This window comes from Oryzias latipes, chromosome 19, assembly GCF_053564925.1.
Source record: "Oryzias latipes strain Hd-rR chromosome 19, Olatipes_Hd-rR_3.1".
Lineage (NCBI taxonomy): Eukaryota > Metazoa > Chordata > Actinopteri > Beloniformes > Adrianichthyidae > Oryzias > Oryzias latipes.
In genome coordinates this window covers 5,598,385-5,882,512 of record NC_136255.1, presented here as the reverse complement: position 1 = coordinate 5,882,512, position 284,128 = coordinate 5,598,385, and the positions used below count along the sequence as shown (strand labels likewise).

The following is a 284,128-nucleotide window of genomic DNA, read 5'->3' as shown; positions in this document are numbered from 1 at the left end:
TAAAAACATTTCTAAGATGCTCAACAATGAGTCTGACAACCAATATCCATCCTTGTTAGTCCTGCTTGTTAAGAAAAAAAGTGAGAATAATTTAAGCAGATGGAAAAATGGTTGCCAATGTAAAAGTCCAATTGACTGCTATGTTTTCACATGCCAGCAAGATTGTAAGTAAATGTAGGAATCCATCTGCTGTAACAAGCTTGGATCTAAGATGATAAGTAAGAGAGAAAAAACACAAAAACACTGGAACATCTTTCAAAAGCTGAAAACCTGACAACTGCATCAAAATGATCTGGAAAACATTTGGATAGTCTTTTAATCCCTGGAACATTTGTTATAGGATAATTTAAACAAACAAATCCTTGGAACATCTGCTAAAAGACAAAAGAAGCACATTTGCATCTTAAACATAAAAGAAACAACAAAATATTGAATTATTTGTAAAATTAAAAAAGCAACAAGTTAATGCCTGCAACACTAATATAAATGTTTTGACAACCCTTCAGAAAAAAATGAAAGTTTACAGCATTGTCTTACACACAAAGGCATTTGAAATCAAATGCAACTTGCCGTTACTTTGCATCTGCAGCAATAATAGGCTTATGATGCATAATCCTCTATGAAGACAAGGACCAATGTCATCGTCTTTGACAGAAAATTAGCAACCAAAGGTAAAGTTTGTCATATTTGAAGCTGCACTGGAATTTTATTTTAAAAGTACCTTTTAATGTGATTCAAAGCGTTTTATAGGAATGCAAAAGCTTTGCAACATGCAAAAAACAGAAAATCAATAGAAATGACAAAATCTCATAACAAATGCATTTAATGAAACGATGTCGTACTTCAATGTAATGGGACGCTCTGTATCGAGGCGTAGAGTAGGAAGCATTTCCACGAGGCGAGGCTTGCTTCATGAGGAGGAGCTGAAAATGGTGACGTCCGATTGATTCAAGAAGATATTCAAGAGATATTTTGGAGAGAGTTTGGAGATTTAAGGAGAAATTGTTAGTTTAAAACAACAATGAATAAAATGTCCCCGTTTTGCTATCTTGATAGTCACATAAGCACAGCCATTAAGCACAGTGGCATTACTTCCCCACCTCCACTGTGTTCCTACTTTTTCTTTTAACCCAACTATTGTATCATGAAAACAGACTCCATGCCAATTTATGTTGATATCAGAAGCATTTACATATATAAATGTTCATTTGTTCAATAAAATTCTTTTCAACAGAACCACAACAGACAGGCGCTTGTATTTGGTAGCAACAATCTAGTGATCCGATGTGATGGTAGCTTTGTTGGAGGCAAGTAGTAAATGGAATGCTTCAGTGCTTCATGAGGCATCATTTTGCCATCACTAGTATTTCAAATAGATCAAAATGTAAAACAAAACTGGTGGTTAAGGACACCAAAATGCAGGTTACTAAGCATGGAAGGAGAGAATTAAAAAGTTTGATGAATAAACTCAAAGTATGCCAAAACTGTGACACAAAGGGAGAAACAAAAGATGACTAAACAAGCATGAACTGAAGGATCATGGACTTGATTCAAGACAGCTGTGGATAACAACTTTAACCTGGTGTGACTGGCAGGGGGAAATTTAAAAACAGAACATGAAGAACCAAGAAAACAACTTAAATTGTGCAAACGTAAAAAAAAAAAAAAAAGGTGCTGTATTTATATTAGATTTGACAGGTAATTGGGTCTCGTACCATTAGGTGATTTATAAAATAAGCATAACGGCAGACAAGTAAGCGTCTCCCTTCTTACTGTTGACAACTCAACAGTGTACATATGAACATCAAAACTGAACCACTAGAGATGGAAGTACGTAGGTAGCCTGGTATGATGTTTTCTTTAAAACATTCAGATGGTTAGATGTTTACATTAGTTGTTATGCTGGTGGCAGCAGTAAGATGCTTCTGCAGAGACACCTTCAGTTGTCACAACCAAATCTTACTGTAGTTTGACGACCATCAACTGCCTTAATACTGTTGCAGACCTTGTACAAATTGTCATGGAAAAAGCATTTCCTGCAGGATGATGGTTCCTGTGTAAAACGTGGTTCGGGAACAGGTTTAAAAGCACATCATGTCATGGTACCCCCAGGAGTCCTCTCCCCCCTCCCTTTGCTTCCACTGATTGGACCCAGCTGCAGCCACTTCCATCATCAACCCCGCAGTATATCAGATGGCCGGTTTCCGGTATTCATTGCTAGTTCGTTGCCAACTATGGTGAAGTACCTGGTCTCATGCTCCTCGTGTTCTAGTGAACCAAGTTGTCATTTCTTTCTTTAGGACAAATCTCTGCCACCAAGCACCTGCCTGGGTCCAGTTTCTTCCTCGATCACTCCAGTCATCATCACGCCAAGCCCTCCAGCCTCGCTGAGCCACAAGCCACACTCAACCAACGCTCTGCCAGCAGATCTCCGAGACCAAACCACAAGCTAGACTCCACTACTACTAGAGGGATACTTACCTCCCCGTCAGCTCATTGCCTCAGCCTCCCGCGGAACTCCAACTCCACGGACTCCCGTTCATCCTCAAGCAATAAAATCCTTCATTGCCAACTGGCTTTGAGCGTGATCTTTTCGGGTTTCAGCATCTGGGTCTATTTTCGTTGTCAGCCATGACACATCAGTGAGTTTGAAAAGATGACTTGGCCGTGAATTTTCAGGATCTCAAGTCAATAAAGCATCTGTTTGACAAATGAGTCCTACCTATGGAACTCCCGCCTTACAATTAACAAAAATTACAGAATGTATTAGATATCATACCAGTGGTGGAGCCTGGTTCTGATCAGCTGATAGCACCAAAACAGGGATGAACACAATTTTAGGCATGTGATCACAATGTCATGCATGATCTACGTACATATGTGGACTTTTTAGAAAAATATGAGTGACAAAGGCATCAACAAGGGCCTCACAACACTTTTGAATATGTAAACAAAAGCATTCTAGCTTTGGTAGTACTGGGTCTTAAGTGACCTGGATGTTTTGTATGAGCATTGAAACATGACCAGACCAAAAAGTTGGTCAAAGCTGGTTGTTATGTGACCATTTTCTTGTCTTTTCATTTTCTTTATTCCAGCTCCAGGTTTCCCAGCCTGCCCCAGAAGCACCTGATTGAGGAGGGTTTAAAAGGCCCTTTTTGGCTCCTCCCTTCCCCTCCCTTCTCCTATGGCTGGCAGCCACACTAGCAGGATGACTCATGCTTGACACGGCAGCCTTTTTCCCTTCTCAGATATTTGTTGTTAGTGTTTCCACATTAGTGGGAATAAACCTGGTTGTTTTGTACCGTAACCCCTTGGTTGTGTCTTTTATGTTGCACCCACTGAGCCTGGATGTAACATAGGGGCACTCGCCTGGGATCCTCTTGGCCCAGGTGTGAGGTTTGTGATGCTTTGTTGGTCATTGTGGGATTTGGTGTGAGATTGGCTGCCGGTTTGGTTTCTGCATCTGTTTGGGGTGTTTAGTTTGGGTTCCCTGGTTAGAACAGAGAGTGTTCCAGCAGGTTTGATTTGCTCATCTGCCATCGGTTCACTCATTTGTTATTTTGCCTTTTTTATTTTTGAGGTTGTCCTGGGTGAGGATTTTGTCCCTGTCAGGGGTAAGCAAGTCAGGACCTCAACGGTCACTGACGCTTTGCTTTTAAAGCCACCTCAAGCCCGGTACGCCTCTGAAGATAGTTTAGGCTTTAGTTTTAATCAGGCAGGTACCAGGGGCCCTTTGTTTGTTTAGGGAGGATAAGCTGTGTGAGATCTGTAATTAGTGCTCTTGTTTTCTTGTGGCAGTTTGGGCTTTGGGTTTGCTCGTGGATCTAAATAGTGGTTTTTGCCTGCTGTTTTTTTTGTTTGCTAAAGCAACCTGATTGTTTGCTAATAACAGGTAGCATGGCTTCCCTTGCTGACTTCATAGAGTCGCCTTCTGAGGAGCTCCTTCAGAAGTTTACTAAAGAACAGTTGTTGAGTTTGGCCTCACATTATGGTATTGACACTGGAGGTTGGAGTAAACGTGGGAAGGAACCTGTTAAGGATTTACTTCGAATTGCCTTGGTTGGGGAGGGGCTGCTGAAAACATCCACCCTTGACCCTTTAGCACCTGTAAGTGTTCCTACTTCAATTTCACCTGACACAGTTTCAACAGATTTGACTCTGGAGGTTAGACACAGGGAATTAAGTATGCAGGAAAGGGAGATACAGCTAAAAGAAAAGCAAATTCTGCTGGAACATGAACGTTTTCTAGCAGATTTAGAATTTAGGAGGGCTTCGATACACATTAGCTTGGAAAAATCAGAGTTTGACGTGGCCCGACATATTAGATTGGTTCCCCCATTTGCTGAAAAAAATGTGGAGAAGTATTTTCCACACTTTGAGCGTGTTGCTACCATGTCTAAGTGGCCCAAACAAGCATGGACACTACTTCTACAAAGTGTTTTGGTTGGGAAAGCTCAAGAGGCCTATTCCTCTCTAACAGTGGAAGAAAGTGGGGACTATGAAATTGTAAAAAAAAGCCATCTTAAAAACATATGAGTTGGTTCCTGAGGCCTATCGCCAATGGTTTCGGGGGCTAATTAAACAGGGCAACCAGTCTTATGTGGAGTTTGCAAAGGAGAAGGAGACACTCTTCAATAGATGGTGCACATCCCAGAAAGCAGAGTCATTAGAGGAATTCAAACAGCTTGTTATGCTCGAGGAATTCAAAAACTGTCTTCCTCCGACTATATGCATTTATGCAGTTTTGGCTGATGAGTTTATGTTAAAACATACGTTTGACTCTCGGAGACCATCGGGAAAATCTAGACCAGAGACTCGTCAACAGAGTTCACCTCCCCGCATGACTAGCTCTAGAAGGTCATTTGAAACAACAGAACGTGTCTGTTTCTACTGCAGGAAGCCTGGTCACTTTGTTGCTGATTGCCCCGTTTTGAGTAGAAAGCAGCCTAAACCTATTGGCCTTCTCCATACAGACCTTGGCCAAAGAGTGAGTAAGGGGACAGCAACAGAAGGTGGTGTTGAATGCACTTCATCCTTTTTGATTGATGGGTATGTATCTCTTGGTTCGGACTCGAATCAAGAGGATAGTCGTCCAATTAAAATCTGGAAAGACAGTGGTGCTTTTCAGTCTGTAATTCTGCATGATGTTCTCCCCTTTTCTGAGCAGTCTGAGTTGAAGTGCAGTGCCATTGTGTAGGGGGTTTTGAGGTTTTATGACACTCCCATTGCACTCAATCAATCTCAATAGTGTTTGGGAAGGTTTATGTGGCTGTTTGTCCATCTATACCCATAAATGGTGTGTCTCTGATTTTAGGTAACGATTTGGCTGGGGACAGAGTGTTAGCCGCTCCTGTGGTTACTTCCACACCTACAGAGCTGGAGTGTCCAGATAAGTTGGAGCAGGAGTACCCGGATGTTTTCCCTGTGTGTGCTGTCACCCGAGCCATGTCTAAGAAGCCCTTAGAGAAAGATATGGACTCCCATGTTGATTTGTCAGACACCTTCTTAGCTAAATGTGACACATTTGGTTTTGGTGATTATTTTCCTTCTCATGGGGACCTTAAAGCTGCCCAGGCTTCTGACAAAATTTTATCCTCTTTGTTTGATAATGTTGTCCCGGAGGGCGAAGCTGACAAACTCTCCCGTGCTTATTTCATCAGCAATGGAGTACTGATGAGGAAATGGACGCCCCCTGAGCTAACCTGTGAAGACAGCTGGGGGAGTTTCTTTCAGGTTGTGGTCCCACTCATTTTTCGTACGGAAGTTCTTCGCCTTGCCCGTGATCATGGTTTAGCAGGTCATATGGGTGTGAGAAAGACTTTATACAGGGTGACGAGGCATTTTTATTGGCCTGGTGTTAAATCTGATGTGACACGCTACTGTAAAACTGTCATGTTTGCCAGGTTGTGGGGAAGCCTAATCAGACCATTCCCAGGGCTCCTTTACATCCCATTCCGGCTATTGGAGAGCCCTTCGATGATGTCTTGGTTGATTGTGTGGGTCTGCTTCCTCGCACCAAGTCTGGAAATCAGTACCTCCTAACTATGATGTGCACATCAACACATTTCCCTGAGGCTGTTCCCTTGAGGACAATAACAGCCACTGCAGTGTCTCAGACCCTTGTCAAGTTCTTTACACTGTTTGGACTCCCACGTGTGATTCAAACAGACCAGGGGACAAACTTTATGTCCAAGTTTTTTTCTCAGGTGTTGCAGCAGTTTTCTATCAAGCACTGCACATCTTCAGCCTATCATCCAGAGTCCCAAGGAGCCTTAGAGCGTTTTCATCAAACATTAAAGACCATGCTGAGGGTTTATTGTCAGGAGTTTGGGAAGGAATGGGATGATGTGGTCCCATTGCTACTTTTTGCAGCTAGGGAAGTAACTCAGGAGTCTCTGGGTTTCCATCCGGCTGAGTTAGTGTTTGGACATACAGTGCGGGGCCCTTTGAAGCTATTGGAGGAGCCCACTTGCAAGACAGATTTAATGCAATATGTCTGTAGTTTCAGGTCCAAACTTCTGAGGGCATGTGAACTTGCCAGGAAGAACTTAGAGAAGGCTCAAGAAAAAATGAAACTGAGGTATGATAAACACACTTAGTACAGGGTGTTTTCACCAGGGGATAAGGTGTTGGTTCTCTTACCACTTCCAGGGTCCACCTTGCAATCCCAGTACAGTGGGCCTTCCTCAGTTGCGCACAAAATCAGTGATAATGATTTCTTAGTTTGTACTTCTGACCGAAAAAGAAAAGAACGTCGGTGCCATGTGAATCTACTTAAGCCTTATTTTGATAGGCTACAGCCAAGGTCTATTATGTCATTGTCTGTATCAGTTTCAGATCCCGTGGACACCTCCAATGTGGCTTTAAGGGGCATTCCTGAACGAAGACTCTTGAACTCTGAATTACTTTCAAGTTTGGATGTACATCTGGCTTATTTGGACTGTGAAAAGTGGCTGACCTTGTTGCTATCCTTCACAGGTATCTTGAGCTTTTCTCGGACGTGCCAACTTGCACCAGTGTTCTAGAGCATGACATAGATGTTGGTGACGCTCTCCCTGTAAAGCAACATCCATATAGAATAAACCCAGAGAAGGGTCGGATAATGCAATAGGAGGTATCGTACATGTTACAACATGGGATTGCTCAGCCTAGCTCCAGTCCATGGAGCTCTCCTTGTCTCCTAGTTGAAAAGGCCAACAAGTCACCACGTTTTTGTACTGATTTTAGGAAAGTTAATTCGTTCACTGAGCCAGACTGTTTTCCTTTGACCCGCTTGGATGATTGCATTGACCGTGTGGGATCTGCCGCTTATGTCACATAACTAGACCTACTTAAAGGCCATTGGCAAGTTCCTTTGACCCCCAGGGCTTGTGAGATTTCAGCTTTTGCTACCCCTGATGATTTTTGTCAGTATACGGTCATGGCTTTTGGCATGATAAACGCACCAGCGACATTCCAACGGCTGATAAATACAGTGCTAAGGGATGTATCAGGTTGTGAAGCTTACCTGGATGACATTGTGGTTTGCAGCTCTTGTTGGCCTGACCACTTGTCACAACTCAGTGATGTATTTTTGAGGTTGACTAAGGCTAATCTAACACTGAATCTTGCTAAGTGTGTGTTTGGACAAGCTACGGTCACCTATTTGGGAAAAGTGGTCGGTTGTGGACAGGTCTGTCCAGTCGAAGCGAAGATTGAGGCTATTGTGAACTTCTGCATTCCTAGCACAAGACGTGACCTCAGGCGTTTTCTCGGCATGGCCGGTTATTATAGGGGTTTCTGCAAAAACTTTGCTATTGTGGCTGCTCCGGTAACCACATTGCTCAGCCCAAAGGTTTCCTTTAAGTGGTCTGAGGCTTGTCAGGTGGCCTTTAGAAACCTGAAATCATTGATGGCGTGTGCCCCTGTTCTTGTTGCTCCCGACTTCAACCTGCCATTTAAACTTGCAGTGGATGCCAGTGAGGTTGGTGCTGGAGCTGTCCTTCAAGATCGATCAGGAGTTGAGCATCCAGTTTGCTACTTCCCCCCAAAATTTTAACTGCCATCAACTCCGGTACTCCACCATAGAAAAAGAAGCCCTTGCACTGATTTTGGCTCTTGAACACTTTGAGGTCTACGTTTCCTCCACCCAAACAGTGGTGGTTTACACAGACCACAATCCACTGGTTGCCCTGCAACGCATGAAAAATTCTAATCAGCGTCTGATGTGGTGGTGCCTGTTTTTGCAAGGTTTCGTTTTGGACATCCGCCATATTCGAGGACGTGATAATGTCCTTGCAGATGCCCTTTCCAGGTCATGAGTAGCCGAAAACGTTGTGCATGTTGGCGACCAACATGCTTATGGGAGGGGATGTTATGTGACCATTTTTTGTCTTTTCAGTTTCTTTATTCCAGCTCCAGGTTTCCCAGCCTGCCCCAGAAGCACCTGATTGAGGAGGGTTTAAAAGGCCCTTTTTGGCTCCTCCCTTCCCCTCCCTTCTCCCATGGCTGGCAGCCACACTAGCAGGATGAATCATGCTTGACACAGCAGCCTTTTTCCCTTCTCAGATATTTGTTGTTAGTGTTTCCACATTAGTGGGAATAAACCTGGTTGTTTTGTACCGTAACCCCTTGGTTGTGTCTTTTATGTTGCACCCACTGAGCCTGGATGTAACATAGGGGCACTCGCCTGGGATCCTCTTGGCCCAGGTGTGAGGTTTGTGGTGCTTTGTTAGTCATTGTAGGATTTGGTGTGAGATTGGCTGATACACTTGCTTCTGTTTAAAAAGCCAACAGAGGATCTGATACTCCCAGAGATTGTCATGTAATGTTGACACACAATGATTTTGCTAGAAACCATTTCCAAGGACCAGTTTATTTTGGAGACATAATATGTGCAAACAGAGGCTAACAGTTTCCTGATAAAGAAACTTCAGTTATGGAATTTGGACCAATAAACCAAGAAGCCAGCTTCCCATGAGGCATGTCTGCAGTTGACAATCAGACCTCTTGGCGTACCATGTGACATGAAAGAGCCTGCCTTTTGGCGTCTGCATGCTTACAATAGAAACCCATGGCCCAGAGCAAAAGCTGGGGAATAAACGGCACCATCTTAGAGAACCGATTCATAGCAGTGAGGACAGTAGGGATTGTGTGTGAGGGGTAAGACAGGCAACAAACCCCGACTGTGTATAGGGCAAAGTAGAATCAATAATGCAAAATTAAGAATAGAACTTTCTTATCAGTAATAGCACAGGTTAACCACTAGTTGACCTACACTGTGCCTTTGGAAATTTGATAAGTGCCGGTGGAAAGAGAGAAACAAGTGTGTTCAGAACATAACAGATGATGACAGCTGAACTGGTGCGTGTGTTCATGCCATCAGGAAAAATCTAATTGGACACAAAGGCGGGACCGGTGGATCTATACAGGTGAGGCAGATGGACAGAAGTGGACCGAGATGGAAATGTTTTGACAGACTCCATAAGTGATAGAAAGAATGAACGAGAACTATAAAGTACGGAGCCCGTGTCCTGACATTAAAAAATTAAAATATATCTCGTTCCCACAGATTAATATCTTGTTCCCACAAGATAATATTCTGTTACCTCGAAATATTATTTCCTTCCCTCAAAATGATTAATTCGTGCGAACGCAATAATTATTCACATCATAAGTCATTCATGAACACGCACATGGTCTCCGTCCGGCCGCAAAAGCTGCTTTCAGCAGTAACTTCCGTGTCTCTGTGACCCACATTCGTTCAAGAAAGGAAAAAGAAAAACAAGAATGATCAATTTATTATTGTCTCAATGAAGTTAAGAAAAATATCATGAGATTCATGATACCTAGGCTTGCTGCTTTGCCAAACGATTCACCGGACATAGCTCCTTAGCTCAGCCGCAGAGCTCTTATGGTTGTCATGCCGGCATTCGGGCAGCTGGCTGGCCGGTAGATAGACAGCCAGCAGATATTGTAGTTTAGGGGTCGAATAGGAATAATAATATTCAGGACTTGTCTTTTATTAACACACTCTTTAGCAGTCGCTTTACATTCGAAGGCTAGTAGGCTACATGCTAACTACTAGCCGATCATTTATCCTGTTATTCATAGACACGGATGTGAGTAATATTTGGATTTACAGCAGATACCTTCACATTTCTGTCTGTGTGTGTGTCTCATTATATTGCATTGAAGATGCAGAGGATGTTTAGAGATCAGATTTATTTATTTTAAAAAGCAGAAATGCACAAACGCGATCTGGGGTCTCGCGGCGCAATTTGAGCATCAAGCATGTCGGTCCTGCAGCAGCGCATCAATCAATCAGGGACTCGCGTGATGTGTTCAGTGACTTAATCAACGAGTGGAGTACATGAAGGATTGATCCAAGCATTCTCCTCCTGAAGTTCTTTCTGGTTTTGAACTTGCTGTATCCTATTCTGGGCCGCAGGGTTGTCAAAGCCCGTCCCAGCCAGTCTTGCGCGAAGGCGGGTACACCCTGGACAGGTCGGCCATCTGTTGCTAGGCCCATGGGGCTGTAGTGAGTGCGCTCGCCTGCGGCATGGAGAGGCAGCCGGCTCAGGCCTCCTGAACTTTATGTTGTTGTTCTTATTTTCATCTTGTTTTTATTTTTCCTCTCTTGAGTTAATGCGGACAGCAAGTCATCAAACTGGTTCAGTTGTTAAATTAAAAGGTGTTGTTATTTATTTATTAGATCTTTATTTTATTCATTTACATCAAAACAATACAAAAAATATTACAATTTTAGAGGAGCAGAAAAAAAACAAAGCAAATGTAATCGTCCCCCAATTGTTTAATTATTTAAAACAATAAATTAAAACCTTAAGTAATAAAAAGTAATCTTAACACAAGAACTAGCATTCTAGCATTTGATCCTCAATACTAAACAAAAGAAAGTTTATAATGGAATAAATGCATAAACAATAAGGCAATTCTATGTCTTCTCATGAATACACTACACATCAAAGCATTTTTTAACATACAAACCCTTATTTTTCGCAAAGTTATGGTAAAATCAAAGCCCACAAAAGTAAAAAAGCCAATTCTTTCACGAGAGTTGAATCAAAAGAATCAGCTCTCGAGAAAGAATTGAAATAACCATCAGTATTCCAGAAGAATAAAGCTGAGCAACACATTAAAGCAGAGGTGGGCACTGAGGGCCGCATTCCTGCATGTTTTCCAGCATACCCTGCTCTGGCATGTTCTAATTGGCTGGACACACCTGAACCAGGTAATCAGCCATGAGTAGGGCAAGATTATTGGCTGGACACACCTGAACCAGGTAATCAGCCATGAGTAGGGCAAGACTATCTGGAAATCATGCAGACACACCGGCCCTCGAGGCCTGGAATTGCCCACCCCTGCATTAAAGTCATGGGAAAAGTTTGTTGAAGCAAGACAGAGGTCAGCATTGGGCATTTGTCAGCAACATCATGGCTTCGTGCAGCGATAGAGATGCAATGTTTGCAATGACTGGACTCCCTCCATCTTGCCAGCGTCCATCTTACCTTGTCCGTTAGACACTGAGAGAAGTTGGAAGAAGTTGAAGAAGTTAAAGAAGTTGTGGAGGGGCTATAAAATGTATGCTTTCCTGCCTTGACAGTCTGCTCTAGAGACTTTCCTCCTGACATGACCTGCTTCCAAATGTGAAAAGAATAAGTGACAGTATTTTAAAAATTCCTTGGAGCGTCATCACCAAATGGCTTCACTAGACACTCATTGAGTCCACAAGTGGTATAGAAGACGGTTGTCCATTTATCCCTTTCACAAATCTGAATGACAAGCTTGGCGTTGCTCAGGTCAACTTTGGCAAAGCTCCCTGAAAGAGTTCAAAAGCAAAATCATTAAGAGGTAGAAACTATGAAAACAACGGTTTTCTCACTGAGCCGCCTGGAATCCATGCCGGATGGAGGGCCCTGGGGTCAACAGCTGGATTTGTGATTTGATATTTGTGATTTCTCCAGAGGGACCTATTGCAAGAAATACCATGATGTTTAATAGCTGATGAATCTAATTCTAATGCTTGAATTAGTCAGGCCAGCTCAGAATACTTTAATAGAGCTTCTAACTGTCTAAATTATGAAAGCTCAAAATCAAAAGATAGAAAAGGAAAACATTTTCAGTTCTTTTGGTTATTTCGGCGGTGCACATGGTGCCGAAACTGAGTTGATGTCTTCACACACACAGGGTGCGCAGATATGTGCACAGCCATCAGCCATCATGACTCCCCTACCAGCTGCTGTATTTTACAGTTACCTAATAAAGTGGCCAATAACTATGTGTCTGTAATTAAAAGATGCATTTAGACTAAGAGGCAACACTTTAGCTTCCTTTTTAAAGACGTTTTTACAAAACTAAACTAGCTGGAGCCACATTCAATGAATTTACCGTATTGTTAAACGCCAATAAAGCAAGCAAAAAATAATAATAATAATAATCAAAATTATGTCATTAGGAGCAAAGTAATTGAAGAGAAATTTATGCCAAATTGCATCACAAAACACCAAAACAACAGAACATCTTTGACACAACATATTAGTTGCCATCCATCCATCCATCTTCCTCCGCTTATCCGGGACCGGGTCGCGGGGGCAGCAGACTGAGCAGAGATGCCCAGACTTCCCTCACCCCAGCCACTTCCTCCAGCTCCTCTGGGGGGACCCCGAGACGTTCCCAGGCCAGCCGAGAGACGTAGTCTCTCCAGCGTGTCCTGGGTCTTCCCCGGGGCCTCCGCCCAGTGGGACATGCCCGGAACACCTCTCCAGGGAGGCGTCCAGGAGGCATCCGAACTAGATGCCCGAGCCACCTCAACTGGCTCCTTTCGATGTGGAGGAGAAGCGGTTCTACTCCGAGCTCTCCGCGGGTGAGCGAGCTTCTCACCCTATCTCTAGGGGAGCGCCCAGCCACCCTGCGGAGGAAGCTCATTTCAGCCGCTTGTATTCCGGACCTCGTTCTTTCGGTCATGACCCATAGCTCATGACCATAGGTGAGTACTGGAACGTAGATCGACCGGTAAATTGAGAGCTTTGCTTTTCGGCTCAGCTCTCTCTTCACCACGACGGACCGATAGAGCGACCGCATAACTACGGACGCTGCTCCGATCCGCCTGTCAATCTCACGCTCCGATCTTCCCTCACTCGTGAACAAGACCCCAAGGTATTTAAACTCCTCCACCTGGGGCAAGGACACTCCACCGACCGAGAGATGGCAAACTACCATATTAGTTGCTGCAACAATAAATGAGAAAAGGAGCTAACAAAAAAAATCTGTGGCAAAAAAGGTGAAAAAACCCACAAAGTAAATCCCGGCCAACCTAAAAACAATGTTTTTGCTTTGCTTGAGTAAAAAACCTCCTTTGACGCTCATTATTGCTTGAACACAGAGGAAAGGCTTCAGGGCAAATTGAAAGAATCACTTAAATGTTTGAAAATGTTATGCGCACAGTTTCATGTCAGCCACTTTACATTATTTCGTGCTCTTATTTTGATATTCGCTTCCTTTTCCCCTGTACCAGCAGCTTCTAAATCAGTATACTAATTTCATCATTCAATCACAGTTCAGCTTCAGCCTCACCATCACCATCTCTGCTGCTCTGCCTTATCAGAGGATGTACTGCTTTTTCTGTCTTACTCTGTTAGAAACAATGAAGGAAGTCACACCCAATTCACTTGAACAGACCGCTGGGCATTATCTTGCGAAGAATTCTAAGTGGGAATTTAGAAACACTTTTACGATGCAACAAATTTACTTCAGGCTCCAGATCTAACAAATACATATGAAAGAGTGAAAGTAGTTTTATATAACAAATAAAAAAAGTTATTGTAACTTTGTGTATTTATTTTATTTTAACCAAACTACCCGTCAGAGGTTGGGTAGATAATTTCGTTCAGTTTGACCCTCTTCAAAACATACAATGAAACATATTTTTGGCTGAGCTGCTGGATGATAGTTGTTGCTGTTATTTACTTTGACAGCTTTATCTTGGCTGACAGGCACTAACACAACAGACACAACAGAGTCAGATCGAAGAAAAAGATGAAGAGTAAAAATGCAGGACAAGAATACACTTCTCCTCAAAGACATCCAACCTTCTTGCTGTGCTTTAAAAGCAGTGAACAGTTTCTTCCCTGATGTTGTATTCATGTTGGTTTTTTAGGTCCAACCATATCAAATAAAAAGCTGAAAGAGGAACCTGTGGCTTAAAAACGATTTTGGCAGTAACGGATCTGTTGGAGAATGGAGCAGAACATCCATCCATGCATCACTTCTCTGTACCTGTCTCTTCCTGGTCAGAGCTAGTGGTAGAGCGGGGGACAGGAGTCTATCTGAGCTGTCACCGGCCTCTGCACAGGCCACCTGTCCATCACAGAGCCATGCAGTGACAAACAACCCTCCACATGCTTACAATTCAGAGGCATTCATCCACTGGAAACCTGTGTTTTCCAGGCTGTCCACACAAAAAGATGCAAGTCAGGAGTCACACCGGCGTGTTTGTCCTTGCGAGCGGAGTAATGTGGTTGTAAGTGAAATGCAGTGATCTCCCCAGAGATCACAAACGCCCTCCAAAGCAAAGTGTGAAAGGACGAACCGAGTGGATCAGATCAAAAAAGACGCACAGACAAAAGTTCAGCAGATATCTACTTATTTTCATCAATCCTTTCCTCTGTGACAAAAATAAAGTTTAATTAAAGCCGCGTATTGCGTTGTATGACCTGCAGGCGTTACTCGCCCCGCCCTCGGCGCCTGCTCTTGATCAGACAAACAAGTCTATGTCATTTTAGAAGAATCGGCAATCCCAATGTTTTGGGTTTCCTTGTGTTAGGCTGCGGCCGTATTTGGTTATGTTTTGTTCTGTTTATTCTGTGTTTTGTGTATTTGGATTTGTATCAGAGTGGGACTTCTGTGTTTTTGTGGTCACTGTGTGATTATTTTTAGGTGTTGTGCTGGAAAAGGTGTGGCCTCCATTTGGACCCAAGCTGATGGAGGCAGCCTTTAAAAGCACCATTTGGACCTCCAGCTTGTGAGAAGGGGGCTTGGCTGCAACCAGTCTCCACTGCAGCTTGGCGCTCGTCACCATTTTGTTTTGCTCTCCTTCACTTGTTTTAGTTTGTGTGGCACACTGTAGTTTTTTAATTTTGTCGTTTTGTGTCCAGGCCCAACCTGTAGTTTTGTTTGGTCAAATTTGGTTTAATGAAGCTGTTGGGGTGAACTGCCATTTACGTGTTTTCTCCTGTTTATGTTAGTCCAGGGAGGTTAGAGTTTGTCTTTGTTTTCCTTTTTCTTTTGGTTTAGGTAAGAAAATTGATTTCAGTTAGGTGGGGTTTTGTTAGTTATTTTGGCCTTGGTTCACCCTTTAGTCTGTTTGGTGTTTTTGTTGATTTTAATTTGGTGGCCAAAACAATTTACTTTTATGTTATGCCCCCCTAGGTACCCCTAGACACAGAAGGGGGTGTAACACCTTGGCAACGGAGGTTTTTTTTTAATCACACATTCCTAATATGTTCATATCGTATGTTATATTGTTTAGTTCAATTTGAGCTACGTCTTAGATTTTCACAATACTTCAGTAAAATTCATGAAATCAACAGCGAAACATCATTTTTACAAACTTGCAACGCTAACGTCATCTAATCTACAACTTCTAATTCAAACTTTTTTACCCAATTACCTTCCCAATAACGCTTGAAAAGTTAGAAGGCGATAGATCAAAATCCATAGGAAGAGGTTGAATTTGTAGGTGGACCTATTGGTAATTATTTATTTTTAAATTCAAGATGGCGACCTTTTCTGAAGTCAACAAAACTTATGTTGTGGTCATAGATTTAACCTGGTGGCAAGTGTGTGAAATTTTGTAAGGATCACTTAAACAAAAGGTTTTTTCTTGCTATATTGTGCGAAAATCTGCAAATTTCAAATTTTGCCACAAATGGCCAACAAGCTGTAGGTCCTGTGGTCATCCCATAATAATTATAAAACTTTCTTCAGATATTCTCAACACATGTGCTTTGGTTTTGTTAGTGGATGTTGAATTCTTTTTTTTTTGAGCCCCATAACATTTTTTGGCCCCATTTATTTTCTTGACAATTTCTCCTGCTGTGATGTCATCATTTTTCTTGGGGGGGGGGGGGGGGGGGGGGGGTTACTCTGACCAAAAAAGCCAAATTTCATCAAAATGGATACATTTTTAGAGGAAAACTTTTCTTTTAGACAATCTTGTTGTGCTCTCATCTTGATCTCTCTCTTCACGTGATGGAATAAAAGATAACAGCTTCAATACTTTTTGGGCAGGAATATTTTTATTTATGTAATAATATTATTGACTTCATAAACAAAATACTTGTTTATTAAAATGGTTCCTTAGTTGCCGTTTTATTTCTAGTTTTGAAACCATGGGGCATGCCTCCCCTGGGTGCCCCTGTATCTGCTAATTTTGATCTGCATTGATGTTTTACTCGTTAAATTATGAGATGTGACAGTCACACGCCATGGCTGCTAATATCCCTACTGCTGAGGCTGTGAGCACACGAAATGCTCTGCACAGAGCTTTCTTTAGACTCGGTGACATGCAGGAGAGCATTCTTCAAAAAGTGCTTTAATCCAAGGTGACGGTGCCCTCCACTGAGTGTGCCATCGCGTGGAGTGTTAGGAGGCCATAACAAACTGGGTTATATGGTCAGGGTACTGTTTCCACTCATTAGTGCAAGGCTGTTCTTTGTAGGACATAATGTACCAACAATATTCACACTTGTCTGTGAGACTGCTGTTGAGAGGCAGAAAATATCGCCTAAACCCAACAGGTGTCAGGCTGACTGAAACCACCATTTGTTTTGGTCTTGATGAGCAGTGACCTGGATTACCTCAAGACCGTTGTGTAAGGTCGTCTTTTTAATCCCCTCTTCCTGCAGCTGGAAGATGTCTGCTCCTCATGCTGATTCAATCTGAAACGCAATTTGCTTTCAATCGCATGGGATAAAAAAACACACTTTTGCTGTTTGCTTGGGCGTTTACGTAACCAACATGAGCTGGACTGCTGTAAAGGTCCCGATAAAACGCGCTTCATTTCCAGGATCTCAGTGATGTTGACCGACATCATGCTGAACTCAAACTGCTTAACCACTAAATTTGTTGTCATGAGCAGTAATGATAACCTGCACAAAAGAACACACTCAAAACAAACCCCAAAACATTCGCCTCATGTATTTTTGATGTCATTTTTATGGGAAAATGTAGTCTTAAGATGTAAAATATTGCATTTTTGTATTTATTAGCTAAGACACATTAGTAAAGAACAAATCATTGTTTAGAGGATCTTAAAACTCATTTAGAGAAATTAGCCGATGAACCTTTCATGGAGTGGGACTTGTGACTCCAGAGAGTGGCATTTTCTTGTCTAAAGAAAATACTTTTCTCTTATATATTTCTTTTCTTAAAGAAAATAAAAGATAAAAAGGACTAAGAAAAATGAAGAAGAAAAAAAGATAAAGATAAAAAAGGGGACCAAATTTTGTCGATGGCGGGATACATCCTGGACAGTTCACCAGCCTGTCACAGAGCCCATGGAGCTGGAGCAATCAAACCCACTATGCTAGCCAGCCGCCCGGTGGAGATTATAGCAAGCTAGCGAGCTCTGGGTCCGGCAGAGCTAGTAATCGCTGCCGCCCAGGGTCCGGCAGGGCCAGCAGGCGCCACCACCCAAGCTGCCGGTCCCTGGACAGCTTGCTGCGACTGAGAGCCACCGCAGGTTTCTGTCGTTGTGGGCGCAATCGCTCCAGCTGCATGGGCTTATGATATTTTTCTTATTTTCATCAAGATCCTCCAGTTTATTTTTCCCCCTTTGGGGTCAACCCTCCAACTGCACCACAAACACACAAAAGTAACTTTTAAAATGACAGTAAACCCAGGCGCAGCTCCCACTGCAGAAGCGAATTGCATTGTAACGGAAGAGACTGAATGATCTGGTGTACCAGGACATGATAATGTGCTCTGTTGAGTTTTCCAAAACATATACAGTGTAAACCCAATATACTCCCTTGACAACATTCATGTTTTCCATGATGTGGCAACAAATGAAGTCCAGATATATTTTGGCGGTTGCTCCACGGCCGGGGCGTCAAGGCGTCAAGGGGAGGTGTCGAGCAGTAAATGTGACACACGCCAAGAGAGAGGTGGCAGACGCAAATTTGACTTGCGAACGGCGTCCGGTGTGAATGCAACATAAAACTAAACAGCGCTTCTTCTTCTTCTGCATGCAGACTGTAGCAATTACTGATACACACACCTACAGTGCCCTCTAGCGGTTGTTGCTGTTTATCACACAGAAGCCTTACGTGAGTCTAAGTTGCTCCCCCGCCCAAACTGTTCCAAAAAAGGCAACGTATACCCAAAAAACAATGTTGCGTTCTTTAAGTATGTTTTCAATTATAATGTTCATGTGACTGAAACTTAATGAAATAAAAATCTACCCCCTAACACTGCTACTACATGCAGAAAGGCTTCACTGCTACTACATGCATGGCCATGTAGTAGCACTGAAGCCTTTCTGCTCTATCTGCACTGCTAACATCCACTTTCAATGAGCAGACACCATTGCTTGTCTTTTTGCTCTATTTATGTCTTTTCTCCTTGTTTCTCATGGAAACCTTCTGCCCTGTACATCTTGACACGTAAACCAGCATAGCTAAGGTGCAGTAGCGCAAAGCATGCATTCACATACATACTGGTTTTAATGTTTTCAAGGGACTCTTTTTTTTCATCACTTCTGGGGACAGCCCTTTTCCGAAGGTCTCGAAAGTCTGAAAAAAAATAGTAAAAAGCACTCAAGAGCTCTAACAAACCTAGACATGTAAACTAACGTGGCTCAGCTGCAGCAGCGAAAATGCAAACCCACACACACACACACTGGGCTACCTCTTTATTTTTTATTATTTTATTGCGAGAAACATAATTGACCCATCAGATGTTGGAATTCCCCCTCACTACAGGAGAGTCATCCATATGAAACAAGTTTTTTATATCCTTTATTCCAGATCAGAGGGGCTTAAATGGGCATCTGATCAGGGCTAAAAAATGTCATACAGCAGGAAAGCATTAAACTAATTTCTTGACTTATCAGAATCATCTTTTGCTAAAGAAAAGTAGGAAGGGAGAAATAGCCAGTGTGAAGCAGCCTTTAAAGGCCTATGTTTGATTTCAGAAAGAGGCTAATCGTTTTGACCTCACATTTGTGTCAAATTCCATTATCTAAAAGGCATCAAAGTCAGTTGTTGACCTTAAAACCCTCTCCTCTCACCATAATCACTCCAATTCACCAAGTTGTTGTGTCAGTCAGACCCTCGCAGCAGAAGCATCCTCTAGGGAGCTTCAAGTTTGTAGAAAAAACACCCAAGGATCAAAATCAAAGCAGTGATGCCCGGGAGAACTGTCTATCTATTAAAAGGAGCATCATCAAAATTCGTCTGAAAGCTGCCAATTGCGCAAACATGCCATAATGAGACAGATCTGACAGCATCTGCATGATTACGAAAGTGTGTTATCAGTTATTTGGATGCTCCAGCTGAGACATGATTGCGAGGAATGAAAGAAATGAATTAGTAGTTGCCTTCAGAGCTCTGATTCAGCTGATGCTATGCTCCACTTTTGTCCAGATCATCGTCTTGATCTGAATATTTCATTAACACTCAATTATTCAGCTGGAGTTCATTAGCTTTTATTACAACCCCTAATTTTTTACTATAATTTTCATGTATGTCATTTTAGGTCTTTGAATCTCACTGAATGGCCTCCTGTGCACTTAGATGATCTTTTGAGTTTTTCATTTGGTTTAAATCAAAGAAAAGTTGTAGGGAATATTTTATAAAGTGAAGCAAAGGTCGGATAAAGGCGGGTTAGAGAATGACACAATTCAACAGCTTCATCTGAGTAAAATGTGAAATGACTTCTTGACCCTGCATCATGTGTTGGAGCCACAGACTGAGAGCTTCTCCTTAGTTCACCTCAAAGTTTAAAGAAGTTGATGAAATGAAGATTGGATGACAATTCCTGGTCTTGTTTTTTTTTTTTTTTTTTTTTTTGGGGGGGGGTATGAGGATTTTGATACTGTAACTTTAGCTCAGAGCGCAACATGTGAAGCAGAGACGAGGGGGAAAAACAAACTGTACAGCTGTGACATCAGCAAGCCTTGCTCTGTTCATTATCCAAAGAAGGAGATTTTCTGCTGTGTCGTTTTTTCTGAATCTTTTCAAAGGAAACTAAACCCAAGGAAGACAAATCAAGCTATTTTCTCTTCCCTGTTCATTCTTGGTTTTTCTTCCATTCCGTTGAGGTCTAAATATATTGAGACAATCTTTGACCCTTTTTTCATCAGACAAAAAGAAAAAGAGCATAAAAACTCAGGGAAAGCATTTTTTACAGTCATTTTTTATTATTACTGTCAAATTACAGTAAGTCTCCAACATAAAATGAGCAGTCCACACAGTGCTTTAAGTAGACAACAAGGAGCTGTGGTACTTTCTTTCCTGGAAGACGAAACATGAAATGCAGAGAATTTTGAATGTAAATATTGATCAGAAAAGAACAAAAACGTTTTTCCTATTTCATATTATTTTTCTAATAATATGAAATAAGGAAGAAGGAGCTCAGGTCAAGTCTATAAATAAATGTAGTCATTCATTGACTGTGTACTTAAAGTTACTTTAATGGGTGCACAATTATGAAAAATATTTTTTTTCAAATTTAATTTCAAATTAATTTTATTTATAAAGCACCTTTCATGTCAAACAGACAGCTCAAGGTGCTTTTCATAAAAAACAAACAAGAATACAATAAAAACAAACCCCACACATGAAGTAAAATAATAAATAAGCCCCTCATAATAAAACACACAAAAACAAGCACAAGTAAAAGAGAAATAACAGAGCTTAAGAAAAGAGAACCCAGAAGGCGCCGTCCGCCCTGTCCTCCTGTTGGCCGGGGTGTCAGCATCTATGCAACACAAGCACGACTCATCCCCAGCACCCCCCACCCCAGAGACCCCCAACCCCCAGGCCCAGAGCACCAAACATGGGCGCACCAGGCCCGGCAGCCCGGGGAGTCGGAACAAGAGATGCCAGAGGGCAAACATGGACAGAATCTCTTCAAGCCCGAACATTAACACCCCTGCCAAGGGTGAGAAAACACTCAAACAGTCTAAAATGTAAAAGTAATAAAATAAGAAAGTTAAAATATAAAAACAGGTAAAATATGCAAATATTAATTAAAATAAGATAAGATGATTTAGTGTCTAAAAAAAGTCTAAAATATAAATTAGAATAAGTTAGAATATAGAAAGACTAAAAGACATTAAAAAAAATAAATATTTGATAAAATAGCATATAAAATATAGGGGTAAAAATACCACATATAAGATCTAATTAAAAGCTAAGTTAAATAGATGAGTCTTTAGTTTCTTTTTAAAAACCTCAACAGTGGATGAGGCCCTCACATCCTCAGGCAGGCTGTTCCACAGACGAGGTCCGTAGTGTCCAAACGAGGCCTCGCTGTGGTTTTTTGTCTTGACTCTAGGGACCATCAGCAGGCCCGCGCCTGAGGATCTTAGGGCTCTGGGAGGTTCATAATCTAAAAGCAAATCTGATATAAAAAAAGGACCTAGGCCATGGACAGTCTTAAAAACTATTAAAAGAATCTTAAAATCAATTCTGAAGCTGACAGGGAGCCAGTGCAAAGATTTTAAGATCTGTGTAATGTGTTCCCTCTACCTGGTCCTCGTTAGAAGGCGTGCAGCAGAGTTCTGGACTAGCTGCAGGCGATTGAGAGTTGTTTTCTTTACACCAGAAAGGAGGGCATTACAGTAATCTAATCTTGATGAAATAAAAGCATGAATTAAGATTTCAGCACTGGCTCTAGAGAGAAAGGGTCTCACTCGGGCGATATTTCTGAGATGGTAAAATGCAGTCTTGGTTACTTGATTGACGTGTTTTTCAAAGCTAAGATCTGCATCTAAAATCACACCGAGGTTCCTTACTGTATCACATATTTTCATAAAGTGAGTTGACAGATAAAATTGGACCCTATCTCTCTCAGCTTCAGAACCCATAACCAAGACTTCCGTCTTGTCCTGATTGAGCTGCAAAAAGTTCTCTCCCATCCACATTTTAATATCTAAAATACAGTTTAAAAGGCTCTCCAGGGGTCCAGTGTCATCAGGAGAAACGGCTACATATAGTTGTGTGTCATCGGCATAGCTATGAAAGTTAATGCCGTGTCTCCTGATGACATCCCCGAGTGGAAGCATGTAAAGATTAAAAAGTGTGGGACCCAGGATGGAGCCTTGAGGCACCCCACAAGTCAGTTTGTGCCTTTCAGATGAGAAATCATTTAAATTAACAATAAAATCTCTGTTTGTAAGGTAGGATTTAAACCAACTAAAAGCTGTCCCGGTAATTCCAACCATGCCATGAAGTCTGTTTAAAAGGATTGAGTGGTCAACTGTGTCAAAGGCTGCACTCAGGTCCAGTAAGACTAAAACAGATACTTTCTTCATGTCAGCATTGGACCTGAGATCATTTAAGACCCTGACAAGTGCCATCTCTGTTGAGTGATAAGATCTAAAACCAGACTGAAACTTTTCTAAAATGTTATTTTCATTAATAAAATCATTCAGTTGAGTAAAAACAAGCTTTTCTAAAATTTTACTTAAAAATGACAGGTTGGATACCGGCCGGTAGTTGTTTAGATCGGATATATCTAAACCACTCTTCTTCAGACTGGGTCTCACTATAGCTGTCTTTAGGGTTGCAGGGAAGACTCCAGTCTGAAGAGAGCAGTTCAAGATATTTAGTAATTTCTCCTCACACGATGTGAAAACTGACTTAAAAAGTGAGGTGGGGATGGGATCAAAAGAACACATTTTTGTTTTCATTTGGGACATCACTTCTCTGACTGCTGCAGCGTCAATCAAGACAAAACTGTCGAGCGTTTTCTCACTGATAGGAGGACAAGCAGTAGAAAGGTCAACACAGGGTCGTTGATTCCTTCCCTGTAGGATAGATGATCTAATGTCATCTATCTTAGTGGTGAAGTGGACTCCAAACTCCTCACAGGTTTTACTGTCAAAGGTGGATGGTGGGCCAGAGGTTGGGTTTATTATTTTATCAATTGTGGCAAAGAGGATTTTTGGCTTTGACTGGTATTCTGCTATGAACTTTGAAAAGTAGTCTTGCCTTGCCTTTTTAATAGAGTTATTGTAATGTATTAGAGTGTTTTTAAAAATTTGGTAATGTACTGTGAGTTTTGATTTTCGCCAATGTCGTTCTGCCCTTCTTGTCATTCTTTTAAGTCTCTTAACATCTTCTGTTCTCCAGGGGGGTGGAACTTTCTTTTTAACAGTTTGTAGTTTAAATGGGGCGACTTTGTCCAGAATTCCGGTGAGTTTATTACTGAAATGCTGTACTGATACGTCCAATGATGGATATGGAAGAGTTGGTTGCTGATTTTCCAAGTGTGAGATAAAGTTTGCAGCCACTTCAGGGTGCAGACGGCGCCTTCTAATGGTTCTCTCAGGGGGTTTCTCAATCATGCAGTCGTGTACTTTAAAAAACACACAAGAATGATCAGAAATGCCCACATCCACAAAAGAAGTCACTGAGGCTTTCAGGCCATGAGTAATAATGAGGTCCAGAGTGTGTCCTCTGTTGTGGGTGGGCACACTCACATGTTGAACAAAATCCATAACTGTTAAAATGTTCATAAAATCATGGACATGAACTCCTGAAGGGTCATCGATGTGTAAATTAAAATCACCTAGAACCATTATTTTTCTAAAATCTATGTACACTGAAGAAAGCAGTTCAGAAAAATCAGAAATAAAAGATGAATTATATTTAGGAGGTCTGTACACGATCAAACACAACATGACGGGATTATTAAATACAATGGCCTGGTATTCAAACGAGGAATATTCATTGAACATGGTGTCTTTAAAGCCAATGCTTGCAGATAAAATTGCAGCAGTCCCACCACCCCGGCCTTGTTTTCTGTCCTTATTTGTGAAATTAAAAAGGGGTGGTGTTGCCTCTGACAGAGAGATTGGTGCACCAGAAAAGTGATTGAACATTTAATAGTGCCAAATTCAGTTTGGTTGATTTATTGCTCTGATTGGGTTGGTGGTGACTGGATGAGTTCTGGATGTGCACTGTTTTAAGATTATTATAGTTCCTGTTACGTTTCTTAGGGTAAACAGGTCGTGTGAATATAACAGAGGGTATGGTAAAGGTGACATGTGGTGTTGATGGTTTGTGGGTTATCTGGTTGGGGGGTTTGAAGGAGGGGACAGAGTTTGGTTGTAATACTGCAGTTATTGGCTCTGGGGGGGTATTGAAAGTTGATAGTGACCCCCCGGGGGTCGGCGCCGCAGTCACAGCAGGGGTTAATGGGTTCACTTGGGTGGGTTTATTTCATTATTATTATTATATTAATTATTATTATTATTATTATTATTATTATTATTATTAGTATTATTAGTATTATTATTATTATTATTACTTATTTATTTTTTTTGGGGGGGGGGCCTGGGGGGGCGGTGTGCTAGTCCTTAGGGGGGCCAGGGTATGAATGGTGGGGCTGGACCCCCTGCCCCCCCGTTCTGGCACCGGGACCCTTCCTTGCTGGCTGTCTCTCGGCGCCGCGAGGCTCTGGCCTCCGACTGCGGCTGGCTTGGCGTTTCTGGCTGCCCGGCCGCTCTGGGAGGGGGGGCGCCTACCGCGGCCGGCTGGGGGGCCGGTCGCTCGGGGGAGCCTTCTCCCCCGGTTGTGCCCATCCGCCCGCTCCTCCCCGCTCTCACCCAAACAAATATTGCACACAGGCACATAGGGCCCCGGGATCTGGATGGGAGGGGTATGCTGGCGGGGCTCACTGGGGATGCCCCTCTCTGGGTTCTCGTTGGCACCCGCCCTCCTCCCCGCTTTTTACTTGCATATTAGACACTCTGATTCATCTAGGGCCTTGTGGAGAGGGTCTGGTGGAGGGGGGCACGGTGAAACATCCGTGCTCACCTTTCGCTGGCCCCCCCACAATTTTAACTTCCTCTGTAGACACACACACTGCATGCTAGCAGCACACACACAGCAAATACACACCACTCACAGAGGGACTCCGGAGTGGGGGGCTTTGCGGCTTGGCAGCGGTGGATCCCCCCACACTGGTGACCTCCTATTTTACCTGCAGCACACACACAGCACTCCCACACCTCCATACATGGGTGGGGTCGGGGGGGGGCGGCCGGTCTTCACCCGCCTGGTCCTCTCAGGGCGGCCGGGCTTATGGGTGTCCTGTCGGCTGCGGGAGGGGTCGGGCATGCGGCGCTGGGGGTCGGCCGGCTGGGGGGGGGGTTGCTGCTTGGCGGCGGGGGTAGGGAGGGTAACCAGATGATTGTGAGTATGTGTGTGTGAGTGCATGGGTAGGACCGACCTGGGGGCTGGCTCGCTGGGACCCTCTGGGGCTTTCCCTCCCCATCACAGAGAGGGGAGGGCACTGAGAGGGTTGGGGAGGGGGGGTCAGATATTATGGCGGGGGGGGTGGTAGTGCGTAGGGTTTTAGGGGGGTGGCTGTGGCTGTGGGTGCGTGGCGATCCCTGGGTTGCTAAGGTCGCGGGCCTGGGCTGGCTTGCGGGGACGGGGCGCCGGTCGGGTGGTGGCCGGCTCTTGGGTTCCGGGGGCCCTGGCTTCGTCCCTGGCCTTTGTCTCGGTGTCCGGCGCCCGGTGGCCCCCATGGCTGCCGCCTGGTACGGCTAAGCGCTCCTGTCTTGTGGCCTGGGGGCCGGACACTGGGTTCGCTTGTGCCTCTGGGCATTGGGGGGGCCCCTGTAGGGGGGCCCTCTCTGTGCCTGGCTGGTGGGGTGGGCGGTCCCCTCCTCCTCCCCTCCCGGGCTGCCTGGGTCCGGATGCTGGGGGGGCTTCTGGCCTGGGGGGCTCTCCTCCCCTCTCCTGGTCTGGCTGGTCTGGCTGGGTAGGATCTGGCTCCCTTTATGAACACACGGTTCACGTCGGCAGCATGCATGTATCTCCACCCCCACGTGCACGTGCACACTCCACACTGCTCCCTGTCTGCTTCATCCCTCCTCCTTACCTACAGTGTATTGATGGACAGTTTTTTTTTCTCGCTCATCTTAGTGTCAGATTTTCACCTTTGATGTAACATTCGTCTTTCCAGCAGATCTGGTATAATTGTTACAGCTTAAATTAATAACTTAGTCAAATCAGTGCTTGTATCCCCCACCTTTTCACCTTTCTTCCTTTTACTCTCTTCCACCCTCCCCTCACATTCTTCCCCTCTCCCTCCCCACACACACTAAATGTAACAAATAAATAAAAAATAATACGACAAAAAGGGGTTTATACAAATCTACACTCTAGTTTCTTGAAGCTATATAACCTCTTTTTGTGATAGTAACACCTGTCCAACACAAAAAGCCTTCAGCTCTAATCTGTTTGCTCAGCTGTTGGACAGAACAAGTTAAAAAGAAAAAAAAAAAAAAAAAAAAAAAAAAAGATTTATTGCTCTGATTGGGTTGGTGGTGACTGGATGAGTTCTGGATGTGCACTGTTTTAAGATTATTATAGTTCCTGTTACGTTTCTTAGGGTAAACAGGTCGTGTGAATATAACAGAGGGTATGGTAAAGGTGACATGTGGTGTTGATGGTTTGTGGGTTATCTGGTTGGGGGGTTTGAAGGAGGGGACAGAGTTTGGTTGTAATACTGCAGTTATTGGCTCTGGGGGGGTATTGAAAGTTGATAGTGAGTTTTTATTTGATTTACTAATGTGCAGACAACTAACAACAGTGTAACAAAAAATGTAAAGTTTCCTTGAAATGAAATAACCAATCAGATGCATCAGTACAAGCATGTGATGCCCTCTGACCCCACCTCAAACGTTTGATTGACAGATTCTCCCGAGCCGCTCTCAGTGGAAGAAAGGGTGTGGACTACCAACAAGCTCACTCATGATTGGCGACTTTAGTTGCCCTAAAAACGCAACTAAGACTGACTGGGTCAATCACTGTCAAGAGATTTGGCCTCATTTCGCGATAGCCAGAGGTTAAGGCATTTTCTGCATGTGACGACACACCCTCTCTGTCAGTAATAATATATTGTAGCAATGGTCACAGACACATTAGGCCTGCTGTCAGATCTGGCAGTGCAAGGAAATGTGAGACACCTTTCACTTTGCATGTCTGGGTGGATTGGGGTTTAAGAGTGGGTTTTAAGAGTGGTTTTTCTGGTCTAGCTGTTTTACTCTGTTTTGCCCGTAGTTATTTTATCCTGTTGTGTTTATTTCTTTCTGCACCGTGAGTGAGAGGGAGGGAGAGGATGATGACACCCTTGTGTTGAGTTCTTGCAGACTCAAAACCTAACGGCCACGGGTGTCTGAATGTGTGAGTGAATGTGTGTGTGACTGGGTGAATGGGTCTGTGACTGTAAAGCGCTTTGTCCTTGTAGGAAGAAAGGCGCTATATAAGCATACGCCATTTACCATTTACCATTTACCAACTTGGTTCTTAAAACTTAAATCTTCTTTCCTTTTGGCTTTTACCGTCAGGGGTCACCACAGTGAATCAGCTTCCCCTATCCATCCCCGTCTTCTGCCTCTTGTACTCCAGTGTTTTTCAACCTTTTCTGAGCCACGGCACACTTTAACCTTAAAAAAAATCCCGCGGCACACCAGCATCCAAAAATTAAAAAAAAAAGGAGAAACTCAGTCTGTATTGATCTACAGCCCCTCCCTGCACAGTCTCACATGCATTTTTGAGATAATTGTTGCAGAAAAAGCTGGAAACTGCAGCTGTTTTTTTCTAAAAGATGCAATAAAAGTTAAGTTAGAAGATTTAAAAACAGTTTGAAGTGTGTTTGTTTCAAGACGTTTAACAACAGATCTCCTTGTGCGCTGTCAATCTCACAACCCAATGCATCATGGGAGATGTAGCGCATAAAACGGCCGGCGGAGATCGCTTTTCGGAGCTTCATTGTTTTGTTCACTTGTTCCACGGTCTGATACCGGACTCTGTGGAAAGCTACACCGCTAAAGACGAGCTTTAGCTGGTATTTTTGTTAGAACTGAGCGACTTTACGAGCTAAATCGGGACAAGGAAGTGAAGACTTTAACCACTTCTAATTGGTCAGACTGATGACATGTGATTAAGCTCCCCAAGAATGATTGGTGGAGACAGTTAAAGGGGCGGGACTTTTCCAAAATACAGCCGGAGCTGCAGCTGAATCGTGGTAACGTCATTCTTATCAAAATGTCTTTAATAAAATAAAATAAACGCAAAGAAAAAGTATTTTACGATCTTTTATATTCCTAACTCCTCAGTGTTTTATCAGGGCCTGTTTGGATGAACAGAGAGCTGAAATCCTGGAGATGGGAAATGTTGTTAAATCAGTTAATGAGGGCAATCTCCCACGGCACACTAGTGTGCCGCGGCACACTGGTTGAAAAACACTGCTCTACTCTAACACCAGCTACCTTCATGTCTTTGTTCACTACATCCATAAAGTTCCTCTTTAGTCTTCCTCTTGACTATCATTTTTCAGCTTTGCGATTTCCACCGGCACCTTTTCGGTGAACAGCACCAATGGTGGTCGTTGTTAACCCGGCCTCGACCGATCTGGATATCATAGGTCTGATTCACATTTTTGGTTTGGCAAAGATTTTACGCCAGATGCCCTTCCTGACACATCCATGTGAATTTATCTGGGCTTGGGCCCCCTCGTGCCTACATTCTTAAAACCTTAATGTCATTCATGATTTTTTTTTATATTTGACCTTCATATGCTTTACATTTTTTCTTTCTGACTCGGAACATAAGTCTGATTGATGAATGTTTTCTTTTCAAAGTAACAAAGCTGTAGTACGTTTCTGCTTAGCATGACTAAAGATGAATAGAAAATGAAAAAATATAACTGATTTCCTCGACTTTCCTCATTTGAGTCTTGTCATTTGAATTTCATCAAACTCTTGCGATGCTTTTCTTCTAGAGATTTGTTGCCAGTCATAGCCACCAACTTGGCGTGATTAACTTGGCTTACAGACAACACAAATCTTTTTTTTTTTACTTAATATTTAAAATTGGAAATAACTAAGATAAACTGAACATATTAGGACATGCAGGATCATTATTTTTCACCCATTAAACTCAAACACTTGATTTGATGCAGCAGCCGGTGACATTACAATGTTGACAGACACATGACTGATGGAATAGCATGTTATTAAAACCATCCATTACATGTCAACATTTGAAAAAAATGACTGGTCATTAGAATTACACAGCGAATGACGACATAATCAAATAGATGGATGACGTTTAAGAAATGTGGGCAGCTTACGAGCTGTAAAGGTCAGAAGTCTTATCAAAAATAAGAGCTTGTTTCCGCTCAATTTCCAGTGCCAATGTGACCAGCTAAGCTGGACGTCTGTCATGCTGGGTAGCATCATGAATGCTCTGGTGTTTTTCTGGATGGCTCTTTGAGCAGCTCTGCTCCGGCAGCTGCTGTATCAAAAATGTTTGACTGCACAGCTGTAGGAAGAACATCAAGGATAATGATGCTAGCAGTTCAGTCTCAGTGTTGTTTCTGTGAAAACTTTCATTAGGGTTGCTTGTCCTGACTGATATTAGACCTTAAAAAGGAATTGATGAATCAGGATTCAATTTGATAAAAGGAGGATTTGATAAGGAAGGAGACTTTTCATGAATCAATAAAGGATCTGCCGCGACTTTTATAGATAGATAGATAGATAGATAGATAGATAGATAGATAGATAGATAGATAGATAGATAGATAGATAGATAGATAGATAGATAGATAGATAGATAGATAGATAGATAGATAGATAGATAGATAGATAGATAGATAGATAGATAGATAGATAGATAGATAGATAGAGTACTTTATTAATCCCGAGGGAACTTGCATATCCATCCATTGCTCCTCAAATGCACAAACATTCAATAGAAATTTAAAAAGTAGTTGAGTAATAAATAGTCATAAAATCATAAAATAATCACACTCACTAAAAACAGAGTGAAAAGAATAAAAGTATAAGAGCAAAAAAAATGAAATAAAAGTCAGTAAAAGCATAAAAGTGGTAAAAAGTAGATGCCAGTTTAGTGACTCCTCCTCATACCCCCTCGCCTCCCAGCGGTATTGAACCGCCTAATTGCACTCGGTGCAAAAGACTTCCCGATTCTTTCTGTGGAGCATGGCAGAGAGCGAAGGCAGTCGCTGAATGCGCTCCTTTGGTCAGTGAAGAGTCCATATAGGGGATGATCAGTGTTCTTCATGGTGCTATACAGTTTGGACAGAATCCTCCGCTCTGCCACCACCTCCACTATCTCCAGGTTCCGCCCCACCACACAGCCTGCCCTCCTGATCAGACGATTCAGTTTTTTTGTCCTTTTTGTTCGCGCACCCCCCCCCCAACACACCACCGCATAAGACAGGGCACTTAAAACAATAGACTGATAAAACATAAACAGGAGATCTGAGCAGACATTAAAAGAAGCGAGTCTTTTTACAAAGTATAACCTGCTCTGCCCCTTCCTGTATATAGAGTCCATGTTTGCCGACCAGTTCAGCTTCTTGTCCAGGAGGACTCCAAGGTATCTGTTGTTATCCACTACCTCCACCACTGCTCCGCCAATGAGGATGGGTTGAACCACAGCAGGTGTTCGACGGAAGTCCAGCACCATCTCCTATGTCTTGGACGTGTTCAGGTGGAGGCAGTTTCGTTGGCTCCAGTGCACAAAGTCCTCCACCAGCTGTCTGTACTCCCCCTCCTCACCCTCTGCTACATGCCACAATTGCTGCGTCATCCGAGAAATTTTGCATGTGGCGTGCATCAGGGTTGTAGCACTGGAGAAGTAAAAAAAGAGCATTCTTTCAGCACAGCCCCCCGTGTCCAGGTAGGAGAGGGCCCGATGTAGAAGAAATAGGACGGCGTCCTCAACTCTACTTTTGGTTGGTAGGCGAACTGGAGAGGGTCCTCATCATCCTGCACCTGGGGTCGCTGGCGCTGCAACACCAGCACATGTCATGATGTGGGCTAAAATGTTACACAACATGCTTGCAAAACTTGTGACATTTGCAAGAGTCTAGCAGAGTTTGAGTGTGTAAATCTAATTATTGTTGGCTCAAATTTTGCCAAGAGTAAATGCAACGTACAGTGAATGTGCATTATTTTTAAGTATGAATTTGAAAATGTGCTAAATTGTTCTTTTTTTAAGTGTATTTTTTTGGTCTTTTAACAGCAGTCAGCTGTTGTACACAGGCAATAAGCATTGTTTGTGCAGGATCTTCACTTGCAGGATGGAACCCTTTTGTCTGATTTCACTCAGTTGGTTCTTGCCATGTTCTATTTACAGGTTTTGTGTTTGTCTCTCTGTCAAAGTCACATGGGCAAGCCATGTCATGCTATCATCCAACCTGTTCCTGAGGGGGGGTCACACCTCTTCATGTTTCCTGCCCCTGAGGGTCTCTGGGGCTGCCTCTCTTCCTGGTTCATCCCCTCAACTTTTAGCTGCAAGAACCTATATTATTTCTCAGGCTTTGCTTCTGTTCTGGTCCTCTTCCAGGTCCCCCTGTCCTTAGTGGTATGGTGTGATGGGGTATCTGAAGGATTGTACCCTTTTGTTTCCTTTGTTTTTTTATATCACTCAGATTTTTTGATCCTTGCCATGTTCTGTTTTCAGGTTTAGCGCTTTACCCCTGTCACAGTCATAACAGGTTCAGGTTGTTGATTATCTACAGCTGTCTCAATCTAGTGAGAAAGGATCTTCGGTGCATTAAAGCATTTGGTTTTAACTTAACTCTTGAGGTCATCTGCTTTGCCCCCTTTGTTCATAATTTAGTCATGTTTGAGTTAATTGAACTTTCTAAATTTCCTGTCATCAAGCCTGAAGCTTGAACTGCTGGTGAAGCCATTTAGGTTAATCACCATCAGTTCCTGAAATTCATTTTGTTGAACATCTAAAAGCCTTATCCATTTACCCCGTCTCTATCCATTTCTCTAACCTCTAAACCACATGTGTCAAACTCAAATGTGGCCCGCCATGTCATTTCATGTGGCCCGCGAGAGCATAAAAGTTTTTCATTTCTGAAAATAAAAAATAAAAATTGGTGTGTATTTATTCATATCTTGGGGGGATTGGACTGGGCAACTATACATTAGAACTTAAACACTGTCCATATAACCTAACCTGACAGAACCAAATTTTAAAGGAATTATGCTAGAGTAACAAACAAACATGTGTTTTCTATGCAACTGTAATTGTCATTTAAAAAATTATAATAAATAAATAAATGAGTTATTTAACATTAAGGTGTAGATACGTTTATTTTTCATTACATTTGGTTACATGTATAAGTTATATCTGGCCCTTTGAGGACAGCCACCATGTTGATGTCGCCCTCTGTGAGAATGAGTTTTAACCCCTGCTCAGGTGTGGTTTTAACCTCATTCTTGAGATCATCTGCTTTTGACCCCTAAATATGTCTGTTCTGAGTCACAAAATTGCTGGAGCCCACCCCATAATCCTAAATTTCTTTTATTATAACTTCTCATTTTGGGCACACAGGCACTCTAGACAGTCCAAGGAGCCCTGAAGGAAAGATAAACTTACCCTTAAAGTGTATGTCAAAGGCTAGTTAAGTTTTAGAAAAAAATTAAAAATATAAAAATGTTGGGACATATTCCCAGCCAAACGTCTGTATCATATAGAAAAAAAAAAACATCCCTGGCTGTACCAAAAATACTGCTATACCATTGGTGCCCAGGCAAAGCTAGTTTGTATGCTGACACAGTTGGTGGTGGTGATTTCTCCTTCTGTCAGCTGTGAGACATATCACAGCTTGTAGGCGTTACTAACATGCAGTTCTTTGTGTTTGTGGTCTATTTACATCTTCTTCAACAGATTTTCTATTTCTGCTCCAGACCTTTTCCCTATGAGTGTTAATATGTTTTCTTTTGCTAACTGTGTGACTTCATAGCCAATGTTTGCCTGGATGTAAAACTGATTGGTTGTGGGTCGTGGGTTGCGATGTATTGCAACTTGGTTGATTCTGTCATGTTTTGCTGTTACAGCACATTGGTATGGTTCATGAGTCTAGGTATGGCACACCTCTAAAAGCAGTCCAAAGCTCCATGCTTGAGAAGATAATGAGAGCGATCGCAGCAACCAGGCGAACTGAGGTCAAATGTACACTGGCACGGAACAGAATATAGTGCCTTGTGAAGCAGATCAATCATAAGCATTCAGCGCATGGATAAATGAAGATTTGCTAGGATTTAGGATGTATGAGGTGAACAGAATACTCCCAGCATGCACTTGGAAAAAATGTTTGATTTAGCAAAAAACTATTGTATACGAGGACAAGTATGGTTCTGTGTTGTTGCACGAACCTTGACAGCCTGTGTTTTTGATGTATGCATGTCTGCTATTTCTCAGATTCATTCATCTTCTTCCGCTTTGTCCCTTTCGGGGTCACGGGGCTGCCGGAGCCTATGGTGGGCGAAGGCAGGGTACACCGTGGACAAGTCATCAGTCTATCACAGGGCCACAGACACATTTCTCAGATTAACCTGGTGAAGATCCTGCACTCCTTTTATTTTCGTCGAGAAATGTTTAACATCAGTTAAACAATTAGGACCCAGCACCATTGATCAGGTTGGCTACACTTTTACTTCAGAAGTGTAGCCAACTATTGTGCAACATTCATTGAATGTTAGTTCTATGTAAACCCAATCTGAAGGTGGTGTTGATCAATTAGAGGTTGTATTTTATTGTTCTAAAGATCATCAAAAACGAAACATCTGTAACTTAAAGCAGGGATGGGATTATATAAATTTGGTTCTTCTCACTCTTTTTCAGCCAATCAATTTAACTCCTCTTGACAATCTTAATAGTCAATAATTTCATTGTCATGTCATATGCTAAAGAGCTTATATTTTTATCATTAAGAGTAATAATGTATACATATTTTCCAATCAGCCAAGTATGACTAATTATACTATGTTTGATATATCTTTGAATAAATATAAACGTTTATTGTTTGTCTTGTTTTTGTATTATTTTTGCTTTGATTGCTTGAAATAAACTAAATCAAAATCAAAATAAACAACTTAGAGATTAACTGCCAGTGTCACAAGGAAGGTAGGACCTCGGACCATCTGTCTCCTACCCCATCCCTGGAGGGTTGGTACCAGGCCCTCTGCGACGGCTGCCGTATCCTTTGGGTACAGGCTTCCTGGGCTCGGCAGTCCTCTCTCCACTCAGGGAAAGGGATCCCTGAGTTCTCTGGCAAGACCAAGAGCCGGGTATCACATCACATCTGAGCCTGGGGATGTCCATGTCCCCTGTGGTGTGGGTTGTGGTCCTTGCCCCTGAGCGCTGGGCCTCACCCAATTTCCAACTGTGGGTGAGCCTGGTTGGGCCATGTTTACAACACTTCCTGTGGACCCCCTCTTCCCCTGGGTGTCCTCCTCCTGGGTGGGGTTAGCTGGCCCCTGCCTTGCTCTCTCCTGGACCAACCGTGGGTCGGGTGGGTGGCTGCCTGGAGCGTTGGGTGGGTCTCCCTTGGGGGGTCCCGGCTCATACCTGAGGTTGGGGTGGGGTGATGCCCAGAACTCCTGCGTGGTGATGAGGTGCTCTTCTGGGGCTGTGGGCGCTCTTCTGGGGTGGGGCCCTGCGTTGGGCCCTCCCGGCGCGGCGGGGGGGCTGCTCTCCTGGTTGGGCTGGAGGTTGCACTCTCTGTCCCCCTATGCCTCCTATTCCCCCCTCTCTAGTATTCCTCTCTCTTCCTCCCTCCTTTCCTTTTCTGTACGGTCCAACACCAAAAATTTTCAAATATGATTAAAATGAATAAAGTTTGGCCTCAATTACAAAAGGGGTTTATTCAGACATACCGCTGGTTTGTAAGAAGATTCATAACCCCTGTTGTTAAAAGAAAATATGTGTCGTTCTGAATACGAGACAGACCCAGATGCTGGAACCCGGAAGGACAACACAGGTAAGTGGAGTGTTAAGTAAGGAGTTTAATTTCCAGTTAATCGTAAAGATGAAGTTGAGAGGCTGGTCCGAACTTGAATTGGGTTCGAAGATCTCGGCTTGGACTGGAACTGCACGACTGGAGATACTGACGTGGCATGACTGGAGATCTTGACGTGGCGTGGCTGGAGGTAGTAGGGCGGTAGCGCAGCTGGTTTTTCCACAGGAACTCAGGACTGCTCGGGAAGACATCCAACACAGGTGACACTCGTGGGTAATGAATCCTAAGCAGGAGAAAAAGGTTAGCGAAGCACTAGACAAGATAGCTTTGACTAAAGTAAACTAGACCAGGCTTTGTCACCATAAGGGGCAACTAACTGGCATTGAATACTGGAGCTGGGTCTCCTTATGAAGGGCAGAGGCTTGATGATGAGAGTGATCACAGCTGGTGGAGTCAGGAGCAGAGCAGAGGGGGAGGGGGAGGAGACTGACAGAGGCACCATGACAACATGTCCAACACGAGAAGCCTTCAGCTCTCATCTGTTGACGGAATGACGGGTGTGCCTTGAGGGCAGCAGGAAGACGGAGACGGACGCAGGCGGGGTTGATGATTTCTTTCGATGGTGTAGGGACCAATGAAGCGTGGAGCGAATTTGCGAGAAGTGGCTTGGATAGGGATGTTCCGGGATGAGAGCCAAACCCTCTGACCAGGCTGGTAGGAGTGTCCCAGCACCCTGTAACGGTTGGCTGTACGGCAGTTGCTCTCCTTGGTGCGGAGGAGAGCAGCCCTGACCATTGCTCCCAAGGCAGAACAGAAGGATTTCTCGACTTGAGAGATGAATTGAGGACCTCGATCAGAAACAATATCGGACGGTATGCCATGATGACGGAAGATGTGGTGAACCAGGATGTCAGCAGTTTCAGTGGCGGTGGGTAGCTGTGGAAGTGGAATAAAGTGAGCAAACTTGGAAAAACAGACAATGACAGTGAGAATGACTGAGTTGCCTTGGGAAGGAGGTAGTCCATTACCAAAAATCGACTGCAATGTGGGACCATGGACGGCTGGGCTTAGGCAGAGGATGAAGATAATCAGATGGGGGTGAGTGAGAGGACTTAGAACAAGCACACGTGAGGCAAGCAGCTACTTACTCCCTAACATCTTTGCTCATGGACCGCCAGAAAAAATGTCTGCGGATGAGGTTCAGAGTTCGGTGGACACCTCCATGGCAAGTGATGCGAGAGCAGTGGGCCCAGGTGATGACGTTGGATCTGAGAGAGTTTGTACCATTAGGAGGAGGCAAATGATTAAGTTCCTCACCTTGAGCTTCGATAACTCTGGTTTCGATGTCCCAGGTTAGATTCCCCGCAATACAGGTAGGAGGAAGTATATTGGTGGTGGCAGATGATTCAGAAGAGCAGAATTCAGGGAGAGTGCGTCAGGCTTTATATTGCGGCTTCAAGGCCTGTAGGTTATGGTAAATTTACAACGGTCAAAAAACAGACACCAACGTGCTTGGCGGGAGTTGAGACATTTAGCAGAGCAAAGATAAGACGGGTTTTTATGGTCAGTCCAGACTATAAAAGGATCAACCGCTCCCTCCAGCCAATGACGCCACTCTTCTAATGCGAGTTTTATAGCGAGTAATTCCCTGTTGCCCACATCCTAGTTGCGTTCAGGGGGAGTTAGTTTCCTGGAGAAGAAAGCGCAGGGCTTCAGCTTGCCAGAGGATTCTTCTCTTTGGGATAGGACGGCTCCAACCCCAGAGTCAGAGGCGTCGACTTCAAAAACGAATTGTCTGGTGGTGTCAGGTTGAATTAGGATGAGAGCCGAAACAAAAAGTCCTTTTAGGGTGTCAAAAGCAGCTTGGGCTGCAGGATTCCATTGACAGGCTTTGGTGGTAGAAGTGAGTTGGGTAAGAGGAGCGGCAATGATAAGATAAGATAAGATTAGATTAGATAAGATAAGATAAGATAAGATAAGATAAGATAAGATAAGATAAGATAAGATAAGATAAGATAAGATAAGATAAGATAAGATAAGATAAGATATTCCTTTATTAGTCCCACGATGGGGAAATTTCCTTATTGCGGCAGCAGTACAGGAACAGAGAGCAGTATATAAAAGGAAAAGACTATGGAGTAAGTATAAACACCTATATACACAATATACACACATACATTCCAAAATATTGCACAGGATGATCATATGATCGGTTATTGCACAGGGTAAGATAAGACAGAGTCGATGATGTTGATTAACGTGGTTCACTGGGAGCAGCTAAGGTTGTAAAGTCTAACGGCAGCAGGAAGAAACGACCTGCGGTGTCGCTCCTTCAGAAACTTAGGATGTCTCAGTCTGACGCTGAAGGAGCTGCACAGTGAGGACACAGACTCATACATGGGGTGGGCGTCGTTCTCCATCAAGGATGATAGCTTAGCTACCATCCTCCTCTCTCCCACCTCCTGTATTGAGTCCAAAGGCAGCCCCAGAACGGAGATGGCCTTCTTCACCAGCTTCTCCAGTCGCTTCCTGTCCGCTGCCGAGATGACGCTGCACCAGCAGACCGCTCCATAAAAGATGGCTGATGCCACCACAGAGTCATAAAAAGTCTTTAGGAGTGATCCTAAAGTTTTTTTTTGTACAGTGCTTCTGTATTGTGTGACCAGTCCAGTTTATTGTTGAGGTGAACACCCAAGTACTTGTATGAATCCACTCTCTCAATGTCCCTTCCTTGGATGTTCACCGGTGCTAATGTAGAGTGAGTGTGCCTGCGAAAGTCCACCACCAGCTCCTTGGTTTTCCCTGTATTAATCTGGAGGTAGTTCCGCTGGCACCAGTCCACAAAGTTCTGAATCAGTTCTCTATACTCTCTGTCATTGTCATCCGTGATTAGTCCGACAACGGCAGAGTCATCCGAGAACTTCTGCAGGTGACAAGATCCTGAGCTGGACATGAAGTCTGCGGTGTAGACAGTGAACAGGAACGGAGCCAGAACTGTTCCCTGCGGTGCTCCTGCGGTGCTCCTGTGTTACAGACGATCACATCTGACTCACAGTGGCGAGACCTCACATACTGCAGTCGGTTTGAGAGATAGTCTAGCATCCATGCAGACAGCTGCTGGTCCACGCCCATGTGCACCAACTTGTCCCTCAGCAGCAGCGGTTGAATGGTGTTGAAAGCGCTGGAGAAGTCGAAAAACATGACTCTCACAGAGCTCCCAGTCTGGTCCAGGTGTGACAGAGCTCTGTCCAGGAGGAAGATGACAGCATCTTCAACTCCGATACCGGGCTGGTAGGTGAACTGCAGCGAGTCCATTGACTGGCTGACCATGGGACGAAGATGTGTGAGCACCCGCCTCTCCATCGTCTTCATCAGATGAGAGGTCAGCGCCACCGGTCTGTAGTCCTTGAAGTCAGTCTTCCGGGATGTCTTCAGAACCGGGACCACGCAGGATGTCTTCCACAGCTGTGGCACCTTCCCCAGCTTCAGGCTCAGACTAAACATGTACAGCATAATGCTGCATAGTTCATCTGCACATGTCCTGAGGAGCCTGGGGCTGATGCCATCCGGGCCAGACGCCTTCCTTGCCTTTGTTTTTCTGAGCTGCCATCTCACCTGGGCTTTAGTGAGTGGCAGTGTGGGGGTTGGTGAGGGGAGGGGGCTGCAGGCTGAGTCGTCAGGGGTGTTGTGATGAAGCACAATGGGTGTAGGGGTCGTTGAATGCAGCAGTGGAGGAGACGACAGGGTGGGGGTGGGCAACTGGTCGAATCTATTGAAAAACAGATTCAGGTCGTTAACCCACATCTGGTCCCCCACAGCCTGAGTGCTGGGCTCATTGTATCCAGTGATAGTCCTCAGCCCTCGCCACACTCCGCTAACGTTGTTCTGCTGCAGCTTCTCCTCCAACTTCCTTTTGTAGCTCATCTTTCCCTGTCTGATGTTGCGTCTCAGCTCCTTTTGTACAGCCCTCAGCTCCTCTTTGTTGCCTGATTTAAAGGCCCTCTTCTTCCCCTTCAGGAGAGCCTTTCTCTCAGGAGTAATCCATGGTTTACTGTTGGAGAAGCAACGTACTTTGCTGGTGGGTACGGTGTTCTCCACACAGAAGTTGATATAGTCCGTTATGCATTCTGTTAGACAGTCAATGTCCTCCCCATGTGGACTACACAGTTCCTCCCACACTGTAGTGTCAAAACAGTCCTTCAGAGCCTCCTCGGTCTCATCAGTCCAAGTCCTCACTGTGCGGTAGACAGCTGGTTGCCTGCATACACAGGGTTTGTACACAGGCAGGAGATGAACCAGGTTGTGGTCAGATCTTCCTAGGGGGGGCAGTGCAGTTGAAGTGTATGCCTCCTTGGAGTTGGCATACAGTAAATCCAATGTTCTGTTGTCTCTGTTGGGACATGAGACATATTGCGTGAGTGTTGGTAGTGTGGATGATGGAGGGGCATGGTTGAAATCTCCAGAGATGAGGAGAAGGGCATTGGGACTCTGGGTTAGAAGTCTATTCACCACAGAGTGCAGGACATCACACGCATCATTAGCAGAGGGGGGGATGTACGTAGCAATCACAATGACATGTGAAAACTCCCTCGGCAGGTAGAATGGCCTCATGCTAACGGGTAGCAGTTCAATGTCCTTGCTACAGATCTGCTCCTTAACAGTGATGTGAGTGGATTTTCACATCTGTTGTTCACAAATACCGCCAGTCCTCCTCCCTTTCTCTTACCGCTCTCCTTTGTCCTGTCCGCTCGCATCAGCTGAAATGATGCTGCAATTTCTGATAAACCGACGGTATAAGTTGGCGAACCCCAAAAATTGTTGTAGTTTTTTACTGGCAGAGGGAGGCTCCCACTGAGAAACAGCTTCAATTTTGGCAGGATCGGGACGAATTTTACCAGGCTCGAAAATATAACGAAGAAACGGAATGGGGGTGGTATAAAATTCGTACTTCTGTGCCTTAACAAAGAGTTGGTTTTCAGATGACCTCTGCAGGACTAAACGGACATGAGTCTCATGTTGAGTGGTGTCTTTGGAGTAAATCAAGATGTCGTCTAGATAGACCAATACGAAGCGGTTTATGAAGTCTCTGAGAACGTCGTTAACTAATCGTTTGAATACAGCAGGAGCATTGGTTAACCCAAAGGGCATGACTAGGTACTCGTAGCGACCCAATGGGGTGTTAAATGCCGTTTTCCATTCATCTCCCTCTTTTATGCGAACGAGATGGTAGGCGTTATGGAGGTCTAATTTAAAGAAGATGCAGGCTTCTTGGATGGAATCAAAAACAGAGCTTGATGAGTGGGAGAGAATATTTATCCTTGATAGTAATTTGAATTAGCTCGCGATAATCAATGCAAGGTCTTAAGGACTTGTCCTTCTTTTCGACAAAGAAGAATCCTGCACTAACAGGTGACGATGAGGGGCGGATGTGTCCCAAAGAAAGTGCCTCCTGGATGTATTTCTCTACAGCTGCTTTCTCTAGACCCGATAGATTAAATAGTCTACCTTTAGGCAGCGTGGCTCCATCCAATAATTTTATGGAGAAATCGTACGGTCTGTGGTCTTACTGAAAACGGTTCTTAAATCATGATAACAGATAGGCACTTTAGAAAGATCAACCTCTTCAACATTGTTAGGGAAAGCAGTGATGACTGAAGGAATGGCGGATTGAAGACAATTTGACATGCAAAATTCACTCCAGTTAGTAATACGATGACGAACCCAATCAAATTGAGGACTATCGATTCTAAGCCAGGAGATGCCTAGAACCACGGGAGTTTGCAGGGTGTGCGTTACTAAAAATGAATGACCTCCCTGTGATTACCAGAGGTGATAAGTAAAACGGGTTTTTGTGTGATGTTGACCCCCTAACCCCGCGGCTTTGACGGGTGAATCAAGTTTTTCTATTGGTAGGGAAAGCTGCAAGACAAGACTATGATCGATTAAACCCTGTTCGGTGCCAGAATCGATAAGGGCTTGGAAACTGGCGACCTTGGACTGTTGACAAAGCTTGACAGAAACAAAAATAAATTCTTTAGAGGAAGTGGTGGCCTGTCTTCTAGCGGGGGGCTCTGCAGTTTAAACGTAATGAACATTGATTTACTTGGTGTCCTTGGTTGCCACAGTAAAAACACGCACCTTTTTCTCAGCGTCTCTGATGTTCTTCTGCAGTTAATTTGGCGTGTCCAATCTGCATCGGTTCCTCCAGGAGACTAAGGGGAACTTCAGAGGGGACAGCAGTGGGTGAGTTAGGAGGAATATTTTGAGTTGGTTTCGAAAGGATCTTACGGGTTTGATGGGTGCGTTTGTTTTGACGCTCTCGTAGGTGGGTATGAGAGCGGAGACAAGATCTTCAAATGTATGAGTCTCGGGTTGTGTGCATAGGTGATCCTTGAAGGAATCGCTTAAGGATTGATAGAATACACCTCGGAGTGCAGGGTCAGACCAACCTGCTTCAACCGCTAAAATCCTGAACTCGATGACATGATCACTGGCCGATCGGTTATGTTGTTTGAGGGCTAGAAGTCTTCTGGTGGCCCTCTCTTGTTTTTGTGGGTTGATCGAACACCAGCCGGAACTCCCTGATAAAACGGTCGAAGGGCAGATGGGAAATGGGATTGGCTGCCAGGAATGCTTGAGCCCATTGCAATGCTCTGTTTCTCAAAGAGTTTATCATTAGAGTGATTTTACTAAGATCAGAGAAGTAGTACCTGGGAGCTTGTTGAAACAATAGTTGACATTGAAGTAGAAAACCACCACACGCTTCAACATCGCCGTGGAAGGGCTTAGGTTGGAGGCGGAAGTTTTCCGGGGTCAAGGCGGAAGCGGAAGTGGTGTTGTTGCCGGAAGGTGGAAGCCTTGCTGATTAACTGCGTGACGGAGACCTTCCGGGTCAGCTGGGTCAGGAGTTTGGCCAGTTCATTCTGTCATGTTCTGAATAGGAGACAGACCCAGATGCCGGACCCCGGAAGGACGACACAGGTAAGTGGAGTGTTAAGTAAGCAGTTTAATTTCCAGTTAATCGTGAAGATGAAGTTGAGAGGCTGGTCCGAACTTGAATTGGGTTAGAAGATCTCGGCTTGGACTGGAACTGCACGGCTGGAGATACTGACGTGGCATGACTGGAGATCTTGACGTGGCGTGGCTGGAGGTAGTAGGGCGGTAGCGCAGCTGGTTTTTCCACAGGAACTCAGGACTGCTCGGGAAGACATCCAACACAGGTGACACTCGTGGGTAATGAATCCTAATCAGGAGAACAAGGTTGGCGAAGCACTAGACAAGATAGCTTTGACTAGAGTAAACTAGACCAGACTTTGTCACCATAAGGGGCAACTAACTGGCATTGAATACTGGAGCTGGGTCTCCTTATGAAGGGCAGAGGCTTGATGATGAGAGTGATCACAGCTGGTGGAGTCAGGAGCAGAGCAGAGGGGGAAGGGGAGGAGACTGACAGAGGCACCATGATAACATGTCCAACACGAGAAGCCTTCAGCTCTCATCTGTTTGCCCAGCTGATGGACAGGACAGTAAAAAATAAAAAAAGAGATTAACTGCTAGCATCAGTAACTTGGTTGTTCTGTGTAGCAGCTTTTGTACAGCTAACATTTGCTGTGTCCAAACGCGAATTTTGACTAACCAGGATACAATAAATGTTGCAGTCTCACCAAAGACCACCAGAGGCAGGTTGCAAAGATGCTATTTCCTCATTGACTCCCATGTAAAAAAATCAGATTTTACACCAACAATAAACACACAAACAGCATAGTCTCCGTTATGTGTTCAATGTGTGGCTTTAATCCTTTATCACAGAAGATATCACCAGTGACACCTATATACCACACACTCTTTGACCTACCCTAACTCTTCTACTGTTTACACGATCACTACGATTATGATGCAGAGACAATTGCCTTTTTATATTGGTTTTGCACCATTATGCAACACATTACTAACACAAAGTGTTGCATAATAGCCCAAAGCTGCTTTTCTCCACAACAGAATCCGCTGATTTAGCACTTAACTACCGTGGAGCGTCGCTGCATATCAGCATGTTGCTGCTTTTTTTCAGCTTCTGGAATTATGTTAATTGTGTAAACTGTTGAAGTACCGTAGTCAAAAGAATGCCAACACTGGAGCTAAAGCTCTGGTGTTAAAGGGTGAAGGGTTAACAAGTTTTTTATAGCATCTGTGTTCATTTGTTTGGAGGGGAGTGTGTTTAATCTTATGGGATGGATTGGGCGGAGTAAACTTTGGTCAAGGTCTCTGTCCCTCTTCTAGCCTTTATTTATACCATGCTAAGGGTGGAAGCAGTAATCATGTGCCCAGTGTCTATCCATCATTGGTTGTACGTGTTCATACATGTCTTTACATGCTGTCAAGAGGTTCTCTGTGCACAAGCTAATTCTTTATAAAGTTCTTCCTACAGGATGCACAAGACTAAAAGGAATCATGTTCTTTGACTCAATAATATGTCTTTTCTATTACAGGAAAACAATTATAAATAACTGATGACGTTCTACTCCTCTTTTGTCATGATGTATTTAAATATTGCACAACAATAAAATATTACAATAGATAGGTGTTATGTGCAGGTTTGCAAAATATGTAAAAGATGAGGATAACTACTTGAGTTTTGTTGTAAAACTGAGTAAAAGTATTGATGTGGATTTTTAGAGCATTTAAGAGTAAATGAGAAAAAGAAACTAACGAGTGTGCAGCACACAAATAAACATGTTAGTGGAAAGCTTTAGCAAAACTTTATAAAAAAGGTACAAGTACAGTAAAATTTCTAAGGAGGAAATAAAAACTAAATCTTTTACCTGTTACAAAAAACTAAAGTAAATCTCTACACCTTTGGTGATTTGGAATTTTTTTATTTTTTCTCTTCTTGTAATTTTTCAAGGTCAAAATGAGTTGCTAAGCTCTTTGGAAGATGGGATAATTTTTAGAAATAGCTAAAGAAAAAAGTTTAAATCCTGCATTTTCATGACAAGGAACGCCTTCAGAAATGTGACGAGGTTGGAAATGGCAAAAAAGACGGATATTCTGCTTCTTATGTCAAGTGTGAATCACCCAACTCAATTAATTTTCAATAAAGCCATGAAAGATGAAAAAGATTCTCAAAACTCAATTTACTGATGATTACTGTATAATACCACTGAATGCTTCAGAAGAATTGAGACATTTACTTTAAATTTTCTGTCACTTTTGTGAGGCTTCTCTAAATGCATAATTTGCAAGTAAAATAAAAATTAGTTTCTAAAATCCCTGCAGAAAACTTCAAAAGCTTTTGGAGAGGAAACTCAGTGAAATGGTGACCTAGAAAAAGGCATCGACTTCTTATTAAAGGAATCGCCGTGTGTGGCTGTGAGTGTGCTGTACGCTCGTGCTGTTCCTTGTTTTGATTTTTTGCCACATCTGTGCACCGTGTCACACTGTCACACTCACAGCAACACTCCTGCAGCTTCTCCAACAATAATAAACACTAAAGCTGCGTAAAACACTGGAGCGATCAGGACGCCTGTGTGCAGAGAACAAGGAAATCCGGTTCTGCTCAAGTCACTGTGAGAACAACACGCTGAGTCTTTCTGATGTTTCCAGCTGCCACCCCTCTCTCAGAGATACGATCAGTTTCAAGACTCAGTCCCTGAACTCCGCCTGTGTCAATATGAGCTATAGGCAAAGCCTTCGGAAGATGGCGTATCGATTTTCTGACAGGGATGGATGCAGCACCCACCGATTGTGGCACAACACTCCGCATTTTAATAAGGTCACCCAACAAAACCAGGCTTTGTGCTCACATTTCCATCTAACTGGTCTGAAAGACACGCAGGATTTTTCTGGAAAACATTGGGCTTTTATTGAGATGAGTGGCCTCGTTAGCATTTCTCTTTTACGTGCGACACAGTCGTGACATTTGGGACCTGTAGTGCCGTGGAGAGGTCCTGCAACAGATTATCCTTGTTTTTACCACAAATAACAAGTAGAATAGAAAAAAAATGAATAACAAGCATTTCATTTCAATGCTGCAGAGCAGATTACTTCCTGACAATCATGTTCGGGTAAAATACTTGTGCAGCTTCTGTGACATCATCACTTTACACCCCTGACATTTAGGGAGACAGAAGTGGTGGTTATGTAAAGTGACAACAGCACACATGGAATTGCAGTCTCTGCACTGTAATAACCATCATTGCCTTGTAACTGTCCTGTGCTGTCCATGTAACCGTAAAATTATGTGGAGCTGCTTGGAGACCATGTGACTGCTAGGAGCTGCCAAGAGCAGAAAAACAAAAGAAAAATGCTAACAGGAAGATGCAGATGTAGCTGTGAATCAGTGAACCTAAATGTACTTATTTTTTAAGTGCCTTCTATTTTCTATAAAACTAAAAATGCACCATGATCTGATATAATCTATTTCTCAAAAAACTGAGTACTTCATAGTGAGTTTAGAAACAAAATAAATAAACAAAAGTCTTTAAAAAAACCAAAATGAGTCAACTCCATTGAATGAGCACTCAGACCATGTTCATGATTTCTGATTTTTAAAAAGACTTTTACATGTATTTCTACAAAACAAAACTACCACTAGAGTTCCTTGAAGTACCTCAGCAGATGAAGATCGACGCTCTAAACCAGTGCTTCTCAATTATTTTTTGCAAGGCCCCCTAAGAAAAAGAAAATGTTTCGCAACCCCCTACCCCCCCCCCCCCCCCCACACACACACACAAGTATACCTAAAATTGTATCTTTTAACATTAACAAGAGAAAAAAGCAATATAAATCCACTTTCAACAAATATTAACTTTATTTTGCCACACAGAACCCTGTTCTAGTCTAAAACAGAAAAGAAGCTTAAAGTGCCTGAAATAAAAAAAAAATCTGTCAGTCCTTATTTAAACTAGAAACATTTTGACCAACTGAACCATTTGATGCAGAGAAAAATTATTCAATCAATAAATAATATTAAATGTAAATTGATCTGAAACATTAACACAGCAGCACCAATGTATTTAAAGTTTTTAGTCAGAAGACAAAGGTTAAAAAAACATTGTGCTGATTTTTTTTTCAAAATGATAGATTGTTTATTTATGATCTCATAAAGTGCAGCTGTTTTCCTGCATTAACTGCTGTCTTTCTGTCAAATACTGACACCAACTAAACAACAGTCAGACAAAGAAAACATTGATGGAAAATGAAGACATGTCATCAAGATGTCTACAATAGTTCATAAAGAATGACGTTATTAGCATGAGCTGAGTAAGCTAAAGGCACGTGATGATCCTGGTGTTGCGCAATAGGCAGGCTCCGTGTGCGTTGTTCCACCTCTGAGCCCACTACCCCTCCCCTTTCATTCTCACACATGCAGCCGTGTGTGACAGGAGACAGGAGGAGCTGCAGGGACGGCAGTTCACCGTTTCAGGCTGTTACAAACTCTGTCATATAACAGATAATAGGAAACCAATAGTGAAACAGATTTTTTTCCAGGCACTGAGCCGATGTGACCGCCGCCCCGTAAAACCGCTACTGCGCGCCCCCCCTTACATCGCGTCGTACCCCCCCCCCCCCCCCCCCCCAGCATCCCTTCGCGCGCCCTCCTATTTGAGAAGCCCTGCTTTAAACTATCCAGTTTACCAATTACAAAGCATGGCATGCTTGATTCTCATGAATCAGATGAAAAAGAGTTTTAACGTGTGTAAAAACAATTCAACAAACAATTTAAAAATTCTTCATGAAAGTAAGTGAGTAATAAAACAAAACAAGAAAAAAAGGGTCCTTTATGAAAGATGCTAAACCCACATCATATTCTACATGAAGGCAAATGAAAATAAATGATGAATATACTGTGCTGTGAAGCAGATCTTTGTCACTGTGCATGCAGGGGGAAACTACCACCAACAATGGAGGTCATCAGGCAGTTCATTTTTTGGTTCTTCGTAGATACAAAGCATTCATTGTTGTTTAAGAGAAGATTGCAGGTGGCGATTACGAATACAGCCGCTTGCTTGGAGATTTCTTTTGTCGCAATGACCTTTACCCAATCAACAGGTTTTAACAGTAGCTCCGCCCCAACCAGACTGTTCCATTTTTCTATGGACCTACAACCAACGGGGCCCCAAAAATGGTGTGGTTTGGTCCAGATTAATGACTACATTCTTTAATGGGAACACTCAAAATATCGGAATGGACTGGACTGGACCGCTCAGTGGAAACAAGGCATATGTCACTCTAGAACCAATCAGCATTCCATAGATTATTAGACAGATCTATTGTCTGAATGATTATTATTTTTTTGGTTATTGATAATGTTTAAGCTTTGTTTTTAAGAGTTTTTCCTCTCATTTTCACTGTTGTTAAGTGCATGAAGAAAAGAATTACTGTCTAACTCCCTCCAATATTCTAAAATTACTCATAAAGTAAAGAGAGCCGACTGCATCTGTCACAAGAACAGGCCGACGGCTGGATCCAAATGCAGCAGGTTTATTAGCTCAGCTAAATGTCCATAAAGCTAAATCAGTCAGGCAGGCAGGGGTCAATGACAGGCATGAAATCATCAGAGGAGAGACAGAGTTGTCAAAATCCAGGCGAGGGTCAGGGCAGGCAGGCAAACGTAGAGAGAGGATGAATGAGAATCAGGTGTGTGGCATCCAGGAAGTGTGCGCTGAGGGTTGCTGGGAGTTGTAGTATGGCTAGATGTCTGGGGACGGCTCTTGCCAGTGACCAGAGGGGGAGACAGTGCTCTCACTTCTGACAGCATCCCTCCTGAATGGAGCAAACACATTTTTTATTTTGGCATTTGAGTTACATCAGTTGGAACCCTAACAAAACAAAAATATGACCCTTTTTGGGCTAAAAGGATCAATGGTTCTCTCAGGAAAGAAGTAATGTATTACGGGAGGTGCTAATCATGAGAACTAAAGTAGGAAAATGGATTTTATAAATGTACATGTGTAGTGGCACACAGTGGTCATGATAGAAGAAAATAAAAATGAGTAATTGTTACAAAAAAAAACAGAAACATAAATATATTATTTATATTGAGTGTCTACATTTATCAACCATTAAAAAAACATACTACTAGTTAATGTAAATAATTATAAAATAATGTTCTAGATAATCTTTTTTTGTAATGATTATTTTTCCTGTAGAGCAAGTTATACAAGTTATAAACTAACCAATCAGATGCCTCAGTAACAGTATGTGGTCTCAAGTTGAATTATGCAAAACATTTGATTGAGAGATTCTACCGAGCTCAGTTTCAAGTGGTGGGGGCGTGGACTTCCAACAAACTGACTCCTGATTGGTGAGAGATATTGACTCAGAGCAATCACTGCTTACTGACAATTTCTGGTTTAAAGATGGCGTGTTAGTATCGCAAAAACATGGTGACTGAATTGACTTAGGGTGTATTCAGACTGGACACATTTGGTTCGCTTAAAGTGAACCATAGTTTACTTCCCCCAATGATCCGAAAGACATTTTCAGTCTGAATACACCCAAGCGGACCCTGGTCCGGGACCAGAAACCGCTCTCGGACCCATCTTTGGAGGTGGTCTCAGATCGTTTCCAATCGGACTGAGCTTCGGCTCGCTGTGAGATTCCTCAGTCTGAATACAATCCATCCTCAGAGCGGATCAACTGGACGAAAACAGCCACCGTAGCCGACGTAAACAGAATAGAAATGAAGCAACAGATTGAGCCGCAGACAAATACAAAGCAACCTTTGTCATGAGCAGAAAAAAGGCTCCAACTGTTTACTTGTTAGACTGTTTATTTTGACATAGCTTAAAATGCTTCTTATATACTTTTCTGTGTCTTGTTACGCGGCAAGCGCTGCGCTGCTGTGACGTCACCGTAGAAGCTACATTGTAGTTTCCTGAACAGAATTCTCTCAAAAACAACGGCATAACACCACAACGATGAGACACAGCAACTCATTGAAATGTGTTCAGATGAATGCAAGTTCAACAAAACAACTTCTGACATGAGACACGTTGCTTTTCACTGTCTTCCTGACGATCTATTTGCCATAAACACTATTCAGCGTAACCGCCTTGCAGTACGCCTCCGCCATACAAAAAAAACAGAAAAGATGTTGATACAGGCATTAAAACTTGGTGAGCAAAACATCAAGTTTCAACAAGTAAACCATCCCAACTGCAAAGGACAGGACTTCCATAACTTCTGCTTCTAGTTGCTTTGCCGTAATTCCTAGCCAATGACTGAAGAGATCTTTAGTTATGTGCTTTTGTGTACAAGCTTTGGTTCAAAACAGAAAAGGCCGCTTGACAGGAGTCTTAATACAGACCAAACACAAGGTTCAGGACTCGATCCAGACCAAATTAAGCGGATAGGGACCAGAAACATTTTTTTCCCTAGTCTGAACACACTCTTCCAGTAGTAAACCAGTCTTTCGGGTGATGTCACACTTACTAAGTTCATTTCCCTTACAGTCAATGATAAAACTTGCAAAAGTCTCAAGAAGAGTTATTACTATTTCTTAATAAAAATTAGAAACTATCTGCAACCATTTTGTTAAATTTAGCTATTTATATGGTTATCAAAAGTGACAAAAACCCATAAGCATTTGTTGTTTTATTTTTGAAATAAAAAGAAAATAAACACACTAATGTTTATAGAAAAAAAAATGCTTTCTGATGAGTCCACATTTATGAGTTTGACTGAAAAAAATCACCGAAAATATAACATTTTAGTTTGATGAGAAAAATCTCTTCTGAAAGTGAGTCTCTTACTTATCGATCAGTGTGATGAAGACACTAATGACTGGAAATTAAGATGCAGCAGGTCACTGTCCATTTTTCTACCGCTTGTATCAATGGATCAACATCTCCATGTATCTTCTAAAGGGATCAGAGGCTTTGGCTTCACGCATGCGTGCCTTGATCCATTAATGATTGAAAGAAATCAAAGAAACTGATTGCAAGACTTCAGCAGGGCGGAAAAGTGTACCAAAAGAAAAATCAGACCAAATAAAATGTTGGTTGAAAAAAGGCGGAGCTTTAATCAGAGGCTTTTGAGGGAGACATGGCCCCACTAATCAGAGCTTCATACCCCAGATTGTATCAGACAATGTCCTAGATGCACAAAACGCCTGGGAAGTGTTCAATCTACGCCGCGGTGGTTATCAGTGTCAGAGGGCTCACAGGATTCTGCGCCGCTTCCACCCCGCTGGAAGTAATCCAGGAAAACACTTGTTTGCTCCTCTGCAACTAACAGTAGATTATCATCTGTAAAGAACACAAGCAGCAGCCTGATGGGCTTTGAGATTTTGTCAAAGGAAAAAACAACTTTGACTTTGTCGACATAATGGGGATAAATGTAGCTGGCAGAGCTGTTGTAAGCCTCTGGAACATTCCTGGGCTGCACACCTGCAGTGGCTCTGATGATTATGGGCTGTTGATCCATTTTTCTTTTTATCTCTGTTGTCTCTTAGCAGCAACAGACAATGTGGATCCTGTTATCTAACAGAGTTTCCTCTCCTAAACCGCCAGGAGGGGAGAGCGCTCCAGCCTCAACATGACAGATGGAGCTAAAACAGAAGTGCTCATTATTTCCCCCTAATAGTTATGTTGAAAATTAGCATTACAGGTAACTACAGGTAAAGAAAGACTGAGTCCTATAATTCCTTAACTTTCACCTCCTAATGAGAAAAAACTGTTCAGTTTGGTTACTTGGATTATAATTTGAAGAAAATGTAAAATTGAAAAAATAAAAAACTCAAATAAAGGGCCCAGGAAATGAACTTCCTGGAAATATAAATGTATATATAGTATAAATTAAAGACAGGAATTTTCTGCCACACTTGTGGGAAAAAAGGAGTCTGAGCAGGTGACCTGAAGGAGCAGCCGCGGCGCAGAGGTAGAGGTCAACCTCTGATCTGAAGGTTCGGCTCCCGCTGCCCACCTATGTGTCATTTTTGTGTAAGACACTAGACCCCACATTGCTCTTGGTGGTCTGCATAAATATGTGACTAGAACTGACTGTAAAGCCCTCAATGAAGTTAGAAAATCCCTACTTAAAAACACACCCTTACTCATTGTATTCATTTGAAGTGGACTGAAACAGCTGAGATTAGTGAGATTAATAGAGAACAAAAAATCTTTTGGGTCTCTGTGTGCCTTTAATGAAAAATATACAAAACAGAAAGCAGCTTTGGTGATTACTAATAAAAAGCTGGTGTGCAAATGATTCAGAGGAGTAGAGAAAAAACCTCAACAATCTAACAAACTAAATATGGTTCAGAATAAAGACCCACTGCGATCATCTTTTGAACTATTTCAAAGGTCAGAATTAAAAAACGTGTCATCTAGGACAGGGGTCTCCAACCGGGCCATGGAGCGGATTGATGTCCAACAATGTTTTCACCGACCGGTACGAGCGGCGTGGATGTGTAATATTTCAAGCTTTCAGTTTCTGAAAAAAATATTTTTTTAATAAAAATGCTACTGCAAAAAAATGTATTTTAAAAAATGTCTTAGGGCGTGTTACAGACCCAGCCTGCTTTATTTGGTTTGGATCGAACTCTGAACTTTGCATTTGGTCTGTCTTCAAGACTGCCGTCAAGCGGCCTTTCATGATTCAAACCAAAGCTAGTCAACAAAACCAAGTGAATAAAAATCTCTTCACTCATTGGTCAGGAATTAAAAGGGCAGGGCAGAACAACTAAAGACTGAAAGGATGGAAGTCCTGTGCTTTACAGGTTACTGGCATGAAGACATCTAAGAAGCTACAGTGAGAAGTGTTTTTGACAGATTGTGGGGAAAACAGTGAGAAACATTAAAAGTTGTTTTGCATTCACCCCACCACATTTTCAGTGAGTTGCTGAGTCTCATTAGTGTGTAGTTATGGCGTTGTTTTGAGTGAATTCTGCTACGGAAACTACAAGGTAGTTTTTCGCTTTTAGGGTGATGTCACAGCAGCGTGTGCCGCATAACAAGACACAGAAAAGCATGAACGAAGCCTTTTCAGCTTTGTTAAAATAAATATTTAAACAAATAATTGGACTCTTTTTTTCCTCTTTGATAACACGACAATCGTTGCTTTACATTTGTCCACAGCTCATCTGTTCATTCATTCTGACCGTGTTTAGATCTCAAGTCCACTGGCTAAAGTGGCCGTTTTGCTCCAGTTGTTCTGCTCCGAGGACGGATCATATTAAGACTGAAAGTTTGTTCCAGATTATTGGGGGAAATAGTCTCTGGTTCACTTTAACCCTTGTGCTATCTTAGATGACCCCACCCTTGCATTTACGTGTTCTCCCTACCATGACAAAGGTGGAAAGATTTCATGTAATCCATGGACACCAGTGAAGATCACAAATCCCTGAAGAAAAAAGGTTCAGCGCACTGTCTAGTGGGTCTAGATGACTCACTGCCAAGGAAAGCACAAGGGTTAAACAAGTCAAATCCGTCCAGCCTGAATACACACTTTGATTTTATTTTACAGATAACAAAGATTAAATGAAATAAAGTTGTTGATTTGCATAAGTTGTTTATGAATTTGCAATATATATATATTAAACAAACGCCCCTCTCACCCTCCGCGGGTGGTTTCTCCTCCAAGCTCGGGTCCTCTAGCAGAGGCCTGGGAGCTTGAGGGTCCTGCAGTATCTTAGCTGTTCCTAGCACTGCGCTTTTCTGGACTGAGAGGTCTGAGGTCTTTCCAGGTATCTGTTGTAGCCACTCCTCCAGCTTGGGGGTTACTGCCCCGAGTGCTCCAATTACCACAGGCACCACTGTCACCTTCACTTTCCATGCTTTCTCTAGTTCTTCTCTGAGTCCGTGGTATTTCTCCAGCTTCTCAGGTTCCTTCTTCCTGATGTTCCCATCGCTTGGCACTGCCACATCCACCACAACGGCTTTCCTCTGTTCTTTATCCACCACTACAATGTCTGGTTGGTTCTCCATTACCATCCTATCAGTCTGGATCTGGAAGTCCCACAGGATCATTCAGAGGTGTTTCTCATTTTGACCTTGGGGTTTCCTGTCCATATTCTGCACACATGTTCCTGTATATTATTCCAGCCACTTGATTGTGGCGCTCCATGTATGCTTTACCTGCCAGCATCTTACACCCTGCAGTTATGTGCTGGATTGTTTCAGGCGCCTCTTTGCACAGCCTACACCTTGGGCCTTGTCTGGTGTGGTAGATCTGAGCCTCTATTGCTCTGGTGCTCAGGGCTTGTTCCTGGGCTGCCAGGATGAGTGCTTCAGTGCTGTCCTGTAGGCCAGCCCTTTCTAGCCATTGGTAGGACTTCTTGATATCAGCCACTTCAGTTATGGTCCGGTGGTACATCCCATGCAGGGGTTTGTCCTCCCATGAGGATCTGTCCTCCAGCACTGTATCCTCTGCTCTCCATTGCCTGAGACATTCACTGAGCACACTGTCAGTTGGGGCCTTGAGCTTGATGTATTCATGCATCTTGGATGTTTCATCCTGGATAGTGGCTTCTACGCTCACTAGTCCTCGGCCTCCTTCCTTGCGGCTAGCATACAGTCTCAGGGTGCTGGATTCGGGATGGAACCCTCCACGTATGGTAAGGAGCTTTCGTGTCTTAACATCCGTGGTCTGTATCTCTTCCTTTGGCCATCTTATTATTCCTGCAGGGTATCTGATAACTGGCAGTGCGTAGCTGTTTATTGCCCGGGTCTTATTTTTGCCACTGAGCTGGCTTCTCAGGACTTGCCTTACTCGTTGGAAGTATTTAGCTGTTGCAGCTTTCCTTGTTGCCTGCTCCATTATTTATTTTGTAAACTAAATAAATAATTGTAAAAAACAGTTCAACCTCAAGTTCAATGTTTATTTAACAAAAAATATTTAGTTACAAAGCTTAAATGTTTAGTTTGGAAAATATCTAAATATTTGTTTTGCAACTTAAAGTTTAATTTAATAAAATAAAATATTTAGTTTATCAACTAAACATTTAGTTTCTAAACTAAATAAATACTTTAAAAATAAAATTTCAACCTTAAATTAAATATTTAGCTTGCTAACTAAATATTTAGTTTATAAACGTAACATTTATAAATACACAAATTCAAAGGTGAAAATATGCATTTGAAAAATGAAACCTGTTTTTTTCTCCTAAAACAGGATAGATAACCAAAACTACTGCTGTTAATATTTAATATTGTCACTTTACAAACGTCACCCCATATACCCTCGCTGAAAGAAAATTCATAAATCAGCTATTTTCATTTTTTGAATCTTCATTTTCTGTAAAATATTTGCAGCTGGTTTAAACTTAGACTTTGTGATGAAGACTTTCCTTTCATCGTCAAAGTCGATGCTAACAACCAGACGCTAACTTCAGCCGCGTCCGACTTTTACTGATGGATGAACAAAGCAAAATAAAATGACAACCGCCAATAAACTGGAATTTTCCAAATGATGCTGCACGGTGGTGTGGTGGTTGGCGCCCCTGCCTCACAGAAAGAAGGCCCCCCCATTCAGATCCCGGCGGGGGGACCTGAATCAGAACATCAATGGGGGACTTTTCTGTGTGGAGCATGCATGTTCTCCCCGTGCACGCGTGGGTTTTCTCCAGGGACTCCCGCTCCCTCCACCGTTCAAAATCATGCTTCATTGGTTATTTGGTTACTCTAAATTCTCCCTAGGTGTGAATGTGATGGTGATTTGTGATTAAAGTAGTAGAATGAAGTTGGTGTTTTAAAGAAAATGAATCATTCAATCACATCACCTACCATGATAAAAAAAAAGACCATGTTACAGAAAACTACAGAATGAGTAGTCTGATTCAGCCTCCTGTCACCACCAAATTAGTCATAGACGTCTCTAATATGTGTGGAGAAATGTCAGTAAATGCCAAGAATGCCATCTCGTGTTGGAATCACAGACAAACTTTAAAGTAAAGCGCTTAACACTTCCAAAAAAGAAGACCGTCTGGATCACTGAGAGATAAAAATGTCACCGTCTCACAGTCGTGCTTCAAGAAAATGAGACGTGCTGCAAGGAAAGCTGGATTCCTGCAGAATTTCAGAGCAGACTAATAGTTTTTGAGAAATTTCATCCGAGCGGAAGCGACAGACTGATGCCCCAGCTGACAGTTCGGATCCTAAAGAAGATAAAGCGCCGCACACGTATGCTGCACGAGAAGGCACATATGCTACCTCCTGAGGACAAGGCTCAATTGGTGGGGAATTGATTATGTCTTGTCAGCAGTTCTGCTGGCTCTGCAGGCCTGTATTTATCATGTGTTCCTGAGGACCTGGCAGAGCTGTAGCAGGTGTGAAGGTCACCAGGAGAGTCATATTTTAATCAAAGACCAGAGAGCTAAAAATAACCCTCTCCCCCAGCAGGCACACCACCGACAGACCCGGTGATATGAAAAGGCTCTGTAGTGTCCGCCATTTAATTATCACGCATCCACAATAGGGTTGTTATTACGCACAAATGTCAGCTGGTCAGGGTTTCTCCAAGATGGTGGGGAAGAGTGTGTCGCAATGCACCTGGAATTTGAACTCGGGCCAAAGGCGACAGCTGGAATCACGTGCGACCAACAGAAAGACAGTGTGGGCGGAAAAAAAAAAAACATGCTGATGTTGGTGATGATGATGATGATGAGAGTGGCTTTGCTTTGTCTTCATCATCAAAAAGTGCCTGCTGTGATATTTAACACATCTGAAAAACTCGGCAAATCTAACTTAAAAGGGGTTCATGTGTGAGTGTGTGTTCATGATTGCCCTGCGACAGACTGGCAACCCGTCCATGGTGTACCCCGCCTTCCACAACCCCATGATTCCAAAAGGGATACAGCGGGTTAAGAAAAGGGAGGACATTTAAAATGTGCCAGATTTAATTACTAAAAACATCAGCATTTTATTTTTCTCCAACAGTATACGGTATATTTATTTGCATTTTTTTAGCTTCAGAATAAGCTTAACCTTTAAAATAGTATATTGTAGCTAAACCTAGATTTAATCAAATCCAAGCTTTATTAATTTGATAGATTATGAATTTTAAACAGAACAAAAATAGGACCATAGCTGCCCTTAAGCTTTACAGGCATGACATTTGTAATGTCAAGAGCATTACACAGATTTAAAAGCCGGTTAAGACTTCCACGCTCCATCCTGGAAGCTGGATAGAGTTGAGAGGCTGCACATCACATCACTCATTAGTGGTCATTTAGCAAAGAGTGAAGAGTGAATAAGTTTATGGACATATTCAGAAACTCAATCCATTTAGTCGTGCTGCTTTGAGCCAGAGTGCAGAAAAAAAGAGTTTAAAAAAACTATGCATTCTCACTTCTTTGATGGTAAATAAAGGGGAAACAGCAGCTAAGGTCTGCTAATCTATGACATCTGGCATCCAGTCATGTCTCTCACAGTTAAAGGAGACATTTCCGCAGCTTTTTTTTGCTCTGTCAGTGCAGGTCCCATCAGGGCTTAGTGGTAAATGTTCAGGTCAGGGATTTCAACCAACAACCCTCAGGGTTTTCACATTTAGCAGGGGTTTTCAAGACTGTATGAGCTCTGATCAGCGTTCCAGGAGATTAGTTTAGATAGTGGCTGCACGGTGGCACAGTGGTTAGCACTTTTGTCTCACAGTGAGAAGAAGGCCCCAGGTTCAAGTCCCAGCTGGGGGACCTGAAACAGAGCACCAGTTTGTATGCTCTCCTGTGCAACCGTGGGTTTCTCCGAGCACTCCGGCTTCTTCCGCCGTCCAAAAACATGCTTCATGGGTTCATTGGTTAATCTAAATAGTCATTGGTGTTTGATTGTGGCCCTGCGACAGACTGGTGACCTGCACAGGATGCACCCTGCTTTTGCCCATGAGTGGCCGGGATGGGCTCCGGTGACCCAGAAAAGGACAAAATGAGTTTAGAAGGTGTCAAATTTCCAAGGTTGGGATCAATAAAGCATTTTTATTTTATCTTATCTATTATAACAAAAAAAAAACATGTCTGCACTGGTTTATAAAGCTCTATGTAAACAAACCTCAGAAATCATGATGTAGTCGAAATTAACTCATTCCAGGTGTTAAGCACGGAAGCGGAAGCGTGATGGTTTGTTGTTTTCTATCTATATAAAACCTTACCTGAGTTCATGGCAATCTTTGCCGTAGAGAATTCTTGAGTCCAGTTTGGCCACCCGTCTGACAGATGAAGCTCTGTGGAAATTGGGTCATACAACAGTTGATGATTCAAAACACAGCAGCTAATCTGCTACAGTACTGAGGTGCTTCAGGGGCCCCGACACCTTATAGAACTGTGCATACAGGAATTCTCATAAACCTCAATGTACTCAAGCAACCAGAAGCAAAGACAAACATGGGCTGGATTTCCTTTAGGAAACACGATTAATAAATCCATGATTCGCATGTTTTGTAATCCTTTGGAAAAAAGATGATCTATTCTTTCATTTGAGTACAGCTTATTTTCAGAAGTGACCTGACATCCACAGTGGTCAGTAGAACTCGCTTTTTTCACCTACGTTGGGATCAAAGGTGCTGATAATAAAGCGCTCCACCTCCTTTGAGCTGATGGCACGTAACACTAATCTCACAAGACATCCGATGCTGATATGATTTTCTCTGGAGTGCTGTGACTGTGACAGAAGTCCTGTTCAGCAGAAAACCTTCTCTCAAGCTCTCCTCCGCCCCCTGCTGGTGGGTTTACACAAAGAATCACAGACAGATTGTGGGATTTATTTTTGACTGATATTTTCATTTTTTAATGAATCTAATGTACGTTTGGGTGCAAAATGAGGCTTCCTGTTTGTCTAAGGGACCTTTTTTATAAAAAGACTGTGTAGTCCCACTATTATCCACTATGTAGAAGTTTAATGTGTTTATTTTCTGCAAGACCTTGTCACCTTCAAGGTTTCCACAACAGTTACTGAGTCATTACAAGAAAATGGGAAAATGTGTGACCCTCTCTTACTTCAAGCTGTATTTAATATAATTGGTCATCAAGCTATATTCTCTTGTGCTATCCTATGGGGTCCAGATTGCCCGATCCTTACATTGACGTGTTCTCCCTACCATGACAAAGGTGGATAAAGTTGAAGAGGATTTCATGTAATCCATGGACACCAGTGAAGATCACAAATCATTGAAGAAAAAAGGTTCAGCGCACTGTCTAGTGCTTTTTTATGTTTTAATATTAATATTAAGTTGTTAATTAAAATAATTGTAGTTTTGTCCCTGAGTAATGCCTCAACCCTGTAACACACAACGATTCCCATCCCTTATATAAAAGCGGTATGATCCATGATTGCATCCACACCAGGAAGTGACAACAGTGAAGTCTTTTGGACCCTGGAGCCCCAGAAGAAGCAGGGATGTTCCAGCCTTTTTGGTATTTTTTGTAATTTATTTGGTGAAGTTGATATGGTCGAGTGCAGCGACTCAACACCATGACATGAAGAAATTATGGAAAGTTACTACTTGCTAAAAAAGTTTTTTGTTATTTAAATAAAAAAATTAATTCTGAACTTTATGGATGATATGTGCCCTCAGTTTCAGGATCTTCTGCAGTTCTGCGATGATCTGAATTCGATACCATCCATCAGATGCATATGGGAACCAGATCTGTCATAGATCAGATGAGATGGCAGAAATAACAAAGAAAAATGTTATATTCATGAGGCCATTTCACCACAGCAGCACTAGATCTGGAATTATTATCCCAAACTTTTTCAGAGAATAAAACTACTTCTCCTATCATTTTTACCACAGCGTTGCTTCCTATATCCTTTAATGAAAATTGTATTGATTCAGTGCTATTTTATTTTTTGTTACTTGACATTCAAGATGTGCCAATGCTTTTACATAATGTAAAAATGATTAAGAAAAAATTTAAATCTACAAAAAATTTGTGGGCTGCACTGTGGCTCAGTGGTTAGCACTGAGGTACCTACCTTCAAATCAAATCAAATTCATCTTTATTTATCACATAGAACATAACACAAAGTGCCTAACACCTGAACAAACACAGAAAACAAGCATAACAATATAAAAATAAAATTCAGTCCACATTCACGTCCCCACCCCCTTAAATAATGGAGATAAACATTTGGGAAAGAGGCTGAGCTTGGAAAAGGTTTGTTGGTGTAATTGCTGATAGTTGGGAGCTTCCTCTCTGTGAAAAACTGCAGAGACGTCCTGAAGCAGCATCACAGGCGGGGACCCAGCGGCACCACAGCAAGGCGGCGAAGCAGGTTCCCATCTAGAGCTGCAGTGGCTGAACCAATGTTTTCAATTTTTGATATTTCATTTTGTTTCCTGGAAAATGACTTTTGTTTTCTTACATTTTTTTTTTGTTTTTTTCACATTTTGGTTCTTGAAATTTGTTTTGTTTTCTAAAATGTAATGCCGCTTTTTAATATGTTTTTTTTTTTTAATTCTCTTTGTAATCTTTAAAATGTTTTGTGTCTACTGATTTGTTGATGTGATTTGCACCTCAGGGTCACCGTACCCAACATATCATGATGTATATAATGCACAAAAACTAAATACAAATATTGAATTTTTTAGCAATTTCTTGATGCAATGGGGTTTACAGGGTTAAAAACATCTTGACTTTGTTTTATTATTTATGACTGAATATACTACTAAACGTTTTTTTAAAATATAATATTAAAACAACATCTGTGACTCTAGATTCCTGGAAAAATCTGAATGTATGTAAAGCATACAGAGACAAACAGCTGGCCGTGTCTCTTCTTCTCTCATATGCAGTGAACCGTGAGGGAAAATTTATCCGCTAAATCTGTCTCCATAGCATTTTGTCACATTATGTTTTTGTCAACTTTTCCACTTCAGCCAAGCATGAATCGTTTCCTGGAGTTTCTGTCCAGCTGTTCGGATCCAGACGAAGGAAGAGGCTGTCAGCTCACTTCATCCTCTTCAGGCTGTCTTCACTATAAACCTCACTTATACTGAAGTTGTTTACATTCACTCTTATTGGTTAAATGAAGCGGTAGGATCGGAAAACTTCCCTCTGCGTGTTTTTTGCGAGTGCTCAGACCCGTCTGGAGCTGTGACAGTTGTTCAGACATATGCTCGCCTACTGATCCCCGAGTCTCAGAGGAAACCTTCTGGCATGAGAGGAGAAGCATGAACGCCAGCCTTTCATGAGCTAGTCTCCATCAAACCCGTGATGGGACTCCTCAGAGGCATGGAGCCAGCAGGCCTGCATGTGGACTTTTACTGGGAATGTAGGAAACAGAAGAAACCAGATTCTTGAACAGATAAATAAAATAAAAATAAAAAACTCAGCCTTCATCTTTTGAATCCAAAATGTCTGATCCTCAGCAGATTTCACAAGCTCTTCTCTCAGAAGATAACTGATTAAACCTGGTAAGTGATGGCAGTGCTGGTTTTCTAGAAAACCAGCAGGTCGCCGGTCCTCGAGGCCCGGAGTTTGAGACCTCTGTCACATTTTAGTCAGCTTTATAAATTAAGTTTCCTTTAACTTGCTGAACTTCTGCTGCATTCAGGTTCTCCACATCACGTCACTGGCAGCCAAATGTACATGATAACTCTGGTTTTCATCCACCCACCCAATTTCTTAACCTGCTATATGCCTTTTGGGGTATTACGATGCTGGAGCCTGTCCCAGCTACTGTTGTGCAAAGCAACGTTTATCTGTCTACATTGTAGATGTTTTGCCGGCCTCCTCCACCACGTTCTCCACCTGGACCAACACTATATCATGGACTGGCCCTCAACCACCATCAGGGTCTAGGCTCTGGGTTTTATCCATCTATGGTCCGAGCATATCCCACCAGAATTAAGACATCATCTGCCCAAAGCGCAACCGCCTAAAGACTATTTCAGGAACATTTTTATATCACACAAAAATCTTTATTATTTACATTCCTTAAATCCCTAATCAAACTTTAGATGTATAGCACTTTTCCATTTGACGTAACTCAAAGTGCCAAACTTAAAAAAACATTTTCCACATTTAAAAAATAAAAGCAAGACATAAAAAGTAAACATCACACTATGCCCTCCTACAATGCCCTCCACCTGCGTGTGTATGTGTTTGGGGGGGGGTGTAATTATAGAGCGTCTTCTTAAGTGTGCAATCATCCATGGCCTAATTGTTTTTCTATTCTAGACATGTATCTTTCTAAATCTGCAGTTTCTTTTTAATAATCAAATATATAAATATATATATTATAGAATCAAATTTTATTTGTATAGCACTTTTCCAACTGAAGCAACTCAAAGTGCTGAACATAAGAAGAGACACATTTTCCAAATTTAAAAATCAATGGCAAGACAAAAAATAAATTACAATACAAAAAAAAGTAGGTAACACTTTGCTGATGCTCAATTTGCAGAACTGACAACTTTGGAAAGCAGTGTTTTTTTCTTTTTCAAATTAGTTAAGTCTTTAAGAGTTGTTGATATCTTTAAGAGTTGTTGATATGTTCATCACTTAGTAAATTCGATTATTTTTGCCTTTTGCTCTAGATTTTTGTGGACTGAATCCCTACCATGATTCAGTTGACTAAAATTAAACTAAAACTGATAGAATAAAAGACAATGACAAAAACAACATTATAATTTTCTGTCTGTGGGGTTTTTTTTGTCTTTCTGATTTCTGGTTTAAAAATGTTTTTGAAGCGCTTCCACAGTGAGAGCTTTTTTGGTTTGGTCTGTTCAGACGGCAAAGCTTCTGTTTCTTCCCTGTCCTGATGTCCTGACTCAATTGCTAGAACGGTGTCTGATGGTGATGCTGGGTTGACTTCTTCCTCAGAAAGCTCTTCAGAAATGTTGAAGTCTTGAGCTTCACCAGTTTCCAGAAAGTCTATGAGGGCGGTATCCGTTTCATCAGCCTCCACCTGTTCTGAGACCACATGGAGTTCTGGTGCTGCATTTTGTGGCTCTTCATTTTCAGTCTGAGGGGCTATGATGGCCTCAGTTCTCTCATTCTCCGTCTGTTCCAAGACCACTTCTGATTTGGAGAGATCGTTTTGTGGCCATCCATTTAAATCCTGAAGTGCTAAGAACACGCCAGTTTCCTCAGCCTCCACCTGGTCATTTACTACGTTTAGTTCTGACACTTTGTTTTGTGTTTCAACTTGTGAAACAAGTCGAGAAGGATCCTCCACCTGAGATATTGTTCCTAAGAGCATGCCTGTGCCGGTGGTTGAGGGTACCTTGAATTCTGTGCTCCTCAATGGGATTTGGATCTCTTCCATCTGCTGTTTAAGATTTTTTGCTGCATCCTCTTCAATTTGTAGTTTTTGTGCCAGTTCCCGATTGTAAAGAATTTTTTCCTGCAGCTCTTTCTTCAGCAGTGCCAATTTGTTCAATGCCCGGATTTGATCCTCTTTCTCTCTCTCTGCACATTCTGGCTACTTTGCTTCAGCAGCTTCATTCAGTTCGTTCAGCTCATCTGTAAGAGTGACAACTTTACGTTCACACTGGATCCTAAACTTGACCTCTTTCTCCAGCTTTGTGTTTTTGACAGTGAGCTTATGAAGCTTATCCCCACGATCACTCCTTGCCTCACGTTTTTTCTCCTTCAATTCAGAAAGATGTGCGTCTTTCTCCATCAGCTGATTTTTCAAGTCGGATATCTCTTGTTTTATGTCCTGAATATTCTCGTTTGATGCAGGGTTTAAGAGTTGACTGTAGTCCTTCTTTTCCAGGGAAGGTGCTGGTGGATCTTGGGGATTTGTTTCCTGGGGTGAAGATGCTGGTTTGGGGGGGACATTTTCGTTTTTGGGTCCCCAATTAAGAATCCAATGAAAGAGAACGTAAAATCCCATCACATGAATTAAAAGTCTACAAAACCCTCAGCCTGCGATGCACCTTGGGGGAAGGAGCTACTTGGCAGTGGTCCCCCTCCCATGGTTGCTGTATGGAATAGGCCCCTCCCTCTCAGTTTTATTTACACCTTAGACATGTAGGGCCCTTGGTAGGGGGGGGGGGGGTGCCTGGACATCACTGTGAGTAATCAGGAGATGTCCCCTCAGTGCCCTACCTGCCAATTTTAACTGCACCCCCGTAGTACACACACCCTTTACCCCTCAAAATATACCTTCCAACATAAACACACACACATACACACCCTCACAAACACACACATGCGCATTTCACAAGGAGTGGGACCTAGGACCATCTGTCCCATACCCCATCCCTGGTAGGAGGCATTGGGCCCTTGACAACGGCGGCCGTGTTCCCTGGGTGCTGGCTCCCTGGGCCCGGCAACCCTCTCTCCACGCAGGGAGAGGGATCCCTGAGCTTTTCGGGCAAGACCAAGAGCCGGGGATCACATCACACCTGAGCCGGGGGGTGTCCGTGTCCCTGTGGTGTGGGTTGTGGTCCTTGCCCCTGAGTGCTGGCCCTCGCCAAATTTCCAACTGTGGCCGTGCCTGGTCATGTTTACAATACTTCTTGTGGACCCCCTCTCTCCTGGGTGCCCTCTTCCTAGGCGGGGGCGTCTGGCCCCTGCCCTGCTCCTTCCTGGACCAACCGTGGGCCTGGTGGGTGGCTGCCTGCTAATTCATATATCATTCATGTGAGAAGTCATTCATAAACATGGATGTGAGCAATACTTGGATTTACAGCAGATCCCGTCACATTGCTGATATTAAACAGGATAACTGGTTTAAAGCCATAATCAAATATATTTTGCCATTGCATCATTGATGTTTCTGTTGACCATAGCGAGGTGATCGCTTCTCCGGGCAGCTGGCTGGCTGGCAGACAGAGGGCCACTGTGATTTGGGGAAGCAGCCAGCTCGGGAATCCTAAATCTTATGAAATTTTTCTTATTTTCATGGAGGCAAATATAAATAGATCCCCTAGTTTGATTCTTGCTCTTATTTTTCCCTCTTGAATTAAGGTGGGTCACAGAAACATAGAAGTAGCGGCGGAAATCAGCTTTTGCTGCAGGACGCAGAGCGTTCCAGGATGTGAATGAACCCAGACATGGAGACGTGATTACCGATGCTTTTGTAGAGCTTTTTAAAATAAATAAATCCCATCTCTAAATCCGACCTCTGCATTGTCATGAAAATTAAACACAGACAGAAATGTGAAGGTATCTGCTGTAAATCCAAGTATTGCTCCCATCCGCGTTTATGAATGATTTATCACGTGAATTATTATTTCGTGGGAAGGAATAAAAACATTTTTTTAATCCATGTCAGGTCACGGGCTCCGTAAGTAGAGACATGTCTGACAGCTTTTTCAAATGATTCTGAAGTCTCGAGGCATGTGTCATCCTCAAAAAGATTTTTTTTCAAACAAGACAAAAAATGAGTTTACACCAGTGAAAGTTCATAATCATCATTGATAAACCCTTTGCCACTTAGAATCGTGTTTTCTGATCGTAAATCACATTGACCTCCATCAGGAGAGCAGCTTTATATTCCATTTCTACGGTGGCCCTTTAGTACAAATCATATCAATAAATCATTCAACATTTTAAAGATCAAAAAGACAATTAAAAAAGCAAAAATAAATTAGAAATCCAAACCAAATTCCAGAAGCTTAAACACAATTCCAAAAAAGTGAACAAAAATAGAGATGAAATGTTTTGGAAAGGAAAATTTCTTTCCAGAAATCCAGAAATAGTATTTTAAAACCACACTGGGTGGGTGTCTGTTGGCATTCTGGGTACACGTCTAGCGTAAAGATCTATAACCATATTAATCAGAGGGATACACACTTCTGGATGGGCCATCACAGGTAAGAACCTGTCTGCAATATCCGCACTCAGAAATCAAGGCTAAGCGCCATGAGCTCCTGAGAGCGCAAAAAAACAGATGTATGAAAGCCACATTGGTTATGTCAGGCGGTTTAAAGGGAAAAAATATCAAATACGCAGCAGTAATGACAACTATGAGACCACTGCTGTATGTCAGAGGCCAATGAGACAAAAGAGAAAAAATATGTTCACATTTAAAATGCCACAAAAATATAATAAAAACAAAACCCCGCTCATAAAAGTATATCCTTTATGATTTTACGAACTTTCATGGCAAATGTTGAAATAATCACTTTTAAACAAACAAATGTTTCCCGAACTCGAATAAATAAAGAATAAAAAATAAATAAAAACTCGACAGTTGTGCATCACTTCTCCTAAAAGCAAAAGGAGGGTTTTCGTGCTCAGACATGGACAAACCATTCGTAGTCTGCTCTAAATGAAAAAAAACCTACAATACACACTGAAATAAATAGAAGTATCATAATTATAAAAATAATTTAGCCTTAAATCAAGCACTGATCAAATCCTGCTTTGGTATTGTTCAGCATACAAATTTTAGAAAAAAAAAGGACAAAAGGACAGCAGTGGTTTTAAAATCTGTACTGTTCGCCATCCTTTTAGTCATTTCTAGAAAGTAGTTTTCTGACACATCTCCATACCAAAGTTTGATTTGATTTGATTATTTTGCACAATTAATTAAAAGGGAAAAAATTATAGAAAAAAGAAAATTGAGTACATTTCAGGGAGGGGCAAAAAAATCCCATAGAGTTTATTAAAGCCTCTGCCTAACACATTCACACAAAGATTCAAGATACTTTTTCTTTTATTTAAAAAAACATTAAACCATGTGAATGTAAATGTATTTTATATAGCTCCTTTTGCTGAACTGCTTTGGATGGAGCAGCTCCTTTTGCCAAAGGTGAAGCTCAAACGTTCCCCCTCATCCTCATCATCTCTCATGATGTCATGCTGTTTTTGGATCTGTTTTACACACAAGGAGGTTAATAATATCAATATCACAAACAAAAATGTTCCATTTTATTTAAATATCTGCTCTATTCCTTAAAACTTGTTGGTGTTTTGAGCTGAACTTTTTCATCTTTGAAGAAAAAACACTAGAATTTAAAAGAAAAACTTGATTTTTTTTTTTTTAAGGGGACTACATTTTAAAAAAAAAGTGTTAAAAGAAGATGAAAATTTGCACTACCTACATTCTGCAGTGTTTTCTTTTTATCAAGAAGGCTTTTGTTCAAATCAGACCCAAAAACCAAAAATATATAATTCTTCTTGTATTCTGGAAATAATGAAACCTAAACTGCAATACAAACGTTCCTTTTAATGATACTTCTGAAAGACATGCGTGTGGCATAAATTAACCATGACAAACATGAAATCGGGACACAAAGCTGCAGTGCAAAACAGTGTTTTGGTTCAAACCCGTCTGAAGAGTCCGTTCTCAAAGGAGGTTCTTCTGTGGTCTCCATGAAACAGGACGCTCTCCCAGAGGAGACGCTTCCCAACCCAGAGCGAAAAAGTGCAACAGGAGCAAAAACAAACCCAGCTTTTGGGAAGCACAGAAACACAAAAGACAGACAGACGTGTTGTCAGACACCTGGAGTCCATCTCAGGGTCCCAAATGAACAACTTTTTTTAGTCCTCGTTCCCTTTAAATCACCTGAGATTTGGCTTAGCAAATATAAACGTAGAGATGCCGCTTCGTCTTCAATTCTGAGGGAAACACAGTGAAAAAAAGTCTTTGGGTTTCATAAAATATTTGTCTTTAAAAAATCTGTTATAAGCAAAAAATAAATATTCTACACAGTGAGTTCAGTAGTTAAAAAATGCTCTAATAGACACCTCAGTAATAATAATCATGGTGGTGATGTGGTCTGGAATCAGTGTGGAGAACACACTTTTATAAAAACTGCTGCGTCAGATTCATCAATGCTGCTTTACAAACTAATAGCAAAACATGTACGGACAGAAAAATGCTTCTGTACAGGTCCTCACTCTGCTCTGTTCAAACAACAAAGTAGATGTATTGTCAGTCTGCTCATAGCTCTACACAAACACACACACGTAACACAACTGTTCCCTTTAACGCAGCAGGAGTTCATCCAGATGCAGTCCCAGCATCTGGAGCGCTCACGTTCCTAAAATCCACACTCTGAGGAGACGACGTCCTGTCACTCCAGCATGGCGTCCAGCTGGTCGGCCAAGTCGTCAAACATGCTCCCGATGTCGTCCAGAATGTTCCCTGCAGCCTTTACTGAGCCGGGGCTAAAGGAAAAGAAAACTGAGGTCAACTCTGACCCTCAACACACAAAGAGAGCAGACGATCGTGGAAACTGAGATTTGCTGCATCTGAATGTGTCAGGAGCCACATGAAGGGGGGGGGGGTCTCAGGCTCTGCACAGATGTTGTGACGTCCATGCATAGCCCAATGCACACACAGGCATACATTTCTGCTAGACTGTTTCTGTGCAGGCTTCTCAAGCTGTTTTTCTTTCAGATCTGCTGCATTAAAGCGCTCCTACAAAGCCTTAGCTGTCGCCGGCCACATCTAAATGATACACGCTCTTTGACATGGCGTACCTCATGAACTGTTTTTGTGATCAATGTGAATCAGCTGATTCTGACGCAGAGAAAGGCGGCTTTTCATATCGGCCTTCTGCTCGACAGAATCCTTCTGCTGGAATGCTGTTAATTAGATCAACGGTTAAAGAGTTACGGGAATTCAAAGACCTAAGGCGCAGGTGTTAAAAGGTTCAATAAATCATTTTACATCTGAGCTTTAGCTCCAGTGTTGACATTATTTTTGACTTCCACATATCTTCCAATAGTGACCGGTCTCTACCACCCCCCACCCCACAAACGTATCAGAGAATGGCGCAAGCAGATGAGTGATATTATCAAAACGCCTGCGGGAAAAGGAGCAACAAGCAAACGGTGGCGAGCGACAAGTTAAAAGAACTGGTTTGTACTGGATTATTGAGCAAAGACGGAAACGTGTCTATAGGAAAATGATCCACTTGAAAGTGAAAAAGATTTTTGATACAGAGATTGATGCTTCAAAGAGAAAAGAAACGTTTACAGCCAGAGTTAATCAGAACATAATACAATGTTCTCATCATTTCAATGAATCCTGAAACATTCATCTGGTTGTTTTCTGTATTTTGTGACTATATTTAACCGCACAGGGAATTAGCCGTCAGCGTTCTGTCTGTGATGGAATAAACACCGGTTTCCAATAGATGTCCATCTCTAATAAACGCTGGACTGGCTGCCAAATGTTTGGAATAAACACCGGGGCTCCTACTGGAAGATGTACGGTGTTCTTCAACTGTTTACGCCCAGTATATTCTGTTGCAGGGAAAAGCAGTTTTGTGTCGTTTTGCAACACTTTAGGTTAGTAAAGTGTTGCATATAGTTGCAAAGCCAACATGCAAAGCCAGGTTTATACAGCTTCAATTCACGCTGATCGCGTAAACGGCCAAAGATGTCTGGTAGGTCAAAGAGCACATGTTAGTAAGGCGTCGCCGCTGACATGTCCTTTAAAGCAGAAATGGCCAAAGTCCAGCATGTGGGCCAAATGTGGTTCGCCCTGCGGTTACATTTCTACCGGGTCCCAGGCTCCTGTCATCGGATCAATCATATACGGCCCCCAGCTTTTTCTAAGGAAAACAACTTCTTGTTTGTGATTGGCTGCATTGTGTTAGAAGCCGTTGTAAACGTGTGGCTAACTGTCCTTCGCAGCCCAGAAAACCACACTGGTTCTCACTTCTGAATGAGAAAACTAATGGTGTTACTTTCGCATTCACATGATTTAAATGTAGACGTTTAGGGTGTGCATTTCATTGTGAATAACATTCAGATTTAATGTTGATAACGTTTTATTTTCCAAACAGACTTTTTCTTTAATTTATTTCTGGTCCTGAAATATGAAATTCCTAGTAATTTGGGTAAAAATGTATTTACATTTAATTTTGTTCGTTACGAACAAAATTAAAATCTATCCCATTTCAATAAATATTTTTATTAAATAGTTAATTTGCATTTAAAATGATTAAATATTATAATACAGGCCAGTTGGCTGCGCCTCAAACATTTAAAAATCTAGGAAATTCTGTCTTGAAACGTTGCTCTTCAGAAAGCAGCTTAAGAAGCTGCCTGATTTTCTGACTATGTCATCATCCCAGATTAACTATCAGACCCAAGAAGTTGGAAAGGTTTTCTGTGAAAGGATGGAGTGATGGTGATGGATGCAGGAGACCCGTACCCGTCCACACAGCTCCCCTGGGCCAGCTTGTTCTCCACCACTTTGAGAGCAGCCTCCAGTGACGTGCTGGTCTGCTCAAGCCTCTTCTGAGCCAGAACCTCCAGACCGGCCACACCGTCCAGAGCGGCTGCAGCTTTTCCTGCCTGCGCAGACGGCGCCGGCGGCAGAGAGCATGGCGGCAGCGACGGGGACGGTGGAGCCGTTAAAGACAGAGTGTGAGCTGTACTGAGCTTTGGTCCTGAGAACAAAAAAAGGGCCTGTGTGGGTTATTTTATGAATGAACTCACTCAGTTTAAATAATTTTACAGGACATAGATGAAAAGCTATGAGAAGCCCAAACCATGCCCCTCTACCACCATGCTTGGTGCAACATACAGAAACGTCGGTCATGTCTTCAACATTTCAGGCGCTCACTGAATCTTAACGTTTACCTCTTCGTGGCGTCGGTGGCGTGCAGGGCTGAAGCAGCCTCGATGTGGTCTGCGGGCTCTCCGGTTTGGGCGTGACCATCGGCGGGTGTCTGACGGGTTTAGGGCTGGGGAGGTGAATATTCCCCCCATGATGTGAGGACACAGTGTGAATCTGTGCACTGGTGAGTTTTGGAATGGTCATCTGTGGCCCCGCTCGCACTGAGGGGGCAGCATTTTGGGGGCTGGTTGGTCCTGTGTTGGGGCTTTGTCTTAAAGGACTGGAGGGCTTTGAGGACACAGGAGGCTTTGGGCCTTTGCCTATGGAACCAAACCTCAGGAAAACTTTTTCTGGCCGGTGATCCTCTTCTCCGTTGGCGGCCCTGGCCCCATGATGCGTGTAGCTGCAGTTATTTTGGGGGTGGATGTCGTCCCTGGTGCAGGTCTCTGGGGGGGTCGAGGCATCTTTGGGTTTGTGTCGTCTTTTGACCGTGTCAGACTCCTTCAGGTTAAACTCCGGAAGCTCCAGGCTGTTGGGGGTCTGCGCTGCGCCCTCTGATGGGCTGCTGATGTCAGGGGGGGCCTGGCTGGTGGAAGCCATTCTGGGTCGCTGTTTGATGGTGAGGTTGCCCTCCTCAGCGAACGGCAGATGCTCTCCGGACACCTGCCTCTGCGGTGCAGAAGAAGCAGAAGGAGTCCTGGATTCCTTCTGGTTCTTCCTGACCCGTTCCTCCTCAGATGTCACTTCCTGTCTGTCAGCGCCTCCATCATTTCTCCTCAAACTCAGAGCAGGAGGAGGCTGGAAGTGCGGGACGCCGTTGGGGGGGAATCCATGTGAGAAACCAGATGAAACAGGGCTGAAAACAGGTGAGCCAGGCATATGGGGGGGTGGAATATCAATCCTCCTGGAGGGGCTGCTGCCCTCTAACTTGGCGGCGATGCTCCTCACACTGCCGGTGCTCTCCACCTCCCCCACGCTGGTGTTTCTCTGTTGGTGTGAGGGACTGCTGCAGACGGAGCTCATCCTCTTGGGAGGGGGTGGAGGTGGACCTTTGTGTCGAGAGCGCACAGCAAAGGAGTGGCTGCGATTGATGTGGCGCTGGGTTGCGGGGGCGCGCGGCGTTCTGCGGGACAGGGTGGCGTAGGACGGCATGGCACTGGGGGAGGCAGAGGAGCGGGAAAGAGCGGGGTCCTCATCTTCATCGGGCTCTCCGTCGGACAGAGCATAGCGAGTCAGGCTCTGGGTGCGCTTCTTCTGTGACTCCAGCTCTACTGGGGGCTGTGCGGGGGGGGCAGAACCTGCTCCGGGCAGAGGCATAAAAAGTGCTCTCTGGCTGCTGCCGTTTAGTCCTGTCTGAACCTGCTGGACTGCTGGGGCCTTCTTGGTGGGGGAGCGCTGAGGGGATGGCGATGAGGGGGGAGCGGGGGCCAGGCGGTTTGGGGACTGCAGCTGGTTGGTTTTGCTAGGAACAGCCGGGTAGGCAAAGCGGGGCATCTTGCTCGGGGTGAGGGGAGGTGTCGCCGTGGAGAAAGGCAGCTTGTTCGAGACAGCAGACCAACATTGGTGCTCAGGCATCTCAGTGGGCATAAGCCGATTCCCCCCTCCGGGACTTCCTTTTTTTATACGCCCGGCCTCTTCACCCTCACATCTGCCGCTGCCCTCCTCGCACCGGCGGGATGAACCTGACGAATGGTCTTGACAATGTCCAGAGTTTCCAGAATTCCCGGAGCCCCGTGAGCGCTTGCTGATGCTCTCCTGGCTGACTGACATGGCAGCCAAAATTGCAGCAGAGGCCACACCCCTGATGCCAAAAGCCTCAGAGGCCACACCCCCCATCCTGCCCATCATGGCACTCTGCAGCTCAGTGCTCAGCTCGCTGTCCTGGAAGGACAGGAGGGCTCTGGGTGTGCGTGGAGAGGAGCAGCAGTTGTTGGCCGGACCATCCGTCTGCATGTGAGGGTTGTGGGGGTTCGCCACATTGTGTTCGATGGCCACCAGCTCCAGAGGGGCGGAGGGCTTTCGCCTGCCACCTCTGCCTGCAGCGATGTCACTGATGTTACGGGAGCGCTGCAGGTCGCTCAGCCGCTTCACGGCTACCATCAGCTTCTTCTGATGGCCTGAAACACAAAAGAGCTTCAGCGTTACAGGATCAAACTGTTTACACCTGTATGGAGGCCTAGTGGTGACATCAGGTATTACAACTCAGATCAAATCATCAGAGCTTTTTTCAGTGGACTCTTAAAGCACTCCAATCCAGGAAATTACAAAAGAAATGGTCCCCAATGATATAAAATACAATCCACTATAATTTGCTGCAACAATCGTAAAACAATGCACTAACTGATTGTTTGAATTGCTGTAAATGTTTTGAGGGTCACAGGGTAAATGTAGAACATTAATGCAAAGTAGGTGCCAAAACAGAATGCAGTCAGCTCGCCACATTTACTTAAATCTTCTATCTCAAGTTAGATCTTTGTCTTCATTCCATAATTCTGGGTGTATTTTTCTTTTTAAAGTTTGAACTTTGAGAGTTTAAAGAAGTCAGAAAAGTGTGAAAATGTTCACGTCTGTCTGAGAAATTTCCAGCCTCAAAACGTCTAGAATCTTCTCAGATTTCCCCTGTTGCAGGTTATTTTTAGAATGTACCCCCTGTGATGAAGGAGGGAACACTGAATCCTTCTTTTGTGTGGTTGGAAATGTAAACAGAGTTTGAGTTTTAAGAGTTATAATTATTTTCTGTAGGATCATTTTGGTTCTTTTATAGCTGCTTCTGACCACATGGTGGTAGTGTTGCTCAGATAAGGTTAAGTAAAAAAAAAAAGGATCAAGAATTAGATTCTGTTATAGAAAAGAATAGTGTTGGTCGTGTTTTTAACAACCTGTGATGTCTATGAAAAAAGTAACAGTGGAAGGATGTTCTGTCGTTTTTCTCATTAGAGACCTCAGCCATTTCTGTGTATCTTTATCTTCTCTCTTTTAAGTTGTGATGTTTTACAACACACCAACTTTTTGACAGAAATTCTTCCCTTTATAGATATGTTTTAACAGGGATGTCTGGACCTCATAATATACCACCCTGCTTCTTCTCTATCTGCCTCTGCCCCATTTGATACTAATTCACTGAATAAACCGCTTGCAGATTTGCCCCACGCAATTTGCCCCAAAGAACAAGAATTAAGGTAAATTAGGAAATCTATAATCAAAGATTAACAAACCAAGTGAACCTTTTTTACGCTTAAACTGATGATTCATATCTCCTGGTTTTTCAAGTTGGAACCTGACTGAGACGGATTTCAAAGCAGATTGTTGTTTTTAGTTAAGGAACAGATGTCAAACTAGAGACAGAATAGCAACATGTTTATGTTTGACAGCATTTTATGCACATGAACAAGTTTTGCTAAACCTTAAACCAAACAAAAAATCTTAACATGATACGTCCACCCCCGTGTTTCACCATGGAACTGTTCTTATATGTTGCTGTCTGACTATCTTTTTCATTAAAGAACAGAGTTCTTCTTGTCTCAAGTCTTAAGCTGTCCTTGCTATATTCTACAGTGAACCTCAGCCATGATGTCATCGCCTATTACCAACTATTTAAATGTAATCTTTCATGGTCATGTGACATGTGTCACCAAAAATACTGTAGTCTTCACAGAATCCTGATCCAACTTCTCACCCAGTTTAGTGATTCCTATCTCCTGCAGGTCCTCCCAGGTGATGTCCTTGACTATTGCGATGGCGTCATAGCCGTTTTCACACAATCTTTTTTGGTACTGAGGTAGTCCAATCACATTAAGCCACTCCCCCAAGTCCGACTGAAACAGCAAACAGACAGAAGGTTTCAGCTCCCCTAAACTCTGACAAGGAGAGCAGCAGAATGGGATGCAGGACTTTTTACAGGAATGTAATCTGGAAGCCACTCTGGAATGCTCAGTTTGCTGATCTCCATGGAGATCTTCTTCCTGTGGCCCGGCTTGGTCACACCGATGGCTGTGAGATCCTGAGTAACCAGTCAAAAAGAAAAGAAATAAATACATACAGAGATAAAACTTGTATTTCTCAAAATGTAACTAAACTAAAAAAAAATTGATGAGCACAGTTCTCTTTGTGTTGCATTTTAAGAAACACAAAACAACTTAAAACCATTCAGATAGAGATCCAAACCTATACTAACTTCTGTTTATGTGTCTGTGGAGATTCTCAAACGCTTTACTACAAACGAAACTGCAGATGTTGTGATGTCATAAGAGAAAAACCCCAACTTTGTGTTGGGTTTTTTGCAAAATTCTCATTTACAACTGAAGCAGAAAAAGGATCTTTCACAAATTGTGTGTATTCAGAGGATTGTGTGTGCATCCCAAACACAAGATCCCTTTAGCATGGATCCCTTTCCTCTGTAAACTCTGTGACACACTTGTACAATTATGTTGCCCTTTTGCAAACCTTTTTGCAATTCGAATAGACATTTGTGAATGTACACATTAACAACATGCCAAAGGGTTTGATTTCCAAACATTAACGACATTCATGTTCTTTAAATCAGTGGTTCTCAACTGTTTTCAGGTCACTTTTCATGAACCGGTGTGGACGAGGCTGAAGTGGGCTCCATTGTTTTTGCTTTTAGCTTCCAGTTTCTCTTAACTCTTAAGGGTAAAGTTTATCTTCATCCTCTGGAAAACATACTCAGCTGCTTTTAACTTTATTTGTACTCTAGATTTTATGTATGACCATTTAAATATGATATAGATTATTCCTGAACACCAGCCTTGTCTGACTTTAAAGGTGTGATGGATAAATACAAAAAAAAATGGTCACTAAAACAGGCATTTTCTAAATCTAAACAGAAATCCACAGAAATCGTGAATCCACCTTTTGAAAAACCTTATTAGCAGAATCCTCAAAACATTATGCATGATTATTATGGTGTGGGGGACCAAATGTTGCAAAAAAAAAATCCAATAAATCCACATTTGGAGTAAAGAATCCCGGTTTTTATCTCTTAAATGCAGCTTTCTTTTATTATAAGGTGGACGGCCCTTCTTTTGCTTGATCTCTGCCAAAAGAAACTTTCCAAATATGTTTGTTTTTGGTACCTTTGCTTGCTTAGGGATTTCCTAACCCAGCCGCTTTGAGAAAGTAGTGGATGTATTTTTGATATGCATCAAGAATGAGTTGGATGTGATGGGGAAAACCAAGCAGTTTTCCTTCAGAATCAGGTTATAAATAAACTGGAAAAATGTAGGTCGGCTCTTTTTTCTCTGTAACCCAGTAACAACTTTCCCACAGCCTGGTACCGGTCTGCTTTCGAAGAGCAGTTTGTTTGGAATAAAATAAGACTGAAGTAGGGCTTAGATATAGTGCTGATCACTATCTAAAGCAGTGTTTTATCAGAATCAGAAGAACTTTAATGATCCCACATCTGGGAAATGTGTGCGTTTCCATAGCAGTAAACATAAGAGAATATAGAATAATGTAAAAAACAAAAATGTAGCACAAATGTCAACAAATAAGGCGGTATAATTTAAAGACTATTTACAAACAGGTAAACAAGTAACAATGTGCAAAATGTCCAAAAATGTGCAAAAGTTATCTGCTACACTGTGAGTTATTGTGTTGAATTGTATTTGGTATGAAGGATTTCCGGTATCGGACAGTTTTGGAGTGGAGCTGTCTGAGCCTCCTAGAGAAGGAGCTCCTGTCCAGAACAGGGTGGAGAGGATGGTCTGGGTTGTCCATGATGGATAAGATCTTGTTCAGTGACCTTATCCATTTCCAGTTTGCAGCCAATGACAGAACCGGCCTTCCTGATCAGCGTCGTCAGTCTGTTGGTGTCACTGACTGCAATGCTGCTTTCCCAGCAGACCACAGAGGAGAACAAGGTGCTGACCACCACAGGCTGGTAGAAGATCTCCAGCATCTTGCTGCACACAATAAAGGACCTCAGCTTCCTTAGGAAGTAGTCTTTCTGTATACAGCAGTACTGTGGCTCCTCCAGCTCAGTCTGTTGTCGATAGTCACTCTCAGGTATTTGTACTCCCCCACCACTTCCACATCCCTGCCCAGGATGCAGAGAGGCTGCCACTTACACTTACACTTAACAACTAGTTTTCCTCTTTTTTAAAGCTTTAAACCAACATTTCTGACAAAATGTTTCTGCTTTTTGTGGCATTTCTTTGAAGAAAATAGCTTCTGTGGTACTTGGAACAATAGATAATAAATCTATTTATCCTTTCATGTGTTGCTTGGTGTCCTTTTTTTAAGGAAATAACAGATGTATCTGGAGGGGAAACCCACCTCAGGGGTCATCCTGCTGATGGTGGGCACATCGTAGCCGGCTTTGATAAAGTTGGAGGTGTACTGCTCCAACTGGAACTCAGACAACCACTGGTAGATGGCTTCAGAGTCCTAATGAAACAACAGGAACGAACAGAATGCTGAAACTTGGTAACAAACACTCAAACTTGCATAACGCTTTTGTTTTGCGCTCACCTTGCCCTCAAACAGCTGCTCTGGTCTGACAAAGCCTTTATGGGCAGAGCTGTTGACCGGGCGGCGGGAACCACCTGAAAAACACACATCATCAGTCCTGAAAGACGGCCGCCTCCGCTTGTGAAACTCTGGAGCCTGGAACACGACGTTTGAGCAACAAGCGCTTGTGCGTTCGCATCCGTCTAATCCCTGCAGCTCTCCCAGCTCTCTCCCTGATCTGACTCAACTCCTGGCTCATCTCTCACTTATTGCCACAGATCTCAGAGGAATGTGCCTCCCCCCTGCCAACACCCCCCCCCCCCCCCCCTTTGACTCTTTGCATGTAGTGGGAAATGTTAAGCTTTGTTTTCTTCAGTTTCCACATGAATCTCTCACAAACCGCATGTTTAGCTATCAAAACGTATTAACAAAAAGTTCCTTTTTGTCTGAATCATCTGAAGACAAACCTGTTTGACCTCTTTTTCCTCTTTGTAACTGAGTTCAGGGGAGTAAAAACAGCACCTGGAGGACAGGTATTTGACTTGGGACTTTACTCATAATCTTATCACCTGATCTTCGGAAAAAAGATCAAAGTGTGTTCTTTTTTAAATTCTATGAAAAGATGGCAAATATTGGGTTTTTTTTCTGAATGAAACAAGCTCTAAAGCAATACATTTTGAGAAAATTAGAGCAAGCGTCTTACCTTCCTGAAGGAAGGAATGCTGCAAAGCTCCTGACGCCCGGCATGTCATCCTCTCTTCTGTCTGACCTCCATGCAGACAAATCTGCTCTACTGCCTTCTCAAACTACGGCTCTCCTCCTCTTTTCTCAAACTGATATGTTTTTCTTTTCCCTCCACCCCTTCATCCCTCCTCTCCCTCCTTCTTTATCAGCCTCAGGTCGGTCTTCTCCTTTAGACATTTAGACTCCTAACATGCAACCGACAGCACATTTTTTGTGAGTCTGTGCCAAAAAGTTTTTTTTAGGTTTAGGTGCATAGATGGGGAAAAATCCGTTATTGCCCCTCTCATTTCCTGTCAGACTAAAGGCAATAAAAACAAACTGAAGCAGAAGCAAATCAACCAACTCCATCATTTTACTCTCATTCCTGCAATACAGGAAATCATTTCATCAGCAGAATGGAGAAACAGTGTAACAATTACTCTGTTTTTGTTCTTTGTTTGTTAACGTCTCAGTGTCACATCTTGACTCAAAATGTATCTATTGTTCACATTTACTTTCAGAATTTTAAGTAACAATTGTTGAAACATATCTGAGAAAAAGCTAACATATAATCTTGGAAGAAACTACCTAAAATAAACAAAGTCACATTCAAATAAATAAATAAAAAAACGTCACTTTCCACATAGAGTCTTCAGGCTCATCTTCTGACCATAGCTCTGTGTTGTGTTAATAAAAGGCAAAAAAATATTATAAAACCTATTCTTATCAAGAGCTGTAGACAGTCAGGACGGTACGGTGGCCCTGAAGGTCAAACCATGTCAACAAACCACTCGACGTAAAAAAGAAAAAAACATTTTGGAAAGCAAAAGTAATTTATGGAAATCAAAATGTTTAATTTTACAGGAAAACTACCACTATGATCAGTAAAGAGGGAAGTGTTTCCCAGAGGGGACTTATACAGTTTAAATAATAACAAATAATCAGACGTTGAAAAAACCTAGGTACCACAGAGACAGAGGTGTTCTGTGACTAACCTGTCGACCCATCTGCATGCTTGCTCTGGTCTGCTACAGTGATGCAGATGCGTTCTCCTTTTTCTCCAGCAGAGGGAGACAACTACAAACAAAAAACAAACAATCAATTTTCCTGTTTTCTCTCAGAACAGTGACACATAGATCTGCAGCAATTTGACAGACAACAACACTTTTACTTATTGCTACATTACACTACATCCCGTAAAAAACCTGTTCTTCATCATTTCTCGTGAAATTAAGTTGTTCTAATTGCTCCCACACCTTGCCAGAGTCGTCGTTTGGGCGACTGTGGGTCCCGTTTTGCTTGTGGCCGCTCTCTGAGCTCTGTCCACTGCCAGCGCTGCGGCTGCTGCCCACACTGCCGGTGCTGCCGACACTGTTTCTGTCACCTGACGAGGGGAAAAATTCATTCTTCTGTGTTTGAGAGAGATTTTTAAGCGAGAAATAATCCGGTTTCAGCCTGAGCAGATCTGCTTTTCAGATTTAGCTTTAGCATTGGAATCATTTGTTTCAGCTTAGCATGAAAGCTCAGATTGTGCCCGAAAAAATGAATGCTTATTGCATTTCCTGTCCTTATAAACTATAGTAGCTTTGTGTTTTTCTTAACAGTAAAAAAAGTCCATTTAAATCCTGAAATCAGAACTTGTTCTTACAGATTTCAGTGTTTTTTTCTATTCTGTTACCAAAAACAGCAGTGAGCTTTAATGCTGCGCTGAAACCGTCAGAACCCGGCTCTGGTTCTTGGGAGCACATTAACTGATGTTAGTTTTTTGGTTTGCAGAAAAGATTCCTGTTAAAATGAGCCTCATTGCTAAAGCTGGTTTTTGTGGATGATTGGTTTTGTTGTGGTTTTGTGCAGAGAAACAAGACTGTGGAGGGTCAGAGAAGTCACTCCAGTCATGCTGCTCACTCGCCTTCACGTCCTGCTGCAAGAAAACAATGGTTATGTCTGCTGGATTAGTGAGGGTGGGGGGACGGAGGGATATTCTGGGTGGAGGTAAGGTCAGGGCTTTGGGATAGAGAAGGATAAAGTTGGGGGGATAAAAAAGCTTCCCTTAAAAGGTCTGCTGCAGCAGAACAACAGGGTTCACTCAGGATGGGGGGCGGTTAGGTGTCAGGGCCACACACTCTTACCAGTGGGAGAGCTCCTGAGGACCCAAATGTCCTGAGGGGGGCTAGTGGGGGCTGAGAGCTGACTGCCAGGTGGAACACCTAACAAACACACACACTTTAGACACATCCTCCCTGGACCACACACCAAACCGCTGGGCTCTGCTACCACACTGTCAGTGGCCAAGGGGGGGCTTCAGGGTGTTGTTTGGGGGGAAATACAGGAAAAGATCTTAACAAACACATGCAAAGAATCAATTGAGTTAAATCTGTTATTAATGTGCATCACTTTTAGTGTTTTAGTAGGGTAAACTTTCTTTTCCGCAGCTGTTTTCTACCTCTGTGATCATTTCAAACACCCACGCTGATAAAAATGGGGTTTTGAGTGTTTTGAACATGTTCTTATAGCATTTTACTGACCTAAAATTGCATTTCTGAGTATTTCTTTATTCAAATCAGTGTAAATCAGGAGCAGATAAAGACAATGCTGTTTAATATATATACACCGTATGTTGCATACAAAATATGTTGGCCTCAAGCTTCCTGCTCTGCTCCATTCTGATGCATCCACTTACAGACAAATAGATCCATGAACGTCTTTGTTTTCCTCGTCTGAGCTGGAATCTGGATCTAAATTCTACGGCTGGATGGCTCCAATACTGTTCGCCATTTTTGTTGAACCCGTAATGTTAGGTTAGGGGTGTGAGGGGCTGTAAGCTACCAGGGGAGCGCGTAAACAGATGGGTGACTGGAAGTGGAAGAAGGGTCACTCCGCCCCAGCAGTCCCACACACAACTCAGAGGTGAATTGCTAATGAAGCTCTGCCGTATGTCCCAGAAAACGACAAACGTTTTTAGATTTTGTCTAAAAACGGCAAAATCCTCATAAAAAGAACACCAGGAATGTTTTTTTAAACCGTTTAAAAGATGATTGGAGTAGGACTTTAAACATTTGTCAAGCCTCTTCTTTCTGCACAAGTCATTTCTGAATGCATGGAAGGCTTCGAGTTTATTTTGAAAAAATTGTTACAACACCAACAGGGTGGTGCTGCACCCTGCAAACAAGTAGTGGAGTGCAGCAATGCAAATTTACTGTGGGCCACAAATTTACTGCAAAAAAAATAGGAAACAGAGATTTGCCACACTTCACACTTGTATTGATTCACCTCTTTCTTGTAATTTTGCACTTTTTTGTCTTTTTCTGCTTTGTTTTGATCAGTTCAGAGCTTTTTATGCTGATAGCTTCTCTTTGTGGTATTTTTCCAATAAAAAAAGTCAGTTTTATTGGTCATGTGGTTATTTTCTATCCATTTGTTGTGTTTTTTCCCCACATATTTGCAGTTGATTTATCTCTTTGTACATATTTCTTACTGCACATATTTGTAATTCCTTTCCATCTGTTGGTAAGTGACCACTGGCGTCTTTGAAGTATTCTGTTAGTGGATGTTCATCCATTTTCTTTTTTGTGTTGTTTTATATGTACGCAGAAAAGGTGTACTGTTGTTGAGTGCATGTGTGTGTCTACCTGTGCTGTGATAACCAAGGATGTGCAAGTCCTCAGTCTGAGGGGCGGGACCAGAGGGAGGAGCTCTGGCAGGTAAGTGCTGCCTCTGCAAAGGCAGTGAAGCTTGGCGATAGAGAGCGCCCCCTGGTGTCAGGCAAACGTGGTTTGGGTGAGTTGGGGGGGAAGGTGGGTGGGGGGGACACATGCAAAGAAAAAAGATCAGGCACATGCATGGATGCTGTTGATGAGCATCCAAATGAGGAGTGAAAACAATGGTTACTGTTGAATGCTGTGACTTTTTAGTGATTCCACTAGTGAGGACGGTCCAAGCAATCTTATATGTGTGTGTGGAAAAAACACCAGATTATAGTGGATTTGTGTTCAAAAAGTACAACATAGGAGGACAAACATTAGTGTGACATCACATAGCAAAACATGAAAAAACAAAATGTGAGCGATAACACAGATCACCAAGATTCAGTAGCTCATGGCTTTATCTCTAGTAGCAACAGGGTCAGGTTCCAGGACAGTTTCCTGCGAGCGGTGACTGTACATGAGAACTGGACCAAGTGAGTGTGATGTCATCAGTAGAAAATGATTTACTTCCGGCTCCAACCAAATGAAGTCAGATCAGACGCCATCATCCGAGTCAGCCTGAGTCAGCATTTTCATTGCAACCACTCGCACCAATCAAGAGTGAGCTTGTTGGAAGTCCACACCCCTACCACTTGAAATCTGTCAATCAAACCTTTTGAACGTTGGACGAGAGACCATCTACTTTTATTGAAGCATCTGATTGGCCAGTTTATAGCTTATATAACTAAAAATAAATAAATAAATGAAGCAAGAACATGTTAAAAATTAGCAAGAATGGTTATTCTGACTAATAGAATGACTAAATAATTGCTGTTTATTTCTCTATAAAGGTCTATGGGATTTTTGGTACTTGGAACCAGCGGGTACTTCCTGTTTGGAATGCCGGGGAGGAGGGGAGCTCAGTCCAGTTTTCTTATACAGTCAGTGTGTGAGAGATTTACTTCAACATGTTATAACAATCTAATAACTGATATAATGCCAATTTTGGGAGTTTGATCAGCTCTTTTAGGCCCAGCAGTGGTTCAGTCGGACTTGGGTCTGGACTAAAAGTCCAAACTGGGATAATTTTTCTTGTAGGTTTGATAATGTGTCTCAGATAATTGTCTTGACTGTTTCAGCTGAGCTTTAGCGCGCAATCAGATGATCTCACATTGACTCTAGAAAGCTCCTGCTAAGAGATATCCTTACATTCATTCATTCATTCATTCATTCATTCATTCATTCATTCATTCATTCATTCATTCATTCATTTATTCATTTATTCATTTATTCATTCTTTCAGGGTCACAGGACTGCCAGAGCCTATCCTGGCCACTTATCCATTTAATTTTAATTTTAATTTTTGCACACTGTCTGGTCACTTTTGGGAACTTTTTAAAATAACTTTCACTCATTTATAAACTCTCTCCCTTTGAAAGTTAAGAAAATGCATTAGAAGCAGCAAGTTTTTAAAGATGTATTTGCTAAACACTGTGGACCAATATTGTCGTTTTATTTTGTTTTTGATCAAAACAAAGGTCAGATTTAACTTCCATGAAGTCTATTTCTTCAAGTCTTTTAGCACTTTTTCATCCTATTTTTTACAGAACATATTCAACACGACCCAAGTGAGAAAAAAATGTAAATCTGTTTTGCAGTTATAGAAGAAGCTGCTGCTGAATGGGACTTTAGGATCACAGTGACGCTGAGAGGGCTTACAGTTCCTTTGTGCCGCTGGTCCACAGTTGCTGACACTGACACACAGCTCACACACACATATACAGTACCGAAGATTACGCAGAGCTGAGTTCGCTTCATGGCCTGTCAGACTTGGAGTCAAACTCTCTCGCATGTCATCACTGAGCTCAAACGCGCACACACACACATACCCCCCCCCCTCCCCCACACACACACACACATGAAGTCCCAGCAGCAGCTGTGAGGGCTTCAGAGCTGAGCTGACACTTCACAATCTGCCCATGGTAATCCTATTAATGCTTATCTCTGTCTGTAACTGTGTTTGTGTGTCTGTGTAATGAGGCTTGTCGGAAGCCTTAAGAAGACTCAAGTTCATGCATCTAGATCTGTCCGGTCAAGGGACTCTTTACCACACTTGCTGCTGTCGGAATCAAAATTACAGCTGCATAAAACGCATCTGCGGTACATATAAGACCCTAACAATACCCTCTGATGCCACCTTATGGGCTCTGCATGGTAGATATGAAGCCTGAAGTGGGGAACATTGACACCATTGGGTGGCCCAAAATGAAGTTTGAGTCAAAAAGACACACCCCTTAGCATGCATAGTTTTGAGCTGTAATACAATAAATAATATTAAAAAATGACCCATCACAGTTGTCATGGATAGGAAATCAAACTTTTAACACAGATGACATTTAAATGCTTTTTAACATACTGTAACAATTTACAGGATCAGCTGATTGTGACGAGGAGAAAAGCGGCTATGCACCGATACGCAAAGCTGCTTTTCTCCACGACAGATCAGCTGATTTCTGTTGATCGCCTGCTGTAAAGTGTTGCATATCAATACAAAGCTGCTTTTCTCCGCTGCAGAATCCGCTGGATTTACATTTATTGCGTAGCCATTTGAAGAGTTACGGTAGTGAAAGAACTTCAACAGTGAAGCTGGTGGAGAGGTAAGCAAAAATCACCCAGACGATCTTTGAAACCAGACTGTAAATGTGCTTATTTTTCATGTAAAATCTGATTTTTTAACATAAAATAGCTTTTGCAATTGGAATCTGCTCCCTTCTGTCTCCAGTGGTTTGTTGGGGAACTGAAACATTTGATACGTCCTGGTTTGGCTTGTCATGGCTAGGAATGGACAGGCTTTAAACAGCATGTCATGGCCTTTTTTTGGACAGTATTTTTGTAAATATGCCCAAAAGTAACTTATCTCTGTGTGTTCAAGCTGACATGTTTACCTGCTCTTCTGCTAAGAACCTCCACCACTGAGGGAGGGAAGAAGCCCACCCGATCCGTCCCCCTCTGGGTGTCATGGACGTGGCCTTTCCAACGGCCGTCTGGATGCTGCTCAAGGACCTGATTTAAAATTTAAAGAAGGCAAGAGATTCATTCATTAAAGAACAGTAACTGTTCCTGAACACAACAGACACACAAAAACTACAAAATTAAGGGTGATGCTGGTTAACTAAAGCGAAAGTATAATCCCAAATCCCAACAGTGATGCTTTCTGCTTTTCTTGGAATGAGTCGAATGCGAATTTGAACAGGAAAACGTGATCTGTCTTCTTGAGAAGAGTAAAGAAAACCTTGATGTAAAAAGTTCTAAAAAGGATCTAGAACACAATAATTATACAGCTAAAGATATCAGAATACACGGCAGAAGGAACATCAACACAAGCAAATGCACACTGCTTAGATTGCGCTTACAGTGTGTGTCAGAAGCAAGTTTGTGCCTGTTTCTCTGATGTTCTGGGTACAAAAAATTACCCCAAAACATCCTGCACAAATCCTAACAACAGGCCTGCTCTCGCACAAGTCTGAGTCACATCATCCTCATGCTGGATTTTATAGTACTGCTTTCTCAGAGGAGCCCCCCCCCCTCGCAACTACCATAACAAGGTCTCCAGCCCGCAGGTTGAGAGCAGTAGGGTCATGGAGGTTCCAGTAGTCCTTCACTGCTCTGACTTGGAGAGAACTTGATGCTTCTGCAAGAAGGAAGACCAAAGAACATCAGAACAGATCACATTCTGCTTCTCCTCTAAGGGATCTACCCACCTCTCAGCAGCTGCTTGATCTCCCTGCTGGCTGTGGAGGTGGTGAACTGGTTGACGATATCCAGAGCTGTCTGGTTGTATGTGTTGCGCACGTTCACGTTGATGCCCGCCTGGGTCCACAAACCAAAAAAGGACAGAGTGAGACTTTGCAAAACACTCTTACAGTGTCTCCCATTAATTAAAAATAGACTTTTTAAATGTTTCTTCTCATGCAAAAACATGTTTTCCAAAAGCAGCAGAAACAATGTCATCTGTAATTACATCAAGCAGCAGCCGCACTACTTCTGTCTTGCCATAGAGGGCAGCCTCGTGCAGAGAAGTCCCTGCTTTGGTGGCTCTGTTCATGTCGATGCCGGCTTTGAGCAGCAACCTACGAAAATAAAATCAGAAACACTCACTGAAGACCGCAGGCATGGCTCATAAACAGATCCATCTATTTAACCGCTGCAGACATCTGCAGCTTCTCATCAAGTCCAGCACCACCCATTCATCCCTCCCACACATGACAACAAACGCATAAACATTCCTGATGCAGGAATGTGGATGGAACAGCATCCATGCAGGAGAAGGAGGAGCAGATGCTCCGTTCACAGGAGGAGATGGGCACACATTTTAATTTGTTTTTCCCATTTTATGCCATGCTCCAGAACAACAACACAATCAAAAATTAACAAACGACAACTTCTCTTTCGTTTTATCACCTGCTTCTGTTACTAGCTACTTCCAGTGGAGCACAGCACACCTAAAGCACCTGCAACAGGTGAGACAGCTGAACCATAAAGCATCTCTTTCCAACTGCTACTGCAGAAATAAGTCTAATCTGTTGTTCTCTAGTCAGATAGCCCAACCTCTACCGTTTTGATCTATATGTTTTTAAGCTCAAGTTAATCTGTTTGCCTCTCTTTCCCCTTTTTTATTATTTAAGGATGGAAGTGCGTCAACGAGACTTCCTGCAGACAGTGAGAGGCTATCAATTGGTCGGGCTGAAATCCACAGAAATGGAGGCAGAGTCTGCTTGATACAATTGTGTAAAGTGAGAGGTTCCCACTGTGCTGCCTCAGCGATGATACAAGCCGCTCAGTTTGATGTCAGGAAATTTAGGCAACTGTAAAAATTCTCCCTTTATGATTTAAATCAGGGCTGGCCAATCCTGGTCCTCAAGATCTACCAGCCCTTAAGGACCATCCTACACTGCCCTCCTTCCTCTCCCCATTGCTAAAAGCTTTCTGTTAACATGCCCTCCTGCTAGCTTACATTACCTTACAACCCAAACCTAACATTGCAGCTGCAACCAAAATGCCGAACAATATTGGAGCTATCCAGCCGTACAGTTCTGATGCAGATCCCAGCTCCAGTAAGGAGAACAAAGACGTTCATGGATCTATTTGTCTGCAAGTGGATGCATCAGAATGGAGCAGAGCAGGGAGCTTGTGGCCAACGCATTTTTAAATTGCATTTTTTCATCTGCTCCTGAATTAAAAACAATTTAATTATATATAGAAATACTCAGAAATGCGATTTTAAGCTGTCCTTCATCATTGGAAAAAAAATGAACATGTTAAAAACACGCAAAACACAATTTTCACGGCAATGCCTCTTTAAGTGCTTATGGTTTCCGTTTTCTTTACATTTTTTTCAATACATGTCTAATATTTAGATTCTTCAAGAATCTCAGAGTTTTTGTCTGGTCTGTGTGACTTTCCAGCAAAAATGAGCCAACACAGGACAAAAATGTTAGAAAACACAGACAAGCTGTAGGTAAAAAGCTGCCAGGTGTCAGGATAAGCACAAATAGTGCTACAAACCCAACTGCAGACAGTTCAAACCATGCAGCAGCACAGAAAACGGAGCCTGAAGCGTCAAGATTGCAACTTGAAACCTCTGCCTTCACTCAGCAGTGATGGTTTTAATTGCGCCGGTATGAAATCTTGAGACGGCTCAGTGTCTTCATGCTGTCAGAGCTTAGGCTTAGACTCCATTCCTGTTCTGCAGGGCTGTTTTTAAACTACTCTGCACATACAGTTTGCATGCATTTTGTATGGAACATGTTGACAAAAACTTTGGGTGCTCCAACGTCGAATCTTCTTCATCTTTTCTGGCACAAGTTTTCATCTGCTGGATGTCAACAGTGTTTGCTGCTTCAATGCTGAGCAGATTCACACAAAAACCACACGCTGTGCTGTTCCTCTGCTGAAGGAACATGGACACCAGTGCTGCCTTGCTATTTCTGTTTTTGTTTTGAGCTTAGTAGCATTCTTCTATAAAGTTTTCCAGCCCCAGAGGAGCAGGGTGGAGATAAAACTCGTAAATCAGAGAGCATGACAGTCATTAGCTGCACGGCTCAAAGACAGGGTGGGGTTTCTTCTCAGCACAGAACCTGTTTATTTACACAGACATGCTCACCACAAAAAAAGCCGTGCGAAATCAGTGGATTAAGTATCAAGGGTGTGGATGATGAAAGTAACTGAGACAGGAAGAATTGTCCTTGGTGATTACAGCACTTTGTGTGCACTTTAAATCCACAACAGCTCAAAAAGCTCTTAAATATATTGCAGTAATCAAGATTTTCAATTATTCTACTATTCATTAAATCAGAGCTTTCACTCTTTGATTGTTCAATCTAAACCAGACCCTGGGGCACATGAATCACACCAATCAGAAGATGAGATCTAGATCTCATACTGAGGTCTAGATCTCACTGCCAAAGACATTTCTTATGTAATAATAAATGATAAAGTCAAAGGTCACACGGTAAGAAATCCAGAGCTCAACTCCTTTAAATCAAAGTCTAAAGCAAACACTTCTATGTGAGCAAAAGAACGGAGGGTTTACCTGCCATCACCCTCATTCTGAGCGCTTAAAGTCACGTTATTGTGGTTTATACCATGGTTCAGGTGAATTCTCGATTCTGATTGGCTGCTGGTTGTGGATTCAAAAGTGATAATGTACAGAGATAATGCACGCCTAAAAAGAAGTTCTGGTCACATAGCTTAAATGTTTTGTATCACTGCGCTGGCTTCTCTAAAACAAAATGTAGCTTCATCATCTGGACAAAAACAAGCGCTAAGAGGAGAACTTTCTCTCTGAGCTCATACTTTATTTAATCCATCGTGACGATCAGCGTATATATTGCTTTACTTTGCTGCTGCAGTCGAGGTTGGTGCCGGCTCAGCCGGCTAAGCGGCATACTGTCACGGTAACATGACAACGCGTAGCACCACATATCAAATAGTCTGCTTATCGAGTCGGAAGGTTCAGGCTTCCACGGCGTGCGTTGATTTCTGATAATGCATACTTCGTCAGCCATTAACCCTTACTAGATCACTGACAGAATTAGGGCTGCACGATATGAAGAAAACTCGCAATATTAGTGAATTATATTCCAATGACGATGTAATTTGCGATAAATGAACAACTAGCAAAAAAAAAAAAACATTTCCATTTCACTGCAAAAGTTTAACTTAAATAAGAGTTGATTCATTAAACATTCATTAAATAGTTCAAGTTGCCATAGAGATTGTTATAGCACATTTGAGGTTTACCATTTATTGCGATTTTTGCTATATGGATATTGCACAGCTTGAAATCGCGATAACGATAAATTTGCGATTGATTGTGCAGGCCTAGACAGAAATGAGTGATTCCTGCAATCTTACTCTGTTTACTGATACTATGGGCCACTGGTCCCCAACCTCTTCTAGGCCAAGATTAAGTTGAATGTCAGACATTATTTTCAAGGACCGGTCTGTACGAGGCTGAGTGGGCGTCTTATTATTTTTATTTTTTAGCTTGTAGCTTCCCTTAACTGTTGAGGATAAAGTTTATCTTCATGCTCTGTAAAATATCTGTAGCTAGTTTAAATATTTGTACACTAGATTTTATTTAGGAACCAATGAAATGTGACATAGCAGCCTTCAGTATTGCCTGATTTATAAGTTGTCACTGGTCACTAAACCTGATAACATCTAAATACAATAATAAACATGAATTTGCCGTTTTAACAACTTTATTACCAGCATCCTCATAACATTAGACAGCTGGTTGGTAAATATTATGCATTTTTATTATGGTCTGAACAACTGTCGCAATAAATCCTTATTGGAGAATAATCCTGACACGAGCCTGTCTTTTATCCGGGCTGGGGACCGGCACACGGAGACCCTGACTTGAGCCTCCTCGTGGCTACATAGTTAGGCGTCCTCAAGTTGCTTTTAAATCTCAGAGATTTCCATAGCCATATATAAATATAAAACAGGAAAATCTGTAGAATATAGAGACATCTCACTGACAGACTTCATCTTCTTATGTAAACCTATTAGCATACTTGAGTAAAGTCTTCTGTGACCAAAATGGTCAGAAAAAGTCAGGACCAGGACAACTGAAAGAGAGTAAATAGAAGGTTGCTAAGACATAGGGTATAATTTTCTATATGAGTCATGCATTATACCTCCCCACAAAAGTCCTTTTAAAGATAGCAACGCAAATGTGACTTAACCCCTTGACGCCTATTGACGTAAATATGCATCAAACAACTTAAGCTCCAAAATTACCGACATTTAGCATCTATTTGAAAGTAAAACCATAGATGGATTTTTTTTTCATAGCTGGAAATAAATTCAGGCATCAAGGGGTTACAGCTACTGTTGGGTGACGGTGGGGAATTACCTGGACAGCTCGGCAGTCTGTTGTAGGGCCACACAACCACACACAAACCCACACATTGGGACAATTTCAGTCAGCAATTAACCTATGAAGTATGTTTTTGGACTGTAGGAGGAAGCTGGAGTTCCCGGAGAAAAGGCACACATGAACATGGAGAACATGTAAACACACGGAGAGGACCCCAGCTGGGATTCGAACCAGAGCCATCTTTCTGAGAGGCGGCAGTGCTGACCGCTGCATCGCTGTGCAACTTCAAAATGTGAAAATAACAAAAACTAAAACATTACATTGCTTTTAGGCTAAACAACACAACCATGAAGATAGAAAAATACTTAAATGAGCATAATTTATTAATTACAATAAAATAATAAAGAATGTTTTACTTCAATTGAACTGAAAGAGAAGCTAAAAAAGTACTTATTTATTATATTTGTATTTAGCATAAATATCTGTAAACTTAATGTAAAGTGTGTGCTGTTTATTGAAGACTAACATTTTTGGCAAAAAAGTACCTTTTTTTTAATTTAGTATATATTTGTTACATATTTGGTTTAATGAAGCAACTCAGCCACAACTCTTCAAAAAAAGTAGAACTGGGCCAGAATATGCTGCGGTGAGAAGCTGCTTCATGGTGGGAATGCTACGACCGATAAATAGTTCTTCTTACAGCAGTCTGATTTAATGGATTTAGAGGTAAAGCAGGAAGATTATCTGAGGAAGCTAACTCTGCTGTAGATCAAACAGCTAAATGCATTTCGCAGACTTTTAATTCACATTTTGAAAGCCTGTTTGGGATTTAGGAGGTTTCAGGATTTTATTCCTAAATAATGTAGACATTTTAGAAAACATAATGAAGTTACTGGTTTGATACAAAACTATCAAACTGTTCATAATTAAATAAATAATTATGACCTTGTGCAAATACACAATGAACCAATAAATCTCTCATAAATATATAAAAAGATCACGAAATTGTGAAAAACCTACACACAGATTTTAAAGTAGCCATTATATTATTCAATATATTTCATTTTGCTTTAAAAACCTGTTCCTTATTTTAAAACAGCATTTTACAATATTCATTTTAATCATGTGGAATATTATTATAATTCTACGTCTTTTTTCAGAACCTTGGATTTCAAAATCAATATTTTCCAAAGTAGCTTTGCTTTTATTTCACATTGCTTTTTTTCAGAATGACTTGTTTATGAGTCTGTCTGTCAATCAAACCAGACAAGGCGGAGACACTTTTGTGATTGGCTACTCCTTTACTCAGACATAAGCAGCAGCAGCATAACTACATCGATCGAAGATGCTTCAGCGAACGTGACGGACAAATGCACACCTCTCAACACTAGGGAGAGTATGCACCTCAACACATGCACAGTGTTACCAGATCTGGGGGTTTTGGTTCGAAATTTGCGGATAAAAATGGCCTTGGACAGTTTTAGGGTCGGTTCTGCGTTTTTTATTTTATCATGAAAATATAGTAGCGGACTGAGTTAGGCTGGGTGGCTGTTGGAGTGCCGCTAATCTTACATGTACTGGAGCTCCGTGAACGCACCAGGCCGCGTGTGGGAGGAGCTACCAGCTAATGTTTTTAGCCTGGTCGCTACATGGAGCGATGTTTGTGTTTATCTCATTTACAATGTATGGAAGAATGCGCAGAGAATGTTCAGAGATAAGGTTTTAATTTTGAAAAGTTCTACATGGCAAGCCTGTTTTCATGTTTGAGTTCATGAGATCATCCCAGCTTCAGCTCCTTTGATGTCTGCCGCTTCAGCGGTTTTTCCATCTCTCTCTGACCGAGTTTGAAACCTTCCTCTCCCGCGTTTCCCCGAGATGGAAAAATAAAACCAGAGGGCGTGATTTATAAATATTGTCTCCATGAAAATGAAAAAATATCATAAGGTTCAGGAGTCCGGAGCAGGCTGGCTCTGCTTTCGGGTCTCTGCCTGGCCGCCAGCTCGCCTCCCAGGAGCCGCCACAGTGATCGTGCGTGAGGGAAACCTTGATGGACAGGATTCTGGGAGAATTGCGTTAGGATTTTCGAATAAAACCCATGCATTTTCCAATGTAAAAAAAAATTTGCATTTTCATTTATGACCCCCATGGTCCGCGGTCATAGAAGGATCGGATGGTTTTCTTGTTGGGTCTGACAGTTTTCAGGTGACTTTTGGGCTGGAAAACTAGGACACTATCTAGCAATCGTGCACAGAGAACAAGACTCGGGAGTATTTCAACGGGAACTTCAGGTTGTGGCTCGCTTAAAGAAAGCTCCTCTGTGGTGTGGTCAACACGAACTCTCAAACTAGAAAAACAGAGTGGTTGCTGTTAGTATTTTCTGCAGCAGACAGACGGTTTGCCTCTATTGGATCCTCTAATGTCAGCAAAGCCGTGCAGATGTCGCCGAAATATGTCTCTGACTGGCACACCGCAGAGCGGGTATCTAGGAATACGAGTCGATTTCCAGGGATCAACCAATGTGCATTTAGATCCCACCCACTTTCACTGATTGAATGACAGACTCATTCTGCTGAAAAAGCTGTTCATGAAATTAAAAATATTTTAAAATGCTGTTTTAAAATAATGAACAGATTTTTAAAAGAAAAATGAAATATATTGAATAATATAATGGCTAATTTAAAATCTGTATGTAGGTTTTTCACAATTTCATGATCTTTTTATATATTTATGAGAGATTTATTGGTTCATTGTGTATTTGCATGAGGTCATATTTATTTATTTAAATAAATATTTACTTATTTAATTATGAACAGTATACGACTCCATAGTGGTAAAGAACTGATGTAATAAACAGTAATTAGGGCTAATGTCAAATTTAAAAATTACATAAAACCTTGTAGCAAAGAAACTGTCAGCATTTGCAGGAGTCAATGTAATTCTAATATTTGCAAAAAAACTTTTTTTTCCTGTCCATACCTGATATAATTTATGGTGAATAAAGGAAAAAAAACTTTTTTTAAATCAAGTAATTGACGGTAATTGTAGTATCACTGTGCCAAATTTGGGTTTTTGTTTTTTTCTGTGCTCTTTGGCCAACAGGAAAAGGTCTTGAGTGTGTTTATCCATCTGTGTTTGCTTAGCACACAAAGAGCTTTTAACAGTGCTTTGCTGCTTTGCTCATAATGAGACGACAAGAGAATAGCTCGGCTTTGGGTTAGGTGCCTTTCAGTTTGAATCGCTCACAGCTCAACTCGACAAACACTGAAACAAAAACTCTATGAGACAAAGTTGAAGCTGATGAACTCTGGAAGACCTTTAGGAAGGCCAAAAGGAAATGTAATAAATAAATCAAGATTTATCCCTAAACTCTGTCTCATTCTTTTTTATTTAAAAAACTTTGTCACCCCAAAAAAGGCTGCAAAACAGTCATAAAGCACTGTCAGACATTTTGGTTGGAATTTAACTGCTACTTCTGTGTATTTTAAATTATCATTTAAAGTAGAATCATTTGTCATGGTTTTAGCCCAAAGTAACAAAAAACATGAGTCATGGGTCATATTTTAATGCTGCTGGTTTGTGCCGACTTACTTGATGATGTCTTTGTGTCCATTCCTGGCTGCCAGGTGGAGCGGGGTGGTGGAGGGCCAGTCTGAGCTGTCACCCCCTCCGTCTCCCTCTAACAGGGTGGTCACCATGTTACTGCTTAGCAGCAACTGAGCAACCTAAAGATGTACAAACCGGAAAATGAAGAAGCAGGGTCATTTCCGGCACGGTAACGTTGGGAGTTGGGTCATCTGGACCCCACAAGATAGCACATGGGTTAATTCAAGATTAATGTTCCAGCTACAAACAAAACAAGCTTTAAAGGGTCACGTTTCATGTCTGACATTAGGTTGGCACATCGACTGAGTGAGGTAAAATGTTTGCAGTCAGATCATCAGGTTGTGCGACTAAACTTATGAATAAAGTAAATCTCACAGGCACTTAATGGAAAGAGACAATGCATCTACAAAGGCCACAAAAAATGCCACTCCAACATCAGCTTTGCCATACCTTCAGTCTGCCAAACTCACAGGCCAGGTCTAGAGGAGTCTTCTTGGCCTTGTTCATGAGGCAGGGGTTAGACTGGTGCTGCAGAAGCATCTCAGACTGAACGTAAAAAAGGTGAGAGTTACACAACAAAGGGCTGCTTCACATCAGGCATCATTCATCAACTCACATGCCAGTCATCACCAACATTTGTTCCGATGTTTTGTTTGTCCATACTATGATTGAGGTGCTACTTGTCTTGGTTTTAGTTCCTACTGTAGGTGTGCGTGTGTGTGAAAGTGCATATTTGTGTGTGTGTGTGTGAAAGTGTTTTAGTGAGTGAGACAGTGGGTATTAGTGAGTGCGCATATGTGTGTAGGGGTGTGCTTGGGGTGAGTGAGAGTGTGTAAAAGGGTTCATTTGTGTTTTTATGTAAAAGTGTGCATTTGTGTGTGAGTGAAGTAGTGTATTGGTCAGAGAATGTGTGTAGGTGCATCAGTAAGTAAGTCTGCATTAGTGTGTCAGAGCATGTAAAAGTGTGTGTGTGTGTTTAAAGCTTACATCTGTGCGTGAAAGTTTCCATTACTGACACGAGAGTGTGTGTAAAAGTGTGCATAAGCAAGTGAGGGGATGCATTACTGTGTGGAAGCATGAGTAAAAGTGTGTTTTTGTGTGTAAGAGCGTGTGTAAAAATAAGTATTAGTGAATGAGTGTAGGGGGGGAGAGGTTTGCATTTGTGAGTGAGAGTGTGTGAGTGTGACACTGTGTAGTAGTAAGTGAAAGTGTGAATTGGTGAGTACAAGTGTTTAAATTGTTCATTCGTGTGTAAGTGTGTGTGATTGTGTGTGAAAGAAAAGTCTCATGTTTATTACTTTGCAGGGCCCAATCCCAAGGAGCCCACCAAATGAGCTCCACTAGTGATGAAAAAACTAAAGTGAAAAATGAAACACTTTTTGGTTTTGGGTTTGTGTGTGTGTGTGTGGGTGTAGGTGTGTGTGTGTGTGCTTTCTGATTTTCCCTCTGGAAAATGGTGGACCCCACAAAAACTGGCGGGCTCCCCAAAAGAGGTTTGCAACTACACATGTGTTAGTTAGTGTGGGAGTGTGTAAGAGACTGTAATTATGCACGAGAGTGTACAAAAGTCAGTCTGTGAAAGTGTAAATGAGTGTGTGAATCTACAAGAGAGTGCACAGAGTATATGTGTGAGTTTGCGTGCAAGTATGCGTGAGAGTGTGCATGTATGAGTGTGTGAAAGAGCGTGTTCCTATTTGTGCAGCCAAATAGAGCTGCAGGACAGGAATGTGTGTGGTCTGGGACTGCCTTAATGGTATTACTGGTATTGTTAGTGGACAATAGTCGCTGGTACACAAAAGGAGTTAGGTGACGGTGAAACAGGAGACTGCCTCGTGCCTTTTAAGATGGCCTTTTGGCAGCTCTCTGAGTCTCAGCGTGTGGCAGAACTTACCACCTCATAGTGTCCATACTGCGCAGACAGGTGTAAGGGTATCTGTCCGTCACAGGAAAGTGAGTTGACAGAGGCACCAGCTCTCAGCAAAAGCAAAACAGAGTCACTTTTCCCCTGCCATGCTGCGTAGTGGAGCGGACGCATGCCTGGAGAAAGAGTCCAGGGATGTTACAGCTGTCAACATTTACTGCATAACTGAGTACAGTGCACTTTAAGGACCACAACATGCTATACAATTACAACATTCATCAAACAAATCATGAGCTCATTTAAAATAAACAAAACTGTTTGTCAGCAGGGCCATGAATTAGGATATCTTAATGAATGAACTGTTGGGTAATCCGTGATGAAAAAAGGCAGATCGTAGGCAGATTTAGGGGATATTTTTCAAGAAACTAGTTTGAAACGTTTTCGCCTCTAAATTGTGGACGGGAATGCTGACGCTGAGGAAAACCACCTTCCTGCCCCTCCTCACTGCTAATAAATGTCTGTTTATACCCTCTCCTGCTAGCTTACAGCCCCTCACACCCCCAAGCTAACATCAGCAGTGTAGCAAAAATAGTGAGCGATATTGGAGCTATCCAGCCGTACAGTTTTGAGTCAGATGCCAGCTGAATGGGGCGGAGCAGGGAGCTTGTGGCCCGCCCAGGGTATCTTCTTTGTCACAAATACAATGTTTTTCTTTTCTTTTTTTCTCTTTGCTCCTGATTCACAGCGATTTGAATAAAGACATAACCAGAAATGCAATTTTTAAGCCCATTTTCTTAATAAAAGTCCTCCGTCATCAGAAAAGTTTCACAAGAACATGTTAAAAAACACCATTTTTATTGGAATGAGTCTTTATAATATCTAAAAGTTGTGAAACAAGATCACTAGCAGCCATGTTTCCAATATTATGCCTGAAAAACACTAAAAACTTGGCATGAGCTAGACAGAACGGCACATCAGTAATGACGGTCCAAATCCTGCTTAGATTCAATTTTTAATCAAACAGGTGGAAATATTACATCCCTTAAAAGTAACTTCAAGATAAAGAAACAGATGAACATGCAACCACTGACAAGAGAACAAAAGTTGTTCAGACTGAGCGGACCTAACCGACATGCTTGAGCCACAGCGCATGGCTTCAAATGTTGTTTTGTTCATTTTCATAAACTCTAATTATAAAAATAATGACAAAAATATAGAAATAAATGGGACATTTTGAGCCACATGCTTGAAGTTGTCAAATAGTTGATGCTGTCAGAGGTATGAGTTACCAGTTGATGGACATGAGAGAGAGCTTGGGTTCCATAAATTTAGGAGCAGGCAGCAAGTGGTAAATTTGAAATTGAACATTTCTCACAGTCCTTCAATGATCTACACTCGACCTCAGAAGAGTTGGGAGCACTTTGCTTCTCTGGTTTCAGCAGCCGAGCGTCAGCTCTAATTTCCACAGCATCTGCTCCACACTCCGCAGTGGACAAACTTCAAAGCGAAATCATATTCAGAGTCCAACTTATTTTGTCTGAAAGCTTTTGGGGAAGTTTCGAATTCAGAGTGGATTTCACCCCTGCTGACAACATACGTAGTAGAAACTTTTACAAGAGAACTTTTTCTCCGTCTTGAAGTTTGTTTGAACTAGTGAAACTGTTCTGCCATCAGAATACCATTGACGTCCTTGATATCCACAGTGGCCTGGGCCTCCAGCAGCAGAGACAGCAGTTCTGTTGGGCCCGTCAGAGCGGCGTGGTGCAGCGCAGAAAAGCTGAAGGCAAAAAAATATATATAAAGGAGGGGAGAGGGGTTATAAATCTGCTTTTCAGCAGGTGAAAACTTGGAGCAGCCCTGGAGAAGAATTTAGGTTTAACCTTTAACAGATATCAACACTGGTACTCGTGAATTATGGGACAAAAGTGCATCAACATGTACATCTGTGCAGCTATAAACTTCAAAACATTACATATGGATCTTTTTGATGTGAAAATAAAACCATGTTCTGCCAACAAGCCTGGAATTCCCTTGAGGTGATACAGAGATTATAACCCGGAGCAGGAGTCAGTGAGGAAACACACTGCCGGAGCTGGAGTTAAGCATTATCTCTGTGTAAGAAGACAGACACTTGGGTGATTTCACACAGCCTCAGGCGCTCACTGAAGCCCTTCACTGCACTCTGTACACCAGCACTCTGCATAAAAGCTCTGCCTAGCTCTTCTTCATCTGTTGCTCCACACATACCAGTAAAGAACAGTGTGAATGGGCATGCTGGAGAATTATTATAAACTGAGATACTATCACTCAGGAAGATCCCCAAATCAGTCACCAGGGTAATGTCAGAGTAAGGGTGCAACGATTAATCAACTTAAGTGATGTATCGATTGATATTCTTACGTTCCAACCAGGTCGATCCAACTGAGACAAGTTGTTAATCGAATTGGCATATACCAATATAAAATCATTTTAAAATGAAATAAATCGGTTTTACTCTCATGTAAAAATGACCTGACAACACAAATGTCATGTTAGTAAAAACTTATGAGTCCATGAGTCCGGTCCCAACACTTTGAATGTAGCAGATACAGTATGTGACCATACAGTGTGCTATAATATTCCAATAATGTTCTTTTTGGAATATTTTCATGTGGAAAAACAACAGTGGGCTGAACTTTAGGAAACAAAAATGTGAAAGGATTTAGCATTAATTCTTGTTTACTTGTTTGTCTGTACACATAACGTATTTAACTAGCACTTGATTATCTTGCAAGAAATAAAATGAATCTGGAAAACGTCACCTGTTCTGTTCAGTACCAGGAATTTATCTCTGAGTCACACTGGTTGGATTTTGCGCTAAAGATGCTGGATGTATTTTAGGTCAGTGAATTGGACCCAATCGGAATAAAAATAAACCAATATACACCCCTAGTCTAAAGCCTTAGTCACATGTACCCGTACGGGTGCTGCAGGTTTTCGGGTTGTCTGGGCTGATGGAGGGTCTTAGAGAGGAGCAGCCGCGTCCTAAAGAGAGCGCAGGTGTGTCTTGCAGTTCCCTTGAAGCTCATCCGGCCACCTCAAAGGGGCGTCATGAAAGTGCAATGTACCATTATTGTGCGTGTTGTGAGTGCAGCTTGGAGTATTTGTGAGGATTGTGTAAGTAACACGCACTTATGATGTACGGGTGATGCTTTTTATCGTCACACTTTAGCCGTTGGTAAGGTGAGAGTACTGGACCCTCACTGATCCTGCGTGGGGTTTGCAGGCGATGCGGAAGTGTCCATAAGACATCCATAGGATGTCGATACAAACTACGCTCTGATTGTCTAATTTTATTATTTCTAAATGTAAGGCTGAACACAGTGAGACTGTAGGGGAGCACACTTATTACTTGAACAGCAACATCAAGCTCCTTACACAGTTACACAATCCGGGACTGTTGGTAAGTGAAACATCCATGTGACACGAATGCGTCTATCTATTAGTGCCCCTTGAATGTGATATAAGTGTTCACTACGACCTGGTGGTGGCAGCATCGCCTGAGAAGATCATGTGGATGAATAATTTCCAACTACGGGTTCACCAAGCGATCTACAACCGGGATATTTTGTGTGGATCACATGTGCCCTGTACAGGTTTGGCCACTTTTGGACTTGCAGACAACCTTTCACTGCAAGGGCAGTTATAACTTTAGGTTAAGAACTTAACCCCGGTTCTCTGAAACATGAGTCAGGTATCTCACTATGGGACACGCCCCCTGCGCTGTCCCCCAGAAGCTCTTTTTCATTACGCCAGTCTTGACTGGCAGACAGAAGGTGACGTCTGCTCTCAGGAGGCGGGACTTCCTCCTGCTATAAGAGCCGGACGCCATCTTCTCTCCTCAGTCTAAGTAAGCACACCTCTTCTCGCTCCAGGCAAGGAGGGTGATCTGGTGAGATACCTCACTCATGTTTCAGAGAACCGGGGTTAAGTTCTTAACCTAAAGTTCTCTTTCAACATTCGTTTCGGTATCTCACTATGGGATGTAGAGACTCCCGTATTGCCAGACAAGCTTACTCCGAAGACCAACAGAGAACAACCAGGCTGATCATACAGGTGTAGGTGTGGACCCCACACCTAGCACCGCGTGAGGCAGCCCTGGTCTAGTGACATCCAATCTATAAAATCTGATGAAAGTGTGAGGTGTTGCCCAACTGGCAGCCGTGCACACATCATCCAGAGAGATGCCCTGAAAAACTGCCCATGATGGTGCCATGCCGCGAGTGGAATGAGCGCGCAGGCCCGCCGGGGGTGTTAACCCCTTGCTGTTATAAGCCATGGTTATAGCGCCCACAACCCAGTGTGACAGGCGTTGTTTGGTTATAGGCTTTCCTGTGTGAGGAGAAGCCCACGACACAAACAGCTGCTCAGATTTTCTGAAACCAGCCGTCCTCTCCACATACATGCGCAGCGCCCGCACAGGGCACAATGTGTGAAGCCGCTCCGTAGAGGAAAAAGGAGGCGGATTGAATTCCAAAAACTCAATGGGGTGGCAAGGTATGGTAGGGTTGAAAACCTTGGGCATAAATGCCGGATTCGGTTTCAACAAAACCTTAGAATCCCCTCTGGAGAACTGCAAACAGGACGGGTGAACTGACAACGCATGGATGTCGCTCACTCGTTTAGCAGAAGCTAGTGCAATAAGCAGAGCTGTTTTAAAAGAGAGCGCTTTGAGGCTGACTTGCCTCAGTGGCTCAAACGGTGCGCACGACAGTGCGTCCAGCACCACCGGTAAATCCCAAGGAGCAAGAAGGCTTTTCGACACCGGTCGGAGCCGACGTGCGCCCCTCATAAACTGACAAACAAGCGGATGCTGGCCCACTGTTTTGTCATTAACACCTATGTGACAGGCGGATATGGCCGCCAGATACACTTTAATGGTGGAAAAGGACAAACCTTTTTCAATCAGTTCCTGAAGGAACGATAGAATGACTGGGACTGGGCTCTGGAAAGGCATTACGGCCATTTTTACGCACCAGTCCTCAAAAACGCACCATTTGGCGCCGTAGGCGGAGCGGGTGGACCGCGCTCTGGCACTCTGGATCGTGTCCACGACGTTCTGCGGGAGTCCCACTGCCATGAGATTCAGCCTCTCACGGGCCAGGCCCACAGAGCCAGGCGTTCCGGATGAGGATGAAAAATTTCCCCGCGGGCCTGCGACAGGAGGTCCCTGCGTAAAGGCAGGGGCCACGGTTGGCTGTGCAGCATCTGAATGATGTCCACTAGCCAGTGTTTCCCGGGCCACCGAGGGGCTACGAGGATGAGAGAGTGTTTCCCCATCCGAACCCTGGTGAGGGTAGGGGCAATCAACTCCAACGGTGGGAACGCATACAGAAGTTGGCACGGCCACTTGTGCGCTAGAGCGTCCACCCCCAGGGGGGCGCTCTGGTCCGTCAGAGAGTAGAACATTTGACACTGGGCGTTCTCCGCTGACGCAAAGAGATCGACCTATGCTTGACCGTTAATGCTCCACATCTGGGCTACCACCTGGCTGTGGAGCTTCCATTCCCTGTAACGCGGGTTCCCTCTGGAGAGCAGGTCGGCTCCCCGGTTCATTATCCCCGGTACATGGATGGCCCGCAGCGACAGAAGACGGGAACTGCTCCACATAATCAGTCTGTGTGCTAGCGTGTGCAACTGAAATGAGCGCAGCCCTCCTTGTCTGTTGATATACGCCACCACTGTGGTATTGTCGGTCCTGACTAAAACATGGCGCCCTTTCAGGAAGGGTAAGAAATGTTTCAGTGCAAGAGACACCGCCAGGAGTTCCAAGCAGTTTATGTGAACTGATCGCATGTGGGAGCCCCACAGACCGTTCACTGTCCTGCCCTCGTGAGTGGCTCCCCAGCCTGTCAGCGAGGCGTCTGTGGTGATCACCTGTCTTGTTTGCACGGTTCCCATGACAACACCCGTGGTGAGGAAGGAGATATCCCTCCACTTGTGTAGGGCGAGAATGCACGTAACCGAAGCAAGCACTCGCCGGTGACCATGGCGGGCGGGGCTTAGATTGAGCGACGCCACCCACCGCTGAAAAGGACGCATGTGTAAGCGGCCAAAAGGGATGACGGACAGCGCCAATGCCATCAGCCCGAGGAGTTTGAGGCACAGTCTGAATGTTATCCACGCCCCCCTGCGGAACTGTGACAGACACGCCCGGAAGGCTGTCACTCTCTCCGCTGAGAGTCGCGCTCTGAACTCGACCGAGTTCAGGGATAAGCCGATGAAAGTGATCGTTTGAACTGGTGTCAATAAGCACTTTCCCCAGTTTACTGTGAAGCCCAGTGCAGTTAGGTGCGATGTGAGCAACCCGGCCTGCCTCCTGAGTTCTTCGGGAGACTGCGCTGCGAGCAGCCAGTCGTCTATATACATGGCCAGCCCAACGCCCATCTGTCTCATGGGTGCGACGGCGGCCTCCGTGCATTTCACAAACACCCGTGGACTCAGTGAGAGGCCGAAGGGGAGCACTAGAAACTCGTAAACCTTCCCTCAAAAGGAAAATCTGAGATCCTTTCTGTGAGGGGGGTATATTGGGACGTGAAAATATGCGTCTTTCAAATCTATGGAGACGAACCAGTCTCCTGGACGCACAAACCGTACCAGACCTGCGTGTGTTAGCATTCTGAATTTGTACTTCCTCAAGTATTTGTTCAGTGCTCGCAGGTCTAGAATCGGACGCAGGCCTCCACCCCGTTTTGGGACCAGGAAGTATCTGGAGTAGAAACCGCTGTGAGCCTGCTCCGGTGGCACTAGCTGAATGGCTCTTTTGCCTTGCAGTGTTTTGATCTCTTCCTGCAAAATTCGTGCATTTTGCCCCCTGGCCTGCGACTGCAGTATACCATTGAAAAGGGGAGGGGTGGATGCAAACTGGAGTCTGTAACCCTTGGTAACAGTACTTATAACCCAGTCTGGCGCCCCGCAGTGCCGCCATTGCTGTGATTTGTCCGAGAGCGGGCCGAGCGGCTTCCGCGCTGAGACACTGGTGGGCGTGGCCAACACGAGCTGCGCTGACGCAGGGCTCGCTGCTACCACGGGGCTGGGCTGCTGTGCCACTGGTGGAGCAACAGCTCCCTCCTGTGGCCTCATGTGCAGCTGCGCAGCTCCCACTCGGCTTCCCGTCATTTGTATGTTTTTTGTTTTTTGTTTTGTCTTTTTGTGTTGAGGCTGCGCCCTTGGCTCGGGGCCTGGTTGCGCGCCTCTGGGATTTTTTATTTGTGTTGGTTTTAAAAACCTTTTCAAACACTTTCTGGGACACAACTGTGGCTCCACTGAGCTCTCTGTGGGTCCCTCTTTTCTCCTTTTCAACTGGCTGTGAACGGTGAGGGCCACCTGTGCCTCTGCACGCCTTTTGGTCGGGCTGGAACATGCCATGGAGAAAAACGACAGGAACGGAACGTGTCGTGGAAGGGGGGAAGCAGGCTTCTGGTTGTGCCCGCTCTCCATCCCTGTTGGTTGCGCCCTAGGTGGCACGCCTCTTTTTCTTTGCGCTCTGAGCGACAGGAGGCGCTGGCTGGGCTGACGTCACGTTGGGAGCAGACGGTTTCTTGGCCCAGGCCCCTCTGGCCTCAGCAGGCTTTCCGTGGCTCCGGTCACCTGGCTGGGGCTGGCGTTTCGGAGTGCGGTAAGCTGGTCTAGCTACCGCTTGAGCGAAGGAAAGACGCAGTGCAGCTGGGGAAGGAGGGGGTACCTTCCTGGGCAGACACAGCTGCAGCGCTTCACCTTCCCGTTTCTTCTCCTCACAGCGCCTTTGCATTGTGGCCATTGCTGGCCCAAATAGGCTCTTTGGGTCCACCGGCACATCGAGGAGTTGACTCTTCTCCTTCTGAGAGAGACTGGATAAGTTCAGCCACCGGGCTCTTTCCTGGACAACCATGAGGGCCATGGCTCGCCCAGAGGCTTGGACTGCGGACCTTTGGAGACGCAGACAAAGGTCTATGACCACGCATAGCTCGTTCCACAGGTCTGGGGTTGGTGTGCTTGACATCTGTTCCTGCAGCTCTGCCTGGTAGGCTAGGAGCAGAGAAGATGCATTCAGGGCTTTCAACGATGTGGCAACTGCCTTGTAGCCCTTTTCGGTGAGAGTTGACTGGAAGCAGTCAGCTTTCGAGGGCAGGGCGGGGCCCGCGGAAGTCATGGTGGACTTCTGTGTCGGGTGCAGGTAGGATGCCAGCAGCGGTTCGACTGTAGGGATCTGCGAGAATCCGTTGTCCTCCATGGTGGCCCAGTCCAAAGCCGAGCCTCCCAGGACGGGGCTTTTGGCTGAAAAGGGGGTGCTCCAGGTCCTGGTCGCTTCCTCCAAGCACTCAGGGAACACTGGCAGCAGCTGTTTGCTGGAAGACTTGGCTTTAGGCAGTCTTTTTCCCTCATAGCGAGACGTGGTGGCCTCGGTGAGGGCTTCAGGCCACTTAATGCCCAGCTTTTCAGCTGCTCTTCTGCAGACATCATGCAGGTCCATCGCGGCGGTCGGGTTTGGGAAGCCGCCGCACGCGTTGCCCGCAGCCAGCGGCTTTGCAGCCGATGGCAGAAGGAAAGGCTCGCTGTCCTCCTCAGAGCCGAGGCTGATGGACTCGTCTCCGGAGTCGGGCACAGTGTCCTGAAACTCCGGGGGCGCGGCCTCCTGCTCATCCATGCCCTCGAGTGGTGCGACCGTATCCAGTTGGTCGCCCCAGCTCATGCCTGCCACCTCCCCCTGCGTAGACTCCTCTGGTAGTGGGGGGCTGGTTACCCCCAAGACCGGGTCCGCCTTGGACAGGCTAGCTTGGCGCGCTAGTCTGCGTCTCAGGGTCTTGAGGGAGAGGCGCGCACAATGCTCGCAGCTAGCCGGAGATGCTAACGCGTCCTGGGCATGTTGCAGCCCCAGACATGCAGAACAGGCAGAATGGGTGTCTGCCCCGGCGATTTTGCTGCCGCATGAGCAGGCTCTAGGCAGAGGTCTGACCGTTTCCATGGCGAGGAAAAGGTTCAGGCTCCATGACGACTTCGTCGACTCCAGTTGAGAGCGAAGCGCGAAAATTACTAGTATGGTGACTAGTTCTAACGGGTGCTGTTTGGAGACAGACCAACCGCGTGACCCAGACAAGCTATGTAACACCGACTAGCGTTCAGCGACCGAGTTGTTAGCTCGCTCTAGGAACAGTTAAGCTAGCTTTGGATACTACACCTGCCGTCTGAGGATGCTTCTGGGAGCGAGAAGAGGTGTTAGACTGAGGAGAGAAGATGGCGTCTGGCTCTTATAGCAGGAGGAAGTCCCGCCTCCTGAGAGCAGACGTCACCTTCTGTCTGCCAGCCAAGACTGGCGTAATGAAAAAGAGCTTCTGGGGGACAGCGCAGGGGGCGTGTCCCATAGTGAGATACCGAAACGAATGTTGAAAGAGAACTAAGGTTTAAGCAACAGTTTCTTTGCATCTACAAATTAAGAATTTAATCTCAAAGAATTTATTTCATATTTCATCAAATGCTACCAAAACAATAAAAAAATTAAACCAGAGCAACATTTACATAATTAATGTAAATGGAAAAGATATTTCTAATTGTATTAAGAGTTTAAAGGGTATTTTGTTAACATTTGTTAACCTTTTTTGTGTACTCTGTGAGCAGCTGTGGAACAAAGGTAGAGTGGTCAACCTCTGATCGGGAGGTCGCAGGTTTGGTTACAGCCTTGCTTGTCAATGTATTGTGTATTGAAGGGTTCTCGGGGAAAACAATGAACACCAAATTGCTACTGGTGGTTACAGGTTGGTGATATGTATGGCAGCAGAGCTGTGTGTGCGCAGGTCTGCATGTGTGCACATGGGCAAATGAAACTTGTGACTGTAAAGTACGTTGGACCTTAATTAAGGTAGAAAAGCATAATTGAGTATAAATAATTTGCTTCTATATTATTTGTATGTAGTTTTCTGTTTTCATTTAAAAATAACTCCTTTCTTTGTCCCTGTTATAATGGCAAACAGCATCCATCAAAAACTGCACAAATTCAGGTCATTAGTGACCTAATATCATTTATTTTAAATCTTCTTTTCTTTGTGTGTATTTACATGAATCTGCTTTGGTTTCACTTTGGAGCTTTTGCTTCTGATCTAACATCGTTGATTTATGATTGTGATCATTCATGTGACACTGCCAACATCTGGAAAAGGTAATTCACTGCTATATGTTGAAAAGTTTGGCTGCAATTGCTGAATTGCCAAGGTGTTAGCTAAAACATCTGCAGATACTGAAAAATCAGCAAGAAAGAAAAAAGCTATACAAGCCTCCTGCACCGCTTTCCGGCAATAGAGTGTACTCTACGGTTCTGTCTTTGGGTGGCTGGTATCAGGTTGTTTATGGGTTTGACATTCTATGAGCTATATTTCTGTGGGTGTCAGGGAGACCCTGGCGACCTTTGCTGCCCACCGTGGGCTCATCTGAAGTATGTATAGTTTTATGTGTGTATATATGGATAACTATGTATGTGCAGGCTTGTGCAGACGATGGTTTTATCTACACTTATTTGCGTTTTTGTGATATTTGAGTGTGTAGATGTGTTGGGCAAGAATAAGCTGAGCTTATTAATAAGGTGAGGTGCCAAATTAGCTTTAAATGCATGGGAAATACTCAACATTACCTAAAAAGATATAAACAAATACATTTTTACTGGATAAACTGTAAAAACTGCATCAAAGATGTGCCAAGTAACCCTTTACTTTATAAAAATTGCTTATTATATCTAAACTCAATGAAATTTGAAGAAATGTCTCAGTCTAAAACAGCTTATGGTGTCAGACTGAGCTCAGGAGTGTAAGAACTGCACCAGAATTCACTTCTAAGTAGTTCAGTATATACAGGGCATGTAGAAGCTCAAAAAAGACCAGAATTAAAAAAGCAACAGATCAAAAATTGTAACCATTATTATTGGGAGAAATGCTGCAATTTTGCTTCTTAAAACTAGCAGTCACTGAAAAGAGAAATGATAACCTTAACTGTGAAATTCAATGGCCAAAAATTGGTCGTTAGGTTTGCTGAAGATATGAATTGACTAAAATTATAAGGTACAAAAAAAGAGAGAATAGATCAAAAGAAAATTTATTTTAGAATAGAATGAAATGAAATGGAATATAATAAATGGAATTTACCGTAATAGAATAGAATAGACTAGTAATTTATTGATTGTGAGGGAAATTAAATGCAGTCAAACTAACAATGCAAAACAAGTTGTAGCAAGTTTTGACATATTCCAAAGTTATCACAGAGCTACTTGGGATGTTTAGAAATAAGTATTTTGCCTTCAGGTCTGGAGGATGTGCAGACTTTCTGCTCATGTCTTGTCACCTCACTGTGGGATGATGTTGATTCAATGACGCATGTTTGCTCACCTTTCCCGGTCACCATCCTCCCCTCAGCTCATCAGATAAGTACTTCCTCTAAAGCGCACACAACCGTGGCCATGGACAACCTCCCCCATGTCCCTGAGATGGACATGCTTGATTCCCAACCCACCGCCTTCCATCAGCCCTGTCTCTGCATCACACACAGCTTCTGCACGTGTGCAAAAAGGCTTTCAGTTTGAAAGTAAATCTCTCAGCTATTTTTTAAAGAATGAAAAACAAAATATGCATGGTGCTGTTTCAAAATGAAAGTATGTTGGGGGTTTTTACGAGCTGCAGACAAGGTTGGGTGTTCTTTTGAACATGCTAAAACAGCTAGCATGCAGGTGTGTCAGACTGAGTTTTTTTTTCTACATGTTACTAAAAGGTTGGGAGTACCGTTCTGCGCAGAGGCGGTCCTGGCTAGTTTGGCGCCCAGGGCGAAACACTGGACGGTGTGCCCCCCCCCCCCCCCCCATTGACATTATTGCAGTAAGTTGACACGATAGTAGGAGCGTCCTAGCGCAAATTTTATTAACTTTATGTGGAAATGGGCAGTTTAGTGTAGAAAATCTGCAGGGGGGAAAAAAACGCCACTGGTTCTGCATGTCAACCAAATGACGTACATCACGGTGAGGATGATTGTTCACTGACACATTTTTTAAGTATATTTTACTTTTTTTGTTTATTTATCTTTGATGGTAGTCTACCCACATGTCCGTCATGATCGGGGTAGTGAGCACCCCTGTTCTAGAGTTATTGTGAATACAGTTAATAAAGTCTGACTCGACTGACTCTTCTGTCTCATTTAATGTGCCTTATAGTTCAGTTAAGTTTGAAAATTAATCATTCTTTGGTGGTGCAGCTTATAATCTGGTGCGCCCTATACTGCAAAAATATAGTACTTCTAAATATTGAGTACTTATATCTTAAAAGTGGTTCTTTATTTTTAATTAAATTATTTTTTATAAACTTGAAACCACAAGCAAAAGTTCAAGAAGCTTTTAATAAAGTATATGAATTAAAATGTAGCAAAAGCATAAAAAAAAACTTTTCACTGTTGATTTTCAGATCAGGATTTTTACAAATTTGAGCCTATTTAGACCAATAGAAACTTCAACAGCACTAAAATTCACAGTTACCTGGGTCTGCTCATTAGAAAACATAGTTTAGCAGCAATATATTAAAAGAAGATGATTTGTTCTTGTTCTTTTGTAGAATTTACAGAAAGGGTAGCGGATGTGTGTTTTTGGTAAATACCTCTGCTAACTCCTTTAACAAAGTAACAAAGTCAAAGAACTCTAGAAAGTCACTATCCTGTAATTGCAGTCAAAAGTTAAGTTCATAACAACATGCATGAGTGAGCTCAGACTGGATCGTTGCCCAAACCTGTGCGTCCATCAAGACTAAGTGACTCATTGATGACTCCTCTAATCTCTGCTCCATCATTTCTTCAAACACACAAACCAAAGCCTGTTCATGCACGTTCTTCCTACCCGTCTGAGTCTTGATAGTTGACGTTGAGCTTCTTGGTAGAGCCAAGCAACTCTGGAAAAGAGAAAGACAAAGACATTTAGTGTTCAGTTACCTGTAGAAAAGTCCAGAGTTTTTAGCTATGTTTCATACATTAAAACCACCTTTTTTCCACATTATTGAGCATAGCTCACCAGACTTAGTTTCTTTAAACTTGTTTTCAATCAGATTCTTTGGCCTTCCCTTTGTTAGAGGAGTATGCTTTCTGTCTGTTAAGTCAGCGAACAAAAAGGAATATAAAAGGGAGGACAGGAAGAAATTCTCCATCCAGTCTGAGCTGTCCGAGCAAACACAAACAGGATTTAAAGGAATAAAAAGGAAGAGCATCGGAAGCTGGAAAATGCATTAAACACAAAAAATCTGTCAGTTTCTTTACAAAGAAAGGAACTCTTCATTAGGGGGTAGAGTGGGGGCTGCATTTGCTAGTCTGTTTTTCAACATGACATTGATTGATCTGTGAGTCACCCAAGCACAAAAAGAGACTAAAGCAGGCAGAACTCTTCTGCTACGTTCACACAGCCCTCGGTAATGTGAGTTCAAGCGGCCACTATCAATGAAAAGTCCATTGGACGCAATTCAGGCTTCCGTGTTCAAAACTCTCGAGTTGTGTCAGGTGTCGCCGCCACATGACCACTGAAACCAAGTCAAACTTTGACTAATCAGGGACTTGAATTTGGTAGAGACGAATAGATTTTTAAACAAGTGTTCAAGAACGCCCGTTTCGGTGTTCGTAGAGTTTCAAGTGTTCAACAGCAGCAGTTTCGTCAACTTTGGAAAATAAATAAATAAATTATACAGTTTCCAGCGAGCTCTTTAGCAATGAACTTATGATTGCAAAATTATTTTTTATTCTCAAATCATTCCATGTCACTGTTTTTGTCGATGTAACTTAAACATATTTTCATGTAAGAAGCACCTTCTCACAATGAGCATTGGCTTCCTCACTTATAAGAAACAAACTGGAACTGTCTGTATTTTATGATACATCAACCTCCCATCCACCCACTCATTTCTAAAGTTAAATGTTTCAGTGGGTTTTTGTCTATTACACACAAAAAGGATTCATGAAAAATTGAAGTTTTCAAGTGGTTTCACATGTGCAGTTTTATTGACTTTTAACTTTATGTAAACAGTGTTTTTAATTGACAGTTTTATAACAATAGTACATTTATAGCAGATGACTCTTTCCCTGTTCTTTAAGGCTGAGAGAAAGTCTGAGGGATGAGGGTAAAATACTGCAGCTTTACAAAGGAAGCAAAAATATCAGGGAATGTCAGGATCTGTGTTTCTATCTTCATCAATGTCTTCATTCCTGTAACACAGGCAGAGAGCACTCTTAACCCTTGTGCTATCCTTGACCCCACCCTTACATTGACGTGTTCTCCCTACCATGACAAAGGTGGAAAGATTTCATGTAATCCATGGACACCAGTGAAGATCACAAATCAAACTCCCAAACTCCCAATGTTAAAGTGCCTAGGATAGCACAAGGGTTACAGGCATGGTGTTCTCTTGTCATTCATTACAGCACAGCTGGATCGTCTCCTGTGACCTCATGTATTTTCATCCAGGATTGTTCCATTCAGGAAAGCAGGTCAGGGAGACCCATTGTTACTTTGCGCAGAGTCAACATTTGATTATTGGACCACAATGGTTTAGTAATAATCAGGCCAAAATACACTTATCAGTTTTTTTTTTCGGGAGGTGTTTCTTTATGGGTTTAAAGCAGTGTTGCCTCATTTCTTTATTTATTTAAGAATTAGTGATGAAACTCAGAATATAATAGCTATAACCATGAAAGTTTGTATTTCCAGAAGACAGTGGACTTATAAATAATCATCACAAAACGCTTATATCAATTAGATATTCACTTTGTGAAATCGATGATGTCATATATCCGCCATTTGAAAAGAAAAAAAAGTAATGAGCATGGTGTCCGGATTGCTTTTAAAATTCAGGGAACTACAAAGTGCAGCACTATATAGTCTTTTAGTAGTTAGGGGTTAGGGTTGGAATTCGGACAGAGCCTTAAACTCCTACCACACTAAACCCACTTGAAATTCTTGGATCCCTGAGTGTTTTTTTTCTTTTTCTTAGTGTTTTTTTCCATGCCTACATGACATATCCCCCTATTGTCACTGATCACACTAACACTAACAGGATGAAGAGCTTTCCTCACCTTCAGCCGCCTCACCCCTCCGTCTTTCAGCACATCTGCCAGCCTCATGACAGCCAAAGGATTCATAAACAAATGACTTCCCTCACAGTGATGTGCCATTCCACCTCGTTTACAGTGGAATCCTTTCCAAGCTGTTTGAAGCTGAGACCCGTGACTATAATTTACAGGAATGTCCCAAGAAAACATGCTTTTCCTTCACACAGCACATGTCAGCCTGCATGCATGGACCAGTTTTCCTGAAAGCAAAACATTGCCATTTGTCCTGTGTTTTTGTTCCGTCGCCGTGCATCTGCACAGCAACCAGCAACTACCACCTCAAACAAAACATACACCTTCTGATTAGTTGCCTCGTGCATTAAACACCATTTCCAAAATGTTGACAGAAAAAACTGCATCTCACAGCACAAAAACAGGCCTTCTAGAAATGAATCAAGACTTCTTACAATTGTAAACATCTTTCTTTAAATGAGCAAAAGAAAATCTGCCAATGGGGTAAGAAAAAGGATCTTACCAAAAATGTTTATTGCAAGGAATAATTCTAGTAGCTAAGACGCGTTTTCTCAAACTATGTGTTGCTAAAACATTTAAATTTCATGAAATAATAAAAATTTGCCAAAAAAGAACTGTACACTGTTCTCTTACTTTTTCAACAATAATGCTAATTTAAACAATATTTTCTACAATTTCTTTCTAGAGAACTAGCCTCAAATGATTATGAAGGTTTGTCCATCCACTCAACATCGAGCCTCCTCTTCCTCATGGATTCTTTTACAGTTTTTGACACTGAACCCCTCCTGACCTCCTTCAGTTCATATTTGCTAGAATGGTCTACATGGCACCAGACTGCTAAACTTTCTAACTACAGAGGGCTTCATGACTTCCACTGTTTTGTCTTACCTAACTGTGAAATATCACAACAGTGTCAATCTGTGTGTGTGTGTTTGGACTGAGTTGAACTCCACAAGAACAGAAAGATTGAGTTTTACATCAAAGGTTCCACAAAATCAGAGAATCCGTATTTATCCCAACATTTTCCCACATCATCTAACCGCCAAGCTTCTTTTAAACCCAACCATGGCTTTGCAGCTTCTGATTGGCTGTACACCATAGAGGGGATCAACAGGGCAAATATCTGGAAAAATTAGAATGGTGGCCTTTAAATTCTTTTTTTCTGTCATATTTGGATTTGTTTAGCCACACATTTTCTCTATGGTCTGTTTCCTCCAGCAACCCTTATCAGTGTCCTTATGTTTCTCCAGATGTTTTTCTTTGGTGACACTTTCTTTCCAGTTTCCTGTTTCCCAAGTCTCTGGCCACTTAGAAATGAACTCATTATTTTCCACTTATGGTGTGAAGACATCAACACGGGATGTATGTATTTAGGGTGATAGACATTTTTCAATTCATCATTTTGTTCACTAAGTTTAACCCCGCTAAATTTCGTTGCAATCATTAGATAGACATTTCATTTTATGGATTCTAGAAGAAATCCCAATTATTGCTGTTCTTAAGTGGAAAGTAGCTTGATTTTGTGGTTCTGTGGGGGAAAGCAGCTTCAGAAAATATTTATTTTCAGATAAACAGGATATTCTGTGATCTATAGATTACAGGATCAAATTGAAGAAGTTACTGAGGCTGATTCAACTCCAGATCGAGCTGTAAAGTCAGATTATTCCAGAATAAGAGGCCATATTTGGTGCATCACCTGGGTGTGATATTTTCACCCCCACAGTCTGAAGCTGGAGTCTACAAATACTGGACCTTCGTCATCACAGGAGGCTTTCCCACCAACCCACTTTCCTTTTGTTGGTCTACATGATTTAAGGTTAGATTTATCGCAACTTTATTGACAGTTAACATTCTGACATTGACTATAGATTAGGACTGGGCAATTAATTGATTGATTTCAATTTGATGTTTTAAAAAGATCTATTTTTGGGGAAAATCGAGATTTTATTTTCCCAACTCGCTGCTCTCTTGTGCTTCCGTTGTTTGGAGTAAAGTTCAGTCTGCTGTTCTCTCGCAAAGTGCAGATCTACTTCCACGAGGCTGAAAAACAAAACAAAAAACAAGCGCAGGCGCCACGAGAAGTGCCTTCAACCCCAGTTACTTCTGTTAGTTGCCTCCGTGTAGCTTTTAGTTCAGGATAGGGGTGCCCAAATCCAGGCCTCCAGGGCCGGCCTCCTGCTGGTTTTCCAGAAACCCTGCCTTTTCTGCTATTGACTACCTGGATCAGGTGTGTTTAGCCAGTAAGGAGCTTCAATGGCAGGAGGGTTGGAAAACATGTAGGACACCGGTCCTTGAGGCCTGGATTTGGACTCCCCTGGTTTAAGCTGATGAAGCAGCTGAACATGTGATGATTATCAAAGGATCCAGAAAGAACTGGAGGACAAACCTAACAGCAGCAACATAAAAGTTTGATTAAAAAGTATTCATTTGGAGACAGCGGTGTCTTTAGACACTGATGTCACGATGCTATGATACTATGATGCTACGATGCCATCAAAAACAAAAAAAACAGTTGTTTTTATCTGATGTCTTTATTATGTTATGACTTCCTCTCTGATTGCATTTAAAGTAATGTCATTTTTTAAAACAATACCTATAGTTTTTCTTTGTAAAATAATGGAATAACTGGGTTGGTAGATTTTTTTTAAATCTACAGGTAAACGTGTCTAGTATTTCTCTCTCTGAGATGCTCAAGCTAACGTTAGCTCACTAAACATCTGCTGCACTAAACATTTTTACAGCTTGTATTTAGTTGAACTTTGTGTTAGAGCCAATTTCCAAAGTAGATGTTAAAATATAATCGTTTTTGTTCAATATGCCATCATTTGTAATTTTTGTTAAAGAAAGTAAAAGCAGGGAGGAAAAAATCGAAAATAGAAAGTGGAATAAAAAAATTAGAGATTTTATTTTTTGGCCATATCGCCCCGCTCTACTATAGACAATAGTAGTAGTATTTAAATATGGGTGATATTTTTACCTCATCATATGAATTTCTTAACTGCTCTGCAAATGTTATTTGATTTATGCAAATATCTTGTATAAAGGTTGCATAATATTGTCATCTGCCTTTGTGCAGTTGGATTATTATTACAGTAAAGTCAAATATATCAACATTTTGAAAGAATGAAACATGAAAAAGAATGAAAATAAAAAACACAACCTGGATTGCCTTCTGGAGCGCGCAGAAGAAGACCCAGCGGAAATCTTTTACTTGAAGAAATTCTGAGACTAAGATTACAGACCTTAATTGAGTTTGCCTTTCCAGAAAATTCTGCCAAACAAATGTGTTTTATTCACCAGCAGCAAAAACCAATAAGTGAAGATAATGAACAGAAAAACAGGAATATGAGCTGCATCAGGAAGACTGGAGGCGGGTCGTGCTGGTTCTGCCAAGAACAGTCTGCTTTGAACAGAATCCGTTTGTGAAGTTTGATTTTGAACGGTATTACTTAATAAGTCTATTTTCTGTCTTGATAAAACATTATAATTACCAAAACAACAGCAACCTTTTTCATGAATCTGAGGCAAAACCTTACTTATATAGTCAACAACGCATTTAGAAGACTGGACTTTAGCTTCTCTAGACTACAGCATTTCTAATAACAGACGTTTATGTATCTGCATCAGTCCCAAAGCCAATTGATCTAAAGCTAAAAAACTAAACTTTTATCTGTAACAGAGAATGAAAGATTAAAAAAGAGTGTGAATGGCACTGAAGCTAAAAGACGAATACAACTCATGGGAGAAAAAAAAAATGGATTACATCATACTTGATAAAAAAGTCAGGCAGTAACAACGCTTTGTAGAAAGCACCAGAATAAATAATAGATATATGGAAAAAGAAAATGGAGAAACTTGTGAATATGCAGCAGAGAGCTGGGCTCCCTCCTGCAGAGGTCATCAAATATTCTGTTCTGTCTTCCTTCCTGATTTATTCATCTGATTTTCAGCTTTGAAAAGTCAGAAACGAATTAGCGATTGATTTCACACGCAGCTGAGTTTTTTTGAGTACAAGAGCTAAAAATTGAAAAGCTGTTTATTCAAGTCAACAGGTAAAGGGTTTTAAAACTGTTTTCAGAAACTAAAAGTCCAATGTTTCCTGTGTGGAGGGGAAAATGCTTTACCAAAACCAAATCAATTAATGCGTGAACATTTTCTAAAGTTAAAGGAGACACAGGTCAAAGGGTAAAATGAGTCCTTTACTGTGGGGCAGATAGAGGGTCTGCGGATGGGGCTCTCTGCCAGTCTGAGCTGTCGCAGCAACATGGAAGAACACGGCCATTGAGCAGTTCCAGTTCCAACATGAGCCGGCATTCCTCACATAGCACGCCCACCATGCTGCCCTCCACTGTCCATGTAAGCACCCCCCCTCTGCGTGCTAACTCTGACGTCTGGGGCAAAAACAATAAAAGAGGCTTTAGAGCAATAACGTAGGTGTAGAGCAAGTCCTTGTCTTCTTTTTTTTTTATTGAGAAAAGGCAAGCTCAATGCAGAAATGAAAACACCAGGCGCTAGAGTCTGTCTGTTGTTCTGTCTGGTTGCAGCAAACAAAGCAGGAGAAGCAAAGCATTCTGGGCTTTGATAATCTCATCAGAACTCTGGGCGCTCCCCTGAACTACTATTGTTCTGCTTACGCTATATCTTTCTGCTTTCAGCTGAAGCATGGGGGAAGAAAGCCGCTTTGATGTTCAAAACGGAGCTGAATCTGTTCGTTTAGGTGAGATGAAGGGAGAAGGGGCTTTTGTACTCGTCAAAACAAGTCCTGGTTAAGTTCAGCTGAAAGTGCAAAAGACTCTGAAGTACCTCAGAGTACAAACACAAACTACAACGTCAATAAAAAGCCAACACATAAAACTGGATTACTTGCTTTTGTCTCATTCAACAGCTGACAGACGTGTCTGATGGTTTGGTTTACCACAGAACATTTTCTTAAACTTTTCCAAGTTCTGCACGCGTTAGAAAGCATTAATTCTAGCTGTGAATGTGTGAGCATCTGTCAAATTACACTGACTGAAGTCTGAGTGCTAGCATGTGCACAAAAATAGTGAAAATTGCGTTTTTAACATGTTCTTGTGGCATTTTTCTAATGGTGGAGAACATTTATGACAGAATTTCAGATTAAAACTGCATTTCTGAGTCTTTTATTCAAATCGGGATGAATCAGGAGCAGAAAAAAAATGCAGTTTGAAAAAGTGACATACTCGGGGCCAAAGTCTCACTGCTCCGCTTTGTACATCCATGTACATCTTTCTTTTCCTCATCTGAGCTGAAACTGTACGTCTGCATATCACTCGCCATTTTTGTTGCACCGCTAATGTTAGCTTGGGGTTGTGAGGGGTTGTTAGATAGCGGGAGAGTGTGTAAACAAAGGGATGATGGGATAACAGCGGAGGCTTACCTACGCACAAAAACAGCATAATCATGGCTAAAGGACTGGTGTGATGTAATAAAATAAATATATTTCATTTAGCACATCATGTGCCTAGCCTATCAACGTGAACACATTCAAACGTAAAGTAGGGACGCCACGATTGGCTTTCCCCATAATATGGTTCAACAGTGTAACATAGTTTGGGTTTAAACCGAGAATTGTGGCATCTCTAGTTTACGGTCAAAGAGTTATGGTATGTTACCCCCATTCCCATTTCTTTAGATACCTTCAACTTCGAAGCTTTATTTCAGCTTATTCCCTCATTTCCCATCTTGCCCACCTGTCTCACTTCTAGACTCCATTTGAAACTTAAAATTTGCGTCAGGGGAAGAATTGGGAAAATGTACTATTTGCTAAACAAATACAATACAAAACAAAAACCACCCCTAATATTGCTAAAAACCCAATGGGAAGAGGATTTGGGCTTAAATGTCACTGAGAAGATGTGGGAAAAAGCTCTACATAGAATATATTCTTCCTCAATTGGCTCACGTTACACAATTACTCAATTTTAAATTGTACACAGACTCCACTGGTCTAAAGCAAAATTTACAGTTAAACTTACAGTTCATTCTGTCACGGCGTGGGGGTGGCTCGAGAGCCGGTAGGACCCAGATGCAGAGACGGGAGGCCAACGGGTTCAGGACTAAAGGGTTTAATAACAGAACAAAAGGCGCTGCAGAGCCAAAAGCAAAAACCAAAAACAAAAACTCACTGTGGCGTGGCATGAAACAAGGAACGAGGAACGAGGACGCTAAGACATGAAGACGTGAACACCATGACACAAGCTAATGGACCAGCCCAGGAGGAAGGCAGAGACAAGACTTAAATACAGACAGGGCAGACAAGACACAGGTGAAAACGATCAGGGCAGATGGGGACCAAAGGAAGTAAAACTCAAAAACGTGACAAGACAGGAAACCTTCCAAAATAAAACAGGAAACAGAACCAAACAAGACAGAACAAGAACTAAAACAAAAACCAAGACAAAACAAACTCAAACCATGACACATTCCAAATATTGATCCCATTTGCAATTGATGTAAACAATCAACAGCCACCATCTCACATCTGTTTTGGTCCTGTGTAAAATTAAGTTGCTTTTGGCAGTTCCTTCTGTAATTGCTTCAGTATTTGGTGTAATCCCACAGGATCTTAATCTCAACCACAAAGCACAAAATATAATTATCTTTGGGACCTTGATTGCTAGGAGACTTCTTCTTCTCAAATGGAGTGATCAATTTCCTCCAACTTTTAAGATGTAGATTAATGACCTCCTACATTATTGGTTTTGGAGAAAATTAGTTTTTCTGCAAGAGGTTGCACACAAGATTTTTATACCGTTTGGCATCCCTTCTAAAGTTATATGAAGAATTTAGATGTCACCGCTGTTAGAATATTTGACTATTGACTCTGAATTAAATTTGCAAGTAAAAGGTTTATTTTCTTTTGAAAATTGATATTTTACAAAATATTTGCAGTTTGAAAGAGTGGTACAGTTATGGGAGATGAAAGGGAGGGTGTGTGGAGGTATGTTATCCTTTTTGTACACTGTGTCAAACTTGTATCTTTGTACCTTCTGTTTAAATGTGAGATAGCATCATTCCAGCAGAGAAAGGTCTTACGCTAATATGCAAAAACTTCATTAATGAAGAAGTGATTATGCAATCAACATCAAGTCAGTCATGCAAAGAAATCAGGTTTGCGCAGTTGTGGAACACTTTACATTGGTAATGTGTTGCATATCAGTGCAAAAAGACGTTTTCTCCGTGTCCGAAGTATCTGATTTACTCTGATCCCGTAAACAGCCGAAGAGTTACAGTAAGTCGAAGAGCGTGTGTTATTTAGGTGTCGGCGGCGACATCTCTGTGTTAAAGGGTTAAAAGCAAACCCAACATTTACGGGCAGAATGGTTTTTTTTCATAGCAGAACTGTTATGTCTGACACCCACTTAAGACCATAACAGCAACACTTGAATCCCAGAAACGTCAACGATCATCCCAATAAACACTGAAGCAGAGCAGATGTGGAGCATAAACTGAGTGTAGTTTCCCTGGAGGTCTCTGAAGACTGAAAAAAACAGTGAAGCACAACTTAACCTAATTTATTGATATGAAAATTCCACTAAATTTAATGCAAACATTAGAAAGGAGCAAAATGTATTTTTATAGTAGTCCATTAAATATTTGTCTTTTTTTTACAAAACTATTTCTGTTCTAAATAACTTTTTAAATTAGTTTTTAAAGTAGGATTAAATACATTCATGAATAAAATGATTGTATTATTAATAAAACTAAGACAATTGTCTTATAATATTAATAATAATTATAATATCAATACTACCTAAATGCTGCATCTATTAATACAGCAAATAGTCTAAATCAGGGGTGTCAAACTTGCAGCCAGCGTTAGTCCGGCCCACACATAAAGAGTGAAAATTATATGGATGTTTTATTTAAAAAAGCATGCTTGTAGTCCATTCCTGTGGCGAGTAATGATTTTTTTTTAAGAAATAACCGAAATGTGCAATTCGGCCACTAGGGGGAGCAAAGGAAAAGCAAAACAGGTGAAACAGCAAATCTCTGCATGAGCCAAAAGCGAAACCTAACAGCTGTGTCTGAGTTAGATGTAGTTTGATTCCTCGTGAGTCTCCCCACTGTTGCTATGAGAATGATCAGTGGTGACACAATAATGACCAAAATGTTGTCAAAAAGAAAAAAAGGTTGAAGTGGAAAGCCAAACTTTCCAGGAAAAATGGACAGAGTTTAATTTGTTCACAGAGCTGAATGCAAAACCTGCATGCTTTGTCTCTTATCAACAGGTGACAGTGCTGAAAGAATATAACATTCAGCACCAGAGTCAACATAAAGAAAAGTTTCACCACTTGTAGTTAAGAAAAGAAAAGATTTATCAACAATTAGCTGAACTGAAAAAAACAACCGTCTGCATTTACTGCAGCCGTGACGTCAGGGATGGAGCAGTGATAGCTGCGTTATGCAAACAAGTTGGTGCAAACATCCAAACAATTTTCAGATGGAGAACTTATGGAAAAATGCTGAAGGCTGCGGAAGTGTTGTGTCACATTAAGCAGTTGACCTTTGCTAGCATTAGTCTGTCAAAGATTACAATCAGATCTAAAATCTCTGAGGAGACTTGGATGCCAAATAAAGGAATCCAGTTTTTATTGCATTTTCGGTCACTATTGATAAAAGCACCAACATCACAGATATTTACAGCTATGCATATTTATTAGAGGTGTTGAAGAGACAGTCACAGCAGAGTTTCTTGAGTTGATGGACACAACAACAGCTGATGACATAATCAGCTCTCTAATTACTGAGCTGGACGATGTTGGAGTGAACTGGTCACTCATATCAGTCTTGTCACTGATGGCATCCTATCAAAGGTCAGGAAGAAGGCAGGTGTTCAAAAATTCAAAATTCAGGCAGCAACCAGGAAAAGACTCTTGGACATTTCATTGTGTTTTATACACTTGAAAGACTGTTAATGTGTAGCTGCACAGAATCTGAATCCTCATATTGATGGACGGGTGAAGCTTCAGGAGAGAAAGGGAGGTTAACTCCAAATTCTTCTGTTGACTGATTTTTCATTGATTTGCACATTTACATTTTAGGCAGGTGTTTCATTTTTTCCATAGCCCCTCTTGAGTTTATTATCGGAATTGCTCCAGTGTCGAATGTAAAATATTCAGCCCGTATAAAATTGAATTGACCTTTTTTTTTAAGTAAAATTAATTTTATTTAAGATCCATTGGCCTCTGTGAATGAATGTGTAATAATAAGTGATTAGGTACATGTTGGTTGAGGCATTTTTCCAATTGAGTAAAAAAACAAAAACAAAGCTGTTATTTTGCCTTTATGTTACTGGTCCGCCCCACTTGAGATCAGACGGGTTGAATGTGGCACCCAAACCTAAATGAGTTTGACCCCCCTGGTCTAAATAAATGAACTACTGCTTCAAATCCCACATTCTACTAGTATTTGAACAGTAACTTGCAGAAATTTCCATAAAGCAAACATCTACAGTATATAGGAGTCTACAACCAGATGCAGGGGCAACCTGACGAGCTACTTAAAGGCTTTTCTGCTGCTTTGACATGAACCACTTCCACTCTTGAATTTGCTGTGAGGCTGACCTGTAATCTAAAACATTTCCTTTGAGTTTTGCTGTAGGGAACACAAACCCACCTACACCCACTCTGGCTTCAAATTACCCAACGGTAAAAAAACCAATCTGTTAACAGACGAACCCCTTGACTGGGATGAGGAGAGGGTAAAGACCACACAAAGTAACAGACTGCAGCTGAGATCCTAAAATACAGGGAGGTGAGGATAGGGGCCGTTTAAAGCTGTCATCTGTTTCAGACAATAAAAGGTTTGCGCTTCATTAGACACTAAAACGCTCTTCTGTCCATCTGGACACACTACTAAGAGACAGAACGGCTTCCTTTAATTGAGCCACAAGTTTAGATGCATCCAGTTGGGCAAAAAGTATTTAGTCAGCCACCAATTGTGCAAGTTCTCCTACTTAAAAAGATTAGAGAGAGCTGTAATTTTCATCGTAAGTTTACCTCAGCTATGAGAGACAAAATAAGAAAAACAAATCCAGAAAATTACATTGTCTGATTTTTAAAGAATTCATTTTCATATTTTGGTGGAAAATAAGTATTTGGTCACCTACAAACTAGCATTTCAGTCAGACAACTCTTGCAGAAGAATATTTATTTCACAACATCTTTAGGTTTTCACAACATCTTTAGGTTGGCATTCACAATTTGATTCACAACTTCGTTTTGGCATAAGGCTCCGTTCAATTCCTTGAGACAATTATTTTTTCCATACACTTTCGGGTAACAAAACCCCCGTAACAGAGCCCACAGGTGGAAGCCGGGGAGGAGGGAGGGGCAAAGAATGAGCGCTGAAGGTAAGAGAGAATGAACAATTGTACACCTGACTTAAATAGGACGCTAAGCAGGTGAGTTAATTGACTGACCCGCCCTAGGGGAGTAACCTGTAATTCTGCAGAGTGTCTGCCCGAAATGCGACGAGTCGCTATATTTCTGGCTCTCATAGACCTGTAACTTCTTCTGTAATAGGATCTCCTGTATTTCCTGCGTTAACGGCACCTGTTTGAATTGGTTATCTATATAAAAGACACCTGTCCATAACCTCAAACAGTCACACTCAAAACTCCACTATTGCCAAGACCAAAGAGCTGTCTAAGGACACCAGAAACCAAATTGTTGATCTGCACCAGGCTGGGAAGACTGAATCTGCAATAGGTAAACAGCTTGGTGTGAAGAAATAAACTGTGGGAGCAAATATTAGGAAATGGAAGACATACAAGACCACTGATTATCTCCCTCCATGTGGGGCTACACACAAAATCTCACCCCGTGGGGTCAAAATGATCACAAGAATGGTGAGCAAAAATCCCAGAACCACACGGGGGACCTAGTGAATGACCTGCAGAGAGCTGGGACCAAAGTAACAAAGGCTACCATCAGTGACACACTATGCTGCCAGGGACTCAAACCCTGCAGTGCCAGAAGTGTCCCCCCTGGTAAAGCCAGTCCATGTGATGGCCAGTCTACAGTCTGCTAGAGAGCATTTGGATGATCCAGAAGAGGATTGGGAGAATGTCCTATGGTCAGATGAAACCGAAATAGAACCTTTTGGTAAGAAATCTACTCGTCGTGTTTGGAGGAGAAAGAATGCTGAGTTTTCAAAGAACACCATACCTACTGTAAAGCATGGGGTGGACACATCATGCTTTTGGGCTGTTTTTCAGCAAAGGGACCAGGATGACTGATCCATTTAAGGGAAGACTGAATGGGACCATGTATGGTCAGATTTTGAGTGAAAACCTCCATCCATCGACAAGGGCATTGAAGATGAAACATGGCTGGGTCTTTCAGCATGACAACGATCCCAAACACGTTGCCCAGGTAACGAAGGAGTGGCTTTGTAAGAAGCATTGCAAGGTCAGCCATATCAAGGTCAGCTAGCCAGTCTCCAGGTCTCAACCCCAAAGAAAATCTTAGGGGCAGTTGAAGGTCTGTGTTGCCCAAGGACAGCCCCAAAACATCACTGCTCTAGAGGTGATCTGCATGGAGGAACGGGCCAAAATACCAGCAACAGTTTGTGAAAACCTTGTGAAGACTTCCAGAAAAGGTTTGACTGCTGTCATTGCGAACAAAGTATTGAGTTGAACATTTGATATTGATCAAATTCTTATTTTTCCCCGTTATTTACAAATGAATTCTTTAAAAAATTAGACAATGTGATTTTCTGGATTTTTTTTCTCATTTTGTCTATTATTGTTGAGGTATTGTTGAGGTTGAGAAAAATTACAGGCCTCCCTCTAATCTTTTTAAGTAGGAGAACTTGCACAATTGATGACTGATTAAATTTTTTTTTTGCCCCACTCTATTTAACTAGCAATTTAACATTCATTCTGCAAAATATACATTAAAAATTCAACCCTTTAGTCTTCAGAAAAGATTCTTAAATTGTATTGTAAAGAGGTAACTATTTGTTTGAATAGTGGATTTAAATGGTTTCTGTAGGTTTTACTTGTGTTTTATATGTTTTTAGTTTAAGTGTCTTAGAAGGTTGTTTGGATTTCTCTCTGTCTTCCTCCCATAATCCCAGCAGCTTCCAGTTATTGCCTCAGCTGTTAAAAATGACCCCATGTTGGTATTACATCTGCGTTCAAGCTGAATGCAATTTGTGCCTCAGATTTGTGTCTGCCGTCTTTATTTTGATGTGAATCAAATTGTCCAAAAGCATGTTTATAAACCTGAAGCTCCAGACGTGCGTGGGAGGAGCTACAGCTGACCTTTATTTTATAGGCTGAAAGCGCTGTGCAGGACCTTTCACTGCGTCTGTACTTTGACTTAACGTTGAATTGCCTTGGAGGTTAACACAGCTTTAAAGTCTGCGTTTTCAGTGGTTTCCTGTCAGAAACCATTGTTTTCTGTTTAGTTGTGTCATGAATGACTGGAATCCTGCTTAAGTCTGTCAAGTTATGCATGTTTTCAATTTTAGATTATTGTTTTTGATTGAATTTGTTAAAAAAAAAAGGAAGTTTGGTTTAATCCGCTTTGGTACTCCTGTATTTAGGTGGTTCGTTGATTGGCACCATCCCAGACCTAAGATTTCATTAAACTACAGCAGCTTTCTGCAATGAAAGTCACACTTGTATTTATATACCTGAAAACTCATCCAGGAGCATTTATTGTTTGACTGAAAAGACAGGTTATTGCTTTCCCTCCTCTGGTAGAAGTCTGCATTTGGGAATGTGCTGCTGAATTCACCTTTTGTCTTTGGTAAACTGGTGCTGGTGCCTTTCTTTAGTTAGTTTTGATTATAGTTAACCATCAAGGATGTTAACAGAACAAAAAAAACTACTGAAAATGAAAGGAACTCATGTTTTTATTAAAATGACAAAAAAAAAATGTAATGTGATATATTTCAGCTTCATGAAATCAAATGTTAAGACATTTGCCAGTTATAAGATGGTTGTTTAAATTGCAAAAGCAAACTAATTGGTTTGCCATTTGGAATTAAAATCTTCCACAACCACTTGCTTCAACATCAGATTTTTTTTCTGTGTATTTCTGGTGTAATAATTGTTTTTTTGTGGGCTTAATTGGATATTTGAGCCTCAAAAAAATGGAAATGTGTTTATGAAGCAGGGTATTTTCGGATGTGGCCAAATGTGCTGCTGGGTAATGTATTTTAATGCACTTAAAGCAAAATAAGATGAGTTTTCCTGCTTTTCCAGCTCCAGGTTTTACAGGAAGACGATACATGAAAACACTAATCAAAATCAAAACACTTGATTTGTGTCTCAGTTTATCAAAATAAAAACCAACAGAACTGTTTCCTTGTTTCCTAAAGAAGGACGTGGCACACCCAAAGGCATACAGGCAACTTTCTAAGTGACACACTTTCCTTCATTAATTCACCATCGTGGAGCCTCTGCTGGAAGTGGGTCTCGGAAAAAAAATCCTCAACATCAAAATAGTTCCAGGCAGCATTATCTAAATATTTTCACCATTGTTGAAAATAAAGAGAGCAATCTCCCAGGGTGCAACTGGCAACTAGGTCAGACTCACTCAGTACAAGCTGACAATAAGCCAATGTGGAAATGAAAGACATGATGGGTTGTGCTGCATCGATGTTCACATGGGAACCAGCCAGGCTGCATCAGTTTACTTGCCTCCACCAAACACGGCGATTAGAGCGGCGTAAACACACCTGCAGGTTCTGGATTATGTAACATGTTCTCCAGTCTGCACCCCAAGGACCAAACACTTTGCATTCCATTCAAATCATCTGTTTACTCTGTGCAGCCCCTCCTCTCATCTGAGCATGCTCCTGCTTTAACTATGAGACCTGACGCTCTACCATTTCAAAACTACAAGTACCAAATACTAAATGGACAACACAGAGTGTATGTCGTTTTTACAAAACATTTTGGTGTCATCAGCTGTGCGTTCTATCCTGAAAATGTGTTTCCTGTTATCCTACTGGCAAAATAGCCGCTCTTCTACCATCGCATACAATCAGAAACTTCATCAGCAGCGGCTGTGACAAAGAAGGCGTGTCCAAGTAAAGGGTCATATTTGTACACACTGCAGGACATGGAAACGTTTAACGAAATATGCTGCTTATAAAAGCTAATTGCATGTTTAAAGTGGGGCTATCTGAAAACATGGACATATTCAAACATGACATTTTATTTCTGTTGTCATGAATTGTAGATTCATCTGAACGACCAAAATGAAGCGTTGAAGTTTTTTGATTTATTTTATTTATTGATTGATTTATGTCAAGCATTGTAATCAAAGCAATAAAGAATTTACACACAATTGTCAAACTTATTACAGAAATGATAAAATGCATAGATTAAAAAAACAGAAAATAAAAAAAAATTTCATTTAAGTCACATTTGCTTAATTAAACCAGTGATCATTAACTAAAGTCAAGTGGAGCTTGATTTATTGCTTGAAAAGGAGTGGGAAAAGCGTTCTTATATAATCCCACCCCTACTGAGTTCATTCATTTGATAGTTTTACAGTTTTTGTAATCCAGTTCTGATCAGATAGATTCTTTTCAAGTAACAAAATCCTGTGCTTAGTAATGATTGATTATTGATTTTTAGCTGGTGATTACTGTTTCATATCAGTGTAAAGCTGCTCTTCCCTGCTTTAGAATCTGCTGGAATCACATTAATTGCATAAATGGTTGTGTTACTGTAGAATGTCAAATGGCTGCCAAAATAAAATGAATCTCCTTAATAACAAAAAGAGGAACAGATTCACAAACCCACCGCCATAGTTGCAAAAAATGGAAGTTAAATAAATTTCATCATAAATATAACACTTGACTATGAATCTGATTTTTTGGGGGGGAATACCAGACTTTTTAAAATGGGAGTCAATGGTAAATCGCCCCCATCAGCAACCTGCCTCTAGTGGTCATTTGATTGGCGTGTAAGCTGGAGGATCAGAAAGAATATACAAATGTGTTTATAATTCATAGCTTTTATAATTTTAGCTCTTTACACCAGCTAAAAAGCTACACTTACAGAATGTGAAACATCTCTGCAAAAACGGACTTAACCAGATGTTTACAAAGCAGTTTTACACACTCAGATGATAGTATTGCTGTGCAACAGTTTGGTTTTAGTTATTTTTACCATCAGTATTTATAGGCATGATATTAAATATGAAGAAACATTGGAATGACGGTAAAACCAGAAAAATAAAAGAACAATTTTACACAGTGGAAGAGGGACATGAATAAAACCGTACGCCCATCTTATGTCTTGTGATAAAAGAAAATAAAGAAACCATGGACCTTCCCCCCGAAGACACACACAGATTAAAACCAAATCTCCTAAATCCTTTCACAAACACTAAGATGAATTGTAGATTCAATAACATTTCCAAAATACAAGTAATCGTCTATGCTTTCTATGAAAATGTTTATGCAATGATGCTTAATGTGTTCTCTGAACGCTAGGAACATGTTGGCATAGCTCCCATATACTTCAAGGTGAAATTTACTAAATGAAACTTAAGAACACTATTGTTTTAGTGACAAATTGTGCCCTCAAATTTCATCCTAATTTCCTCTCCTTAGTATTAACTTGTTAATCTACCAAATAAGTAATCAGAGTTTGGATTAAAAAGCATGTAGATTTGAGTTTGGACTATTAGTGTGATAACTTCATCCTTCATGACTGATAAACAGATTGAAATGAATGGCTTTGTAAGCTGGACTTGAAAAGCGATAAGGACTGTGTTTCAGATGAGGGGATGAAGAGCGTTCCAGAGTCTGGCAGCAGGGCAGATGAAGCTGCCCACCCCCACCTCATTAATGGTGAAGAGACGAACCTTACACTGTAAAAACCAAGTACAACTCAACCCCTCCACTCTCGTCTTCCCAAATAGAAAGCAGCCAAAATCCCATAACCTTCTATTCAGAATTCTTAGTCATTTTATTTGTCAGAATGAGCATTCTTGCTTTGATGCCTCCTTGCTAATATCTTCTTTTTTATATTATTTTTTTAAAGATAATTTTTCTTTATCACAAGTTTTTTAAGTTATTAACTGACCAAGCACGTGGGTCTGACGTCTAACATCTGAGGCGTTAGATTGACAGATTTTGGGCAGCCAATGGCAGTGGGCTTCATCCACGCCGTCTGTGAAGGCCTTTACCTTCTTATTTTGAAATTCTTTGAAAAGCATTTTTAAGAAAAACAACAAAGATTTTCCCGTGCCTCTCTGACTCAGCGCGGATGAACAAGGAGTGAAAAACTCCAAAAATAAGAATAAAGGTTAACAAATGCAAAATTACCGTTAGTGTTCAAATGTTGGAATGTTTCGCCCTCAACGGCTCGTACAATTCTCCCAAGCCTGCGTTATTGACTGTATAAAGGGAAAGCTGAATACTGTCTGTGTTTCCATCACACAAATGCACAAAAACAATTCTAGAAATGTTGAAAATACTTAATTTAGCTGTTTCCATTCAATCATAACTATGCAAATATACCAAATCATGTGATAAGTCATTCAAAAACACGGCTGTGAACAATACTTTGATTTACAGCAAAAACATTCAAATTTCTGTCTACGTATATCTCATAAGCAGCTAGGGATGGAAGATATAATGACTAAAGGAGATTTTTAATATAGCAGGGAAATGATAGAGAGCTGTCAAATGATCACATCTGGACTCTTTGCCTGGGAGGAGGGAATAACATAAAGTGTTTGTCTATGGGGAAAGAAAAACGATCCATTTTTGATAGGATGGACCATTTGCCCATGACAAGAATTTCTGTTTTGTTGATGTTTAAGGAAATTTGAGGTGAACCAGTATTTGATTTTGAAAAAGTAAAAGAAGGCAAGATAAATGAATTGGCTTCTCTGGATAAGTAGAGATGGGTGTCATCTGCAAAGCAATAGAATATTATATTTTATTTAGGGAAAATATTGCAGAGGAGGTATGTAACAAAAAGCTAAGGCCCTAGGACAAAACTCTTGTGTACACCAGAAACATCCCGGGAGGGTTTGGATAGGAAGGCTTGAATAAACTGACTTTGGCCAAAAAGTTGATATTTAAACAGATTTAGGAATTTAGGGGGAGAGCATGAAAGGCCAGTGGAAGAAAGTTTATGGAGAAGAAAGAAATGTTGTTTTATATTTAAACATTTCAATCCAGTAGGATGAGGATAGTTAATAAACCAAAGTCATCTGTCATGAGGTGGACATTGATTTGTTTGTTTTTTATGATTGTAGTTTTAAGGCTGCGGTGGGGACAAAAACAAACTGTAAAGGTTCCCAGAAGCTATTGTCTGTTAGGTAGGACTAGAGAAGTTAGAGGGTTTTTTTAAAAACATTTTTGCAATAAACGTTACAGTAAAATGAGGGGGAGATTAATTATAGGGGGAGAGAATAATTATTGTTTGAATTTGGGATATTTCTAACACATTTGGGAAACATCTTTTTAAATCAAATAAAAAGGGTTGGCTTTCAACTTTTGTTGAATATCTGTAGTCTTTAAAGATAAAAGATAAGAAGTTTTATGTTTTTGCTCAATTTTGAATAGGTTCTTGTTTGGAAAAATACTCAAAAATGTGGAAGTTAGAAGATAGGGCAATATGTTGACCCCAAATCTAGAAAAGCCAACGGTAGACTGCCCTCAGACTGCAGCGTGTAATGCAATGAAAAGAATTTACAACTAATTTTGTGTGCAACAGTCATTTAAAGAAGCTTTAAATGACAAAATTTAAAGCTTCAAATGTCAAATTCTGCAAATATTCCCAGACAGAGGAGAACAACGGAGCACTAACGCTTTTGCCCTCCATTAAACCAATGTGCAGCCCTGCCCACCAACAGTTTTAGATTTAATAGAGATTTGAGGACAAAAAAACAGAAGCAAAGCTGCTTCCTGTCTCGGGTTGGCCCAGCAGCACCTGGCTGCCTGTGCTTCAACTACCAACTCTAGTCTGATCATTGTCACAATGGCAGAGCCTTCAGGCCATTTTCCACTGATGCTGATAAAGTCTAATAGCCAAATTGATTGAAACATCAGCTGCTTTGGACACTGACCTCTTTCAGCTAATGAACTGCTGTGTGGTGATTTAACCAACGCCACAAAGAAAGACATCTAAACCTTCCTCCATGAGTTAAGCAATGATGTCACTTCATACTAAGCTGTTATCACATATTAAACTAAGGTTGTAGCCGAAAACTTTCACTCCTTAGTGCACCATTTAGTAGTGCTGCCGTAATCTACAATTCCAAAATCGAGTGCCCTCGAAATTTCCCACAAGTCTCAGTGAAAAACCAGCGTGCATCAATGCTCAGTGGATTGGTGAATATAGACCACAAAGCATTGTAAATAGTCTTAGTCAAATGTGCATCTTCATTAGGTTTTTAATTCTTAAAATCACAGATTGGTTCCAATTCATAATTTGTCATACATTTATAAGCACACTGGTATCGAAAAGGAATTGGTTTTGACAGATAGTATTGTTTAAAAAGCAGATAAAATAAACATAGCATTAGATAACTCTTTTCCAGACATCAGAGAACGTTTTAAATGAAATAAAAAGCGTTTGGCTGTTTAGAACAAGCTAATGCCAATTATGAAATACTGAAATGTCTCACCTCATTACAGAACTGCAGTGATTTCTGTTTTTTTCACTTGACACCTCATCCTAAGCCTTTCAGAACCACTGTAGTGTTTACACACCAAAGTCAAGACCTCATATTCAAAACAGCAAAGAGATGAAATGTAAATAAATGCATAAAAACAGAAATTACACAACAGCAGCTTCCCCTGCTGATTCTAATTATTGCTAAATTCCTCATTTAGGTTTCAGAGCAAACTTGTTTACTTTTCTTCGGTTTAATCATGTGCAGAGATCCAAAAACAAGAGGACGTGTGCTGGGCATGCAGGGGCAGGACGAACCGCAATCATGCATCCAACTGACTTCTGCTGCTTCAAAAACAAAAAGAAGAGAGCTGCCAAAAGAACTTTAATGAAGATGAGTTTGCCACCCAACTATGTGCAGCCTAAAGCCAGAAATAAAAGGTTGGTCATGCTGGATTAAACTGTGCAGTCAGTCGCAAAAAAACAAACACACACAGTCAGTAATTCCTTTGGTAAATTCCTTAGCAATCTTAGACAGGCTAACCCATCTGTCATGGGAGGAGAAGGTTCAGGATTAGTGTCTGTGTGTGCATGTGTGTGTGTTCGTGTACATGTGTGGCACAGAGCAGGTGAACACCAAAGCCGTTCAGAGTCGACCAGTCTTCCACCCAGCTGTCTCATAAATGAAGTGGAAGACTGATTAGCCCAGATAGTCCTTCAGCTAATAGGCCAAATACAACACTCTGCAACAACATACAAACAGTTCTACGGGTGATTAAACTGAAATGATGCCTTATGTTTCATAGAGATACCACACATAGAGATAGCAGACTTCTACTCTTGAAATTAGACCAGATGGGCTGTCCTTTGTTAGTGTGAGGATGGGGGTGGGGGGTTCTGGAAAAGAGCAGAGCAGGAAGCTGTGTGCGGTTAGCCTAGTGCCACTAATTTAATGCGGCATTAAGCAGCTAGCTTGGCTCTATGCAAAGTTCAATTCGGCATCTAATCCTGAAAGTATAAACAAACAAATTGTAAGAATGTGTAGCTATTTCCAGTTTAGCATTCTACTCCACATATGTGCAATGCCTTAAGCAATAATTACGGTTTACCAAGAAACTGCACTCATGATAAAAAACCCAGTGTGCTGCTTTACTTTATTCCAGATATTACAGATATGTGATAAACTTTATAATTTATGCAGCAGTAACAATACAAAACAATGGATAACAATGGATGGATGAATGGCTCCATGGATGGATGGATGGATGGATGGATGGATGGATGGATGGATGGATGGATGGATGGATGGATGGACGCATAGATGGATGGATGGATGGATGGATGGATGGATGGATGGATGGATGGAAAACGGTAGTTATCTAAGAATTTAATGAACATGAGTTAATTTCTCCCCCCAAAAAGCCTCTATTACCCATCATAAATACATATTTATGTGATTGATATTTTACCTGTTCACATATGTAAAAAAACTTAGATAAACAAAATCTGGGTTGAACAGTGTGGCCATGGGTAGTGTAGTGTTTCTAAGCAACTACATTATGCTTTTGACACTGAAAGGGGTTTAACGTAGTAAAAAAGTAAACCTCCAACAGGATGGACGGTGTCCTTTGTGACTGGTTCTAAAACATTTGGAGTTGAAACACTGAGAATGCTCAGTGCATCCACAAAAAACGTTTCATCCTGCAATACATGCACTGCAGCCCCCTCTCCCTTTTAGCGACAGACAGCAGCAAATAGACAGGAATTTAAGAAAAAAAAGTGACCCAGTAAAACTGCTGTTCAAATACAATAGGGGAAAGAATCAGAGCCATGCTGTTGGAAGTATGGATCTAGTCAATTGCAGAAAGACTTTTATGTATAGTTAGTTGTACATTATACCCTATTGTCTATCTATTGTCTTCACACATTGGCAAACCTTTCACCATCAAGATTTAAACTATAACCAGATAGAGATCCAATTTAAATAGCCACTGGAATAAGACTTCCAAAAAAATTGCACATGTCCACCATTGTCTGGTCTAAAGAGGTGATACTATCTAACCAGAAGACAGTGAGGATAATCCATGCTCTGCTTGTAATCAGATACTTTTTTAAAATTTAGATTAAATGTAAAAGTCCCAAAAACTAAGGTGGAATGTTTTACATGCTGCATCTTCGACAAAGGTCTGAACTGATGATCAAACTAAAAAGATTGTGTCATTACAACAAGTATTAACAAACATATTCCACACTTCTGTTCTTTAATATCTAGATTTTTCCAACAGGTTTAGCCCAAACTGTCATAGTCAGTGTCTTTAGGCAAAAAGACAAAAGTTTTTTCAACGCTGCTAATAATTAATGTATGGACTGAAGCCCTGACACAGTCAAATGTGACTGTGAGACCCAGTTTTCATTCAGAGGAGAGGGTGGAGCTGCATGCTCAAAAAAATCCAGCATTTTTTCAAACAGAGAAGCCAAAATGTCACTTTGAAGAAGCTGTAGTGTGATCAGTGACCACAAGTGATTGTGTGAGACCACTGTGGACATCTGTGTGTCCGACCCACGCGATGCATGCACCAGCTGAGCAAAAGGCATCTGTAGGTCCACTCATTTGGAGTGAGCAGCGCACCTTATGTCAGCAGAGACCGGATAGAGGCTGATTAAAGAAGAAACCGCCCATCTCAGCTTCTTGTCCATCAAAGTCAGACTCAGAGCTGCAGAAAATCCCGTTGGGACGCTGCATGTCTGTTTTTGCACCTCCCAGCAAGCTTTGTTGTTAGATGTTCACATTCAGCTTCACCAGAACTGAAAATGGCAAATGTGGTATTAAAAAAATGTATACCCAGTTATTTAAAATATAGGACTATATGCTATGGATTAACATTAAGCTATAGCAAAAAATGCAAAGCTAATGGATCAGAACCAGGAAGGTGCTGATTCACTAACCATCCAAAAAAGGCACCAGACTGAAATTAGTCAAATGGGGAAAAGTCTCCTATTGGATAATAACTGCAGAGATGACTATGATGCAACTGGAAACATAGTTTTTAACCTGAACGGATGCAGGTTACAGCAGCACAGTCCTTGAACAAACATGTCAGAAATAAATCAGATCAAAGAACGTTGTTTGCAACAACAGAAAAAAGCAAATGACTCCAGTAGTGGATTTTTTCTAATATAAAAGCTCAAAAAAATGAAATGGTTTTTCAAACATGCCATTCCATTCTCTTCGCTCCAAAAGTCCAAAAGATAGATAGTCTGAAGGTAGTCTAAGATCCTTTCATTCAAATCAAAATACAAATTCATTTCCAATGTAAATGTTTGCAAACATTATTCAGAGTCATTGGGTTGCGTAACTCATTTTTGTTGGGGAGTTCAAATTTAAAATTCTGAAATCCAGTGCCAAAAGTTTCTGCCAGAAACCAGTCTCCATTGATGCTCACTAGACTGGTGAATATAGACCACAATGCATTGCGTTTGAAAAAATTGTCATTTGAAAATGTATATGTAAACAGCTGCAACCTCCTGCTTTTTCTGCCTCGATTATTACAAAAAATGCAGGTAAGATCTTGGAGGGACTGTAGATCAATACAGACTGTGGAGTCTCCTTTTTTTCCATTTTTGGATGCTGTTGTGCCGCAGGATTTTAGTCAAGGAAAAAGTGTGCATTGGCTGAAAAAAGGTTGAAAAACACTGCTTTTGAGGTTTAATCATTTCTCTAGCTGCGTTTACACGGGTAATCAGTATGAACGCCTGATCAAAATAAAAATGCGTCATGTAAATACGCCGTTCAGAATACTCTGCCCCCATCAGACTCTTTTGGATCAAAGTATCCTTCCGATCCAGATAGGTGGGTTAGGCCAATAGTTGATTTGATTGTTGTGCATGTAAACGATTCATTCCGATTGTGGGTCACACTGGTCTGGCTTTTAAGTCATGCAGATGGTGTGGCCCTCCAGAGGAGGCTCTGAGGCGCAAACAGGATTGGCCGACTGAGTCTCTGAGCAGAGGAGCCGGACTCGTAGCTTTGTGTTTGCGGGCAGGGGAAGGTCATTTGTTACGGTGAGGCTTCAGACTGCAGTCTGTACGGCTGCTCTGCGTGAGCGAGCTGCCGGACTCAAGAGAACAGTGTCTTCCGGGAGAACGGTGTCTCCAAGTAGCGGCTTTGGCACGGTCTATGCACTGGCGGAGGCGGCTTTAGAATGCAGAAATGCTGATCCGCACAGTCCTAAAAAACCAAGTAAACAATCACGCAAATTTGTGTTACTAATCGTGTCCAGACAAAATAAAGGCTGTTATTCAGTCACGGATTTTAAGTGCATCCAAGGCAAAATGTTGTTGTTTGCACTTACTCATCCAGGAAAGCATTTTCTTTACAAAGGAAAATATTTACAACAAAGTAAAGCCTCCAAATGCAGATTTCTGTAGTTAAAAGTTCCTCTCCGATCATCTTTCATCTATGTTTAAAGCACACCTGGCGTATTTTCTATGTTACAAATAAGCTCCTTCTACAACTGTATTTTTAGTCTGTTCCTAATTCATAATGATTTGAATAAAGAAAGACTCAGGAATGCAGTTTGGAGCTGAATTTCTTTATTAATGTCATCCATCATGAGAAAACCATTCAAAAACGGCAAAAACATTTTCACGTCTTTAAGTAGAGTAGCATTTCTTGACTGTAAAGCTTTGGTGCGTAAAAAGGTTTTTATGTACAAGCAAAACTTGTTTTAGGATAGAAATTTAAAAAGTGAATTAATATTGATTTGAATAACATTAAGTCTAAACCCAATCGCTCAGTCCACTATCAGAGTGAACTGCAACCATTTGATTCTCTGGTCATGTTTCAACTCCAAAGTGTTGTTTTTTTACAGAAAACTGAAAAAACATCAATAAAACGGACTGAACTGTGATCACGAGGTTCAACAACGTTTCCTCAAAGATCACCAACATAAATTCCAACTACTCTGACTGGAACACACAATGAAAATCTAAATGAAAGACAATGGAGTCCAGCTTATGTTTGGGCTGGCTGGTTCTTTAACTCATCAAAGGAGGTCGGTGCAAAGCCATCGATCGATCGATCGGGCTTCACTGCTGAGCTTCAGTAAGCAGAAGGCGGCCAGACACAGCCGGTGATCTACAGAGCTAGACTGCGAGCTGCAGCATCAACATGACAAACGACCACATCACTCTGCACAGGTCATGATGCGACCGTACTATCACACCTTTACCAACCACTTTCACAGATTATTAAGAAATGTACAAACTTCAGGCTAAATCTAATGTGGACACAGGGGTGTTTTAGATGTATTCAGCCTGGACATATTTGATTTGCTGAAACTCATTGAAATGTGGTTGAATAAATGCAGGCTTATTAAAACAATTTATAACATGATACACAATGCTTCTCACTGTTTTTCTGACAATCTATATCTCATAAACACTTCTTAGCTGTCTTCTCGCCAGTACCCTCCCTACAGCATACCTCAACTGGACTAAAAAAGCGAGTTTTGAGTAAAGAGATCTTTAGAAAACCACATTTAAAAACCACCAAAGTTTTATTTAAAAAAAAAGCTTAGTCCGGAACAGGAAAGTCTACTTGACGGCAGTCTGAATACAGACCAAACCAGACTTAATTCAGACCAAATTAAGCTGAGTGGGACCAACCGATTTTCCAGTCTAGATACTACTTTAGTAAAACGTTCACCTGAAGCACACAAGACCATGAATGCATCTAATACTGTCAGGACCAATTCAAATGAAAGCCAACTGGAAAACCCAGCAGCTTTGACATCATTTTTGACTTCATCAGCCTGAGAATTTTTTTGATACACAGCTGAAGGTCATCTAATGTAAAACAGATAAAAAAAACTGAACATCTTATTCTTTTTGGCATTGATGTTGAAGGTAAAATTCTGAAATGTATAGTACTCTGATTAAATCTGAAGCAAATCAGGAAATACTAAAGGTTCCAATTCTTCATTTGACCACCGAAGGCTGGTTTCACAAAGGAGCAATAAAAAGATAGTCAGTCCAGTCTGCCAGAGGATAGACTTTAAAGTTCTGTTCCTGGTTTATGAAGCTGATTTAGCACCAAAATACATGATTGACCTCCTGACCCAGTATGTACCGGTCAGACCTCTCTGCTCGTCTGGATCCAGTCTTTTGTCAGTTCCTTGAGTTAAAACCAAACATGAAGAAGCTGCATTCGGCTTCTATACTTCATAGATCTGGAACAGACTTCCAGGTAGGGATGGGTACCGATCCCTGGAATTGAACGAACCCCAGGGCAATATTCTTCAAGACCGCAGTATCGTTACGATCTCACCTCAACGGTTCTGCTATCGCTACTGCCGGAGAAGTCGCTTTTTTTGTGTGTGTCCCACAAGATATAAACTTTATCTGCCATATGTAACTGTACAAGTCAGTCAATTTTCCTTTAATTAATAATTATAGTAATTTTGCTATTCTCGCTGAAGACGAGAGGGTCTGTCTGACTATTTGTGTGCATGGGGGGCGGGGCTGTTGTTCAGACAGTACGCGGCGCGCGCGCACACAAGACAAGACAAGGAAGCGCACACAGGAACGATACCAAAGTTATACGATGGTGGAAAGAGCTAAACGGTCCAAAATGCTGCTGCTCTGTGTTTTTGTAAAATAACTATCATGTTCAACACCATCAGCATCAGGTGATCTCGTAGGGACACGTGAGCCAAAAAATCCCCCTAGACTAAAACCACCAATTTCCACATAAAATGAATTAAATTTACGTCAGGGCGCCCCCACTATCCTGTCACCTTGCTGCTATGATGACCATGTGATGCGGGAGAGAGGCGGGGGCGGGGCTTAGACTCACCGCTTTTGATTCCAGACCCGGAACAAACTAACAGCTGCTTCCTCATAAAAACTAGTTGTCATCCATAAAATCAATATAATTTATTGGGTTTACTGGATTTAAAGAAAAACAAATAAAGAGAAAGGAGTCTGCATCAAAGTGAATTTGTTTTCATCAACTCATTCATCTGAACTCTGGGTGTTTGACAGATGGAAAAGTAAGGTTGTGGAAAATGGAAAAAAGATCAAAGGAAACATCACTCTCATAAAGAATACAAATAATTAAATTAATATCCTGACAGCATTTTGAATTAATACAAGTATTGCCAAATGAACTATCACGATGTATCTGCAAAAACATTTTTTCTGACACCCCTAGTGTTGCGGCTCCCTGTGCTTTCATCTCAGTGGGAAACTGATCCAAATAGCTCTTTGAGAGGTTCAGGTTGCCGACCCCTGGTCTAGCACATCCACGTGCATTCCAGGTTTGTATTGGAACATTATCATGTATAAAGTCAAATGTTTTGTTAAAAAAGCAATGCTGTTGCATAATGAGGACATAAGACACTTTATGCTCTTAATTTGTTATTTATTTATTTGTTTATTTTTCGTCCTCAAAAAGTATCGATAAGAGTATCGTTAAAATACCGGATTGATAAGCAGTATCATTAAGAGTAGTAGTACTGTTAAAACCTTAACGATACCCATCCCTACTTCCAGGATGCCTTAGATCAGCAGAAGATCAGTTTACTTAAAGACCCACCTGTTCTCAGCTACACTTGATTCATTTTTATTCAAAGGTTTACATCCACACTCTTACTTTAAATTTAATTTAGATGAATTAGATTTGAACTTTTATAGATTTTTATTTTATTTTAATGATCACTCCTTTAATTTCTTTTGAAAGTTTCTTTTAATTCATTCATCCTCTAAATCCTATTTGTCCCTTTTGGAGTCACGGGGCTGCTGGAGCCTATCCCAACCACTCGTGGACGAAGGCTGGGCACACCCTGGACAGGTCGCCAGTCTGACACAGATGTTTCTCTTGATATTTTATGTAAATCTCTTTGAATTGTCTTTGTACACAATGTGCCCTGCCTTGCCTTATGAGTCTATAGTGAGGATTAACCTTCAAACTCTAACCTTTTAAGCTCTAAGAGCTTGAGTAATGTGCCTAAAGGAGAATGTGTTTTATGGAGCAAGGTTTATTCTATAGTTCTCAGAACCTACACGTCAATAACATGCATGTTTGACGCTCTTACTGTATGCAAGTTATTGTTTACTTTGGTACTGTCTTTTGTAGGTTGTTACCCTAAGATTTAAATGAGTTTAGGCCAGTCCTGCTAACTTTCTTCCACAAAAACCATTTCAAAACATTTATGAATAAAACCCCCAGGATTATCACAGTAATCCCTAGCCCCCAGTTCTTTTGATCAAGAACTAATATTTCTTTTTTCTTTTGAACCCTTAAATCTAGGTCCACAACAACAGAAGGAAATTTTTACTCGTCCGTCCTTTAAAGTTTACCACCAAACTTTTCCCTGAGTTGCTTTCGTTTTAAGGTGGTTTTTGAAAATTCACACCCCCTCCATCACTTCTGAATTTGATGCAAACCAAAAGGGAACCATTTACTGCAGTTCCTCCAAAAACCTTTGGAGGCAGAAATTTCCATTTAACTCACAAGTTAACCCTTAAACGCTGGGCCTTTAGCACCAGTGTTGACATTCTTTCAACTACTATAAGTGAATGCATCAGAGTTAGGGCTATATATGTATTTATATACTTATATAGTATATATATAGTTATATAGCACTTTTCTACCTTCCTTGAAGGTCCAAGGCGCTTTACAGTCGCAGTCCCATTCACCCATCCACACACACATTCACGGCGGCTCAACTAGGGTTGGGCGATGTCCCTTAAATTGGAGGTGACGTTGTTTGCACATTGTTTGCGATTTGCATCGGCACAACCACCAAACACTCGCGCCAACCTTCCAGACCGGAAAGGTGGGGTTCAGTGTCTTGACACATGGGCGGGCAAGGTGGGAATTGAACCCGCAATATTACGATTGGAGATGGACTGCCCTACCACTGCACTCCACGGCCGCCCCCTGTCACTTGCCACGGTTCGGCACGCAAATGTACTGTGGATCACCCCACCCACCCCCTGCAGTATATGCATTATTTAAAACAATTGTCTGTTCACATGTCAAATTCACGTACAACGTCTTGGTCATAACATGTGTCAAAGTTGCTGTATGAGACGTGTCCAACAAACCTGACAGTCCCGCCGCATGTGGGAGGAGCTACTGTCAAAACTTTTTCTTGATATTATGGAAGACACGAATGTTCAGAGATCCTTATTTTAAGAATTCAACAGCAGCAGGAGAAAGCTGCTGCTTTGTTTGTCTCCAGTGGGAGGGGCTTAATAGAAGAGGTGACAGTAAAAGAATTTAAAGTTGTAGATTCTGACATCCCCTTTTCTCTTACTTTTTTCTTTAAATACACTTTGTTTTTTCCAAAGATGCAATACACAGTCATGCACTTTGTACATACAGGTGTCTTGGATGGATGGATGGATGGATGGATGGATGGATGGATGGATGGATGGATGGATGGATGGATGGATGGATGGATGGATGGACGGATAAAAATAGGTGGATGGATGGATGGATGGATGGATGGATGGATGGATGGATGGATGGATGGATGGATGGATGGATGGATGGATGGATGGATGGATGGATGGATGGATTCAATTCAATTTTATTTATATAGCCAAAATTCCCAACAACAGTCATCTCAATGGATGGATGGACGGACGGACGGACAGACAGACAGACAGATAGATTCTCTATTTATTTTTTTTTTATGTTTTGAAGCTTTTTAAAGAATGAATTGTAGTTTTATCTTGTTAAAACAAAGATCCGAACAGTCAGTTTTCTGATCCCTTGCACCCCTAATCAGAATGTCAGAATGGAGCAGAGCAGGGAGTTGTTGTCCGCCCAGCGTATTTTCTATGTCACACATAAGATCTTTGTCTAACGTCATTTTTTCATCTGCTCCTGATTCATAACTATTTGAATCAAGAAATACACATAAATGTAATTTTGACCTTAGTTTTCTTTATTTATGTCCTCCGTCTTTAGAAAAATTCCACAATATCACAATTTTCCTCAGAGGGGGTCTTTAGGAATTCAAAAGGGGGCATCACAGATGATTTACCCAGTGTGTGTGCCTCTGAGCCATACACACAACACTCAATGTTTCTCTTTATAACCCTGACCTGAGAACAAACCAGGACTTCCTACACCGACCTCCAGCTCGGCTTTAGTCACAGAATGAACCAGCAGAATTTGTTTTTAATATCCTCTGCTCCTGCATAGTGTATAACAGGCTTCTTTTTTTTTTTTACGGCTGCAGCTTTGTTCCACCTTGATGAAAGCACACAGCAGATAACGGCACACAGTGAGGCAACGTCGAGGCCTCAACTTTCTCCAAGTCTGGATAAAAGCCTACTATCGTCTGCAACAATGGTTCTGTACAGAGAGCGCGCTCGTGGCCTGGCGTGGAATCTATGCAGATATGGAGCTCGGAAAGAATGTTCCCTAAAACCCACAGGGCGACACGCGAGGGCTGCACAGGGGGCTGCGCTCAGGAGATTAGCTGCTGTTGTGATGCAGTTCGAATCCACTTAGCTTATATCTAAGCAGGAGTTTGTGTGTGTGTGTGTGTGCGTGGGTGTGGGGGTGTGTGTGCGTGTGTGTGTGTGTGTGTGTGTAGTGGTTCTTCGAAGACTTCAAGTTCACATTGCTGTTCAGGATGTCAAACTCAAGAAAACAGCACAAATTTTCAGAAAAAACGGGAAAATATTCCAATTTCTTTCCAATAAAGGGTCTCCAAGCATAAAGATGAACACAGACATGAGGAGTCTGATGAAAACTGTCTAACAAAGAACTACAAAAGTGTCGGCTTTGTACTCACTGGTTTTGTTGCACTTGACTTTAGAGAGCAGCTTGTGAGCCAGTAGCAGATCTCCATTCTTCACTGCCACCAGCAGGTCCTGCTCCTTCCCCATCACTGCAGGACCACAGACCTACAGGAGGTGAGGCTCCTCGTTCCAGCCCCTTCAGAGTCTCAGAAAGCTTTTGGGACAAACGGGCTGCTGCTGAACCCCTGCCATGAGTGATGCTGTGAACGAGCCCCCGGCCCCGGCTGCGGCTACAGGAGCAGAGACAAAGACGTTCTCTGGTTGGTGGAGCTCAGGTCCATTCTCCTTGACAGCTAGGTCTGTTTGATGAAGGGAGCTCACTTTCTGGCAGGACTCACGGCGCGCTCTTAGTGTGATGCAAACCACACTCGTGTTAAGGAGAGCTGCAGTCCATCTTTCTGAAAGAAAGACATGCAAGATTCAGTTTGAGTCAATCTTCTGACTAAAAACACTCATAAGTTGCTTAGATTTTCTGTCAAACTTTTTCATTTTTAATAAGGAGAATATTTTAAGGCACTCAGAGTCCAATCCGATCATCGTTTGATCTTTTTTTCAAAGCATTCCCACCGGCCTTTTAATTATGATTACGCCGTTTTTAGCCAAAATCAAAATACCCGAGATATTTTCTAGGATATCGTTTGTGCAGAGCGGCAGGAGTTCATTTGAAATTCACCACTTAGTTGCGGCTCAGTCCGTTGGTAAAAAGCAGCCCCGCCCCCCTTTCCCTTCCCCTTTACTGAAAGCTCGGAGCAGGGAGCTTGTGGAACGCCCAGCATATTTTCTACGTCACAAATAGGCTATTTTTCAAACAACATGCTGTCATCTGCTGCTGATTCACAAGGATTTGAATGAAGATACACGTTTAAGGTTAATCTTTTAGTACAAGTCCTCCATCATCAGAAAAATGCCACGAGAAGATGTTAAAAACAGCAAAAACGCCGTTTTCAGTGAGTGGCTCTGTAAGTCCACGCTCATCAATGGTGCAACAGGTGGTCTGCACATAAGAGAAGAAACACGAGCATGAAGGAGTCTCCTTCCTGACTTCATCTCCAGGTTTCTGCGTGGTCTTAAGCTTGGCTTAAGGAGTTGAATTTAAAAAAATCTACTTTTTTTCAAACCAAAATTCAGTTCCAAAACGTATAATATCTACCACCTGATATTCCAACAAAGCTTTTTCCTGTATTTTTGAGGCAGAATCCCCTTTTCTAATAACTTGTTCAAAATGCAAATTCCATCTTTGTTAAACCAACTTAATCTGTTTATTTTGGTGATGGGAAGTGGAGGGGGCTTGCTCCGCGCCAGCCCAGAGAGAGTATGCAACCGCAATTTCTAATGAGCTGCTGCCGCTCTGCAGAAACTATGAACTAAGACTAAGACTAAGAAAAAAACACAGATATTTAATTTTGGCTCAAAACAACATAATCATAATTAAAAGTCCACTAGGAACTATTTTACAATAGATCAAACTACAATCGGAGTGGGGACTTTATTATGACTTCATTTATACCGGGTCCAGGCATTTAGCTGTTATAACAAACTGCTGAGCTCTTTACACTAAAGTTATACTTTTACCCATTTTTTTAGATAATATTTATTGCCCATTTTGGAGATCCAAAGCAAAATGAAGCCAAATGTTTTTTGTTCTTTGTTCCCTTCCACTTTTTGAATTCTTTTTTTGTATCTATTTCTATTTTTCTGTATTTTCCAATTCTGTGTCTTTCTAAGAATCAGCAGTTTGTAGCCACTGGAAAGACTGAGAACATTTTAAATAGTCTGACTTTAATGCAGACAGGCAGGTTTAAGCACCACTTTTACTGGTTTTTTTCTTCCTCTGAACTGTTTTTTTTTCCTGGTCAGGAAGTCTGCTCCCTCAGGAGCCTGGACCTAATCTGTTATTTTTCCCATTCTAGGAATGACGTTCCAGTTGGTTGATAAGGACTTTAGGGAAGCTTCCACTCAAGCAGGGGCTGCTGTTGGAGAAATCTTCACAAAGCCTTGTGTTTTTGTAGCAACTTCAGATTTGACATAAGTCCCAGCAGAAGATGAGTTCCTGTTCTCCTGTTGACTGTGACTCCTCCACCCCCAGGAGCAGCTCCTCCTCCCCACCTGTGGGGTTCTGATCGGGTCCTCAGGACCTGGACTGGTGGGGGGGGGGGGGGGGGGGGGGGGGGGGGTTGGGCAGCACATGCCAGTGAGCCTCTCTGCGCTGACAGATGATCTAAAACGAGCAGGGCGGGCAGCCTGCCAGCCAATAAACAAGGCCCGCGCGCCCCTGCAGCTCGTGCCACAATGTAAACCAGGACTCCACATTTGGTTGTGAGGCCCCCACCCCACGAGCCCCCCACCCCCATGGAGACGTCAGAAACAGAACTCCGCGGTTACACAACACTATCAACTTCACTTAAAGACTGAAAATACTTCAAATAAAGAGTCAACTCATTCAAAACCAACTTATCAATAAAATGATATCAATAAAAATAATCGAAATATTTAAAAAATAACTAAATAAAAAAGTGACACCAAAGCACCAAATAATACTTTTAGCAGCTATAAATTAGGACTGTACTTGTTTTAATTGTAAATGTTTTAATTTATTGCTTGATTAATTTGTTTCTTCATAATTTATTTTTTATTATTTATTATTATTTTATTCAGGCTTTCGCCAATAATTTTTCTTTTAAATATATTTGACTTTTTAAAAATCTGAAATATTAAGATGAACTATTTGTCAAAATAAGCTTCTAAACTTATTATGGGATAGTGTCTTGTCCAAAACTTTGTCCTACAGTGACCTGCGTGAAGAGATCTCTAAATAAAATTTGCTTTGATCTTTTTCGGGCACATCTATTTTAAAAACGCAGGACAGACTTATTAATAGTATCATTTATGGAAATTAAAGCGTTCAAGTTGCATTCATCTGTGAGGCTTTGTCATTTTTCGGTGGATTTTAAGTCGTTTTGAGTTCAACCTTCGGCTCTACAGATATTTGGATTCTTCTGTTCTGCGTAAAAAAAAACCCTGCGCTTAAACTCGTCACTTTCTACTGTTTGTAATCAAATTTTTATAAAATAAAAATTAAACAGAAATAAACCCGAAATCGTAATAAAACGGTTTTCGGGAAAACACACTCACCTGATGTAGAGGACGAGCGCGAGCGTTTATTCTAACTACAGAGGTACGAGCGCCGCACGAGACCAGAGATCCCGACAACCACAGAACGTTTGTAACTTCCGGTTTCAGTTTTACAAAATAAAACACCTCAATCTAACTAGAATTTACATTTCCGTCATTAATTCTACCTATAATGCACAAAACTAATCTTTTATCGAAGGAATACAGTTTGGTTTGGAACATCTGAATTAATAGATTATATTTCACCCTTTAAATATTCGTATTAATTTATTCAAAACAACAAAGAAGTCTGTTTTCTTCCAAAATTGTAGATAAATGAGTGCTTTTCTCAAACCTATTAAATATGTTAGTCAAACAAAGATCAAGTCTGTGTGATTCTTTAATGATATTGTCTAAATGAAAGTGGACGTTAGTTATTCTAATATATTTAGAATTGGCTGAATTGTCAAAAATAATTTAAATTCTTGCTTGGTGTTTGTGTTGCTTGTATTTGTGTGGTGCATTCACACAATCTGAATTGTGAATGTGAAGCTGTTTATCCTTTGTGCTATCCTATGATCCCACCCTTACATTGACGCGTTCTCCCTACCATGACAAAGGTGGATAAAGGTGGAAAGATTTCATGTAATCCATGGACACCAGTGAAAATCACAATTTATTGAAGAAAAAAGGTTCAGAGCACTGGCTAGTGGGTCTAGATGACCCAACTCCCAATGTTAAAGTGCCTAGGATAGCACAAGGGGTAAATTCTGTACACTGAGAGGATGTTATTTACTAAAACAGTCACATGTTCAAACTGCTTGAACATGTGGTTGTTGTTGCTGGTAACTGGCCTTTTGGTTTTCATCGTTTTATACATTTTGATAGAATTACGTTTACTGTAATTTTTGCTTAAACTATGACTGAACAAAGTGAGTTTACCTTAAAAAAAACATGGGAAAAGTTAGTCTTATCTGTGTACAGTTTAAATTGATAAAAGTGTGCCCTTTTGTCAGAGTAGTGCTACAGATAAAATAGATTTTAGGTATTTAAGCAGATTTTGAAGCAAATTATGAGAATAAGAACAAAAATACAAAAATTATGTTTGTAACAGAGAAACCTCTGAAGCAGTTGTGGTGTTGCAGCGACACCTGCTGGTTTGGCTGGGTTGTAACATCGCTTTCCAAAGAAGTTCTAAGAAATGTTGAGGCGAAAAAACATTAAGCTAATTATAGTTAATGAATATGTGTTATTAACTAGACTTGAAGTGCATCTTTTACCATGTAAGAGTAAATTTGGTTTTAAAATAAAGCCTTGGCACTGATATGTGTATTTGGGCATTACAGGAAATAGTTGGGAAATACCTGAATCTGAATATATCCATATTTTTGTGATTTCTTAATGCCACTAGTGCCTTCGACAGGGTGAACTACCACAAACTATTTCAGAAGCTAATATATCAAGGTGTGCCGAAATATCTGGTACGATTCCTGGCTTCCTGGTATGCTAATCAAATAATGCTTGTCAAATGCGGCAATGTTTTATCAGAGACTTTTTATGTAAGCAATGGTGTTCAACAGGGAGGGATTCTTTCTCCGTTTTTATTCAATGTATATATTAATGATCTTTCTACTGAGTTAAATCTGTGCGAAACTGGGTGTGTTGTTAGATGTCAGATTTTGAACCATCTTATACGCTGATGACCTTGTCATTTTTGGCCTGTACAGTGCTGGGATACAAAAACTTTTAAAAGTTTGCTCTGACTATGGCAGAGACTTTGATATTAATTATAATCCTTCTAAAAGCAAAACGATGATTGTTAGGACCAAAGATGACAAAAATGTAAACTTTCCTGTTTTTAAGCTTGAGGAAAGCCATTACTGATGATTGCCGGGATGACAGAGGCATTCAGAGACAATACTGTAAACTGTATGCTCAGGCAAACACGCTGATGAGAAAATTCAGTATGTGTTCCCTCCAAGTGACGTGTTCGTTGTTCAGACCTGACTGCACTCCACTGTGGTGGAATTATGGAGGTGGGACACTCCATAAATTCACAGTGGCCTATAACGATGCCTTTAGGCTTCTGCTACAGGTGCCCAGGTGGTACAGAGCCAGTCAGCTATTGTGGACCCTCACATCCCCACCTGTGAGGCACTACTGCGTCAGCTCACCTACAGCCTCATGGAGCGCCTGGGAGAGGCTAAAAACGCAATTATAAAGTCTCTGACTGATCCCCGGAGAAGCTCATGCTGCTACACCTCCACCTTGAGGAAGCCCCGGGCACAGAGATTATACTCTGTTTAAATGGTTGTAAATTGTAGTTCATTTTAGTATGTTCAGTCTGTCTTCTTTTATGGACCGCATCTGAGTCTCAAATAAAGTGAATTATTGTATTTCTTTGATGTTTAAATTATCTTCTAATAATTTTTCCCCCAAAATGAAAAAAACCTGACATAAAAACAAAAAAAAATAGTAATACAAATAAATACTATTATTTTATTAGCTACTTTTTCATTGCAAAAGCAAAAAAAAAAAGTTTTTTAAAACTAACTGCCAAAAATTATATCACAATATTAAACATTTCTCAAAAGATAAGAACTAGAAGAGTGAAGGCCGAGTTTGTTATTTCCCTTTCTATGGAATATTACATTTTCCTTCTAATAGTGAGACAAAAATAAATAAATAAAAACATTACCTAAAGTGTCAGAAATCCATTTGCAATCAAACGTAACCACGCATTTCTTTTCTCTCCTCTTAGAACCGGGTTTAAATGCAGACCGGTTAAAGTTTTTACTGTTTTTCATTGAATCCCTTTGGGGGGGGTCATGGGGTTGCTGGAGCCTATCCCAGCTGCTGTTGGGTGAAGGTGTGGGACGCGTGGACAGGTCACCAGTCCGTTACAGGTCCACACACACACCAAGGGACAATTTTAGATATACCAATTAACCTTTGAAGCATGTCTTTGGACTGGGAGAGGAAACCCATCCTCACGGAGAACATGCAAACCCCACGCTGAAAGGATTTGAACTAGGGCCTTCTTGCTGTGAGGACGGACTGCTATGTCACCGTGCAGCCCCCAATTTCAACACAAAACCAACTTTGTGGAGCTGTTCTAACCCCTTAGCTGATTCAGCTCAACTAATAAATGAACTAAACCCTGTTAATATTTAAAAATAAAAAATGTGTTTAAACCAAAAACTCTTTAAAAACAAAATAAATGAGTTGAACTGTGAGGATCACCTCTTTGAGTTTAGTTTTCTTATGCTTACATCTTCAGCTGTGCTTCCGTTTTAAGGCCTCGGCCTTCTTTAAGTTTATGGTTTTTGGATGGTCAATGCTGGATTATCCTCCCTCTAGCTAGCCCTTCCTTTTTGCAGCTTGAACAATTTGGAAACACTAAAAAGCAATAAAAATGAATAACAACAGAATAAATGACTTTTGATATTAAAGTTATTACTTTTTTAAAGTGAATATGATCCCAAAGGGATCTTGGCATGTTTACCAGTGTGCAGTGATCCTTTCAAATAATCTCACAGCCATTTTTACGTATTATACATTTTAGAATGAAGAAAAAAAACGGTTCCTTATAAAAATAAAAATAAAACGCAGCAATGGGTTTACACTTAAGATATCTATTTTGAGAATTAAAAAAAATGAAAGCTTGCAATTTGTGAAGATGCAAACATAACTAATTCTTTGTTGAATAAGCTTTGAATAATTGGGTTTTAAATGTTAGATTCTTAAAAAAAAAATCCAAATTTATTTAGCACAAGTATTGGAAAATACAAACAATGTCTGGAAAATATTAAACAATTTACCAACAACCTTAAAAGAAACATATAGAGAAACTGTTGTCAAAATATATGATGGATGAACAAAAAAAATGAAATAATTATTGAGAATTGGCTTCTCTTTTCCCTTTTCAAACATATATTATTATTATTAGTAGTAGTAGTAGTAGTAGTAGTATTGATAATGATAATAATTATTGTGGTATATTGTGATAGACAGTAATAACCACCGCCACCAATAGATGGTGCTGTCGGCCTGTATATGCCATGAGGGGTTTCAGAGTAAAGTACATGTAAAAGCTCTTGCACCGAAAGCTGTGTCCCTGTCGTCGGTCCTAATTAAGAGACCCGCTGATAGCACCCACGCTAAGGTAACTCGGAGCAACATCATATAAAGTCACAACATGGTGTCAGAAGTGCTAGCTGTCGTGTGAGAGGGAGACTGCAGCCGAGTCACGCAAGTGAGCTAGCTTAAATTAGCATAGTTCACCGTTGCTGAAAACATGGAGCAGTTCAAACCGCCATCGCCGCTGCTGCTCACCGGCAATCTGTCAGAAACTTGGCGCAGGTGGGAACAAAGATTCCAGTTGTACATGACTGCAACAGGTGCGTTGGAAAAAGATGAAAAGGTTAAAATAGCCATTCTTCTTCACACCATCGGCGAGGAAGCTTTAGAAGTGTACAACACACTTGCTATTACCCCAGCCGGAGACGCACTTACGATGGAGGACATTCTGAAAGCATTCAAAGACTACTGTAGCCCACAAAAGAATGTTGTATTTGAGCGCCATCAGTTCTGGTCACACCCAATGATGTCAGGAATATCAGTGGACAGATATGTCACAGAGCTCCGTCAAAAAAGCAAAAATTGTGAGTTTGGAGCTGATGAGGAAGGCATGATCAGGGATAAATTGGTGTTCAGCATAAATGACACAAGACTGAAAGAGAGACTGCTTCGGGAGAATGACCTCACTCTTCGTAAAGCATTAGAAATATGCAGATCAGCAGAGGTGGCCAAAGCACAGATCCAGGTCATGCAGTCAACACCTGTCACCCACGACACAGCAGTGGATACGTTGAAGAAAGCTCAAGGACACAATAAATCAGTACATGGCAAACACAGAACGAGCAGCAACAAGCAAGTGGTTTGCACCAAATGTGGTAATAAGCACGAGCCTCGACAGTGTCCAGCTTATGGAGCAACGTGTCACAAGTGTGGAAAAAATAATCACTTTTCCAAGGTATGCAGAACAAATGCAGAGAAAAAAGGCTACTTCAAGAAAAACATGAACAACATTGAGACTGAAGTTGACTCATTGTACATAGGCATGGTGCGGAGTGATGATGGTGACATAGATGGTAGTTGGAATGAAACTGTGAACATTGAAGGCATGCAAGTTACTTTCAAACTTGACACAGGTGCGGATGCAAATGTACTGCCCAAGTCAGTTTATGCAAAGCTACCTGGTGCTCCTCAATTACAGCCCACAAAGACTGTCCTCATAGCTTTTGGTGGAACCCGCATACACCCAGATGGTGTAGTTTCTCTTGAATGTGAAACAAGGAAGTGTAAAGCTGTGTGTGACTTTCTGGTGTCCAGCCATGCAGATAAGTCGATCCTAGGTGGAAAAGCTTGTGAACAGCTGCACCTGGTGAAACGAATTGGGACAATCGCAGCAGCAAAGTCTCCACAGCCAACCAAACCACCAGCAACCAAGGAAGAGCTCATTGAGAAGTACGCAGAGGTCTTCACAGGCTTGGGTGAGTTTCCTGGAGTTCACCACATACACATAGACCCAAACGTCACACCTGTGATTCATGCATGCAGAAATGTTCCACTGTCCATAATGGAGCCACTGAAAAAGACACTGAAAGACTTACAAGACAGAAATGTTATAAAGCCAGTCAAGGAGCCCACAGATTGGGTAAATAGTCTGGTTGCAACACAGAAAAAGAATGGAACACTAAGGGTGTGTTTGGACCCTTGTGACCTTAACCAAGCAGTAAAACGCCAGCACTATTCTATCCCCACACATGAGGATGTTCGTAGTAAACTGGCAGGAAAATCAATCTTCACCATTCTGGATGAAAAAGATGGTTACTGGCAGATCAAACTGGACGAGCCATCTTCTAAGCTCTGCACATTTAACACACCTTGGGGCCGGTTTCGTTTCCTCCGGCTCCCATTTGGCATTAAGTCTGCCAGTGAGGTTTTTCAACAAAAGAACTGTGAGACTTTTGGTGACATCCCTGGTGTATTTATCATCGCAGATGACATGATCATAGCAGCAACTTCAGAGCGCGAGCATGATGAAATCCTGCAAAAGGTAATGGAGAGAGCGAAAACAGCAAATGTGAAGTTTAACAAGGACAAAATTCAATTCAAAGTAGACACAGTGAAATACATGGGTCACATCATAACTGCAGCAGGCCAGAAAGCAGACGACACAAAGATTAAAGTCATTATTGACATGCCAACTCCAGAGGATAAACAAAGTCTCCAGCGTCTTCTGGGAATGGTAAAATTCTTGGCACAGTACATCCCAAATGAAGCGTCGGTTACTGCACCTTTGAGGCAGTTACTAAAGAAGGACACTGTGTGGCAGTGGCAACCACACCACACAGCTGCGTTAAGCACACTGAAGACGGCGCTAACTCAAGCTCCAGTTCTGAGATTCTATGACCAAACTAAATCCTTGACTCTACAAGCAGACTCTTCAAAAGATGGACTGGGTGCTTGCCTGCTACAGGATGGACAACCTGTATGTTATGCGTCACGAGCACTCACGGACACAGAAAAGAGATACGCCCAAATTGAAAAAGAGCTGCTTGCCATTGTGTTTGCTACCAAAAGATTCCACCAGTATGTCTATGGAAGACCAGTGACTGTGCAGTCTGATCACAAGCCTCTTGAAGCGATCATGCGCAAACCGCTGTCCAAAGCACCAGCCAGATTGCAAGGAATGCTGTTACAGCTGCAAAGGTATGAACTCACTGTCACATACACGCCCGGCAAACACATGTTCATAGCCGATGCCCTCTCTCGTGCTACAGCAACCAGTGACAATGACTCCACAAGTGAAAATGGCTGTGATGAGAGAGTTGTGTATGCATTAGAGGCTACAGAGGCACTGAGTGAAGACACACTCAATAGACTGAGAACAGCAGTTGCAACAGACAGTGAACTACAAGCTGTGTGTGAAAAACACATTCATGGGTGGCCAACTAAACGTAAAAGTTTAGACAGAGCACTATATTGCTATTGGCCCATGCGACACAACATCAGCATTCACAAAGGCATAGTCATGGTAGGAGACAAGATCGTGATACCACAGAACTTCCGACAAACTATCCTGGAAAAACTGCACATGGCTCATCAAGGTATACAGCGCACGAAAGCTAAAGCAAGAAAAGTGCTATACTGGCCTGGTATGTCCATTGATATAGAGACTATGATTCAAAATGTGAACAGTGCCAGCAAATGCAACCAAAGAATCAGGCGGAGCCACTTGTTCCACACATGATTCCGGAGCTGCCGTGGATGAAAATTGGAGCAGATATTTTCGAGCTGGAGGGTCAGCCGTATCTGCTGTTAATTGATTACCTGACCAAATACCCGGAGGTTCTCAACTTACCAGACAAAACAGCTTACTCTGTCATTCAAAAGATGAAGTCAGTGTTTGCAAGACACGGGATTCCCAAAGAAATAGTGAGCGACCATGTCCCATTTGCCAGCTATGAGATGAAATCATTCGCAGATGCTTGGGAGATTAAGCTCACTCATTCCAGCCCTGGTTTTCCCTCTTCAAACGGAATGGCGGAGCGAGCCATTAAGACTGTCAAACATGCACTAAAGAAAGCAATCCAGACCGGCACTGATCCACATCTAGTGATGTTATCACTGAGAAACACTCCAGTTACTGGATTGAACTTGTCACCCGCACAAATGTTGATGGGACGAGTCCTGCGCAGCACCCTGCCATGTTCTAGTAATGTGTTGAGACAGTCAACTCCACAAAACGTGCCAGAAAAACTACGAGACATGCAATCAAAGCAAAAGTTGAACTTTGACAAGCGTGCAAGACCACTACCTGTTCTATCTCCTGGTGACACTGTGCATATGCAAACCCGCCGCGGTTGGGAGCCAGCAGTCATCGTTCATCAAAGAGAGGAACCACGCTCCTACACCGTGCGAACACCATCAGGTAATACTCTCAGGAGGAACAGAAGGCATCTGAGGAAAACACACTCAAGTTTGTTTAAGGACACAACTCTGAATTTGGACTCGGATGGACTATTATCTCAAAACCCAGAGTCAGTTGATCCACCAGCATGTGATTCCCCACAGAAATCATCTTCAGAGAGTATGGAAAACACAGCACCGTACTTCACACGCAGTGGTCGAGCAGTCATACGTCCTGCCAGATACAGAGACTAGTTAATGTGACAGTTTTGTGTTCATACTGTTGCTTTGATTTGTTTAATGGTTACGTAAAAGAAAAGAGTATGTTCGTTTTAAAACATTTTAAGAAATAAGTTAAATGTTTGTATGTCGAAGTTTCAGACTACTGCACTAAGATGCACATTGTTAAATGTAAGGTTGTTTACAATCTGAATTTGCCTAGCCATTATGTTAAGAGCATAAGACCGTCTAATGTTCAAATTATTTAGAGGGTGCTTTTGTGTTTAAACAACTGTTGAAGATGTTATGACTAACATGTCTTGGGAAAAGAGGGATGTGGTATATTGTGATAGACAGTAATAACCACCGCCACCAATAGATGGTGCTGTCGGCCTGTATATGCCATGAGGGGTTTCAGAGTAAAGTACATGTAAAAGCTCTTGCACCGAAAGCTGTGTCCCTGTCGTCGGTCCTAATTAAGAGACCCGCTGATAGCACCCACGCTAAGGTAACTCGGAGCAACATCATATAAAGTCACAACAATTATTATTATAATTATCATCATCATCATCAGTCTAATGGAAAACATTTTTTTCCAAGTATTGAAAATCATGATCGTATTTGTTATTTTTATTGTTTTTACATGTTTGAAATAAATAAATCACTACATACATTCGGTATAAGTTAGATACTCTGTATGATTAATGGCTTGAAATGTGGAACCCCCTTTTCAGCAGGAAAACAGAAAGTTGCCGGTGTTTGCCGACAGGGGGCAGTAAATCCCCAAAGATTCGGTGCTATGTCAACCCAAACACCCAGAAGAAGAATGCGGATATGGTTGTTTTTATTGTTAAAGGGGGGAGTGTTTCTCATCCCGGCTCAGTTTCTGCCGTTTCAGCTCAGCAAACAAAGCTCCGCTTGGACTAAGATGGTGCGTAAATAGCAGCTTGCCTCCGTAAAGTCCCCCCACGCCCACCTCAGGTTGGTTTACAGTCCTGGAATAGGAGACGTTTCTCCTCTCGGGGTTTTCTCGTCTTACCTGCTCTTGTCCCTCTGCTGTCGGCTGCCGCTCTCTCGGCTCTCAGACATTGTTTTCCGTATGTGTCATCTACAGCTGAAGACTCTGTTTTTTGTAGCCTGGCTGCTGGGCTACGTGGCGTTTCTGCTCTCCATCAGGAGAATGTGGACCGCTAAGCACGCGCGCAGCCCGCTCGTGCGCTCTCTAGTCCTGAATATGGTGAATGAGCACGAGGCCAGTGGTGCCAGGGAAACACACGAGGTACGACTGTCCTTATTTTTTTTCTGAAAATATAAAACTACAAAATCTAAATTTACAGTGTTTATTTTAAATCCAAGAATGTCCTTATTCGAATGTGTCACGAATTTGTCATTAGTTATTTATTCGTTGCTCGTTTAGCCTCTTTGCACTGACCTAAATGATTCAGAGGGATGCTGAAAAGAGAAACTTCTGTTTTGCAAAAGAAACTATGCTGAAAGAGACAATGTGACAGTAGTTTTAAAGATGACTGGGATTGAAACACAAGGGGGGAAATTGGTTTTGCACAGGAAAGACTATTTTTTAACATTTAAATAGGAAATAATTCTTAAATTCTACTTTCTGCTGTGTAGTTTAACACAGCCCCACCTCTGCTGAGCTGAGAAAATTCAATCCAAACAGACCTGAACTGTTTTCAGGGAGGGGCTGTGGGGTAGGTAAAGGGTGGTATTGTATGAGACTGGTGACAGGAGATGGAGTTCACCTCAGGACTTCTTAAAAAGTGTTGTGAAATCAAAACCTCTTGTTCTGTTTGTTCAGTGGTACCGATGCTGCCCAGATCTGCTGGGAGAATCCGTCCGGCCTCTCTTCATCCAAAGCCACTTGGACTCGGACACCACGGATTTTCTCAACAGGAGCGCAGAGAAGTCCGGCTGGCTGTTCACGCAGCTCTACCACTCGCTGGTGTCCACCGTCCTAAGCCCCGTTTTGTCGCGCACCTCCATTAACGGGTGAGCGCTAGTGGGTGTTTGAATTGCAGCTTGTGTTCCTCTTCCTGCTCCTGACCCTCCTCTGTGTCACAGGGTTTTGGGGAGAGGGTCTATGTTCGTGTTTTCGTCCGAGCAGTTCCAGCAGTTGCTCCGGATCGGCCCAGACTGGACGGCAGAGAGACTCCTGGACCTTGGAGCTGGTGATGGAGGGGTCACAGAGGTGATGGGAGTGCATTTCAGGCAGGTCTTTGCAACTGAGGTGTCTGTGCCAATGAAGTGGCATCTGCAGAGGAGGAACTACAAGTGAGTAGAAGCATATCCTAAAAGCTTTCACAGGTTCCTTCCCTTCAAGCCAATACAAGAATGCAACCACAGAATAACACTGTGTTCTTTTGGGTTGAAATTAATTGGCAATTAGAAGTTTTTCCTCTCTGTCTTTTTGTTGTCTTTTCCCGTGTGCCACAGGGTTCTGGGTATAGACGAGTGGCAGCATGTTGGATTTCAGTATGATCTTATCAGCTGTCTGAACTTGCTGGACCGCTGCGAGGATCCACTGCACCTCCTGCGGGAAATAAGAAAAGCCTTGGTTCCCAAAACCGGACGGCTCGTCTTGGCTGCTGTGCTTCCCTTTCAGCCCTACGTAGAAGTCGGTCAGTGAGGAATCCCATTTCTGTCTCTTCTGCTGACGTTTCATCTAGCTAGAAATCCAAGCATCGTTTCTCTGCTTGACAGGCGGGAAGTGGGAACGACCAAAAGAACACCTGAAAGTTAAAGGAAAGACGTGGGAGGAGCAGGTGACCGATCTGTCCAGCGAGGTTTTCCCGCGGGTGGGGTTTGAGGTGGAAGCGGTGACGCGTCTGCCGTACCTGTGCGAGGGAGACATGTACAATGACTACTATGTGCTGGATGATGCGGTTTTTGTTCTGAAGGCCTCCGGCGACTCGGAGCAGTCTGTTCATGAGCTCTGAACACAACACGGGGCCCAAAATTTCTTCTCAGTACCTGGATTTTAGTGCAATTCTTCTTCTTCTTCCTCATGCATTTATTCATCTCGGAAATTTAGAAGCAGGGAGTTGGGCGCAACACAGCAGTGATTTCCTTTTTCTTTTTTTTTTTAGTTTGTTATACTGTTATTTCAAACGAAAACCTAAGGGGGATCATCCTTTCTAAAAGTTTTTCTGTCTTCCAAGTCCATTATTTGTGATGTAAATGTTTAACTGTCAACGTTTTAACCAAAATTTCTGACAATATTTGCATAAACGGTTCAATTTATAGTACTACATATTTGATTTCACCATTGCACAAGATTTTTACAATTGCCTGTTCACCCTCTGAGACATAAAATCCCACAGAGGTTTTCCAGGTGAAATATCCCAGAGGTGAAGCACTTTATGAGCGTTTCACGTTGTTCCCCCCTCAAGGTTGGTAATGATGGCAAGATCCCAAGCATTAGTTGCACAATGCTGGACGCCGCTCCACTAAGATGCATTTGCTACACGACTGCAGGGAAAACATGCCGCTTGGCCTATAGGAGTGTCACACCTTTTGGCATCTTTCTGTTGGATTATCAGCGTAATTCTGTGCCACGTTTGGCACCACCAGATCCTAAACTTGATCATATTTTACGAACTGTTTCATTTCCAGATCACTCGTAATGGATCTATGCACCTGACCAAAACAGTTTTAACAACTTGAAATCTTTTCCATCCTTCGATTCAGTATTAAAGCCAAACCTCAAGCTAAACTTTATGGAATTCCATGCTTTTGTTTTGCTTTGTTGCACTGAATTTAATATCAAGTAGTGAATTTCTTTCTAAGTGACAACAGGAAACCGAAAAGTGCTGCATACGTTTGATATATTCACAATAAGAGTATCTGATTGTAGCTTTAGATCTATAAATTCGATCTGTTTTTACAGGATGTTTAGGTTGATGAGTTTTTATTTATCTTTGCTGTTTGGGGTTAAAGACAGGATTTTTAAAAGCCTTTGCTCTCATCTTCAGACCTTTTTCTTTTTCTTTTAATGGTGATGCAACTGCAGCTTCACTGCTAACACTGTTTAGTGCAGTTTGTGTTTAGTATTGGGGTAACTGGAGTGGCTGGGTTTAATGATGGAGGAAACATTATCTGGTGCTTTGTGGTTTAATTTCAAACCTTGCTGTGAGTTTAGGATGATGTCGGATGACTGCAATGAATAAATGTGCCATTTTGATTCTAATAAAACCCTTTTAAAAAAAAAGGTCTTTGACATTCTTGACTTGTTTTTCCACCTTTTCAACAAAACTCCTAGTGCCGGTCTTCGTAATTAAATACTTTAGAACAGAGTTGAAAGGCTCTACATCTACAATATTTTCTTTCTGTTCTTTAGATAATTCCCACACAAAATTATTAAATTATTCTGTGTAATAAATGTTATATATATATATATATATATATATATATATATATATATATATATATATATATATATATTCTTAAAAATTATTGTGCTTAAAGCATATTTTTTATTAGAGACTAAATGGAGACATTGAGAACAAATCAGGAGTGTTGATTCTCCTAAAGTGTTTTATCATAGTTGCATTACTTAAAAAAAGATCTGAAGTTTCAATATCAAAACATTTTCCAGCATTCTATGGTTGGTAGTTTGTGATAAAACTTTGTCTTTTTTATCTTCTTGGGCAAAAAAAATGTATATAGCCCAAATTCCCAACAACAGTCGTCTCAGTGGGCTTTGTACTTGTAATTGTATGGTAAACATACAATCAGAAAGGATCATAAATGCATAGAATCCAATAGGATAATGCTAAAACTTTAACTGAACAGACTAAACTAAACTGGCATCCTTTATTTAAATATAACTAAATGAATTAGGATTTTGGGATAGTTTTGACATATATACCATTTAATTGTTGCAGACCGTACAAAGTGTGATAGAAAAAATAATGCATTTCAGGAAATGTTCTTCAATACATTAACAAAACATGTAACATTAAAATTCCAACGCTAATGCTTATTTTTCACTATTATTCAAATCATGTCATAATAAAAAAAGTAATTATTCTTTGGTTTAACACATCTGCAAATCCAGAGTGGATTTGAAATTTTCCCCAAGCCGGTACTTGTTGATGCAAGCTGTTATTGATGATTCAATGTTTGTTTTAAATGTTTAAGGTAAAGAAGGTAATCAATGGCACCTTTTCATGTAAAAGACATATATACTAAAAAAATGAAACGTAAAGTTTTAAATAAACTCTGCTTTTACATTTTTAAGATGCACCGAAGTACCGGTAGTCAAAATTCCTGACTCCAGTGAAACAGGACATGAGAAGGATGCTGAAGGACGGGTTAGATGGCGGTGGGAGCAGCCAAAATGCAAAGATTCATACAGTCAGAATCTATTACTTTTTAAAGCCATCATTCAAAAACATCACTTTTGTAAGTAAAGTGTCACACAAAGTCGATATTAAATTGATTTACAGACTTTGTAGCTGACTTGGTGGCGTGATGAGCTCGAGTTTACTATTTTTTTTGGAAAACCCAAAGGTAACATTCGTAACATCCTTTATGCAAATCAGGGGTTTCCTTCTTCTGATTGGCTGAGCCACACGCGTTTCCAGCTTCTCATTGGCTGATATGGTGTTGGCCACGTCCCCGGGCCACGTCGCTCTTTCCTCGCCATTTTCCCCTCTTTAACTGCTAGAATCGTGCTATTCTGCTGCCACCCTGTTGTTCATCCTTATCGGTTTGGTTAGAAATCGTTACCGGAGACCACTGGGCTTTTTTGGAGAGTCTAACATCGGTTTCCGAGAAAAGGCGCTTCCTCCATCATGAACATTTTCAGGCTAACCGGTGATCTGTCCCACCTAGCAGCCATCATCATTCTGCTGCTAAAAATATGGAAGACCAGGTCCTGTGCCGGTGAGTACAGTCCAACTTTGAATTCAGAACTCTCAGATCGTATTATAAAGTTTAAATTTTTGTTGTTGGACCGGGTTTTTTGTTTCAACTTGACTCGCTGCGCTTCTTAACCTGTCAACGGCTATTGTTAGCTTGTTTGCTAGCACCGGTGTGTTGTCATAGCGCGCTAACGGCGTCGTAGCTGTCACCGTCAGACAGGTGTGGAGGCTGAAGCCCACACTTAACGTTTGTAAAGCAGCTGTTCTTCAGTCCGCTTTCTCAGAAGTCACACCAGCAGAGGGCTGCAGTTTTTTCCCCGGACACCCGCCCGGGGCCTCCGTTGCACTTTACTCTCCCCGTCCAGCTCGGCGTGACCTCTGTGACGTGGCAGCGGGGCTCCGCGTTTGGACGTGGAAGCGGTTAAAACCGTCATAACCATCCGTTTTTGCACGCCTCGCTGACGAGCAAAGGTTGAATCCGGTATCTCTGCAGACAACCGGTCACATGAGTTATCAGTGACAGCTTCGCAGGAGATTAAATGGCTAAGCTAGCTGCAGCGGGTCCGTTTTTATCAATGAACTAAGTGCACAGGTTGCTAACCTCCCTATGAACTGGAACAGAGGGCACCTCAGATCATTTACAACACAGAGTGTGAAACGGCAGTTAGTTGCTGGTTGAATGTCTCTGCAGGAAACAGCTGCTGTTCTAAAGTGCAACATTTGAATGAAACAAAAGTAGTTCCGATGGCAGATGGTGACATCTGTTCAGTGGTGAATGCACTGAAAAGTAGGAAAAGTGCGACAGAAATAAAGTTTAATTGGATTTGCACGAACAGATGCATGCTGGTTGCATCCATAACATTTGTCCAGAGTCATTAAGAGCTTAAAGATTCACTCCGATGAAAACTGTTTTTGGTGTTTTAACAAGTTTTTTCTCCATGATGGAGGACAAATATAAAGAAAATGAAGCTTAAATAGTAGTGTCTGAGTATTTCTATTTTCAAATCGATGTGAATCTGGAGCAGACAAAAAAAAATGCTGTTTGAAAAAGCTTGTAGCTGTGACGTAGAAGCTAGAAGTGGCAGGCCACAAGCTCCATTCTGATGCATCGACTTACAGTAGATCCATGAACGTCTTCGTTTTCCTCATCTGATCTGGCATGAGGCTGTAAACTGTCCGGCGGGATAACTCTGACATTGATCAACATTTTCGTGGCACCGGTAATTCTAGGTTTGGGGTGTGAGCAGGGCTCCAGACTAACTTTTTTCACTAGGAGCACAGTTGCCCCCAACTGAAAATTTTAGGGGCGCATACCGTAAATCAACATGCTAACCAAATCTACTAATTTCCACTGTATTACTATTAATAAATACTTTAATAATAGTTACAAAAATTACAATGTGCCATTTCAAATTCAGTATCACATTTTATTCTGCACTTTTGAAGATGAAACAAGAAGGTAAACTGACAAAAGCATCGCTGTCATGACAGTACAAATAAGTAAAGAAAACGGATGGAAATGTATGTTGGTGACACCAAAAGCCTGTTTGAGATCACCCAGGTGGACTCAACGCTGCACAGATCACCTGGTGTGAAATATATTTTTGTTTTTGCTCCAACATCTCCTGTCAATCAAAACAAAAATATCAGGGGAAAGGGGTGGGAGCAAGGCACCAACCTGAGCGAACACAGCTGGAGATTTAGTACTGCGCTGACTGAAAGCTGCCCTGATGACTACAAAACAATGCATTATGGGACATGTGTCCTGATGGTTTTGTAGTTCAGTGATCAATCAAAATAATTAAAAATACTAAGTGATTAAAAAAAGGATACATACATTCAAATAAGCACAAAATATATAATAACACAGATCATACTGAGGGGGACAGGAATATTAAAACTAAATTGAATGTTAAGGACAACTCCAATTTCCTGTTGTCCTTCATTTGCCTTCACCCCCCCTCCGCCTGGTCTCCCCAACGATCCAAATGACTAAATCTTGTCACTCGCACATATTTAAAGTTCAAGCCCCGTTAGCTGTCACGCATGTAGGTGTGGGACATTTATTCTCCTCAGCTGACCCGACTCCCGCGGGAGCGGTGAGCTGCCCTAACAGCCGTGCATAAACTGTTTGTGGTCACGCCGCTTCGCGCTTGACCAAAACCCTAAACCTTCCTCCGGGTCTGTGCGACCCAGAGACAAGTTCAGCACGGACTGCATGTATTTAGAAAATTACGAGCGAAAAAATACGTTCTAAAGGAAAGTAAGGAACTCCTTAATGTGGTCCGGGGAGGGAGGGGGCTGTCAGGTTTCCTGCTTTCAAGCCCTTCATTGTCCCGCCCCCAAGAGTAATTTACCCCACTGTGATTGGTTGGTCAGCTCCTCGAACGACAATGAAAAAGTGTCTTTCATACAAACTTTCATATTAAGGCGGGGGCCGCAAAATATCATCTTGGGGGCCGCGAGTTTTTGAAACCCCTGCTGTACACTCTGGCACTAGTACACTAGCTGCAGGTCGGAAGAATGAATCAATAGTTCGCTTGCTCATAGCTCAGACGCACATATCAGTTTGTGGTGATATATTTGTCTCCGTTTCCTTCCCACAGATGTTTACGCGCGTGCGAATAACTCTAGGCCCCTCCCCCTAGGCATCACGCGAATGTGTGCTCGCGTTTCATGAGTATGTGCGCGAGTGTGTGTCTGCCTGCGTGCGCTCGCGTCTCATTGATCATTTCATTGATCATTGACGTGCCCCTTCCACGTTTAATGTATAAAAAAATACGTAGGGTGGGGGAGGCAAATTTACTGGTCGCACATGTGCGACTGGCTGTAAAATGTAATCGCACACTCTCAAATTTTGGTCGCAAAATGCGACCAATTGGTCGCAGTCTGGAGCCCTGGGTGTGAGGGGCTGTAACCTAGTGGAAACGAGTGCAAACAGGTGGGTGACGGGGAGGAGGGCGGGGTTGCTACTGTCGCTTTGCAGAAACTATGTCTGAAAAACAGCAAAATTGTCATCAAAAATGAGACTTATGAACGCTTTTACAATATATCAAAAGATGATCGTAGTGGAACTTCAATGCTAATAATGACGACAAAATGTTTTGAACGGAGTTGGAGGACATGAATAACTTTATTTGCATTAAAGCTTTGATGGTTTTCTGTTTGCACCTGTGGGTTGTCATGCCAACACAGCTGCATTATTTTAGTGTGAAGAACAAAAAGGTGTTTGGTAGATTGCTAAAGAAATCAAAATGTTTAAAGTTAAATAACTAGTTATAAGACATGTGTGTTTTAATTTTGATCAAACCAAATGTTTGCATGAACAATCAAGCTACTGAACAAATCTTTATTTTATTTTCTAAATGGCTGCAAATTCTAACAAATGGTTCCATTGTAATGTATTACGTCAGCATTGGCTGTACCATGAGCATATTTGTGGTGAGTTTTTTATATACAGTAGAGGAAATGAGCATCTGATACTTTGCTGATTTCATCAGTTTTCCCACCTAAAAAGTCTGCCATTTCACATAAACAGTGAGGGACAGAAAATCAAGAAATCCACTTTAGAGAATTTATATACATTTATTTGCATCTCATTGAGGGAAATGAGAATCGTTGGTGTCAACCCAAACCATCATGTTTGGAGGAAGAAAAATGCTGCCCATGACCGAAAGAATATCATCCCCACTGTCAAGCATGGAGGTGGAAACATCATGCTTTGGGGGGGGGGGGGGGGGGGGGGTTCTGATACTTCACCATGTGGATGGGAAGCTGAGTAAGAACCTCCCTCCCTCCCTCCCTCCACCAGGAGGCTTAAAATGGGTGGACTTCATACAGTCAAGACAACTGAGTAATGGCTGAAGAAGAAATATTTGAAGGGCTTGAGTGGTCCAGCCAGTCTTAATCCTAAAAAAAAAAAACTATGGAGAGAGCAAAAGCTGACAGTTGCTAAGCAACAGCCACCAAATCTGAATGATTTAGAATTCGTTTGCAAAGAAGAGTGGACCAGAATTCCTCCTGATATGTGCAGAAACTTGATCAACTGCAAGAAACGTCTGATCTCTGTGCTGCTGATAAGGTTTTACCATAAAGTACAAAATCTTTCCAGCAAGAAGATTCAAATACCGACTTCCTCCACTTTAAATATGTGTAAATAGAAGTGGAGTATTTTACTCCTGTTCCCATAAATATTACAGGTTGTTATCTGTTCAGGTGCACCTAAAATTGCCCACCGCCCCCTTTACAAAAAAAAATCCCAAAGGTTCTTCATCCACTTCACTCTTTCCTGTGCACAAAGTGAGTTTGAGGCTCTCGTGCTTTAATAGTCTTTTTGGAAATGCATTTTTGTAATTTGGGGAATGTTGCCAGTTCCTTTGCATAAACCCCCTCTTGGTTTTCTTCTTTCTGCCTTCAGGTATTTCTGGGAAGAGCCAGCTCCTGTTTGCTTTGGTGTTCACCACTCGCTACCTGGACCTGCTCACCTCCTTCATCTCCCTCTACAACACCACCATGAAGGTAAAGCCACCGCGGCACTCTGAGCTGCGCAGGAAGGTTACGTTGACACGCCCCTGTTTACCGAGGGATCGTGTGCAACACTCCGCCTGTGCAGACGTGTGCTGAGATCACCATGTTTCTGCTTCAGGTCATCTACATCGGGTGTGCCTACGCCACTGTTTACCTGATCTACGTGAAGTTTAAGGCCACGTATGACGGGAACCACGACACATTCAGGGTGGAGTTCCTGGTTGTTCCCGTCGGCGGCCTGGCTTTCCTCGTCAATCATGACTTCTCCCCCCTGGAGGTGGGAAATCTAGCCATAATGTCTGATGTAGACGCCATTCACCAAAGAGATACAAAACATCTCTGACTTTTCCTCTTTTCCAGATCCTTTGGACCTTCTCCATCTACCTGGAGTCGGTGGCCATCCTCCCCCAGCTCTTCATGATCAGCAAAACCGGTGAGGCAGAGACCATCACCACCCACTACCTGTTCTTCCTGGGACTCTACAGAGCTCTGTACCTCTTCAACTGGATATGGAGGTTCTACTTTGAGGGCTTCTTCGATATGATCGCCATTGTGGCTGGAGTGGTGCAGACCATCCTCTACTGCGACTTCTTCTACCTGTATGTGACAAAAGGTGAGTTCTGCCGCTGAACTGTCCAGTCCATCTTCTTAGGGCAGTTCAGAGTGCTGAAGGTAAAAGGACCACTTTCATCGGTGTTTGAAGACCTGTGAAGAATTCTTTTAATTTCTGCCATCAGGGATGGGAAGTGGGGATTAGAAAGGAAAGAAAAACTAGAAGGAGCTGCATTTCCAGAAGAAAATGCTGTATTGCTGAATGAAAAGAAAACTTAAAGGGTAATAATAATTAGCAAAAATAAATAAATAAAAGAAATGATCAAAGTTGACCATAAATAAAGTGAAAACGGAGAATTAAAGAGATATTTTTGTGACAAATGAGAGCACCGGGTATCGAACCAGCGAGCTTCTGCCCCACAGAAAGGAGCAAAGGTTTTCAAGGATTCCCCATGTATATCAATGGAGGCAGAAATGCTGGAATATCTTGAAAAGTTATTCCAAAAAATCAGACCAAAAGCGGAAAGAGCTGAATATTTTAATAGTTAAATGCTTAAAATAGCTGAAAGATTGTAGGAGTTAAGCACCAAAAAATGGCAGAAGAAACTATAATAAAGAAAAACAGGAAAACAATGGATTCAACTCATAAATGAAGATGAAAGAAGAGGATGCCATCTTCTTAACCGTGTAGTTACTCATAAATACCGTATAAATAGATGTTTCTGCAGTAATGCATACAGCACACACACATCTCATTAGATTCACTACATATAATAAACAATCAATTCAAGTCAAGTTTGATTTGTTGCTTCAAAGGGAACAAATGCATTTAAATAATCCCCCCCCTGCATAGCTGTCATATTCCAGTCTGTGTAGATTATTTATCAAGTAACGGAGTGGAGTGCTTATTGATCATCCCTGGAAAACATTCTTACCTGATGTCATTGGATCAATATGAATTATTCGGGGGAATCTGTGGTTTGCAAATATTTTCCAAAACGTGTGGGCCAATATGGAGAACTAAAATGCTCTGAGTAACTTTTAGGTTATTCTATTTATTAGATAATTACATTTAGTTAAATAAAAAACCGCATGTTATGGATTTTCTACAACACTTGGCGTCAAACTGTCTGATCTTTCTCACCATTTCCTCCCTGAGATGTGTTTTCCTCATAGATACCTTCAAATAATCTGCTTTGTTTGGTGTCTGATTCCGTGCAGCAGCTTTAGTGTTCCTTTGTTCATCATGGGAGCTAAATTGCAGAAATAACCTGGTGAAATCCATGAAGTCATCTTGACGTTTTCCAAATAAGACAGATGTTTTAAGGCTATCAAACTCTTCTCTGACAGACATGAACATCTTCACTTTCCTCCTGTTGAAACTCTCAAAGTTCACACCTTCAGAGAAGAATAAGTCCAGTATTAGAGAACATTGATTGACAATCTCAACAGCCAATCACTGAACATGGTGCTCTGCTTATTGAAGATAAAAAAGTATGCAAAATCATACAAAAATCTGCACAGTGAACTGCGATATAGCAAGAGACTGCAGTACAAAAAAAAGCTGTGGGTTTTGGTCAGTTCAATGACATAAATGTCATTTAATTTGAACTTTTCTTAACTATTTAGGCTATTTATGTTGTAAAAAAATCAAAAGATATGTTTTAAAAAATGTTATTTTCATATGTTTGCTGAGTTATTTGCCACTTTTCTGTTTTTAAATGTAAGTTTAAAAAAAAAAAAACAGTTTGGAGAGAAGAGCTCCTCCTGCTCACCAAGCAGTTTAGGTTTCTGGGTGGGATTGTTTCTCACTTGTCCTCACATCAGAACCAACGTGCTGCTGCAGGGAAGTCCAGCCTCTGTTCTGGTTCAGGATCATCAGGATTTACGGTCTTCTTTGTCTTCTTCCAGTACTGAAAGGAAAGAAGCTGAGTCTTCCAGCCTAAGTGCCAGAGACAAGTGTTCGAGCAGACTCATGCAGGAGTCAGGGGGGAGGACGAACAGCAGCGAACGGCTCGGAAACAACACCCTCCGCCGCCGCAGTTTCCTCTTCTTCCCCTCCATCCAGCGCAAGATGCCTGAGACAGAGCAAGCAGGAGCCGCCGCCGCCGCCGCGCCTCCACCTGGTCCGGACTCGGAGGAACCGCGAGGCTGCTCCGGATTTCTGTTTGACGCATCTTGCCTTAAGATTTTTTTATTGCTCTGTATAAAGAAAGAAAAAAGTGCAAAAGCTTTTCTACATAAAGTGTGTTTATTGAATTCAACACATTGTGAGCAGAAGATGTAAATTTGCAGACTTTTTGTGGTGGGAGGATATTGAACATTTGTAATCAGAATAAATGTGTAACGTTTTTCATGACTCCGCCTGAAGGGGATTTCTGTGGATGCTAATTCCTTTTCAGTTTGTGCTTCTTTTTTTTTTTTTTTTTTTTTTTAGAGGTGTGAAGTTTCCTTGCATCTGCTGGTCAAAGGATGGATTTATCTAAATTCTTTTTCCAAGAGTTCATGTTAGATAGGCATCAAAGCAGATTCTGCCAGCTTTGATGCCTCGTCCCTTTTTTTTTTTAATTTTCCAATGTGGAGTAAAAACACAAAGCACAGCTTTAATTGAGGCAAATGAACTGCCTGCACATTAAACCCCTCATGGAGACCCTTTTTTTATGTAATTCCACCACATTGCCAAGCTCTTTTTGTTTTAAGTCCACCATTAAGATACTGTTTGTGGCAGAAGGAGGATTTCTTTTAGATGCAGGTGTATTTATAATTTTCTTTGTTTCCAATAACTAAGGTCCATAGACCTGCCTCTGTGCTGTGAATGATTGTTTTCCTGAGGAAGGGGAGCAGCACAATCGTTCATTTGCTGTAGACTTCAGCCTTTTTGAATGAGTTTTTTTTTTTTTTTTTGCATGATCTTGGCAGTACAAATAAAAACTTATTGGATGATATTTGACTTGGTGCTGTGATTGTACTAAAAACAAACATTGATGCTTTCCAGACTGTATTTCCAAATGATTCCACCTTTGAGGAGCAATCAAAGTTTAAAACTGGATTTTGGAGCATTTCTGTGGGAGATTTAATACTTTTAATTTGAAAATTTTGACTGGCAGGAAGACCAAGCGCAGCAAAGAGAATCTAATGATGTATAGAGGTCACCAACTTGATCAAGTCACTGCAGACCTACAAACTTTCTGTGACCCTTAGCTTAGTTCTAGAAAAGGGTTTTATGGAGTAGAATATCAAAGTCATAAATGCAAACCACCCATGGCATGTGCAACTTCAAGGGTCAATTCCAAAGGAGCGGATGTGAAGTTTGGTTAATGAAAGCTTCTAACATGGAGTTGTTTCATACGAACCTTGAATGTTTCAGGAAATCTTGTAAATTACATAAATAGGGAGAACAAAGCTCAACACAGACTGCAAAAACAAAATCTTAAAGTAAAAAGACCTTTGTTTCAAAAAAAAAAACTTTCATGTTCTTTCTAGCAAGAAAAATAATCTTTTGAATTAATTTTTCAATAGTAAAGTAATCTTAGTTTTGAGAATTTTCTTTCTTAAAATAACAACTCTTGGACCGTTCTTCACGTTCTGCAGATTTGAATAATTTTTTTTTTTTGCTTATTTAAAGAAAATCTTCTAATGGTATGAGAACAATAAAAATAAAATTCTAAGGGGTCTAAATTTGCAGTAAATACAGGTGCCAGCCAGGATTCAAACCAGGGCCTTCTCACTGTGAGGCAAGAGCACCGACTGCCACACATCCATCCAGCCCAATGTAACCCTTGTGCTATCCTAGGCACTTTAACGTTGGGAGTTGGGTCATCTAGACCCACTAGACAGTGCACTGAACCTTTTTTCTTCAATGATGTATGATCTTCACTGGTGTCCATGGATTACATGAAATTTTTCCACCTTTATCCTCCTTTGTCATGGTAGGGAGAACACGTCAATGTAAGGGTGGGGTCATCTAAGATAGCACAAGTTAAAGTTCATGTGCGTTTAATGTATTATTTTTTCTGCAAATAGATTTGTATATGAAATGTGATGTGTAAATAAACTTTTGTTGCTTTGGAATAGTTTGAGGATGAGCATTTCCTGTTCCAGCAAGTCTGATGTTTGCCTTGTGACTTATGTGCCCAAGGCGAGGTCCATAAAGACATAGGTGACTATGGAAGGAGTTGACTGCCTTGACTTCAACCCAAAAGTAAAAAGAAAAAAAAAGAACTTTTCAGGAGAAGAGCTGAAGCTGGTATAGATAGGTACAGTGGGTAGACCAATGTCCTTTAAAACTATAAAAACCCCTAATAGAGTGTAATTTTAAGAGCAGGGGTGAACAGTGGTGAGGTGTGCTGTCGGTGGAGGCAGTGGAGGAGTTCAAGATGGATGTGGGGATTCACCAAAGTTCAGCTTTGAGTTCTTTTTTGTTTGTGGTGATAGACAGACTGACAGGTGAGGTTAGACAAGAATCTCTGTGAACCATGACGTTTGCAGATGACACTGTGATCTGTAGAGAGCAGGTGGAGGAACCTCTAGAGAGCTGGAGGTTGGCTCTGGCTCTGGTATTAAGGACTGCTCCAGCAAGACAGGACATGATGGTGTACAGTGAGGTTACAGAGAGCAGAGGAAGAGAAGGTGGAGGACTTTTAAGAACCTGAGGTCGACAGTCCATCAGAGGCACAGCTCTATGTTTTGAAGCAAATTGAGATGGTATGGACACGTTCAGACATGAGGATGATGGTAAAAGGATGCTGAGGTTGCAGATACCAGGAAAGAGGAGGAAGACTGAAGAGGAAGTTTATAGATGTAGAAAAGTAGGACATGAGGTTGGTTGGTGTGCAGGAGGAGGATGCAGAGGATGGAGGTGGTTGAGTTGCTATGGAGGCCCTTATGAATGAGTCGCCAAAAGGCAAATAAAAAGTCACTTTAGTTCATACGCATGTAAAACAAATGAGTGAAAATCAACAAAACAGTCAAGATTAAATCATCAACACGTCAGAACAACTGGAACATTTCGGAACGGATGAAAGCCTGATGTTTCGAGTACTGCATTTATTCAAGACGGGACACGGGACATCCGCTGACGCGCCGGGCAGAACTTATGAAAGGCCGTTGTTTCAGGTCGGATTGTTGTTCTAGACGGAACGTGGAGCAACCGCTGACGCAGAAAGAACCTACCTAGCAAGAATTTTGGCGTGAAAACCCGCAGCAGGGAAATAACCACGGACTCCGGCCGAGTCACGGACGCTGTTTCCCCACACTGTGCATAGTTTATGATGGAAAAAGAAATTTCTGAATTACGTGGTGAGTTCTGAAGTTCTGACATCGGTGCAGCTAGGCCGCAACGCGCGCGCGCGGGAATAGCATTGCTAACGATGCCGACAAATGTCTAATTTGAACATAAAGTACAAATGTTTATCGAACAAAGAACACTTCTGGTTCTTTTATCTGAGCCTTGACTTGGACAAACAAAACACGTCGTTTTTCTTCGTAGTTTATGTATTGGGATGTTAGAGCTAGCTAAGCTAATGCTAGCTAACCCCAGCTCTAAACTAACACAAGTAAAGTTAAAATGTTTTTCCCAAGTAAAGTATTAGGTAAAACAGACACGAGTGGTGTGTCGGTTACAGGTTGTGTGGTGCGTCCCTAATGTTTGATGTTTATACAAAAATTGACATTATTTTCGTTGCGGAAATGATGGAGGATTTCATCTGGGGGTTTCTTTTCGAGTAAAGACGCCTAGACTGAAAGTAAAGTGTTCACAATCATGTTACAATATTCTTTAGTCACAGTCCACACTTAGCAAGCTGTTTCCACGTGTGTCTTTGTCATTAATGGGTAGCTTAGTTATACAGTTATGCATACGTGTACATAATAGCCAAAAATAGTAAGTGAAGCACATGATCAATATGGTTCACATTTAAACAAAATTTTAAAATTTGACATCTTGGGTAGAAATCTTTCTAATTATTGTGCATCATTTTACATGGGAATTCATGATCATATATTAATTTTACAGCATCACATCATGGTTGCAGATGTGACTCAGTTATGGCGCCCAATAAAAAAAAATGCACACATCAGAAGTCTTTCAAATGTTTTCAGCTTGATTTACTTAGACCCTAATTTATATAATAGACACAAATAATTTTGATTGACTGCAGAAAAAATATTCAAAGCACTAAGAACAAGATCAGTCACCTATTCCAGCCCCACATTAGCTTAAAGTGTATAAATATATTATCTCAAAACTTTGAAGTGAGATAAGAGCATAGGACATCGACTGCTTGCCTATGACAAGCACAGGGAAGTCCAAATTTAATATGATCAGGATGGAGAGGAGTTCATTCTCTGCTAATTTAGCTCCAGATGAGAAGAAAGTGAGTACAGCTGTAAGATAAATGACAAATGGACATTAAACCCTTCCTCCTTCAAAGGCTACAAAGTATTTCAATAAGTACATTTTTAGGCACTGTCAGTAGGGAGGGCCTGATGCTTGAGACTTCCTTGGTCCTATAATTTCCATATAAAGAAGTGACACTAGTTGAAAACAACCACAAGCTTCTTTAAAACATTGCTCAAACCGTGGTGAAAGTGTGAACTGAAAATGCTACTGATTTGAAAGAATTCTTATATTGTAATAGTTCCTTTTTGTTTTAACGCCTACTGTGAAAGGATGTTGAATTTGATCTGACATACATCAACATTAAAATCTGTTTCTGCAGGTTTTTTTTTTTTTTGGTAAAGGCAGCATTATCTTAGTTAAAAGAACACTGGGAAAACTTTTACAGAACTTTACAGAAGATAATCATAGTGGAACTTGAACTTTGTTTTTCTTCAATTCTTCCCCTGGGATGAGGCTCCGCCCCCACAGCCCTCCAGCTACTGTAGCAGAGAGGTCCAGTTGTTTCTTAACTGACTCATCAACAGTGTCAGTTCAGTTATTGGTTTTATAAACTTGAGATCTCTATAAAGAAAAGCTTTAAATTCTAAAGGGTTTTCTTCTTCCGATTCCTTGGATACTGATTTTAAGGACTAAGAAGCTTTACAGAGGCTAAAGATTCTATTTGTGCTCTGAATAACTCAGAAGATATGAGTTTTCAGCCCCACTTTTGAGAAAAAGAAACTGGGGGATCATACACATGAAAGACTAAATTAGATATTCTCCTTTTTTGCCAGGTCACATTTTATGACTGGGCTAAACAGCAGGACCGAACATTTTATCTGGCTTTGATGAACCTCTGCGACTTAACAAACATCTGTCAGTGACCTGCAAGTCCTGAGGTAGAAGGCTGGGTCTGTAAGTAGACGATAGCTGGAGTACTACCACCATCAGGGTCAGCGAGTCGCAGTGTGTTCCTCATGTTAAACGTCTGCATCTTTTTACTCACTTCAATTCATGCTTTAGTGCAGTGTTTTTCAACCAGTGTGCCGTGGGAGATGGTCAGGTGTGGCGTGGGAAATTGCCTTCATTAACTGATCTAACAACATTTTCCATCTCCAGGATATCAGCTCTTTGTTCATCCTGATAAAACACTGAGTAGTTAGTAATATGAAAGATCATAAAATACTTTTTTCTTTGAGTTTATTTGAATTTATTAAAGACATTTTGATAAGAATGACGGTACTGCGATTTAGCCGCAGCTTCAGCTGTTTTCTGAAAAGTCCCGCCCCTTTAATTGTCTCCACCAATCATTCTTGGAGTCTTAATCACACGTCATCAGTCTGACCAATCAGAAGTGGTTAAAGTCTTCACTTCCTTGTTCTGATTCTGCCCGCAAAGTTGCTCAGTTTAAACAAAAATACTAGCTAAAGTTCGTCTTTAGCGGTGTAACTTTCCACAGAAATCTGGTTTCAGACCGTGGAACAAGTGAACAAAACAATGAAGCTCAGAGATGCTAGTCTGTCTGCGTTTGGCGGCTGTTTGCGCCACATCTCTCATGATGCATTGTGTTGAAGTGACAGCGTCTCAGCGCACAATGAGTCTTCCTTGTTAAACGTCTTGAAACCACAACAAATACACATCAAACAGTTTTAAAACTTTTAACTTGACTTTTATTACATATTTTATAAAAAAACAGCTGCAGCTTCCAGCTTTTTCTGCCACAATTATCACAAAAATGCATGTGAGATTGCAGAGGGGCTGTAGAACAATACAGAATATGACTCTCTCCTTTTTTTAAAAATTTTGGATGCTGGTGTGCCGTGGCTCAAAAAAGGTTGAAAAACACTGCTTTAGTGTTTTTATAGTCAAGAAAAATAATTGGCGATTGTTATTAGAGAAAATGAGAATAGGCCAAATAGTTCAAATCTTAGATTTTTAGATCAAAACTGGACTTTCCTGATCGTCTGTTGATTTGGTGTGAATACGTTGGACTGTTGTCTGTTTCTGAGTGTTGTGTTTGTAGGGTTCCTCCAAAGCTTACATGTTTGGTAATAATGTGGTTTAAACCCCTTCGATAATCCTAATGCTTGAAGAGTCACCACCACAGTGTGTTGTAGATAGGGCTGCCAACACTTAGTCGACAATATTGACTATAAAAAATTGCTGACGCTAATTTGGTATTGTCGACGTGTCGTTTCCTTTTTCTTTCATTTTTTTTTTCTTTTGTCATTGTAAATGATAATAACCAGCAGCCAGTCATTGGATCACAAAGCACAACAGGACCTTTTGGAGGCAGCATAGCCCTTACAGTTTTATGAACGCGCATCCAGCCGGTGTTGGACACACCCGACCAGCGTCAGACATGCAGGGAGCGACAGGGAAAAGATTCTTCTTCTTTTGTGTAATTGCTGTTTATTAGCGTCCCTCCGCCATCTACAATAGAGGCTCGGTGCACAAAGTCAAAGAGGTGCAAATCCCGCTAATCTTGCTCCAGACTAGGCCTGCACAATATACCGCAAATTTATCGTTATCGCAATATCCAGCTCTGCAATATGCATATCGCAAAAGACAGTGAAAATCGCAATAAATCGTAAACCTTAAATGTGTTAATACAACCTTAAGGCAGCTTGAAGCATTTAACAAATCAAATAAGTCCCTTCGCGTTGTCGCCTTCACCTTGTTGACCAATCAGATGGAGGCCTATTATGTTAGATGTTTGTCTCCTATGTCAACGAGGGTCATTTGGAGTACTTGGAGTACAGTAAACTGTTGCAATGAAATGGGAATGATGTTTTGTTTATTTTGTTATTTGTTTGTATACCGCAAATTATACCGTTATCGCAATATTAATCTTAAATATCGCATATCGCGAGTTTTCCTCGTATCGTGCAGCCCTACTCCAGACCTTATGTTTTCACAGCTCTGTTCCTATAAATGTCCGTCTTGGAGTCATATTGATCTGACCGGACACAAACTGCAACCATTAATGTCTCCTTTGTGATCGTGTTTACAACGGTGGGTACTTCTGTGTTTTGAAATGGACGCCACCCACGCGTCACTACCAAATCTGAGTCCCCGATTGGTCACAGTGCTGCACAGTACTTCTATGGGAAGTTTAGACAATGATTTAGTGCAGGGATCAGGATTTCTATAGCTTTCGAGTCTTTTTTGTGCTAGCATATAGCTTACCTGGAACCGTGAACCTTTCGTCTTTCATTGCGTGAAATTCATGAACTATGGGGTGGCCATGGAGCAGCGGTAGGGCGGTCGACCCCTGATCGTAAGATTGCAGTTTCAATTCCCGCCTTGCACACTCATGAGTCGAAGTGTCCTTGGAGAAGACACTGAACCCCACCTTGCCTCTGGTGGTAGGCGGGCGCCTATGTTTGGCAGCAGAGCCGCCACCAGTGTGTGAATGTGTGTGTGACTGTAAAGCGCTTTGTCCTTGTAGGTAGAAAAGCGCTATATAAGTATACGCCATTTACCAACTATGTACACGTAGAATTTTAATGTCTGTGAACGCACCACACACAGAGCAGTAGCATACTTGACGCGAACATCCATGGACGGAGTACCAGCACTATCACCTTTTTGTAAAAATAAATAAATAAATAAAATGCCCATCACTTACCATAAACAATAATCGTCTACTAATCGAAAAAAAAGTCTTTGACTGATCGACTGAAATGACTGTTAGTGAGTTGTGGAGGTATTTTAGCAAAAGATCAGAACAGATTTTTTTGTGTAAATCAGTCATCACTGAGGAAAATGGATGGAAGCTGCTAAACTGTCAAATGTTGGTAAGTTTTAGGCGTATTTCTCCTGGAGTTCTCCAAAATAATTTTTTTCCTGTTTGCAGGCCCTGCTCTTACCCTCTCCACTCTGCGCCTGCTGGTGTCTCCAATTCGGATCGTGTCTGCTGCCATCTGGCAGACTGTGGAGCAGAAAATAGTGTCGGATTATGGGCTGCTGGAGGAGTTTGTGTTTATGGTGACGGAGATCGTTCCTCAGCTTCTCTCCACGAGGCAGCGAGCAGAACTCATTTTGGGCCTCCGAGCGCGAGTGAGTCATTCTTTCTTCAGTGTTTTTCCCCCTACACGTTATAAATTTAGAGAAATGTCAGAAGTCAGTTTAAATAACAAACAACTTATAATTAAAGCTTTAATGTTCGTTCATTTAGGTTTCTTTAACTTGCTCCCTCTGTAACATCAGTTTTTAGCAAATACTGTGTGGATAAAACATGGATTTTATTATTATTAAGTCTGTTTATGTATTCCAAAAAATTCCTCAAGCCTTTCAGTTTTTCTTTTAAGGAAATATAAAATAAAATTTTTTTAAAATACTATGTCAATTTAAATGTGGGAAGTCAGTTTTTTAATGACATTTCCAACCAAAAAAATCATAGTTGGATGGAAATTTAAAAAAAAAAGGGTAATTGAAAGGTATTAAATTATAAGTGGAACTGTGAATTTGTAAACTGAAATGGAATTGATTCAATAGTTTGGTGTTGATGCCATGTCTGATATAATGGTTTCTCTAAATTTCTCGGTTTAGGACTGGATGAATGTTTTTAAAGTCCGAGTCCCAGTTCATGGCGAGCAGAACCTGACCCAAAACTCCTCATGTGCACAACCAGGATGCAGAGGAGCTAGATTATTTAAAAGTTTGGGTTTAGAGTACATACGTAGTGACTATTAGCATAACCCAGAAGGATCAGAGCTTCCTGGCGGCTCATTTCCTCACTGCCTCTGCTGCTCACATTTGCAGCTCATCCTGGAGCTGTGTCGCTCTGATGAGACGGCCAACATCCAAATCATTCAGCCACACCTGGATCGAATGCACAGCCTCAAATCTCTGTGGCATGTAGAGGTAAGGATTGTGCTCTTCGGTTTGTTGATGTCGCTGATGAAAGAGAAATCGGAGGGACTTAAAACTTCTGGTTTCATTTTCCCGCAGTTTGAAGCGCAGGAACCATCGAACTCTCACTTCATGCGCCTCGTCCAAAACTTGCTGAGAGATCCAGAAGAAAGAACCAATTTTTTCCAGGTGAGTTTCACTGCGTTAGAAATGGACTCAGTTTGCATAATAGTCTGTCCCACACAAACGGCAAAATGCCACAGTGGGTTTCTCACAAACGTGTGTCTTTTGCTGTCGTCAGTTTTGCTCATCATACATCAGTAGTTGTGTTGAGTCAGTGGGTGCCCTTTTCATCGAGAGGTCTGAAGGAAGAGAAATGATAAAGCTTCTTTATTCTGGAGGTGAAGAAGTGGTGACTCTGCTTGAGGATTGCCACTTTGTGTTTCAGGATGTTTTCCCAGGAGACTTTGGGCCTACCTATGACAAAGCTATCCAGACACTGATGTGGCTTTTTCTATCCCGACTTGAAAAGCTTCTTCCTCACCACACTCTGCCGCAGGTATCCGTCACACGCGTGTCTGTTTCCGTTGATATAAGAAACACCTTATCACTCATGAATGTTTGGTCCAGATCGCGTCGCTGCTTGGTGACACCTCCTCTGTCCTTAATGAATACTTGGAGACTTGCATTCAACCGGATGAACTCAAAGTCATGTTGGACTCTCAGAAAGATCTCCTCCAACTAGAAGATATTGGTAAGATTAGTTTTATATCGTTCTGCAGGAGATCTCCTTAATACGTTTGTTAAAGTTGCTTTTTTTTTCTCTTTCCCTCCCAGAGTCGTACGTTGTTGACAGCAGCATATTGTCGGCCCTGTGTCTGCCTCCTGTGGAAAGAGTTGTGATCGTCAATGAGCAGACGGGCCCAGATGCAGAGAGTAGTCTGGTCTACACCGTATGCACAGAGATGGAGGTGGAATCCGAAAACAAAGAGGTGTACGTGGAGGGAACCGAGGCCTCGGAAAGCGTTCCCACCCAGTGGTTTGGTGTTGGTGAGGAGCTGAAACCAGAGATGGACAATGCTGTAGTCACAGACCCCACTGTGGAGGCTCCAACCGACGGGGAGCAGGCGGCACATGACTGCAGCAATAAACAGTCTGGGACACTGATCATCGGTGAGGACGGCAAGGTGACTGAGCTGGAGAGCGTGAGGAAGCCCAACAGGTGTGGGAGGAAGAAGAAGCAACCCACTGATGGGGAATTTGAATTGCAAAGCACGGTCAAAAGTTTCAGGGAGGACTCCAAATCTGCCGCCATGTGGGACAGACCGGTGCGGAAGAACCGGGGACTCAAGATGAAAAGGTACCTGTCGCAGTGGAGAAAGTCGGGCAAAGGCCAGGCCGCCAACAGCGGTCCCAGAAAGTTCACGCAGTCGCAGGTCGACCTCGAAGACAGAACGTGCAAAGTGTGTGGCAAGGTGGTGAGCCAGGCCAAGTTCCTCCAGCGACACATGAGTCAGCACTCTGAAGAGCCACCCATAGCTTGTTTTGCTTGTAAAAAGTTTTACAAAAGTTTGCGTTACTTGCAGCAGCACAGGTGTTCGACCTTAAAGGAAGCTGAGGCTGACGAAAAAGAACAAGAGGAGGAGGAGGAGGAGTTTGCAGGAGATGAAGGTGAGAAATCCTCCAGTGAGGTTCCATGTGAGCCAAATGAAGAGCAAGCAACCGACAGCAGCACTCAGGATCCTGACTACTTCCCCTCAGGAGAAAGGTCCTCCAAGGGGTTGGAGCAGAGGAGCCCCGACGACAGCAAAAGCCTCCTGGAGGGTCCTTTCTACTGTCCTCACTGCAGCGTGGAGTTCAAGTGCAAGCAAACGTTCAGGTACCATCTAAGAAACATCTGCTACACCGAGCAGCAGGTGGATCCCGAGAAGCCAGACGACGTCAAGCACTGTTTCCGGTGTGACGAGTGCGACAAGGCGTTCAAGTACAAGTCCACGCTGGACTCCCACAAACAGACGCACAACCCCCTGTACTGTGAAGTGTGCATGAAGTTAGTGCGGGACTCGGACGCTCTGGCAATGCACAAAGAATCCCACACTCCGTTCCAGTGCAACTGCTGCGAGGAGAACTTCCCCGTGTTCAAAGCCCTTCACAAGCATTACATCGACGTCCACAACCCCACCGAGCCTTACACCTGCTCTCACTGTCAGACCACGTTTGCCAGTCTGAAGCGTTTCATCCGGCATGAATGGAAACACACAGGCTACCAGCCCTTTCAGTGCACGCACTGCAGCAAGCGCTTCCGCTCCTACTCCGACTTGGTGGAGCACCAGAAGAAGCACACAAAAGCATATCCGTTTCTGTGTTGGGAATGTGGGAAGAAGTTCCGGCACGGTGTCACCCTGACGAGGCACGTGCAACGTGTTCATCACTCCGGGGAACCTGTGACCGAAAAACCCAACCCGATCTTCACCTGCTCCCAGTGCGGGAAGACGTTCTCCTCCAGAAGGTGCCTTCTGAAACACGACAACTTCCACCACAAAGGGATGCGTTTCCCGTGCGAGTTTTGCGGGAAGGGCTTCTTTGGCAAGGACGCGCTGGTCAGGCACACTTTGATCCATACCGGAGAGAGGCCTTTCAAGTGCGACGACTGCGACAAGTCGTTCAGGTCTGCTGCCGAGTTAAAAATACACCGGAGATATCACACGGGAGAACGGCCGTTCAAGTGCAACATCTGTGAAAAAGGCTTCGTTCAGTCTTGCTTTCTGACTCTACATATGCGGACCCACACTGGAGAGAGGCCCTATGTTTGCACAGTGTGCAACAAGGGCTTTTCGAGCTTGCATGGCCTGAAAAGACACAGGAGGCTCGTGCATGGTTAACTCATGTGAAACATTCAAATAATCCAACAAACAGTTCTATCCCCTTTTGAAAAAGTTATGTCAATGTTGTAAATAGAAGTTAAAAAAAAAAAGCTAGTCAAACCTGGAGCAAGCTTTGGCACGATGACTGATGAGCAGAAAAACTAAACCAAGTTGTCCAGTAGCATTTCCTTCCATTGTCTCAGTGCTAAGTATGATTGCCACGAGCTTTGATTGTTAGAAAATGCTTAATTGTATTACCTTCTAAAAGTGTACCATTGTATTTTTACACGTTTGCTCTAGTTCTACATAAGATTTCTTTGTATAAGTGATTTAAAAAATAAATTCCTTTTAGGAATTAATTCAGTTGTTCTTGAATAAAATGTCCAACTTGACTGATTCATTCTGTCTGTTTTTCTTAATTGCTGGAAACTATTATCTGCGTTCAAACTACAAATGCTTTATTTATTTAAGACTGTCTTATATGTTGATTGAGTTTGAGTGTAAATTAAAAAGTTGGCCAGGACGCTTTTGCAAAAGAGATTCTTAATCTCAATTAGTTTTTTTTAATCCTGGTTAAAGGTGAATAAAATAAAGAGTTAACAGAAAATGTCTGTAATAAAAATTTCAAACAAGACTAGTTTGTAAGTCACACCCGAAATTGTACTGTTGAAAGATATAAGAAGCTACACTGTCTTCCAAAGTAAGAGCTAAATATTGTACTATATGGAGACGTGCCTATAAAAATGTATTGTTGGAAAAAAAAAACTTTCCCACCCCAGATGGGACTCGAACCCACAATCCCTGGCTTAGGAGGCCAGTGCCTTATCCATTAGGCCACTGGGGCGCGCCGTCAAATATGTGGCCCAGTGAATTTAAAACCAACAGTGCTGCATGTATTGACCTATTTTTCTGGACGTGTTTTACGGTGCGCATATGTAGTTGCAACACTTGCGGTTGAAATACAATAAACACATTTTTCGTGAAAGCTACCGCTGCCAACCGAAGGCTGACTTTTTTTCTCTGGCACCATGGCATGATGGGAAATAGAGTTATTGTCATTAAATGCCACTTCGCGGTCTGAAACTGTCTAACTGTCGATTGCGTGAGAATACTTGCCTTTCTATTTACATTTGAGGAAAATGCACTTGGTCTGAGGTTAGCGTGTTGTCAAATCCGTTTACGGGGCGAAAGAAAACTTCCTCTCTTATCAATCACCGGTGACGATTTTTTTCCCGAGCCAGAAGAAGACCAGCCCCGGAGGAGACAGGGCAGGAATGGTAGCTGGTTAGATTTCAAAGCAGAAACGATTGGATTCGCTGAATAACGCGGTCTGTTATTCTGCTTTAACGATGAATTTACTGCCATCGAATCCACATGGAAATGGGCTTCTTTATGCTGGATTTAACCAGGATCACGGTGAGTAATGCTTTTTTCCCCTCACTCCACTGACTGTACCGCTGTATAACACATTGCGAGCTTTCAGTTTTTCATATCTCATAAAAGTGCTGAATACAGATACCATCTACAAAAACACCTTCAGACAATCTAAAATTGTAGTCTTAATCAAGAAAATACCAAGTTTTTAATTTACTGACGTAAAGTTAGCTTTAGCTATAGGCTAACCTAAACAGCTAGCTCTGCTTTATTTCATTTTCGTGTTAAGCGAAGCTTCGACATTACCAGACCAACTTATATGACTACAATCAGTACGTTTTTAAATAATGAGGAAACCCTCAACAATAAACACTGATAAAGCAGAAGAAGAGTACATTTGACTAGTTTGATGTGTTTAAAGTTAGCGTGTTTGGCTAGCACTAGCTTAAAAAGACGGACCGCTACTAGTGCTAACAAACAGTTCACTTGTGATTATTTCTTTCAGAGCTAAACAGTATGTCATTTAGTCATCTTTTATGAAAAGCTTGAGTGTTCACTTGATTTTAATCGGTTAAACGTGGCTTTAAAATTATTTCTTATTCCATTCCAAACTCCACGTAGCCCTAAATTTGTTTAATAATATGAAATGCACAATTTTGTCCGGAATCTTTTTTTATTTTTTAGATTAAGGTTAAAACCCGATGTATGTGACCTCTAACAAGGTTTCCCTCTGAAGTGTTTTAGTCCAATTCCATCATAGGTTAATGATTTGTTCCGAGCAGCAGGTTCAGGCTCCACGAAATGTCACAAAATTACACAGCCTGCTTTGAAGTTCTTCTTCCTTCCGCGTACATCAGCGCGTTTTAACAGAGCTGTTTGTGTAAACCAAGTGCTGTGTCTGTGCAGGGTGCTTTGCTTGTGGGATGGAGAATGGATTTCGTGTGTACAACACAGACCCACTGAAGGAGAAAGAGAAGCAAGGTAAGAAAAGAGGGATGGGTCAAAAATGTTTGCAAACTTTGCATTTTTTCCCATGCCGCTTTATTGTCACCCAGTTTAATTTTCAGCATGAGTGAGAAGATAAAATATATTTTCCATGTTAATGTATGTGTGTGTGTGTTTGTATATATACAGTATATATATATATATATATATATATATATATATATATATATATATATATATATATATATATATATATATATATATATATATATATATATATATATATATATATATATATATATATATATATCAGTGACGTGCGGTGAGGTTAATGGCTGGTGAGGCACTGACGTCATCAGTCAGATTTACAAACATATGAACCATACTGAGTAACTTATTCACCATTTGATTGACAACAGTTGACGTGTTTTGTTTAAAATATCATTTCAACATGTTTTTTTTCATATACAAACTGCAGCATAGAAAAAAGCACAAACATTATTATCATCTTACCTTTACTTGTAAATAAAGTCCATACGCCGCTCCTTCTGAAGAAAATGACTTGCCGCTTGCTGTCACTTATTCTATTGTTTTTTAATGTCATAATCTCAGGGCTCACCGGCGCCCCCTAACATGAGGCACGAGAACTGCTGGCCTCACCCAGCGGCTTTTTTGCCGGCGTTTAGCGCTCATCACAAGAAACACGTCCCTCACATACAGTTATTTATAAAAACAAACACTGTGCATCAAATACATCTGCTAAATTATGTAAACTCAGCTCATATAGTACAAGTGATTGAACCGACATACAGAGAGACAGCAGTACCATCTGACTGCATAGGTATTGCGCAATCCAAGGTGAGGCTCAGCGGGCTGGTGCCTCATCGCACGTCACTTCTTAGTATCTGAACGGCAAATACGGAAATTCAGCGATTTTGAAAAGAAAAACACCCAAAAATGGTACATTTACATGGAAAAAGACTGCAAAGCACAAATTACTGATTAAATATAATAATTGAATTTATTTTTTCTCTTTTCTTCCCATAATGACAGGTGAGGCACAGCCTCACCTGCCTCTCCTGACTGCACGTCACTGATATATATATATATATATATATATATATATATATAAATATATAAATATATAAAAGTTGTTGTGAATCAGGAGCAGACGAAAAAATGCAGTTTGAAAAAGCTTATAGTTGTTACATACAAACTACAGTTGGGAAGCAACAAGCGCCCGGCTCCCCTCCATTCCAGTTCATCCCCTTGCAGACAAATGTATCCATGAATGTCTTTGTTTTCCTCATCTTAAATAGCATCTGGCTGAAAACTGTACGGCTCAATATTGCCCGCCATTTGTGTTGCACCGGTAATGTTAGGTTGGGGGTGTGTGGGGCTGTAAGGTAGCAGAAGAGCGTGTAAACCAGGGGTTCTCAAAGTTTTTGTAGCAGAGCGCCAAATTAGGAACTCGACATTAGACTGGAAGCCAAGTTTGGTGACAAAAATGGATAAACAGAGAAAGTTGTTTTTAATCACTTTAATGACCAAGTGTCATTTGTACAGTGAACCAGGCCCTCCAGATGTTTTCCCAGTTGCTGCCCACAGATCTTCTACTCGTCTAGTATTTGTGTCATTTGACAGACTTATTTCTTCAAGCCTTTTCTTTTGCTCTGGACAAACAATGTCAGCTACTTTCAGGATACATTATTTTTACAAACTCCCCGTCACTGAAGGGTTTGCCATTTCCAAAGCTACAACGTAGCTCTCTTCTCTCACAGCTTCACTGAATCTAGCCATTTTGTGAACATTATCTGCTGTGCAGCATAGCCTCGTTGTAGGTTGTTGGAGCTTATTGTTGCGCTCCTCGCCGGTAAATTTGTCATCGTTTTTCTGATTTGCAACATAGTGAGGATTTATTTTGAATTCTTTGAGCATTGCATTTACCTGCATGCAAATCAGGCACATGGCTTTCTCCAGCCCATGAGGTAGGACAAAGTAAGCATTTGTCCACTAAGCTTGATAGCGCCTTTTTTCCTCGCCAGCACAACATTTGTCCTCAAAGGAACCCACTCTGGCTCTATTTTATTGAGGGCCACAAAAAAATCTTTGAGAACCCCTGGTGGAAACAGAGGGTTGATGGGAAATGAAGGGACGCTCACTTCACACCACAACTCAGAGGTGAATTTCTAATGAACTCTTGCCGCTCTGCAAAAACTATGTCCTAGAAAACAACACCGTTTTTTCGGCTATAAATGGAATAATCATAAATAAAAGGCCACTGGGAATGTTTTTAAAATAGATCAGAGTTTAATATATTTTGGCCTAGTTGGATTGATTTGGACCAAATTGAAATGTAATAATGTTGAATTATGTTGTATACATAAAAAAACTTAAGTTGTGACCTGGTGCTTGTAAAATAAACGAAATGAAGCTGAATTTTTTGGATCAAAAAGGCTGCTGCTGTTCATTTTTGTTGGAAATTGCAGTATAAACCTGTGTGTTTGACCAACCTTCGCTTGGTATGTCATATGGGATAAAATGATTAACTAATACGTCTAAATACGTCTATAATATGTCTGACAGCTAAAAGTGTATTTTTTATGTCACCATGTTCAGTAGTTTGGCCATTCCACTGAATAGAACACCTCTGTCTAATCATGTGACCTGCTTTAGTCCTTCTGTAAACTCAGAATGAAGTGTTGAAGGTCAGTCTTTCTCCACTTCTGTGGCTTTTCTCTTCCTTTCACGAGGATTGCATCATCTGTGTCGTTTTTACGAGTGTTTCCGAGACACAATCATTCACAAACTGAAACGGGGAGGAGGTGCTTCCTTTTATTTTGGTTTAGTTTGAAATTTCAAGTTGGTGTCTTTGTCTTTCAGAGTTCCTGGAAGGTGGGGTCGGCCACGTGGAAATGCTCTTCAGGTGTAACTACCTAGCACTTGTAGGTGGAGGAAAGAAGCCCAAATACCCAACAAACAAAGGTACGTTATGCTGTAAAGTCAGACATTTTCATTTTTTTCTGATTTCTCTTGAATGCTCACTAACAGGAGGCTTGTACGGTAACCAATATCTATCTCAGTGGTCCATTCATTCTTAAATCTTTCCTTCAGTTTCAAACTTGGTTTCTATGTTGATAAAGAAATCAAAATGTAAATAAATGCCTCACTGGCAGAGTAGAGCTACCTTATGGTTATGTTAGAGCAGTTCAAGCTCTTAATGTTTGTGCAAGATGGAGACCGGCTCTTGTGAACAATGTTTCAGATCCCGTAAGAATTTATGACAAAACACTCATTTTCACATTAAGACCTGACATTTTACAGCTGGACGTTTAGAACAGGAGTTTCTGGGTCCAAGTGTTCGGTCCAGAGTTTTGTTGGACCCAGAAAACCCCTGGATTTGCTTCGACAAAGCTCTCCACGATGTCTTTGTTTGGTGTCCACCGTTCCACAAGCTTCCATCCGTTTCACTTTACTCATAGATCTCCAGATCAGTCATTTTGGGGGCAGAAAAAGTCTAAAAGTCCGACTTTAAGTCCAGATCAGACAGTCCAGCTTCGGTCAAAAACCCAGCCACAAAAATACTGATTTGACCTCTGAAAGTACATTTGGTTCAGTCCACTTTGACTCTGTTGCACGGATCAATGTACTCATCTGACCACGTGGTATCAGAACTCGGCCAGGCCCTGATCGTCAGTACGGAGCCACTGACATTTTGATCTTCATGTAAATATATGCCGGTTAAGATTTTTTAATAGAATCTTTATCTCTCTCTGATTTTCTCTCATGGATCATGTTTTATGATCTGATGAGCCTCATGGATCAAACAGAAACTGTGAAAGGTGAGGTTTCAGGTGTTTCCTTTTAAGATGCTTCTGGTTTGTCTATAATGAAGCACAGATCTCTGATGTCATCTCGCTTTGGTTCACTGACCTTAAATCAGAATTCAGTTTTGAGGAACCCCACATTTAAAGTAGAACTTTAGTCCTTTTAGCAGAAAGAAAACTGTAAAAATGACTTTTTTCAAAACAGAGTAAAAAATAAAGAATACAAGACACGTTTCCACTGTTACAAGTGAAAAAATCTGCCTAAAGAACTAGTATAAATGTTGTGATGTCCTGCTCTTTTGAAAGAAAATGAAATTTGCTACAAACACTCATGCTTAAGTACTGCTTTGGTAATTGGAAATGTCTTCAAAGAAGCACATGTTGCTCAAAAAAGTAGTTTTAAATCTTTATACTAGGTATATATATACAAATGTCGCCCCTAAATATATCTAATTGCGATTAGCAAAACAGTCCAACTATTATTTTTTAAGCATAATCATATTAAAAACCAGAACTGCACACTTTTGTCACAAAGTAATCTAAATAATTATCTGTAAATGTCTGTTTACTTTCCAAATTCTGTTCTGCTTCAAGTCTGTCTCATAATTAAAACCTCTGCCTTAAAAATATGAAGTAAAGTAAAAACAATTTGTTTCATTTGGAATTTAACTTAGACTTAGACTTGAAGGTTTATTCCAGAATTGTTGTCTTAAATTGTGGCATATCTCAAAAAAATACCAGTTAGACAGTTTTGTCCTAAATCAAGCTGAATGAGATTTTCAACTGGAATACTTTGAGACTGGATGTTTTTGGAGTGCAGTAGAAGAAAAAAGAAGCAGGATTCTTTCTGTCAGCTGAGAGAGGAGCTGATGTCTGCTGTTCGGCCCGTTTGCTTGTAAACCTCTGACCTGTCGCTTCAGTGATGATCTGGGACGACCTGAAGAAGAAGACGGTCATCGAGATCGAGTTCTCCACAGAGGTCAAAGCAGTGAAGCTGCGGCGGGACAGGTAAGACGGCCCCCCCTGGGGGCGGCGAGGCCCGCCGTCATCGTCGTTGACACCTTCTGAAGGGGGGAGGGAATTCTGCTCAGCTGTGTTTTCTGGACGTGCTCCACTTTCAGGATCGTGGTGGTCCTGGACTCCATGATCAAAGTGTTCACCTTCACCCACAACCCCCATCAGCTGCATGTGTTTGAGACGTGCTACAACCCCAAAGGTCAGTCAGAGCCAGAGCTTGTGCTATCTTGTGGGGTCCAGATGACCCCACTCCCACGTTGGGAGTGGGGTCATCTGGACCCCACAAGATAGCACAGGGGTTTAAAACAATCAAATCAAACCTCACCCCCCTCGTGTTGGACCTTCCAGGTCTGTGCGTGCTGTGTCCCAACAGCAACAACTCTCTGCTGGCGTTCCCTGGCACTCATTCTGGCCACGTGCAGATCGTAGACCTCGCCAACACGGAGAAACCCCCAGTGGACATCCCTGCCCACGAGGGGGCGCTGTGCTGCATCTCGCTGAACCTCCAGGGAACAAGAATAGCCACAGCGTCCGAGAAAGTACGTGAGGGCTGCTCGCGCGTGGGTGCTCATGTTAGGGGTGGGGGGCTTGGTTTGCTGGGTTTGACCTGCGCATGTGTCCACAGGGGACCCTCATAAGGGTCTTTGACACGGCTGACGGGCAGCTCATACAGGAGCTGCGGCGGGGCTCGCAGACCGCTAACATCTACTGGTGGGTACAGTGAACCGTTAACACCACAGCTGAGCGGCTCACGCTCTTTGAACTACCAGAACTCCTCGTTCTGTCGCAGCAGCCAGCCGCTAAGCGCCGATACGCAACACTTTCCTGCTTTTCTGCCTGACAGAACCAGCTGGAATGGGTAAAGTGTTGCATATCGGCCTAAAGCTGCCTTTTTCTTTGACATTTATGCTATCTCCTGGACTTTTTCAGAGAAAAATGATGATTTGATAGATTTTAAAGGCATCACTGCTTATGCCCAAGTCCTTTGGTGATAGTTTTACTTAATTTTAGCAATAGAACAAAAGAAACAATACAAATGCTCAAATTAAACCCAAATATACAGTACACACAAACGAGACACATTGAATACATGAAATATGGCGATGGTCAAATACTTTGATTCGTAGCTTAAAAGGAGTGAACATAGACGAATTTAGATGATCCCAGCCGTGTTATAATGGGGAATATTTGAGGAATAATGCAATTTTTTAGCATGTTCTTGTGGCATTTCTCTGATAACGGAGGACATGCATAAAGACAGTTCAGCTAAAGATTGCATGGGTGACAGGAAGGGGGACGGGATTGCTCCACTCTAACTGTCCTACTGGCAACTCGGAGGCGAACTTCTTTTGAACTCCTGTCGCTCTGCAGAAGCTCTGTCTAGATAACAGCAGCATCGTCGCATTTAAAAGACCACTTTGAAAATAGATCCAACGCCAAACTTTAGCCGAAGTGCAGTAAACAGACTCGTCCTCCTGCAGAAGTTTGATCAAACTGCTCTTTGGGTTTCTTTCAGCATCAATTTCAATCAGGATGCGTCGCTCATCTGTGTGTCCAGTGACCACGGCACGGTGCACATCTTTGCCGCAGAGGACCCCAAAAGGAACAAGCAGTCGAGGTCTGTTTTACGTCCATGCGGGGGGAGGGGGGGGGGGGGTCAGAAAACCAAACCCTGACTCGGTCTTCATCATCTCTGCAGCTTGGCGTCCGCCAGTTTTCTTCCCAAGTACTTCAGCTCCAAGTGGAGCTTCTCCAAGTTCCAGGTCCCGTCGGGGTCTCCGTGTCTGTGTGCCTTCGGAACAGAGCCCAACGCCGTCATCGGTAGGTGCAGGGAACGCTTTCAGCCCTCATCAGTTCTGGGCTCTCACGGTTTTGTCACAGTCTTCCTTTCATGGCGTTCTGTGGGTTTGTGTAACACTGAATGTTGTGAGTCAGCGGATTCATCTCCATCACAGAAACTTTTTTTTATTTTTACTTAACATTCCAAAATGAATTGATAAAATTCATGTCTTGTATTCAGCAGCTTGAAAAGAGCTTTGGTGTTAGTTTAATGTAATATTTGATTATTTTTGTTAGTTTAAAATCCATTTACATAAAAAAGATTTTACATAACTAACTTGACAAATGAATAGTAATTACTAAATCAGAAATCAAATCAAAATTTAAACTTAAGAGAGAAAATCAAATGGATTTTAGCTCCAAGAAACAAACGTCATCTGAAAAGTTGACCTATGGTATTTTTTGGACTGGAAGTCCCTCTGGAGGAAAAGTTGCATAAATGCATAATAAAGAAGAGAATCGTAAAGAACTTGCCCTTTTAGGGAGAAATGTATTAAACAAAATACAGGCAGAAGAACGGACTTTTCATCCTGAACGACAAATTCTAATAATGGCACGCCAACGTTGGGAGTGGGGTCATCTAGACCCACTAGACAGTATGTTGAACCTTTTTTCTTCGATAATTTGTGATCTTTACTGGTGTCCATGGATCACATGAAATCCTCTCCACCTTTGTTATGGTTGGGAGAACACGTCAATGTAAGGACCGGGTCATCTGGACCCCACGAGAAAGCATAAGGGTTAAGCTCTTTATATCACTAAGTCTATTGAGTTCTTCTTCCTCTGTGAACCTTCTGAACGGCTCCGCTGAGTGCACAGTTCACTCCGCCCTCAGCAACATCACTTCCAATGAAAAGTCGACGTAAAGGCGCGTTTTGGGCTTCTTCTTTCAAAACCCTTCGTAAAAAACGCACAGCAATTGAAAGGTGGAGCTTTGACCAATTTGGTAGCATGGATGTCATCCGCTTACATTCCCAGAAGTGCAAACCGTCACGGAGGAGAAATGAAAAACTGCGATTTGGGCCCGGCAGGAATTCAATGACATCATAGAGCTGGGGGGGGGGCTTTGACATTTGACAGCACCGCATAGCATCAGACTGAGACGCACTTCTTCTTCTCTGCGTTAGTCACCAGCAGATACTGATACAAACTCCTGCAGTGCCCTTTAGTGCTTAGAGCACGAAGACATCCGGAAAAAAAATCACAAATAAGTCTCTCCTGTGTAAAAGTCGCACCCCCGGCCAAACTATGCAAAAAAAACTCCAAAAGAGTAATTGTGAGGATCCGAGTCTTTGGTTCTGCTTTTTAGAAGATCCGGCGTAGGCGTCGTCTTCTCATCTTCAGAGGAAGCTGAGTCATCTTCTGTCTCTGCCTCACTAACACGTCCAGAACTATTGTCCTAGGTTTACCGTCTCTTCTTTTGTAAATAAAATATTGGCTACCCCTTCTGCTGTCTTGTGGGGTCCAGATGACCCCACTCCCAACGTTAACGTGCCTCGGAGGCACGTTAACGTTGGGAGTGGGGTCATCTGGACCCCACAAGACAGCAGAAGGGCTAATAGGATTTTTAAAAATCCTCTTCACATTCATGACCTGAATTGGGTTGTTGGTGCAGCCGTCGTCCTCCACAGTAGCTGATGTTTTTCCTGCCGTGCCCACCTGTCTGTGTGTGCTGTGGTTTCCGCTCAAACGTGGCCGTCTTCTGGCGGCGTGAGCACTTGTTGCGGTCAGCTCAGGCCTTGCGGCGCCGTTTCCCGCCCGCCGTTTCACCTCTGCTCTCCTCCCTGCAGCCATTTGTGCTGACGGCAGCTACTACAAGTTCCTGTTCAACCAGAAGGGGGAGTGTTCCAGAGACGTGTACGCCCAGTTCCTGGAGATGACCGACGAGAAGATCTGACGTCCGGCTGGCGCGCGTCCCTTCTTCGGGATGCCCCCTCCCTCCCAGACCGATAGACTCTGAGAACAGGAGCGCCATCAGGTAGAGGGAGGACTGCGGAGCGAAGGAGCGCCTCAAACATGGAAGGATTATGGATATTTTTTTTGTTTTTTTCTTAAATCTCTGCACATCTGGACACAAACACGACACAAAGAGGGAACGCTATTTTTGAAAGATTTTTAAATGTCTTCCGAGGAGTTTTCACGGACGTTTTAGTCGCCAAGTGAAGCGATCTATTGAAACGTTTTTGTCGACTAACACTTTCACTAACTATTGGCGTCCTCGGAGTCTGAGGAGCATCTGTTTGTGCGTCATGTTTGTGTAAATACCACAGCAGGCGTTAGGGAGGCCGCCTCCTCCTGGTCCTGATCTGTGAAGCTCCGCCCCTAAGTATTAGCAGGCCTCCTTCATCCATGTGCAAACGCGCGCCGGCAGACTGAAGTTCTCTTAACACTGTACAGAAAGTTCACGTGGTTTTGTTTTCTCACGTGGTGCAATACGCCAAGTGGGCGGGGTTTGGAGCAAAGCTCTCTGATTCGCTGCTTAGGCGGTCAGATTTACCCAATTTGAAGGTTTTTGCTGATTTCAAACTGGAAACGCTAAAGAAAGTATTTGGAAGGTTGACTAAAGCTCCAAGTCTGACTTTCAGACTTCATCGCAGATCAACGTTGTTGTCCCCCCCCCCCCCCCCCACACCCCCCCCTCCGCCGACACAACCGTTTGAATCCAGACCCCGACGTCTCGTCTGGAAACGGAGCTTTTGGCTGCGTCTGCTTCACACTTCCTGTTTCCGGCGATGCAGGACCGCACCATCCGATTCTGCTTCACCCCAAAACTGCTTCCTGACACTCGATGATTGTACAGCTGCATTTGAATTTGTGAATAAAATATAAACATCTGCTTTTCCAAATCGGGGCTCCCTCAGTTCAGTTACATGATTCCCATGTTTACAGACGTCTGTTTAACCTTGTGCTATCCTAGGCACTTTACCATTGGGAGTTGGGTCATCTAGACCCACTACACAGTGCGCTGAACCTTTTTTCTTCAATGATTTGTGATCTTCACTGGTGTCCATGGATTACATGAAATCTTTCCACCTTTGTCATGGTAGGGAGAACATGTCAATGCAAGGGTGGGGTCATCTGGACCCCACAAGATGGCACAAGGGTTATAGATAAAAATGGTAAAACTTTGAAATCTGAAGTATAAATGACCATTTTCAGTCAGAGGCTTTTAAACAACATCTACAGTCACGGCCAAAAGGTTTCAGAACGACATTCGTTTTCACAAAGTTTGCTGCTGAACTGCTTTTAGATCTTCGTTTCTGTGATGAACTGAAATCTAATTACAAGCACTTCATACGTTTCAAAGGCTTTTGTCGACATTTATGTGACATTTATGCAAAGGGTCAGTATTTGCAGTGTTGGCCCTTCTTTTTCAAGACCTCTGCACTTCCACTGGACATGCTGTCAATCAACCTATGGGACGAATCCTGACTGATGGCAACCTCTTCTTTCAGAATCACTTCTTGGAGTTTGTCAGAATTAGTGGGTTTTTGTTTCTCCCCCCCACCTCTCTCAAATTATGGGATTAAGACCTGGGGAGTTTCCAGGCTGTGGAGCCAAAATTCCAACGTTTTGGTCCCTGAGCCACTTAGTTCTCACTTTAGCCCCATGGCACGGTGCTCCATCCATCAGGCTGGAAAATGCATCATTGGTCACCAAACTGTTGTGGATTGTTGGAAGACGGTGCTGTTGGAGGGTGTTTTGGTACCATTCTTTATTCATGGCTGTGTTTCTGGGCATAATTGTGAGTGAGCCCCCCTCCCTTGGATGAGAGGCAACCCCACACATGAATGGTCTTTACTGTTGGCAGACGCAGGACTGATGGCAGCGCTCACCTTTTCTTCCACGGACAAGCCTGTTTCCAGATGCTCCAAACAATCGGAGAGAGGCTTCATGGGAGAATTAGCCTCAGCAATCTGTCACTGATGATTTTTCTTTTGGGGGGGGGGGGGGGGGCTTCTTTGCTGCCTTTCTTGACACCAGGCCGTCTTCCAAAAGCCTCACTGTGTGTGGAGATGCGCTCACACCTGCCTGCTCTGCACTGGTGGGCCACCCATCCCGCTGCTGAATCCTCTTTAGGAGGGAATCCTGGTGCTTGCTGGACTTTAACTTAACAAGAATTGACCCTCTGTCCTAGAAGTTCTTGATACTATAAATTGATTTCGGTGCAATCTTAGTTGCCATAATATCCTCACCTGTGAAGCCATTTTTATGCAACGCAATGATGGCTGCACGCGTTTCTTTGCTGGACACCATGGTTACCAATGGAAGAACAATGATTTCAAGCATCGACCCCCCCCCCCCCCCCCCTTTTAACGTGTCAAGTCTGCCACTCTAACCCAATCAGCCTTACATCATGAACTCCAGCCTTGTGAACACTGGTCTCACATTGGCTCACCTGAGTTAACTGAGCTGAAATGAACTCAGCAGCTCCTGTGATGACAGCATTGAAATGCAGTGGAATGTTATTTAGGGGATTAAGTTCATTTCATGGCAAGGCAGAAGAACGCAATTGAATGCAATTAGAAAAACAGCAACTTTTCCAGTATTTTTCTCAAAACTTTTGGCCACGACTGTACGTCTGATCAAAAGGCACAACTTTGTTCTGTGAAAACTTTCATTCCTTCAGGATTTCCAAAGCAAAAAACATAAATAAATCTATAGTTCCACCTGGATTACTCCAAAAACATTCAAATTTAGGGTTTTTCAGCAGGAGTTTACTCAAAGAGATACAGAAACTGAGAAGAACAGTTTTAAATAAATTTATAAAAAAGAAAGCTTTTTGTTTTGTACACTGAAGCAGAATAATCACTTATTTCTCCTCCTGCAATCTGAACAGAGTTGAAAAAACAAAAGTTGAAGTGCAGCACGGTCAGAATCATAAAGCCTGGATTCAGTCTAACTGTTGTGTTCAGATCATCGGCGTCGACACCCGTAACATGCATGAGTACGCTCACATACACAGGAGAATATACGTCTTATTTCATAGGATATTTGTAAAATATGAACAGAAAAAAATCTGACGTACGTACGGCCAGAAACGGAAAGAGCATTCACTCTGTAGTGTTTTCTTCGAGGTACAGAAAGACTACATTCATTTCACACAAAACAACAGAAAGCTTCCCAAGATCCCACGTTGAGATGTTTCCAAGATCCGACAGAAAACCGCCTTTCTGCTGGGGGAGAGGGGGGGGGGGGGGGGGAGTGGAGGCTAGCTGCCAAGAACGGGAATGTCCACACGGCCGGGCGTTTCCTTAGTGGGAAACGGATGCAGCAACTGTTTGGTTCGAGTCTGTAATGCTCCGGAGAGACACCCCCCCCCCCCCCCCCCTCCTGTCTGGTGAGGTTTCCAAAACCTGGACGTTGATGCTCACCCCTCCCCCCACCCCCGTCACCAGGGACGGCCCACTTCCCTCCATGACTCGAGTCTTTGCATGTCGTGTCCCGGAGTTAGAATGGAAGAGTTCGGCAGTGGGGGGCGGCACATTCTGAAGTCTTTTTGGCACCTTGGAGAAGACGGGGGCTCTGGGTGAATGAAAGCAGGACTTTGGGTGGGGTGGGGGGGTTGAAGGTAGTCTGGGTTAGAAGGCTAGTTGCTGCCGTCCTCTCCAGCTGCGTCTGTGCTGCCATTGTTGGTGGTGGAAGCTGCTTCCTCGCTGCCCTCCTCTTCCTCCCCTTTGGCCCTCTTGGACTCAGGCTGCTCCTGCAGTTCTCCATTCTGCCTCTTGGTGGGGAGGGACGCCGAAGCCGACGCGTGAGCCGCCAGTAGATGAAGAGGGTTTCCTGCAAAGAAGCAGGCGTCGTCAGGAGAGTGAAGAGGATCGCCGTGTCGCTGAGGATCCGATCCAGCCACGGTTCTCACCATTTCATTTATTATGTTGGAATGATTGCTGTACGTACGGCGTTTTATTGGATGTTTAAAAACTGAAATATGATCTATTTTTAAACACCGTCTTTTACATTTAAAACAGAAGTTCAGAATGAACAAAAACTTTACATAAAAACAAAAAGTTTTTGAATTTAAGAACATTTTACAGACGCACTCTGGTACGGCTTCTTCATGCTAGCAGACAGTCATGATTCACAAAAGGTTTTTGTCATCTTTATTTGATCATAATAAAGATTCATAGATTCAAATATTTTCATTCATAATGAAATGTAATCTAAATTGTCGACTACATTTTAAACAAAACCGGTTTTTCGGGACTTATCTCAGTATGTATAGGCATATATATATATATTAATATTCAGTATTCAGATACTTGTTAAAACCATTGGTTTTCTATAGGAGTGTCGTCCAGAGACTGGTTGGGCGACTCCATGAGTTTGGAGTCTGATGCACAGATTCCATGTCTTTTTCAGCGGAGTGCCTCTGGTGACGGACATGTTTTGCTTTTGCAATCGGGGTTGTTTGGAACTCTTCGAGTGTGTTACTGCAATACAAACATCTGTAACAGATGTTAACTCTATTGAGTTTTAGCCATCCAGGGACCTGCCCCCCCCCTCCCCAACCACCCAAGACTTACACTGGCGTCCAGACAAGAGCCAAGCCACCGCTGGGTGGCGCTGAGCCCCCACCCCCAGAAGCGAGGCAGAGCCACCCACAACCAGCACACAGCGCACCCCCGACAGCCGGCCCGTCAGCCCCATCCAGACCAACAGGGGGAAGAGGCCGGGGCCGGTGTCTTTTCTACAGGTGATTAGTTCAAACAGGAGTCTTCAGCTCAGGTGACAGTTTGGTTAGGAGAGTGTAACTGGTCTGAGTGAACCAGAACTCTGAGTGGTTACTTGGGGATCAATACTTATTGTAGGAGCCATGAATGTGATTGTAGTTCACCTTACTGCCAGTAGGCAGATTCTGTATGTAAGGGAAGACGTCACAGTGTTTGTCAGGTGTTTTGGCCCGGAAGGGCAAAGGGTTTTGACCGCGGTACCGCACGAGTGTAAGAACGCAGGCTGGTCAATGTCAAACGCAAGTATATGTATGTAAAACGACAGCAAATAAATGTCAATGTATCGCCATACAAAATGGGAGTGGACATTTAATGACTGGAGCAAACAGATGCACGTCAACCTCACCTGGGTCAAAACAATCTCAGTAGCTGAGTTGTAGGCTTAGCTCCTTCACTTATTTCAATCATAGAAAGGCAAACAAATGGATAGAAAGTGGATTTATTGATTTTCCATCTCACTGTTCATATGAACCTACCATGAGGATGGCAGACTGTCCATTTCTTTTTTGAGTGGGTAAACCTACTAAATCAGCAAAGGATCCAATACTTTTCTACTGTATCTGCATTCTGCAGCTTACATGAAGCGGTGACTTGAATCAGCTTAGAAGAATCAGCTTGTAGAAAACCTGGTTATGGGTTCAGTCGTTCTGTTCAGGTATTCTGTCGTCCTGTGTAGCAGAAATACAGGTGTGTGTGTATGTGTGTGTGTGTGTGTCACCTGTGCATGCTGCAGTGCTGATGGGAACCAGATGTGTCCCATTCTGGGTGATGGCCTTCACAGGCAGCTGGTGCTGACCTATTGGGGCCTGCTGCACAATAGTGACTGTTGTCAGAGGCGGAGCCTGGGTGCTCTGAATGATGCGGCTGACTCCGCCTATAGAGGGGAGTGGCTCCACCTTAACTGTAGGAGAGGAGGAGGAGGAATGTGAAGCTGAATCTCACGGATGGGACAAAACAAAACAAACATCACCTTTCATCTCTTTGTGATTCGATCCTCGATTCTCTTGCGGTTCCGGGCTCGCCGACAGAGGCTGTCCACACACTGTTGCCATGGTAACAGCTGGGATCTGGTGGACAACGTGCACGGTCTGCATGACGGGGGCAGAGCTGACCGTAGTGTTTACGATGGCGGGCGTTGCCATGGCGTAGGTAACGGGCTTCATCGAGCGCTGCACTGCGATGAGCACAGGCTGGCCGCTGAGGGGGGAGCCTGACACAAGGGTGGAGGGGCATAAATGTTTACTCGGGTCATGCATCGGTCTGTGGATGAAGGGGGCCGGATCTTACCGGGGGAGTTCTGTGCAAAGCGGGCTTCTTGAATCACTGCAAGTTTTGGCTGGACCACAGTGGGGGGTGGGGGAGCTGGTTCTGACTCCATGGGAACTGGGGACCCCTCCCTGGATAAGCTGTCTGGAGTCTGAACCCCACTGGAATGGGCAGACAGCGCCCCCGTGTGGTTGGGAGAAGCTGGGGCACTCCTGAGACAAAAACAGAATTTAGTAAAGTGTTTGAAGGAAGACCAAACCACCAGCACGAGTGTGTGTGTGAGTGTGTGTGCGGGTGTGTGTCTGTGTCTAAACTGTACCTGGAGGACAGAGGACCTAAGGGGGTCCGGAAGCAGGGAACCCCCCTGGGCCGGCGCTTCCTGAAGGCTTGTTCTATCAGCTTAGCCTCGGAGGCCGGGTCGATTCTCCAGAAGGAGCCTTTACCCGGCTCCTCCTGGGACCGGGCCACTTTGATGAAGTAGCGGTTCAGGGACAGGTTATGTCGGATCGAGTTCTGATCCAAACAGAAACACAGAAGAACTTGGTTTAAGGCGTAAGCCTGCACTGAATCTGGATGCAGCTCAAGACCTTCAATCTCAGAGTTGTGGCTGCATTTCAGGAGCAGTAAAGTCTGAAGCCACGTTCACACCCCCCCCTCGGCGTCACGCGTTCATCCAGCCGTTTGTGAGTGTTTTGGGGGTCCACATTAAAAAAGGTTCTAGCGTGCATGTGTAGCTATGCACATTTTTAAGACCAAGCCACAGCCATTGATCATCGTCTACTTGAGCGTTGAAAGTTAAACCAGGTCAAACTTTGACCAATCGGGTCTCAGATTTGGTTATGACACGTGTGTGGCGTCCTTTTTAATTCAAGGAAGTGCCAATGAAAATTGATCATGGAGAAGAAATAATAATTAATAATTGCAGTTTGTGTCCTGCTGGAATTTTATGACATAAATTGTAATTTAAAAAAAGCCTGGAGCAATATTGACTAGCTTTGCACCCCTATGACATTTCACACTTGGCGTCTTCCAACTTCCTGCGGTAGTATGGGACAGCGACAGCCCCACCGTGTGCTACGTTCAAGAACGTGTGTCACATGGTGTGAACATAGCTTCATGTTTGTTCATCCAGATGCAAATTTACTAAACATTCTAAAAAAAAAAGGGATTTTTAGAATTCAGAGAAATGTAAGGACAAACCACACTGAGGTTTTTGGTTTTTTTTGTCTTTTTTTTTTTATAACCAACAATACTATTACACACAAAACTCCCTAAACTTTTATCCATGAAAGAGAACATTCAATTAATCCTGAATCCCTTTTTTTGTTTCAGTTTAATGTTAAAACTGAAGTTAATGTAAAAAAAACAAAAAAACTTTCAGGACTTTGAGCTGAGGAATTTAGAAACTAAAGGCTGTTTCTTCATGGATGATGAAACCCTTTTTGAGACTTCATGCAGGTTTCACCTCTGGATTTCTTAAATTGTTTGATTGTAAAGAAATAACAGCTTTTCTATTTACAGTTGTTTTAATTGAGGTGATTAAAGTAGGATTCATTAATGTTTAATGTTATGTGTGCATTTTTTTGTAGACTTGTTTTCAAATTTGCTGGAAATCATAATAAAGGTGATATTTAAACAGTTTTTTTCATTATGAATATTATCTTGGCTCATGTTAGTCTCCGGCATTTAAAATTCGATCTGCACAGCTTTTCAAGTCAAAAGGGAAACCAGACTAATCATGGTTTCACATAAAACATATAATCTGCATGAATTATGTATATAGAGCGACATTCTTCTTTCTATCCAGAGAAGCACCGACCTGCCAGCCTTTATCCGCGGTTCTGTAGTACGGGTAGTTCTTGGTGATGTGGGTATAAATTCCATTCAGGGTCAGCTGTTTGTCTGTAGCCATGGTGATGGCTTGAACTATTAGTTGTGCATATGAATATGGAGGCTTAGAGTCATCCTGTGGAGACAAACAAAACAATCTTTTAATTAAAAAAAGACACAGGCAAGCCCATTTCATCGAGCAGCCGCAGAAAAAATGTGAGATCAAGATCCATTTCTGCAGCATCTTTGACTTATTTTAAATGACTTAATGCCTGAGATCTGTAATCATAAGTATAATCAAAAAGAGGGTAAAGATGAGGAAGGCTGAGTGTGCAGACATGAACAACAGCTTGTTGTGGAGAAAAACTGTAAACTCTGAAACCTGGTCAGTGCGACCGGCTGTCTGCATTCTGCACGGCGGGAAAACTTTCTGTTGTTCTTTGTGATCATGTATCCCAGCAGTCACATACACACGTAAACAGACACACAAGTCACTTTTTTTTCCACACAGCCCGAAAACAAATCAACCAGAACATCAGGTGACCCCACCCTTCCATCGACGTGTTCTCCCTACCATGATAAAGGACGAGAGGATTTCATGTTTCATGGACACCAGTGAAGATCACAAATCATTGAAGAAAAAAGGCTCAGCGCACTGTCTAGTGGGGTCCAGATGACCCCACTCCCAACATTAACGTGCCTCCATGGCAGTGGGGAGTGGGGTCACCTGGACCCCACAATATAGCACAAGGGTTTTGGGGAGCAGGTATGTTTTGCAGATCGTACGGCCATGCCAAGGGACGTCATGGAAATGGAGTGTACCATTGTCGTTTGTGGGGTAAGTGTATTTTTTACAGGTGATGCTGCCATACAGTGTCCTCACGCCACAGTCTTGTCGTTGTGTTAGCCTGCATCCAACCGCAGGGCATCAGATGTTTCGCCGTTCCGGCTTACATCTTTCCCAGTGCAGCCGATTCGGCCTCTGATTAGCCACCAAGACCCTGGAGGCCAACCAGAACTGCATCTTACGCTGCTGCAGAACCAGCGGTTTGATGGAGAAGGCGGGGCCAAAGACGCCTCTGAAAACAACGGCACTCCGACAACAGATGTGATGCGATTCCTCACCTTTGGACTGTCTTCACCTGAAGCCTCCTTGTCGTTTTCTGTCTGGGAGTTGTCTACGATGAGGTCAGAGGTGAGCCCCCGGGTTGCCCTGTAGCTGGAGAGCCCCGCCCCCCGTGGACTCGATGGACAGGAGTTAGCAGCGCTGTTGAGCCAATCGAGAGAGGAAAATTCAGGAACTCGCAGCTGAGAAAAGCGGGGTTTGTTTCAAACTGCCGTCTGACCTGAGGGTCCCCGTGGGGGAGGGCAGCGGGCTCATGAGGTGGGCGATGTTGTCAGGAATGTTAATGGTGAGGGGGGAAATCTGAGGTTGGACTGGCTTGACGGGGGACTCCGGCACATTCCTCGGCTCCTTCTTGTCACTGTTCAGGGCTGTAAATGTGATCTTTATGCTGGTGCTGGGGAAGCGGAAACAACACCTGGAGGCCGAGGGGGGCAAACCAAAACAAGACGTGTCAGAAGGCGTGAAGACGGCAACAAGGAGGCTATTCTGGAGAACAGGGCAGCTCTGACTCAGAACAGAACTGGAACCACAGACGCATCTTTCATGCAGACTTTGTTGAACATTCCCTAAGATGGATTGAATTCAGGTTCACGGGGTCACGGATCAATCCAATCGGGTCATAACCAAATGCTCCACGAGGTGAATGGAGCAAAAGTGAAACAATTGATACCGTTAATATTCAAGACCCAGTCCAATGAAAACTGTGCTTTGAACTTGTTCTTGCTGATGATGGACACATAAAAGAAAATGAAGCACATATTGAGTATTTCTTTTTTCAAATCATTGTGAATCAGGAGCAGACGAAAAAAAGGGCAATTTCAAGAAGAGTGTATTTGTTACATAGAAAAGCTCCCTGCCACACCTAAACAGAGAGCTCTCAGCAGTGGAGAAGGGTAAGGGGGATGGGGTTTCTCCACACAACTCAGGGGTGAATTTCAAATGAACTCCTGCTGCTCTGCAAAAACCACGTTCTAGAAAACGACACAGGTTTTTCGACCTCGGCTAAAAACAAACGCAATTATAATTAAAAAAAGGCCAACGGGAACGCTTTGACAATCGATCAAAAGATCATCTGAGTGGGACATAAAAGTCAGACAGAAAGACAGAAGCAGCAGATCAGCTGGAAAATTAACCTTGAAACTAGGCCTGCACAATAAACCGCAAATTTATTGTTATCACAAGATCAAGCTGTGCAATGTGCATATCGCAAAACATAGCAAAAAATGCAATAAATGGTTACCTTAAATGTGCTAAAACAATCTTATGGCAGCTTAAATTATTTAACGAATCAAATAAATCCCTTTATGCATTTGACCAATCGGATAGAGCCTTTAGCGTTGTTGACCAATCAGATGGAGCCCTTTTATGTTAGATGTTCCCTCCTATGTCAACGAGGGTCATTTGGAGTACAATTCTTAAACTGTTGCAATAAAATGGGAATGATGTTTTTGGTTGTTTCGCTATTTGTTTATATACCGCAAATTATATCGTTATCGCAATATTAATCCCTCATATCGCAAGTTTTCCTCATATCGTGCAGCCCTACTTGAAACCATGTTTGTATCCAGAAAATACCAAAAAAGCTGGGCAGCAAGCTGAGAATAAATAGTGTTTATTTCACTAGATTCCTTCAGATAAAGACACAAAAACTGTCAAAACCACATTATTCATGCATGAAAAAGTCTAAAATGATGTATTGACGGTTGCATGGCAAAAACAGATTCTGGCGTCTTTTCTAATCTTCTCCAACAGATGCGAAGCTTTAGTTGCGTCCAGACAACATGAAACTAAAACAAAGATTTTAGAGGTGGTTTTTCCTCAAATGACAACATTCAGTGTCCATGTCCACATCACTGTCCAGGACTGACAAAAATGATCTGTAATCAGTTTATTACTTTTAGTCTTGAACGTCAGAAGTGCTGCTGGGAACAATGAGCTGTTGTGGTCGTTGGTTCACAGAAATCGGTACCTTTCCTTTAATTCATTGTAGGTTCATTGATAAGTCTGCTGGATGATTGTGGTTGTGTCTCAAGCTAGATTTTAAAGACCCACTCTGATCATCTTTTGATCTGTTGTAAAAGCATTCCCAGCGCTCCTTTAATTATGACACTTTCAGTTTTGTTTTCTCCGAAACAGTTTCTGCAGATGGAGTAGTAGTATACGGGACTGTGGATGCGGAGCAACCCCAACCTCTTTTCCCGTCACCCATAACTGAGTGCTATCTGTTTATGTGCTCCCCCGCAAGCTCACAGCCCCTCACACCCCCAAACTAACATGACTGGTGCAACAACAACTGCGAGGAATTTTGGAGCTATCCATCCGTACAGTTTTGATCCAGAATCCGGCTCAGACGGGGAAAACAAAGATGTACACGGATCTGTTTGTCTGCAAGTGGAAGCATAAGAATGGAGAGGAGCGGGGAGCATTTGGCCCTCTGTCATCAGAAAAAAACGCCCCAAGAAAACAAGTTAAAAATACCAAAAACACCATTTTCATTGGAGTGGGTCTTTCAGTAATCAACAGCAGGGCTTGAAGATACTTGATGGGTTTAGAGGCTGTTTCCATAGGAACCCAAAGCCTGTTGCTTTGCCATTCATCTGATAAAATAAAATAACACAAAAATGTTGTTTTTGTTCAAAATATCTGTTAAATCTGCAATTCATTCAAGCATATGATAACTCGTTATGTTATTAAAGCAATGACTGACAGCAGCAGCAGATGATGGGACAACACGCTCCTTCTATTAGTGATTATAATTTTACTGGACGGAGGAACGTCCTGCCCGGCAACAGGCTGACCACGGGGGTTAGAAAAGGCCCAACATGCTGTACCGAGACTCAGCTTAAATATGGACTTAATGCAGACGCCATTATGTAACTCAACGCATCTAATTTATGATTCATAACTGGGCTTAACCTGGAACTTTGACACCAAAGTACCAACGATCGTGAGAATGTTCACACTGTGGTTTCTTCCAGACAGATTTGTATGTAAAATTTGGTCTGAGATCATGAAGAAAAAATAAAAAAGGCCTAATGTAAAACCAAAATGAGGAGGAAAATATTGATATTTAATCCTTATTACTTCATCCATCAACTCAATAAGCTTACATTTAAAAGTCTGTGCAAAAGCTGGCATTATCATGTTCTTAGGTTGCCGTTTTAAACTAAACTTTGAGGTAAGAAAATTTGTGGTTTTTGGGGTCATTTTTCGAGCAATTCTGCTACAAAAACTGTATACAAATTAGTAATCATCTTAATCTAAAATAATGAAACTACAAAATTTAAAGGAGTGGTTTGTTTTGGTCAGAAAAAGTTGCCTCTACCGTAAAGAAACAAACCATTGAAAACGTAATGTTACAAAGGAAAGTTTTAATATCTTATTATAATACGCTGTGTCACATTTAATAATAAATACCACATGCTTCATTTTAACTACGGCAAGCCTAGAGGTCATTTTTTTCACGCGGTACTAGTGTTTTGGACTCACATTTAACAAAACCGGGAGGGGGGGGGGCGGTTTTTAAGACAATTCGGCCGAATAAGATGAAATTAATCGACATAAACAGAGAAATGTATGCTAAGAGACGCGCGCGGCGCAAATTAAAATGTTCTTAACTCGCACGAGCGACATGGAGACTAAGTGTGACGTCGGAGCCCACGAGTAGCATGTCTCGCGCTTGTTGTAGCTTGACACAGCACGTGCAGCGCCACTGCGGGCTAACAAAACAACAACATCACAATAAGCGCATGAACGCGCCGGTCCACGAGGTCCTCCCGACTCCAGTGAACATCCCACTTACATGCGTGGCAACTGCAGAGGTGGAGCCCCTCTTCTTTGGAACACCCCATCCACGAACACCCCGTTTTTCCCGAGGCAGCGCAGATAGAACTCCCCCACGCCGTCTTCTCCGGCCGTGAATATTTCCAGATGCCTCCGGGATATGAAGCTGGAGTGCCCCATGCTGACGTCCACCGAGCCCTGGGAGGAGTTCCGACCGATAGTCACCGACCTTTTCTTCATTAGATACTCGAACTCCCGGCCCTCGAGCCGGGCTACTGCCGACCCCAACATTCCGCTCACCACCGCCATCTTCTAAGGGCTCGGTGTGTTTTCTAAACAGAAATATCGACGCTGCTGCAGGGATCTCCGGAGGATGTTTCTGGAGAGTTACTGGAAAAAAGAAGGGGGGCTCCAATTTTTACACCGTGGAGAATTTGGCCAAGAACGTGTCAGACCGGGGACACAGCGGCTTCGACCCAGGAGGAGGGAGGAGACAAGAGGGGAAGCATTGGCCAATCAAAAACGGCCAAACGGACGGAAGTGCGGTGATGGACGTTCCCGTGAACAAATGGGAAGCGAGTTTGCTTAAGAGGATGTGCGGTGTCGACCAATAGAATTAGCTGCAGGTTATGGAGGTCGGTTGAAGTGCAGGAAAGGCAAAGATGCGGCAAAAGAGGAGAAATTCAAATAAACAAACAAACAAACACGCATAGGATGAACTTGTGCTTAAGAGTAATTTAATCTTATATTTGGTAAATTTCACAAATTCAATAATCTTTTTTTCATTTCGCCGCTTAATAAGTAAAGAAATAGAAACCAAAAGTACCAAAATGGTACCATTACCAAAAGTAAAAAAAGCTACATGTTCATATTGTCCGTCTGAATATTTTTAATTTATCGTAATGTATTTTTGTAACATATCAATCCTCGCAATCCTCTGGCATTCTCAATGTTCTGTTTAAATAAACCCAAAAACTTGTTACAAAATAGATAAAAGAAAATTTACATACGTAAATCATGGAATTTTTAGAATTGTTCCAATAATTGATTAAAAAAAAAGTAGCATCCTATCGTTTAAAGTCTTTTTGGGGTGAAAACAAGCCTTTCCTTTTATTTGGATTTTTTTAGAGGTTTCATTTATCCAGAAAATTTGTGACACGTGTTCATGAACGCCCCAAAAGAACATGCATGTAACCCTTGGTGTTTACAATCTACTTTTTACTAGCACATGGTCGCCCCCTACATAAAAAATGTGCTGTATTCTGTCACACGGCAATAAAACATGGACAGAATCACCACTTACTCTACTAAATGTCTCTGTTGGATTTAACTGTCAATTTTTCGCACTGTAAAGACTTGTTAATACTTGCCACTACCATTTATTCTACAATGTATATAGAATGCTCCAAAAAAGTATCTGGTCAGTCATCACTTGTGAAGGTTTTCCCACTTAAAAGAGGACAGAGGCTGTATGAGAGGCAAATGAGAACAAAAAAAAAAATCCAGAAAATCACATTGTGTGATATTTAGAGAATTTATTGTAAATTATGGTGGAAATTAAGTATTAGGTCACTTAGAAAATCAGACAATGTGATTTTTTGGATTTATTTCTCATTTTGTCTCTCATAGTTGAGGTATATCTATGATGAAAATTACAGGCCTCTGACTAAATACTTTTTTACCGACTGTATATTCATACGGCTAAAGCCCTCTGGACGGCTGCAAACTGCATTTCGTCTCTGTGTACTGAAGTTGAATTTTTTTGTATGCTATTCTTTATTATTCTATTTTTAAACGACTGTCACTTCCCTAAATTAAAAGGGATGTCATCCAGTCCCTGATTGGTTACAGTTTGACCTGCGTTCAAAGACCATGTCTTTTGTGCCTGGAGCCTGAAAGCTGTCATAAAAATGTCTGTAGGAAAGTACGAAAGTTTTGAGCATGGAAGCCCAAAAGTGTGTATTTATGTGCATTGACACATGGTGTGAATGCAGCTTCAGTCCTCTTCATGTTTTCTCATCCTCCACTGACGGATTTCTTTCTGAATACAATTTGCTCTGTATGCTTCATCTTCACTCTCAGGTCATTTGCTTGAGTCCCAACCGGTTTCCATTTTCTTTCATGCTCCTCGGTTTACAACAGAAGTGTGCTAAATGAATACTAGAACACTTTTTCTTCTTGGAAGTCTGGTATTAGGGAATGTGCCAATATCTTTCCCATTATTCCTATGTAAGTACCGGTATTTGATTCCTCAATCAAAATCCAACTGTTTCTGGTATTATTTCTTTCAACCAATTAAACCCGTCTGCATTACCTGTTGGAGTTCCTCAAACCCACCATGGGGCACAGGTTTCCAGCTGCCACGGTCAGAAGTTCCTCATGAGGACACGTCCTTCAGACGGTGGACTGTGGACATCCTGTTCAATCCCCACGGCTTCCCCTCACTCGACCACCAAGATGCTGACCGAGAACCGGACCTATGCAGCTCCGTGATGACTCACCGTCACCGTCTCAGAGCCGCTCCACTCCATGTCATAACGTTCTACCAAAGAAACTACTACATAAACTGATCCAGAGTTCTGCAGTCTTTTTTTTTAAATATCCTATTCCTTTCATCCTTGATCTGCTCTGTTTCCTGGTTATTCATTGGTATGCATTTTATAAATGTAGAAAGTGTTTGTCAGAAACAGATCATTAAAGTAGAGTAAGAGTTTATTTTTATTTACTTAAGTAGTTTGGTGCAGAAAAAACTCTTACGATCATAAACCAGTTTTTAATGTTTTTGCATCAAGATCATTGAGGTTTATTAAAAACACAGGAACAAAGCACTGCTTAGGCTCAGAACATGGAGGCCTTCATAGAAATAACGAAAGTTACTTTCTTGACCTGAAAAAAGCTGCAGACTGTTGGCCTGAAATGCGAAACACAACCTTGACATTTAGTGCAATTATTCCTTTTTAAGTCACCAACATTTCAGAATAAAGTGAATGGATTTGGATCAAATGGATTACATCTTTTGATTTGAGGAGGAGCCTAAAAAGATGCTCCGCTGTGTGTCTTTATTTAGTTATTGTGCTCAATGAAATCAAAAGCTGGTGGATAAATTCATGTGAATTTAGATGGAGAATTTTTTATTTCGGCCAAAACTAAACATAGATTTTTTTTAAGTATGTTATTACATTTATTATTTTTGATGCACCTCATTTTTAGCATAAAAGTTAGTCTCCAAAATTTGGCATAAAGAAACACAGTAGTGACTATGGTCAAATGCTGCCACCTAGTGGTTGTCATGAGAAAATGCCGGAGTTTCGCTTTGAACAGATTCTTTTTTTTCCTAAACGCAAACATTGATTGTTTTTGTTTACAGAGAGACAAATATCAGGGGTTGTTCCTGAATTTCAGCATCCAAAGAAAGATGACAAATATTGAAATTAAATAAATTTACTGGTGCATGTGCAGCAACTGAAATAAACATTTTGTGCAGAGACTGGAATCAGGACACGTGGGAGTTCAAGGTGGTTATTCCCCTCAGAAAGAAGCTATTTTTAAATCTGTTTGCTTTAGCCGTGATGCACCTGTAGTGCCTCCCAGGATGAAACAATCCTTGATGAAGCTTTTTGCTCTTCTGAGGCAGTGGGATGTATAAATGTCTATACACTTTCTGCAGCCACTCCCTGTCTGTCTGCAATGCTGCAGCTGCCAAACCCAACTGTGCTGCAGTTTGTCAGCAGGCTCTCCATGGATGAGCCTGCTGACAAACAGGTTGGTGTTGGGATTGTTCCACCTGAGGACTCAGGAAGTGGAGATGCTGCAGAGCCTTTCTGGTTTGGATGTTTGCTGATAAAAAACCTGAAGGGGGGAATATCTCCACATGCTGGCCGTTGAAATAAAGGGGTTTGGGTTCCTGAAATCAATGATGATCGCCATGATCTTCTATGTGTTTAGAGTGAGATTGTTCTCTGCAGACCAGGTTGCCAGTTTCAGGACCTCTGTAGGAAGACTCATCACCTCTGGAGACAAGTTTTCATGTCTTCACATCTTTGTTACAAACTGACACTTGTATCTCCTTCAGAACATCCACCTTCAGATCACTATACAAAAATATATATGTAACTGCCAAAAGGGGGATTTTTAGAGTTTATTTTGATTCTTTCTGACTGTAAATTACTAAGTTGGGATCTGAATGAAATGTTTAAAAAAGCAATCCTTTCTCTTGCTGAAGTCTTGAGTTGTTTCCATTTTCTGTCATGCTCCTTGGTTTACACTAGTCCCACACTCAATGAAAACTAAGAGGTGTCAACGAGAAAACCCTTGAAGGAAATTCCCTCCATGGATTAGGGACTGTGCTAACCACATCTTTCCCATTATTCCCATAGTAAGTATTTGATTACTCCATCAAAATCCAACTATTTTTCTGGTATTAATTCTTTCAACCAATTCAAAGTTCCCTATAACCCTTGTGCTTTCTTGTGGGGTCCAGATGACCCCACCCTTACATTAACACGTTATCCATACCATGACAAAGGTGGATAAAGGTGGAGAAGATTTCATGTAATCCATGGAAGATCACAAATGATTGAGGAGAAAAGGCTCAGCGCACTGTCTTGTGGGGTCCAGATGACCCACTGCCTCCAAGGAACGTTAGCGTTGGGAGTGGGGTCATTCTGATTCCAATAGTTAGGCCTTTTAACCCTGGTTGGACAAAGGTCATCAACAACTCCCTGCCATCATCTTCTGTCCTGCATCATCCTTCTAGGTATAAATGGTCTGTTGATCTTTAGTCTCCAGGTCCTTTCTCCACGCGTTTTCTTGGTCTTCCTTGTTTTCTCTTCCTCTGGGGATTCCAGATCAGGGCCTGCAGGGTGATACTGGATGTTGGTTTCCTCTGGGTTTGGTGGATCCAACTCCATCCGATTTCTTCTTCCACTGGTGCATGTTTTGTTCTCTTTTACAGCTCTGTGATGCTGTCGGTTTCCAGCTGGTACATTTTGAGGATTCCTCTCAGACATAAGCGGATGAACGTCTGGAATCTCTTGACGGTGGTTGTTGTTGTTCTCCGTGTTTCAACTCCAGATAGCAGGATAGATTTACTGATATAAAGTCTGTTTTTCTTCTCTAATCATGTTGCTTTACCTATGAGCAATGTTTGTACTTTTCAGAAGGGCAGAAATTCCAACAGGTTTCTGAAGACCCGGTTATAAAAAACTGTTTTATTTTCAAATAATGCTTTTGAGAGACTAGAGAGTTTCTGACTTTAGTGAACTGGAATCACATGTAGTTGCAGATCATATGAACTCAATGTAAATGTGATGGAGTCACACTAGCTTATTGGCTCAAAGCGTCCACTGAACAGAACTTTTAAAACAAGACAATTTTAAAATTTTAAAATTTATTTTACATGTCAAATTTGTGGCAAATACACAGATTATACAGGATAAGCCCTCTCCTATCTAAAAAATGTCTTGAACTGGTGATTCACGCTTTTATTTTTTCCCGTTTGGACTAATGCAACGCACTCTATGCCTTTCACAGCAGAGTGTGTATAAACTCCAGTTGGTCCAAAATGCTGCCGCCAGACTCCTAATCAAGACCAGAATGAGAGATCATATAATTCCAGTTTTAGCGTCTCTGCACTGGCTCCCAGTCCGTTTTAGAATAGATTTTAAGATTTAAATGATTGCTTTTAAAGCACATTGTGGTCTGGCCCCTAAATATATAGCTGATCTCCTTGTTCCTTATGTACACAATCCAGACAGAAGACCAAGGGAGACAGGTCCTTTGCTATAAGAGCCCCAACACTCTGGAACAGACTCCCAGAAGAGATCAGGCTCCCTGAATCACCTACCAGTATTTAAATCTCTTTTAAAAACTTACCTTTATAGGTCTGATTTTATTGCTTCTTAAATTTAAACTTCTATTATTATTGATTTGATTGATTTTTACCGGTATCACTGTTTTGTGTGTGTGCTGTGTTTTATTTTTCGTACTATATACTGTTTTTAATCCTGGTCTTTTGTCTAATGTTAATTTTACACCACTTAGTAAACTTGATTTTGAAAAGTGCTATATAAAAAAAGTTTATTGCTATTATTAAAAAATAATGGGCTAAAGACCTTTTCCAAAATAAAATTAAAAATAGCCTACATAAAATAAATTAAAATAGTATTGGACAAAAATGAGAAGAGTGAAAAACTGCAGGTTTTTATTCCAGAAGCTGCTCTCATGTGCGACTGCAGCATCTTAGTCCAACAGCTGATCTGTGTTTCCTGCCGGGTGTGGTGGCGCGCGCCTGTAATCTGCGCTCATGGAGGCTGAGGCTGGAGGATGGTTGGAGCTCAGGAGCTCTGAGCTGCAGTGGACTGTGCTGATCGGGTGTCTGCACTGAGTTCGGTACCGATATGGTCTTTCTGGGGGAGCCCGGGGAGACCAGGTCGTCTAAGGACGGGTGAACCGGCCCAGGCCGGAAACGGAGCAGGTCAAAGCCCGCGTGCCGCTCAGCAGTGGGATCACACCTGAGAGTAGACGCTGTAGCACAGCCTGAGGAAACATCCAGACCCAGCCTTTTGATCTACTCTGTACTCTTCATCAGACTATTCTGACCAGAACTCCCACAGTTGTTGATCCAGCAGCTCCTGGAAACTTTAACAAATCTCCTCTTTTTAGTAAAAAAACACTGTTTCTTGTTGCTCCTACACCGCCCCCTGCTGGACTGTAGAAGGAACGACGGCAAACATCTGTTTTTTGGAACATTTGTACAAAAAGATCATTTGAACATTTAATACTTGATTTCCTTCCTGATGTAAATATTATAGTGTGTTTTATATTATGTATATATTATCTTTTACTTTAAGTTGTATTTGTCGTTGTGCCATATCTTTGTGTTACTCATTACTGCTACTGTACTTTCAAATAGAGAGCAAATTGAGTTATTTTATGATTATTGCACTTTGGACTCAGATATTTTAGTTTCTTTTCTGTTTTTATTCTGTTTCAGTGGACTGTCTGAAATCCTGCACATATCTGCATATGTGTGTTTAGTTTTTTTTTTCTTGAGAGGAAAAAGTGTTTCCTCAAGCTGAAATAAAAAAAGCAGAAACAGTGCAGCTCTGATCATGTTCTTGTTGAATTCTTCTACAATTGTCTGTATTGCATGTTGAGACACATTTAACAGACATTGCATACGAAGAAAAAGTGATGCTAGACGATGTTCTCTAATTTCAGATTCTGCCTCCTTTGTACAATTAGTTTCATCTGTATCTGTGGATGTAAAGGTTGAGCAACTGGTCAATGCAACTGGTCCAGGTTCACCTGTATTTTCATGCCACAGTTGTTGATCCAGCAGCTTCTAGAAACTTTAAGATGTCATCTCTTTTTATTGAAAAACATTGTTTCTTGTTGCTCCTACACCGCCCCCTCCTGGATTATGGAAGGAATGACATCAAACAAAACAAACAGCTGTTTTCTCACTAAATGATGAAAAACAGCTCCTGTCCACTGTACCTGCTTGGTGGCGTCGTCATGGCGAGACACGTGAGCTGTGCTGCACAACTTCTCTGCTTTGATGATACCCGATGCTCGCATTTTTAACCAACATATCTTCTTTGTTCTTGTGCTGTTTTCACTTTATTTATGGTCAACTTTGATCATTTCTGTTGAGAGTTCTTTTATTTATGTACTCAAGTTGTGAATTTATTTCATGTACCTAAAACCCTTGTGCTATCTTAGATGACCCCCCCCCCCCCTTACATTGACGTGTTCTCCCTACCATGACAAAGGTGGATAAAGGTGGAAAGATTTCATGAAATCCATGGACACCAGTGAGGTTCACAAATCATTGAAGAAAAAAGGTTCAGAGCACTGTCTAGTGGGTCTAGATGACCCAACTCCCAATGTTAAAGTGCCTAGGATAGCACAAGGGTTAGGCAGTATTTCATCCCTGCTGCTAGGAGGCGCAAGTTTTGTTTGTTGAGTTTAGGAGAAAAGAAGACAACATGTTGTTGTATATACATGAAGTTCCTGTGAGCAGTTCAAAAATAAAACCTGTTCAAGTGGAAAAGTTGAAGTGCCTCCGTAAACTTCTTCCTTTTGAGTTCAAGTGTGTGATACAAAATTCCAACAAATTCCAAAGTTTTTTTTTAAGTTTCAAAGTTTGTAACATCTTTCAAATTTTCAAATGATTTTTTTTTTGTAATTTTCCCCACTGCATATTTCTCTTTGAACGTAGCTCTAGTTTTATCTTTTGGGATCCGTTGTCAGTCACTTAGAACCTCATAAATGTCTAAAGTTTCTCTCAAATGTTCAAATGTTGCAGTGTAGAGACAGGTCTGTGATTTGTGACGCTGTGCTTATCCTCAGACTCATACATTGGAATAGCTTTTGCTCTTTTCATTCTGTTAGGAATTCAATCTGACGTTTATTTTTTGACTCAGGGGTCTGCAACCTGACAGAGGTCACCATGAGAAAAAGGAGCCTCTGGGAGCAACACTGTCATAGACCAGCAGGTGGAGCAGCAGTTTGCATTAGAGAAGTCAGTTCTAATATGTCCAACCATGACAGTGGATAGTGACAGGGGGGCTCACTTTCTTGTGTGAGGGACGCTCATGGCAGCAGGAGTCCAAGGGGAGAGAAAGTGAAGGACTGTGTGAGGCCGGACCACAGACTGAGAAGGATTATCTTGTTGGGGTTTTGCTTGACATCAGCAAGTCTCTCCTCTAGAAAACACTTGGGGACGAAAACAAATTCATAACTCCAAACATTTCTGAGAGAGGCCACAGGTCAGCACAGATGGAAAGCAAACTTGGAAGGGGAAAAGCAAAAAGGCAAACCAAATTAGTCTGGTTTATTCCAGGAAGAAAAAAAACGAGAGAACTGCATTTTAGTAATAATGGACTGTACAAGATAATCTATATGTGAGATGTGTTGTTTAATCCTCAGCACTTTGCCATATACACAACATTTTTAGGTCTATCTGAATGTTGCTTCAAGACTTTCTCTGTAACATAGTGGTCTCTTCACAGGTACACTGTCTGTGCTGGACTGCAACATCTCTCCAGGTCTTGGACATGACTTTCTGACCACAGAGGTCAACATCTTCCTCATCCTTGTGCATGAAAGTCATGGAGAGGATCATCTGACTCAGAGGTCTGCACCCTCAGGCTCCAGAGCCATATGTGGCTCTTTAACCCTTCTATTGTGGCTCTCTGGTTAAAAAAAAACAAAAGATCAAGTTTTAAGGTTGGAAAGTTGGTAAGTTGTTAGCAAAGTAAAAAGTTTGGGGTTTAGAGTGCTGGGTAGAGAGAAAATGTTCATGCATCAACGGTAGAGCTTGACATGCTTGACAAGTTTCTGCTTGTATGTTTGTGAGTTGATCTGTGTTTGTATTTGTGGATCTGTAAAGACATGTGTGAAGGTTTGTTAAGCCAATAGGCACGTTTATTGTGTTTGTGGATGTGTTTGCTGTGGACAGGGTCAGCACTTTTGGTTCACATCTATGTGGAAGTCATACTGAGAAATCTCCAGCAACTTGTTGCCTCTTTTGTTTGTAACTGCTCTCCTTATGTTTCCATAATCATCCACCAACTACTTTTCTCGCTTTTCCATTCTTTTAGCCATCCCCCCCCCACCTACCCCACTCTCCATAACAAAGACAAACTATTTATTATTGCTAAAAATATTGCTGCCGATAATAATAAATGAAGATCCACTCTGGAGTCACAGAGCTGGCCCAACCTTCTAGATTCCCTTAACATCAGTTGACCTCAATTTATTTTCATTATGAGTCACAGTTGGAGTCCCTGCATCAGACACGGAAACTTTCACAAATGCTGTTGAAAACATGTTTGATAAGACCTGAACAACAAAATAAGCTGGAAGCCACAAATAAAGCTAGTCAGAGCTAAACTTGCTAAAAGCACGTTTACCAGAGCGTAATGTTCTGGTTAGGCAAACAGGTTAAAACCCAGAAAGGACTTAAAACATGACCGAAAATGTTCCAAAACATTTAATGAACCAAGGATTAGGCAAAAACAAGAACACAACAAGACAGCTCTTTAAATAACGACCTAAATATTAATAATTATTGACCTCTGAAAACATAGAAGAATGTTTCTGCTGTCTGAATAATCAGCTGTAAAAATGGTGAGTGAGCTTCAGGAAAAGATCTTAAAAGGCAGTTTCCTTTCCAACACATGTATAGAGCTCTGCGTCTCTGTCCATGATCACTGCAGGCTTTGGACTGATTTTCAGCACTGGACAGCTCCCGTGTGGCTTCACAATTGCTGCAGAGTTTGAAAACAGCTCTTGTTCTTGCTCTGTCCTCTGAGAGTCATCTCCAATGGATGTTAACAAAGAAAAGAAAATATAAGAGAATATACAGAAAGAGACATAAATATAACTTTTAAGTAAACTTAACACAAAACGAGTGAGCCAAGAACAGGACACTATCTGGTGGGACAGTTAGGAATTAATGAACTTTCTTGGGTGAAGTAGTGAATGAGGATAAAGCCATGAGAATCATTAAATCTCTGGATCCCAACGACAATCTCCTTGAGTTCCATGAGTCATTTAAGAATCAAAATTACATATGAAATTCTGGATCTGAGCTTAGAGAACTTCATACAGAAAAACTCTCTCCGACCGACTCATTTGTGTGGAATCAGAGCAGCTCAGCAGTTACTGGGAAATCTGAACACACTAAAACGTACTGAAGTTTTTCATGATGATATTAAATTAGATGATATCATCATGGTCAAGCAGAAGTGTACATTTTATAAATGAAAAGTTATTGATTTTGGTTTGGCCACGGACTAATATATGAATGTAAAAATGGGTCAAAATGAATGAGCTTTTAGATTTGATATGAGAAGTTGTAAAATAGGATGTGAGAACTTGTGCACCAAAAATCTGAATCTGTGTGTAAAAATCTTCAGCTGTAAAGTTTGATGAACAAAATCCCAACTGACGTTTGCATGTGTTCATTCAGAGTTACAACCTCCAATTGGTGATAACAACTGCTGGAATCTGCTGCTACGAATCACAGCTCGCTACAACTGCGCTCAGACTTTTGACACGTTCCTTGTAAGAAATTTGTGTCAAAACGGATCTGTGTCCGATAATGGAATATGGGGGCGAGGGGGGGTGTCAACCAATCAGAGTGCAGGACTCAGAAGACTTGGTAAAGTTAGAAAGACCTTCACAGATTCAGACTTCCAGCCTCAATAACTCTTCTAATAAACGTTCAAATGTGACAGCAAGTATCTCCATCATTTTGTATGAACACAGAGAGTGAACTCCATTTACAGCTGGAGAAGAACAATTCTCATTAGAAAGCAGGAAAAAACATCTTTTTTCTTTGGAAATGCATTTGTAGTTATTGAGACCAGAAGCCCTCGCTCATGATTTCCTCACCATGAGGCATCTTTCAGAGGACAGTAAGGAGATTTATGCTGCCAAAGAACAAAACCTCATGAGAGAGGCCCAGTTTTCAGGAATGAAGGTAAAGTCTCCAGCAGCTGATGGTGCCGCTGGATGTGAGTGAGGTGCTTGAGGAAGAACTGCAGGATGGAATGTCAAATGCTTCAAAATCACATATCAAAATCTGTGAGGCGCTTCCTGCTACCATTAAAGATGACCTTCAGAAAACAGAAGACATCCTCCCCTGTGACCAAGAATCTCTGCATGGTTCAGGCTTTTCACTTGAGCACATTTTGATTGGAAAACAGATGACTTCTGCCAGTGGAAAGAACACTAGTGACAAGAAATCAACTGACATTGAGATCCAGCTTCAAGAAGAGGAAAAAAACTCAAAGAAAGTTTCCAGGAAGCTGGAAGATGTGGAAGGAGCTTCAGAAGAACTTCCTCTCCATCAGACAGACACAATGACACAACTGTTGAAAATGAACTAAAAACTATTGCTGGGGAAGGTCCATCACCAACAGAAGATCAATCAACACCAGCTGCTTCCTTAGAAGAACTCCTAAACAAAACATTGGAAGAAATTCCTCTCCTAGTTGTCTCGCCTAATATGCTTTAGAGACAAAACAGAAAAGAGCAGAAATAGAAACAAAAGAGATTCTACTTTTTAAAAAACAATTTCTTCCTCTTGACATTTGAAATACAGCAACGTGTCATAACATGACCCAACCTGCTGATGATGTCATCAGGTCAGGTGACATCATTACTAGGTTAGGTATTACTTATGATGGTGATGATGATGATGATGACTGATGATGTCAGAGTCTTTGTGACATCATCTCAGAAATCTTTGTTTATAGACCCCAGGACTTTAGAAAGTTGTTTGACAAAAACAGACGTTTTTGAGCAACTTCAAGCCTTTTTCAGTAAAGCCGCTGAAACTCTTCGTTTCTCACTTTAGAGCCTTTTTCCCTGAAAGTCATTTGCAAATATTTACTGTGTTTTCATCACCAACACATAATATTTAGCCTTTTATTCTGGAGAAAATGGCCTATAACAGGGGATACAAGAAAAACTTTGACGGCCAGAACTTCTGGCAGAACCCTCACGGTGTTGGAAATCCACACCGCCCTCACCGACATCATAAACAGGATTACCGAAATCCTAATCCCAATCCCGCTGTGCATAATCAACATGTGCAGCCGCAGCCAAATTTCCACCACGAAAATCAGCAGAAACAGTCTGATAAGGACTTAGTCATCGCTGAGCTTAGAAATCAGCTCAAACGCGCCCAAGATGAGAACATTGGGATGGTCCAGCAGAGAGTAGATTACATGGAGGAGATGGAAATGGAGCACAACGCCTTCAGATCAGAACATCTGGCCTTGCAACAAAAAAGCCTCCAATTGGCTAAAGAAAACAAAGAACTTCTGGACCAAAACAAAGATCTCAAAGTGTTTTCTCCAGACGAGGAATCTTTCACGGAGATGACAGAAGAGCTGAAGGAGCTGGAAAATGAGGCTCTAATTCTCCAAACCCAAAGAGACCAGGACACAGAGAAAAGGGTCCGTTTGGCAGAACTGCAAACAGCTTTTCAAGACAACCAAACAACCACAAAGATGTTTCAAGATGCAAACTCTTTGCTGGTTGTTAACATCCAGGAGCTGGAAAAGGAAAACCACCAGCTGAAGAGTCAATTGCAAACAGCTTCCCTTAGAGGGGATGAAGATGAGAAGCTGAACTATGTGGATGAACTCAGAAGAGCTGTGGAAGCCACCCAAGTAGAGATGCAATCGTTCATTGATGCTAACTGTCAGCTGATTCTAGAAAGCCAACAGCTCCAAAAAGAAAACAATGAAATGAGGAGACAACTGGAAACTGCTTCCCAGCAAGAACTCCTGATGAAAGATCTGAGAAATCATCTGAAATTCAATGTAGATGAGAAGATGCGGTTAAACAAGCTGCTGTCTGAAGAAGCTGAAAATGCAGATGAACTCAGAGAAAAACAAATTTACCTGAAGAATCAAGAGAAGGAGCTGGAAGCAAAGATCAGAGAAAAAGTTGAAGTAGAAGAAAACCCAGATCTCAGGAATGAGAGCCAGACACATGGAGAAGAAACAAGAGAGGAAAGAAACCAATGTTTGGACATGGTGGAAAATGAAGTGATGGAAGGAAAGGAACACCAGGAAAAAGAAAGTGAAGAAAGAATAGAGCTGCTTATTGAAGAAATGGAAGAAATAGCAAATGATAGAGAAACTGAAATTGTAAACAAAGTTGAAGACCTGAACAAATGTCAGCAAATACTCCAGCAGGAAACTCCAAAGAATGTTAAAAAGGAGAAAAAACAGAAAAAGAACCACAAAGAGAAGAAAGTGAAGAATAAGAAGAAAGTAGAAAAAGTCAAGGAGCCTAAAGAAAAACCTGAGAAGAGGTCCTCTATCACAAAGTTTTTTCGTCGACTGTTTGGCTTCAAGACATAAATGCAGAGAACTGGAAGGAGGCTGGAGGTCGTCTAGACATTAATAGAAGGGTTGTCATGGTTACAGGGGGATGGGGTATCAAATAATTAGGGTCACACAGGCAGAAGTGTATTTTGTAAATACTCCAAATCAGGGCTGCTCAATCCTGGTCCTTGGGATCTACCACCCTGCCTGTGTTTTTGCTTTTGCCTTCCTTCCTTCTTGCTGCTGATTTGCTGACTCAGGTGTTTCCATGTTCTGACTTACTCAGCACACCTGGTCCAGGTACCAGCAGCAAGAAGTGCAGGGAGGGTTACAAACTCCATGACCTTAAGGACCAGGATTGGGCATCCAAAGTCAACTTTTTCTTATAAATTAGGATTATAAATTTGCTCTTAAAGCAAACAAAGAGGCCTGTTCTTCAAAACACAATTAGAACTCTAGAAATATTTCCAAATCTGTTCATGTGACTGATCTAAAATGTAATCATAACCTTCATATTAACATGTTTAAATAAAAAGCACCTTTTAGAACACTGTGGATGATCTTTTTTCTCCACAATTGTGGAAAAAGAACTAAAAAATGGTCAAATAAAAGGAAAGCTGTTCACTATGGGGTGTTTGAAAAAACAGGGCGGCACGTTGGTTTGTTGGGTCAACTTTATTACCTAACAGACCCATGTCTGTGTGGGTTTTCTCTGAGTGCTTCAGTTCCCCCCCCACTTCTCCAAATTCTTTTAATTTTTTTATAGATGGCAGGGATTTTTCAAAGTGTTGAAAGCATTATCTGACCAGACATTCACCTTTGGATTCACTGAATCACTTGTCAGGTACAGATACATGCTGCCACACTAAACACTGGGTTAGATTAGGGATTTGGACGGTTTAGTACACAGAGATTTAGGCTGTGAATGTATAATTGGTGTTTGAAAAAACAGGGCGGCACGTTGGTTTGTCGGGTCGACTTTACGTCCTGACAGACCCGTGTCTGTGTGGGTTTCCTCCGAGAGCTTCGGTTTCCCCCCACTTATAATAATAATAATAATACATTTTATTTATAAGGCGCCTTTCTGGGCACTCAAGGTCGCCGCACAGCATGTATACAGTATAAAATACAATAAACACTTAAAACAACAACAACAATTTAAATAAATACAAAATTAAATAAAAAATATAAAAACGTGAAAAGGTTAATGTTTAAGTGAATAGGCCATTTGGAAAAGATGAGTTTTTAGCTTTGATTTGAAATGTGGGAGTGTGTCAGTGTTGCGGAGGTCAGGGGGGAGTGAGTTCCAAAGCTGGGGAGCAGAGCAACTGAATGCCCGGCTCCCCATGGTGACAAGACGGGCAGAAGGGACAGAAAACTGGATAGAAGAAGAGGAGCGGAGGGAGCGAGCAGGTATGGAGACATGAAGGAGGTCAGAGAGATATGGAGGTGCAAGGTTGTGAAAGGCTTTGAATGTGTAGAGCAAGATTTTGTATTGAATGCGGAATGGGATGGGGAGCCAGTGAAGCTGTTGAAGAATAGGTGTGATATGGTTGATGGAGGGAGTGCGTGTGATGATACGAGCTGCTGAATTCTGAACCATTTGAAGTTTATGGAGGGTTTTTTGTGGGAGACCAAATAGAAGAGAGTTACAATAGTCCAGGCGGGAAGTAACAAGACTATGTACCAGTACAGCAGTGGACTGAGTAGTGAGGGAGGGACGTAGACGTTGGATGTTGCGTAGATGGAAGTAAGCTGATCTGGTGACGCTGTTTATGTGAGAAGTGAAAGAGAGACTACTGTCTATACTGTTAATTCACTTGTGTTGACAAACTAAAGTTTATCTACACACAAAATAATCAGTCACCCAATATTATTGGTAGCAAATGAAGAGGTTGAGCAGGCCTGTGGGTTTCCTCCGAGTCCTTCGGTTTTCCCACCCAAATTATAGGTAATTGGCCAAAACTAAATTTCCCTTCCCTGAATCGCCACCTTATCGTGGTGGAGGGGTTTGAGTGTCTGAATTTACCCCCAGAAACAATGCTGTCAGGGGCATTTGCCCCGCCCTTTTTAGAGTCAAGTCAAATGCATCATGCCGGTGTAGCTCCTGGGGGACTTCAGGCAGGACTAAGGGCGATTCAAAAGATCCTCATGAGAACAGAAACAGAGAAGATCCAGTTTCCATGTCCTAAAAAAAAATTCTAAACCAAATCAAAAGAAAGTGATGCAGCTGGTGGAATGTGCTGCTGCAGTCTCCTCTGTTAGAAGGAGACACATCCACTGAATCCAACCACATCCAGGGAGATGGTTGGATTCAGGGTCCCTCAAAGGATGAATATGGATGGATGGATGAATATGGATGGATGGATGGAGGGATATGGATGGATGGATGGATGAATATGGATGTGTACGATGTATGTGTAAGTTCTGTCGCACCAAAATAAATATGTAGGGAACACAACAATTTTGTTAAACCACATTGTATGCTTCCATCCAGACAGTGGCGCCACCAGGTGTCGGCCAGGGCCGCACCTGGCCACCCCAGTGGACACCACAGTGGCCACCCCAGTGGACACCCCACTAGTCACTATAAACTTTGGCAGCATCAGTTAGGCATTTCATCCCAAATGCACAGCCTGCAGGCGGCAAGTGGCTCTGATCACCTAAACTTGCCCACACCCCCTTCCCTCCCTGTTGCCTTTGCGTGCGCATACATCTAAAGCTAAAGACGAGCCGCTGGATGCAGAACACGAATAAGACTGTGAGGGGGATCTTCCTTCGAGGTTCACTTCCGCGTTCGAACCCTCAGAGCCTCCAGAGCGGGTTAAAGAAAAGTACCAGTCTCAGTTCTTCAAGAGGAACTTTCTTTATTATTTTCTCCTTAACTCCAAAACGGCGACTGACCGTGTTTGGATCTGTCCACACCCTCACACGCGCCCCCTCCCCTTCTTGCATCGTGCACGCACCGGTTTCAGCACACACACACGCACGCACGCACACACACATCCCAAAACATTACATTTCTTTTTACGCCTGTTAAATATTTTCTGTGGTGTCTTTTAACAATCTGTTTACTGTACTTTAGATCACCTGATATACATTGTGTGCAAATACAATTACAAACACACCACAGCATCAGCATTAATGACAGAAGATAATGAGGAAGACAAACATGAGACGGCATCAGCCGAGGGACCGCAGTATCATTGGTCAGAGAAGGAAGGCAGAGTTCAGCAAAAGCAGGGGGTCCACCTGTTCCTGGACCAACTGGTGAAGTTAGAATTATGTTGCCCTAATAATAAAACTGTTTCATCTTTATTAGTCTGAACAGAAATGTCAGATATAATTAATAATTACAAAGGAAGAGTATTATTATTATTATTACTATTATTATTATTATTATTATTTCAGAACAACTGATTTGACCTTTTGTTCATTATAGATATCTCTTAGTCAAGGGTCGAACATCCCAAGTAGACACACCTAAGTGTTACGCCCCTTTTAATGTCTAGGGGTACGTCAAGGGCATAACATAAAAACTAAAGGTTTTGGCTACCAAATTGAAATTTAACAAAAAGAGGAAACGAATGTCTCCATACAAAATATAACAAATGTATTTACAAATAAATAAACAACAACCAACAATAACTAAAAGCGAAGCAAAAAGGCTTCAGGGTGAACCAAGGCCAAAATAACAAACAGAACCACACCTTACTGAAATCTTGTTTTCTTACCTGTACAAAGGAAAAGGGGAAATAAAGACAAACACTAACCTCCCTGGACTAAAAAAAAGAGGAGAAAATACGTACTAAAGAAAATGGCAGTTTAGCCCTACAGCTTCACTTAACTACAAACCAAAAGACTAAACAGAGTTGGCACAAAATCACAAAAACGACAAAATTGGCACACGAAAGAACAAATTTTTTAGTAAATACGATTTATTTTCCTACCTAGACCACTCGATCTCTGAGGCTCCGCCTTTCGCTCCTTGTGGGTGCATTTCATGACATCAACCTAGAACCGGTATAGGTACAATAACTGTTCAGCCTACAACTACCATTCGGGGTCTTTCTCCTAATGATGACGTCACATTATGTGATTGGCTTTACGTCGGTCTGATGACTTTTAAGATAGTGATTGCAGTCTATTACCGTTCCACAGGGCTAACACCGTTCCTTTACACGCTAACACCGACACGCTGACAATGTTGTCCGTGAGAGCCGTTCATCGTGATAGACAATGTGTCCACAGTCAGCTTCAGGAGACAGGCACACTTTCAGTGGCTTGATAGTAAGCACTTTATTTAAGGGTACAGTTGTGTGTACAATACTGTCTATGCCTGTTCTCAGCAGCTCTGTAAAAACGTCACTTTTGGTTCATACTTTGTTTTCCACAGGTGTAGCTACATGGAGCAAGTTTTCTGCATCCTACAAAAAGGATTTTTATGTGATGTACAACATTGGAACCTGCTGTGGGTGTAGACAGTTGTACAAAAACAACACACCTGGTAAACAGAACTGAATAGTTGGATTATGTCATCAAAATTAGTTTTGATTTGAATAATTATAAACCACAAGCAGAGTGTTGAGATCATTGATCAGTAGAATTGTCCCTTCTTTTTCTGCAGGATATGTTGGAACAGGGAAGAGAGGAGTCCTGCAAGGGATTTATTCTGAGGATCCTATTCCGGGATACTGCAGCCACTTTTGCAGTCAAATGCAATAGGTACACTTCAGTCGGACACAGATGTAGACTAAATTCACTATTTAAAGTAGTTATGTTATTGATTATAAGAGCATTTTTATGTGTGTTAATTTTTTGTTATGTGCTTTACATTTTATTATTTGATAATAAATTCAATTTTTGCCATTTTTACAAACTAAATTTATGTTTATTTTTACTCCCTTTTCAGCACATCATCTGTGGCCAGCTGTGGAGACGAGCAGAAATTTGGATCAAAGACATAAAGCATTTGTTTTAGTGCTAATTCTTTGTTTTTTGTTGGTTGTTTGTTTCAATACCTTGAAAAATACATAAAAATTGAACAAAAGAATAAGGTGTGTGTGTCTTCCTTTTGTTTTCTAATTAGTACATCAATGCTTTCAACGTGTTTTGAAAAGTAAATTTAAAATTTGCAATCATAACTGTTATTAATTGACATTTGGGCCAATTAAACCAGACTGCACACCAAAATTATGTATTAAATGTTTCTCATTCATTTACCATGTTGGAAAAATAAGTCTATATTGCCAATGTATGTCCCTATTATACATGTGGTGTAACAAACAATTATGTCAGACACTACTTAAAATTCATAGTGGCATTATTGGTTATGAGGGAAACGAACTTTAGGCTACAAAATGAAATGTGAAATGAAAATACAGAGCCCTGGCAGATGTCGACGCTACGTAGCTATGTAGTTTGCCCAAGTTGTGTTACCGTAGTGTGATGTCATCATTGGACGGACGCTATGTTTGTGTTCTTCAAAACTTTATTAACAATTGAGGTATCATACATAGAATAACGAACAGTAACTATATAAATGTTACCTCGAATAACAATCACCATTGCCGATCATAAAATATTAATAGAACATAAAATAAACAAATGAACATAATACAGACAATAAAAGGAAAGAACATGAACCATCCAAATAGTTTAATACTTGTTAGGGGTTCTCATTAAGTTTATAAAACCAAATAATTTTAAGCCATTCTTCTGTTTCAAATAATTGAGTCATTGGAAACAAAAACAGATCTTGTGGTCTATTAGATGTTAAGTCGGACACTATGTAGTTTGTGTTACAGTAGTGTGACATCAGCATTAGTTGCAGGACTCCGAGAAGGACCCCGAACGGTTATTGTAGGCCAAACGGTTATTGTACCTATTCCGGCCTCAGCACCGTGTTTGTTTCTCCCACGAAAACAGACAACATTCAAACTTTGCAAAGATGGATTTGTGCATAGAAAAGGAACACTACTAGCTCTACGGAGAAAGTGTGTGTTAGCCTGGGCGAAACTTTTAACTTTATAACTTTTTAACTGTATTATAATAAAGTTACAAAAATAAAAAATGGTTTTGCATGGTATAGGCCCTTAAAGACAAAACCTGATTTTTTATATTACTTCATTAGTTTCGTTTGAAGTTTCAGACTGAAGATGAGGGGGTGTTTAGAGGGATGATGGTGATGAAGAGAGAAGTGAGGGGTTAAATACAGAGGGAGGGGAAAAAAGAGGAAGAAACAGTCATTTCATTCATTCTAAACAATTTTTTGCCATTTGAAACATCTTTATTTAAAAAATAGTTTAGTTTAAATTACTTTTTAAATGATTCCCTTTTCACTCAAAGCAAAGAGATACATTTAAGGTGGTAAATAAACCTAGTCTTATTTGATTTGCATTTTCAAATTTGATTGTAATAACTGTCCATCTGTGAAGAAAACATTAAAACAGAAAATCACCTTTTTTTGTTTCCTGAGTTCCTTCAACACAACACCATTAACAACACAGCAGTCAAACTCAAAATGATGGAAAAGTTGAATAGTGCTATATAAATAAAGTTTATAATTATCATTAAAAATATTGGGCCAAATACCTTTTCCAAAATAAAATTAAAAATAGGTTACATAAAATAAAGATTTGCCTTTCATGAATTAATATAGTATTGGACAAAAATGAGAGGAGTGAAAAACAACAGGCTTTTATTCCAGAAGCTGCTCTCATGACTGCAGCATCTTAGTCCAACAGCTGATCTGTGTTTCCCGCCGGGTGTGGTGGCGCGCGCCTGTAATCCGCGCTCATGGAGGCTGAGGCTGGAGGATGGTTGGAGCTCAGGAGCTCTGAGCTGCAGTGGACTGTGCTGATCGGGTGTCCGCACTGAGTTCGGTACCGATATGGTCTTTCTGGGGGAGCCCGGGGAGACCAGGTAGTCTAAGGACGGGTGAACCGGCCCAGGCCGGAAACGGAGCAGGTCAAAGCCCGCGTGCCGCTCAGCAGTGGGATCACACCTGAGAGTAGACGCTGTAGCACAGCCTGAGGAAACATCCAGACCCAGACTTTTGATCTACTCTGTACTCTTCATCAGAATATTCTGACAAGAACTCTCACAGTTGTTGATCCAGCTGGAAACTTTCTGGAAACTTTACGAAGTCTTCTCTTTTTAGTGAAAAAACATTGTTTCTTGTTGCTCCTACACCGCCCCCTGCTGGACTAGAGAAGGAACGACGTCAAACATCTGTTTTTTTGGATCATTTGTACAAGAAGATAATTGGAACATTTATGTAGACACATTTGATGTTTTTCCTGATGTAAATATTATAATGTGCTTTGTATTATGTGTATATTATGTTTTACTTTATGTTGTTTTTTTTGGTTGTGCTACATTTTCGTGTTACTCATTATTTATTTGTTTTTATTTATTTAATATAGGGACAGCTCATATTAATAAATATTTCTGTCAATATGCCAGAATTAGCCAAAGAGCTATTTTTTCATCTACAGTCCATGGGTAGATGTTAAAATCCCCCTAAAAGATCAAAATAAAATTACATATTTACATGACATTACATATATATATAAAACAATGCATTCAATAAAATTAGCAGTTACCCTAAAAACAAATTGGTGATAAAACAATCCAAAATCAGACAAATTTAAGAACATATGCACACATAAAAGACGATAGTAGCGAGGATCGGTGATAGGAGGTTTACTCAGTGTTGACAGCCCTGATTGTCAATAAGCCATTTCTTTAATTGCGTCTTGAATAAATTATATGTGTTTTGATTTCTGATAGTTACGGGTGTGAAGTTCCACTCGGTAGCAGCTCTAACAGAAAAAGCAGTCTGACCAAAAACTATTTTTCTGAAGGGAATGATACAGTCTCCTCTGACTGCACTCCGAGTTCTGTTGTGATCAGCTGTCCGCATGTTAACAAACGGGTGAAGAGGAGGGGGATGATAAGCCATGAATGATTTTGTACATGAGACAGAGATTTGAAAATGTGAAAATGTTTTCCCAACTCAGTAATCCATTTTTTTGTAATGTTGGACAATGGTGAAATATGTTGGGTATTTTAACCAAAGTTTTAACAGTTTGTTTGTATAATGTTTGGAGAGGTTTTAAAGATCTATTGCAAGCCTGTGACCAGACAGGCCAGCAGTGCATCAGAAGAAAAAGTTAAAATTGCATAATTTTGACAGTAAGATTTTGTGATTAACAGTGTCAAAAGCCTTCTTGAGATCCAGGAAAACAGCACCAACAACCCCTCTCGGTCCAGCAAAATCCTGATATTTTCTGTGAAAAAGCAGGTGGTGGTCTCCGTGAAGTAATTTGCTCTAAAGTCAAACTGCATAGGATGGAGAGAATAGAGTGTGGTGTTGAGGTGGTTTATAATTTGTTTATCTCCCAGTTTTTCTGCAATCTTTGACACTGTCTGAAGAATACTAATGGGTCTGTTGGACATGGAATTCTTACTACTACTGTCTTTTATCTATTTTTTTTAAGTCGTTTATTTATTATTTTATATGCTGCTTGCACTGTGGGGTGAGAGAAAAGCAATTTCATCTGTGCTGTATGTCTTAAGGATGCAGCATATTTGACAATAAAGCTGACTTTGACTTTGAAGGTCTCCACTCTTAAAAATGGGAGAGACAAGGCTGGTTTCTAAGTGCTCAGGAACGTTTTTTGTGAGAGGGACAGATTGATGATTTCGGTAATGGGGTGTGTCAGTGATGAACAGAGGTCCTTGAGCATCACTGTGTCCAAACCAAAAATGTGTTTGCATCTGGATGTTATTACTGCTACTGTGCTTTCAAACAGAGAACAAATTGAGTTATTCGATGATTATTGCACTTTGGACTCAGATATTTTTGTTTCCTTTCTGTTTTTATCCTGTTTCAGTGGACTGTCGGAAATCCTGCACATATCTGCATATGTGTGTTTGTTTGTTTTTTACCATAGAAGAAAATGTGTTTCCCTTAAGCTGTCAAAAAGCAGTGCAGCTCTGGTCATGTTTATTTTGGAGTAAATTATTTTTAAAAATAGTTTTTTCCTGCTTTCCTACTTTCTGTCCGCCACAAACAGATGAAGCTTTTTGCAACAGCAGCATCCTCAGAGCGTTATAAAGGGCCAGCAGGCACCACCTAATTTTATTGAGGCATCTGATTGGCCAGTTAATACCTTTAATGATTTACAGGATTGAAAAATAAAAGAATAGGATTAGGAAGATCTTGTTTAAAAAGATGTATTAAAACAAGAACGATTATTCTGACAAATATCTAATAATAAAAATATACATAAAACCAAAATACTATTAAAATTATATAACAAATACTATAAATAATTATAAATATACTAAATAGTATATAAAATAAAATGTACATCTATGGGATTTTGGCTTCTTGGAGCAAGTTGGTACTTCCTGTCTGGAATACCAGAGGAGAGGGTTAGTCAGTTCACCTCTCATATACAGTCTTTGACACCATAGACAGCATATTTGTAATAATTTCTATGATTAGACCTGCCAACAAAATGTGACCCAGCCTAACAGTCGTTTTCTATCATTTTATTTGATCAAAAGTTCATTAGCCTAGCAGTTTTATTTTGAAGGAGGCGACGGAAGCAACTTCTGTAATATCCGGTCTGAACCGGAATGGCTGTCATTTAAGAACTTTCGGAGAGAATGTTGTAAACACAACGACGTAGCGACTGTAGGGTCTTGTTTTTGGTTCAGACATCAGCTGCGGATTGAAGGGCTCCGGGAATGGACGAGTGTCGTCTTCAGGAGCCGCTGTTCACCTTTGGGGTCATCGCTGACGTCCAGTACGCGGACATTGACGACGGTCAAAATTACAGCCGCACAAGGGATCGCTACTACCGGAGCAGCTTACAGCTGCTGAGCAACGCCCAGGACGCCTGGAGGGAGGCGCGCGTGCAGCCTCTGTTCGTCCTCCAGCTGGGAGACCTCATCGACGGCTTCAACGAACCCCGCGGCGCTTCGGAGCGGGCTCTGGACGCGGCGCTCCGGCGGTTCGAGACCGGCCCCGCGCCGGTGCACCACGTGTGGGGGAACCACGAGTTTTACAACTTCAGCAGGAGCGCGCTGCTGCGCTCCCCGCTGAACAGCAGGCTGCACGCGGACAGCGGCGCGGGCGCGGCCCCGGTCCGGCCTGACATCTATGCGTACCGGTTCACACCGGTTCCGGGTTTCACGTTCGTGGTGCTGGACGCCTATGACGTCAGCTTGCTGGGGAGGGAGGAGTCCAGCGAGGAGTACCGCAGTGCCATGGAACTGATCCGGAAGTACAACCAGAACCAGGACCTCAACTGTCCCCCAGGTATGATGACAGCAGACCCAAGCCGGAAACCGCAGCAGACATCGACCACCTGATCTGTTGAACATAAACAGATCACGTTTATGCTGAGGATAAATGTCATATTAGTTAAAAAAATAAAAATCCAAATCTTTTTCGGGTTTAAATTAGGCTTATCTGTCAGAAAAACAGACATTTAGTAAAGGAAAATGACTGATGAGCAGAACCTTTGTTCAAAAAGCATTCATTTTAATTAAAGTTCTACTCCGACCATCTTTTGATTTATTTTCAAAGCGTTTTCAGTGGTCTTTCAATGATGAGATGCTGTTTTTAGCTAAAACCAGAAAATCCTGTTCCGTTTTCGAGGCCATAGTTTCTGCAGAGCGGCAGGAGTTTATTAGAATCGATGCACAAACAGGTTTTTCTGGTATTTACAAAAAGCAGCATCAACGCTTTAATTAAAAGATTAAATGATGATCGGAGTGGGACTTTAAGATGAACAAACTCAAACTTCAGTCTTTTCACATTTTATTCACGTTTTGACTAAACCACAAACCCGTCACAAGTTTGACTTGCTTTGTTCTTGTCCAACAAACCTGAAAGAGTCACATAAAAAACGGATTGATTTCATTTTTACCAGCAGGATTTCCTCTTGTCCTTCCAGCCTTTGAAGACCTCAGGCAGCGGTTCACCAGGTTCAACGGAGGCTTCAGTAAGGAGCAGCTGGACTGGCTGGACTCGGTCCTGACCTCTGCAGATGAGAAGCAGGAGCGAGTCACCATCGCCAGTGAGTGCAGCTGTTTTCCACAGCCGTGCGTCCCGTCGCCCTCAGGGTTAGACTGTATAGAGAGACCCAACTCCTGAGTGGGAGAACAAATGTCTTTTGGGCTACAATCAGACTTTTAGACAAAAAGTAGTAAAGGTTTGTGTTTAAAACTGGGGAAATATTCAGAGGAAACTTGGCTGCAGTGCTTCCAAACCCCCAGGCCGCAGACAGATACCGGTCTGTGGGTCACCTGCTACCGGGCTGCACGGAAACAAAAAGCACAACTTGCATTCATTCAGTTTGTTTATCATGTTTATTATAAGACTGTCTCCACCACATCGGTCTACGACTCACTCTAGACGCTCGTCTTGGCATTCTCCTTGTTCACGTGTCGTCCCAAAAAAAATAAAGGGAACTCCACAAAAACACAACTTAAACCTGAACAAATGAAATCGTCTTTTTTTTATGCTTCATTCTTTACGAAGCTGCACATGTCAAAATGGGATTCTGTACTGTTTCTTCAATGAATCTTCACTAACCAGAAATGTTCTTTTTTTATGGAATCCTCTTCAGTAAACTACCTTAAAACTGTCTTAATCTAGGCTCCTTGTGGGCTCGTTTGTTTTCTGGAAGCTAAAGAAAATCAAATGCCAACTTCAGAGCCGATCTGTGAAATTCTAGTCTGATGTTTAAGACCCACTGATGAAAACTGTGTTTTTGGTGTTTCTAACATGTTCATGTGGCGTTTTTCTTATTATCGAGGAAATATATGAAGAAAATTGAGCTCAAAATAGAAATTCTTGATTATTTCTTCATTTAAATGGTTGTGTATCAGGAGCAGATGAAAAACGGCTGTTGGAAAAAGGTCATAGTTGTGATGTCACAAATACGCTCTCAGCAACAGGGAGGGGAAGGGGGGGTCGGGTTGCTTTGTGCCCACAGTCCAGCCCAAAACCTAGAGGTGAATTTCGAATGAACTCCTGCCGCTCTGCAGAAACTATGTCCTAGAAAACAGCCCAGGTTTCTCTGATTTTGGCTAAATCCTGAATTACAGATTAGTTTGACAAACTTCCATCCAGAACAATTGGAACGGTTTTAACAAACCAGTGAGAACTTTGCCAGCAGACCAGGACCTCGGTGTCGATCTGCAGCCTCCTTCAGAGCTGATGAGGCGTCAGGACTCTGGTTCTGATCCCGCTGTGGGTCTTCGAGTGGGTTCTGATGAGTGTTCTGCAGAACTGGAGGATCTCGGTCTGCCGTTTGCTCTCTGACGGACAGAAAGCTGACTCATTTTTTCTTCAGGGAGTCTTTGATCCGACTGTTGACGGCTTTAATGTCTGTCCCCGCCCCCCCAGGTCACCTCCCCGTCCACCCCTTCTCCACGGACGCCGTCTGCCTCGCCTGGAACTTCGAGGAGCTCCTCGCCGTCATTCACTCGCACAAATGCGTGGTGTGTTACATGGCGGGACACGCCCACGACGGAGGATACCACCACGACAAGGACACAGGGGTGCACCACCTGACTCTGGACGGGGTGATTGAGACTCCGCCCTACAGCGATGCCTTTGGGATCGTCTCTGTGTATGCGGACCGGATGGAGCTGAAAGGAAGTGGGAGAGTGCTGGATCGGCTCTTCCTGTTCTCGTGACCACAGCGCCGCCGTGGAGGAGGAGCCATTACGGAGCAGCCCCTATGGTTTTTAGCCCATCAGCTCTTCCACAGATTTACTCAAATCCTTTAGATTGCTGCTTTTCTTGAAGTTGTGGGTCAGAACCGACCCGGGTCTGCTGATGTCTGCAGCCTCACGGTTTGTTCTGACGGCGAGAATCCTGCCGAGTCAGCACCTCCTGAGTCACTTTAGAGGAAGACAATGTTCCTCACAGAAACATTTAATTCCCTTTTAGCCTCGAAATGTTGATTTAAACAAGAACAATATATTTATTTTCAAACGAAAGCACTTTTAGTAGAAGTGCTGCTTTGATGAAACTGCACTCATGAGTTATTTTCATATTTAAAAAGAGAATTGTGTGAACTGTTGCCTTCTGCAGTTTCCTGTGATGAACTTTTCCAAAAAGATAAGTTTTTATTTAAAAATGAATTGAAGTGAGTTCATATGTTGGTGATTATTTGATCTGCAGCAATAAAAATGTTTTCTTTCAAATATTTCCACTTTTACTTTATCGGGTTTAGAGTCTGCCTTCATGTGATGCATTCAGGTACATCGAGCAGCTTGAACAACAAGTTGTGCCAAAAAGAAAACTACCAGATAGGGAGTTACAGTAGTAAAGTAGGGAATTTCTAGTTTATTAGTTTGTTTTGATCATTTGGTGGAGGAACTCTCATCCGGCATCACAAAATGAAAGTCTGGACATTTTTAAGTCCAATTTGATCACGTTTTATGCTTTTTCACAGTTTTCAATTTACAGTTTGACTTTTCAATCTTTCTGCGAAATACTGACAATAAGAAAGAAAGGAAAAATCGAGCACATCGAACCAATGAAATGTAAAGATAACTACAGAAATGTGGTAAAATACAGAGAAAAATCAACGTTTCTGGTTGTTTTCATCATGAAATGCATCTCAGAAAGTTTAGTGGTAAGTTGTAACGACAGATAAAAGTGATTTAAATGTCAATCTTTGGGGGTTTTTGTAAGTGAAGCAATAAGAAATGAAAATTGATTTAAATTTACAAGTATATTTTTTTAAAGATTTTTTCTTAAAATAATAACTAGTAAAGTAAAATAAAAACCTTAAATATCACCAAAATGAACAAATAACTACTTTTAGTACCTTTCATTGTTACTGGAGTACTTTTTACGCAGGAGTACCAGTATTTGAGTTTTTTTTTACATAAAATCCATCTTTTAGTCATGTAGATGGCGATGCAAACAATAGGGGCTCAACAGATGAAGGACAGTACTTCATCTATTGAGTCAAGTAACTCAAATACCGGTACTCCTGCGTAAAAAGTACTCCAGTAACAATGAAAGGTACTAAAAGTAGTTATTTGTTCATTTTGGTGATATTTAAGGTTTTTTATTTTACTTTACTAGTTATTATTTTAAGAAAAAATCTTTGTAAAAATATACTTGTAAATTTAAATCAAAAGAATGTATGATGAATTGTAAATTTCTCAAATCTTGTTACGAAAAGTATTTTCATTAAAAAAATCAAGCCGAACAGGTCTGAGTTTGATAACGGAGTATTGATCCTTTTTCTCTGCACAGACAGTCTGCAGACCGGATAGAATGGGTCGCCTGCAGCCGCCGTGCCGTTCCACCGTCCTGCATGTCTGTTCCTGACGGCAGAACTCAAGAACGGACTTGTCCTGTTTGTGTGAAACTGGGTTCTTCCTGGAAGGAACAATGCAGTTTTTCAGGACAAACGCAACAGCAGGAGGATTCAAAAGACACGGAAATTAGAGTTCCTGCAGAGCTGCTCCAGTTTATTTTTTGCCTTTTCTTTGCCGTATTTGTATAAAATTCAAATCTAGAGCCAAAAAGCTGCTTTAGAAACTTTAAAAATCACATCTAACATTAAACTGAGTGAGTTGTATTTATTCTATTGTCAAGTTCAGATTCATTTCCATTTTTAGTTTTTTCCCAACATTTAGTTTCAGAAAAGCTTCAGAAAACTGATAAATATGTGAGCCCAGATCAGTACACTTTCACCACCATGCTTGACAGAGTTCATTATCTATCGTTCTAATGGACCTAAACACAAAGACCAGTTTAATTTTTGATTGTTTGATTTTACAAATCCTTTATCCAGCAGTCTGATAAACAACTTCTGATTGGCTGATTTACAATGAGGAGGAGGATGAAGATACCAGAGACCCGCAGACTCTGAGACGAAGATTTCTCTACAGTGTGACGGAGAACAGCAGGAGAACTTCATTTGGAGTTCTGTTCTCCTCTGACTCACTTTGAAGTCCAAAGGGTTGAAAAGTTTGAACAATCCTTCACACTGTTGTGTCGGCCTGGGTCGTCTTATTGATGGTGCCTTTTCCTGAATGTCCCTGAATGCTGCAGAACTTCTTCAAAAATGTTTCACTTCATCAGCCAAAATCTGCACTCTCTGCATTAGAACTCACTTTGTCTAGAACATCAAATAAAAAAATAAATAAAAAAACGACCTGTCTTTAAAGATAATGTTGCTACTCTAAAGTTGTTTTATTTGGTCAAAGTTTCTTGTTAAATATTAAGTAGACGTCACTTGAATTACAAGTATGACTTAAAAATACATTTTAAAAGTATGCCATATTCCAAATAAAGAAAAAATATCCAAATCTATTTTTTTTAGCAAAGTCCAAAAAGGAGAAAAATGATATTGTCAGTGTGTATGGAGCTGTGAAAAAAAAACATTCCTCTAATATTTTTCCATAAAAGGATTTTTCTGATTAAAGATTGTTTGTCTAAAGTCAGGCACTGGATTTTTCCACAACCCCTGAAGGCGGCAGCGCGCAGACGTGGCCGTGCTGCAGCTGCTGCGTTGCGTTCAAGTGACGCAGAGTCCCGTCTGGAGTGCAGAGGACGAAGTTTCTCTAAACTGCAGCCCGAGCGCTGCGGCCGAAACGCATCAATGGCGACTCCCGGTCCTAACGGCAGCTCGGCGATCTCCGGCGGCGTGGTGGGATCCACGTCGCACCACTTCCACCAGCAGACGCAGGGCAGCAGCATGCAAGGTAACCCGCCCCCAACTCTCGACACCGGGCTTCGGTTGAGGGAAAGATGGCTTGTGGGTTCCAGAGGCGAAAAAACAACAACACAAACACACGGGGAAGAAACCCAAACACGTCAATTAAAACCTACGATAGGCGCATTTCCGGTAGGATCTTTTCAAAATAATAGACTTGTGTTTACGTAAATGAAGTAAAAAAAAAGATACGATAACAAAAGTATCTAACAAAATTATTAAAGATATATATAATGTTAGGGTTATTACATTTATGATGTATTATCAATCTTGTGTTTAGTTTTTTGTGTAATAATTTGGAACTTATTGATGATGTCAAAGTTATGGATCCGTCAATGGTCTCAGTAATATGTTGCTGTGATGTCATGTAAACAAAAATTAGTCAGGAATGTAATGTGGATTTTTTTTGACATTTCTTTTGTATATGCCCCGTAATTTACTGTTACAGTTTATTCCCACAGATTTAAAGTTCAATCTGTTTCCTGGGTTTGATCTTTTTTCCATCTATACATTGTGTTTGAAATTGTTTTTCTTTAAATTGTCTTTGTTTTAAGCATTGGGTCTTTTAACTTACCCAAAAATTAGTTGGTTATTCTTTGTTTTTTTGTTTAAGATTTTTTTTTAATGTTGACTTTGTTTCTTTAACTGTGTTTTCATCACTTTTATAAGATGTGTTAAACAGTTACTATTTTAAAACTGATAGGACGCGTCTTTTACTTTGAAGGGCCGCACATCAGTTTCCGTTCGTACTCCGTATTTTGCGCGGGCTTCATCTTGCTCGGTGAGGCTGTGAGGCTACAACATTAGCGGCTCCCGGGTCACCCAGGCCCGCTGCAGCGCTTTCACGCGTCTCACTCCCGAGTTTATCTTTTGCCCAGAATCCCTGAAGTGTCAAACTTGAGAGCACGAGACCGACGCGCTCGAGCCGGCTCGTTCGTTTAAGAATGCTCCAGGAGGCAGCAGGCCTACTCCAAAAATCTATTTCACTCCCAGCTAGGCCAACTTTGCTCCCCCGCCCCGATGTCAAAGGCAACAACAAACATTAAACTGAATTAAGTTTGAAAGTGGGGAACATTTAAGCAATAAACTGGCTTATTTTCGTTTTGTTTTGTCCATCTTACTGCTTGTTTTATCTTTCAATGTTGCCTTTAGGGCCATTCGGTAAATTCTAGTCTGTTCTTAATGTGAAGAAGCTGAGTTTTATGAATCTCCATGTACATCTAGTGTTGCTGCTGTACTTCCGAAAATGTCGATTTTAGTTTCAATGAAGTGATTTTATTTTGAAAATAGCAAGTTTTGTGTTCATTCCGAGACTTACTTAACAAGTCTTACTGATTTTTTTTTTATAAATCAATTTGTGACAGACACCTCGTTTCAAATGTTTTATTTAAACCTTGCAGAAACCAACACCTGCTGGAGATGTCAAAATGAAACAGGTATTCCTTCCTATTATACGATCATCTTTTTTTTAAAGGACTATGTTCAGATCACGTTTTGGTCCATAAATTCATGTTTTCTTTTACAACCCCATCTTTTCCATCTATTGCTCATTTTCTTTAAAATCAAAACTGTCTTATTATTTTTGTGAAAGCCTCCATCTCCTCCTGTCTTTTGCATGCTTTTCCCTTCCTGTTGTACGCTGCAGACGCAGCAGGCAAACCTGCGTCTGCGCAGACCTTTCTGCTGTGTTGGAAACACGCAGCAGTTGGAAATATGGGAAATATCCAAATCACGGTCCATTTAGAGGATTATGGGTAGGGCCCTGAGGATTGTTGATCGATGTGGTTTATTGGGTCAACAAGCAGGTCAAACACCAAGCTGGAACATCATTGTGTGTTTTAGGTTTACTCCACTTTGCCCTGGATTGTAAAAGCGAGCTGCTAGTCACATTGGACAACATGGAATCAGCAGTTTCTTTGCTTTATTATAAATTTAAATAAACTTAAGGCTTTGTCACAATTGCTCTTACGGGTCTGCAGGCGAAAAATGGGCAAACCTGTATGGTTCCGCAGGTGGCCCACACGAAATGTCAAATTCGTAGATTGCTTGGTAAACCTGTAGAGCAAAGATTCTGCGAGCAGCAGGTTGTAGCGAACACTTAAACAACATATGGGGGGGGCACACAGATGCATTTTTCATGTTTTCTCCCCCCTCCAATCCTGTGCACTGCTCAAAGGGCCTGTTGGTGCTATTGTAAGTGCGCAGCCTTGCACGCTCCAATTTAGGAAATTGGACAATAAAGAGTGTAGTTTGTGTGGGCATCTTACGGTGTCTTACGAGCACTTACATATCACGCGCAGGATTAACCCTTGTGCTATTTTGTGGGGTCCATATGACCCCATAAGACAGTGCACTGAACCTTTTTTTTTTTTTCAAATGATTCTATATCTTCACTGGTGTCCATGGATTACATGAAATCATCTCCACCTTTATCCACCTTTGTCCTGGTAGGGATAACACGTCAATGTAAGGGTGGGGTCATCTGGACCCCACAAGATAGCACCAGGGTTATGGAGCCAGAACATGCATCGTACTGACGACTAGAGTGTGGCATAAGGGCGCCGAATGACAGTATCACCAGCTTACATCATCTTTACAAATATTTCAGGATACACTTACCACACGCACAACAATGGTGCGTTCATTTTCACCACCTCCCTAAAAGTGGCCTAGAGGGAACTGCAAGACACACCAGCGCTTCCCACCAAAAACCCACAGCACCCGTGCGGGTGGTGATGGGGGAGTAAAGTGCTGCACAAACCAGCGGTTCTCCGGCTCGTCTGCACCACCCACTGCTCTCTGAAGACCAAATAGATTCATCAACACCTAGGAGACCAAGGAAACTTTGGGAGATGTCACTTTTGTTCGTCGCTTCTCATCATCTCTATGTTCCCAAGAATCAAAAGCCTCAACGAGGCTGTAAAAAATTGTATTCAGCAAAAACACAAGTCTCAAAACAAAAGAAAAAACGGCTCACAAAAGGTCAATCAGCCAGGCTGAGACCAGAGGAAGGAGATCTGCTGCTTCTGGGGAGTCAGCCCATCTATAGGATGAAATTTTAACCCTACACACTTTCGTCTGGGATGTCTGTAAAAGCGACAGGAATCCATCTCTGCTGCTCTCCTGGCATAGGAGTGAAGGGAAATGAAGACTGCTGTTGCTCTGATGGCTCCACAAAGTGGGCCTCACTCCAATTTAACTGCACAGCCTCACCTGTCTTTTCAAGTCCTGCCCATTCCTTTCCTGTGCTGTGAATCCGTCTTTGAGTGGTCCAGTTTCTTGTCAAGAACCTTCTTGAGATTCTATTCGACTGATTCCTGCCACATCATCTGACAACTCCTGAACCTGGTCCCTGAACCCTTTCTCTCTGTTCCTCTGAGAAGGAATCACTGCTAATGGATGTTGGAGGTCAAAGAGGCAGTTGTCTCAGCTGAGCAATGCAGGGTCAGTCAGGAAATGTATGAGAAAATGAACTAATTCTTTTTCAAAAGGTTTAAAGGTGTGCAAAAGTCTAATTTAGCAGCAAAGAAGAGCCTAAACATGCACCAAAGGGTTCCTTCACAGAGTTTGTGATCATATCTGTCCTCGAAATCTTGTGAAGTACATGTTTAATTCTATCTTACTTTTTTTAACATTGTGAGTAAAAAAATGACCTGGCTATGTCCCCTTTTTGTTATTAAAAACTGTTATTTCCGTTAGATCATGTCAGAGGAGCTGGCATGAGTGTGTGAATGTGTGCGTGAATGGTTCAATGGGACCGTGACTGTAACTGTAAAGTGCTTTGAGCCTTCGAGGAAGATAGAAAAGTGCTTTACAAGTAGACGGCATTTACCATAAGATGATAAAAGCACCCATCAAATTTGCGATTTTGTTCTTCTCAAAAAAAAAGCACTGTACATGCAGCTGGCAATGACTTTCAACACAACCTCGCAATTTGAGGACACCACAAGAAGAATCAGCTCACAGGGAATCTGTGACTGTTACCATAGAAACCTGCCACTGAGTTGTTACAATCTTTTGGGACTGAAATCCCCCCAGGGCTGCTTGGTCCAGGTTAATTTCCTAATCATGCTGACGTAAAGGCTCTTCAGTTCTCAGAACTACAAATGAGGGTCAGTGTTCACTTGCCAGTGAACCTTGGTGCAGTTCACTTCAGTGTGAATGAGAAGGTAAGGGGGCTTTTACACTGGCATGCTTGGTTAGTCTCAGTAATTCTCCTCAGGTAGTGTTGTAAATCAGAATTGAAAGCTCTTCTGATCTCAAATTTGCTTGCTAATGAGGGTCAGTGTTTACTTGCAAGTGAACCCTGGTGCGGGTTACTTCAGTGGAAATGAGAAGGTAAAGTCACTGTCACAACAGCATATTTGATTGGTCCTACAGTCGGTCTCCCCTATTAGTATTATTTAGCAGGTGTAAAAGCTCAACGGGAACACAAGGTTAACAGACAAGTAAAATATTAGAACTTTATGAAATCCATGGTTTGTTTTTTACGACAAAAAGAAAAATCATACCTGTATTCTGTACCTCATTTATAATGATAGAAAACCACCAGCAACTGGTGAAGAGTTTAGTAATGGTTTGTTTCAATTTCACACATAACTTTCACCTTACAGTTATAAAGGGCCAGCACTTTAAAAATGTAAGTTTTGTTGTAGTTTCATATTGAAATCTTACTGAAGCATAAAAACCAAACATTTATTAACTGCTTGTTAGAGATGGATCATTTATGATGGTTCTGTGCAGACTTGTTGTGGCTTCACTCCCTCTCATAGTGTTCTGGAGAACATGCAGTAAACTGCTCTTTTTTTTACCTCAGGGTTTCAGATAAGCCTGTCTGGACTTCCCCAAAGTAAGCGTCAGACCAAACACACTGTCCTCTCTCTGTGTGGGAACCTTCAGTAGTCTAAAGTGGTTTCCTTCCCTCAAATCGACTCACTGAGTCGGGTTTGAGACTCCAGATTCTTCTGTAGTGCATATGGGTAATGGGATTACAGAGGTGTGAAGGAGCCACTGTACACTATTGGAAAAGCCTGCGTGGTGTCCTGGTAGCGGGGGAGTCTGTCCACTGTCGTCTGGTTTATGGTCAGTAGAGAATGTGCGTGTTTGCTGGTTGGGCAGATGAAGACGACTCAACACTCATTTTCAGCTGTTGCCTTAAGCCAAATGACGCTGTTCTCTGGACTTTAGCACCATTCAGTTACAAAAGATGCGTTCCAGGGATTCTGTTAGTGCTGTTGGAGTGTTGAGTCCCTTTCATCTCATGGGAGCTCCTTTGGGTTGAGTTGCACATTTTAATCACTGGAGTTGTTGAACGCGGTGTCACCATTCTGCTTCCTACCCTCCTGTTCTGTTGACCACACCCTGCATGGATTTTCTTTAAAGCAAACATCTCAACCATGTGGTTCAACATCTGGTCCTTTTTGTTCAAACGAGAACGTTGCTTGTCTTCAGCTTGCATCTGCACTTCCTCAGTTCCTCTACAAGCTTGAGATAACCCAAGTAAAGTTTGATGTTTTTAGATCATGAAAGTTCCAAATCAAGCCCTTTCGGGGTTATCTCAAGTGTTCTGCATCATGGCATTACTGAACCCAGACGAACGGTTTCTCGCTCCTGCGTGTGTTTGATGAACAAACGCACAGGTGTGTCAACATTGTGGTTGAGGAGGATCCAAATTCAGGTGAAGCAAAGTCTAAAGCTAAAGAACGAAACCTAGACATGAGGAAAAATCTAGACAAAATCTTAGAACAGAGGGAAAAAAAGTTGATAAAACCAAAAAATTAGAATGATTGGATCCAGTTTATTGTGTTTTCCATTCACAACTGTTACCGTTTACTGTGCGGTCTGCAGAATGGTATGTCCTGGTTAGCTGGCATCTAACAACCCACCTGTTAATGATGTGGAGGCATCCAGCCCGGCCTTTTGTTCTGAGGGTGTTGCTGGGGAACTCCTTCTCTTGTCTGTTCTAAGGTGCCTCCATGTTCCAAGGAGGTCTTTGGAATGCCCCTCCTCTTGTCTGCCTCTCCTGAGGGGTCATAAGGAGGCCTCTGGACACCCTTAACCAGATTTTACCCTGTTAGGCTATTGACTGTATAGGAGAACTGGAGTATCTACTGGCTCAGTGAAGTCAAAATCCCATATACAGTACAGGCCAAAAGTTTGGACACACCTTCTCATTCAAATGAAAGAGAAGGTGTGTCATTTGGTCTGTACTGTCTATAAAGAACTAAACAGCTCTTACCCAGTCATTTATTTTGTCAGAATAGCCATTCTTGCTCTTGCCATTCTTTTTTGTTATTGTTGCTAATCTGTTTTTTTTCAAGATATGTGTTCTGTTGTGTGAGTTATTTGAGTTATAAACTGGCCAATCAGATGCCTCAACAAAACCATCTGGTCACAAATTGAACGTTTGAAAAATTTGATTTACAGATTCTCCTGAGGCCACTTTCAAGTTTTAGGGGTGTGGACTTCGAGCAAGCTCACTCCTGATTGGCAAGAGTGGTTGCCATAGAGATGTTGACTCAGACCAACTCGGACCAATCACTGTGTTATCTGGCTCCGTATTGAGAAAAAATGGTGACTGAATTGACTGGAGCTGGAAGTAAACCATTTTTTGTAGGTGATGTCACACTCACTTGGCCCAGTTCTTTTATAGAGTAAATGGGCTAGAGTTGTCTGTAAAAGGTATTTTTCACTCCCAACCTTCTGCATGCCCCCTCCTCTTACTTGGTATAGTGTGTCTTAGGGCGTCTGGGCATTTTTTGAAGGGGGGTATTGTAAAGGTTGTGGTTTCATTACAGTTTGTGTTTAGGTTATTGTTAGTTTTCTGGATCTGTTTCTGTATACCTCGATGACAACTCTGTTTAAGTCTACGTTTATTACAACTCTTGCAGATAACTGACCCTTTTCACATGAAGATTCAGTTCTATGCCATATTTTTTAAAAACTTTATTTAATGAATTTTTTTTAGTTTCTGTCATAAAGTTCCTTTTCTCCTGCACTTGGTTCCTCCACAACCAGAGTTCATATGTGTAAAATGCATGTTTGGGCAACCTGGATGTGTTCTGCTTTGTCCCGGCAGGCAAACGCAAAGCTCTCAAGCTAAACTTTGCCAGTCCTCCTGTGAAGCCAACATCGCGGCTCCCGCTCCAGCCCACAGCTCCATCTTTCCAGAACCCTCACATGTAAGTGAACGCACACTAGGGTTAGGGGGCAGAGGGTTATCGTGATGCAAGATAAACCGCATTAACCAGGCATTATGATTTATGAATATGTGTTATGTCCAGAATCCCTGGACAGCAAACCCAGCGGCAAAACCGCAACATAAGAAACACAAACGGCTAACGGAAAAGCATTAAAATTCAGCTATATTTAATGTGACTCCTCCAGCTTGGGGGTTACTGCCCCAAGTGCTCCCAATACCACAGGCACCACTGGCACCTTCACTTTCCATGCTTTCTCCAGTTCTTCTCTGAGTCCCTGGTATTTCTCCAGTTTCTCATGTTCCTTCTTCCTGATGTTTCCAACAGCTTTCCTGTGTTCTTTATCCACCACTACAATGTGTGGTTGGTTCTCTGTTACCATCCTGTCAGTTTGGATCTGGAAGTCCCACAGGATCTTTGCCCTCTCATTCTCTACCACCTTCGGAGGTGTTTCCCATTGTGACCTTGGGATTTCCTATCCATATTCTGCACACATGTTCCTGTATATTATTCCAGCCACTTGATTGTGGCGCTCCATGTATGCTTTCCCTGCCAGAATCTTACACCCTGCAGTTATGTGCTGGATTGTTTCAGGTATAGGCTGTAAGCACAGGCTACACCTTGGGTCTTGTCTGGTGTGGTAGATCTGAGCCTCTATTGCTCTGGTGCTCAGGGCTTGTTCCTGAGCTGCCAGGATGAGTGCTTCAGTGCTGTCCTGTAGGCCAGCCCTTTCTGGCCATTGGTAGGACTTTTTGATATCAGCCACTTCAGTTATGGTTTTGTGGTACATCCCATGCAGGGGTTTGTCCTCCCATGAGGATCTGTCCTCCAGCACTGCATCCTCTGCCCTCCATTGCCTGAGACATTCACTGAGCGCACTTCTACTGTCCTGCAGCCTCTTCTTTGCAATCATTAACTTCATCTCATTTCCTCCTTTGGTTCTACAGAGAACGTCTTCGGACACACAGTATCGAGTCGTCTGGAAAGCTGAAGTTCTCTCCTGAGCAGTACTGTGACTTCACAGCAGAGGATCTGAGAGACCTTGGGGAGATTGGGCGCGGGGCGTACGGCTCAGTCAACAAGATGGTCCATAAACCCACCGGTCAGATCATGGCTGTGAAGGTGAGTTGCTTTCTCCACTTTCCCAGGGATTACAGGTGAATTACAGGAAATTAGCCAAATTTGCTATAACCTGGCACAGTACATCTTTTCACGATTCACATGATCAAAGTGCTTTTGTGCATTGTCCCTTTATTTAAAATAAATAAACTCTTAAACTTATTAAAATCCATTCATTTGTTCATATCCTTGAGATTGCACACAATGAACAGGCATCCAGGACCAACATTTCACCTTAAAGTCATTTAATTGCTTCTGGTCATTAGAGTCAATGGAAAGGAATTTCAGAATCATATCGACCGTTTCAGTTGACAAAAACTTGATTCTGACCATTGTAACTGATGACTGGAATCTACTTCTTACCTCTGAAAAGAATAGCTCCAACCATATTGGATCCTTTTACAGAGTGCTATGTTTAATGAGTATTTTGACTCATTGTATCGGATTGTTTGTTGCTCTTGGTTCAGAACTCACAACAGTGAAAACTGAAAGCAAATAAGCAATGCTGATGGTGTCAGCAAGAACACAGCATTGTTGTATTGGTTCATTTACAGTGTATATGCAAAAAAGGAGTCCAGGAAAGGAGTACCACATGGCTCTATTTTAGGACTTCTGATGTTCTGCATGTATTTTAATGAAGTTCCTTCGTGAGTGATGTGGACAAATACAAATGTGTTAAGCAAGAGATGGACCTTTATAATGCAGAGGCAAACAGACTTGCTCTTCAGCTTTTGCTTCAGAATCCACTGGAGTTACATTATTTGCACAAACGGTTAAAGAGTTACAGTTGTCTAAAGAAAGTCAACACTGAATCTAAAGCTTAACTATTACAAGGTTAAGTCCACAATCTGGACTCACTTTTTTACCTTTGATTTATTCCAGAACTGTCCCCCAATACTTCTTTTTTACAGAAATGTTATCAAATGTTAAGGCTGGACATAAAAACTTCATTTTTTAAAAGGTTTTCTCTGCTTTGTTTTGTCCAAAAGTCTTTCAGCTCTTCCTGTCTTTGCAGAGAATTCGCTCCACCGTAGAGGAGAAGGAGCAGAAGCAGCTGCTGATGGATCTGGATGTGGTGATGAGGAGTAGTGACTGTCTTTACATTGTCCAGTTTTACGGCGCCCTCTTCAGGGAGGTTTGGCAAACTGAATACAGCCTTCTTACAAAATAAAATGGATTTAAAATTTAATTTCCCCCCAAAACAACCTGTGAATTTCTGCTGTAGGGGGACTGCTGGATCTGTATGGAGCTGATGTCTACTTCATTAGACAAATTCTACAAATATGTATATTGTGCGCTAGATGACGTCATTCCAGAGGAAATATTAGGCAAAATAACATTAGCAGTAAGCAGTTTGTTTTCATGTTTTGTCCTCAAATTTTACAACTCATATTCTGGAAAAGTTGGGACTTCAAAATAAAAGTGGATAAAGTTAATGCTCAAAGACTTCAGATTACACCATTCAATATTTTGTTCACAACCAAATGTGGAAAATAGAAAACATTTGAATTGCATTAACCTTCAGCGGTTCTCTAGTCTCAAAGATCTTTATAATTGAAAAATCTGGACTACTGATGGTCATTTCAGCATCTGAACTCTTCAAGCCATGCTGCCCTGGTGCTGCACTACTGTACATGAGTCCTGTCCTGAAACACTCTCTAGAACATCACATTTGGACTTCTCCAACCACATAACATAGGGGTTGGATATTTTAAATCAGTGTTGCTCCACTGAACATACCACCATATTGAAGACCAAACACAATCCCAACTGTCCCCAGAATTTGGGCTACTGTTCCAAGTTAAAACATCTCAAACTGACCACTCGTTTGTGTTTTGTCTAAATAGACGGTCAAAGCACTGAACCACTTGAAAGAAAACTTGAAAATAATCCACAGGGGTAAGTTACTGTTTCCATTACATCAATATCTATCTTTACTGGTCAACGTTGTCCCTTAAGATTGCATTGTCTGACTGATTCTTCACAGACATTAAACCTTCCAACATTCTCATGGATCGAAGGGGTAACATCAAACTCTGTGACTTTGGCATCAGCGGTCAGCTGGTGGACTCCATAGCCAAGACCAGGGATGCAGGCTGCCGGCCGTACATGGCGGTAGGTAAAGCCTTAGTCAATGACTAGATACTGCAGGCCAAAAATGGATAAACCTGCACAGGGCACACAGGTGGACTGCAGAAAATATCAAGCTCGTAGATCGTTCTGTGAACCCGTAGAGTGAAAATGTTCCTGCATATTTTTTCTCATGCTGCGGCTCATGCAAGTGTCTCGTCGGTGTTGGTTCATGTGAAACTGTGGTTTTCTTGTCTGCTATCTCACTGTTAGAAATAAGAAAATGAGACAATAACAACATAGTTTGATACATCACTAGCACACACTTTGCATGCGGTCAGCAAGGAACCAGTACCCGCACCTTATTAATGACTAGATTGTGGTGTGAGGACACCGTATGACAGCATAATTTTGTATGTCTTAAGTGTGTAGAACTTACATTAGCCTTAAGAATAGCTCAAGAGACACCACACCCATGACTTAACTGAGGAGAATCAGATCCTGAGCATGGTTGTAAAGGCCTGCATACAACCAGGCTTCAAGCTCCTTTTTGTACAATGTTTTAAACTAAGCAACATTCAGTGATACTGTATATGCAATGACCTTCTACACCCATTACTGACTTCCATCTTTTTTAAAGAGGTTGATAGATTTACAAGTAACAACCTTTTATTGGAATTGTCGTAAAAGTATGAAGTCTCCAATAAAAATTGTGTTTTTCTTTTATCACTCATTTTTACTCATGCAGTAAGTGACTCCGCCCCTCCCACGAACAGTTCTTGCATATTTAAATGATTTACTGCCATATTATGATTTATTTACATAGAGACAGTTTATATAAATTTTAAACAAGCGAAATTTCCTGAAAATGTCAACCCAAAAATGTAAACTCTCGTTATGGTTTACACTTTAAGTTCATTTTTATTACTAAATTACCGTTTTAAAAATAAAACAGAGATGGCAAAATACCTAATAAAAAGCTGCAAAGGTGAAACGTCTAGTTTTATTTTATACTTTTTATCTTGTCTACCAGCTGAGAATTAATGTAAAGTCTGTTTTTTTATAAATGTCCAAAATTACGGGTTAGCATATTGTTTTTTGTGTTTCATTCTTGTCATTTTTGACAATTCGAACTTGCCATAGTGACACTATACAGAGCATTCCAAATTGTTATACAAATTTTAAAAGATAAAAAAGATAAAATTGATAAAACTACTAAAATGGAGACAATTTTCAGGTCTTTAAAATCTATCAAATTTTGTGGAACTCTGTTGTTCTACATTATGAAGCAGACAAACATTTCTAAGCAATATGCTAACGAAAAAGGATCTCTCTGCTGCTGGAAAATTACGGCTGCAAAGGACCCAGACTTACACAAAGACTTATTTGAACAGTTTGTTCATTGACGAGTGCCGTGCAACCCTAGATGGTCCAGATGGATGAAATAGTGGGTGTTTGGTGGATGGACACCATCTCCCAGTAAGGCTGCGACATCAGCAAAGAGGTGGTGGAGTCGTGTTTTTGGGCCAGAATCATGGAGAGAGAGCTGGACGGCCCCTTTAGGGTCTGAAAAGTAGAACTCTGAAAAGTAGGTGTAGTTTCTGACTGACTACTTTCTTCAGTGGTCCAAAAAACAGAACAGTGCTTTCCGGCACAAAACCCTCTTCATGCATGACAACACACCATCTCATGCTGCAAGGAATACCTCTGCACCATTGACTCTATGGGCTTAAAAGAAGATAAACTGATGGTGTGGCCCCCATCCTCCCCTGACCTCAACCCTGTTGAGAATCTTTGGAGCATCCTCTAGCAAAAGATCACTGAGGGTGGGAGACAGTTCACATCCAAACAGCAGGTCTGGGAAGCTAGTCTGACACCCTGCAAAGAAATTCAAGCAGAAACTCTCCAAAAACTACAGTGGATGCATGAATTGTGAAGCTGCTACAAAATAAGGCTCCTATGTTTAAATGGAACTGGACTTGTTGAGACGTTTTTGATTGAAATAGCTTTAGATTCGAGTAAATATGACCTCCTAATGCAGCAAATTCAACAAACGACCATTTTCAGGTCTTTAGAATCGATCAAATTTTGTTGTGCTTAAAAATGCGGAACAGTCCATTTGAAGGTTTTTATTGTTAAAAGAAGTACTGTTATCTATGTTCTATAACATTTAATATATACTCTAATTGTTAGTGATTTGAAAATTATGCTGACTTAGAAAAATCATAGAAAAACATAATTTGTATAACAATTTGGTAACTTTTGCAGTTCCTTTTGTACACATTGGGTGTCAGTCTATACACAGGATTTGTTGACCACTCAGTTAATGTTCTTGATTTTGTAATAAATTCCTGCAGCATAGAGCAGAATTGATGATATATTTCTTTTCTTCTATTTCTCTTTAAAAACCACATAAAACACATTCATATATTACATTAAATTTCAGATGCTAGTAGCTGACCATAGAGAGTCGTAAGTTAAATGGGCTTGAAATAAAGCCCTAAGCTGTCTTGTCACTGTACTTTTTCCTTTTTTCAGCCTGAAAGGATAGATCCAAGCGCTTCCAGACAGGGCTACGATGTGCGATCCGACGTTTGGAGTTTAGGAATCACGCTGGTAAGACGATTCTCCGCTCTTGGGCTGTGGATGGAAAAGGGGAGGTCGCCATCAGCTCTACTGAACTCCTGTTTGTTTGTTGTCAGTATGAGCTGGCCACAGGACGGTTCCCTTACCCCAAATGGAACAGTGTTTTCGATCAGCTCACTCAAGTGGTCAAAGGAGAGCCCCCCCAGCTCAGTAACTCAGAGGAGAGGCAGTTCTCCCCCAAGTTCATCAACTTTGTCAACCTCTGGCAAGTTTATATATCGTATATATAAAAAAAGATAATTGGATATGTGCAGTTCAGCATGCAATCGCAGACGTTTGCTGTATTTTTTTGTCTTCAGTTGATATATTTGTCTTTTCTTCCAGCCTTACAAAGGATGAATCAAAAAGGCCAAAGTACAGGGAGCTTCTGGTGAGCTGGCATGAACCGTCAAACAGGAATTCATCTTGTTTTAGACGTTTCAATCAGAATGAGACGCTTCCACGACGTTTGTGTGTCTTTCCTGCAGAAACACTCCTTCATTCTGATGTACGAGGAGCGCTTTGTGGACGTCGCCAGCTACGTGTGCCGCATCCTGGATCAGATCCCCGCCTCTCCCGTCTCACCTATGTATGTTGACTGATGCCCGGGGGGAAGGGGCAGGGTGGCGTGGGGGTCGCTCTGAGTGCAGTGATTGGTTGGGACACTAAGCTTTGGGATGCTCGTCCAACATTGCTTGCTGAGGGGAGGGGGGGGGGGGGGGTCCAAAAACCACAAAATATTTTAAGCCAGAAGAACTTGAGGACGTTACGCTCTCTTAGCAAAATGCAACGCCTCCTTTTGCCTGACCGAAGGAGGAACACGTAAATACTTGAAATCACACACACACAAAAAAAAACAGTCTACCAAATAAAATGTTGTAAAACGCGCAAGCCTTTAGAACAAAACAGCCTGACTGTCATTTCATCGTGTGTGTTCACCATGCAGACATACTCTCACATGTGTTGAACTAGAGGAGACTTTGGGGGCGTGGCTTAACCTCCTTATTTGGCCTCTTCTTGCCCTGAATATGCAATCTGTTGGAGCTCAGTTTAACTGTTTGTTGGACAATCCATGCTCTGGTGCTGACCTCAGCGCGTTTTTTCCACCTGTTGGTATTTAGTCACAAAACTAAGCATGATGGTGAAGCAAAAACACGACTCGTTCAGGCTTCCAGCTGCTAGAATCTCACTGGCGTTCGTTGAAACCGATCTATGAGGATGTTTCCGACTTGGTCGATGTTTGGCTGAACGGGACAGCTGAAGACGAGCTGAGCAGCCTGAAGCCCCTTTTGCACAGTTGTCTGCTTTAGTCTTCCTGCCACATTGAGTTTGTAGAGCCCTCGGAGTGAAAAACCTTTGAAGTGTTAGACGTGCGGCAGAAAATTACCACTCATAAGAAGTTTCTGTTACTGGACACTGCAGAAAAGATGCTGTGTGCCGTCGATGCCACGAAGACTTTCCTGGCACGTTTACACCGGGGCTCACAAACTAGCGTTTTGGGCTTCCACATTCAAACCTCGTTTTCACGAGTTGCAGGTTTTTAGGTACATTTTTGGGCTCCATGTACAAAACACACGGTCCTCGAATGAAAGTTAAACCAGTTGAACTTTGACCAATCAGAGACTCGGATTTGGTTGTGATGTACGGATGCCGTCATTTTCAAAACACAGAAGTGCCAAAAACGCTAAGAACCCAAGTTTGGACTGACTTGAAGGTGCTGCACTGCTGGAGAACTTTTTGCCATAATTCACCTCATCAATAGGCCAGAAACACATAGACGTGTTTGATTCTCTTATTTTTATTTTTCAACTTTTCTATTAATTTGTTTTTGATTTGCATTTAAAATCTGAAACGAAAGCCAAATAAAGTCACTTTTACTGTTAAAGCCATATTTTTCTTTTTCTTGAAAGCTGCCTAGCAGTTGCTCAAACGGAGAAACGACACGAAACAAGGAAAGAATTGTCTGCAACATTTGAAGCAACTGTTTGATTTAGCACAGGATTGTCTGTCAAAGCAGGGCCACATGGCGGTTACGGCGTTCTGTCCGCCACTTCTGGAGGCGCTGCAGAGATGAGACACAGCAAACAGTAAAGGAGGCAGAAGGAGGCGACTGTGTGGAAGGGCTCAAACTTATCCACTCTGTTCGTGGGGATTTGACTTAAAGGATCTTCTAGTGTCTTCACCAAAACTAAATACTTTTAAAGAGCAGTTCTGTTTGAGTTCAACATCAAAATTCAAGTATTTTGGCCCCTGTTTACAGACAGCTAAAGGTGATAAAATGTTTTTACTACTTTACAAAATAAAAATAAAAAAAACCTATTATATATTTGTAAAATATTGTTTTTCAAAAGACTATATAATAAATTAAGGGTATAAAAACATTTTTTTAAACTACATTTTTATCTTTTGCCATTCTTTGAACATATTTAACACTAGAGTTCATTTAAAGTGACAGAATTTGACCTAATGAAACTTTTAAACAGTTTCAATTAAATGTGGACTAACCAAAGTAATTTTTTTAGCTTTGATGGAACTCAAGTTAGTTTTACTTTTATTTTGTTTTAAAAACTTATTGGAATTAGTTTTTTGATTGAGATTTCATTTCTGTAAAAGAAGCAGTTTAGTTTTGTGACTAAGGCAAAGCGAACAAACGCCAGAGGGACGAGCGCCTCGTCATCTGATGGTCATTTTCTTTATTTTTATGTAAATGTTACAATAAAAATCCATCTAAGCTGCTGCTCTTGATGTTCTCAGAAGTTGCTCCTGGTTTGTAAAGGTGTTGCTCAGGTGGAGGGGTGAACCTTCTTCCTCTGTGACATCACCGCACAGTTTGAGTGAGCAGTTTTTCCATAGTTTTAAAACCAACAGGCTCCACCGCCGTACGCCACATGAAAAATGGAAATCTCTGCTCACACTGAGCATGCTCCAGTTTTTCAACACCCGACTCATATCTGCCTCCATGTTGAACAGGTCACTGTTGCCAAATGCACTAAAGGTGTCAGTGAGGTTTCTTGGTTTGATCACTGACTGTATATGAGAACTGGACTGAGTGACCCCTCCCCCCGGCGTTCCAAACAGGAAGCACAAGGGGTTATAAGAAGCCAAATCCCATAGACTTCTATTGGAAACAAACAGCTTCTACTCAGTCATTCTGTGAGAATAATCGTCTTCCACTTTTTTTTTCAACATGTTCAGGATAATCAACATTTTTGTCATGCTTTTATCTGTAGTTCGTCATAAGATGGTCAATCAGACACTTCAATAAAAAGATGATGTCTCACGTTGAATGTTCTAGACGTTTGATAGATTTCATGTAGCCCGCTTTCAGTGGTAGGGGTGTGGCCTTCCAACAAGCCCTCACCTGATAGGTGAGAGCGGTTGCCATAGAAACGTTGACAGAATTTAGACTAATCACTGCTCACAGATGTCGTCGCGAAAAAAAACGGACTAAATTGACTCTCGTTGGATCCAGGAGTACATCATTTTCTATGGGTGACGTCACAGTCGGTCCAGTTCTAATATTCAGTCAATAGGTTTGACTGTCGGTAAGCCACGCCCACCAGAGACATTTGTAGGGACATTGGTGTTTGAGTGCAAACGACTGTTTTCATTGAGCTGCTTTATGAACAGCAGTTTTTAAAGACAAGGTCACGCATGAACTGATTGCATGAAAGATGCACCAAAAGTGAGCAAACTCCAGATTATGGGATGGAAAGCTTTTGTCTACAGGTCAAAAGGCCACACACTGCTAAAGTTGACTTGATGTTACACGTGGCTACTTTGATGTGGTTACTGAGGGCTCGATTTTGGAGCGATATTGTATGCAGTTGTATATTTGAAAGAATGTCATTGAATATTTTTAATAATCCCATTAAAAGAATTTGTAGAAGTTGATGTTCATTGCGATCCAAAATGGAAAATGGTCATTTTTCCGAGGGGTGGGGGTCTCCATTGCCTGAAAGGTCTCCATGTCTGATCACATCATGTTTGAAGAAACTTTACTTCCATCTGGAAAACACCAGTTTCCAGAGTCCGTGTTGTATAAATTGCAAAATATTAGAATGTTCATATTAGAATAAGATAATATTAAGGCGCAATGAATAATAATTGTATGTTTATCAAGGGTTACAAATAAAGTTCCCATGAAAGAAGATGGAAACCTGTGTGGTTGTGTTTCTTAAAAGCTGGACACACAAAAAAAACAAAAACCCAGCGATGATTTAAAGCTGTGATGGATTTATTGCTCATCTTTCTGTCATATACAAGGATGCAAATAAAAATGCTGGTTTTTGAAAAAAAGCAAAGCAAAAATGGAGCCAAAGCCGGATGGAAGCTCCTGTCAAATTGAATGCAAGATGGCACAAAAACATTTACACGATAAGACAAGTAGTAAAATATGAACTTTGACATCAAACCATATAACTCGTATTTAAAAAAAACAATAAATCGTCTACACAAAACGCCATTGAAATGTGTTTTTCAGAGGAAACTAATGCCGTACACTCTTATTCTGGGAAACTGCTGTCACAGTTGTATTACTTTTATATTGGCTCGATGGATACAGTTTACAGGAAGTAAGTCCTGACTGAATGTCACACCACAATGGCAGTTTATAGACCGCTACGGCTGCTGCTGCGGTCTGCTTTTACAAATAGAAATAACATTTCATCTTTAGAGACAACCTAAGGCCAACCGAAATGTCTGAAATTGGACTGTTCATTTTCTCAAATGTTTGGTTTGGTGCTTTCGTCACCAACATTCAGACTACTGGAAGAGGTTGAAGCTGACGTCTGTCCCTTTTAGCTCCGCCCTTTCTTGTCCAACAGATCAGATCACTGTATTTTCTAATACACCTGCTGATCTCTGAATTTTAAGAGATTGTCTTTAAGAGCAAAACTGATGGTAGAAAAGTTGTCAATATAAAAAGTGGTATTTTTTTGGCAAATTAACAAAAATGAACTAAAAGAAATGTATTTTTGTAAACCTCATTTATGTACTGAAAATGACAAACAGGGATAAAAAATGTGAAATAAAGGCACCAATATCAATAATATCCATATGATACATTCTCAAAAGTTCGCTTTCTTTTCTCGGTCTGTGTTGTAGCCATGTTAACACGCAATTACAATTCTTCATTTTGAAACATTTTTAACTAAAACAGAACCATCCCTAAAGGTTTGAAGGTTGAGTTTCACGTAAAAAAAAGCATATTTTCAAACAATGTTAGCCGTAGCCACCCTGTATTTTCTGATCATTTGGATGGGATGAAGATTAGCCAAGCTGACCTTCAGAAGCACGTTTTTAGTTACTTTAATTCACAGTTTTGTCATTTCAGGTATTTGCAGTTCGGAGCTGCAGGTGGAGACTGACAGAAGGTTATCAATCAACATCTGTACACTTTATTATTACACTTTATTTTATCATTTAAGAAATTGGGAATCTGGAGTTTAGAAAATTTTACAGGGGTACCCAAATCCAAGCCTCAAGGGCCAGTGTGCTGCTGGTTTTTCCAGGTGTGTTTAGCCGATAAGCAGCTGCAATGGCAGGTTGGGTGGAAAACATGTAGGACTCCGGCCCTCGAGGCCTGGACTGGATCTGACACCTTTTTGAGGTCAAATGTAAATAAATATTGAAGTGACTCTGTAAAGGTGGTTGCCCATTAATGATTGTCTGTCTAGTTGTTTTTGTTGAACAGGCTTAAAAACTGTTAGTTACTTTCTGAGATCATTTTTATTATAATGAGTCACAACTTTGACCGTATTGAATGTTTTAATATGGCTAGGATGAAGTTTACTCTACAAAATGATTGGAACTATTCTAGTTTGAATACAAATACTTACAGTGGGTTAATCCCATTAAATAAAAATAAAAGAATAATGTTTCTTCTTCAGGTAACAAAGAACTGTAGGATGAACAGGCCATAAATGAAGTGTTGTTCATCCTACTGTGTTGTATATAAAAACTAGTTTATATGGAAGTTTCTCCTCAGTTTTGCTGGTTTATCAAAAAGGACAGTCAAAAGGAATGTCAAACAGGATCATGCATAAACATCTATTCAAACAATAAAGGATTGGTCTTAAAGCAAGCCTGCTGGTGTTTGTGACTCCACAAGTAAAAAAAAAGAAGTTAAAAAAGGCTTAATTTAAATATCCGAAGTTTATTGATTTGTTTAAAACTTTTTCAAAAAATTGTGTTTCATAGTCGTGCCTGTCAGGTTTGGCTTTAGTTGCATTAAAAAAACCATATAAAGGGACTCAGCAAATAAGGCTCAGCTTAATAACAAATAAAATTCATAAGACCGATTATTTTTTTGGAAATCTCACTTCCTCTCCAAAATGTTAACCTGTGACAAAAAAAGTGAATAGTAAAGAGTAATAGATCAAGTTTCTTCAAAAGCTTAGAAACATTTCTATACACATACTAACGTCAAGCAAACTGTGAAGGAGTACAAAGCCAGAAGTGCACAGTACATTTTGTTTATATTTACAGATTTCTTAAAACATCCGATTGATGGTTCTTGTCCTCTCCCACACCACTGACAAAGTGTATCGGTGTCAGCTCGTCTGTCGATACGTTTGGTTGTGGTATTTACATTTGTGGCCAATGAATTTGGACAATAATTTTATCATGAAGGGATTTTTTCCAGTAACACTCAGAAAATAAATGGTCCAAATGTGTCTTCAAGTCTAAATGGTGTAATACTGATAGCGTAGAAAATGTTAAGTTACCGTCATTGCCAGTCTTGCTCATTGTCATCCATTGGTTGCTCATTGGTTTCAGGATATGACAAGAGCATGCAAATATCATGCCATTAAAGGTCAAAATTCACTCTGTAGTACACATTCTGATGGCCATCAACCTTTAGATGTCAGTAAGGACTTTTTTGCAACTCAGACTGAGGCTTGAATTGGTGAAATTCAATAGTTCTAAGGGATTGTCATAGCTGCTTTAAGCCACCAGACTTTTGATGACCGTGTTTGTTTTTTCTTTCACCAGTGCTCCAGATGAAGGTCCATGGCAGAGTTCAAGTTAATGTCTGTAACGTCCAGGAATTCTGTGTTAAAAATGCTGGGCACATTGGGCTGAGCCACGCTGAAGGCGTTGGCGGAGTTGGGTGGTGTCAGGTCCAGCCACTCCATAGTCTCCCATGGTGTCTCGCTGAAGGTCATGCTGACCATGCCTTGGACCTCAGGGATGGATGACATCTTGTTGCCAACAGGAGACAGAGGACTGTCCATCACATCTCTGTTTGTCAGGAGCTTGTCCTGCTCCAGATGATGAGGGTGACAGTGATGGCTTTGGGGGCTGCTGTAACCGTCAGCCTCTCTGTTCCTTTCATCTTCCTGGCTTCGGTCTCCTTCAGTCATTTTTCCCGTGCTCACTTCTCCTGCTCGACCAACGGAATTGCCGAGCAATGTCTGCAGATGGCTCTCAGTGTTGTGATTGGCAGCATGGTCATAAGGGAACTGGACAGGGGAGTGGTGGTCGTAGTGCCAGTGGAACCTCGGGATGAGCACACCGGGACACCCTGGGGACACAGTAATGTGAGGCACAACTTTGGTTACAGAGGACTTCTCCCTTTCTTCTCTGGCATTAGCTGGCATCTCTTAAAGAGAAAGAGGAGGGGGGGCAGGGTCACAGCAAGTAATGGCATTTGATTACAAGGTCTCTAAAGCCAGACCAGACAAAACCTGATGAAGAAAACCTAACAGTGTTGCCTGTCACCCACTTGTCGTCAAGCAGGGATGCTATTTGTCTTCTTACAAACATGTCAGCATTGACCGAACCTACAGACCATGAAGCTGGTATTGAAAAGGTGGTAACTTTCCAATGACTCCTGGCTGTTGGGCTCAGAAGTTAGACAGAAAACCAACGATCAAATATACAACTGTTAAGATTGATTGGGTAGAGTTGAGACATCCTACTCAAAGCCTTAGTCACAACTGCCTTTGTGATCAAGGCTGCCCACGCAGGTAACCCGCATGAAAAAATTATGGTCGCACAGCGCCCGCTGAGCCCGTAAAGCAAACATGTTCAGGATTTTTTTTTTCTGCGGGGATGCTACCATCGACAGGTCGTACCAAACACTTAGACAACGTGCAGGAGTAAGTAAAGAATAGGTAAGACGGAAGTGTGTCGTACAGATATTTCCTTTTTTCAACACCCCGAAACCCTGTGTGTTCTGCAAGGGGCCCGTTAGTACTGCTCACAAGATAAGTGCATGCTCCTTGTGTGGAGCCTGACTATTAGAAATTAGGAGATTAGAAGATCAGAGGGTAGTTTGTGTGGACATTCCACAGGCACTTAAGCCTTATTCACAAGTGCTCTTACGGGTGAATACGGACTGTATGTGGGTCACAAATGGGCACATTTTAAGATTGTAGAACCATCTGTTGAGCCCCTGAGGCAAAAATGTCCATGCACATTTTTATCTACGGCATGCTTCGGGCATCAGGTTGTACTGAACGCTTAAGCAACACGTAGGGTTAAGTAAGGGGGAAGTAGGTGAGACGCAGGTGTGTCACAGCACTGCTCAGGCATCCCATAGTGCTGTTCAAGTGAAAAGTGTATGCTCGTCGCACGTCCCTTGCATGTAGCCTGGCTGTTAGAAATGGGGAAATTAGACAATCGGAGCATAATTTGTATGTTTATCCTACAGAATCAGAGATACTTTATTGATCCCACACGTGGGAAATTTGTCACCATAGCAACTGACAGCAAAGGGAAAAAAAAACACTAAGATCACATGAATCTTATCTAACAAGGATTATTTCGTGGAGTTCATCCATCATTGTTGCAGATAAAAGTTTGTCTTACAACAAATGTTTCAGTATTTTTCCCGTTTGTTACAGGAATCTTACGAGCACTTGCGTATATCACCCCGTGCATGGGCGCCATGCAACATCATCCTCCATACTTACATTATCCTTACAAATACTTCATGATACACTTACTGCACGTACAACAATAGTAAATTCCATTTTCACAAGGTGGCCGTACGCGCTTCAAGGGCCGATAGACACACTTCCCCTTCATAGGCAGCCACTTCTCTCTATGACCCTCCACGGGTCAACCTTAAAACCCACAGCACGGTATGGCTCAACCCCCATACAGGTGCATGTCACTAAGGCTTAGACAGGTTCAGTGAGTCGTGTCCTGCTGCTTTTATTGATGCCTAATATTTGGGCGGCTTCATATAACAATTAATTTCTGGCCTATTCTGAAGCTGAGAGTTTGCACCAGTAAACTCCTGATACGTGAGGATTTCACTCCACTGCAGGATGAAATATCAGCGTTGAGTATAGACTTGCTCTTACCTCCACTCTCTATCAGCACATCTAGCAGCTCGTCCATTTGCTGGCTGCGGGTCAGTTGCTGTCAAGGTAATAAAAACAGGTTATTTTAGCAGCTTTTTTAAGATCCAAACCAAGTAAACCTCTTTCTGTTAAGTGTAGATCACAGGAATCTTATATAACAAGGATTATTTCGTGGAGTTCATCCATCATTGTTGCAGATAAAAGTTTGTCTTACGACAAATGTTTCAGTATTTTTCCTGTTTGTTACTTTCCTGCCCTCTTAGACTCCAATCGATCGTGACATCCATCCTCCCCAAGTCTAGTCCTGCAGGAGGTTTCTATTCTTCTTTTTAATTATATTATATTACATTATATTATATTATATTACAGTGGTATGAGAAAGTTTGGGCACCCCTGATAATTTTCAAGATTTTTCTTCTTAAATTATTGGTTGTTCGGATCATCAATTTCAGTTAAATATATCATATAGCAGATGAACGCAGAGATATTTGAGAAGTGAGATGAAGTTTATTGGATCTAAAGAAACTGTGCAATAATTACTTAAACAAAAATAGGCAGGTGCGTTAATTTGGGAACCCCTGTTGTTTTATTGATTTGACTACCTTTAGCAATAATTATTGGAACACAGTATTTGTATTATAAGCTCATTGACCCTTGACCTACATACACATGTGAAGCCAATAATGAGAAGAGGTATTTAAGGTGGCCAAGAGCAAGTTTTTCTCTTCTTTGCATCTTCTCTGAAGAATGTCAACATGGGAACCTCAAAACAGCTGTCAGATTACCTGAAAACAAAGATTGTTCAACACAATGAGTTATATCGCTAGAGGAGACACGCCCGCTTGGGAAGCCTGGCCGATGGTGGCGGAGAGCGACGCCATCTTGGTGAGGTCATCGGTGACCACATGACAATGCTTTCTATGGCCTTTGGTGGGATCTAAGTAGCTTTTATATACTTTATATATATTTATAAAGTATATATATATATATATATATACACATCATTTGTTGTTGTTAAATAAGAGAAAGAGGCAGCCTTAAAAGCTCAAACTTTAATGAAAAATGCATAGTTGCAGGACTTCTTATAAATAAAAGAATTATACCAAAGAATTTTTAAAAATAATTTTTAAACATGTAGAAGGTTTAGACCTCTTTGACATGTAATTTAAATTATTTAGAAAAGCACAACAATAAGTCAACAGTAAGTCAATAATAATAAATGATAACAATAAGATAATAATAAGTCAATAATAATAAATGATAATAATAAATCAATAAGTCCAAAAGTGAACAACAGATTTACCCTAAAAAAAATATATATATATATATATATATATATATATATATATATATATATAGATTTACCACACTGATTCATGTGAGTGTTCAATTTGTGTAACACAGATGGTGCCGGATTTCAAGCAAACAGTCTGGCCAGTCTTATCAAAATGTGTTTCCACAAAATGTTTTGAACATAGCCAGACTGTATTGCTAGTTGGTAACCACAGTGATCCATCTGGGTTAGCTTTTTTTATTGCTAAAGCACACTTTTTCCTTAAGTCAGAATACATTGGAAACCTACAAGAAAAGTTCAGTCTCTAAGTCATAAATGTATAAATATTACAATTATGGCCTAGTCCTAGTATGCTGTATATAGGTTTAAGAAAATAAAGTTTACATTTATTTCGACAGCAAATTATACGTACATCATGCAGCATGTTGATAATAGCCCTGCAGCATCATGCATGTCAAGTTGACTATCAACATGTGTACTATTAAAAAAAGAATATGGTATTTACCTGTCAAATGTTATTCCTTTCTTCTTCGTGGACTAATTTCTGAGATTTTGTCAGTTGAAACCCGCACAATGAACTGGCATTTTGCAAAAAATGTGTTTACATGCATGTACTGCAGCAGTGACTGGACCTCACCAAGATGGCGGTGCTCTCCTCCCATGAGGAACCACGTGATGTCTCCTTTAGCGATATAACTCATTGGTTCAACATCATAGTTTAGGTGAAGGAGACAAAAAGCTTGCTAAGAGATTTCAGCTGTCAATTTCCACTGTAAGGAATATAGTGAGAAAATGGAAGGCCACAGGCACAGTTCGCTTGAGGTTTGCTAATGCACATTTGGATAAGCCAGCTTCATTTTGGAATAAGGTGCTGTGGACTGATGAAACTAAAATGGAGTTTTTTGGACATAACAAGGGGTGGTATGCTTAGTGAACAAAGAACACAGCATTCCAAGACAAACACTTACTACCCACAGTCCCATTTGGTGGCGGCTCCATCATGCTTTGGGGCTGTGTGGCCAGTGCAGGTACTGGAAATCTTGTCAAAGTTGAAGGTCGCATGGATTCCAGTCAGTATCAACAATGTTCAAGAATCAGTGATTAAGTTGAAGTTGCGCAGGGGCTGGATACTTCAACAAGACAATGACCCTAAATACTGCTCTAATTCTACAAAGGCATTCATGCAGAGGAACAAGTGCAAAGTTCTGGAATGGGCATCCCAGTCCCAAGACCTGAATATCATTGAAAATCTGTGGTGTGATTTAAAGCGGGCGTCCATACTCGGAAGCCATCAAATCTGACTGAACTGGAGATGTTTTGCAAAGAGAAATTGTCCAAAATCCTTCAACCAGAATTCATTATTGGAAGCTATAGGAAGCGATTGGAGGCTGTCATTTCTGGAAAAGGAGGATCTACTAAATATTGATGGCACATTTCTGTTGGGGTGCCCAAATTTACGCACCTGCCTATTTTTGTTTAAGTAATTATTGCACAGTTTCTTTAAATCCAATAAACTTCATTTCACTTCTCAAATATCAATGTGTTCATCTGCTATAAGATCTATTTAACTGAATTGATGATCCAAACAACCAATGATTTATGAAGAAAAATCTTGAAAATTATCAGGGGTGCCCAAACTTTCTCATACCACTGTATATTATATTATATTATATTATATTATATTATATTGCATTACATTACATTACATTATCCTCTGATGTAATCAGCTGGTTACGTTACTAGATATTATTGAAATACAGCAAATTGGCCTTGTTAAAATGGTCTGGACTGAACTGCACAGTCATTATCTGAAATGTTTGGAGGAAAGAAAAATAACAACCATAAAATTAAACTGAGTCGGATGTTTCCTGCCTTAAGAATAAGGTCAATGTTAAGAATTGGCAAAATAAGCAACAACCAAACTGCAAAGCTAGAGGCAGGGGGAAAAACAGTGATCAACTGTCACTCAGCAGTGGTAGGAGAACAACCGATGATCAATGATTGAGATTGGAAATCGCAGAATTCAGCCAGGCTGAAGTGCCTCATAAAGCTCAGTCATCTTATATTCTGAGACCAGTTATCAGCTTCAACTAATACTTTAACAACCATTGGAAAACCTAAGGGGGGCCACAGGATAATTTAGAATATCAATGATCCATCCAGGAGAAGAAACTGTGGCTTTACACCTCTTTTGAGGCTTCATAGATCAGGATTCATAAGAAGTACCCACAGATCAAGACTCTGTCGTTGAATTGAATGATACTTTATTAATCCCACAATGGGGAAATTAGGTCATGAACAGCCTATTCTTGATCTTCAGATTATCCAAAACCTGAACCAGAAGGAGATGGATGGCACAAGCCGTCATCAAATAGCAGACTTTCTGCTTTCCAAAGCTTTTCATCAGGTTTGAAAACTTGTTTGAAAATCGTCATTTCAGATTGGGAGAAAGAATCAATTTTCTTTCTTCAAACACAAACATACATTTAAATTGTGTAATTGATACATCTATGTATAGATGTATATCTCTTCTGTTTGTCTTTAGCATTTTTGTTTGATTGCTTGAAACAAATCAATTCAAATCAAAATCTGAGAAACTAAATGTTCTCATTGGTCTCTGATTGTTTCCGCAGTTTTACATCTTTCTTCAGTTGTGGAAGCACCCCCACCATCCTTAGGGATTTATTGGCAAGAACCTGTCAGCTGATTAGTATAATCACTTCCTATACACACCCTAAACTTAAACTCCTAATAAGAAACAATAGATTATTATCTGTGTTAAATCAAATTTTAATCAAAGCTGACATTGGCTTGATAATTGTCTAATCAGAACATTGAAAAAGCAGACCTTTGATGAAATGAACAAAGTGTTGGAGGAACAGAAAAGATGCAAGACTGGTGATGGACATCCGAGAGACAAAAAAACAAGACAGGACAGAGCTGGAGATACAACAACGCCACAACTGTAAAAACCCTCGCCAGCCATCTGTGTTGAGCTTCAGCCCAGCTTGGACTTTACCTGCTTGACTGCATCCTCATAGCATGGGGGCTGTCTTAAGTCATCTGAATCTGAGCTATGGAAGGCAGGGGGACAGACCTGGCATTTTTGGCCAAGATGCCTAGGAGACGGCAATATTGACATCTATATGAGAAATAAGCGAAAAGTGATGTTAGCATTTTGTAGGGGAGCTCACCGAATCTGAGCTGCAGAGAAAAAGACCACAAACGAGGCCCTCATACTGGTGTTACGTGATCACAAGAAAACTTAACTTTAGACGAGTTGGCGTTGTGAAAGACAAAGAGAGGAAAAAAATGAGTTATTAAAGAAGACAAACAAAGAGATGGGTGAGCTGATGTGCATGATCCTGAAAGCAGCCAATGCTTATCTGGTCAACCAGATGTTTACCTTTGGTTGTAAGCTCTGGCTCTCTGCCTTGGTTGAGCAGTTGGGGTTGAGACCACAGTCAGCAGAACCAGGAAAGACCGCCTGGAGGCTTCTTTGGTCCGAGGAAAAAGAGCAGTTCCCCTGCTGAACAGCACTCCTCTGCTGCATCTGCAGGAGCAAAGCACAAATGCAGCATTTAAGACATCAAAGAAGAAAGTGAAACTCATTAAAACAGACGTGTAGCGACATAGACGAACATGGAATTTAACACACGTCATGTTTTTGTAGAAAAAACTAAGGCAACCACAAACTCAGTGTCTTTTATTGCAGACAGGTATTTTTGTGCAAATCAACCATTCTGAAGGGGTGGAAACACCTTATGTTTTTGGTGTTATTGACCAAATGACAGCGAACAACACGCATAATAAAAAAATATTACAATAAATCATCCATATTTAACAGATTGCAAAACTAAAAGAAAATAACATTGCTTCAGTCATGGTGTACCGCAGGGATCTGTCCTAGAACCATTCTTTTCTCATGCTTTTTGACAGGTTGAGAGGTTTGAGACACTAAATCAGATGGAACCACTCAGCTGGTTTTAGGGGCTCTCCTTTAACCCTTGTGCTATCTTAGATGACCCCACCCTTGCATTGAATGTGTTCTCCCTACCATGACAAAGGTGGATAAAGGTTGAAAGATTTCATGTAATCCATGGACACCAGTGAAGATCATAAATCATTGAAGAAAATAGGTTCAGTGCACTGTGTTGTGGGTCCAGATGACCCAACTCCCAATGTTAAAGTGCCTAGGATAGCACCAGGGTTAAAACGTTTTTATTTTTTTCTCTGAACTCTGCCAAATGGGTTTGCTGGTTTTAAGTCAGATTTTCTGTTGAGAACCCGAAACAAGTGTTGAAAAATTTTTTTGCAGTTGGAACTTCTTTTCTTCTCTGAGCATCTGCTAAAACCACATAAATATTAACGCTAGAGGACCATCGCTGGGTGATTTTCACCCGAGCAAAACTATTTACCTGAATTTCATTATGTTGTATTTTTCTGAGTGTCATGGGTCCCTGGGTAGCTTCACCATTTTTTTTGACATCTTTGAAGAGTGGGTGTTTCCCCACCCCAATCCCCACTTTTTTCTACTGGCATGATTTCAGGTGATTTTCACCCAACAATAAGGAAATACGGTAAAATACGTTTTGGCTGGGTTTGATAGTGTTAGAGTTTAAAATCAGGCAATCATGCCGCATGTCAAGGTTGACAACATTTAGGCTCACCATATTATTTACTGTCCCTTGTCGACTACAGCTGTCGTTCTGTCGAAGGATTAGTGTCTGGATTAAAGGGAAGACATAGACTACTTCCTGGTGAAGACATCATGTCTGCTCTATTGACTTTAAACTTGCATTCATAAAAGGATCTTGGTGGCTTAAGCCTGATGTTAAAAACAGGTGGCTGGTGTAATGGCTGCTTTGTCCCTTATCTTTTATATCTTGAGCCTTGATTTTTTTTCTACCTCCTAATTGTGAAGATTGGATAAGGCCTAAAAAAGTCACCAGATGCTCAAACAGTTGAACATTACCTTTGTGTGGTTTGTTTCAGTTAAATGTGGAAAACACCCAGGTGAATAGTTTAGATTGTTTCTCTACATTACTGGTGTCAAACTCCAGGCCTCGGGGGCTGGCGTCCTGCATGTTCCACAACAAACCTGCCACTAAAGCTCATTTTTGGCTAAACACACCCGATCCAGGTAACCAGCAGCAGATGAGGCAGGATTTCTGGAAAACCAGCAGGATGTTGGCTCTCGAGGCCTGGAGCTTGGCACGCCTGCTCTAAATCAAAGGTTTGTACCTGCATGTTGCGTGCTCTGTTGCTGCTATGACTTTGGGGGTGACTGCAGCCGTCTCTCCCCATCGACGGAGTCAGCAGGTAGGAGTTGTTGGGAGACGAAGGCTGTGAGCGACTGGATGGTTTTCTGATGGGAGAATCTTGCGGGGAGCACTGTGGACTGAGGAAGGCAGACATGGTGGAGGGGCTGCCAGCGGAGAGGCCTGTTTCCATGCACTGTGGACCCGCGGGACACCCCAAGGTTGTGATGGAGTTGTTGCAGTGTCCCATGCCCTCCATGCAGGCATCAGGAGGGTTCTTGAGCTGCTTTGGAGATGACAGAGGGCAGCTTGAAGACACGGACTCCTGCTTGACCGTCACCCCAAAGAAGTGTTGGCCCATCATGGCTGGAGTTTGCTGCTGGTGGAGCATTGAGGAGTGAGATGGAGGAGGGATGGTGTCATGTGTTGCTCCGTAGCAGCGCTTCCTCTTGTGAAGCTGCATCTTCAACTCCTCAACCTAAAAAAACACCATCACTGGGAAATTAGTCCAATTTAATAATAGTTCACTGTAGGTAAAAAATGTTTAAACTTTTACCGTTTGTGTGTATGTGTGGTTACAAATTATCTGAAAATTAATACAATCCCTCAGAAACACTGTGTTATTACCAACAATTTGAGTGTTACTCCATGTTTCTCCCAATCTTTTTAAGGTTTTTTATCAATTGGAGCCAAGTTCACATTGAAACTATAAGTATAACAATTTGCCTAATTTTTAATTCAGATTTACTGATTTATGTGAAACTACATGACCTAACTGAGATAGACTAACTGCAGTAAGCAGATAAATCCGTGAGAGGAGCTAGAGGGACTATAGGGGATATACTTTCCACAGACAACTGATTCACTAAAAGGAGGACCTGTTTAGTCTGTGTCTTATTTTCCGGTTGTATTAGCACGTTTTGTTTTGAAAAAAAGCATATCATGAAATCCAGGAGATGCCTTCAACAATGAAAAGACCAACAATGAGTTGATCAATCAGAATCTTGAAATGCCAAATCATCACTACTATAACTCTTCAAGCCATTTCTCACTTCATTCGTGTACATTTTTGACCCTATGTTGTTTGTTTGTACACATCTTGCAAGAAATACTAGGAATCTGGAAAACTTCACCTGCTCTGTTCAGTACCTCTGAGTCACAGTGATTGAAGTTTTGGCTAAAGATGTTCTGGATAGTTTTTAGGTCAGTGAGTCGGATCAGTCAAAATGAACCAATATCAAATGTGTATCAGAATGCCAACCCCAAATTATTATATGAATGGAATCGTTAAAACAAATGGTAACAACCCTATTAGCAATGTATTGTCGCACAAGAAACATCATATGGTACTCTGTCTTTATGATGTGTAGTACATAGTACTACACATCATAATCATACATCATACTCGCAGCACAACCAAACCACTCAAGACTACAGGAAATGTTGCCTTGGCACCAATCTTTAAACAGGCCAGCTGCTCCAGAATGACACAAGTGATCACAGCGACCAGATATACTGTACTTCAAGGTCAATATTGAAGAATACATAGTGGGCTTTGAGAAACAAGAGAAAAGTGAGATCTTGAGTGAATACATTCAAATGTCAGAGAGTTGGAATGCAAGTCTGTTTGATTCCCCCCAGGTTAATAAAAGCTATGTTTTTTATGTATTCCATTCATGAAATGGTCTCCTCAGATGCTCCCTCACCTGTCTCTGTTCCTGGTGAAGCTTCCACGTCAACTCATCGATCACCTTCTGCTTCTCCACCAGCATCTTGTCTTTGTCAGCTTCCGCACCTTCAGCGTCTCCACCCTCCCCCGTCCTTTGTGTCTCCCCACCAAGACTGCTTACTCCCCCGTGGCCATCCTCCATGCCAAACTGCACTGGGGATGGCTGCAGGCCGAACTGCGTCGGTGAGGACATGGGAACGTCGCTGAAGCTGTCTGGTAGTGAGCCGCTGAGAGACAGCTCTGAGGAGGCTGGAGAGATGGGTGGGGTGGACGAAGTGCTGGGGTAGGGGTAGTAGCCCCCCTGCGACAGAGTGCTGGATGAGGAAGGGGACTGGTATGAGCATAAAGACCCAGAGGGAGTGACAGGGAAGGTCAAGGTGGCAATGTCGGAGGACCCTGTGGGTGATGCTTCTACATTTGGGTCCTTGAAGGGTCGCAGCCGCTCAATCAGGGCGGTCTTTGTGCCTGAGACAGGCATGCCACGGATACGCAGGTGCTGCCTGAGCTCAGAAACCTTACAAACAACGAAGAGCAACTTCAATAACAGGCAAAGGTAAAGCGACGAAGAGTGTATCATCATTCTTACTTGATACCCACCTTCAGGTCGTCTAGATTGGCTGGAAGTGGTCCTGGTTTGACGGGTGAGACACTGCTTTGGTTAGGATACGTATTCTTGATCGGGGAGGAACCGCCTGAGTTACAAGCTGATATCTGCTCACTGGCCGCTCTGAGGAACAAAGAAAAAAGTGATTCCAGCTCAGCTTTAGCATTTGATGCATCTGTACAGGAGATGGCCCTGGAGGCTTTTTCACCTACTTCAGTCTTACTTACTCTTGTGTGGTGTATAAATGTTCACTACGGCCGGTCACTTGTGCCATACCAGTAGAAAAAATAAATTGGCGTAAGCATTTTTGCCCTACGGGTTCAGCTGAGTGGTCTGCGACCTTGATATTTTCTGTGGGCCACCTACATGCCCCTTAAGGCTTGTCACTTTTTCACTCACAGTTTCAAATGTAAGAGCCATTGTGACCAAGGCTTCTATTGTCTGATTTTGTTCAACAAAGAGCTCGATAATGAACAAATTCTCAAGCCTGCTGTCTTAGGATCGAACCATTATTGTTTGACAATCTTGCTTCCCCGGCGTCCAACAAGAAGACTATCCAATGAAAATATCTCAATGTTGGCACTTAGCTTAAAAACACTAACAGATTAGGTAAAAGAGTTTAGCTTGAATGAAATTGTCCTACTTGGAACCTGACAAATAAAACAATGAAATGGGGGAACGATACAATTTGTAGGCCAGGACATTTATTTAGATCTGGATGATACTGATGCAGGATTCAAAGAACAGGATGTTTGGAGGAAATTAGCTTATGGAGTCAATGGGCCAGCAGAGGTGTGAAGGTGAAAAGTCATACTTTTACATACATAACCCTTCAAGACTTTCTCCTTGTTTTGACTGATTCATCCAACCAGTCACAGCAGACATTTCTTTACTATTAACTGTATAAGAGAGAACTGGACTGAGCGTAAAGAAAATGCCTTACTTCACTTACTTGCTCCAGCGAAATAAAGCCAATTCAGTCGCCATTTTTCTGCAATACAGACGTCCCCATGTTGGAGACAGATGACAGTGATCGGTCCGAGTGGTCTGAGTCAATGTTTCTATGGCAACTACTCTTGCCCTTCAGGAGAAGCTTGTTGAAAGTCCACACCCTTTCCACTGAAAGCGGCGGAGGAGAATCTGTCACTTGGGAGAATCTGTCAATTAAAAGTTTGAGGTGGGGGCCAGCAGGCACCACATGCTTTTACTGAGCCATCTGACTGGTCAGTTTATAACTTGAATGTCTTGCGATAACTAAATAGATTTAATGAAAAAAACCTGGGATCAGCAAGAAGATGTTAGGAAAAAGGTAAAATAGCAAAATTGGTTATTTTGACCAATAGAATGACTGAGTAACAGCTGCTTATTTCTCTACAGAAATCTATGGGTTTTTCGCTATTTGGAGCAAGCGGGTACTTCCTGTTTGGAATGCCAGGGGGGAGGTATCACTCAGTACAGTTCTCTATACACAGTCAACGGTCACAGCAGACATCTCTTCACCAAGTCTGGATCTGCTGGAGGTTACTTCCTGTAAAAGGAAGTCATTCCTCTCCACAGTCTCTCGTGTTTTTGTAAAAAGATGTCATGGATTGTGAATTGGTGTCTAACATATAAAGCGAAAAACATCAAATCTTCCACAGCGGTTACTCACTTTTGCGAGTGGGAATGTGGGTGAGGCTGGTAGCTGAAGGTGGGCTGCCTCTGGTGGCCATGCGGGGTAAGAGCATTCTGCTGCTGCTGCGACTGAGAGTGTTTCTGCTGGCTCAGGATCTGCAGCTGCAGGAAAAGCTGCTGCTGCTGAAGGAGGCGGGCGTACGCCGAGTCCATGGGAGGAGGGGACTTTTCTGCCTTCTGATCGGGAGGAATGTACTGGTGGTACTTGAGCTTCTTCACCTTTGGCTTCACATCTTTGGGTTTTTTGTGTCGGTTCTTGTCTGATGTTTTGGACTGTTGGGGTGAGAGAAGACTTTCCATCAAAGTGATAGATGATGGAATTGGCTGAAGTGAATTGTAGATCTTGGACCGGCTGACCTTGGTTATTGTGGAAGCTGGTACTGGGGGACTCGCCTGGCTGTTGTTGCCAGCAGACAAACCTTCTTCCTGATCTTGATCAGCTGGGTCTCTGCTGGCTCCGCCCTGTCAACAAAATATAAAGAATCAGCAACAAAAACACCCAAGCAAACATTTTTTGAAAAGGCACTGAACCTTTTGCTTGCTGTGGGATTAAATCAATAAAGCAAATACATTTATTTTCTTCTGACTTCATTTTGGTTAAAGTTACAACACATCTGCATTCATATTCATCCATGATTTAAATTTTTGAGACTGAGGCAAAAAACAATTTTCCATAGATTTCCCCCAGTGTCTTAAGGCCTCTCACACTTCGCATAGAAACTGTCATAATTCCAGTTCCAACAAAACAAAGTCAATTCAGTCGCCATTTTGCCATGACACAGTCACCACTCATATACTGATGATACCAAAAATCGTCAGTTATGAGTGATTGGTCAGAGTCTGTCTGAGTCGTAGTTTTCTTGGCAACCACTGTCACCAATCAGGAGTGAGCTTGTTGGAAGTCCACACCCCTACTACTGAAAGCATGCTTGGGAGAATCTGTCAATCAAAGCCTTCTCAAGTTTGATGTGAACTTTTAATGAGGCATCTGATTACCAGTTTATAACTCGAATAACTTGCAATACAGAAAAATACCCCGAACAATTTGGATTAGCAAGGACGGGTGAAAGAAAGGTATCACAGCCAGAATGATAATTCTGGCTGTGATACAATGACTAAGTAATATCTGCTCATTTCTCTATAGAGGTCTTCTTTAGGGTTGCAGAAATAAGATATTTATCGCCAAACAGTTTCCTCAGTCTGATTTGCTGATGGATGACTGTTGAGTTACAGAAGCGCTACAGAAAAACAGTGAAGTGAGCAGCTGTAGGATCATCACGTCGGTTTGTTGGAAGCCTAAAGATCTTTTTTTTAATTTTACTTACCAGTTGTGCGTTGGTAAGGGCAGGTGAGGAGGAGGAGGAGGCGGTGCTGCCGACAGGCTCAGACGAAGGGCAGGCTGAGCCCTGAGACTCGTCACTGTGGTGATGCTCTGGAGACAGACTCTCACTGCTGCTGTCCTCCTCAAAGGCGTACGAGTCTTCCTGCTTTGGGAACTTACCATGGTTCACTGAAAGAAGATCAAACAGGACAGTTTGGATTTGTTAGTGAATCCTCGAGGATCAGATTTATTGATAGCAGGATTACTTTTCCAAATAAACCTTTGCTAAAAGTCCTGAGTGAATGCAACTTTTAGACCAAGTCCAGTTTTTTTGGGCAAAAATGTGCAGCATCAACATTTTATACAGAAGAGTCATTCAACAACTTAAACAAGTTGGATGTTGGAGCACCAACATGTTTAATACATTATATTTATAGTCTAGATCAGGGTATGCACCCTTCAACACTTAAAGAGCCATTTGGGTGGATTTCTCACTGACAACATCCCAGTAGGAGCCACAAAGTCTAACTTCACCCTTTAGAAAAATAAAACACTGATTTGTATTTATGTTATTATTCCTACTATGATAAATATCAATGAACAGTTGTGTTTTCTGCATGAATAAAACTTAAAGACAACACAGTCTTTGTCCAAAATATGAAATAGTTCATAAATTTTGAGAGTGGCTGATGTGACTTCCCTTCAAAATAAAAGACACCCTGTGTTACACAGGATCGTCTCAACGCCACAAATGTAGTAGTAGGAAGTGTGATGTCAGCAGTGATTAAATGAAAATATTTTTAATTTATTGTTGGTGCATTTCATCCAGAAATGTGTAAATCTAACAAACTAAAATTAAATTATTGCTTATCAGGTGCACTTAAAATCCTTTAATTTGTTCAAAAATAGAAAATCTGCTTTATAATCCGGTGCTCTGAAATCCTGGTCAATGACCTCCATTTAATTTTGATGTCAAATCTGTCAAAATGTTTTTATGCGACTTCTAATGTGTACTGTGCCTCAACTGTTTGTGAATTGGTTAGTTTAATTTACTAGTTACTAACATTTTACTTTAAAGTTACTAATTAAAATCAAAAACCTTTTAAGTTTTCTTTATTGGAGGAGACAAAGAGCCAACTGCGGTTCCGTGGCCGCAGGTTGCAAACCTGCAGACCTCTGGTTTAGATTATTTGGCTTTAGTGGACTGATTTGGACCAGATAAGGGTATAATAATCTCAAATGTTATTTTTTGTTTCAACTGAAATGACAGTAAATATTATTTGATTTTGAACCATTACAAAAACAACTTTGATCATGCTTTCCAATTAAATTGACAATAAAAAGATGTTTCTTTCATTTATCTATTTAAGTTGTTCATTAAAGTACCGTCCACCTCCACATAATGCATCTACATTGGAGCAGTGTGGACAGACACAAAAACTGCACTGAGGTTTTATTTTGGTCCAAAAGTGCTGTCAAACTGAAAGTTCAATGATTTTTGGTCAAGTGTCTGAAGAATTAAGGCACTGACAGGTTGCATGATGCAGTGGTGGTTACATACAAATGACAACTGGTGGGTTTATTTAAGACAACTGACACCAGGAAATTTGTACATGTGTGCAAATCTGGTGTTTGTTCCTTTCCATGCATGCATGGTACCAAGACCAGCTTTTAGAGGTAGACCAGAGCACAGTTCAGAGGACTGTGGCATGGAACATATTTGATTTTTTAAAATGTGGATTTTTTAAGAGCCACTGCAATGAAAAAGAGTGTATCTGGTGTTTTCAACATTTTTCTTATAGGGTACAAAGAAAACTAGGCTCATAAATGCATTTCTGAGTATTTATTTTTTCAAATCTTTGTGAATAAGGAGCAGACAAAAAAATGCACAAGCTTCCGGCTCTGCTCCATTCTGAGGCATCCACTTCTAGACAAACAGATCCATGTACGTCCTTGTTTTCCTCGTCTGAGCTGGACTCTGGCTCCAAACTGGATCGTAGGATAGCTCCAACATTGCTATTTTTGTTACGCTGCTAATGTTAACTTGCGGTTTGGAGGTTGTAAGCTAGCGGGTAAGCGTGTAGACAGATGGGTGAGTTGGGCCTTCTCCACGGCAACAGTCCCGCCCAAAGCTTTCTGATGAGCGTAATCATTATTAAAAGACCACTGGACAAACTTTAAAAAAATGGATCAAAAATGATCAGAGTGGGGACTTCAAAGACAAAATTGAAACAGTGGTGCAGCCATATTGACTGCAGTTAACACCACCCAACTGAACATATTCTGAAAACTCCCCCCTGTAGGACCAGCCTCCTGAAATTAGGCTCCTGTTTTGTACATGAATGGACACTCTGAAGCTGAAGGGGAACTGACTGAATGAGTTGTTCACACCAAACTGCAAATAACAGTGTGCTACATCCAATGAAACACACTTTTAGCTCTGTAGGGTTGGTTTCTATACGCAGACAACCCTTTTTCTTTTCAAAAGGCTCATGGTAAGGCAAGGCAAGGCAAGTTCATTTGTATAGCACAATTCGTACAGAAAGTAATTCAAAGTGCTTCACAAAACAGGAAAATGCATTAAAATCACAATACATAACAGTGCAAAGATTAAAAACATACTAATCATCACAAAATTCAAAGAAAGGAAAGAGAAAAGAAAATGAAAAGAGGTGTGGATAAGGACCCTTCAGTTATAAACACGGCTAAACAGGAATGTTTTGAGTCTGGATTTGAACCTGTCTCACAACCTCAGGGAGACTGTTCCAGCTTTTAGCTGCACAAGACTGAAATGCTGATTCCCCTTGTTTAGTCCTGACTCTGGGCAACCGCAGGAGGCCGGTCCCTGAGGTCCTCAGAGTCCGAGATGGTTCATATGGCGCTATCATGTCAGAGATGTACTTTGGTGCAAGGCCATGGAGAGACTTGGAAACAAGCAGAGCTGCTTTAAAGTCTATTCTTTGAGCTACAGGATGCCAGTGCAGAATACTGCAAAGTAGAAGGTAAAACAGTGGCCTACAGGCTGGATATTCATCAACAAAGTGAGTGCTGAGCCAGGAGAAGTTGGAAGAGGACAATTGTGCTCGGTCGCACAAATCAGTACAGAACTGGTGTGAAGAGGAGAGAAGAAACTAGCTGCACAACCTTACTCTAGGGTTACATGGCCGGCAGTAACCAGCTGTTCTCACCGTGTCACACAGCCACTACAAACATTTTGATCATATTGCATGGATGAAAATATACGTGGAAAAAGTGAGAAAAGTTGTGGTTCTTTTAATTTTCACAGATGTATCATGAATAAACCACGTGAAGAACACGTAAATCAACGTAGAACATGAATCATGCGTTATTATTATGTTGTTTATATGCAATTTACTAGTGATTTGTGCATCAGTTACATAATTTTAATGTGATATCTGCGCCCTGTAAGTGAAACAAAAGTTATACATCGGTGGTACAAGTGTAAAAAGTCTTTCAGACATATGTGGAACAGTCTTGGAAAGCCATAAATTTGCAAATGCATCTTGCAAAAATCATGCACAACTGTTTGTGATTTATGTAACAACTGTGTATAAACTACGTAAAATATGCGTAAACTAAACAAAACTTTAACTTCACCAATTCACACTTTTATAGGTACTTACAAATTAGAAATTACTTTCAGTCCAATACTAAACAATTTCAAGATCTTCCAGCTGAACATGATCTTTATGACATTCTCAAAAGTTCCCCTGGCTCCAGACATTTGGTTTCTAGAATAGTGCATTTATTTGATGACAGCAACATGGTGAAATCGACAAAAATGAAAGATCCTTGGAGCGAGGAGTTGGGCAAAAAAATATCAGAATCAATGTGGGAAAAGTGTTTATCCAAGATTCACTCTTGCTCTGTTAACAGCGGACACCAACTGATACCATTTTAAATCATCCATCGGCTCCACTACTCCAAAGAACAATTGCATAAAATATATCCTTCAATTACTCCCATTTGTGATGAATGTAAAATACCTGAAGGCACATTGGCTCATGCTTTTTGGTCTGGTCCCTCATTGGCTGGCTTTTGGAAGAGAATATTTCACTGGTATTCCAAGGCCTATGGTTGCTTTATTCCACCTGATGCAGAGCTTGCCATTTTTGGCTGCATACGTCCCAGAACTATCCCGACTGTAATGCAGCAGCCACTACAACTTGGGTTGATGACTGCAAAAAGACAAATTTTGCAAGAGTGGAATTTTACGGCTTCTCCCTACTTTACAGTGTGGCTCACTGACATGCTCTCATCCACATGGAAAAAAATTCGCCATGTCAGGACCGCTTCAGTTAATGTTCACAACAATGGACACCATTTCTAAATCACTTAATGGTGATGAAGTTAAAATAATTTAGCTCTGTATTGAGACTGCATTTTTCTTTCTTCTCTTTATGCCCTATTTGGACGACTTGTAAATATTGTTGAATAAAGTGTAACTGGCAATTATTTATTTACTTGTCTTTTTTCCCCATTCTGTTTTGTAATGGTCAAAAGAGCACCTGAACTGTTTGTTTTGCTTGTCTGTGATTTTGTCAATTTGACAAAATCTACGTTGTGGCTGTTTGACACGGCCTTAAGAAATAGTGTCTACCGACAGTTTTAATAAAGAGAAAGCAGATTTCTCAGCTTCAGGTAACCAAGGGTTTTCAATTCAATGATTTGGATGCAAAAACATATTTTGTGGTTTCTGTTTAAGTAACCAGATTACTCTATAAAGTTAAGTGTAATCGGATTCCTAACGTGAATGTAATTTCTCCCCTTGAGTCTGCCACCATCCCCCTCAGCTTTGAGGTGTTACGGCGTGCGGCTGAGAGGTTGATTGGAGCCGCTGAGAGCAGCTATCTGATGGAGCTGCAAGGACAGAGCTGCTGGGGGATGTGGGAGGGGGTGGAATCCACACGTGACAGCCCGGACGCGACCCTGGTTTCAGTCACCGGACCTGGGTTGACCCGCTGACCTCACAGCCCGAGAGCCACTCACTCCCCACCAGCTCCTGCTTTACCAACACACACTGAGAGTGTGAAAGAGCTCACGCTCCTCATCGTGAGAGGGTGTCACTAGATGATTGAGTTGGCAGGATTACAGGAAATCAGCGCCACATGCACTTCCGCTTCTCAAGTGACTCTTTAGGGGACGGCTCATTTCCAAAATTAGCCTGAGAAGCTGAAGCGGGCAGATAGAGGGGTAGGGTCAGGTTGAAGAACCAGATGAAGCAGCAACAAAGGAGGAGGCAGACTGGCGTGCAGGCAGGTATGCTCATGCACGAGGACAGACTTGAACTCTGACCTCTGAGGGGAAAAAAGACGCAAATTCAGCTGCTGCTCATCTCAGTAAAGACTGTCTTCCTGACGCATTGTGTTTACTTAAACTTAAGGAGGCAAACATCAAACCTCCGAAGCAGCAAATCTGCAGACACACATAAAATAGAAAGAATAAAAAAAATAAGAAATAAGAAAATAATAACACAAAATCTGCTAGGAATTAATTATTTAACTAATGATCAATAAAACCTTTTTAAATGATAGAGGCAGGTATTTAAGTAAAGTCCCACTCCGGTAATCTTTTCATTTATTTTCAAGGTCTTCCCAGTGGTCTTAAAATGATATTTATGCTATTTTTAGCCAAAAACAAAACACCCTTGTCGTTTTCTAGGATATAGTTTCTGCAGAGCGGCATTAGTTTATCAGAAATTTGCCTCTAAATTGTGGATCTATTTGTCTGCAAGTGGATGCATCAGAATGGAGCGGAACAACATTAAAGGACATCCACAGGTTAGGGTTACATCCCTACAGTTGGATTCCAGTTTATTCTTCATCAAAACTGAGACTTAGAAAGGTTAGCGTTAGGGTTCTTTCACTTTGCTAAAACAGAGATCTCTTTCAATTTCTTGCTTGAAGAAAAAGGTAATTAGATATTGTTTAGACATTTTTGTTGTAAACAATAAGATTTGATCAGTGTTTGTTCTTCTATAGTGGTTTTAACAGACCCCTCCTCCATCTTATTATGTAAATGACTTATAAATGTAAAAAAACCCGATAATTTTCCCTTGAAAACACGGAAAGTTTTGTGATTTTTCTTCTTACATGTGCCATCTTTTTTGGATTTACGTCATTTTTACTCCTTTTTTTATTTTTTAAAAACATAACCAGCTAAAGCATTTTTAAATGTCTGTTTTTGCTGCCTTGATGTGTAACGGTTGCTTCAACACCACAATGAGTAACGGAGTTCCTCAGGGTTCTGTGTTTGACTTTCACACCTTAGATCCAGTCAATAAAAGGGCCAAAATGGGTTAAAAATTTTTTTTCTTAAGTTCTTTAAAGATCTCTGCTGTTGAGCTGTGGAGAATTAATCTGCTCCTCAGTGCTCTTTGTCTTCATCATTCCTATATGCGGCCTCATCATCAGGCAGCTCAGCTGTAATTTCCTCCTAAACGTGGCCCTCATGGCTGTGTTCATTCTCTCAGAACTCATGTCTGTGTTTGGGGTCAGGTCTGATATCTCCCTCCGCCACGCCGCAGACGCTCTGAGTGCTAGAAAAATAAACGCAGACGTGTAATGAAAAGGCGGCAGCAGCAGAAGCAGCAGGTGCTGCTCTGCCCTATGCTGAGTCCAGAAGAAATAATCAGGACTCGAGGGTTACCAGCCAGCAGCGGGAAATCAAATCAGTTTGATGGTCTGAGTGTGTAGAAAAAACTGGTTTTTGAGGCAGCAGAACAGAAGAAAGTGCTTGGATGAGGACTGAAAATGTCTTGTAGATCATCCTTTCCATTATAGGGGAAGAACAGAACCCTGTGAAAACCACCACCAGGATGACGGAGCAGCTCAATCACGTCACAAAAAGACCTTCAGCTGAATAAAGATGAACGTGTGGCATGAAATATTTTTAAATATTTGAACTTAGCTCATTAGAAATGTCGGTTTTGAGGAAGAATCAGGGTTCAAATAGAAAAGAGGAAAAAACAGCTACAGTCGAGACAATAGGAAGACAAACCTTCGGTTGAAACTGACTCTAGAAATGCAACAGGAGGGGGAAACTAAAATAATTTAAGCATTGAAAGAATTAAAGTAAAAGAAAAAAAACCTTCTAGGACATAGTTTCTGCAGAGAGGCAGAGGTTCATTAAAATTCACTTCTGTGTTGTGGGCGGAACTGTTGGTGCAGAGCAACCCCGCCCCCCCTCCCATCAACCATCCATTAACATGTTCTCCTGCTAGCTTACAGCCCCTAACAAGCCCAAACAACATTAAAGGTGCAACAAAAATGGGGAGCAACATTGGAGCTATCCAGACGTACAGTTTAGATCCAGATTCCAGCTCAGATGAGGAAATCAAATACACCATAGATCTATTTGTCTACAAGTGGATGTATCAGAATGGAGTGGAGCTGGGAGACTTTGGCCCGCCCAGCGTACCTTCTCCATCATCATTACAATCTTTTCCCAATGGCATTTTTCCATCTGCTCCAGATTCACAATGGTTTGATTAAAGGAATACTTAGAAATGCACTTTTGAGCTTAATTTCCTTTATATTTGTCCTCCGTCATCAGAAAAAAACAAACCATTTCCATCGGGGTGTGTCTTTATGAGAAATGAAAAATGAATCAAATTTAAGGTTGTCGGTCATTTTACACGAGTGAACACCACATTTGGTATGTGAAAAGCAAAGTAAAACCTTCAATATAATGATGTAGGCACCAAGAGAGACCCGCTGGCTTTCAGAAATACTCCAGATCTGAAACTACATAGACAGGATCTGCAAAAGGGTAACTGTCTGCTTGACCTCTGACCTTCTACTCCCACTTAACCAAATTCACTTTTAAAAAATAAAAAAGGAAATTACATCAAAAGGACTTTGATCTGTGTACTTGTCCGCAAATTCATCCTGAATGAAGCATCAAAAGCTACAAATTGAAAGAATCTAAGCAAAGAGAAGCAGCTGAGAAAAATAATCTTCAAAACAAAGAAAAAAAAGTGGAAAACAGGAGGGAGTACATCAGTATTATGCAATAAGCGACACATCCTTCACAGTTGTCTTTCAAAATAAAAGCCACATATCTTTAGCTAAAAAAAACTTTCTGTGTTTGGAGTTTTTTTTTAAGCAACAGTTCTTGAAAAGTTTGTGTATTTACCTTGTATGTGGAGCCACATTAATAGTAAGAAACATGCATTTGAGGGATGGACAGCTGATTATTGGAATAATTATAAATCTGCTGCACAGCTGAGGTTTCTGCAGACTCATGCTGTTGGAGCTTCGTTTACCTGCAGCTGCAGCCCATCATCAGAGACATGATGGGATGCAGCTGCCACAGGGGTCAGGAGGTCTGACAACAGTATGCGACACAACTGCAATATATGCATCTGGTAAATAACTCTATATAGTAGAGAAATGTTGAAAAGTAGGTATTTAAATCCACTCATTCTTTTCCGGCTCCTTTTTGCTGTTTTGTGTTTGATAGTTTGAAGATATTTTGCAAAAAAGTACAAGACTAAGGAGCCTCACTGAGTATTTAGATCTTAACACTAGTGAGCTTGTTCACTTCAGTGATGCTTGCAGGACTAACAGCTCACATCAGAAATCTCAAAAAGTGTCAAATTTCAGGACAGAGAAACTAGATGATCTACTGCTGCAGCAAGACGCGTCTGAAGCTACGTCCACACCCATGGTGTTCACACTGGACAAGCAGGGAGGGGCTTCTTCTACGTCTTCTACCGTTCTACCAGCACACATCTGCCAGATGGAGGAGTGTTGGTGCAAACTGTCAAAACCGTGCAAATTTGGCAAATCTTGCTCCAGGATTTTTCATTCACAGTTTTGCTCTGTTATGTTAAATACTTGGTGTGATGGAATTCCAGCCAGACATAAACCACAAATATTGATTTCTCCTCCATGATCAATTCTCAAATCATCGATACTTCCATGGGTTAAGATTCCTCGCTGCCAAATCAGAGTCCCTGATTGGTCAACGTTCTACTGATTTAACTTTTAATGTTAATGATATTTGCTTAATAATGTTACAGTTAACTCTTCGAACTGGTAAATGTGGACCTGTAAGTAGTAGGAATGAACTCATCTACAAAAATGTCCATCCTTGTTGTCAAACCTTCCTTTACTGAGAGAAAATACCTCAGTCCAAGTAACCACATGCTTAGCACAGTTTTTATGACAATGAAAGTACATTTTCATAGTTCTTCATAACAGCTGCCCTACCGCAGCTGGATCAGGTGTGTCCAGCTACTGATAAGCAGAAAGGCAGGGAAACAGGACAAACCCTCGAGGCCTGGAGCTCGGCGTGCACTGTCAGGGTTTTGGGACGACCACTGCACAAGGATGCTGCCTCCTGTCAAGCTAACCAGCTTCTCAAAGGGTTTGCTAAACATCTGAGACTCTGTTGCAGATGAGGAGCGAGTCAAGGGTATGTGAATGTGATCATCCCACACAAGAAGCAGAGGTCCTCTGACACATTGGAATAGGACAAAAAGGAAAGCATGTGAAGTCGTGTCTGCACATGCTTTAGTGAGGCCATACTCCACAGAAGCAAGAAGACCAAGAAGTGAGAGAAGAATGGATGATTAAACAGTTGTGGTGGAGCGGAACAACTATTGACTCTATACCAGAAATGATCAGTAAGCAGCGATTGGTCTGAGACATTGTTTCTATGGCAACCACACTCACCAATCAGGAGTGAGTTTTTCGGAAGTCCACACCTCTACCACTTGTAAGGGGGCTCAGGAGAATCTGTCAAACAGTTTGAATGTTCAACGTAAGACAACCTACTTTTAGGTGGATTATTGATAATTTAGGATTATTGAGAAGATGTTAAGAAAAAGTAGCAGATCAGGAATGGTTACTCTGACCAAAAGAATGATGGAGCAATGGCTGTTTCTTTTTCTATTTGAGTCTGTTGGATTTTGGCTTCTTGGAGCCAGCAGGTACTTCCTGTTTGTAACGCCAGGGGGGGGGGGAGGGGTCACTCAGTCCAATTCTCACATACAGTCAATGGTGAAAACCAGAGAACTAAAGGAGAGTGAGACTCCCTGGAACCCAGCCTGTGAGGGCAGAATATAACTCCCAACATCCTTCACTCTGTCACAGCAGAAATAGCTTCAAGCATGATTGTACGATAGGGGGGAGGGGGGCACCTTAAAGCACAGCGATACAACTCTGTTATCTTCCTGAGGAAACATTTGTGCGTGGACTCCTCTGCAGGCCACACGGCAGTCAGGCTGGCGGGGCAGGGCGGATTCTTCCACAGTCTAATAAACACCAGATGTTCCCGGGTAATATATACACCGCGGACGCCTGCAGCAGCACAAACACCAGCAGGCAGGGCCAGCATCGGCAGCAGGAGGAGCAGGATGCTGCGTCTCCATCGGAACCTGTCACTTTTGGGGTGTAAATGTGAGCAGGAGGGCGGGTGTTCCAGAGAAAGTCCCCGCAGACTCTTTTCCACCTTTGCACCGCAGCTGTCCAGGCATTAACAGCCAGTACAAGCGTCTTTCTTTTAAAGTTGGTTTCCTGTCCACCAAACATGTTTCTCTCTGCTGCTATATCTGTGGCAGACTCTGAGGAACTGATAGGGTCTCGCTGGCCTCTGGATTCCGTTCAACCGCACCTTACAGCATTTATCTGGACGCCAGAGCCTCTGTGAAATGGCAAACGGTGCCAGAGATATCCCTGAACAAAGCCCTGCTGAAGCAGTGTCCGTGTTCCTCCTGCAGGCAGGAACCCACAGAAAAACCTGAAACTCATCCGTTTTTCCTGCTGCTTCAAAAATCGTGACTCACTTCTTTAAAACGCTGCAACATGTCATGCTGCATTCTCGTGAAGATGGAGAGTTCAATTGTCACGTGTCGCGTGCTGGCGGCCCCGGCCACTCTCATCAGAGGACACCATAAATCCCAGGAGTGTTCTTGTTTTAGGAGAACGCCTCCCCTGGTAAATACCAGCTCAAGCTGCACTTCCACTTGTGTGGGCGTGTCTGCGCTTTGATGCAGTGCCGTGCTGTAAACAGGTATGCTCTCTAAGAGCCAATCAGCTGCTGAGTCTGCTCAGAGCTGCAGCATTCCTGAGCGGTCAGTCACAGACCCTGAACTCTCTGCACGTCTGTCTGATCTGACAAAACATAAGAAAAATCCACCAAAATATATACTTTTCCTCCTTCTGGGGCTACATAATCCTTCAGACTTGTGCTTCCTTGGTGAAAATCTCATTTATGGTTGGTGGAAAAGTTGTGTACCCATAATTGACGCACATTCATATGAGATAACTGCCTGTTAGAATTCATCTCTATACATTTTCTAACTCCTGGAGCATCAAAAATCCCATTTCACTTGATGCTGATGCAGCGGGACATGTTGCCATGGTAACACACACCATACAATTATCCCAGGATGTTTCTCTCCACTTATTATTTCATAAAATATGAAACTGTCGTTGTCACATGAATGTAAAGTATGTTTGAATTTCTTTTCTTTTTTCCCTGACTGATGGAATTAAACAGAATAAGAGCACCATGAAGAATCATCACTGAAGGCAAACTTTCCTTCACACTGACATAAAACCTTTCTTTGTAAGTTTAGCAGTAAAAAGCTGCGACGGGGTGAGAGCAATACAAATTCTCATTTCATGTCATCATCAGTGGTCCTCCCGAGCCGCGGGCCAGTACCGACCAGTACCGGACACTTGGTACCGGGCCGCAGAGAATAAAAGCATTACTTACATTTTTCTCTGTTTCATTTTTCATTTGAAGTTTTATTTTGAAAAACTACTGGATTTTTCACCACATCCAACTCATTCTTGACGCATGTCAAGTCGCTCTGTCACGTGTCCAAAATCCATTCACTACCGCTAAACTGAAAGTCCCCAGGTTTGCAAAGCTTAACAAAAAAACGAACGTTTTTTGGAAAGTTTCTTTTTGCCTTCAACTTCAAAATGAAAGAAAACTTAAAAATTTAACAGACAAAAACCAGCAGTCTTTCCTCCAAATGTGGATTCTTTTCGACAGTTGTGAATTCACGTTTATTATTATATTTAAAAATGTACGTTTTAAAAAAGCGTATTTAGAATTGTAAATTCTATTTATTTTATTTAACCGTCACACCTTTGAATTTGCACGAAGTTGAAGATGGTGTCTGATTTTTAGCTTCCACTTTGAAAAAATTGATATTACATTTTAATGGTTCTTACAAGAAATCTAGTGTACACATAAAGTTTAAATCAGCTGCAGATATGTTACAGAGGATAAAGATAAACTTTAGGAGTTAAGAGAAATGTATAAATACTGTAGACATGTTAGGATAAGAAGTGGGGTCTGATTCTTTCGAGCATTACACGCATTTCCTAACTTTAAACACTAGAGGTCTCTGTTTGTTATAAAAGCTCTGTTATGCTAAAACACAGGTCGTGTGACCTGCATCTTTATTAGATTATCGTTGGAGTAACATAAGGTTGGAGCTCCAGTTTGAAGTTGTTTTCATTTGTCTTCGGGAAATCCGAACACGCTGCCGATAATCAGGACCAGACAGAGAGGAGAGCTGACCTTTCACCTCCCTATCTCACTGCTAATTGGGGGATACTTCCTACAGATACTCCCCTCAGCCTCCCTGAAGGCGAGTGTGCGTGTGTGTATGTGTGTGTGTGTGTGGCAGCTCTGGGGGGGGGGAAGGGGTGGTACTCACGAGGCATGATGCCCTGGTCTACCAGCTGCTCTCGTGCCCTCCTCTGCTGAAGTCTGAACTGTAACACTAAAGTTTGAAGGAAGAGGAGGGAAAAGAGACATGGAGAGGCAGGTGAGGGACCAGAACCAGCAGTTTCAGAGCAACACATGACTGAAGCCCCCACTCCCCGACTACATCCCAACCCGAAAGGCCGAGGCTGATGTGCGGTGATTCCACCGGCATGTTCTCCGCCACAGAAGATCTCCTAAATGTTCAGAGCAGGATGTAGGGGCCGATAAACACAGCTCCTGGCTTTTAAACAGATCTGCCGTCCGGTGTGTGGTCCACGTGCACGTGCTCCCCCGTGCTGTGTGTGTGTGTGTGTGGGAGCGGGGGGTTATAAACACAGAGCCTCCTCCATGTCTGTGCCTCTGCTTGTGTCTCTTCTGCGCCCCCCCCCCCCCACTTTTATCTGAAGGTCTCCTGGTCTGATTGTGAATCTGACGCATGAGGACAAAATGTGCCCCCCCCCCCACCGCACATCGCTGCCCTGCTGATGAAGACGCTCAGGTGGTTTTCGTCCAATGACACAAACGGGGGGGGGGGGGGGGGGGTGTACAGTCCCATCAGCACCTCCATTATGTAACTGCAGACCCTTCCCTGCATCCCACATCTGCTTTAGTTTACACTGAGCTGGGGGGGGGGGGTGCATCCAGCAGCAAGATTGCGATGAGGTCAAAGTTTTCTGTCATCTTCATGAAGCTGCAGGAGCTTCTGTCCAGGACAAAAAGCTGGAAGAATCCATGGAAAAAATTCCAAACTACAGCGTTCCTGGATTCTGCTGAGGTTAGATTGCTGCCAGGTAGAAGCCTCATTCTTCTTCACGCAGCAGCTTCTGACTCACGCTTTTTAAAAAAAACTGTGCTTTTTACTGACAGGTTATTAATAACCCAAAGCCTGGCTCGGAAACCTAAAACGCTGGTTCCAGCAGGAGAACAAAGGGCACGAGCCGACCGTCACATTTACAAGAGCTCAGATTTACAGCGTGTGTGAGGTACGGCCTCACGCCACCGCCGTGAACACAAACCAGGGAGGGGATGCTCTGAAGGAGCGCTGCCTCCCCTTTTACCCTTTGAAACCAGGAAAAAGTTTGGAGACAGCTGAGAATTCTCCCTCTTTTTTCTGTTTTGAAAGGGCTTCCTCTCTGTCCTGTCCTGGGTTGGTTGCATCGTCGTTGTGTGTTTTCTTGCGCTGGTCGGTGAACAGGATCTCCAAGAACCTTCTAAAGCTGCTTGGTCGTTGGTTCTCAGTGCATTTTAAAAACGCCTTCAGAAAATGTGTCACAAATGTGATTAATTTTCTTAAAACAAGCAAAATTTCCAATAGGTTGAAAAATGCTCTTAACCAGAACTCTTATCCCAAGAAAAAAGTTTTTCTCACGTTTTCTCAAACTCAGATTATTCTGCTACTGAAAAACTTTCTGGATAGAAGATTATTTTTCTTTTAAGACAAAATGAGATATTTTGTCTTAAAATCTTTTTTTATTATGTTCATAAGATTCAGTTTTTGCCATGCGGAGCTGCTCCTCCTGCTGCTTTAGCCTGCAGTGTAAATTGTTTGGTGCATTTTATAAAAGCCAGTAATGCAGCCTAAAGCGCTGACTGGACTTATGCCCTGGAAAAACGAAACATTCATACAGATTTGATAGTTTCTAAAGCTTAATTTTCATTTAACTCCTAATAAATAGTTGTTTTTCTTGTGTACTATTTGCAGATTGATTTGCTGTAGAATTCTTTGAAGATCATAAAAAGGATAATCAAATCCTTTTGCGACATCATTGAAATCTGTATTTTAGGTTGGTTTGGCGCCCTGCAGTGGACTGGTGACCTGTTTAAGGTGTAGCCCGCCTTCACCCAGCAGCTTGGTTGACTCCAACAACCCCGTCACCCTGAAAGGGATTAGTGGGCTCTGAAGATGGATGGATGGAGTTGGTTTGGTTAAAATCAGACAAATAAAGTTGTAGGTTTTATCTTTGCCAGGTAAAAATTCATCGTCAGTGTCACATTTTATACTACCTCCTCACGTTAAACATTTTCTGTAAAAAGCATGTGATTCTTACATAAAAATGAGAATTCACCTCCGAGTTGTGGCCGATGGCCCAGAGCAACCCCGCTCCCACTTCCCCTCCCCGTTACTGAGAGCTCTCTGTTTACAAGCTCTCCCGCTATCTTACAGCCCCTCACAACCCCAACCTAACATTACCATGGCAACAAAAATGGCCTCAAATATCGGAGCCATTCAGCCTCACAGTTTAGATCCAGACACCAGCTCTGACGAGGAAAACAAAGACAGAAATGGATCTATTTGTCTGGAAGTGGATGCATCAGAATGGAGAGGAGCGGGAAGTTTCTGGCCCCATCTGCATTTTCTACTAAAAAAATATGATAATTTTACAGCTGACTTTTTTTTGGTCTGCTCCTTAATTATGACAATTTGACTAAAGAAATAGTCAGAAATGCAGTTTTAAGATTAATTTCCTTTATATATATATGTCCTCCATTATCAAAAAAAAAAAAAAAGCCACAAGCTTTCACCAGAGTGGGTCTTTAAGACTCCGTCATGGAGTTTGAGCTCAGCGCAGCAGAAGACGGAGGAGCTCCTGAAGGAGAAGTTTATCTTTATCCTCTCCTGGGGCGGAGGCGAGAAGGCGCCTTTTGTCGGGGGAGCTCCAGCTTTAAGAGGACTGTCCCACACCCTCCCTGTCTGTCATCAGCAGTAATCGCGGGGGACCTCACTTCTCTGACACCCCCTCGTGGCTTCACCCATGCTCTCATGAATCAGCTCGCTGGTTGTTATCGGCCGTGTGACTGAAACATCAGGCTGCACACTGCATCTGTGGCGCGTTAGGGGTGCCCGGGTTACAGCAACACAGTCTGGTAGCCACCGTCTCATGCCCCCCCCCAGCACAGATGCCGCTTTCCGGTCGTTCCGAGCAGCTCAGAGGAAAAGCGTCATTTGCCTCTCCATCTCTGTAATTACCACGCTCGCAGCCATGCTGCTTCTCCTGCCTCCTTCCTTCAGGGAGGGGGCAGTGTTGGTCAGACTGCAGCGCCGACAGGCTGGAGCAGGGAAAAGGGACGGAAAAAGACTTCTTTGAAGCGCAGGACACATGCATGCCCTCCATTATCCACATTCAGATGACCTCTGACCTCCACATGGCTGTTTAATTCCAACCCCCCTCCCCACAGCAAGGACGCCGGTTGTGGAGAACAAGTGCAGCAACCTGTGACAACATCCCAGATCTAAATCCATTACAGCTGAAGTCACCCCCCCCCCCCCCCCCTGCACCTGCCACTCTCACTGCCAGCCCCCCCCCACAAAGACAGCAGAAACAGGAAGATTCCCCACCTGATCTGAACTTTCTTCGTATGAGGATGGAGTGCTCAGAGCCCAGCAGAGTCATAATGTTCACAGTACAGTTCCAGCGCTTGCAGGTCGCAAAAAGCAGCCCCCTTGACGTTGACCCTGGCGACCTCCGCTGCTGCCCAGACGAAGAAGAAGAGGCCCGCTCTGCCTCATGGAGGAAAAGAGCTGTGGAGAGCCGCTTTCTGCCTCCTCTCCTCTCTGTGAGTCTGTGGGCCGATGAGGCTTTGGTCCCATCCAGCTGAGAGCTCTGAGCACGCCAGGGACAACACACAGATATGCCCCGCTCAGGGAGGGGCCAACCAGCCAGGGTTCCCTCCAAGCCCCTCCCACGAGGCCCGAGGCGCAGCAGGGTTCGGCTGATGACTCCTTCCTCCCGCGCCACCAGAGTAAATATATCTGCCTATCAGCCCAGCTGACTGTCATTAGGGGGGGCAAGGGGATTACTGTAGATGACGAGAAAAAGATCAAGATAGAGACTTGCAGTCTGATAGGGGAGCACAGCAACTGTGTGTGTGTGTGTGTGTGTGTGTGGGGGGGGGGGGGGGTACAGAGAAGAGGGCGGGAAGCTTCTGGCTTGCATACTGACAATAACATTAAAAAAAGTTAGGAACCCCCCTTTTTTTCTTTCTTTTCATAGCTTTTTCTCTCATTGGTCCCCATTTTCAGTCACTTCTCCGGCTCCAAAAAACAATTTAGAAGTCTTCAGCAAATTTGAAATAAAAAAAACTTTGGTTCTTTTCAGGAAACAACAAAAAGGTCAAATGAAGATTTTCATTCCCAAGGGTTGGAGCTTCTTCCATGCTCTCCATTAGGCTGGATCTTCCCTGCACTCACTTTTTAACCCTTTAACACCTGAGCTTTAGCTCCAGCGTTACATTCTTTGGCCTGCCGTTGCATATTAAAGATAAAGTGTTTTATATCGAACATGAGGTGTTAAATATTGAACTTTAAAGAACCCCTCCAATGAAAATAGTGTTTTTACGTGTTTTTAACATGCCTTTGTAGCATTTTTCTTGCCAATGGAGGACACATCTAAAGAAAATGAAGATTAAAACTGTGTTTCTGAGTTTTTCCTTATTCAAATAATGATAAATCAAATGAAAAAATGCTGTTTCGAAAAGCTTGAAGTTTTGCCACAAGCTCCCTGCTCAGTTCTATTCTGATGCATCCACTTATAGACTAATAGATTCATGAATGTCTTTGTTTTCCTCGCCTGAGCTGGAATCTGGATCACAACTGCACGGCTGGATACCTCTGATAATGCTCGCCATTTTTGTTGCACCGCCAATGTTAGCAGGGTTGTAAGGGGCTGTAAGATAGCAGGAGAGAATGTAAACAGAGAGCTGATTGGAAATGAGCGCTGGCTTATTCCACGCCATCAATCCCACCCACATTAAGAGGTGAATTTCTAAAGGACCCCTGCTGCTCTGCAGAAACTATGTCCCAGAAACAACAGGTTTTTTTTTGGATTTTCTTGGGTCAAAAAGAACATAATTATCATGAAAAGACCACTGGGAACGCTTTGAGAACAGATCAAAAGATGATCAGAGTGGGACTTTAGAGGTTGCATATGGAACGTTAAGTGTTGCGTGTCAAATATAAGCTGAGCCCCAATCCGCTGATTCACAGTGATCGCGTATATAGTTGAAGCGTTACGGCACGTCAGATGGCGTGTGTTCTTTGGTCACCGATGACACCTAACTGAACTTTGACCTCCAATTTCTCCAGTTCCATAAAACAAATATTCCTACTGATTAAAGGCTTCCATGGATTGCCTTTGTAAAACAGATGAACCTGCCCTCTGTTGCTTTCAGAGCCTCCAGAAATGCATTGTTATTCGTTTCTCTATTTACAGGGATGCCGTTTCTTTTGCAGCAGACGCCTTTGGTGTTTAAAATGAGAGTGCAACACAGGGTCTGTTGGAGCTGCACAGAAACTGTACAGACTGGAGGGAAAAGGTTTACAGAGTGACAGCTGTGTGAGTGACGGCCTGTTTAAGGATTCGTAAAGTATGAAGGATTTTCAGCAGAAAAATGGAGGCCTCTTTGGAACTCTCGCTTTGTTTATGACAATTCCAGTGAAAGCTGTCCTGAGTCCTAAAAACCAGCGTTTCTTCCTGACGCTGTGTTTACTCCCCCGCCTTCATCGATACGCTCAGGAACACAACAGCTGATCGGCTGTGTTGTGTCTGCCGCAGCTCAGACGCCATCGGTGTTTGTGGCCAGCCTGAAGCCTTTGAAGCCTGAACCGGAGCCACCAGGAGTCCAGCGACGTCAGCCGGACCTGCACAGCTCCAACAGCTCTTTGTTCTCAGATTTTACGACTTTATGAAGTTTGACACAAAACCTTAAAGAATATAAACAGCCTGAAAATGTGATGAAGTAGAACGTGTTCTTGTTTTTGTTACAGAGCAGAACTTTGGTGCTTCACTCACTGAAACCAGATTTAAAGGATTAATGCTCACAGCTGAAGACGCTAAGTTTCTGGGGGTGGGGGGGTTGTCTGAACAACAAAGCTCAGGACAAAACAGACTTTGTGTCCTGAGAGTGTAAGAAAAAATCCTTTATTATCATTTATGATAAAAACAAACCAAAAAATACATTTGAAACCTTTTAGATGTTTTAAACATATCCAGCATGTAGCTTTTCAGAGGAAGTTCACCAGAATAGCTGATTGATTATTTACAATCAGAAGAGAAACTGTTGAAAAAGGCTCACCCATCCTGTAATAAAAAGTTTTGCTTAACACAATAAAATATAATTTCATCAAAAATAATTTCACAAAAATTTTTAAAAAGAAAATTGTCTTACATTTGGTTCGCTTAAAGTGAAACAGAGTTTGTTTCCCTCAATAACCCAGAAGAAATTTCTGGTCTAAATACACCCAAGTGGACACTGGTCCGGGACCAGGAACCACTCTTGGAGGTGGTCTCATGATATCTATTTCATTAACGCAGGTTTTTATTTCTGGTGTCTTCTTACAGACTTGTGTCTCCGTACAAAGGGTTGTAAGATGACTTTTGTTGTAACTTACTCCTACAAAGCAAGTTAAATTGGTTTGTATTTGCGGCTGAGTGATATGGATTTACGTCAAAGGTGTGGCACAGATGTCAGGTAATAAGTGGTTTTTCTACAAATAAAATGATATTTAAAATGTGGTATTTTAGACCAAAACATCCTTTTTTGGTTAAGCTGTATTTTTTGAAAACAAAACAAAACAAAAAAAGCCTACTAGCTATACTAGGGTATTTTCTGTTTGTTAGCTAGATCTATAACTTATGTAAACTGACACTTGTGGATCGTGGCATTGCTGAAGGACTTAAAAAAAAAAGCTCCACCACATTCATCTGTTTTTTTATGTTTTTTGATTGCTAGAACAATCTTTTATGGCTTTCTTTCCTGGGGTCCTCAAAACAAAATATTTCAATGCTATTCTATATAATTGTGTGGTCAGTCAATGAAGTTAAAAGACTCTGGATTAAGTCCGTTTTTCAAAACTTTCAGTTTATTTTGTGTTTTCAGCTCCACCACCAAGCTAACAAACACATCCACTTTCTCCCCGGAGCAAACGGGCGCCGGTCTCTAATAGTCTTTGATTGTAACTTTTTGACCGTTTACACAATCAACGTGAATCAGCTGATTCTGACCTGGAGAAAAGCGGCTTTTCATATCAGCTTTACCCCGACATGCAACACCTTACATTAGTAAGCATTTCACTAGTGGAAAGTGTGATATATCAACTCAAAGCTGCTTCTCTGCTTCAGACTCAGCTGGAATTACGTTAAGTGCGTAAACGGTTGAAGAGCTAAAACAGTTGAAAGAATGTCAATATGTTGTTTCTCTCTTTCATAAACACGCAGACAGTTCAACTTTATTCAACGTCTTCTTTTCTTGAGTTTTTCTGTAGCTACATACCACCACATTCTCTCTTCCACTTTGTGTACAAGCTGTAGCCACAGAGCAGATCAGTCATTCAGAGTGTTGTCCAGCAGCAGATCACTGCTTCTGCCTCGCCACCATCCATTTTCATCTCTTCACACCATAAACACAGCTCGGGTTTGTTGCTGCGAAGCCTTAAACAGACCAGCGTGATGCGTATGGCAAAACATGTAATATTTTAGCGTAACAAATGACGTGCCCTGTCTGTTTGCCGTTCGTCTGCCGGTTGACGTGTGCCGGAGCGAGCTCCAAAACCCGCACAATATTCAAGTCAAATATTTACACAGAAGCTTCTTTGGCTGCAAATCTGTCCTTGACGTTTGCAAGTGGCTTTGTCTCGCATGAGCCTTAACACACACACAAAGAACATAGGTGCACAAGTACACACATCTTTGGTGTGTTAATTAGCAGGTGGAAATGCTTAAAGGGAAAGTCTGTCAGAGGATTTGACAGTGTACACACATCTTGGAGATTCCTGAGGAGGTCATCCAGCCCTCGCTTAATCCTCCCCTTTAATTGGGCCCCGTGTCAGCGGACATAACAAGTCTCATCTGAACCGTCTGGAGCCACACGCGTGTTTGTGTTTGACTATGATAAAACCACAAAAGAGGGTCACACGTTATACTCTAATTAGACAGAGCCAGGAACAGTGTATCCAGCAAACGTGCAGATGGGTGAGCGCTGACCGTCAAGGACTTCAACGTCTTTGCGGTGGCCGCATAAAAAGCCAGCTTTCAAAACACAACAGTGCGTGTTTATTGGCGATATGTGCAGACTTGTAGATCAAAAAATGACTGTTACTGTTTGGTCTGATTTCTAGTGTTTTAGCTAAAGCAGATGTGATGAGCTAAACTGCCCAAAATATCATAAAAAATGATGTCCGAGCTCAGGGGGAGAATTACAAACAGTTTTATTCTTCTCGGAGCTCACTTCATTGTCAGTATCATCAGTTGAGTCAAGATTGGAATGGTGGTATGTGGGTCCTCCTCCTGCTGGCTGCTTCTGACATTTACACTAAATGCTTTGAATATCTTTGCTCCAATGGCATCTGTGGAGCCCATCTGTCCCTCCGAGTCCAGGAGGAAATGTTCTGTTATGTACCATCCAGTCTAGTCTGTATCAAGTGTCTTTTATTTTTCTTTCAACTTTCTCCATCCTAACTGAAAGAATTCCTCATGGGAGAAGAGGGAACTTTGCAGAAAAGGACTGGACTCCTTCGGGGCCGTAACCCTTGTGCTATTCTAGGTACTTTAACACTGGGAGTGGGGTCATCTAGACCCACTAGACAGTGCTCTGAACCTTTTTTCTTCAATGATTTGTGATCTTCACTGGTGTCCATGGATTACATGAGATCCTTTCCACCTTTATCCACCTTTGTCGTTAAAAACAAGCAGAAGCTGTTAAACCTCT

At 41.8% G+C, this 284,128-nt stretch overlaps 9 protein-coding genes and 1 non-coding gene across 36 annotated transcripts; 6 read left to right on the top strand and 4 right to left on the bottom strand.

The window, feature by feature from the left end:
- Positions 1–66,072: 66,072 nt before the first annotated feature.
- On the bottom strand, positions 66,073–151,227 carry LOC101167247 (caskin-2). 13 transcript variants are annotated; one of them, XM_078938006.1, is made up of 23 exons: positions 151,065–151,205; positions 139,040–139,116; positions 138,712–138,948; positions 107,045–107,096; positions 95,850–95,947; positions 94,201–94,346; positions 92,760–92,855; positions 92,295–92,428; positions 84,339–84,447; positions 84,079–84,187; positions 83,914–84,008; positions 83,263–83,380; positions 80,264–80,386; positions 78,764–78,841; positions 77,891–78,018; positions 77,630–77,711; positions 75,933–76,006; positions 75,738–75,848; positions 73,342–73,443; positions 73,120–73,258; positions 69,467–71,560; positions 69,036–69,273; positions 66,073–67,036 (listed from the first exon to the last, which is right to left on the bottom strand). In XM_078938006.1, the coding sequence occupies exons 3-23, from the start codon at positions 138,803–138,805 to the stop codon at positions 66,943–66,945; spliced, it is 4,314 nt and encodes a 1,437-aa protein (XP_078794132.1). In that variant the 5' UTR covers positions 138,806–138,948; positions 139,040–139,116; positions 151,065–151,205; the 3' UTR covers positions 66,073–66,942. The 13 variants fall into 13 exon arrangements, with proteins under 13 accessions (XP_078794132.1, XP_078794131.1, XP_078794130.1 ...); XM_078938005.1 differs by lacking the exon at positions 151,065–151,205 and adding an exon at positions 141,851–141,950; XM_078938004.1 differs by lacking the exon at positions 151,065–151,205 and adding an exon at positions 141,851–141,934 and having other exon boundaries at positions 139,040–140,858.
- On the top strand, positions 151,110–154,212 carry mettl9 (methyltransferase 9, His-X-His N1-histidine). Its single transcript, XM_023949457.2, has 5 exons — positions 151,110–151,304; positions 151,842–152,032; positions 152,105–152,314; positions 152,477–152,661; positions 152,744–154,212. Exons 1-5 carry the CDS (start codon positions 151,125–151,127, stop codon positions 152,977–152,979), a joined length of 1,002 nt encoding a protein of 333 aa, XP_023805225.1. The 5' UTR covers positions 151,110–151,124; the 3' UTR covers positions 152,980–154,212.
- A 1,402-nt stretch (positions 154,213–155,614) lies between these two features.
- kdelr2b (KDEL endoplasmic reticulum protein retention receptor 2b) lies at positions 155,615–163,931 on the top strand. The gene is made up of 5 exons (XM_004080666.5): positions 155,615–155,929; positions 160,325–160,425; positions 160,553–160,711; positions 160,795–161,047; positions 162,898–163,931. Exons 1-5 carry the CDS (start codon positions 155,839–155,841, stop codon positions 162,930–162,932), a joined length of 639 nt encoding a protein of 212 aa, XP_004080714.1. The 5' UTR covers positions 155,615–155,838; the 3' UTR covers positions 162,933–163,931.
- Positions 163,932–166,034: 2,103 nt separating this feature from the next.
- Positions 166,035–175,478, top strand: LOC101167746 (uncharacterized). Of its 2 annotated transcripts, XM_078937902.1 has the most exons (8): positions 166,035–166,284; positions 171,225–171,427; positions 172,133–172,234; positions 172,322–172,411; positions 172,671–172,781; positions 172,853–172,976; positions 173,060–173,893; positions 173,984–175,478. In XM_078937902.1, exons 1-8 carry the CDS (start codon positions 166,254–166,256, stop codon positions 175,102–175,104), a joined length of 2,616 nt encoding a protein of 871 aa, XP_078794028.1. In that variant the 5' UTR covers positions 166,035–166,253; the 3' UTR covers positions 175,105–175,478. The 2 variants fall into 2 exon arrangements, with proteins under 2 accessions (XP_078794028.1, XP_004080742.1); XM_004080694.5 differs by having other exon boundaries at positions 173,060–175,478.
- Positions 175,479–175,857: 379 nt separating this feature from the next.
- Positions 175,858–175,930, bottom strand: trnar-ccu (transfer RNA arginine (anticodon CCU)). The gene has a single exon. It is a non-coding gene; the product is annotated as a tRNA-Arg (tRNA).
- A 39-nt stretch (positions 175,931–175,969) lies between these two features.
- Positions 175,970–186,934, top strand: wdr45b (WD repeat domain 45B). Its single transcript, XM_004080667.5, has 10 exons — positions 175,970–176,502; positions 177,367–177,441; positions 180,289–180,390; positions 182,153–182,240; positions 182,354–182,448; positions 182,598–182,788; positions 182,875–182,960; positions 183,766–183,867; positions 183,949–184,070; positions 185,879–186,934. The coding sequence occupies exons 1-10, from the start codon at positions 176,436–176,438 to the stop codon at positions 185,983–185,985; spliced, it is 1,035 nt and encodes a 344-aa protein (XP_004080715.1). The 5' UTR covers positions 175,970–176,435; the 3' UTR covers positions 185,986–186,934.
- A 1,850-nt stretch (positions 186,935–188,784) lies between these two features.
- foxk2a (forkhead box K2a) lies at positions 188,785–199,551 on the bottom strand. The gene is made up of 9 exons (XM_023949553.2): positions 198,847–199,551; positions 195,265–195,459; positions 195,044–195,185; positions 193,908–194,054; positions 192,408–192,601; positions 192,110–192,300; positions 191,793–192,032; positions 191,541–191,723; positions 188,785–189,872 (listed from the first exon to the last, which is right to left on the bottom strand). Exons 1-9 carry the CDS (start codon positions 199,134–199,136, stop codon positions 189,679–189,681), a joined length of 1,776 nt encoding a protein of 591 aa, XP_023805321.1. The 5' UTR covers positions 199,137–199,551; the 3' UTR covers positions 188,785–189,678.
- A 22,699-nt stretch (positions 199,552–222,250) lies between these two features.
- On the top strand, positions 222,251–225,922 carry adprm (ADP-ribose/CDP-alcohol diphosphatase, manganese-dependent). Its single transcript, XM_023949256.2, has 3 exons — positions 222,251–223,019; positions 223,660–223,782; positions 225,117–225,922. Exons 1-3 carry the CDS (start codon positions 222,446–222,448, stop codon positions 225,407–225,409), a joined length of 990 nt encoding a protein of 329 aa, XP_023805024.1. The 5' UTR covers positions 222,251–222,445; the 3' UTR covers positions 225,410–225,922.
- Positions 225,923–228,218: 2,296 nt separating this feature from the next.
- map2k4b (mitogen-activated protein kinase kinase 4b) lies at positions 228,219–245,628 on the top strand. 5 transcript variants are annotated; one of them, XM_011488449.4, is made up of 13 exons: positions 228,219–228,445; positions 229,857–229,892; positions 233,273–233,305; positions 235,535–235,637; positions 236,603–236,777; positions 237,790–237,909; positions 238,000–238,119; positions 238,622–238,673; positions 238,762–238,889; positions 241,383–241,460; positions 241,547–241,695; positions 241,815–241,860; positions 241,958–245,628. In XM_011488449.4, exons 1-13 carry the CDS (start codon positions 228,343–228,345, stop codon positions 242,069–242,071), a joined length of 1,257 nt encoding a protein of 418 aa, XP_011486751.1. In that variant the 5' UTR covers positions 228,219–228,342; the 3' UTR covers positions 242,072–245,628. The 5 variants fall into 5 exon arrangements, with proteins under 5 accessions (XP_011486751.1, XP_011486752.1, XP_004080717.1 ...); XM_011488450.4 differs by lacking the exon at positions 229,857–229,892; XM_004080669.5 differs by lacking the exon at positions 233,273–233,305 and having other exon boundaries at positions 228,220–228,445.
- Positions 245,629–245,685: 57 nt separating this feature from the next.
- On the bottom strand, positions 245,686–279,135 carry myocd (myocardin). 10 transcript variants are annotated; one of them, XM_023949498.2, is made up of 12 exons: positions 278,763–279,127; positions 275,376–275,441; positions 262,674–262,858; positions 261,706–261,810; positions 261,326–261,621; positions 259,668–259,797; positions 259,048–259,584; positions 257,325–257,819; positions 255,487–255,633; positions 255,100–255,222; positions 250,787–250,844; positions 245,686–249,075 (listed from the first exon to the last, which is right to left on the bottom strand). In XM_023949498.2, exons 1-12 carry the CDS (start codon positions 278,815–278,817, stop codon positions 248,459–248,461), a joined length of 2,814 nt encoding a protein of 937 aa, XP_023805266.1. In that variant the 5' UTR covers positions 278,818–279,127; the 3' UTR covers positions 245,686–248,458. The 10 variants fall into 10 exon arrangements, with proteins under 10 accessions (XP_023805266.1, XP_078794120.1, XP_078794125.1 ...); XM_078937994.1 differs by having other exon boundaries at positions 245,686–248,997; XM_078937999.1 differs by lacking the exon at positions 255,100–255,222 and having other exon boundaries at positions 245,686–248,997; positions 278,763–279,135.
- Positions 279,136–284,128: the final 4,993 nt, after the last annotated feature.

What these genes read in the sequence shown, in the direction of transcription:
- LOC101167247 (XM_078938003.1), bottom strand. Translation starts at nt 138,805, where the DNA reads ATGGGGAAGGAGCAGGACCTGCTGGTGGCAGTGAAGAATGGAGATCTG. An exon ending in AACTATCAAGACTCAGACGG is followed by an intron (nt 95,948 to 107,044) that starts GTAGGAAGAACG and finishes TTTTGCCTTCAG; the next exon opens with CTTTTCTGCGCTGCACCACG. An exon ending in GATAGGAATCACTAAACTGG is followed by an intron (nt 71,561 to 73,119) that starts GTGAGAAGTTGG and finishes TTTGTGTTTCAG; the next exon opens with GCCATCAGAAGAAGCTGATG.
- mettl9 (XM_023949457.2), top strand. Translation starts at nt 151,125, where the DNA reads ATGTGTCATCTACAGCTGAAGACTCTGTTTTTTGTAGCCTGGCTGCTG. An exon ending in CTGCAGAGGAGGAACTACAA is followed by an intron (nt 152,315 to 152,476) that starts GTGAGTAGAAGC and finishes CGTGTGCCACAG; the next exon opens with GGTTCTGGGTATAGACGAGT. An exon ending in TCAGCCCTACGTAGAAGTCG is followed by an intron (nt 152,662 to 152,743) that starts GTCAGTGAGGAA and finishes TCTGCTTGACAG; the next exon opens with GCGGGAAGTGGGAACGACCA.
- kdelr2b (XM_004080666.5), top strand. Translation starts at nt 155,839, where the DNA reads ATGAACATTTTCAGGCTAACCGGTGATCTGTCCCACCTAGCAGCCATC. An exon ending in GAAGACCAGGTCCTGTGCCG is followed by an intron (nt 155,930 to 160,324) that starts GTGAGTACAGTC and finishes TTCTGCCTTCAG; the next exon opens with GTATTTCTGGGAAGAGCCAG. An exon ending in ATGACTTCTCCCCCCTGGAG is followed by an intron (nt 160,712 to 160,794) that starts GTGGGAAATCTA and finishes CCTCTTTTCCAG; the next exon opens with ATCCTTTGGACCTTCTCCAT.
- LOC101167746 (XM_004080694.5), top strand. Translation starts at nt 166,254, where the DNA reads ATGATGGAAAAAGAAATTTCTGAATTACGTG. An exon ending in AGAAATTTCTGAATTACGTG is followed by an intron (nt 166,285 to 171,224) that starts GTGAGTTCTGAA and finishes TCCTGTTTGCAG; the next exon opens with GCCCTGCTCTTACCCTCTCC. An exon ending in TTTTGGGCCTCCGAGCGCGA is followed by an intron (nt 171,428 to 172,132) that starts GTGAGTCATTCT and finishes TCACATTTGCAG; the next exon opens with CTCATCCTGGAGCTGTGTCG.
- wdr45b (XM_004080667.5), top strand. Translation starts at nt 176,436, where the DNA reads ATGAATTTACTGCCATCGAATCCACATGGAAATGGGCTTCTTTATGCT. An exon ending in CAAATACCCAACAAACAAAG is followed by an intron (nt 180,391 to 182,152) that starts GTACGTTATGCT and finishes CTGTCGCTTCAG; the next exon opens with TGATGATCTGGGACGACCTG. An exon ending in GACGTGCTACAACCCCAAAG is followed by an intron (nt 182,449 to 182,597) that starts GTCAGTCAGAGC and finishes TGGACCTTCCAG; the next exon opens with GTCTGTGCGTGCTGTGTCCC.
- foxk2a (XM_023949553.2), bottom strand. Translation starts at nt 199,136, where the DNA reads ATGGCGGTGGTGAGCGGAATGTTGGGGTCGGCAGTAGCCCGGCTCGAG. An exon ending in TCCCCCACGGGGACCCTCAG is followed by an intron (nt 195,186 to 195,264) that starts GTCAGACGGCAG and finishes TTGGCTCAACAG; the next exon opens with CGCTGCTAACTCCTGTCCAT. An exon ending in TTAGGTCCTCTGTCCTCCAG is followed by an intron (nt 192,301 to 192,407) that starts GTACAGTTTAGA and finishes TTTTTGTCTCAG; the next exon opens with GAGTGCCCCAGCTTCTCCCA.
- adprm (XM_023949256.2), top strand. Translation starts at nt 222,446, where the DNA reads ATGGACGAGTGTCGTCTTCAGGAGCCGCTGTTCACCTTTGGGGTCATC. An exon ending in GGACCTCAACTGTCCCCCAG is followed by an intron (nt 223,020 to 223,659) that starts GTATGATGACAG and finishes TTGTCCTTCCAG; the next exon opens with CCTTTGAAGACCTCAGGCAG. An exon ending in GGAGCGAGTCACCATCGCCA is followed by an intron (nt 223,783 to 225,116) that starts GTGAGTGCAGCT and finishes CCGCCCCCCCAG; the next exon opens with GTCACCTCCCCGTCCACCCC.
- map2k4b (XM_011488449.4), top strand. Translation starts at nt 228,343, where the DNA reads ATGGCGACTCCCGGTCCTAACGGCAGCTCGGCGATCTCCGGCGGCGTG. An exon ending in TAGGCAAAATAACATTAGCA is followed by an intron (nt 238,120 to 238,621) that starts GTAAGCAGTTTG and finishes TTGTCTAAATAG; the next exon opens with ACGGTCAAAGCACTGAACCA. An exon ending in GCTGCCGGCCGTACATGGCG is followed by an intron (nt 238,890 to 241,382) that starts GTAGGTAAAGCC and finishes TCCTTTTTTCAG; the next exon opens with CCTGAAAGGATAGATCCAAG.
- myocd (XM_023949498.2), bottom strand. Translation starts at nt 278,817, where the DNA reads ATGACTCTGCTGGGCTCTGAGCACTCCATCCTCATACGAAGAAAGTTC. An exon ending in CAGCTTCCACAATAACCAAG is followed by an intron (nt 261,622 to 261,705) that starts GTCAGCCGGTCC and finishes TCACCCCAACAG; the next exon opens with TCCAAAACATCAGACAAGAA. An exon ending in TGTGCTGATAGAGAGTGGAG is followed by an intron (nt 249,076 to 250,786) that starts GTAAGAGCAAGT and finishes TTTCTCTTTAAG; the next exon opens with AGATGCCAGCTAATGCCAGA.